Here is a 284,057-nt window from a genome sequence, read left to right on the forward strand (position 1 = left end):
GCCAGGCCAGGGGAGGACGGGGAGGCTGGGATGGGACGGCGAGGGAGACGGGATCAGACAGATGCGTCGGCCGGGGTCTTGGAGGCCATTGTGTTAGGGCCTCTGTTCCCTCCAAACTTAGTGGCTTAAAAAAAAGAAAACCAGTGTGAATGATCTCACGGTGTCTCCGGGCCGGGAGCACGTCATTAAGGGGGGTGATGTGGCCCCATCATCTGAAGACGCGGCTGTTGGCGGGAGGCCTTCGTTCCTCACCCTGGGGACCTCTCCAGAGGGCTGCTTGAGTGTCCTTCCAACATGGCAGTGGGCTCCCGCAGAGGGAGGGACCCGAGAACGCAAGGCAGAAGCCACAGACCCGGCCACAGAAGCCACACACTCAATACCCCAGCGTGGCACAGAGCAGGGCCCCCTGGGACCCTGCGGGAGGCTGGCCGGGACAGGCCGCAGTGGGGGCTGGGGAGCCTCTGAAATGGCATTTATGCCTGGTCTGAGAGCTTGTATAAAGCTTGTATAAGTGCTGTCTGCAGTGGCAAGACGGTGGTCATTTTCGCACAATTACCTACTGCTTATGTCACCAGGCCTTTGCACTTGGAAGATGCAATGTTTTCAGACCCTCACATCTCCTGGCGATAAGTACAGCTCCAGGGCGGGCCCCGGTGGAATTCCCCGGGTGGAGAGAGGAACGGGGACGGGAGAGGAGAGAGCAGCGTGGTTGGTGGAAGGCCCTGCAGTGGGGACGGACGCAGAGGCTGTGTGGCTCTGAGCATTTGGGGGGCACTTCAAGGGGGTAAGAGGTGAGCGCTGAGGCTGGGGGGGGCGGGGAAGATTTCACGGGTCTGTAAGCCTCACACGGCATTCTGGACTCTCTCCTGAAGGTGATTAGATCCCAGTGGGGGGCTTTAAGCAGGGGAGAATGCCATGATGGGACGTCCCCTTCAGATTCTGAAGTTTAGGGAAGGTCGTGCAGGACAGAGCGAGGGGGCCGCCATGGGGGTGCCCCGGCGGGGAAGTGTGGGGGGGCGGGAAGAGAGGTGGATGGCTTCAAGAGCTTTTTAGGAGGGACAGTGTGGCAGCGGAGGGAGGGACAGAGTTAAGGGTGACAGCCACCAGTTTCCTGGCTGAGGCAGCTGGGAAGTAGGGGCCCCTGGTCTAAGCTCCCCAGCCCCACCGGCCACCCTCGGTGAGGTCTCTAGAATTCATGGTCCCCGCGGACAGTTCTCTGCTGCTAGAGTTCACCGCTGCCCGCTCGGCACTGCGGGGCCTTACCAAGGACCAGGCGAGGCCCACGTGCCCAGTTGTGTCCCCGCCCCATTCCCACCACTTAGCCAGTGTCAGGTGCATGGGATCATGCTGGTAGGCGAACAGGTATTTGGTGGGGAGTTTCTCAAAGCAAATGAGAGGCAGTGTAGCCTAGTGGGTAAGAACACGGGCTCTAGGGAGGGCCCGGGTGGCTCAGTCGGTTACTGTCCGACTTCGGTTCAGGTCACGATCTCAGGGTTCGTGGGTTTGAGCCCCGAGTCGGGCTCTGCGCTGACAGCACGGAGCCTGCTTGGGATTCTCTCTCCCTCTCTCTCTGCCCCTTCCACGCTTTCTCTCTCTCTCAAGAATAAATAAGGAAACATCAAGAAAAAATTTAATGCAGCAGGAGGGCCGGTTGAGGTGCCCTCAGGGAAAACCCTTCTAGATATGCCTGGTGTCGAATCAGTGGTTGAGGCAGCACCAGTAAGTGGTGTCTCAGCAGAAATACCTATGTTTCTTATTTATGAGGCTGTTGGGGGGGAAGAGAGTCTAATAAAAGGCTTCCCCGGTGATTCAAGGTCTCCTGCAGCCCAGATGTCTTACAGTCTCTCCCCAGGCCTTTCTCCCCATGGCCACCTGGACTCCTTCTATTTGCTTTGATTCAGCTTCTTTTTCGCTTTTTCCTCCTATGCTGGCCCGTTCCCACCCCAGCTGAGAGCTTCTATTTTGGGAGTTTTCGTGGATAATTTAGTGGGCGGAAGCTCCCCACCCACCCCCCTCGGAGCATCCCTTAAAAAAAGGGAGAGTGCTCGAGAGAAGTGAAAAACAGTGGGTGGTTCAGTTCAAAAGGACAAAATATTTCTTGCCCTGGCACTGGGAGAGGAAAGAAATTGTCTGAGGAACCGAATAGCTAAACTAAGAAGCCGAAAGCTGCAGCCCATAAGGGCAAATTAGGTGACTCAGCCACGACTCCCCCAGCTCCAATCCTTGCAGTATTAAAGTGCTTTAAAAGGGAAAAATGCTTAACTGTGACAAAGAGTGGGCTCCATAAAAACGCGGCTGATGCTGATTCTACCGAGCTCCAGAAGGCGGCCCCCTCTCGGCCGTGCTGGGCACCTGTGGACATCGGGACTCGCCTCCGAGGCCTGAGCCTGGGTGGGACTGAGTCTAAAATTATCCCCGATAATGAGCCTTGCAGAAGAGGACCCAGTGTGTGCTCCTTTCCCGCCTTGCTTCTGGCCTCTAGGACCTCGGCTCCCAGGGAGGCCTCCGGGAGCAGGGGCCGCGGTGCCAAGAACGCGGGCTTTGTCGCCAGACAGAGTTGGGTTCGGGTCCAGGCTGGTTGTAGGAACGTCAACTCGGCGAGCCTCAGTTTGCCCATCTGTGAATGGGGCTCACGGCCCCAAGCCCGGCGGGAAGGTGAAACGAACGAGATCCTGCAAAGAGCCTCTCGCGTTTCACAAACGGAGGCTTTTGGAGGTGGAGGGCACGGACTGCAGGGTCAAACAGGGTCAGTCCTGGCTTAAGCACTACTCGCGACTTGACCGTGGGAAGGTTTGTTTTAGTATATATTTTCGGCACTTATTATATGGCTTCGTTGTTCTTAGCATCACGTTCTTGTGTCAACTCTGGGCAAGGCATCAATGGTGGCCCCGTTTGACGGAGTGGGTAAGTGAGTGTAGCAGAACCAATCTGCCCTCGATCCTGCCTCTCGGGTCATCCAACCCAGTGCTGCCCGCTAGAACTTTCTACAGTTAGATGGAAATGCTCTGTTCTGCACTGTCCCAACTTGGTGGCAAATGGCCACATGTGGCTTTTGAGCACCTGGAATGTGGCTCAGGCACCGAAGGACTGGTGTTTATGTTTTATTTAAGTGTTAATTATTTTGAATTTTAATAGCTACACGTGGCTGGGGGCTACCAGCTCACACAGCACAGGGCCAGCCCCTCGGGTGTCAGGGTATCACTTTGCAGAGTCAAGAGCAGGAATCCACAGAGGACTCTAACTCAGGGCCGGGCACACAGTCGGTGCGGGATTTGGGGCCGGCTAGTCCTAGGATTTCTAAGTAGAGCGATCGTCCCCGGAAGACAGTGGTTCACCATGTTGCCTGCTGTCTGGACGGCAAAAGGAAGCAGAGTCCCGACTTTTATTCGTGCCTAGGAGACCACCTGGAGCCAGCTCGCCCAAGGCTTTCCCAGTTTTAAAAGTGAAAGATCTGCGTCCCGGGAAGCCCCTCAGTCCTCGCAAACCAGGGTGGCCGATCGCCCTGTTCTTGCCTCAGACGAGGGGGTGCAGAGTCCTCAGGGTTGGCCGGGGCGGGGTGGGGGGGGGGTGGGGAGCTTCCTCCGTAGGCTCACTGCAAAGAACCTTCTCCCTGGCCTCACAGGCTGCAGCCCAATATTTGCCACATCGAGCAACGGGCAACTCATCTGCCCTCTGTGCGCCTCAGTTTCCCTTTTGGAAGGTCGGGGAGAGGATCCCCCGCTTGCAGAGTGGCTGCAAGGAATTCAGCATAAGGTGGTACAGGGCCCGGGGCACAAGTAGCAGGTGGACGGATGTGGCTGCTCTTGGGGGGGCGCGCAGGCTCGCTTAGATCCTGCCGCTGGAGGCCATGCTGGTCAAGGCCGGCTTCCAGGCGAGGTGGGGGGTGGGGTGGGGGCGGGGGTGAGGGGGGCTTTCCACGGTTGCTCTTTGAGGAACAGCATCTGCAACAGAAGTGGTCACGTCTGAGAGCTCAGCGAGGCTGTCGTGGGTCGAGGCCCGGAAACAGAGTGGTCCCGCCGATGGAGCCAGCTCGCTCCAGTGCGTCTCCCAAGTTCCAGCCGATGGGGGAGGGGGTGGGGGTGCTGATGAGTCACCAGCCCCGGTGCTACCCGCAGCTTTATCAACAGGGTCTGAGATGGCCATTTGCAAAGCTGGCTTCATCCGTGGGCCCGGGGTTTCCCACCCTGCGCGCAGGTAGAGGCAGAGCTGGGCCGTGTGGACACAGAGCGTCTCGACGGCGGCACCCCTCCCCCACCCCCACCGGCCTTCTGGGGTCCGTGGCCTCTTGATGGGAGCCACGCGTGGCATCCCGCGGACCTTCTTCGGGACACTGTGCAAAGTTCATGACATCCCTTCCCTTTATTTTCCTGTTTATTCAGAGCATGTGTAAACACATGGGTTGCCTGGTTCCCGCGTCTCTTTGGCCATTTCATTATTGCTGGAGCATCTGAACATCACTGGAAACCTTGGGTTTTCTAAATGAACCTAAAAATAAACTCTTTGAAAAAAAAAACTCTTGGAGTTGGAGAGTTGACACAAGGCACCGTTATTTATTTCTTTTCCCTCCTCCTCCCCTCCCCCTCCTCCCCCTCCTCCCCACCATCCCTGCAAAACAAAACAAAACAAAACAAAAATGGGGGCGGCCAGAGGCCTGGAGGGACCTGGAGGGCCCCCCCCCCCCCCCCCGTCAGTGTCCAGGGGCCTTGACCCCCTGGGGTGTGGGTATGAGCCCGGGGCAGCTTGCTCGGGGAGAGAGGCCCGCTTGCAAAACGGGGGGCTCAGGCGTGTGGGGCACGGGTTGCTGGGCGCCGCGGCGGGCGAGGGGAGGCGGCGGCCCGGGCGATGCTTGCAGACGGCCGCGGAGCTCCTGCAAGGCCGACTTGGACGCCGCGCGCCCCCACCCTTCTCCTCGCCGTCGCCCGCCTCTGCTCCCTCTCCCCGACTTTTCTCCCGAACAATCGGGGACTTGTGCTGGCGGCCGAGGGAGCCACGGAGCTGGCTGGCCGCGGAGGAGGCGACGTCATGGATTCCTGAGTGTGAAGTTTGCAGGAAAGCCCTTAGTTTTGGAGATGGCCGGGATCCAGCGGTTTCCATGGCGCTGGATAAACAGGAGGAAACAGTGAGGGAATCCCGTTATTTTACTGCATTGAAAGCCTATAAACACGGAGCGCGGGGAAGGAAGTCGCGTTCCCTCTCGAGTAAGCCCGAGCGCCCAGCCGCGCCGGGAGCGGGAGCGGGAGCCGGGGGCCGGGAGCCGGGAGCCCGGAGGTGGGAGCCGGGAGCCGGAGCCGGAGCCCGAGCCGGGAGCCGGGAGCCCGAGCCCGGAGGCAGGAAGCGGGAGCCGGGAGCCCGAGCCCGGAGCCGGGAGCCGGGAGCCGGGAGCCCGAGCCCGGAGGCGGCAGGCGCGCAGCTCCCGGGCCGCTCGCAGGCTCCTGGGCCAGCCCGGCGAGCATGCTTTAGGGAGGACGGGCCCCGCGGCTCTCCCTCTCCCACGGCGCGCCGAGCCCCCGTCCGCCCCCGATGCAGAGAGAGGCTGCGTTCAGACCGGGGCACTGCCAACCCCTCCGCATCATGGGGTCTGTGGACCAAGGTAAGCGAGCGATCGCCTCCTGCTTCGGTCTCTTCCTCCTCCCGCCCTCCAGCCCTGTCCCTTTCGCTCCTCTCGGGCAGCGCTTTCGGCCCCGGGCTCAGGTCGCGGGGAGGCCCGGGGACCGCGGTCTCCTGGGGCGCGCGCGCAGGTAGAGGGGCCAGGAGGAGAGGTGCCCTCGCCCCTGGCCCAGGAGGGGAGACCGGGGGGAGCCAACGTCAGGCCACTTGGCAGGGGGGCAGTGAAGGGTCCCGAGGCCGGGATTCCCTGGGCAAGTCCGTCGTGAGGACTGTCCCCTCGGTGGGACAGTGGGAGAGGTTCTTGCTACTAACCCGCGAGCTGCTTAACCATTTCAGCACCGGGCTTTTGACAGGGGATGCCTTTCAGTTTCATCATCATGATCATCATCATCCTCGTCTAGCTTTTTTTTCTTCCTTTAGGAGAACACGCTTGGCATTTTGCTGTATAATAGACACAGTAAGGAGGGTTTTGCTTTTCAACAGTTAGAGCGGCACATGCCCTGGGACATTTAAACAACTTTCTTCCCCCCCGTTTGATGTGCCTGGTGGATACGGTCCTCCGGCTCCCCTTTTAAGTGCAATGTACCATCAGTTTGTTTGGCGATCTGATTACACTCCCCTTTCTGGGTTTCTGTCTTTCCCCGTCCTCTTGGAGTCAGCCCCGGAATCATACTATTTGGACCTTACGGGAGGGGCTTAGCCTAATAAGAATATGATATGAAAATAGCCATCCGGTTGGGACAGCGGAGGGCTCTCGGCCGGACGCTAACGACGCGGGCGTTCAGAGTGGGAACCAGGCAGCGTGATGTGTTTTTCAGAGGCCAGCCGGGCGCGTAGCGGGGGGGACACTGCCAGAGGGCAGGACTGCAAGAGTTAAGTGAAATAAATAGCGTAGGAGGAGTTAGCCTCGTGTCATAAAATCGGAGTTGAATGTAGGTTTTGTGCTCTGTGTGGCTGATTAAAGTTCTGGGGCAAAAGAAATGACAATTTCAGTAAATAAACCTGAAGGGCTTTTTTTTCTTTTTTCTTTCTTTTTTTTTTTTTTTAAACCAGAGTGAGGCCAAATGCCTTGGGTTAGGTAAATGGTGTGCTTTCCACAGCAGACCTCAGTGACATGTATTTTTAGCCGAGCTGCACTTTTGAAAGCAAGCCCTGCCAGTGCTTTGAACCTTTTTTACTGGTACCAGTTTATCTTGTTCTCTGCTAGTGGTCAAGCATGTGACAATGGTGGCCAAAACACATTGCTAACATCGCATCATCTGTAAAAATGATACTCTCGGCCGGCTGACAGATCTATTACGGACACGAGCCGGCTTTTACTGTCATACCAACCGAAAAGTGGTGTTTGATGTTACGACGGTGGGGGTGGCGCGGGGGGACAGACGAATGGCACATTCAGCTGTATTCAGAGAGAGAGAGCAAGCTTGGAGGAGAAGTTGGGCTTCTGTTTTACTGTGTGATCCAACAAGCCTCACATTTTATTGAGGCGGTTACACCCCTGCTCTGGGTTTATGAACTCGCTCTTCTCTCAAGGTCTTGAAGTATGTGTATTTTGGGTGTGCACATGCATCGCGACCCTCCCTGGCCGAACTCTTGTGTGCAGGGATTGTGAGTGCGTGCGTGCCACTGTGAGTGCACGCATGTGGGAGACAGGGCCCCGCATTGTTCCCGGCAGACCGCATTTAGCATGCCAAGGCAACTGGGCACACAGAATGCAATCCCAGGCATCAAAGACAGCTGGCGTGAGTCGTCTCCCCCATGTCCTGCCCAGGGGTCTCCCGAGGGAAAAATCTCACGCCCTTTTAAACTCAGCGCCACCGCGCTCCTAGGAAGAGACCTGTCGTGTGCATGCCGATGGGTGGGGTCAGCAATAGTGAATAGAAATATTTGCATGGTAAGAAAATACTGGCCTTGCTGGGCAGCGTTGGGTCAGGGTTCTGGGCAAGACTGAAGATCTGGAAAAGGTGTGTTCAGGTTCATCTGAAGTGGGAAGATGGAAAGTATTTTAGGAATAAACAACCCCAGGGCGAACTCTGCCCAACCCCGGACCCAAACGCCCCGTCTTCTGCTTAGATTAGAATTTCTGCTTTGCCACCTTGCAGCTGGGTGATCTGGGGCAAGGGACCTAACCTCTCTGTGCCTAAGTTTCCACATCTGTGAAACGGAGCCAGTAACAGCGTCTCCCTTACAAGTTGTCGCGAGCTTCGGCGAGGTGACACAGGTAGGGCACCTGGCAAACGTTGGCTGCAATTCCTTTTCCCTTGAAGATGCAAAACAGTGACATCTCGATATGGAGACGGGATTTCACAGCGAAAACTCTTTGAAGGGATGCGGTGCTTTAAATCTCTCAAGGTACCCTTTTACCTTACCGGAGCTTCCCAGTGGCGCAGATGGGGCTGAGATCACGGCTTGTAAAGCGTTGTTTCCTCACCCGCAAGGGGGGATAAGGACCGTGGTGACCCGGTGGGGCCATCATGAGCATCCACGTGAAATCAGGCACACGAAATGCTTCCCCCTGTGCTTCACGGGAGGTTAACACACACGAAATGCTACGACCGCCTGACGGTCGAGGACCACGAGGGCTATTGTGCCTCAGGCCACACAGCAAGTTAGTAGCGCGATGCCTGGCACGTGACGGTGGTGAGGGCAGACACACACGGGCACTGGCCGGGTGGTTTAGAAGTACGAAGTCATTTCATCTTCAGGGCCACTGTATGTGCGTGGTAAGTACGCAATTTTTGTCTCCTTCACGGAGGAGGGGGAGTGAGGCCCAGAGACGTGCTGTGACTGGCCAAGTGTCACCCAGCGGGGACGTGATGGAGCTGTAATTTGAATCCAGCCTCTCTACCGTATGCTCTGTTGTCCCTGGAACTCATTAATATTTTTTTAAAAAAATTTTAGTGTTTATTTATTTTTGAGAGGGGGGAGGGGCAGAGAGAGAGGGAGGCACAGAATCTGAAACAGGCTCCAGGCTCTGAGCTGTCAGCACAGAGCCCGACGCGGGGCTCGAACCCACGGACCGTGAGATCATGACCTGAGCCGAAGTCGGACGCTCAACCGACTGAGCCACCCAGGCGCCCCTGGGACTCATTAATATTATTATAGTTTGACAGATGAGGAAAGCGAGGCAGACCTGACCCTGGTCCTGGGATCTTTTCCCAGCACCACATTGCTCCTTGACATATCCTGGGAGGGAAACAGAGAAGTGTGGGAGGATGGGGAGGGAACAGGCATCATCGTTAGAGACAGGGAAACTGAGGCAGCAGCTGACTTGTTTCAGTTGTAGGGTGAGTCAGGGAGAGCTTTTTGCCCATGAAATCACAATGTTTCCACTTCCACTCGAGGGAGACAGTCCCACGATGGCCAGGAGGCTCTTAAGTCGGCACTGCCTCCTGCCTGCACTGGACAGAGACCTCTCCAAGGCCCCTCCTCCTGGCTAAGCCCTTCCATTCCCCCCGCCCCCATCGCCCCGCCCCCACCCCCTGACCCCCACGAGACCTGTGGGTCTCTCCCTCTTTCCCCAGAGCTTCAGACAGAAGCAGTCATTTTTTCCAGATGCTCCTCTGACTACCTTCATTAAAAACTCTCCTTAACTGGATTGTAAGCCCCCTTAGGACAGGGGCCAGGTCTATTCCTGTGACTACAGTGGGACCCCGGTGACATTTCTACACTGGAGAGAGGTCAGTCGCTTGGGATCCGAGTGATCTGAGGTCACATCCTGTTTCTGCCACTTGTTAGCTGCATGACCTTGTGCAGGTAGCTTCACTTTCCTGTGTCTCAATTACCCCACATTGAAAAGGATGACGGTAGTAATACATAGAGTAATAGCTGATACATTTAACATCTGAGCATCAGCCGGTCGGAACAGCAGAAGCAGGTCCCAACAGACTCCCCCGCTGGGTCAGGCTTCGACCCTTTATTTGCTGAGTTGCAAGGAAGGTCCCCAGGGAGCAGAGACCCTTGGAGGGGATGAGGGCAATTATTTATTCATCTATGGAGAGTTTCAGTCTTTTAATAAACAATATGACCCTCAAAGCACCCACTTCAAGATAATTGCCGTCATTATTACTGTGTAACTCATTAGCTCAATATTTACTCTCCACCCCCCCCCCCCCCAAAAGAATCCAAAGTAAAGAAACAATTGCCAGGTGCTTCCTCGTGCATTTTCTTGTTGGAGACGTCTCCCTTACTACCTGCACGACTGATTGAGTATTTCACATCTTACCTGGAAGAAGCCAGGCAGGTTTCTGTTTTTGTTCCTTTGTTAGAACAGGGATTTAAGACTGTGACTGCCCAGACTGGACTGGATGCCCCCGCCCTGTGCTGGTCACACGGGGGGTAACTGTCCATGCTTCCCTCCTGTCTTCTTTCAGACTTCAACTCCAGGAAGCAGAAGCCACAGCTGTCTTGTTCTCTCCTGTGGCCCCAGTGCCTTGAGCAGTGCCTGGCACTTAGTAAGTGCTCGGTACTTTTTTGTATTAAATGGGTGGACAGATGAATGAAGGGATGGGTGGATGAAGGGATGGATGGATGGATGGACGGATGATGCACAGGATGGGTGATGTGACTTCTTAGGGCCCCAGAGCTAAGATAAACTCTGGAGCAGGGTGTCATCTGTTTGGTTCACTCTCGTTGGCGTCCTTTTCGTAACAGTGGTGGACTTTGACTTTTGCATTTTCCCCCCCAAGGCTGGTGACCGAAGCAAGGTTCCTCCTGGGCCATCCAACAGGCACATGCTTCCACGTTGTCTGCAATGAGTCAGTCTCAAAGAGCATGGCAGCTAATGCTACTTGCCGACTGCCGGCTATGGGCCAGGACCCCTCCTGGCACCACCCCAGTAACCTCACACCGGCCTGAGAGCTATCATGCCCTTCTTGCACAAAGAAGTCCAGTCACCCCCCAGGGTCACACGGCTAAGTCACAGAGGCTGGGTGCAGCCCGCTCCACCCCGTTGCTCCCTGTTAGGTTGAATGATCGTAACAACAAGGTGACCTGTGTTCTGTTTCATACACATTCTGTGCGGCCAAGCACTTTACCCGTATTCTCTCAGTGGCTTCTCGCAAAACCCCCAGGAGGCTGGTATGGAATATGATCCCCGTTTAGGGACGAGGAAACTGAGACGGGGAGTAGTTGAGGCATTTTGAGGGCAGGCCCAGACCCTGTTGATGCCCAGAGCTTGGCGTCTAATGGCCCACGGTCCTGTCCCCGCTGCTTCCTGCAGCAGGACCACCCCGTGAGACGGTGAGCGCGAGAGGGGGCCACGTCCCCCTGCAGGACCCTCCACAATATTTGGAGCGGGGCTGGGGGCTGGGGACTTCTCCCGCCTTCCGCCTTGACTTTCTGGGCCACCCAGTAACTTCGGGCAGCCCCCATGCCCTCCCTGTCTGATCTTCTCCAGCACGACGGACCTGTGCAGGGGCCCAAAGCCTCTCTCGGCAGCCAGGGCTCCACTGGCGCTTCTTCGGTGACTCAAGTGCTCCCATCGCTGGCACTGCTGCTGCCCCCGGAGCCAGTCTCTGCCTATTCCACTCACTCCTTTTGCACACGCGCCCCTCAGGCCTTCCCTCTGCCCGGGCCAGCCTGTTCACCTGCTGTCCCCTCCTTCCACACCTTTCCTCAAGGCCCAGCTCATTCTCACCTCTTCTAAGAAAGCTCCCTTGCCCATCGAACTCATGTTCATCAACAATTTTGGAGCGTTTACTATGTGCCGGTTACCATCCCAGATGCTGGGGAAGGAGTAGGGAATGAGATCGTCTGCCTTCATGAGACAAGCGGCAAGCAAGTGGACCCGGGAATACCCAAGATAGTTTCAAATGGGGTCAAATGCTAGAGACCAAAGTAGGAGAATAGAGCTGGGAATGACTTGGTATAAGCACGTATGCACGTATGTGTGCATGTGTGTACGCGTGTGTACACATGTACATGTACTAACACACGTGCGTGTGTATGCATGCATGTATGTACATGTGTACGCATGTGTGCATGCATGTGTATATGTGTATGTGCATGCATGCGCGTATGTATGTGTAGGCATGTGCATATATGTGTGTGCATGCATGTGTATATGTGCATGTGCACGCATGTGTGCATGTATGTGCATATGTGTATGTGCATGCATGCGCGTATGTATGTGTAGGCATGTGTATATGTGTGTGTGCATGCACATGTGCGTGTATTCATGCGTATATATGTGTATGCATGTGTATGTGTATATGCGTGTGGGCATATGTGTATATGCATATATATGTGCATGCGTGTATGCATGTACTCATGTGTGCATGTGTTGTGTGTATAGATGTATGCATGTGTGCATGTGTATGTGTATGCACATGTGCATGCATGTATATGTGCATGCACGTATATGTGCATGTGTGCATGTGTGCGCAAGCATGCATGCGTATATGCGTGGGTAATGTGTGCACATATGTGTGCACATGTATGCACATATGCACATACATGTGTGCATGTATATGTGTATACGTGTACGTGTACACACATGGGTGGTGGGTGGGAGTATTCGTTTCCTATGCCTGCCCTCACAGGTTACCACAAACTGGGTGGCTTAAAACAACAGAAATCTATTTTCTCACAGTTTCGGGGACTAAAAGTTTAAAATCGAGGTGTGGGCAGGGCCGTGTTCTCTCTGAAGGCTCTAGGGGAGGACCCCTCCTCGTCTCTTCTGGCTTCTGGTGGCTCCTGGCAGTCCTTGCTTGTAGATACATCTCTCTGGTCTCTCCATCTGCCCTCACGTGGCCTTCCTTGTGTATGTGTGTGTCCCTCCTTTTTTTTTTTATAAGGATACCAGGCATTGGGTTCCAGCCTTTAGTTCTAAAGAGCTCACCCTAACTTGATTACATCTGCAAAGACCCTATTTCCAAGTAAGACCACATTTACAGGTACCTGGGGTTAGGAACTGAACGTGATTTGGGGAAGACACACAGCGTGGCCCGCACAGTAGAGATCGCTCATTCAGACTGAATGGCCCCCTTTCTCTTCGAAGAGATGTCGTTTTTCACTGACTTCTGAGTGGCCTGGGGTTTGCCTATGAAATGTTTGGGAGAAGAGCATCCAGGCAGAAGGAAGAGGTCCCGAGAAGAGAGATGTTCTTGGAACGTTCAGTGAGCAGCGAGAAAGCCTGTACGGCTGGACCCGAGAGGGCCGGGGAGTGTGATAGGGGACGCGATCATGGAGGCAAGCCAGGGAAGGAGCAGCTTGAGGTTCACTCTCCGAGTCATGGGGAGGCGTTAGGGGAATTTTAAGCAGCAGAGGGTGTGGTCTCGTTAATCTTGTAAAAGCCCATACTGACCATTAAGTGCAGGCGGCCTCTGGCGGGTAAGAGTACGTGTTCCGAATGCGCCTGGGAGGCCGTCGGGGCGGCCTGGGTGGCAGTTACTGGTGGCTGGGACCGGCATGGGGCAGACGAGGTGGTACTTTCCAGTCCACAGGGCGTGAGGCTTTGTGGTTCCCGAACTGTGTTCCCTCGGGGTCCTGGGGTCCTGCAAGGAATGGTCCCTGTTCTTGGCGACGGGAGTAGATGCCACTAATTTTGCGAAGAATACAGACCACTTCAGACACGTCTTGCCCTCGGTCTAGTCGAGACGCCCCAATTCAGCCCCTCCTTCGTCCTCTGCTATCACTGGGAGTCGTAAGACTTTTTTTCAGCGTTTCATCTTGGTCCAAAATGTCCCTTAGCAAATCCGCCCTTAGCTAATAACCGAGGAACAGTGTGAATATCAGACTTGTGTGGGACAAAACCATTTCCGTGGTGGCTTGTGTGACTTTAGAAGTGACATCACGACCTACTCTGGGCCTAGTTTCCTTAACTGAAAAGTGGATAATAGTGATCCTTGCACATGAGGAGGGGGTGCTTGGAGGTTTAAAGATCATGTCTGTGACGCTCTCAGCGTAGATAGAAATGGTCAGTTCAGGGGCGCCCGGGTGGCTCAGTCGGTTAAGCGTCCGACTGCGGCTCGGGTCACGATCTCACGGTCCGTGAGTTCGAGCCCCGCGTCGGGCCCTGTGCTGACGGCTAGGAGCCTGGAGCCCGCTTCGGATTCTGTGTCTCCCTCTCTCTCTGCCCCTCCGCTGCTCATGCTCTGTCTCTCTCTGTCTCAAAAATAAACAAAAAACAAAAAAGTGGTCCGTTCACATTAGCTGCCGTGTTATTGTTTTAAATTCAAGTTCGTACTTTCCTTCAGCCTCATAACCTCCAAGGCTGTCCGAAAGGGGATAAACCCATTGTCTGCCAGATCTCCGGGGTCTTTTCTGTGGGTTCTGGATGACCTACTTCATTCACTCACCCCGTGAGCTCAGAGGTGTGTATGAAGGGTCTGCCAGATGCAAGGTAACAGCTAGGCCTTATGGAGAAAGTCCAAGGTACAGAAGACATGCCCGTTTGCTTCTGCAAGTCAGGGAAAGATTTTTCCTTTTGTAAAGTCGGGGAGACAATCATACCTGAAGCCATTTACCTGCTAAATCACTAAAAGTTTCAGCGAGATCTAATGATCATTTTGACAGAGAAATGCGAGAGAGGGGAGGGGGGGCGAGAGCAGATGCCATGTGTGTCTTTGGGGGGCCAGGGTGTGAAGGTGAGGGAGGGTAGCTCTGAGGTCCCCGAAGTCAGCTTGCTGTCCTCACCACTCCCCGACTTCAAAGAGCACGAAGCGAACACGGCTGTCCCAGTCTGCAGCGACTATGGCAAGGGAGAGAGTGGAAATGAGAAACACAATTCTGGGGAGGCACGGTCGTCTAGGGGGACAGCCCGGGTGACAGAAAGGCAGAAGAAGGCAGATGGTTGAGAAATGGTTGTGGGGCTGGGCCCGGTCCCCTCACCTGCCGGCCCTTCGTCGCCTTCCACAGCAGCAGATGAAGCTCCCCGCCCCCCATGGCGCCCGCTGCTTAATTAAAGGCAAGGACAGCGGGTTTGCGGGGAAGGTGAGTTTGCCGCCACGCTCCCCTGCTAAGGATCAGTTTCGGAAGGCAGAGGGGAACTTCCGGGAAGCAAGGCGTCAAGAGGGGAAACACAGTCGGGACGTGCTGGGTGGGCAGGGACCAGGCAGGAGGAGTCAAGAACCCGGAAGCTGGGGTCTCAAGCTCACAGGCTCAGGGGGACAAGGGGCAGCTGTGGGGGGTTGGGGGGGCTACTTTTTCAGCAGAACCTCGCACCCTCAGAGCAATCCCCTCCTGGAGATTGGTTTTCTCACAGCGGAGAAGTCCTGTGCAGACTTTAAAAGATGATGTAGGTGGCAGAGTGGAGTAGAAGTCGGGTCTCAAACCGGTCTTGCTGTTCCCCCCCCCATTCATAAGGAGCTCGTTCCTGAAAATGGCTTTCGCGGGGGGGGGGGGGGGGGGGGGAGGGAGGCGAAACATAAGGAAACACCAGAAGACTCCATAATCGAGATGAGTAATATTTTAAAAATCAAAATTGATGTCAAAAATCCATGCTAAACCAAAGATAAAAACAAAAAATTTAAATCAAGACAGGATCAGTATTACTCATTTTTCCTTTAGCCTCAGGCTCCGGAATAGTTTGCTTGCCATGGATTTTTTTTTTTTTTTCACATTCATTTTGATTTTTTTGTTTTTTAACTAAAGAAATTTTTTAATGTTTATTTATTTTTGAGAGAGAGAGAGAGAGAGAGAGAGAGAGACAAAGCGTGAGCAGGGGAGGGGCAGAGAGAGGGAGACACAGAATCTGAAGCAGGTTCCAGGCTGTGAGCTGTCAGCACAGAGCCCGACACGGGGCTCGAACTCACAGACTGAGATCATGACCTGAGCTGAAGTCGGGCGCTCAACCGACTGAGCCACCCAGGCGCCTCTTTAATTTTTTTTTAATGTTTATTTTTAAGAGAGAGAGAGAGAGAGAGACCTAGCATGAGTGGGGGGAGGGAGACACAGAATCCGAAGCAGGCTCCAGGCTCCGAGCTGTCAGGACAGAGCCCGATGCGGGGTTTGAACTCACAAGCGGTGAGATCATGGCCCGAGTTGAAGTAGAATGCTCAACCGAGTGAGCCACCCAGGCACCTCATTCATTTTGATTTTTAAAAACATTTTATGGAAATACCATTTATTTGATGGCTGAGACGTTGGCATTGCTTGAATCTAGCCTCATTTGGCTTATCCGAGTTCCAGGCCCGGGGGAGTCCCAACGCATCCATCTATAAATTATAATATTAACATCTAGGGTGAGAATCCCAGGATGTGCTTGATGTCGAGGCGGGATTGTTTCTGGAATCCGGTGAAGAATCTTCCTACTTTTTGGATTAGACTTAAAAAAAAGGTTTCAGTGCCTACATTTTGTAGTCAAGCTTTTACTACCACGGGCGTTGTCAAGGTGTGGAGTTCGTGATGGGAATCGTGACTTATTCGTTAAATTCTGCCATCGTGCCCGGCTGCCTCATTTTGCGGGGCCCGGTGGAAAGTGAAAGGGTGCAGTCCCATGTTCAAAAATTAAGAATCTTAAGACGGTGACGGCAGAGCCAACTAAGCGTAGGGTCCTTCTGAGCACGGGGTCCTGTGTGACTTCACAGGTTGTAGCCCATGAAGATGGCCCTGGCTGCCACCCGGCTGAGCGTCAGAGAATCCTGGAATATTAGAGCCAGAACCGGGGCTCAGGTATTATCCAGTTCACTACCCCCCCATCTTACAGATGGAGAGACTGAGGCACAGTAAGCCCAGGTGGCTTGCTTGAAAGTTGCAGAGTGAGTTAGAGGAAGAACTTGGATTGGATCCTGGGCCTCCCAGCTCTGGGACATTCCTTATTATACCAGAAGGCCCCCCCCCGCCAACCTTGGCCAAACATTTATGTTTTCAGGACTGTGGGTGCCATTGACCATCAGGGAGGTCAGTGGGGGTGGGGGCAGTGGTGACTGGATTCTGATGTACTAGTCTTATTTTTTTTTAGAGTGAGAAGAAGAGAGAGAGCCTGCATGCAAGCAGGAGAGAGGGGCAGAGGGGGAGAGAGAGAATCTCAAGCAGGTTCCACGCTCAGCACAGAGCCCAATGTGGGGCTCGACCCCATGACCCTGGGATCATGACCTGAGCCAAAATCAGGAGTTGGATGCCCAACCTACTGAGCCACACAGGTGCTCCCCCCCCCCCAGTCTTGCTATAATAACCCCAAGCGCATATTTTCTATAGCAGGACATATTTCTAGAAGTATTTTTTTCTTTCTCACCAAAAAACATGTACGGGCAGAATTTCCCTGAAACCACTGAGTCAGATGAGATGTTTCTCTTATAAAAATGATTACAGGTGTCATAACCACTCTAGAGGTTGGGCCGCTGATTGTGCAAAACACAATTTAAGTCCCATTAAACTGAGGAAAGCGGGGACCCAGGTGCCCCTGCTGAAGCAAGCTCAGGTATGGACTGATCTCTCAGGAGAAGCTATGATGGGCACTGTTCTTTCATCCCTTCCTTCCTTCAGCTGCCTTTTAGTGACTGCCTGCCATGTGCTGGGTACTATTCTAGGATCTGGGGATACAGCCGGAGTACTGGATGCCCAGGTAACTCTGAGTTTCAAACAATGAATCATATTTAGTTTAAATAGGTCCCAGGTAGGGGCGCCTGGGTGGCTCAGTTGGTTAAGCGTCTGACTCTTGGTTTCGGCTCAGGTTCATGATCTCACGGTTCACAGGATTGAGCCCCGCAGCAGCATGGAGCCTGCCTGGGATTCTCACTCTCTCCCTCTCTCTCTGCCCCTCCCCGACTCGTGTTGTCTCTCTCAAAATAAAGAAATAAACTTAAAATAATGTCCCATATAATATATGGAACATACTTACACTAAAAAAAAAAATTTTGTTGTGTGTCTAAAATTTAGATTTAACTGGGTGTTGTGTATTTTTAATCTGCTAAATCTGACAACCCCGGATAAACCAGTGAACAAAGCAGACCCACATCCTTGCCCCTGTGGGGCTTACATTCCAGTGACAAGAACAGGCAATAAACAGGTGAGGAAATATACAGATGAGTACCATATACTGTAGAGACGAAGGCTTGGAGGAACACGGGTGCAGGGCCAGAGAATGCTAGGGGGGGCTATTTTTATTGGGATGGTCATGGAAGGTCTCTCTGAGGGACGTTTGAGCTGAGGGATGGACAAGGTGAAGGAGTGGCCTGACAAATATCGACAGCAGTAGTTGGTGCAAAGGCCCTGAGGTGAGGCCACGATTGGCACGGTCGAGGAACAGGTGGACAATCAGGGTGGCAGAAGTGAGTAAGAGAAGGGGAGAGTGGCGAGAGATGATATCCCAAGAGAGCTGGGGCTTGGGGCAGCTTCTCCAGGGCCTTGTAGGTCAAGGTGTTTGTATTTGATCTTAAACGTAATGGGAAGCCACAGGAGGATTGATCGGATCTGTGTTTTGAAAGGATCGCCCGGGCTGCTCTGTGTAAAGGCAAAAGTGGAAATGGCAAGACCGGGGAGGAGGCTACTCCTGCAGTCGTGGCGGGAAGTGGGTCACTGGGGAAGGAGGAAGAGGTCTTAGGTTGGCCAGAAACGGTCGGGCCTAGATTGCATTTTGAGGCTAGAGATGCCCAGCTCTGCTGCGGGTTTGCCTGTGGGTGTGAGAAAACAAGACGGGTCCAGGACTACCACTTGGATTTGGGTCAGAGAACCGGGTGAATCGGGGAGGGGGTGATATTTGATCTGGGAATAGCAGGAGCGGAGAGGTTTGGACACGTTCGGCTGGAGATGCCTGTTGGACGCCCACAGGGAGTGCTGGGTTGGCAGCTGGGCCTACGACCCCGGATTTAAGGGGGAGAGGCCCGGGCTGCGGATAAACAGGGGCTTTAGACGAGGAGGGACAAAGGAGGGAGCGGTGAGCAGTGAGTGGGTCCCTCCAGGGCCAACCTGAATGGGCCTCAGGACTCGGGGCCCAGTGCCCCTCGCATACTTGTATTCAGGTGGAATCAAATTTGTGCTGCATTTTAAGAGGAAGCCTAGAAGGGGGAAGGATGGACCCAGGACGAGGGTACACACGTGTGTCCGTTGTGTGCTGCCTCCGTTTCCATCTTCGCTGCTGTGGCTGCAGCCCACGCTCCCGGTACCCCTTGCCTGCATGGTTACAGGCACTTCCTGATTGGTCTTCCGCTGCAACCCTTTACCCTGCAGTTTCTTCACACGGAACCCAAGCAATTGTTCAAAAACTTGACCGTGATCTTGTCGCACACCGCCTGACCCTGCTTGGTTGCTCCCCCTGCTCTCATGTCCAGAATTCTCCACATTGTCCCAGGGCCCCCACTTACCTCCCAGCCTTACCTTACACCTTCTTCAGGTTCCTGAGCACCTGCCACTCCAGTCTTCCTTTCCGTCCCGCCAACACTTCATACTTCCTCCTGCCTCGGGGCCTTTGCACATACTGTGCCGGCTGGCTGGTAGTTCTTCCCCTCACTGTCCCCTGGCGACTTTCTGGTCTCTGCGGAAACATCACCTCCTAGGGAAGCCTTCCCTGAACTCCCCATCTACATCAGGTTTCCTTGATATAAGCCCTGTAGCACCTTCTTTTCTTCGTGGCACTTACCTCAGTGTGCAGTTACACATTAGGGTCAACGCTCGTTGAATTGAGCCGAATTCCTGGCCCAGGGCCAGAGCAGTACAGTGTGTGACCAGAAGTTTCGAGCTCTCAGGGGCCTCACTGGCTTCCCCTGGCACTTGTGTTGGAAGGGCTGGAGGAAAACTAAGAGGCTAGGGTTCTGCAAGGAGGTCAGCGGCAGGTCAGAGAGGAGGTTGACAGAGTTGCAATGTCAAGGCCTCCGCCCCACCCCTGCCCCCTGGGATGGCCCCTGAATGCATAAAGGTCATGCGTTCTGCTCCCCGTCCCTGCTCCTAAGAGCACACATTATTTATTTTGGAGTTGAAACTGTGTCTTCCCCCTCAACCCCAACCCCCACCCTTCAAGGTGGCCCTTAGAGGAGGAACACCTGTCACCTCCCACTGTGCCAGCAGAGACTGGGGGCGGGGCCTGGTTTGAACCTCTTCCCTTGAAAGAATTCGGATCGTGTGGGTGCAGATTCCAAACCTTAGAAGCCTTTAAAATATATCCTCTGTTCAGAGGAACAACGGAGGCCGCTACGGCCTTGTTCAGAGTGTCCTGAGCCGCCCTTCCTAAGGCCGAAGGGTTTGTAGCATGTCAGTTGTCACGTGCTCTTCCCTTCATTATCTCATCTTGCTGGGTATCTCAAGAGGATGTTGTTCGGGGAACGATTGAGGCTCTTGCACTAACAACTGGGTGGCCAGAGTAACCCTCAGGGTGGAGGAGCCTTAAAAAACCTAAGGAACTTATTCAAATGGGAGAGTTAAACCCTCTTTGTCCATCCATCCCTCCATCCCTGCAGCCAAACGTCCACTTTTCTATTGAGCCATTGATTGATCCATCTACTGTCATCCAAATATCTACTCTTCCATCGATTGATCAATGCACCCATTGATTAATCCATCCATCCACCCATCCATGCATCCATCCACCCGCCCATCCATGCATCCATCCACCCATCCATGCATGCATGCATGCATCCATCCATCCATGCATCCATCCACCCACCCATCCACCCACCCATCCATGCATCCATCCACCCATCCGTGCATCCATCTGCCCATCCACCCATCCACGCATCCATCCACCCATTCATGCATCCATCCACCCATCCATGCATTCATCCATCCATGCATCCATGCACCCAACCCATCCACCCATCCATGCATCCATCCACCCATCCACCCATCCGTGCGTCCATCCACCCATCCATACATCCATCCATGCATCCATCCACCCATCCATGCATCTATCCATGCATCTATCCATGCATCCATGCATCCATCCATCCATGCACCCAACCCATCCACCCATCCATGCATCCATCCACCTATCCATGGATCCATCCATCCACCCATACACCCATCCACCCATCCATGGATCCATGCATCCATCCACCCACCCATGCACGCATGCATCCATCCATCCATGCATCCATCCACCCATCCATGCATCCATCCATGCATCTATCCATCCATGCATCCATCCACCCACCCATCCATGCATCCACCCACCCATCCATGCATCCATCCACCCATCCATGCATCCACCCACCCATCCACTCATCCATGCATGCATGCATCCACCCATCCATGCATCCATCCACCCATCCATGCATCTATCCATGCATCCACCCACCCATCCATGCATCCATCCATGCATCCATGCATGCATGCATGTATGCATCCATCCATCCATGCATCCATCCACTCATCCATCCACCCATCCATGCATCCATCCACCCATCCACACATCCATCCATGCATCCATCCACCCATCCACCCATGCATGCATGCATGCATGCATGCATCCATCCATGTATCCATCCACCCATCCATGCATCCATCCATGCATCTATCCATCCATCAATGCATCCACCCACCCATCCATGCATCCACCCACCCACCCATCCATGCATCCATGCATGCATGCATGCATGCATCCACCCATCCATGCATCCATCCACCCATCCACCCATCCATGCATGCATGCATCCATCCATCCATGCATCCATCCACCCATCCATGGATCCATCCACCTATCCATGCATCCATTCACCCATCCACCCATCCCCATCCATCCACCCATCCATGGATCCATGCATCCATCCATGCATCCATCCACCCATCCATGCATCCATTCACCCATCCGTGCATCCATCCACCCATCCATGCATCCATCTACCCATCCATGGATCCACCCATCCATGGATCCATCCATCCATGCATGCATGCATCCATCCATGCATCCATCCACCCATCCATCCACTCATCCATCCATCCACCCATCCATGCATGCATCCATCCATGCATCCATCCACTCATCCATCCACTCATCCATCCATCCACCCATCCATGCATGCATCCGTCTACCCATCCATGCATCTATCCATCCATGCATCCATCCATCCACCCATACACCCATCCACCCATCCATGGATCCATGCATCCATCCATGCATCCATCCATCCATCCATGCATCCATCCACTCATCCATCCACCCATCCACCCATCCATGCATCCATCCACCCATCCACGCATCCATTCATGCATCCATCCACCCATCCATGCATCCATCCACCCATCCACCCATCCATGCATGCATCCATCCATCCATGCATCCATCCATCCATCCATGCATCTATCCATGCATCCATGGATCCATGCATCCATCCATCCAAACACCCACTCTTCCATTCGTCCATCTATCCATCCACACATCCACTGGACATAAAGCCGTGTATGAATGAGGCAGTCATGCCCCCTGCCTCAGTAAGTCTCATAGGCTAAAGGAGATAAAATTCTCTGGTCAAGCCTGGGTCATTCATCCACTTTTTTTTGCCAGAGGAGGATGGGACAAGTTTTGCCAAAATTGTGTCACGAGTAGTTTCCCAAAGGAACACCCTGGGATGCTGTTATCAGAAGCAGGGAACGATTCCAAGTAGGAAAAATCAACAGATGTCTACCTGATTAGAGGATGGGGAATGAGAAAGGACACGTGAGGGTGACAGCAACCCTTATTTTTTTTTCTATTTAAGGGTAGACTGGTTCCTTTGTTTATCCCTGACCACACTTCAGGGTCCTGTCCTAAGGACCCCAGAGCACCCACCTCCTTCTAGATACTTGGCTCTAAGTGTCCCAGTCTGGGTCATCACTCTCCCCTCCTCCATCTACATTTATCAGATGCCCTAAGATGTGTGTTGGGATACATCCAGTGTAGCTGTCCTTACGGTTAGGAACCAATGAACAGGATCATTTTCTGCTCTGACAACCAGAAACTCTGGTTTCTGGAACCCTGGGAGTTGGCAAGTCCTGAGCCCAGCGTGGGTCCCTGAAATGAGAGTCTAAACCAGTGCTACTCATCCCTGACCACACGCTGGAAGCATCTGGGGGGAGCTTTTACAAAACCCTGATGCCCAGGCCCTGTGTTCTAGCATTCTGATTATAACTGGTCTCCGGTGGGGCCCAGCCATTGCATGTTTAAACAGCTCTCCAGGTGATTCTAATGCACAGCTTGGGTTAAGAACCACTGGTCTCAGTGCCATTTGGAACCCCCTATTCATTGCTGTGTCTCTTTGCTTCCAGGATACACGCATGATGAGGGTAGAGATGCCGTCCTGTTGATGGCTGCATCCCTGAGATCTGTAGCAGCTCAGGTACCTGGCAGGTGCTCAGTGAATGGTTGTGGAATGAATGACAATCGCTAGCTTTGCACAAATGCCTTCATGGAGCAGAGCGGTGAGAATGTGAAGGATGCACATTCTCAGTTCTTTCTGGCACAGGGGGAAGGATTTGAGTCATTCCCCATGTGAGGTCAAGTTGTGGCTCTCTGGGAATCTTTGAACCTCCCCCATCTAATCTTCTGATGCAGAGATTTTCAACACTGCATGCACTTTAGATCCGTCTGAGGTCATTGGGGAAAAACAAACGGACAAACAAACAAAAAACTTTGGATGTTCTGGTTCCGTGGGCCCGGAGTGAAGCCTAGGCACATTTAACAAGTGTTCCGGGTAATTCTAACATGCTGTACGGGTCGAAGACCACTGTTCTACTCTCCCTTTCTGCTCCCATGAGTCTATTTTCTGACATCAGCTAACTTGGTCCGAGACCCCTGGAACTGTTTTATGGGGGTGGGGGTGGTACTGGATTCCTATGTAGCGTTCCCCAAATGTACCTGTTCACGACATTCACATTGGGTGCTTATTTAAAAATACACATTCCTGGGGCGCCTGGGTGGCTCAGTCGGTTAAGCATCTGACTTCAGCTCCGGTCATGATCTCATGGTTCGTGAGTTCGAGCCCTGCGTTGGGCTCTGTGCTGCTATGATAGTTGGGAGCCTGGAGCCTGCTTCAGAGTCTGTGTCTCTCCCTCTCTCTCTGCCCCTCCCCTGCTTGCGCTCTGTCTCTCTCAAAAATAAATAAACATTAAAATAAATAAAAATAAAAACACACACACTCCTGAGCCTCTGCTCCAGACTTTCGGAATCAGAATCGGAAGCTCCACGGAGAGGCCTGGGATCTGTCTTTATAACAAGTGTCCAGGTGACTCGTTACCTGCCCACCTCTCTGAATGCACTGCCCTCTTTGCTTGGCAACACAGCCAGCCCCTTCTTGCTTTAGGATTCATTCCTTTGGTTCCTGCTGCCCGAACACTCTTTCCCCAGATCGGTTAGGTTCATCCAAATGTCCCCTCCCAGAGAGGCCCTACGTGACCACCCAAGAGAATAAGGCCTCTCCAACAGCCAGCCCTTACCCCAGACCCCTGGCGATTCCCTCCGGACACTGTTCAAGATGATCTCTGTCCTTTTGTTTATCGCCTTCATGCCCGCCCCTACCCCCACCTTGAACGTCCCAGGTCGTTAGTGTCTGGGTCACGCTGGGTCCGGCACCAGGCACACGGTAGGTGGGCAACGAGGTATAGATGTCAGAGTGAGGCTTGTGCTCTCAGAGTACCTCGCGTTCTTTCTCAGGTCCTGGGAACCTGCGGTCAGGGGTACACAAGTGACTGTAGGTCAATATCATGCCACAGCTGTGGGCACCCAGAGGCACCTGGAGACTCAGTCTGCCATGGAAGGGATTGGTTCCCCCCCCTCCCCCGCTTAGAGGAGAAAGGAGGGAAAAGATTGGGAGCAGCTGGGCAACACTACAGGTGGCAGAGGCTTTGGCGTTGGGTCCTGGGTCCCGCAGAGCGCGCAGCCTCGCCCGCGGGGAGGGGGGAAGGAGGAGGCCCCCAGCTCGGCCCGGCCGGTGGCTAAGCGCGGTGCCCGGGCGGTGCGGCCGCAGCCGGGGGAGGGGGGGGGGCGGTCTCCTTCCTCCCCGGCGCCGGCCGGCCAGCCCCTCCCCCCACCTCGCGCCCTCCCCCGAGTCCCCGGTGGCGGCCCCGCCCCCGCCGGCCCGGCCGCCCTGTCCCCGCCTCCCCCGCCGCGGGCCGCAACAGGTGCCTCCCGGAGCAGGAAGCTCGCGCCGCAGCCGCCTCCGCCGCCGCTCAGCTCCCCGGGCGCGTCCAGCAGCCGCTGCGCCAGCGCGCCATCCCCGGGCCCGCGTGCGTCCCCGCGAGGACAGCGACCCCGCCGCTGCCGCCGCCTCTCGGGCCCGCTTCCTGCCCCCTTCGCACCCCCGGGCGAGGGTGCCCAGGAGCAGGCCGAGGCCGCGCTCGCCCCCGGCCCCGCCACCCTCCCGCCGCTTTGCGCGCCATGGACGCCCCGGAGCCGCAGCCCGACCCCGACGGCGGGGACGCCCCAGGCCACGAGCCCGGGGGCAGCCCCCAAGACGAGTTCGACTTCTCCATCCTCTTCGACTATGACTATTTGAATCCTATCGAAGGTCGGTGGAGGCTCCCCCGGCCTGGCCCCCTGAGCCCGGGCGGGGGCTCGGGCCCGCGGAGTGGACACAGGACCCCTCTGTGCTCCCGATGTCACACTTCCCGGGGCGGGGGGTGGGGTGGGGAGGGAGGGGTGCGTCTCCCCAGGTGAGAGGGAGGGCACGAGGCATCTGGGACTGCTGCCACCCACCCTTAGGGGGCGGTAGGCTCACTCTTGCCCAGTAGGGCGTCAGTCTGCAGTTACTCGGGTCTCCTCCCTGGGGGTCGCCGGTAGCCGAGCAAAAGGTGGCAAGGGGCTCAGCTGGCCCCCAGCTGCAGGGTCGTCGGAGGGGAAAGGAAGTGATTTGCCTCTGGACGGAGGCGGTGGGGAAGCCAGAGAATGGAGTTAGCAGGGAGGGAACCAGGGCACAGAGAGGTGGCAACGGATTCTCCTCTGTGAACAGCGCCTGGGAGCCGAGTTTGTCGGGAACTTTGTGCTGAAACTAATGAAGAGGTTGTCTGCGCCTTCAGACGCAGGAGGTTCAGATGCTGGAGGTTGGCGCGACTTCACTGTTAGGAAGCCTGACCGTTTCCTCCCTGGTGTCGGCCGCCAGCTTTTGCGAGTCCCCCTAAAGGGATCAGTCTGAGCTTTGTTAAACGGTGATCCCTTGCCCCGCTGCCCTAATGGATGTGGGGTTCGGGGAAAGGCTGGCCTGCGGATTGGATTCAGGCAGAAGCCTATTCCTGCCTAAACTAGCTGTCAGTGTATGTGCTGAAGGGCCCTCTGTGGCTGGGGACTTCCCCAGGCTGGGCCGGCGCTTTTGCTTACCAGGAGCATTCGTCAGAAGGAAAAGGAGGTCGCATGCGGAACCTCGCTGTATTTTTCTGGTTAACAGGTTGTCTTGGAAAAAAACAACAAAAAAAAAAACCACCCAACTGGGCTTCCTGATTTTGACAGCCCAGCCCAGGGCTTGTCAAAGCCTCCGGGGGCAGGCCTGTTGGTAACTTCCAGATGCACAGGGGCTTGGCCGCATCCGGAGGGCAGGAAGGGGTTGTGTAGGAGGACTTCTCACAGACTTTTGGGGGCTTGGCGTTTCCCAGAGATGCTGTGTTAGGCAGGCGAATGAGAACTTTTCACTTTCCTTCCTTCGCTGTCTTCACTGACCACCTTAGGTGAGGGGCGTTTGCTTTGACTTGGATACCGAGTGAAGATGATAGCTGGTAATCGTTCTGAATTTTGGCTGGAGATGGAAATAATTAGCAAGCAAAAGAGACCAGTCTTCTCGAGTTGCAATCTGGAGGCCATCCTTTGCTTTGAAAAGACACAATTAAGAATCTGCAAGTGATCGCTTTAAGGTCCCTTTAACATCCGTGGTCTTTGTTTGGTAAGATTAAAGTCATGTTTTGCAGAGAACTAATACACCCCTCCCAGATTCACAATCAGCTAACTTTTTTTTTTTTTTTTTTGCACGGGGGAGATTTCCGGGGAAATAGTTTCCAAGCCAAATCTGATGGGAGGTGCTTTTTATAGTTTTTTTTGGCAAGTGGTGCTTGGTGGCCGCCAGATGGGTGTCTAAATGGCCACAGTGGAAGCCCTGGAATCATTTAAAAAAACCAACAAACTTTATTTTTTTGGTAACAGTTTGAGATTCACAGAAAAGTTGTCAAGACAGTACAGGGAGTTCCCATATACTGAGCACCCGGGGCCCCGTTTTATTAACATCTTATATCAGTACGGGTATATTTGTTATCATTCATGATCCAATATTGATGCGTCATGATGAACTAAAGTCCATACTTTATTCAGATTCAAGTGGTCTTTGTTATTTTTTTTTTATTTTTTTGGGAACTTGAGTTTTGAGGAGCACCGGTTAGATATACCGTAGAATTGTGCCCGACTTAGGGTCTTTCTGATGTTTCTCTCCTGGAAGGACTTGGGTCTATGGGTTTTAGAGAGGAGGACCACGCAGGTGAAGTGACTGTTTCCATCGCATCATATCAAGGGTACCTAGTATCGGCTTGATTGATCAGTGTTGATAATCGACCTTGATCAACTTGGCCACAGTAGTGCTTGTCAGGTTTCTGTGTCGTAAAGTTACTCCTTTCTAAACTTGGCTCTTGGGAAAGAATTTCCTATGTGCGCCACCCCGCCCCCCTTACGGAGTGGGGAGTTTGCTCTGGAATCTGTAAATAATGCTTCCTTGCTGGGAGCACAGAAGCATCATGGCCGAAGAACAGAGCGGGTGTGAGCCTTGAGAGGCTAAGCGAGCTCTTCCAGATGTGGGTCTGGCTCTGGCTTACTCGGATGTTCATGGGGTCACCTCTCTGCTTCTGAACGGTGGCTCTCTCCGAGGGCTGCCACTAGCCTTTAGCTTGCTACTGGGCTTTGTCCCAGGCGACAATATATTGGCGATGCATGTGAGGGCTACCCTTAACTCTGTGCATGAATGAGCTTGGCAAGAGTCCAGGGAGGAAGGAGCCCGCTAATGGGACCGACGTTGTCAGAACTGGATGACGGGACTTACGGATTTTGGGAAATTTGGATGCTTGTTTTATGGAACTGTAACATTGTAGCATATGCCTTTTAGCTCCTGTAATAACCCGCCAACCCTAGCCGGTGGGCACTGTGGTCACCCTCATTTTACAGAGGAGGCACCGAGGCACAGACCGGTGGAGGAATCTTCCCAACAGAGCAGAGCCGGTAAATGGCAAAGTTGAACCCCGAACCTGGCCCTCTTGTTTCAGAGCCAGCATTCGGAACCACTGTGTGAGGGTTCACTATTCCTTTATCTGATGAGAGTTACGTAGAGCCGTTTGTAAAGGGCCTGGCACTTTGGCAAGACTGGAGTTGAAAACATTTACCACCAGAGTGACCCTGGGCGAGTCATTTAACCTCTCCGGACCTTGGTTCGCTTATCTGTCGAAAGCTGAAATACTACTACCCTCACAGGATTATTTGCCTTGAATGGCTTGACCCGTTTAAATCAATACAGAGTGTGATTTGTTATGAGCATTTTATTAAACCCTTGGCTCTGTTAATGGAGGTGCTCAGTTAATGTGAGCCGTTATTCATTTACTCCTCCAGCTAACTATTTGAGCACCTGTTGTGCCGACCCTATCAGGAATACCTCGTGTGTCATCTTCAGGATCGAAGTGTCTGTATTTTAATAGGTTCAGGAAGTGTCCACCCATGCCTGTTTTCTTGAGAGCTTTGAAGAGGAATGAGAGTTGAATTATGTCACAGACGTCTTAGGGTCTGTGGAAGAATATGGTTTTATTCTTCTTAGATCTCTTGTGCTCACTTACGAGACTTCCTAATATTGGAACATTACTGCCTTAAAGCCTGCTTGGTCACTGTGTATTATTTTCTTCTAGTGGTGGGGCTGGTGTCTGATAAAATCTCAGATTCCTGTCAGTGGTATTCATGAGCAATACTTGTCTGTAGTGTCCCTTTTGGTGTGTGGTTTGGATTTCTTTACTTTTCCATGCTCAGGAACAATGGATGCGTCGTTGGGACTGTCGCATTTCTAGAGTTGGGATAGAACTCCCCCATGAAGCCATCCGGGCCTGGTGCCTTTTTACAGGGTTGGGCTAGGATTGCTTTCTCCATCGTGTGTGGGGGAACTGGTCGGCTTGCACTTTGTTTGCTGGAGTCCATTTTGGTACGCCGTATCTTTCTAAGAAATCATCCACTTCATTTATCTAGGTTTTCAAATCTGCTGTAGAGGCAGGCAAAGTAGACTCTTCCTATACTTCACCGTCTCCCTCGGTTGAAAAAAGTAACAGAAGGAATGGGGACCACGCTGTGGGAGCCCCGACCTCCGCTACTGACCTCATCGTGGAGGGGAGGGACCTGTACGCGTTGTCAGTGGACAGATGAGAAGCTTAATTCCTTAGTGTGTGCTTGTGACTTCAGTGAAACGAATTATTCTCCCAATGTGTAAAACCCTGGGAGGGCTGGATGGCCCCTGGGAGTCCCCGTCCCCTCCAGGGTGCCACATCTCCTCCGGACCATCAGGGACTGACTCCTTGGGAGTGATCACTTCTGGGAGGCCTCAGTGGGTCTGATGGGTCCCTGCTTCACTTCCTCGGAAGCGAATGCAAATGGCACCAACCTTGACCCTTCAGAAAGGCAAATAGACTCCTGGCCGTTGCTTGTAGAGTCTGTTCCGGTGGTCCTTAAACTTGCTGGGTCACAGCCCTTGGAAAAGCGGACAAAAGCCACCCATCCTACATGCACCCGCTGTAGGAGTGCGTGTGCACAGGTATCCTATGTGTGCATGCCGCACGTGAGCATAACCCCTGCACGCCCCCTTCTGCCCTCCATGTGCCCTTTAGACCATTTTCAGGTAGAGTCCCAGACCCCACCGTAGTCCCTTCCCTCGTGTCACCTGCCCTTCCACTCAGGAACACCTGCTCTTACCCCATTCACAGGGGACAATTAAAACCTGATTCTTTCAGCAAATACTCCCTGAATGCTGGTTTTGTGCCAGGCCCTGTGGGGGTGTAGAGACCATCAGATGTGGTCCTGCCCTTGCCTGGCCCCGGGGCCAATGTGGGACAGGGCCTGGTAAACAAATAGGGACAAATGAAGTGCTGGGATATGGTATCATGAGGTGTTTTTGGTGCTTACTAAAAATAGAGTTCTACCCTAAGCAAGCAGTCTCGCTGAACACATGTGACATTCAGAGACATTGCCGTCTGCGTCGAATTAAGGACAGGCCTTATTAAGCCTGCTTTGTGCAAATAGCGTCTCCAGGTGCAGCTGGAAAGGTGGAATGAAGGCGAGGACTGAGCGGTGGCCTTGTCAGGGAGGCGAGGGAAATGGGGAGAAAGTTGCCCTAACCATTCTTCACTATTGAACACCTGTCATCCACGCTTCCAAATTAAAGGCCCTCTGTTCTTGAGGCGACCGGGAGGGAGGCTCTTCAAACCTTGGAGCAGTGTTATTTGGGTTGGTTCCCAAGGCCTTCTGATCCTGTAAGGGGATGAGGTTGAATATATTTGAAAAAAGGCAGCATTGTGGCCCGTGGTTCTCAATCCTGGCTGCACTTGGGACCAGTGAAGTCAGACTCTTTTGGGGGGGGGGGGGTCCGTTGCCTTTACTGAGTCATGCAGCGGTAAATGGCAGGGCAGGCCTGGAACCCAAGCAGTTGGGGTCCCGAGTCCCTGCTGTCAGCACTACAACTCAGCCAGAATGTCACAGACTCTGGCTCTGAGGCGTCCCACGTATGGTAGCACGGGGTGCGTTCAGTCCTTATATTTGGTGTTTATAGCATTGTCAACTTTGCTGCTGTCCCAAGGGGATTATACCTGTGCGGCACAAATAAAAATGGTAAAGGACAGGAATTAAATGGGCCTTGTGCTATTGTCCCATTGCTTTCTGCATCCCGGTGGATTATTGTGCATGCCTCCCGGGGTGCCTGTTCCTCCAGCTCCAAAGGCGCAGCGAGTCAGACCGCCAGATCTGAAATCAGAAAACCCTGACTTGAAATTCTGACGTTGTGGCCTCCTGCCTGCGTGACCTTGGCCAGTAAAAGTACCTGGCGTTAGTAAGTGCCCCATCAGTAATTTCCAAATGAATGGATGAGAAGTTGAATAATTTCTTCATGATGGTCCACCTACGGGTGGGGGTGCGATTTTGCTTCTCGGGGTTTGTGTTTTCTCACGGGGGCGGGGGCGGGGGGCGGGGGATGGTGGTGGCAAAGCTCACCTGCTGGACCAGATGTGCGGCTACCAGGAGGCGGGCTGTGCGCAGATGGGCTGGTGCTGGCAGTGGTGATGGGCTTTGAGGGAGCGTCCAGTTCTCCTGACTTCCTGAGGGCCTTGGCTCCTTGGAAGGGACGACCTTCACCTTGGGTGAATTCTGAGCCTTAAGGGAAGGGCTGAAGAGTCCGGTCCTTGGCGAGGAGCCCCTGGCTGTCGGGCTTGAGTGGGCGTTACAGCAAGGTGTCTTACTTAAGGCACCTTCCATTCTGACTCGAAAAACTCTCGTCTGGCTCCTGTCTCAGCTCTAGAACTTGGCCGTCTGCAAAAACTTTCTCAAGTGTCCAGACTCCGGGGCTTGGATTTGTCCTGTGGCTGCCTCTCTTGGGGAGGCAGGGTTTCCCCAGGTGCCCTGCCCCGGCCCCCTGGGACCCTTGAGCCAGGGCCAGGAAGGAGCAGCCCTGGAGCGTGCAGTATGATGGATTCTTGTGGCTTCCCCCCGTGAAGGGACTTCCTCCTGCTCTCCTCCCCAGCACAGGAAATAGCCGCAGCAGCCTTCGCAGAGCTCCAGCCAAACTTAGCTTCCTCAGGCTGGCGTGAGGGTTTTTTTGTTTTTTGTTTTTTTTTTTTTTTGCTGATGGTTCAAACTGAGCTCAGGGAAGGAGGCAAGATGTGACCCGGGGGCTCTTCCTGGGAAGGGTCTGGGGCCGTCTGCTTCTCTACCTGGAGCAGAGCCCCCTATGGGTTCCCCCAAAACAAGAAGATTTTGTGCTGCACTTGAATGATGAACTTTTCCCACAAGAGGGAAACAGAGATAATGATAATTGACTCTCACGTTCCCATCACCCAGCTTCAATAATTACCAGCATCAGGCTACCCTTCTCTCACCCCTCTCCACCCTGGACATATTCTCTACGCTGGGGGTGCGGGCCCCCCACTGCTTGAAACCAAATTCCAGATGGTTTAATATTTTGTTAATAACTAGAGCAGTCGGTAGCTCTCAAAGACAAGGACTCAGGGACCAGTCAGACGACATTATCAGACCTAAAACAGCACAATAATGGCTTAATTTCAGATATCTAGTTTCAGATTTCTTGCTTGTGTCACAAGTATCTTTTTGCTGTGAACTCGTTTGAACCAAGATCCAAACAAGATCTTCACGTTGTATCTGGTTGAGGGGACCGTGGCGTCTCTTTTATTCTAGGAAAGTCCCCATCAGTCTGTTTTCTTGCTATTTGTTGAAGAAGCAGGGTCGGTTCTCCACATGCCGGACTCTTTTAACAGGTTCCTCTGTCCTTTGCATTTCTTATAAACCGGCATTCAGATGGAAAGCCCCCTGCCTTGGATTTTACATGCCTTCCCCCAACATCTCCCCCCCCCCCCGCCCCCCCCCCCCCGCCCCATGTGGGGGAGGGGATATAGCTTTCCAGGGCAGACTAAGCTGTGAACAGAACCAAGAGATGGCCTTTCCTCCGAGTTGGCATTTGGGACTCTCCCTGCCTCCTCCTCGAAGGTTTGGGGAGAGAACCCGTTTTCTCCCCTGGGCCTGTTTGAGTTTAAATGCATTTCTAAAAGCCAGCCCTTCCCATGTGAATTTTAATTGAGCCGTGGCTGGGGGAGCTTTCTGAAGGGAAGAAAGTCGCCTGCAAAGCTCAGGATTTATAAAGGTCCTTATCAAAACAAACCTGCTTGGGCATGCCTGCAAAAGGGGGGATGTGGAATGAAGAGGGGAAGAACTTGGTCTGCAGCGCCTGTAACCGTGTCTGTAAAGACTACAGAAAGGGGCTGTTTACCTGTGTGATGGGAGGAAGATGGGCTGCAGGTCTGAGGCCCGCAGTGGGGGACCACCCCTCCGTTGCCCCGGAGGAAGGAGGAATGTCCTGAATGGCTGGGGTTGGCAGGGCCACTGATCAAGTGTGCCTGCCTCTGGGAGCGTGGCACCAACATGAAAACTGGGGGGAAAGTGTACATAAAGAACCTGTCAGTCCATCAGCTTTTAATTTTAAATCTCTGCCCCTGGCCCAGTTCGGGGGCCCCCGCTGTTCTCCAGGGGAAGTTTCCACCTGGATTTCAGGTTGGCTCTAGGAAAGGTGGCAATCGGCTTTTCAGGCAGTGCCAGGGGCTTGGGACTCAAATAGGGGTGTGGCTCCGAGGGGCTGGCATGAAGGTGAGGGGTCTTTGCTGCGCTGGTTAGAACGTGTGACCCCACCCACGTTCCCTCCCCCCCACCGCCCCGTGCAGGCCTTTGACGGAGAGGTGGGTTAGCCCCAGCGAGCCTTGTTTCTGAGGCAGGATTATCTGAAGTCTATTTCTGGTTCTGACCGGATCTTTCCTTCTCGTTTTGGTGAGGAAGCTGTCGGAGCCTTGCTCTCGGTCACGCACCACATGACAAGTGTGGAGGGACGGACTCTCCTGTTAGAAATGGACCTCATTGAAGTCAAGTTTGATGTCAAATGGCAGTCTTCTTTATTGTTTTTATTTCTTTAAAATTTTTTTTAATGTTTATTTATTTCTGAGAGGCAGAGAGAGAGAGAGAGAGAGAGACAGAGCACAAGTGGGGGAGGGGCAGAGAGAGAAGGAGACACGGAATCCGAAGCAGCTCCAGGCTCCCAGCTGTCAGCACACAGAGCCCGATGCGGGGCTCGAACTCACCGACTGTGAGGTCATGAGCTGAGCCAAAGTCGGACGCTCAACCGACTGAGCCACCCAGGCGCCCCACAGATGGTGGTCTTCTTGAAAAATGGAGGCAGTACAGTCTGCTGACTGGACACATGAATTACGGTGTCGTCATATGGGGGAGTGCTGCAAGGGGTTAAAAAAGAAACCGTGGCTGTGTATTAGCACCTAGTCTCTGAGAGGAGTCAGGCTGGGTGAGTCCTTCCGCCTGAGTTAGGGTTGCTGGCTGGGTAGGGCCACAGGGGAACCCTCGGGCAGAATGGAAATGTTCTAGATCTTGAGTGGTGGGCAGAACCAGGTACAGACACGTATGTAAAAAAGGCATGAGATGTACGTTTCATGCTTGTGCATTTTACTGCACCTAAATGATGTCTCAGTTTGAGGTCCAGCTCTGGCCCTGATGATCTTGTGACTTTGGGTGAATCCCTGTATCCTGAAGCCTCAGTTTCTCTGTAACGCAGAGGACTTGATAACACCTGCCTCCTGGCTGGGCGGGGGGCAGGGGGCGGGGGGCGGGGGGGGGGCGGGGGGGGTCGTAAGCTGCGGAGAAGGAGGTAGTACCCGTGAGAACTTGCGGCCCAGTGAAGATCAGCTATCCAATGAATAAAAATAGGAAGGTCTCTGAACTTCTCGAAAGTGGCAGGGGCCCATGGGATGACTAAACTAGCAGGAGGTGGTTCTTTGCACCCCAAGTTGAGAATGGAGATGACTCACGTCGGCTCGATGTCCGGGCTCTGCTGCCTCCGTCCAAAAGCTGACCTTATGCATGCGCGTTGCAGATTCCTTACACCTCTCTACCCCTCTCCAAAAGGAGTAGGTGTCCGCCTGTGGGTGCATGGGGGTTTGCAAACAGACATGCCCGCAGCCAGTCTGTAAGGCTTGCAAGTCGTCCTGGGTCTTGTGTCCTGGGCGCCTGGCCTCCTGGCAGCCTGCCTGGGAAGCAGGACGGAGCTCTCTTTTCTGTCCCGTCTGGTGAAGGCAGACAGCTGTCTTAGCTGGGGACAAGGTCAGCAAAGAGCATAGCGTTCAAGGTGGCTTTTTCCGGTGGTTCCACGTTGACGAGACAGGACGGTAAACTGCCTTTCTTCCCTTGCTGGCGTTTCTGGACCTGACTTATCTGGATGGAATTTCTCGCCTTTCGTGCCCTGCGTCTGTGTGTGTCATTTCTCGAGTGACGAATGCGACAACCTGGTTCTCTGGCATTAGAATACACACGATTCATTGATGGGGCATCCAACCCCTGTGCGCGTGTGCGTCTGGTGGGCGTGGTAGGGGCCTGGGGGGCTTTTGGGAAAGTTTGCTGGGCACTGAACTTCTTACTTGGAGGCAGCCTCTAGCGTTTCAAAGGTCTTTGCTACAGGCGCTGCAGGCCGCCAGACGACAAAGCTTCCCCTTCCTGCTCCTTTGGGTGATTGCTCACAGCACCCCCACCCCCACCCCCGCCCTCGGAGGTTAGGAGAGTCGTGGGGTGGCGGGAGGTAGGGCTCATTCCCTCCACCTTCTCCCCTTTCCTCCGCCTGTACTGTGTGGTGCCAGGTTGTGGCATCCCGAGTGCTGCCATGGCAACAGACTGTGTGACTCAAACCCAGGGCCTGCGACTCACAACACCTTGGGGTGTGAGCTCATCAGGTGGTGGGCCTGCCGCCTCAGACAGGGATGGCCCGCAGCCCCGGGGCCCCGTTGCCAGGCCGAGGGGCGTCTGGCTTCTGGGCCGTGACCTGACTCCTTGCCCCCAAGTCCTTCAGGCCTGAGAGCACTGGTTCTCCTCGTCCCCCTCCCCCCGGGCCTCCCCTCCCCCCAAGGACAGACCCTGTGTAGGTTCCCTAGCGGGGTTTCTATTTTGATCATTCTATTCTGCTTCCTGAAAATTCCACCCGCCCGTAGTTCTAGGCGGAGAAGATGTTCTCTTGCTGTTCCTTTTTTTTTTTTTTTTTCAAAAGCGATCTGTTGGCTGGTGGGTTGGCACTGAACAGCTGCCTCAGACTTGGCCGTGTGTCCCCGAGGGTGAGCAACAGGCCCGAAAGAGGCTGGAGGAGGAGAGGCCCTGGCAGAGACCACAGTGTGGCCTGACGGTGATTTTAAAATAAATCGTTGACTCAATCCTGGGGCAAATGGAGGGATTGTGGATATTTCAGAAGAAAGGAATTCATGTCCTTGGTTGTCAGTTGCCTCCTGATGGGACCCCTTAGAGCAGCTCCAATTGTTTTAAAAGGAAATTAAAAAAAAAATTATTTAGAGAGACAGAGTGAGTAGGGGTGGGGCAGAGAGAGGGAGAGAGAGAATCCCAAGCAGGCGCCATACTCTCAGTGCGACGTGAGGCTCGAACTCCTGAACTGTGAGATCGTGACCTAAGCTGAGACCAAGAGTCGGGCACTTAACCAACCGAGCCACCCAGGCGCCCCAGAGCAGCTCCCAATTCTTGGGGTACCTCATCTCCCCAGTTGGATACCCCATAACCCCCGTGTTGGGGCTAAGGTATCACCGTCCAAGAAATAGCCCCTTTCATCAGTAGCAGGCTAGAGTCATGGTTATGAAGGAGAGGAGCCAGACTGCCACTTAGAAGCTGTGTGACCTTGGGAACGTGAGTCCCCCTCTCTGAGCCTCACTTCCCCATCGGTAAAGTTGCTTCATAGGGTTCTTGGGAGACCAACATTTATCGCACACACAGCGGTTCTTGGTGTAGGTTAAGTGGTATAGACACGTTAGCTGACACGTTAGACATCGTTTTCGTTACTGCCGGCAGCTCCCTGGGTCACCAACGCTTCTGTGAGGTTTGGTTGATCGGCTCCCGGATGGCCCGGGGGAAAGAGTAAAAGCATAAAACAAGAGGGGGTGTTGGAAGCCTCCTGGACCCCCTCCATGTATTTTCTGAAGGTCAGCAGAAAAAAAGACTCCCAAGTACAGTAAAACCTTGGTTTGCGAGCATAATTTGGCCCGGAAACATGCTTGTAACCCAAAGCACTTGTGTATCAAAGCGAATTTCGAGACCCATTGGCTCACGTGGGATTATGTGACGTTGGGCGTCACGTACGACTCGTATTGCAAGATACTGCTTGTTTATCAGGTTACGGTTTGTTAAAAATGGTTGCTTATCTTGCAGAACACTGGCAGAACAAGTTACTCACAATCCAAGGGTTTACTGCACTGACTAATCCATTTTATTTTCATAAAACATTCTTAACTTTCTTTTTTTTTTTAAATGTTTATTTATGAGGGGAGGGAGGGGCAGAGAGAGAGAGGGGGACCTAGAATCTGAAGCAGGCTCCAGGCTCCCAGCTGTCAGCACAGAGCCCGACGCGGGGCTCGAACCCACGAACCGTGAGATCATGACCTGAGCCAAAGTCGGACACTCAACTGACTGAGCTACCCAGGCGCCCCTTACTTTGTTTTAAGTAGGCCCTACACCCAATGTGGGCTCGAACTTGTGACCCCGAGATCAAGAGTCACGTACTCCACTGAGTGAGCCAGGCTGCCCTTTTCTTTTTCTTTTCCTTTTCTTTTCTTTTCTTTTCTTTTCTTTTCTTTTCTTTTCTTTTCTTTTCTTTTCTTTTCCTTTCCTTTCCTTTCCTTTCCTTTCCTTTCCTTTCCTTTCCTTTCCTTTCCTTTCCTTTCCTCTTCTCTTCTTTCTTAAATGCTTTTGAAGGCATTGGGGGCTAGTGTGTGTCACAGTGGCAAGTTGTAGAATCAGTGAGCGCAGAGAAAGGGCGGGATTCTCATTTAAAAAGTCATTCTTTCCATAATAATAATGATCCACTCAGACCCAGTTTATTGAGTGCTTACTGTGTGTGCTTTGGGCTTCACGTGGATGAGGTGAACTATCAGCTTGGTACTGTCACTGGCTTCACCGTGTGACCCGTGAGGACTCGGGGGTCCCCCTGGTCACAGGGCCCAGGGGCGGGGCAGTGGAGCGGGGGTCCCCCGACCCTGTGCCGAGCGAGGCCCGGATCTCCGCGCAGATGCCTTGCTGAGGTGGGGCCGGAGTGGCGTCCCCAGCACCCTCCTCCTGCAGCCTCCGATGGTGGCCGGAGACCTCCCCCAGCCTTCACGGAGCCTGGATGCTGGGTGAGCCCCCGGGAAGCCAAGGAGGGAGGGCGCTGAGAATTAGGACTTGCAGTGCGATTTACTTGCTGGGGCTGACGGTGGGCAGATGTCTCGTTTCTGAAGCATTTTGGGTTGGAGGGCCTGACTCCCGGATTACTGCTTGCATTGCTCTCTTGGGCCTCTGGTGTGAGCGGGGCACGCACGGGACACCAGCACTGTATGCGGCCGTGGCTCTCAGCTGGGGGGCGGGGGGCAGGTGTTCTGACTGCGGGACGAACTTGGCCACATACCTGGAGATGTTTGTGGTAGTCACAGCTGGGAGCACGGTAGGGATCACCGGCATCTAGTGGTTAGAGGCCAGGCGTGCTGCTAAACACCCCCAGCACCCCCCCCCCGCCTTCCCCCAACAGAAGAAGCCTCTAGCCCTGAATGCCACTAGCTCCGAGGTGAGGAGCCCCGGCCTGGGGATTGACGGTGCTCTCCAGTCTGCCTGGGTTCGAGCGTGGGCCCTCCGGCAAGTCTGCCCCTTGTGTCTCCGTTTCCTCGTCTGTAAAAGGGGAATACCCAGTGCCCGCCTCATAGCGGGTTGTGAGATAGAATAACTAGGCGGAATGTGCTTACCACGGTGCCTGGCAGGGAAGTTCTCAATAAATGTTAGCTGCTTTCCCTGTTGATTATTATTGACTGACGATCCCTGACTGCCTTCAGAAAGCTCACAGCCCCGTAGGGAGACAATTGATAGACTTCATTACACGGTTCTGCAGGTTTTCTGGGAACCCAGAAGAAGAGCTTTCCGATCCAGACTAGGGAATCAGGGAGGGCCTTCAGGAGGAGGTGGCCCAGGTGTAATCTTGATGGGAAAATAATGGTTTGCTAGGAGAAGTGAGGACAGGGGGTCTGGAAGGGAGTTCCAGGCAAGGGGAACAGCAGGTACAAAGGCATAGAGGCACAGAGGACTTTGGGCAGCAGCCTCTGAACCCCCATCACGGCTTCCACCTTCTTCCTCTCTCTCTGAGTATGGATGCCTCAGGGTGGGCTAGGTGACCCATGGCAGGTGAAGGGGTTTTATGTGCTTCGCTGGTGAGGGCATCACATGTAATGAGCGCCATTTTTTCTTGCAGCGCTACGTGGCTTTGAACTAGTCCCAGGTAGAGTCTGTTAGGTGCTCCCGTATCTTTCTCGCAGTTGCCGTTTCCTCCCTGCCCCCCTCCAGCCTTAAAAAAGGTAGGCCTCCTGGGGTTGTGGAAATGTCCTACAGCTTTATTGTGGTTGTGGTTACAAGAGTATATAACATTTGGCAACACTCCTCAAACTCGACATATTCAAAATCTTCATATATACATACTGTCTCCGTAAAAAGGGAGCATTCAGGGGCAGAGAAAGGGTGGGCCTCAGGGTAGAGCCTTTGGCCGGCCACAGTGTCTCGAATCTTGAATTGAGTAACTTTTATTTTTATTGTGTTTTTACCCTACCTTCTATTTATGGAGGTGACACAGATTTTCCATTTGTGGTAGTGGTATAAAGTTTCCTTTTAAAAGAAGAAAAAAATTAAAGTACTGTGTGAGTGAATTTAAATAGAAATATTAAGTAAATAATATTTACTGGTAGTACGTGGATATAGCAAAGATTATGCAAGTGGTTAAGAAAAAAAAAAAAAAAGGATTTTTGGAACCCTTTCTGAGAAAATCTGGTGGCTCTGAGATGAAACTAACTTTGTCCGGTTGCTGTGTGGGCACAGCCGCGACCCCGAGGGGCTGGCTGTGAGGGGGGCAGTTGTGTAAGGAGAAAGAGAGAAGCCCAGCTGCTTAAAGAAACGTGTTCGCCCTGAGCCGTGCGTCTGGGATGCTTGCTGTTAAATACCCAGAAGACTGAGAATGGAACAGGGATAAATTACCTTCACATTCCCTGCTTGCTGTGAAGCTTTCAGAATCTTGAGAGGAAAAAGAAAGACGGAAAAACTCAGCTGCTCGGATTAATTAAAACCAGTGTAAATGCTCTGGATGCTTTTGCTCAGCAAGCCGGCCTTTCTGTTCGGCGCAGCCTGCCAGCGAGGGCGAGTGATGTGTGTTTTCAGGGCCGAGTTTCTGCGACTGTTCGCATCAGCCCTGACGCGGGGTGTTTCTGATGAGATGTGATGCGGCCCTTTCTGATAAGGCCAGAATTTTTGCTAAGAGACGTTTTGTGGCTTGTTTTTGCTGGTTCGCAGGGCAGTGGATTATCAGGATGTCGCGGGACCCGGGCTTGATGTTGCTCTCTTGCTAGAATAAAAATCTGCGCTCCGTTACCTGCCAGGAAGGTGTCCGTGTGTGCGTTGTTGTTGACTGGGCACGTGAGAACCTACAGACGCTAGCTAGAAAAATCCCAGCCAGAAGTGACCAAGGAAACGGATCTGGTTTAGTGCTGTCCTGTTATGAATGGGCAGGTTGAGACCTGGAGTCGGGGTGAGGGTCTCTTCCAAGGTCACTTAGCTGGTTGGTGGCAGCATAGGGCTAGGTTTCAGTTTCCTGCATCTTAAACCAAGGTGTCATTGCCGTGTATCCTACTAGGCCCCATCACCTTTAAAATAAAATAAAAACCTGATTCTTTTGGGAATTGTGTTTCTTTTCTCAGGGTAATACAGGAAACAGAATCTCTTTTGGGCGTGCCTCCCCTGCCTGATGACTTAGTTCCTTTCCCTGGAAGAAGTCCCTGTTACCTATAACTTGCAGAGAGAGGCTGAACACCCAGCAGCTGTGTGTGTGTGTGTGTGTGTGTACATTCTCTTATCCTCTGTTTTTGTACTGTGCATACTGTAGGTACCTTGCTTTTCTTTGACCCTGTGTCTTGTGGTCATTTCATATCAAGGCTGAAAGAACTTTTTAAACCCTTTATATAGCAGCATTGTTTTTTGTTTTAAACGTTTACACTTGCTGTAAACTGTACCTCATAGCAGCTCACAACCTTTTTAAGTTTATTTTTGAGAGAGAGTTTGAGTGCATGAGCAGGTGAGAAGCAGCGAGAGAGAGAGAGAGAGAGAGAGAGAGAGAGAGAGGGACAGAGGGAGAGAATCCCAAGCAGGCTCCACACCGTCAGTGCAGAGCCTGACGTAGGGCTCGGACCCACAAACTGTGAGATCCTGACCTGAGCTGAAATCAGGAGTTGATTGCTTAACTGACTGAGCCACCCAGCTGCCCCTGTTTTTGCTTTTTTAAAGTTTGTTTATTTTGAGAGAGCCAGCGTGAGTGGGGGAGGGGCAGAGAGAGAGGGAGACAGAGGATCCCAAGCAGGCTCTGCGCTGTCAGTACAGAGCCTGATGTGGGGCTCGAACCCACGAACCGTGATATCATGACCTGAGCCAAAACCAAGAGTCAGATGCTTAACCGGCTGAGCCACCCAGGCATCCTCGTATAGCCCATTGTTGGAACAAACTGGAATTCAACCCATCCCCAACTGATGGACGTTAGATTGCTTCCCGTCTTTTGGGATTACCGACAGGGCAGTATTAACTAATCTTCCACACACTTCATTTTGCACATATGAGGGTTTATCATGGAATAAATTTTAAGTTTTATCTATCTTTGGGAGAGAGAGAGCTCGTGCACACACGCGCAAGTGGGGGAAGGGCAGAGAGAGGAGAGGGAGAGAATCCCAAGCAGGCTCCGCACTGTCAGTGTGGAGCCTGATGACGGGCTCGAACCCACGAACCGTGAGATCATGCCCTATGCCAAAGTCAGAGGCTTAATTGAGCCACCCGGTGCCCCTGCAAGATAAATTCTAAAGCTACATTGCTTGGTTCCAAAGATAGGTATGTTGGAATTTTGGTAGATGTTAACGAATTGCCTTCTCTTGAGGTTAGATCTTTCTACCGTTTGGGTTGGATATTAGCATCTTTGAGTAGTAGTTGAAATATTTCACATAGACTTTTCTGAACTCCCCTTCCCCCCCTTTTTTTAAAATTCAGCCAACCCACACATATTTTGGGTGGGGCTGTCCAGGTGCTAGGATACCCTAAGGGGTGAGAGAGCCCTTATGGAATTTCCTGTTGGTAGGGATGGAGCTGGAGGTTGGAAGAGAGGCAGGCAATAAACAACTTCACAATTTCTTAATTGGAATTTCGGGAAGTGTAGGGACAGAACAGAGAAACGTGAGTGGTCTGTGATCTAGCCAAGGAGATCAGGAAGCCTTCCCCAGCACACACGACACTTTAGCTGGAAGGAATGAGCGGCTTTAGTTATGTAGAGAAGGGGCTTGGGTGGGGTGGGGGAGGGGCAGTTGTGGCAGAGGGCACCGCAAGTGCAAAGGTCCTGAGGCAGAAAGAAGGTAGGTGCTTTCTAAGAACAGAAAGACAGTTTGGCTGGAGTCCAAGGGAGAGTAGAGAGAGGTGAGGCTAGAGGTGGCAGGCAGGGCCTGGCCTGGCTGGCCTAGTTGAGATCGTTCATCTTTACCCTAAGACCTGTGAGAAGCCGTTTCGGGGCTCTCACCTGGGTAGGGGGTACCCTCTGGACCCCATGAGATCAGCTCAGCTAAACCAGGCAGCATTTACTCCACGATGGTCCAGAAAGGACACCGAGGAGGCAGAGGATCACCCGTGCAGCTATCTTGGCTCCCCAGGGTAAGGGCCAGGCATCCAACTTGAGGAAGAGGTCCCATTTCTGGCTGCATGAACCTTGGACAGGATTCTTCCATTGTTTGCTCACTCAGCAAATGTTTATGGACAGCCCGTGCTAGGTGTCTGGCACCCAGTGCTGAACCTTGATAGATACGGTTCCCGCACCCGTGGAGCATAGAGTCCAGCACGTGGGTGACTATCTTCTATAAAGGGCCAGATAACATTTTAGGCTTTGTGGGCCATAGAGTGTTTATTGCAACTATCCACGTGGCTATTGTTTTTAAAAATTTTTAATGTTTATTTTTGAGAGAGAGAGGAGCACGAGTGGGGCAGAGAGAGGGAGACACAGAATCCGCAGCCGGCTCCAGGCTGTGAGCTGTCAGCCCAGGGCCAGACGCGGGGCTTGAACTCACAAACCGTGAGATCATGACCTGAGGCCCAAGTCGGATGCTCAACCGACTGAGCCACCCGGGCGCCCCCGTCAACTGCCGCTGTAGTACAAAAACAAGCCACAGACCGTATGTAAACAAACAGGAATGGGTGCTTTCCAATAAAACTTTATTTACAAACACGGTCCGTTTGCCTGCCCCTGATCTATCAGGATGAGACTCCCTAAACAGATAATATCTGATGTGTCAGCTGGCAACGGGTGTTAGGGAAAAGGGGTGGAGAGTGACAGGTGGGGATGGAGGGGGTCTTTCTGATGGGCCAATCTAAGGAAGCGTTGGCTGAACAGACACATGAAGGAATTCAGGGAAGCGGCCATGTGAAGATCTCGGGGGGGGAGGGTTTCCAGCAGAATGAACGGCACTTGAACTTGAAGGCGGGAGATATCTGAAGAAGAGGTCAGCGGGGCCGTTGCTGAGTCAGGCTGGGAAAATGGGCAGGTACGAGTAGTGAGACAGACCGGGGCTCGGGGGCTTCAGATCACATTTGGGAAAGCCTTTAAAGTTTTGCAGGCGGGCACGTCAAGGGGCTACTGCACGGCGAACAGACTGGAGGGGGTGACGACAGAAGGGGGGAGCCCAGGGAGGAGGTGACCGAAGTCCAGGCGAGAGAGGACGGGCCGGCGTCTTAGGCCAGGGGGGTTGTGGTGCAAATGTGGCTTCTGTTTTTTTTTTTTTTTTTTTTAAATTTTTGTTTTTTTTTTTAACGTTTATTTATTTTTGAGACAGAGAGAGACAGAGCATGAACGGGGGAGGGTCAGAGAGAGAGGGAGACACAGAATGTGAAACAGGCTCCAGGCTCTGAGCTGTCAGCACAGAGCCCGACGTGGGGCTCGAACTCACGGACCGCGAGATCATGACCTGAGCCGAAGTCAGACGCTTAACCGACTGAGCCACCCAGGCGCCCCGTGTGGCTTCTGTTTTGACAGTAGGGTCGTTAGGACTCGCTATGGTTTGGGTGTAGGAAGGCGATTTAGAGGGGTCAGGCTGAACCAAGCCCCCACAGGGAGGGGGGAGGGGCCTCTACTGAGAGAAGGAGCCTCTACTGAGAGAAGGAGCTCCCCCAGGGTCAGGGTGCTGGGCGGAACAGCTCCTTCCCTCCCTAAATCCACTCTCCAGAGTCCGTCCTTTGAGGTGGCAGCGGGAACCTTAGACAGAAGGCCGCTACGAAAGAAAAATCCGGTCCTTCCACATCCGCTGCTTTTTTTATGGTTTGGGACACCGTTTAGCCGTGGCTCTGCCTTTTGAGGACCAAGGGGCTGGTCTGTGGGATTTCTCATCCTGCTGACTCTGTGCCTCTGGGTGAATCCCTTCCCCTCCCTGGGCCCCAGTTTCCTCGTCTTTAAAATGGCCCAAGATAAGATGCGACTCAGGGGTCCTGGTTTTAAACGAAGCCACCAGTTACCCTTGAGCGTGAGCGGCTGGGGTCTGAACCCGGAGCTCCTGGGACTCAGAGCCGGTGCAGTCTGCCTGTGCGTCCCGTGGCTGTACCAAACGTGCAAAAATGTTGAAACGAGCCTGCGTCCCTGGTTTTCCGACCGTGGGTCCTGACCCACTGGTGGGCCAGGAAATCTGTTCAGTGACTTGTGACCAGCACTTAAACCAAATAACCCCAGACAAGAGGAAAGGTGAGGGTAAGTACTGTTTTTGCGAAGCTTCGTTTCAGGCTCCAGTAGAGAGGGCGTGAACCGAGTCGTGGAGTAAAAACGCGTTTCTTCCCAGGGTCCCCCTGAGCCAAAAGTTGGGACGTCATTGGCCCGGCGCGTCCTGCCGGGCCTCTGGCTAGGGCAGCGTGGCTTGGATGAGCTGTGCTCTGTGCACCTGCACTGAAATCTTTCCGCTTCCATCTCTGTCTTCAAGGAATCGGGGAGGAAGCGGCCTCACTTTCCTCTGGTGAGGGAAGGAGGTTCCAGCTCGGGGGTTTGGCACGGGCGGCGGGGCGGGGCGGGGTGGGGGGGATTATTAAGGAAACAAAGAAGAAAAACAGGAGCCAAAACCCGATCTGGGATTGTTCTGCCCGGGAGTTCTGTTTTAGAGGCTTAAAAAGACCCCTCCCTCCCCCCCCTTCTCTTTCCAGAAGAACCGAATGCACATAAGGTCGCCAGCCCACCCTCCGGACTCGCATACCCCGATGATGTCCTGGACTATGGCCTCAAGCCATACAGCCCCCTCCCCAGTCTCCCGGGCGAGCCCCCCGGCAGATTCGGAGAGCCGGATAGGGTAGGGCCGCAGAACTTTCTGAGCGCGGCCCAGCCAGCCGGGGCCTCGGGCCTGAGCCCTCGGATCGAGATCACTCCATCTCACGAACTGATGCAGGCAGGGGGCCCCCTCCGCGGGAGAGACGCTGGCCTGCTGGGGGAGCAGCCGGCCCTGGCCGGGGCGGCCGCCAGCCCGCGGTTCACGCTGCCCGTGCCCGGCTTCGAGGGCTACCGCGAGCCGCTTTGCTTGAGCCCGGCTAGCAGCGGCTCCTCTGCCAGCTTCGTTTCCGACACCTTCTCCCCCTACACCTCGCCCTGCGTCTCGCCCAATAACGGCGGGCCCGACGACCTGTGCCCCCAGTTTCAAAACATCCCTGCTCATTATTCCCCCAGAACCTCGCCAATAATGTCACCTCGAACCGGCCTCGCTGAGGACAGCTGCCTGGGCCGCCGCTCGCCCGCGCCCCGTCCGGCCTCCCGCTCCTCGTCGCCTGGCGCCAAGCGGAGGCATTCGTGCGCCGGGGCCCCGGTCGCCCCGCTGCCCGGAGCCTCGCCCCAGCGCTCCCGGAGCCCCTCGCCGCAGCCCCGGGACGACGGCGCCCCCGCCGGCTACCCCGCCGCGGCCGGCTCCGCCGTCCTCATGGACGCCCTGAACAGCCTCGCCGCCGACTCGCCCTGCGGCATCCCGCCCAAGATGTGGAAGACCAGCCCCGAGCCGGCGCCCGTGTCCGCCGCCCCGCCCAAGGCTGGCCTGCCCCGCCACCTGTACCCGGCCGCCGTGGAATTTCTGGGCCCCTGCGAGCAGGAGGAGAGGAGGAACTCGGCCCCCGAGTCCATCCTGCTGATGCCGCCCACGTGGCCCAAGCAGCTGGTGCCCGCCCTTCCCCTCTGCAGGTGAGCGGGGCTCCTAGGGGACCGGTTTCCCCGGGGGGGGGAGGGGTGGGGGGGCGTGGTGCTTTAGCGTCTGGGACAGGCCGCATCCACACCCAGGCCCTCCCGCCTCCTGGCTGCCAGACCTTGGCGGGCGTGGGGGGGGGGGGGTTCAGTTCTCCCAGCTGTGGTTTCTCCGTGGGCCCCCCTAGCTCCCCAGGTGGTCGGGAGCATGCCTGTGATGGCCCCTGGCCGGTTCGCGCATTCGTTCCGGCGGCAGGGTTTTATCAGGCACCTGCTGTGTGCCAGGCGGGCACTGTTGTGGGCGTTGGGGAGACCGTGGTGAACAAAGCGGGCAGAAATTTCTGCCTCCGTGGAGGGGACGTTCTGGGAAGCACAGAGCAAGCCTTTATACGGGGCATTTACCAGCCTCTTCTAAGAGGAATTGGTGGGTTTTCGCATCTGCTGTCCTCGAGGAGCTTGAAATCGTGGGAAGCCGAAGCGCTGCTTGTAGATGGCGGTGTGTAGGCTTTGGGGTCTCCAGGGACCGGGTTTGAGTCCTGGTTCCACCCCTCGGGGGCTGTGTGATCCTGGGCATGTCTGGTGCTGCCCCCCTGCCGTGTCCATGACAGGCATCGCTAGTCGTGCAGGACAGCTTTCTCATCCAGCATCCTTGGGATGCCGTGCCCAAGGCAGACATTGCTAATCAATCAGGATCCCCTTTCTCACTGAGCACCTTACTAAACCTTGGCTCATTCCCTGTGGGTTAGTCCCCACCTCGTTGTTTTTTCGTTCATTTTTTGTTTTTTTGCAAGGTGTGAGGATATATATGAAATTCTTGGCACCAAGCCTGCACAAAGTAAGAGTGAAAAGAAAGGGGCAGCTGCTGTGTTTCAGAGGGGAATCTTCTTATCAGGGAGGCACTTTAGAAAGTACTTTCTCCTGGATGAGCCTTGTCCTAGAAGATTGAGCTCCCACTGGTTGTTAGAGGAATGACAGTGACCGTGATAATCACCAGCATTTGAGGATGCTTGCTATGTGCTAGGCACAACTCTAAGTATCGCCCACGTATCATTTTATTCTCCAGTAAATCTAGTTGGTATTATTTTTATCTTCATTTGGATGCTAAGAAAAATGAGGCGCCCAGAGGTTAGAAGCACATGACGTTCCATGAAAACGAAGCTCAAAATCATCCTGACACTTTGAAAACCATACGGTAATAGGATGAGGACGTTGATTCTTCAGAGCGTTTGCTTTTAGCAAATGGGAAACTGTTTTTTTTTTATGCAAATACTAAATTGAACACCAAAATAGATCATGGTGGAGCTGTTGTGATTGATGAGGTGAGAGTAGTCGAGGGCTCTGTCCCCCGGGCCTTGCTTATCCCACACCAGACCAAACTGGACCACAGGGGCCTTCCAGTCTGGCCCTTCTTCCCGAGCGGTTCTGAGAACACCGGTGCCATCACAGGTCGATAGGTGTCCCTTAGAAAAGGAGATTCTGAGTTTAACAGAGTTAAACGGATATCTTTATGCAGGGGCCACTCCCAGCTGCGGACAGAACGTGCAGTAATCTCAAAGGCCGTTTGGCCACGGGGCTCTGAGTTCTGTGACCAAAGTCGTATGGAGCCACCATAGGAAATGCTGATCAGGGCCAGCGCCTGCTGCAGGTCGAGAAGCCTGGGCTTGGTGAGGCGAGCGGACGTGGCCACGGTCACCCAGCTAGTCAGTGACAGAGTTGGAAACTTAGAATCTTAAATTCTTGACTCCTTATTCTTTCTGCTACAGACCAGTCTGTGAAACGTGGTTTACTTAATGGTTGAGATTGGGGAGGAACATGAATATAAAATATGATTGTGCTGCATTTGTCTGAGACTTTATAAAGACTTTATCGTTTGTCCTTCCTTCTCTACTCTTGGTCCAAACGATACTGACCACTTTAGTCCCTACGAGGGCCAATTTGTGCCAGCTGATGAGATATTTGTGACAGTTTTCTGTAAGGTCAAGAAGATAGGACGTTCAGGGAAGTCTCATGATAACATTTGTCTCCGGGTGTGTGGGGCTGAGGGCTGGAATTCAAATGCAGAATTTCACATTGGCTCTGATGGTCTAATTCTTAAGATCGTATTGTAGTCGTCAAAGACTTGTTCCGGAACCAAACAAAATTTGAAGTTGATACTCGGAGATAGCCCACTGGGTCTTCTCCTCCCTGAGTATTTTTGATACTTCAAAAGATATTAGAACAGGGGTGAAGTGACATTTTTATGAGCCTTATTTTGCAAATTAAAAAAAATTAACTCGCACGATGAAAGTGTGAGTGTGTAAGACACATGGCACCTTGGCTGCAGGCAGAAGCTAGAAGGCATGTTGAGACTGAAACTGAGGTGGATGCTCTAAGACTTCAGGGCAAGGGGGGGCTTCGGGAGGTGATCTAGTTGCAAAGAAGAGATGGAGATTTGCTTGCATTGTGATGACATAATTTGAAGTTGGACTGCATGTTCGAGTTGGACTCCAGCACTGGTGGTTTATGGGGTCCCACTGCATTGCCCTTGGTACTGCTGTGATGGAGGAGGAATGAAATTGGTTTCGTTGCAAATGCTTCCCTAAGTCCAGTTGATAAGGGTAGCTTTTAGAAGCTCCGGGCCTAGTGGAAAAGAATATCCTGATTGGATTAATGATTGGCGCCACATGTACAAAATCAGGACATAGTGACACAAATCCATGCTTTTGCAACTTTGAAGCGACTTTGAATATGCGGGGCTTCTTTGGAATAAGACTGCTCACTCACTTATTCTTTCATTGAGCCATCCAGCCATCTACCCACCCACCCACTTGACTACTGACCGAGAACCGATCAAATATCGAGTATTGTTCCAGAGCCATTCTATAAGTGAGATATTTGCTTGGCCCTATGTTAAATAAATCAGTAAGATAAGAAGTAGCATATCTCTAGTGGCATGGAGACGTGCATGGAGCCCTGGACTGAGAGTCAAGAGACATAAGTTGGAGCCTTGTAATCTTGGGAAAATATCTGTGTTCCCTAAGACTCTGAAGGAGTGGTCTAGGTAGATCATTAAGACCTCAGCCAAGTCTTTAATTACATGATTCTAACCACGTGTCAAGTACCTGTTGGGTGTGCTGGGAAGGGTTAAGATTCTATAAGAAAATGAAACTTAATGGCTGTCATTACAACTTCAGATGTAAAGGCCTATACATCTAATACTATAACCACAAGTAAATTAGAGTATAGGAGATAAGTTTGAAATATGGAGTGTATATACAGGGAAACATGATTATAGCTTGATATTTATTGAGTAGTTATTGTGCTAAGCTCTTCATGTGATCTCCGTAGCTCCATTTCACAATGGAGGAAACTTAAGGCCCATGGAAACTTAATAGAGGCATCTGCTCAAAGTAGCTAGAGGTGGAGGTTGGACTTAAACACGGGTGGGTAACTCCAGTCATGTTCTTGACTTCTCCTCTTCCTTTAAACTTAGGGGTCCGGGTGGTTTGACTCATCCATACCAAAATCAGACACTTCTCTATGGTTAGATGTTCTTTACTGGTCCTGAGAGCCAATGGCTGTGACTAGAAATGGTCTCTCCTTAAATGCAGCTTTTAATCGAGAGCATCAGACTTGGAAATAAGAACTGAAACAACTCTCAGGTGCCATCTGGTCCATTTGATATGTTATTTTAAGACACTGGAGATAAAAGAGGTGAGGTTACTTGCTTAAGGTCACATTGCACATCTGTGACACACATGGGCTCCTGATTTCCACTTCAGGTAATTTCTCCCACGCTTACTCCTTTGGAAAGGGAGAACATTCTGGATAAGGGGTGATTTTTAGAGGAAGGAGATGGTACTCCTCAAAATTCCCAGAGGAAAAGGAGTGGTAACATTTAGAAATATGCTAGAACTCACATGTAATGAAATTAGCTTCACAAACTGACATGTCAGTCACACTGTTTTCATCAAAGGTAGAAGAGAAAACAAAGACAAAGATCTCTCACTTGAGTAGAATCCTACCTATCCTGTCTGAGAAATATGTGCTTTCCAACAGCCAGTACTTTACTTCTGTTCCCTCTGACATGATTTTTCAGAAAAGGGACCATTTACGTTTATTGTACAGGTCGACTGGTTCTTTTTTTTTTTTTTTTTTTTAATTTTAATGTTTATTTATTTTTGAGATAGAGAGAGACAGAGCATGAATGGGGGAGGGTCAAAGAGAGAGGGAGACACAGAATCTGAAGCAGGCTCCAGGCTCTGAGCTATCAGCACAGAGCCTGACGTGGGGCTCAGACTCACAGACCGTGAGATCATGACCTGAGCCGAAGTCGGACGCTCAACCGACTGACCCCCCAGGTCGACTGGTTCTGATTTCTCGTACACACGACTGATTCTGTTTCCTCCTTCAGTATTCCAGTGACCGCATCCCTCCCTCCGCTTGAGTGGCCACTCTCCCACCAGTCGGGGTCCTATGAGCTGCGGATTGAGGTGCAGCCCAAGCCACATCACCGGGCCCACTATGAGACAGAAGGCAGCCGAGGGGCTGTCAAAGCTCCAACTGGTGGCCACCCTGTCGTTCAGGTATGGACTTGAATTCTTTTCCTTTTTGTGTCCTTCATTTCTATTAAGTGAGCTGTTTTCGCTCAGCCACTGCCTATTATTTGTTGGGTTGTGGTATGTGTCTCGGCCTCCTACTCGTCTAACAGATGGGAAATTTGAGATGGAATTAGTAGGATCAGAAACTAGTCCAGCTACTCAGAGACCAGAGAAGAAAGTCTTCCTGAGCTGAATAAGGATAGAAATGATATTCTTAAGTTATTTCTTCTCTTCTCTTTCTGATTGAAAAATTGCTAGAGTTTTGCAGGGGTTTGTGTGTTGACAGAAGGTTTCAGAAGCCGTTATTTTGTGTTTAAATTTCAGAGGAGAGTCCACTGAGGAAAATCCATATACTCTTGTGAAGTATAGAAAAATAGGGGAAAATTAAAATTAAACGTAACAGAAATACTATCAGCATTTCGACCTATTTCTTGTTGCCTTTTTTTCTGTTCGCAAACATGGCAATGTCTATTCATATACATTTAAATGTTTGATGTTATAATAACTGGTTTTCTGATTTTTAAAATATTATACCATGAGCATTTCCTCCAGTTTTTTCTTTTTAATCATTATCTTTTATGTCTGTGGCTTTTGGTTTAACCTCAGTTTTTCTTTCAGTCGAAATAAGTAGAGAAGTGTGCATTTTTCTGCAAAATAATTCAAGTTGAAATTATCTTTCTTAGTTGTGTAATCTGTTCAACCAGGGAGTGCTGATTGGTGCCCACCAACCAACTCAATTAAGCAGAACCTTCAATACGTATAAATTTAACTTTTATTTGTATTTGCCTTAAGGTGGATGTATTCTACAATAAGAATCTGATGTAGTATGCATGAGAGCCTCTAGAGAGGTTGTGAAAAAGGCAGATTCCTAAGCATCCCCTGAAACTACTTAATGAGACATTGAATAACATGAGTAGAGCCGAGACCAGCAGACAAACAAAAATCCAAAATCTCTGAAATCTCCATAGGTGCTTTGGGTGTATACACCTGGTTAAGGACTTTTGTGATAATAATAGGAACTTCCACGTCCTGGCAGTTGCTTTTTCTGGAGTTGCCATCACAGCTATTTTGCCATTTGTGTTTATTCATTGCTTCTTTTCCTTGACCGTGAGCCACACCTTCCTTTCTCTTTGCGTGTTTAGTAATTGTTGACTCTATTCTAATATTGTGATGATGATATATTTACTGGACAGAGAGACTCTGGATTTTTTTATCTTCCTTTAAAGGCGATGCAGCAGCTGACTGGCCACGTTATACTTGTGTAGACTTGATTTTACATTTTGTTATGGCGGATCTGTGGAAAGTCCAAGGTGTTTGCCATACTGTGTCAATAACCTTTTTGGGTGCTTGGCAGACGTGACTCCATGCCGGTGGTGTGGAAGCTGTCCTCAGGCAGGGAGCTGGAGGGGACATGGGCTCCTGTGTTTCCTTTCCCTTGGTGGCCACAGTCTTAGGCTGCCTGCTGTCCAGTGCCTGAAAGTTGTTGACTTCTAGATGTTTGTCCCGACTTATAGTTGTTTACGGTGGGAGGGCTGGTCTGGCACCATTCGCTCTGGCATGCATGAAAATTGTTTTCTGGGAAGGGAAGTCTTCGTGTCATTATCGGTCTAGGCTTATCTATTCTAGGACGGGGCTTCCTGGCTCAGAGGGTGGTGTTACTCTGTGTGTTGGAGTCAAAGTGCGTCTGTGTTGTTTAGCAATGGCAGGGCAGATTAGAAGAGGGGGACCGTATGAGGAGGCTACGACTGCAAAGCCAGGCTAGGAGACTCAACTGAGAAAGAAGCCAGACTTGAGATCGGTCCCCAATTTACTTCTTTGTTCAGTCAACCCGTTCGGCAAGTGGATTCATTCCCTCTGCAAGTATGTGTTGAGCACCGACTTTTTGCCATCTACCGTGCTTGCTACGAAAATACAGTGAAGGATAAAAAAGAAGCTATGAGCTCTTTCTTCCTGGAGCTCACGGTCTAGGAGCCAGAGTCGTCGGCTAAATCGTCACACACAAATGGTAGAAGTACACACAATGGCAAGTCGCACACAGGAAACGAGCGTGAGGCTCTGGGCGTGTAAAATGCAGGAGCCAGTGGAAACGAGGGGAAAACACATGCTAAGATTTCCCTCAGGCTGGGGCTGAGGAGGGGGGGGGGTGGGAGCGGCAGGTGCAGGTGCCTGGAGGCAGAAGGAAGTAGAGGGAATCACGTTAGAGGAGCAAAGGAGGCCAAATATAACTGGAGCATGAAGGACCAGAAGGAAGGGGAGGGAGGGAGGGAGGCAGGGGCCAGAGTGTGCAGGGCCTGGGGTAGCCAGCGGGGAGAGTTTGGCTTTATCCTGAGACGTGAAAAGCAGGAAGGAAGCGTGATCTGACTTGGGGCTTTGACGAGACCCGGCCGGATCGCCCTGTGGGAGGAGGAGCTGCGATCAGGAGAAAAGTTAGCAGGCTCTGTCCGGGGTCTCTGTCCTCCCGGGGCTGGGTGGTATCTTCATGGCCCGATCACTCAACAAACACTGGTTGAGCACCTCTGTGTACCGGGCACGGTTCTAGGCTCTGGGCTGGGTGTGTACAAAACAGCGAGAAATTCTCAGCCTCGTGAGCTTAGGGTTGCGCAGAATGATCATAATAGTTACTGTGCAGCGTGCATTTACTGTGTATCAGACCCTGTTCCAATGCCGTGTGTGTTAATTTATTTAATCCTTAAAGGAGCCCTAAAAGCAGGTTGCAGTTAGGTCAAGGAGATGTCAAGGAACTTGTTCAAGGTCAGAGCTGTCGAATGGGCCTGGGATTTGGACCCACGGGCCTGGCTGTCTCTGTGTTACAACGTTCCTGATTTTTCACGTCTCTCTTCAGACCATCTTCCCCCGACTCCACACTCTTACCAGGCAGAGAAAGCCTGGGGGGAAAAACGCCCACACCTCCTGCCTGTCAATTTTATGTGCTGTCCCCGCACCGCCTTTTTGGGGCCCAAATTGTGATTTCTCAGGGAGATTCTAATTGGCCTGGTTGGGAAGGCCCACTGGCCCAGTTGGCTTGGCCAGAGAGGTTGGACCACGTGCGGTGGGCTAAGCTCTGCTTACCCATTCGTTTAAGGCTGGGGCCGTGGAACGTTCCAGAGAAGGGAACGGGCTGGATGTGCAATTCGAAAGACCTCTGCTGAGCTGTGTTGAAGTTCATGCCCCTCTTCTGACAGCCCCCAAGGAGCCATCCCTCTTCTCGCTCATAACTTTGAAAACCCAGTGCATGACTTCAAGGTTTGCGGCCACATTCTCTAAAGATACCAAGTGGAGTCTTTTTTTTTTTTTTTTTTTAATTATTTGAATAGATTGTGTTCTCTTCAAAATGCAATGTGCTAACCACTGATTTTTAGCGTAGTAAGTCGGTTTTTAAAAACCTTTGAAAACTGGAGAGGGGACTTGGGACAAGTGCTCTTACCCTGTAGGTAGGAATGAAAACCCCTTTCGAAATTAGGAGGGTTGCCCTTTCGTTCCCAGAAGAGCAGCGTAGCCCTGTTTTGTACTTTGCCTAGATGCTTCTGCTGGTTTCTCTCTTGATCTGTCTCTTATCTCTACATCTGTTTCTATTTCTGCACTATACCACGGCTCCTTTCCCCCCTCAATGATTGGTCCCCACCCTCCTCTTTTTTATTTACTGCACCATAAAACTTCACTTTTTTTGCACGCCTAGTGGTTTTATGCTCCTCTTTATAAGAAAATAAAATGAGTACAAGACCCCTTCACTTCTTTACATATAAAATTTAAAATCTTAAGCATATGCCCTGTTTGGCGTCGTGTTTTTTCTTCCCCCCTCTCGAATGTCACCTGGTCTTGGAAGGAAGTCTGTTCTAAACCTTAAATGCTTTCAGATCTCCTGACTCCTTCATTTGGCAGCTATTTTCTTGAGGACCTGCTGTGTGCCAGGCACTGCGCTAAGTGCTGATAATATCATGATGGGCGGGATGAATACAGTTTCTGCCCTGATGGAGCTCTGGGGGCACCGGAGGTGCAGAGTAGACCAGAATGGCTTGGCCTGACCGTTGCTGAGCTGTGAGTGGCTCAGGGAGGCAGATGAGGGCAATCTGGAATGACACCTGGACCCTAGGGCAAGACATGCTGAGCGGTGGGGGAGCCCATCTGTTGGATTTACAACATAAATTTACAACTTACAACTTCAACCAAAGCAGCCATGCCAAGAGAATACTTCTGTCTGCTGTAGAAGGGAGTCTTGCTGAGGATGTGACTTACCACCTGTGACCTAGAGCAGGTGACAGAGCCGGCGAATGAGGAATGATGCCCTTCTTCTCTCTGTTTCTTGGTCTCTCTGGGTAGTGGTGGGTGAGTGTTCCTGGCATAAGGTACGGTGTGTGCAAAGGTCCTGAGGCAGGGAGGAACTTGGTGTGTCTGAGGGGCTAACGGAGGGCCAGTGCCACTTGAGTTTAGCTTGGGGGCTGATGGGTTGGCGGGGCCACACTGTGCAGGACTCATAAGCCAAGGTGCGGAGCTTGGGTTTTATTCCAGGGGAAGGGAGTAACGAATTTTAAGTGCGGGAGGAAGGTGATGCTGATTTACTGTTTGTAGGGTCCTTCCGGCCTCTTTCTCGGGTGTGGGTTAGAAGGGGTAAGGAAGGGAGCAGGGGGATGAATTTGATGGGCTACGGTGGTCCCAGACGAAGACGGAGGTGCTGGGGACAAGGCAGCAGTGGGAGGGGCGGGGAGGGGAGGGATTCTACGGTGTCACCTTCAGGACTCCGTTCTGGCCTAGATGTGGGAGGCGAAGGGGCCCCTGGGTACAGGATGCTGTCCTATGTCATGTCGGAAGACTTGGGGGAGGAATCATTTTCTTAGGAGAAGACAGCAGAGCGTGCACCTCATCTCGAGGAGGCAGCCGCTAGTCAGCCCCCGCTGGGTGTACCATGTGGGACCGTGGGTCCAGCATTGCCAGGGTTTATAGGTTCTTTTCGGGAGAAGCTCAGACTCTGAATTTTCATGTGAAGCTTCTGGTTGTTAAGTTTTGGCTGCAAAAATCAAACCTTGTGTGAGATTCGGCTCAGGGCAGATGTCCTCTGGGGCAAATGAGGCCCTGAGCTGCTTCAAGGTTTATCAAATAGACAGGGAGATAAGCGGGAGGCTATATTTGTACAATTTCTAAGAATTGTCTGGTTAGGGAAGGGGGTAGTGTTCGCAGCCAGGCTCACGTTGTTTCCTTTATAAAGCTTTCAACCCCTTTGAAATTGAACAAGCTTATGGCGCTTTCTGAGGAACCAGGGAATCTCCATTCTGTGGCCTGACTTTTGACCCGCAAGGATCGGATGAGGAAGGGAACCACCTGACTCACCTTGAAAGAGCCCCGTGCCCATTGGCAGAATCCAGCTATCGTTTCCTCGTTCTGTTTCAGGGCAGGATGCCGGGGTCCTTTGGTGGACAAAACTTCCGTGCACAGGCTGCTGTGCAAAGTTGGGCTTTCCAGCGTTTACACAGCTCTGCAGCTTGTGGGATCTAATCACACCCCGGTCGATAGTGGCCTGTATAATGCCATTGCCATGGAATCCTGTCCCGGCCTGCTTCCGGACCCTTTCGCCATATTTCTGCATGGAAGAGGACACTTTGTCGTATTCCTTATCCATCCTTGTGCTGGGCTTTCAAAACATGTTATTCTTCCCACTCCCTGGGACTTGTTTTCAGCTAAAAGAATAATTGGAAAGGCATCCTTTCAGTTAGAAAGTAAGCAAAATGAGAGTGTTTAACCTGGGTACACATCTCCAAAGACCATTCTTTCAAACAGATGTTCAGACATATGGGAAAAACATGGGTGGTTCCTTTAGGAGAAAGCCCTTACCGATGCAGAAACCCAATCTCTGTTTCACGAGGGGGAACCCCGACCAGCTTCGAGCTCCGCGGGGTGGGGAGCAGAGGCCAGGGGCGCACCTGTTCAGGTTACCCCTCCCCTCGCCTCCATCCGGAGGAGGCCAGCCAGGTCTCCAAGCTTTCATCTGTTGCGAGGCTGTGCTTTTCATCCCGTTGGATTTTAGCCTTTCGACTCTCCACGACTCACTTTGAATTATGTCTCAGAAAGGGCAGAAAGAAGCCAGGTGGAGTTTTCTCCTTACGGGGCGAAGCTGCCGTCGTCACAGTGAGCAGTCTCCTTTGGCAAGTGGCTGTGCACGTGGGCTTCTAGGCGGATAACCCAATTTTGTGCTTGGTGAGCACCCCCCCCCCCAGTCCCCTCCACTTTTAAGATAAGAAACAGGAAGCCGGTCTTACAGATGCTAATTTGTCTAGAAGCTACTGTGTTTGGTCCTCCGGAGGGTTCAGTCTGGCCTTCCTGGAGAGGGAAAGGAAAGCCAGGTGGCTCGAGCTTCTGAGGCAGAGAGACCCTAGAGGTTCCTTTACTCATTCATCCGTTTGTTTGAAATATTTACCAAGCACCTTCCATGTGCTAGGCACCGTTCCAGGCGCTGGGAATGTGGCTGTGAACAAAACAGAAATTCCTGCCCCCGTGGAGCTGACGTTCTGGCTGCGGGGAGATAAACAATAAATCTACTAAGTAGGAAAGTTAAATAGTATGTTGGAAGGTGATAAGTACCATGGGAAAATGACCAGGCCAAGGGGAATTGGGATATTGGGAGGGGTCAGATCGGCCTTCGTGAGAAGTGGCATCCGAGCAAAGGACGAGAGAAAGGAGGAAAAGGCAGGTGCAGGGGGGCTGGGGGGGTGAGTGCTCCCGGCTGAGGGGCCATCTGGGCCCAGCGTGCATGGGCTGGGGACGCAGAGGACTTTCATTCTGGGTGAGGTGGGAGCTGGGAGGGACGGGGTGTGACTTTGGTTTTCTGGGCATCTCTGTGGCTGCTGCGTGGGTGAGAACTGATGACGGGCCCGCGGAAGAAGCGGGAGGAGGGGATGGGTGCTGCCGCGGTCCAGGTGAGAAGGGAGTGTGGCTGGGCCAGGGTTCGGGGCGGAGGGCACCAGAAGGGTTGGATTCTGGGTGTATCTTGAAAGCCGGGCTAACTGGTTTACTTGAGAGATTGGCTGTGGTCGGGAAGCACGGGTGTGGTTGTAGTCTTGGGAAAGGCCTGAGTCCCCAGGGCTGAGCCACCCTGCCCGTCCCCGCGGAGACTTCGCCTCCCTTCAGAGGGAAGACGGCCTGACCCAGCCTTGTAAAGAGGGGGATGGGCAGGGTGGGGACGCTGACGCCAGCTTTTAGAGGGGCCACCCTTACCAGCTTCTCTTTGGCCCTGCTAGTCTCTCGACGGTAACACTGGCCATTAATTTAAAAACCCCGAAGAGCGCGGTCCAAACCCAGTGCGTCTGTGGAGCAGATGTGGCCTCCTGTGTGTGACCTCGAGTGGGCAGGGAGGCTTTGTGGAGGACCGGAGACCGGAGCTGGCCTCCAGGGCTGAGCCGGGCGGAGGAGAGCGGGTGTCTAGGGCAGGGCGGTGTCCCGGTGTGGGTGATGAGCAGGTGTGAGGCTGGATCATACCGGGCTCGCAGAGTCCACATCAGAAGGTAAACTGTCACAGGTCAGTGAGACCTGGCCCCCAGAGTTAGGGAGAAAACAGACAGCTTCCAGAATCTTGGAGACACAGTCGTTCCAAAGAGAGTGATTAAGTCAGAGGCTTGCCCTATGTCTGGCAACCAGTGGGAACACATAGAGCAAACTTGATTTGTCCCACAGACGACTTTTTGGGTCCCTCCTACAGGCCGGGCACTATGATGTAACGAGAGCTGCACTTACAGAGCACTTACTGTATACTTTCCTTAGAGTGACCTACTTAGTCTTTGCAGTTACAACTCTCGTTTTACAGGCAAGGGAACTGGGGCACAGGTTAAACAACCTGCCTGATGTCACCCAGCTGGTGAGCGGCGGCGTTGATTTGGACAGAGGAGGCCCGAAGCCGGAGCCTCCATTTAACCGCCTGCCTCTCGGAAGAAGAAAAAGCAGGTGGCTTAGAGCAAGGCAGTCCTAGCGTTCGTTGGCTTTGGGACTCCGGGTAACTGGCTGGGTGGCCTTTTCTTCAGTTGTAAAGGGGTGAAGACCTGTGTCTTTCCGACTGTTTGGCTGCGTCCTGAGTCGTCAGGATGCTCAACAGGAGCGTCCAGCGTGATCCTTGGCACAGAGCGGGCATTTGATCTGTTCTTTGGTTGAGTAACGTCGCGATTGGATCTGGGATCTTTTGAGCTGTGCTGGCCGAAGATTGGATGCTGGTGCCTGTTCAGGCCTTCTCTGGCTGAGTTAGCCGAACCTGAGACTCATCTAGGGTGCTGTGAGCCCTCTGAGGGTCGTTTACTGCTACGTTGTTCGTTACATGTATGATCTTCATTCTTGCAAACACAGACTGGGGTGGGGCTGTAATTCCCACAGTAGAGGTGGATAGGGAGGCACGGGAGAAGTTGACCGACATCATTCGGCTAAAGGCAACGAGTATGTTGCCCTGACCTTGGCTTTTAGCTTCTGGGTTCGAATCTTTCCACTTACCGATTCATTCATCCGTCACCTGCTCCCAGCCGGCCCTGCACGACGCCCCAGCACAGAGCACCGCAGCTGGGGTTAATGCCAGGGGAAAATGGGACGGGGCTGAGCAAAGGCTCCTCATAGCAGCTCTGGGCGGCCGGTGCCCGGCTGGGTGTGACTGGAGCCCCGGGCCCAGTGTTCCGCATCCAGGTCCCACCCTTGTCCCCACCTTCTCTCCCGAGGGACCCCCAAGCGAGGCAAAAATTTTCTCTGGCCCTGTGAGAAAGGAGGCATCTGCTGGAGATGGATTTTCGAGCACCTCTCGGCTCCAACGTGCCAGGAGAGAGAGGGGGAGGTGATGGCTTCTCACCAGGGCCTTCTTCCCTCTGTGACAGCAACAAAGCTATTCTCCAGATCCTGGGAGATAGTGGGGGAGGTTAAAGTCGCTTGTTCTGAGCCTCCGGGAAGACTGTGTGCTGACTGCCCATGAGCAGGTCTGTTTATTGAGCACTTACTGTGTGATGAGCACATCCCATGGACTGGCTTAGGCCGGACTGCTGTCCTTGCTCTCTGCATGGAGAAACAGGCTCAGAGGCATTGAGTGCCTTCTCCAAGGAGCACATGGTCGCTAGTGACCTTGACTGAGCTTTCCCTGTGTGCCTACTGCAGTAGGTCGTGGTACTATTGTTAACCTCATTTACAGATGAGGAAACTGAGGCTCAAGGTCACACAGCTCATCAGAAGGGATAATAGCCATGCCTACCTCCTAGTGTCTTTGCAAAGAGTAAATGACTTACTGCAGGGAAGTGCGTGGAACAGGGCCCGGCCCGCCGCAGGTGCTCAGCGTGTGCTCCTTGTTACTGTTTCCGATTGTCGATTTTCTCTGCACCGTCCTGTTAGGATAACAAAGGGGGCATTGATTCTTCCGTGGAAGTTTTGATTTCGTGCCACGGTCCTGGAGCCAGGATGGACACGGGTTCAATGCCGATGGCACGGGTGACATCGGTACCCATCGTGTGCCCATTGCGCTCCGTGCGTGGTCAGAGGACTTGCTCACGGGTGTGAGGTCTGGATAAGGTGGACCAGAATTTAAAAGCACATCTGTTGAGCTTCTTGGCCAAACCATTTCCCCTGTTCTATGTCATCCTCAGGCCTACGTTAGGTTTGAAAAGGTGTGTGTGTGTGGGGGGGGGGCACCCCACTCCTGCCCTCCTTACGCGGTCCAGTCTGTATCAGGTTATTGGGATGACCCCAGGGGGAGAATAGCACCTATCAAGATCTGCGTTAGACCGCGAATTACTTTCCATCTATAAGTGGGTATAATGCTATCATTGTTTCTAGGTAGTACTTGGAGGCACAGCGAGGTTGAGTAACTTGCCTGAGGTCACGCAGGAAGTGAGTGAGGTGCAGACTGAATCTAGGTGGTCTGGTTCCAAAGGAAAAATAGGAACCTTAATGGCCTTAAGATAATTTACCAGGTCGTTCCTTGGGGGCTCTTGTTGTTACTTAAGTATTTTGAAAAATTCAGGAGATAAATCCAGTTTGGTTGAGCATCCAGGCAGATTTTTGGCTCCTGCCTTCCATCGTGTCTCGCGGGCCACCTGGCTTCTTCCCTCCCGTTCACTGCAGCCAACAGCCCCCCGCCCCCGCCCCAGGTGCGGAGAAACAGCTGGCTTGTGGGTGGTGCTGTCTCCCGGGGTGTGGACTTCAGTGGACACACCCCACATGTCCTGATGGAAGGGCCTGGAAGCCCAGAGGCCTGCAGGTTACATTCCCTGCATGGCCCCTTGAGGCATTTGAATTTAACTCTCGATTGCGAGAAAGGCATTTCTGCTGATTTAAAAGCATCCCTACTCCATTACTTCGTTTTTATGGATGGCGTAGCCTGCACTTGGGACTTGAGATGTTAGCATCTCTGGGGAGTAGGGGGCTGGGGGCCAGCCCCCGACGGCAAACCTGAACGATCAAACCTGTGTCAGCTGGCTGTGGGACCTACCTGTTGGCACTTCAGCCTGGATTCTTCTCACCGCACCAGTGGTGTGGTTGTGAAGGATAATCGGACCGCCTGAAGCCTCAGTTTCCCCAGTGGCAAGCTGGACAAAATGTTGCTTAGAGGATTTCTGTGGGAGGATTTCTGTAAGACGATCAGCACAGTTCTAGGTGTAGACTTCCCTGGTTTCTCTTCTGAATTAAGTCTGAAGGCAGGAGATGCGTTCGCAGGGCGTGCGCTTCCCCGCAAAACGTAGGTTTCTGTGAAGGGACTCCCGCCGCCAAGTGTCCTGAGTTGGGATTTCATATGAAGCCGATTCTAACGAGTATCATTTTGAAACGTGCGTCAGGTGAATGTCAAGCGGTGGCTTTCCCTGACCCCAGGTTTGCATTGCATACACGGGCCGTGTAACGCCTCTGTGCACGCGGATCCTTTCTCCCTCCATCGGAAAATGATACGTTGAAGAGAAAAGCGACGGGAGCCGCCCATGGTTTAAAAGCAGCAAGAAAAGTGTTGAATAGGATCATGAGTGTTTTTCGGTTTATCTCTTAATGACTTAACAAGCAGGGGCGCCCAGGTGGCTCAGTCGGCGAAGCATCCGACTTCGGCTCGGGTCACGATCTCGCGGTCCGTGAGTTCGAGCCCCGCGTCGGGCTCTGTGCTGACGGCTCGGAGCCTGGAGCCTGCTTCGGGTTCTGTGTCTCCCTCTCTGTCTCTGCCCTTCCCCCACTCATGCTCTGTCTCTCTGTGTCTCTCAAAAATGAATAAATGTTAAAGAAATTAAAAACAAAAAACACGTAGTGATTGCGCCCCCGCCACATGGCCAGCACTGTGTAAGGTGCTCCCCACCGTTTGGTCCACGGGCCGGCAGCACAGACATCCCCCGGGAGCTTTGCTAACAGTGCAGAATTTCAGGGTCCCCCACACTTGCTGAGTCAGGATCTGCCTTTTTACAAGACCCTCAGGGGATTCGTGTGCATATTGGAGTCCAAACGAAGCACATTCTTCTAGGATCGCAATTGTCAAACTAAGCCAGCCAAAACCGGCCTGGCACTGCTTTCTAAATAAAGTTTTATTGGAAGATAGCCACGCCCCTTTATTGACATGGTTTATTTACCCTCGAGGGCAGACTGGAGTCCTGGCCACGGAGACCATATGGCCTACAAAGCCTAAAATGTTTACTGCTTAGCCTTTACCGAAGATGTTTGCTGCTCGGAATTGGGGTTGGAGCCGTGAACGGAACGGAAAGAACTCCAGCTGTGTTGGAGCTGATGTTCTGCGGGAGGTAGACATACAGCAAACCAAAAAATCGCCGATCGGTCAGATAGTCAAAACGCAATAAGGGGGCACCTGGGTGGCTCCATCAGTTGGGCGTCCGACTTCGGCTCAGGTCATGTTCTCACGGTTCGTGGTTCGAGCCCCACGTCGGGCTCTGGGCTGACAGCTCAGAGCCTGGAGCCCGCTTCGGGTTCTGTGTCTCCCTCTCTCTGGCCCTCCCCCACTCGTGCTCTGTCTCTGTCTCTGTCTCTCTCTCTCTCAAAAATAAAATAAAAAAAACTTTAAAAAATTAAAAAAAAAAAGGAGTAAGAAAACTGGGTCAGGAGAGGGGTGGAAGATGATCCTGAACGGGCAAGAATGCTATTTAGAAAAGGATGCTATTTAGAAAAGAACTTTGTGAAGAGTTGCACTTAAACTTTTTGAAGAGTGCAGTGAGAGAGTAAGTGCGTTGGCTGTCTTGGGGGAAAGTGTTGTAGGAGAGGGAACAGCCAGTACAAAGGCTCCAAGGCAAGAGTTTTCTTGGTGTCCACCCTGTGCCTCGGTACGGAGGCGGGAGCTAGCCAGGTCTGATTTAGAAGTTAAGTGTTGACAGTGAACGCGGGTTTTGGTTTTCAGTTTCCACATGACCTTTGCTATGGCATTTTAGTGCCTTTTTTGAAATGTAGACAGAGGTCCCCGTCTCACAGCGCAGGGAACGCTTCTGTATGTCCCTGGGTACGGTTGCACATGCTGTGCACTGCAAGGGCACTGCATGGCAGGAGGGCGCTTTTCACATTTGCGTATTTATGAAGACAGTGTCCTGACACATGCCTGCTAAGGGTGCAGAGGAGGAGGTGTCTCTTGCTGATCAGCATAAAAGTGCCAGACAACTTAGCAGTGGCCCTCGTGGTATAATTCTTAAAAAGAGGAAAAAAAAAATCTGAGTGTCAATGTCTTTAGGTTACAGACGTTCATCATCATCGGTGCCTGCACTGGGTACTCAGCTCCCTTACGTTCCCTGCATGGCCCCTGAAGGCATTTGAATTTAACTCTTAAGTAGCACGTCTGCTGGTTTAAAAGACATCCCTGCCCCATCCACTTCTTTCCTTTTCCAGATGGGGTTTCCGCTGCTTTCTTTTCCCCACCGTCTATCAGGCCAGACCGCCTGGGACGGCAGGTGGGGAGTCTTGTCCTTTTCCACCTTGGCCGTGTAACTTCAGCTCACACACTTCTCCTCTCTGAGCTGTGGGAGCCTTGGCTCTACAAAGAGGGGGTAGTGCTCTGTAAGCTTCCTCCCACCTCTACGTTCACAGGAGCCTGTGACTCACATTATTCACAGGTACCACCTGAGTCGAAATGCCTGCATTTAGTTTTGTTGCCTTTGAGGTGGGAGCTCCAACCTCTCTTCACCCTGGCCTGCCTTGACTTGCACGGTTTCCTAGCTCCAAAGTTGACTCATTCCGGGACTTGAAACTGGGTTTTTTTGTTTTGTTTTCTTAGAATTTGGGGATGAATGAGCTAGAAGGAGACTTAGAAATCATCGAGTTGAGTGCCTGGTATCTCTGATTCGTGTGTCATTTCACTGAGGGCTTCAGCTACCATTTTGTTGAGGGCTTTGGTTACCATTTAACTGAGGGCTTCTGATGTGTCAGGCCTTTTGCTAAGCTAACGTTGTGTCGTTCAGTCGCACACTGAGTACTTGAGCTGGGGTACCGTCACGATTGGTTTGCAAATGACCAGCTGGAGGCTCAGAGAGGTGGTCAGAAGTATGAAGATTACACAGTGACTAAGGCAGAGCCACCACTCAGACTGTTACAAGCAGAGGTTAGGAATATATTATTTATTGAGCATGTACAATATGCCAGACATTGTCTGAGCACCAGCTGGCATTACCCATTGTAACCTTACCAATTAAGTCCTGTTATTTTACAAGGGAGAAGACTGAGCCCCAAAGAAATGTGTGACTTACCCAGGATAAGGCTTATGCCGGTAGTAAGAGGAACCATTTCAGATTTCTGATCTCTTTCTCCTTCTCATGCCCTTCTCTTTGCTCTGCGAACTTTTAGTGCATCCTGTTTACCTGTTGGCATCTGTGCCTTTGGTGGCCACTGGCTTAACCATTTCTTACCACCTTCTCTCTGCTCCCTGGGGCCAAGCCGTCGTCATCCCTTGTCTGGGTGACACCTAGAGTTTCCCCACTGGTTTCCCTGCCTCCGCTTGTGCCCTTTGTCCTGTCTGCTCCCCACACAACAGCCAGAGGCATCCGTCTGAAATGCAAATCAGTCCACACCCCTCTGTTCTGAATCCTGTGCCTCCCCATCTCAGTAAACACCAACTCCTTGCCATGGATTGCAAGGCCCTATGACACCTGGTCCCTGCCCCTCTCTGTGCTCTTCCTCACTCACTCCACCCCTGCCTTCCTGGCCTTTTGCTATTCCTCAAACACTCCAAGAGGGCTCCTGCCTCAGGGCCTTTACATGTGCTATTCCCCCTCTCCTGGATAGCCACCTGACTCTCTTCTAGACTTCACTCAGGTCTCACTTCAATTGTCACCTCCTCAAAGAAGCTCTCCCTGATTGCTCCGTCAAAATAGCTACCTCTTCCCCTGCCACCCTCTTTCCCTGTACTTGTGATGTGTTTATTCCTAGCCTGACACATTCTTCCTTTCTTCTTTCCTTCCTCCCTCCCACCCGTCTATCCATCATTTCCCCCCCACCCCTCATCACCGCTCCGGCCCCAACCCCAAGCGCATTGCCTGTCACACGGCAGGCGCTCAGTCTGCTGCATGAACCGCTGTTCCTTTGAGGCATCGGCGAGCCCCACTTCACCGGGGCCCCTCAGACGAGCGGGGAGTTCGGGTGATGGATGTGCTGACACAGGCAGTTCCTCGGTGGCTTTCCTGTGCTAAAGGAAGTACAGGAAGGAAATGACAATAATTAAGGAGAACCAATTCAGTGCACGGGGACGGGCCCAGGCTTCCTCTGCCCCTCGTCTCTTTGCCCAACATGACTTTGGGCTCGCCTGAGGCAAACAGAAGCGTGCCTTGATGGAATAGGCATAAGTTAGTTTTATAATGATTAAGAAGAAGAAGAAGAAAAAAAAAACCCTTATTTTTCACTTTCCTTTTTTAATCAGTAAGTATGCTGTGGGTGTTCCCTGTGGTTTCTCAGTCAAAGAGAGGATTGTTGTTGAGCTCTGAGTTCCCCTGGGGCTTCAGCTGTGCGTGTGTCTAACTTTAACTTTGAACTAGTGCTTTTAGGGCTCTGCTCGGACGGGGGGTCCCGAGGTCCGTCTCGGAACAAGGCAACAAGCTTGGTGATTGTGCCCAGATCTCGCCCCATCCTTGTTCTGTTCCGGTTATAGCCCCTCGCAGCCCCGTCCTGCCCCAGAGGCGGAGGGGAGGGGACCACGTGGTGGAAGGCAGGGGGCTGCAGAAACCGGCCCCCGAGGGGGGGTCCTTTGCATGGGGACAACACAAGTGGCTCGTGTGCAGTTGTGACACAGAGGCGGTTTAGCGCTCAGTCGGGGTCTCTAGCAAGTGCCGCCAGGGAGGGAAAAACGATGCGGAAAAGGGTTGTGCGAACACGGGATCGTATTCGGCCCACATTGTGTCCGCGAAGCAGCGCGTGGCGCTTACCTGGGGATGCGGTGATCTTGCCCGCCCGCACCCATCTCTGTGCCCCTGCTCTCACACGCTCTTTCTTTTTGTGTTTATTTTCCTGTGCGTGTTTTTTCCTGGCCAGGGGAGCCGGAGCACTGACTCCTTGACTTTAGACCCCGGGTCGTCGGGGATGTCAGGCGCCTTGCGGCCCTCTCCTCGGCCAGCGGTGCGCCTCGGAAAGCGCGTGGCCGGGTGGGAGGTGGGCTTCGGGAAGCTCTGACTTGCGGGGGACCTGGGCGTGTGAGTCCTCCCTCGTGGGCAGCCCCAAGCTCCACCGTGGGCACTGGGGACGGAATTCGTTTCCCCCCTCCCCACGTTGAATCACTGAGAGGCTGCGTTCTGTCTGAGCTGAACGTTAGGGTCCCGCTCGAATCCCTGTAAGAAAGGAGGCTTCGGGGCTAGCTGGGATTCTGGCCCCACGGAGTTGGGTCGGGCCTTATTTTGCCCATTGCCCATCTGGAGGTCACTGCTAACAGCCCGATGCCCGTGGAGTGACCGGGTGTCCATTGAGGGCCCCCGCTGGCCTGCGTTCCAAGCGTGGGGGACTCGGGGGGGGGCACACCCGGTACAGGATGTGGCCGGCCTCTCGAAAGCCGTCGATCCCCGTCACCAGAGGGCTTCAGAGTTTGGGAGGCCCAGGCCTCGCTCATCCTTAAGGAGCTAGAGTGAGCTTTTCCTTTTTACAACAGACTTCATTTCCCTTTCCTTCGAAAAGTTCTTCTTGGCAGAACTGAGGCTTCTCTGCCTCTGAGCTCCCTGCCGCAGGAGGCGAGCACATCTCCCTTGCTGGGGAACGAGCCGGTGGGGGCCACATTCCCGCCCCACAAACCTCGCAGGTCCCGAATCCCGGGACCCGGACGGAGTCCCGGGAGAGACTCTTGGCCCGGATCGGTTGCTGACGACGGAATGAAAAGCTACCGAAGCGGCAGCAAAGGGAGAGGGTGTGGGGTCGTTAAATAAAGGGCAGGGGGAGCCGCCGGCCTCTCAGGAGTGAAGCGAAATGAATCACTGATGTGCGCTGCGTTCCCACTGGACGGTAAAGGGAGCATTTTAAAAAAAAAATTTTTTTTTTTTTAACGTTTATTTATTTTTGAGACAGAGAGAGACAGAGCATGAACAGGGGAGGGGCAGAGAGAGAGGGAGACACAGAATCTGAAACAGGCTCCAGGCTCTGAGCTGTCAGCACAGAGCCCGACGCGGGGCTCGAACTCACGAACCAGGAGATCATGACCTGAGCCAAAGTCGGACGCTTAACCGACCAAGCCACCCAGGCGCCCCCAAAGGGAGCATTTTTAAGCAAAGAGGAAATAGAAGGAGGGCGTGTAACAGAAGAGCCACGGGCCCGGGGAAGCGTCTGGATTTGCCTCTGATTCCCAGCTGTACCCTTCCTGAGCTGGGTGCCTGAGGCCGCTCACTCAGCCTCTCTGAGCTAACGTATGAAGCGCTGTCCCTGAGGCAGGGCTCGGCGGGGAGGTGGGCAGGGCGGGCCCCGACCTTCCTGTGACCCTCCTTCGGATAAATCAGCTAACGATGCCATGGAGCTGCCTGAGAGAGAGGTCCGGAATGAATGACGATGACGGCAATGGTGATGATGGTAACTGCTGACATTTATTGATCGCTTACTGAGTGCCTGGCACTGTTCTCAGCTCTTTGCGTGTGTTATACCATCGACCGCTCACCGCAGCCACAGGAGGGGTATCTACGATTAGGGGCCAGTGCCGGAAAGCCCCGATGAAGGTTAGCTCTCAGAGGCCGATGGGGCCCGAGGAAGCTGGTGGTCACAGCCCCCAGGTCTGGGTCGGGCTCTTTGCTAGTGTTTTCTACCCATCCCGGTGGGAGAGCGTCACGCCTGGGGCCTCGGTGCCGACGTTGGCACGGAAGGTGGGGGGAAGCACGCGTGGACTGACGGCGCCCGGTCCCCTGTGCCAGCGCAGCCAGCCCGTCCTGTGGGACGGCCAGGTTGCTGCTGCTTCAGAGCCACCTGAGGTGGGCACCTGGCCGGTGTCCGGGGCCTGGCGAAGGAGAATCAGGCTTGGGGCTGAAAGATGCCGGTGCACTGAGTGGCTCTCTCCCTCGAGAGGCCGGCGGGCTCACGGCGTCCGTCTGAGACGTTCACCCAGGAGAGGTGAGCAGGGTCACCTCTGAGACCAAAACGATTTCTCTGGGCTGTCGTTGATGTCACATCCTGCAAATGTGACGCGCCACGGAATCCCCTTCTGTGTCTGCAACAGCCCCACGAGAGTGTGATGAGAACGAGAGCAGCAGAGATGATGGATGATGTCCGCCGAGCACCTGCTGTGTGCCGCCCCTGTTCTGAGACCCCGTTCGTCCTCCCGAGTCTGGGAAGTAGATCAGAGGGGCACCGTTTCTCTTTCACCTGTGGGGAAGCATCTTCGGGGGCGGGGGGTGATCCGAGTGACTTTCCCGAGGTCAGCAGCCAGCAAGATCGGCAGCTCCGACTTGGGCTGGGGTCCGCCAACTCCCAAGCCCCCGGTTCTACTGCTCTGAAACCTCTTCTTCGGGCTTCCTGGTGGCACAACCAGGCCCTGGGTGGCTTTGGTGGCTGGGCAGATGCCACGTGGCTCACCGGAGGAGGCCCAGGCTCGGAGGCACATTGTCGCATCCCCAGGCCGCGAGCCCCAGCGCCCTGCCGCGATTCCGTGAGCCCGCGGACACCCGGATGACCGGGGACGCGGGGCGACATGAAAGGAACACGCTTGGCCTTGATGGGGCCCGGCCCCCGGCTCGCTGGAGGCAGTTGAAAGGAAAGCTCCCGATAAGGAGACACTTTATCACGCCTCTTGACAGGCCGTGCTTCCTCCCCTCTGTGGCCCCAGCCTTAAACCCCTTCCAAGTCCCTGGCGTGGAGCCTCGGCCACCCCGTGCTCTGGTGGGGCCGTGAGCGGGTGGGAGTGGATGCCAACCCTTTGAAACCACCCAGAGGGCCCCACGTGGCCCTTATCTTGGCCCGTGGTCGTTTCTGGGCCGGAAAAGGGAAGCACAGAGAGGAAGGCCTTTCTCCTGTGGCTTTTGTGTTTGGTTCGCATTAAACGAGGCGGGCCCGGGACTTTTGTTGTCTGTTTTCCCACTTTTCAGCGCCAGGATGATGGATGACTCTCGGGGGCTGGCAGGCCACACGCCATGCCACGCTCACGCACGCTCACGGCTGGCGGATGTTCAGTCTGCCGTGTGGCTCCCGGACCAGGCGAGCGCTGTGCCAAGTCTGAGCGGGGTCCTCCGGCCCCCCAGGGCTGCCCCGGGGAGCGCGGCCGTGCCAGGGAGTGGAGGGCTGTGAATTCATTCACTCCGGGGCCCTGGCAGCCGGTGGCCTTGTCTAGACAGGAAGATGTGTGTGATCGGATTCGAAGACGGGGCTGTAGTTCCTGCTGCGGTGAGCAGCAGCCTGGAGCCCTGGGGCCGGGGGCGGGGAGGGGTGGGGGGAGCCCAGGCTGGTGGAGGCAGGGGTGTTTGTGCCCCCACAGGAGGCACAGAGGCCAGGAAGGGCAGAAGTGATACAAGGATGGGCCATGGAGAGAGGGGACCGGACCAGGACGGGAGCGGGGAGCGGGGCTGGGGGCGTGTGTGCGCCTGCTCTCAGAGGGAACAGGGTGACAAATGGGTGTGCGAATTGTCCAGTGGGTATTCCTACGCACAGATGTGCATAGAGATGTCCCCACCCGCGGGGCTGTGCCCAAGCCGGTTTGTACTGGTTCACGGGAGCCGATGGTTAAGTTTTCAGGAATTCTACCACGTTTTACTATATAATCTGTGCTCATTTTACACCCCCCGTAGCCACAGGGTGGGAAGAGCGTCTAATGCTGTGCTCCTGGACGGCTCTTCCCAGCTCCGTGTTCCCTGACGTCATGCCCATGGCTTGAAATCAGCCACGGTGGGAGCATTTCCACCCTGGAAATTAGCGAGCACTACGAATCCAGCCCTTTGCCTCGGAGAACCAGTTGTCACACACGTACCAGCCCCCTGCTGTATAGCCCGCAGGCACACACACACACAGAATGAGGAAGACAGACGGACACACAGGCCAGCAGCTGCTTGAACAGATGCCGTTTTTTTGTTTCAGGAAAATGCATCAAACTTTTATACATTGGTTGATTTTTTTTCTTTTTTTCTTTTTGTCTGTTCCCTTCTCTGCATGCAGGACCCTTCTAGCATCCAGGCAGGGCAATGGTGTGTTTTCTATTGCAGGACTTCTTGGCCCCTTGAGCAGAGGTTTGCTGAGCCTCTCCTGTGTCTGGGCACCGAACCCACGTAGTTTTTGTAACTAGTCCCTTGCCCCCCATCACCCAGGCTGGGTTGTGTTTTTCCCTAGCCCCTTCTGTGATCTACTCTGTATGTCAGTCTGTATCCTGCAAACTGGGGTTCCCTGCGAGATGAATTCTTAATTGGCATTTTAGAAAGCACTTCTGTAACTATTTTTTGGGCCCCTTTGTTTTGTCGTGTGTTTATGTGCACCTTTGATTTCTGACTGGTGATCCTGGTTTCCTATTTATGGTAGTGACATAAAGATTGTCAATACATTTCTATAAGTAAAAATAGGAGTTAATTTTAATTCTTTTTTTTTTAATGTTTATTTTTGAGAGAGAGAAAGGGAGACAGAGTGCGAGCAGGGGAGGGCCAGAGAGAGGGAGTCACAGAATCCCAAGCTGACTCTAGGCTCCTAGCTGTCAGCACAGAGCCTGACGCGGGCTCGAACTCACGCACTGCAAGATCATGACCTGAGCCGAAGTCGGATGCTTCACCGACCGAGTCACCCAGGCTCCCCAGAAGTTAATTTTAAAGAGAAAGATTCAGTAACCAAGAGTGCAGTAAAAGCTCAGGAACATGGTTGGAGAGTGGCTGAGGTTTGGGGAGCACTGTTGTGGCCCCTGTGGTGTGCTGTCCCCTGCCTTCCAAAATAATAGGCACAGAATATCAGCGAGTGGTCAAGAGAATGGGCCTTGGAGCTAGACCTGCCGAGGGTGGAACCCTGGCTTCTCCTTGCCTGGCTGCGTGACCTTAAACAAATTGCCTACCCTCTCTGTGTCTCCCTTCCCCGTATAAAAACGTTTAGCAAGCACTCAAGACGTTATGAGCTGCTGCTGTCCTTGCAGTTGGCATTATTACGATTAATTATAGCGTTCTCCTGTGATACCAATTTTCCTTAGCGTGGCTTTTTTTTTTTTGGTGGGGGGGGGGGTGGAATAGACAGGGTTCAACAAATATTTGTTGACTTGACTTGAATTTTAGATTTTTAGAAAGCTGCCAGGCCTGGCACCTTTCGACCAGGAAAAAGCAATTGGGAAACCAGACAGAAAGTAAGCAGCAATTTTATTTCTAGCAAAAGTCCCATCGTTACTCCTGTGTGCGTCAGACAGCCGTCTGTTCCCCCATGCCACCACCCCCCTCCCGGGAATACCTTTCTAGACGCTCACTCAGATTGTGCACGAGAGGGCGGGGAGCCTCCTGGATTGACTTGGGTGTCGTCACCCGATCTATTTCTGAGCGGTTGGATTGCTTGACTTTTTGTTTAGGGCAGTTTCTTTCAGATTCACTTTCAGCACTGGCTCTTCAGAGAAATCATTTTTTGGGGGGAAGACACCTATAAATCAGACATGTGCTCTGATCTGTGGATCTACGGTTTGCACCTTGAGTTTTTGGTTGTTTTTTTAATTGAGGTTCACCTAACACGGTTGTCTTCTTTCCACTGAGGTACAGTCAAGGGGAACATGGAGGCATGGAGAAAATTCCATTATGGTGGTAGAAGGATGGGCCTTTCAGTTAGGCCTAGAGCTGTATCTAACAGAAACCCAAAATCACAGTTCCCTAAACACTCAAACATTGATTCTCTTATGTGCAAAGTCTAGAGATGAATGATTCAGAGCGCTGGGAAGCCATCAGGAATCCAGGCTCCTTCTCTCTTCCTGTTCCACTCAAGGTTGCCTCATGGTCCAAAATGATTGCGGGAGCTGCCACCATCACATCCATGTTCTGAGCAGAGAAATCCCAAGGAGGAGAGAAGACAGGGCCAAAGGGGCCCGCTCCCCAGTTGGGTTAGCTTCCTCTTGGGAACCTGTTTGCGAGTTCGCACCACACTTCTGTTTGCGTCTCATCGACTCAAACCCAGTAATGTAGCCACGTTGATCTGCAAAGGAGGCTGGGAAGTAGAAACTCTTAGCCAGGCTCATTGTCACCGGAGACAATTGGGATCCTGTTACTAAGGAAGGGAAAATGAGTAACGGATAGAGGGCATCTGTTGACCTTGAAGAAGAAAGATACTGTAACACCATTTTTATCATACAAGTTTAACGTTTGGAGAGATGGGTACTTCGTTTCTTACCTGATTGTCTATTGCCTGTGGTCTCAGGAGGTGAATGTTCAAGCTGGAGACGTGGCAGGGCTTTGGGAGAGGTCCATACAGGATGCCACCAGAGAGGAGGGCAGGAAGGGTCTCCTGTGATGGCTGATGGTCCCTGGGGACATTTGAGATTCTCTCTTGAGGACCTGTGTGCCAAAGTCAAAACCCCCAGCCCTCCCTCCCGCTAGTCCTATCGTTTTCAGTGCTGAGTTTCCGGCATCTAGAACTGTGTGAGGCACATCGGAGGCACTTTGTCTATAGTCCGTAAAAGAATAAGGGAACCTGAGCCTTTTTTTGCCTCATCTATAAAACCCGGATGAGTGCCTGCCTCCTCCTGGCCTTTATACATAGAGCGTGTCCTAAGGAGCCATGGGGACAGCAGGCGCCATAGTCCTTTAAAAGTCAGTGCTCAAAATTCTGGGCAAGGTGCAGCTCTTACTTTTTAAAAAGTTCTTTTTTCTTGTACCTACGGTAATATATGCTCATCGTGCAATGTTTAGAGTATACAGATTACTCATTAATTATTAGGTACCTACTGCATGCCAGGCTCTGAGTCCAGGTGAAACATGAGATGTTCATTCCATTGAGGAAACAGACATTGAACAGGTTAAACAATCAATAGGATCATTTCAGGTTGTATTATTTATTTATTTGTTGGTTTATTCTTTAAATGTTTATTTTATTTTGAGAGAGAGAGAGAGAGAGAGAGAGAGAGAGAGAGAGAGACAGAGCATGAGTGGGGGAGGGGCAGGGAGAGAGGGAGACCCAGAATCCGAAGCAGGCTCCAGGCTCTGAGCTGTCAGCACAGAGCCCGACGCGGGGCTCGAACTCACGGACTGTGAGATCATGACCTGAGCTGAAGTCGGACGCTTAACCGACTGAGCCACCCAGGCGCCCCTGTGATAAAGAGTTTTAAAGAGAAAAAGTAGGTAATAGGAGAGAATGCCTGGGGAGGAGGTTTACTTTATGTTGGGGTAGTCAGGGGATTCCTCTCCAGGGATGGATTCATTTAAGTTGATTTTTGAATGACAATAAGGAACCAGGCACTTGAGAATCAGTGAACATTCCAGACAGAGGGAACAGCAAGTGCAAAGGCCCTGAGGCAGGAGAGCTCAGATATTTGAATGATGAAGAGGCCTGTATGGCTGCCTGCAGTGGCCGAGGGAAGGAACCGTAGGAGATAAAGCTGGACAGAGAAGAAGGAATCTGATCATGCAGGACCTTTGCAGGGCATGGAATTTGAATTTAATTTTTTATGCACTGGGAAGCCATTGGTGGGTTTCAAGAAGAAGAATGATGTTACCTGATTTACAGAGATCTCTCTGGCTGCTTGTAGAGGCTATTTGGAATGGGGTGAGGCTGAGAGAGAAGCAGGGAGATAATCAAGGGGGTGGGTGCAGTGGTCTAGACCAGAGGTGGCGGCCGTGGGACCCCGGGGAGGTACAGGAGCAGGTGAGAAGTGACGGGCTGGCAGTTCGGCCAGTTTGATGGACAAGGGGTGGGATTTCAGTACAGGATTCCTGCAGAAAAAGCGTAATTGAAGAGCGGTTCTCACGGGGGTGATTTTTGTCTCCCAGGGGATATTTGACGGTGTCCAGAGACGTTTCTGATCATCACGGCTGGGTTGCGGGGGTGGGGGGTGGGGGGAAGCAGGTTACCGGCACCTAGTGGAGAGGCCAGCGATGCTGTTGAACGTCATACGGTGCGCAGGGCGGCCCCTGCAACAGGTAATGAGTGATCCGGCCCCCAGATCAACAGTCGCCTTTGGTCAGTCCGCCAAGGCTGAGAAATCCTGACTCGCTCGTTGTTGTTTTTTAAACCCCGCATCTGAAATAAATGACGGGGGACCCTGATAATCCCAAATGTTCCCATCTATCCAGAGAGGTCCCTGTGCCGTGCGGTAATTGTTCGGTAGGACGCAGCTCTCCGCTTGACGGCCTTTCCCCGAGAGGCCCTCTGCTCAGTGAACGAATGAATGAATGAGTGAGCGAGCGAATGAGCGCGGGAGCCGCCTTCATAAAGAGGTGAGTCAGAGCGGATCGGCCCCCAGTCTTCCATCATGTTACGAAAGCCAGGCCCCGTGCGGCCGCACACAAGAACGGGCTCCTTGTTCCTGTATGATGTGATTTGTTCATCTGCCAGCGCGCCCCGCCTCTCCCCAGGTCACCGGCCGCGGCCGGCTTCCCGCCGTCTCGCCGTGTGCAGGGCCCAAGAGCTGTGCGGGGGCCCTCCAAAAACCCACCCTTTGAAATGAAAGAAACTGGATCTTAAAATCCCAAAATAGAGTACGGAAAGGTACACCTCACGTCTGCCTTCCCCTTTTCCCCCTTGTGGCAAAAGTGACTCAGAGCTCTTGGTCTGGATCCAGAGAGACCTGCGCGGCCCTGGGGCTGGGGGCGGGGGTGTGATTGTGTTGGGGACGGTTCTCACCTTTCCGAGGGCCCTCTTGCATTTCTGGAGTCCGCCTTCCCCCACCCCACCGTCCCGGGGAGCCTGCTCAGCTTTTGGCTGCCGTGAAAAAGGAGGGGCCGGAGTGTATGTTTCGCCCAGATGTCCCTGTCTTTGGTGGAACGTTTATGTAAAGCTGAACCGCGGTTTCTTGGCAGAGTTTTTATCAGTGTTCTCGTGGGGCTGCCGTCGGGGCGGGCAAGGTAGAATTCTTGCCCCAGCATCCTTGGGGTGTCCACATGCTGCCGGGTCGGGTACCGCTAGATCGGTGGGTGCACGGACGGCCCGAGAGGTGCCTTGGGTCCCCAGCTGCCCCCCTGCGGGGCACTCGGTCCTCTCCCCCTTCCCCGCTTCTCCCAGAGCCCAGGCCCCTGGCAGACAGTATATCTCCTATTCCTCAGTATCAGGCCAGAGCCTGGAATGAGACTCCGGGAGAAACGTTTTTGAAGTGTGCTGTCCCTTCTTGTGGGGTCTTTGGGTGAACACACAGGCGGGCTGGGGGGCATTGCCCGGGCCTCGCTTTTCCCTCACCATCTCCGTGAGGCTGCCAAGTCACTGCACTTGCGACTCTGTCGCTGCCTGGAGAAGAGATTGTCAACTTCATTTTTCCAGCCCGGGTTTGTCTCTTCTCTGACTTCCAAGGGACTTGGCTTCGTATAATACGTCTCTTTCACGGTGAGACACATTCCTGCAGACTGGCTCAAATGGTATTGAGTTTAGGCGGACTCCAAATGTGGGGATTCTCTTCCAGACATGAATAAGCCTCCTCTTTCAGGGTCACTGGAGGATGAATCACTCGGCAATATGTTGAGCCACATAGGAGCCTGAGAATCAATCTGTTCATTTATTTACTCAGCAAATATTTATTGAATGTCTACTACATGCCAGGTAGTGCTCAAGGTGCTGGGCCACAGTAATGAACAAATTTTCATTCTAGCGGCAGCAGGAGGTGGGGGGGGGGGCAGACAATAAGCACAAGCATGAGGGGACACTTAGCACCATCAAGAAGGAAATCAACAGGAAGCTACACTGGGGGCGACAGTCGGGTGAGGGTGGGGGCTCTACTCCAGCCAGGCCGCTCAGAGAAGGCCTTGAATTTAGGCTAAGGTCTGATGAATTGGGAAGAACCGGCCACGGGCAGACGTGGGGGAAGGGTGTTCGAGGCTAAGGGAACAGCCAGTGCAAAGGCCCTGAGGTAGGAGCAAACTCAGCCTGTTGAAGGACCGTCACGGAGGTCCAGGTGGCTGGACCAAAGTTGGGGCGCTGAAGCTGGTGACGTGGGCAAAGACCAGATCATACAGGGTTTTTGTAGGTGGGGATGAGGCGCTTGGATTTTAGTCTAAACATACCTGAGGATCGTTACATTTTAGGGCGGAGGGACCACCTTCAAGATGATCTCTTCCAAGAACCGAAACTAGAGAAGAGGAATTTGCCAAAAGTCACCCAGCCATTGGTGGGAGAATATTAATAAAAGCTGATATTTATTGAATGCTCGCTGCATGCTTTGGACGTAACTCACTCAATCCTTCCAACAGCCCGGTGAGGTGCATCACGTCCTTAGTCCCGTTTACGGATGAAGAAACTGAGGCCCGGCGAACTCCCTAACTTCCCTTCCATGACCGAGGGAGTGCCAGGGCCAGGATGTAACCCCAGACAGTCTGGCTCCAGGGCTTACGGCCCTGTGTCACGGTGACCCCACTCGAGGAATAGCACAGAAAGACGACCTGAAAAGTGCTCGTTTGGCTTAAAACAAAAACAAAAAACAAAACAAAACAAAAACACCAAAAAACCCCCAAACGCTGACTCAAAGAAGGCTTGCATGTTTTAATCCAGGACTTCCAGACTCCTCTCTTGTATGACTCAGTCACTCCTTGGCCAGAGAGAGAGGTGGTCTGGATCGGGGGTGCAGATGGGGAGCCACAGCTGAGCTGACGTTTCTGTCGGGTTGGACCAGAGGCTGGGGGTTCAGGGCCGAGGGGGGCGAGTGAGACCCGAGAAGGGAAAGCTGGTGTCTGTAGCCCCTGACGAGGGGAGGGGGCTTTGTGTCTTTGTTCGAAGACTGGGGGTGGGGGGCGAGGAGGGGAGAGGAGAAGAGGGTGTGGCTCTTGGTCCGGAATCCCGCTTGCTAACGTACCTCGCCTCTGATCTCTCCATGGCTTCCTCGGGGTTCCCGGTGTGGACATGGTAATTGGAGACAAATTTAGCGTGTTTCAGGCCATCAGGCCTCTCTTCAGGCAGCGTGCTTGCTGTGCGGTAGATAGGTCTGTTTTTAATTTCCAGTGATGCGAGAAATACAGAATGACTTGCTTCTTAATTTAGAATCCTGAGAGGCACTGTCTTGTTTTGTTTTCGAGCCTGTGCCACATGTCTAATTCTCCCTCTCTGGGCTCACCATGTGATTCCACAACGTGGCCCCGTCCGTGGGTGTCCGCGGCGTGCCGGGCACAGAAGGTCCCCTGTCCGGCTGGGGGCGCCCCAGCTTGGGTCGCCCCAGCTTGGGTCGGAAAGAGAGATGTGGGGCTCCTTTTTCGTCACACGCTGGAGATGCCGTCCCCTCTGTTTGGGACGGGGCGGTCCCGGTACCGGTGGTCCGACCAGCTGAGCCCTCCCCGCGCTGAGCAGGACGCAGCGGTCGCTCCGGGCCAGGAAGGTAATTTGAGCTGGAGCGGAGGCGGTGTGGGCAGCATAGCAGCTCTCGGTCAGGGGGACGGGGATGGTCTGGAGACGTTGCAGCCACTCAACCCCCTCCTGGGGGGCTCTCCTCCCTTCTAGTGTCGCTTACCCGTCGAGCAACAGCATGGCATCATCGTAGGCGCTATAGGTGGCTCAGTGGACAAGACAGACAGGTTGCTGATGATGTAGTTGGAGGAGGCAGAAAAAAGCAAATAAATACACCGTGCGAGGTCAGTTAGCGGTAAGAGGCTGACGTAACGTAAAGCGGTGTGGGTGAACGAAGAGTGCGAAGGGTGTGGGGCACCGTATTGGGGTGGGCCGTTGGGATGAGGAGAGGCTGGAACGAAGTGAGGTGCGGGCCCTGTGGGTCTGGGCGAAGAACCTTCCAGACAAAGGCCACAATAAGTGTTGCGACCCTGAGGCAGGAGGGCTCGTTGGAACACAGCAAGGCCAGTGTGGCTGGAGCGGAGGGAATAAGGAGGGTGGGCTGGGGATGGTGAAGAGGGGACCAGATCATCCGGGATCTTCTGAGTCCTGGGAGAGACATCGGCTTGTTGATCTGAGTAAGACGTTTGCTGTCGGTGGGGAGCCGGGGAAAGGGGGGTGGGGGTGGTGTTGAGCCGGGGAACAGGATCTCTAACTTAAGATTTTAAAGATCGTTCTGGCTGGTGTGTGGAGATGACATGGGGGGAGGGGGCGGGGAGGGAGGGCGGGGATGGATGGAAGCAGGAAGGAGGCTACTGCACCAGTCCAGGCAGGAGACCGTAGAAGCTGAGACCGGAGCGGTGGTGATAGGGCTGGTGAGAAGCGGTTAGATTTCGGGTGGATTTTGAGCGTTGAGTCACCAAGACTTGTTACTTGCCTGGATGTGGCATGTGGTTTGCTTCTCTCTTGGTTTGTAGGCCCCATACCCCGAACCCCAAGGGAGCCTGCTGGTACTTGGGCCTTCCTCTTCCTTCGCTGAAGGGTCCCACCTTGGACTCCTACCCCCGAGGTTCCCGTGGGTGGGTTCTGGGTCTTTACTTGGCATGCAGGACGGGATGGGGCATGCCTCTATGCCTTGACGGCTTCAGGGTTTCTTCCTTGTGGCCTTTAAAAGAAAGGTCAAGATTCACAAAGAGAAAAGCGGGGAGGGGGGTTCTTCTTTCTTTGAAAGAATGTTTTGGCCTTATTTAAAAAAATTTTTTTTAACGTTTATTCGTTTTTGAGAGAGACAGAGGGTGAGCAGGGCAGGGGAAGAGAGAGAGGGAGACACAGAATCCGAAGCAGGCTCCAGGCTCCGAGCCGTCAGCACGGAGCCCGACGTGGGGCTCGAACTCACGGACCGCGAGATCATGACCTGGGCCAAAGTCAGACGCCCAACTGACTGAGCCACCCAGGTGCCCTGGCCTTATTTTTTTTTACATTATACATTCAGAAAATAATTTTTCTGTTGAGTTGTAATCATTGTAATAGGTTCAGGGGAGCTACAACCACGGGCTCCTGGGACAATAGAACGTCTCCCTGGGAATGATCAAAATCTAGTGGACATTTTAAAAAATAGCGTCTGATTCTATTTTTATTTTAAATTTTATTTTGGATACACACACACACACACACACACACACACACACAGCCCCCACCCTCACACCTTCATAACAGAAGTAGATATATTCGTTCTTATTATTGATGGTACATTTTGGAGATGATTTTATCTCTGGATATGAAGCGCTTCCTTAGAGTTGCCCAGGTTGTGCACTGTACAATGCCAACGGATGCCCTTCATAGTCACTGTCATGCCGGTTCCTAGGATACTCATTCTTCACCGTGACAGCCTTATACTGCGTAAGATATTACTACCAACCTAACCAGCCCTCTTTTGATTGGGCCCAGTCTTTGGCTATTTTAAAGAGTGCTGCGTTGAATAACCTTGTCCTTTGTTTTTATCTGCACGTCTGCCGGGGTATCCTCCGGCCGGCCCACTCACTAGCAGTAGAATTACATTTTTAATTTTGGAAGATAACCGCAAAATCGTCTGCCACGGATTTGTCGGCACCCCATTTCTGCGGGCTCTGTTCTTAGGTTTATGTATTTCAAGCAGGGTCACCACCTGGGCGGCGCCCTTGTTCTGTCTGTGGTGTCAGGGCACATAGAGCAGATGAAGGAGGCCAGACCCGGATCCGAATCCCTGCTCGGCTGCCCGCGTGCCGGGGAGGGGGCTGCTCACGTCTCTGAGTTTAGCTTCCTCGTCTGTAAAAGGGCAGCTGCATAGTTCATGGAACTTTACAGGGACGGAAGCGGGGAGACAAGCGGCGATTGATGGGGCAACGAATTCTATCTGGTACTGGTGGTAAACGCAGCAAAGGAGATGGTTGCTGAGGGGCCCCGCCCCACCTGGGGAGCAAGGAAAGACTTCCGTGGGAGTTAAGATTGGAGCCACACTCTGCACTGTGACCAGGAGTCAACTAGGACAGAGGTGGGGGTGGGGGGAGATCGTTCCCGACGATCAGACGCAGGGAAGATCCTGTAAGGGGCCGGGGCGCACGGCGGGGAGGGGCCGGGCCACGCACGGCATCGCGGCCAGTGGGAGCGGGAGAGACTGATGGCCAACTGAAGCGTCTAAAAGGTCATCCTGGCCGCAGGACGGTGGGCGATGGTGGCTGGGGACTGGAGGGGAAGGTGGGAGTTGGGACGAGGGAGGAGGCGATGGAGGGAGAGAGTGCACTTTAGGCAGTGGAACTGACAGGACTTTGAGGTGGAGCCTGTATGAGGGAGAGAGGGATTAGGATTTAGGGTCAGGATTAGAAACCCGGGAATTAGGATTTCTAGCGAAGTTAATGTGTGCTCCCTAGATGGGTATGTAGTGCTTGTTGGGTTGCCTGAGGCGAGAGCAAAACCATGGTCTGGTTTGCCTGGTGTGTGTGTGTGTGTGTGTGTAGGTCTGTGGGGGGCGGTCTGTGTCTGGGGGAGGGGGTTGGGGGGCAGGCATGTTCCACACTCTTCGCATCCCAAAATAAAGGCGGAATTTGGGATGCGTGCACATTTGTAAAGATCTTCTCCCCACATGCCTGTGGGGGAATCGCAAGAAAACACCCTTAGGCGCTTTTCTCTTCTTTCAGAGCGAAGTCTTTGAGGACGGTACCAATTTCCTAATATTCCAAATTCAACAACAAAAAAAGCTACTTAACATTGTTAAAGTTTGATTTTGGTAAAATTCAAAACAGTTTCTTTGGCCGGTGGCCATGTTGAAAATCAGTCCCACGTTTTGGACGCGGTGGCAGTCGTCCATCTGAGAGTGTTTAAAAAGCTCTGAGCAGCGTCGATAGAAAAATCGTTTTCAAGGAAATGTCCTCTCCGAGCGCTCGCTGCAGCGTTCATAGCAGGGGAGAGTTAGAGCGAGCTCACTGCCCAGCTGGGGGGGGTGGTGGGGGGTGGGGAGGTCACAGCTGTGGCCTGGAATGGGACGGAAACGCCAGGGCGAGGCAGGTGGGGCGGGGGTGGGGGCAGAGTTTAAGGCCGCACTCTCTCCCGGGTGCCTGCCTCGCATTTAGACAGTCCTCAGAACCAGGCCTTCCTTAAATCACGTGACCCTGTGCCCAGGCACCTGACCCGGTCCTGCTAGTCTGATCCCTGGATCCCGTGCGGCCCTTTGAGATCGCCTCATTAGACAAGATTCAGTGACGAGTGACAAGGGGACATGGTCACCCTGTATTGTTAAGTGGAAATGGCATGTAAGATAGAACCCCAGACGTGTGGGCCTAGAAGAAACGTCTGGAAGGAATACATTAAAAGGCTTACTTATTTTGAGGGAGTATTTCCTTTATAACTTACGCAGTTTTCGTATGGTCTGTTTCTCCCACCGTGAATGAGCCGTCACTCACTTTTCCTTTGTCTTGTTGTAAGGTTAATATCAACAAAGATCGATGCCCTTTTATCTGTGCACCGGGGCAGTTAAACTGCTGTTGGGAGCGGGAAGAACTTGAATTTGGTGGGGGGGGGGGGGGGGAGGCGGGGTCTGATGAGCCCTCCCTGTGAACATGTGCGCCTCTGAGGAGTGGACACCGATGTTCCCCTCTGGGTCCTTTTTGCTGAGCTGGGGGGGGGGATGCCCCTGCCTGTCTTAAACTGCCTCCTCCGGGTTCCGGGAGAGTTGGCCTTTTTCTGAGTTAAGAGGCAGGTGTGACACAGAGGAAGCCGATAAGGCCACATCCCTGGGGTTCCGCCCGGTGGCTCTGGGGCTGTAGGGTTTTGAGGAGGTCCCTCAATCCCGCCGAGCCTCAGCTTTCTCGTCCAAAAAAGGAGGAACCCTGCTTTCCTGCTGTGTAGATTCCACCAGCTATGCCACCCCCCACCCGCGCCTCAAACCTCACGATGTGCCCTAGAGACATCCCTTCTTCCTGGAACCCTGTCAGCCGCCTGGGAAATGACAAGAAGCAGAACTTTCGCTCTCCCCTCGGCTGCAGGAAACGGAGCCTCTTGTGCTTTGGAGACCGGCTGACCTTGAGCTTCTAGGTTGCAGCCGGAAGGTGATTTCTGCTTGCCCGGGGCCCCCGGGAAGACCTTACCTTGGGAGAAGCCTGGAAAGAGGCCTCGTGACCGAGGTCTCCCTAAAATGGGGACCACAGGGTGCAGGGGGCCTTAGGGGCCGATCATGCCATCCCAAGACACGAAGCGCTCTATGCAAGACCCAAATCGCTCAGTTTTTTGGAGAAGCCAGTAAATGGCTACGCGCCCTTCTTACCAAACCTCCAGATTGCTGGCAGGACTGTCCCGAATGAGCACGCGGGGCCCTGGGCACCTGCTAGTCCTTCTCGGGGAGGGGAGGGTGGAGGTCCGAGGGTGGAGGGGAAGTGTTCTTCTCATTTCATGCGAGGTGGCGAGCTTTCTTCCCTGGGCCCTGCCTCCTTCCAGCTCCCACGTCAGAGGGGCTGTTAGCCCGCAGAGAAGACTGGAATTAGTGCCCGGGTTTACCACCCACAAGCATGTTTCGGGTTGTTTTTCACTTTACCGGGCTTTCGCAGACAACCTTTACCTTTCCATTCAGTTCTGTAATACCACCTTTGTGTTCTGAGTCATCCTCCTCCGGTGACCGGGAAGATTCTCGGTTCACGGGCACCCTACAGAAGTCATCTTACTTTGTCTTTGAAAGAGCCCTGGGGAGTGGGAGGTGGTGTCCCTGTTTTACGGGAGCATTTGAAACTCAGAGGGGCGGAGCCACTGCTCCAAAGTCACACAGCTTTTCAGAAACCGAGGCAGGATTGAAATTCAGCTGTGACTGACCGAGGGTGAAATCCTTTCTTCTTTCTCCCGAGTCCAGAGCCCTCTCCGGTGTCACCTGGGAGAGGGGGCCTCTCAGTGAGGTGGGCGCCCATCTGCTTGGACCACAGTAGCTGGTCCGACCCAACCAGGGGGAGCTCTGGAATGCAGAGACGTCCTTCTTAAAGGAGTGCGTTTCTTCCTCCACAAAGGAGAAACGTTATTTGTGCTGAATTTTCTGATGCCCTTCTTTCTCTCCTTCCATCCCCCTCTCGCTCCCCCAACACCCTTGATCTCACAGTTGAGCCCTTACTTGTGTTTCCTGACGTGCATTTCTGCCCTGTAGTCCTAGACCCCAGAGCAGCTGTAGACCCAGGTGGCAAGGACACGGAGCATGTGTCGGTTAAGAGGGTGGCCTGAGAGCCCTGTGAGAGCCACATCCTAACTCCGTCCTGTGCTAGCTGTGTTAACTGGGACAGATCGCTGGTCTTGCACAAGCCTTGGTGGGTCCAGCCTACACAGAGCTGTGACGCACGTAAGTCATCGAGCTCGGTGCTGGGCTTGTGGGAGGTATGCACTGAGCTGACGCGTCGTTGTTGATGGTGACCACGGATCCAGTATGTTTACTGATCACGCTGAACACGGTAAACAAAGTTCCTGCTACCAAGATGCATGGACCTCGTGTTTCGGTGGGGGACAGAGATACTAAGCAAACACCTAACAAAACAAGAAAATCTCAGGTGGTAATGAAGTCATTGTGCCAGTGGTGTGGTAGCGAACCTTGACCATCCAATTCTCTGGGGGGAGAAAAGAAAAAAGAGCCTCGATTGGTAGCATTTGCCAATTTGGGGGGTATCAGTATCCCTACTGTGGGGGACTTCAAGTTACCAAAGTGGCACCCACTGACTCTTAAAATTTCTAAAAATTTAACGAGTGGGTCTTGTAAGGCCCCCAGACCTGGCTCCAGCATTGGGTATAAGTACATAATGTGGTTCGGGAAGGATCTGAAGAGCTCTGAAAATGAACTGTACCAGCAGAAGGGGGTTCTAGGCAGAGGAGGGCTGTGCAAAAGCCCTGAGGCTGGAGAGAGCTGGGTGTGCTCCAGGAGCAGAAGGTGGCTGGTTTTGGCAGGACTCAGTGGGGTGGAGGGAGAAGTGACAGGCTGGGCCAGCGGAAGCCTCATAGACCACGTTTGGATTTTATTCTAAGGCCACAGGAAGTCTTTGGAGAGTTGTAAGCAGGGGAGTGTCTGTGTCTGATTTGCACTTTTTTTTTTTTTTTTGAAAAAGGCTCTTGGGCTATTCTGTGAAAGGCCAGCAAGAGACCAGTTAGGGGAAGTGGTTATCATCCCCAGGGAGACGCATGGATGCTGGGACTGGTGTGGCTGGATTCAGGTAGAACTGTAGGGATGTGACACGATTTTTTAAAAGTGTATTTACTTTTATTTATTTTGAGACAGAGAGAGAGAGCGCACACACATGCACAAGAGGGGCAGAGAGAGGATGAGAGAGGGAATCCCAAGCAGGTTTCACACTGCCCGTGCAGAGCCCTATGCGGGGCTGGAACTCACGAACCCGTGAGATCATGACTTGAGCCGAAACCAAGAGTTGGACGCTGAACCGACTGAGCCAGCCAGGTGCCCCCAGGGGTGGGACAGGTTTTATCTTCGGGTGTTTTATCTTCAGGGCTGTTTACCATGAATACACCCAGGCTGCTGCAATTTTTGCTGTTCTGTCCTGGGGAGGAGGAAGGGACTGAGACCATCGGGGCTCACTCTCTGTCCTACCTACTTTTCCTTCTCCACCCCGCGGGATGCTGTGTTTACCGCCTCCTGATCAGTTCAGGAGAGGAGGTGACGAAATCTGTTTATCTTGGGTCCAAATGTAAAGCAAAACCAACAAAAACAAAATCTCTTCTCAGCTCGGACCTCCTTCCTTTGATTTGTGCAGAACAGGACCCTGTTCTGCAGTTGGCATGGGGGAGAAAGATGAGAGGTTCTGATTTGGATTTCCATCTTTGCCCTTGGGCAACTCTTGGGTGTGTATGACACGTGGAAATGCTGTGGGTGTCGGCCTGGCAGCTTATGAAAAAAGATGTCACCTGGCTCTGCTCCACTCCCAGCCTGTCTCTGTATGGTTTTTAGAAGGACACGAGAGGACTCCCGTCTTTCCGGAACGGTGTCGTCCAGTAGAACTTTTCTTGACGACGGATGTGTTCTGTATCTGTGCCGTCCATCGCCGTGGCCACTAGCCATCTGTGGCCACCGAGCACTGGAAATGGGGCTAGCATGACTGAGAAACTGAATTTCCCATTTTATTTAGTTTTTGTGTTTATTGTGTTGGACACAGCAATTCTGGACCATATGTCGTCCTCCATTGCCTTGGAGACTTTGTCTTATGGCAGTTGATTGGAGTTTTGTTTTTTTTTTTAATTATTTTAAGTTTATTTATGTTAAGAGAGAGACAGAGTGAGCTGGGAAGGGACAGAGCAAGAGAAGGAGAGAGAGAGAATCCCAAGCAGGCTCTGTGCAGTCAGCACAGAGCCCGGTGCGGGGCTCGAACCCGTGAACCATGAGATCGTGACCTGAGCCAAAGTCGGACGCTTAACCAACTGAGCCACTCAGGCACCCCTAGCCTGGACAATTTATATTACTCAGAAGCCTATTGCTGTAATTCATTGTTTATATTTCATTTGTTTTAGTAAACATTTTTGTGCATGACTCCTGACTGCACGATATTTTTTCTAGGGTACGTAGTGAGAAATGGAATTACCAGGTCATAGGGCATGTGTAGTTTTAATTTTTTTTTTTTAACGTTTATTTATTTTTGAGACAGAGAGAGACAGAGCATGAACGGGGGAGGGGCAGAGAGAGAGGGAGACACAGAATCGGAAACAGGCTCCAGGCTCTGAGCCATCAGCCCAGAGCCTGACGTGGGGCTTGAACTCATGGACCGCGAGATCGTGACCTGAGCTGAAGTCGGACGCTTAACCGACTGAGCCACCCAGGCGCCCCTGTAGTTTTAATTTTTAATTGAAATAGTTATAGCAGGTTATGTTCCTGTCAGCTGCATGAGAGGGTGCCTGTGTGCCGTCTGTAAAACACGTGATTGTATCAAATAGCAACATGCATGCCATTCTAATAGGCAAAAAATGGTATCCCAAGGTAATTTGCATTTTCCCGTTTACAAGTCACATTGAACGTCTTTTCCAAGCTAATGACCGTTTGTTTTTCAGTGAGTTGCCTGTTCAAATTTCTTGCTCATTTTTCTGTTGGATAGTTTTGTCGATTCATTCAGCAATATTCTGGGTGCTAGGGATGTTGTGGCAAGTAAAATAAACAGACACACCTGCCCTCAGAGAGGTGATAGTCCAGTTGTAGGAGAAGGACCTAAGCAAAAGGAATTGAGGAGCTATGTAATAATGTTAGATGGGATAAAAAGAAGGAAAAGCAGATAGAGAAGAAGGAAGGAGATAGTCCTACCCACTGGGGGTAAGACTCGGTTTTAAACAGGATGGCCAGGAATCTTGTCCTTTACTTATTCACTTGTAGGCATTCTTTATGTATTCTGTGTACTAATCCTTTGCCTGTTCTGTGTCGCACACATTTTCCTCCAGTCTTTAATTTTCTTTTGACTCAGATGATGGCACTTTAGCCTTGCTCTTTAGTTTTTTCTAATTAAGAAAAAAAATCTAACTTGTGAATTAGAATATATTCATGTAAAAAGCATAAGTTTTTTCTTCTGATCTTCCCAAGCAACCCGTGTCAAGAGCTCTGGTTTATCTTTCCTGATTATTTTTTTGTCCTCACCACCATGTGACACTCTCCCCACCACCCTGCTGGCAGCTGAGCACTGGCAGTTTCCGGCTGTTTCTCCGTAAATACAGTTCTGATCTCCTACCTTCTCACAGTCGCAAAGGCTCCATTTTGGAGAGGATCTCCGTAATTCATTGTTTGAGCAGCCCTTCTGGCGGGACACCAGGGTTCCTCCTAGTTCTCCTTTCCTCCAGGTGGTGGGGCAGTCCTGCACTCCCTCTGCTGCCCAGGAGCTTCTCAGGTTTTTGAGGGACTGTACCCGCCAGCACCCTGCATGCTAGAGGCGTGTAATATTTTGATTTTGTTTTCTCCCCCACAGCTCCATGGCTACATGGAAAACAAGCCCCTCGGGCTTCAGATCTTCATTGGGACAGCCGACGAGCGCATCCTTAAGCCCCACGCCTTCTACCAGGTGCACCGCATCACGGGAAAAACCGTCACCACCACCAGCTACGAGAAGATCGTAGGCAACACCAAAGTCCTGGAGATCCCTCTGGAGCCAAAGAACAACATGAGGGCGACGTAAGGGCTCGGGGGCCGAGGGTGGTGGGTCTTTATGGGGAAGTGAGGGGGACCCAGGGGCAGGGATTTGGTAGTGGGGACTCTCTGGAGTTGAGTTGGTGGAAGGAGTCGTGGATGGTGGTTCCCACTCTGCGATGGGCCCACAGAGATTTGTTTGAAAAGTTTCTATTTTAAGAGCTTTATGTCTAAATACTTTTCTTGTGTGCTGGGAGAAAGATTACCTATGCGTCTTTGGATTATGTTACTTGGGATGAGGCTAAATTGATTTACATGTCAGAATGTATTTGGGCTAAAGAAAATTTTTAAAGACGCAGATAGGTTGAAACTCACAAAGGAATAGGCGTGTAGCTCAAATTTGGGAAACATTGCACCCGTGCACTGGAGTTAAAAAAAAAAAAAATCTCTTTATTAGAAAAGAACCTTAACTTGCAAACGGTGAGAATTTTACAGAGGACCCTGTCTGCCGTTCGCTCAGCTTTGCCGATTGTGAACGTTTTCCACGTTTGCTTTGTCACTTCCTTTGCTCCTCGGTTTTTCCCGAACTGTTAGACACGGCGACTCTTTACCTTCACATACTTGAGCGTGAATTTCCTCAGGACTAGAACGCGGTCTTTGGTGACCACGGTGCCTTTGTCAAATTAAAGATGTTTAACGCTGATCCACCCCTCTTACCTACTGAAGAGTCTCCAATCAGTTTTGCCAGTTGCATACTTGAGTTTGTCAGGCGCTTTTGAGAGTAGAGAAACTGGCCCGAAAAGGTTCCCTAGGGAGGTACTTTCCACCGGGGAATTTCTCTAGTGACTTTGTGAGTGTTTGACCCCCGTCTGGGCAATCCGTTCCTGGCTGAAATCCCGATCGGCGGATTGCAATCCGCTCTCCCCGCCCCCGCCCACCTCCCCGTCGGTGGCTGGCGGTGGAACCATGTTGGTTAACTGACTTGGGTGGTTTTGTGGGTGATCTTGCCTGCTCACCGACATGGTCAGTTCTAAGTGGGGTTCTCAACCTCCTCGCAGCATTGACTGTGCGGGGATCCTGAAGCTGAGGAACGCGGACATCGAGCTGCGGAAAGGCGAGACGGACATCGGCAGGAAGAACACGCGGGTGCGGCTGGTTTTCCGGGTGCACATTCCAGAGGCCAGCGGGAGGATCATCTCCCTGCAGACTGCATCCAACCCCATCGAATGCTGTAAGTTGGGCGCTGGGCAGCGTCGGCCTTCGCCGCGTATACTGAACGTGACCTTCCGCCCCGGGCCAGGTGCTCAGCAAGAATACGCAGGACCCGCAGGGGTCGACAGGGGGCCCGAGATGACCAGAGGGCCCAGACCCAGAGCACATTGAGCGACTTCCCTCCGCTCTCATTTGCTTGTGGAAGGTTTTGTGGCCTCACAGGAAATGAAAAAATAATACAGCTAACGAGTAGCCTCCGGCTTTGTTTAGAGGATTCGAAAACGTATAAATGTTTGGGTCGTAAAAAAGGTAGATGCAGTTGGAGTGAGTTTACTGTACCCAGTGTCCTCTTCTCCTTTCCCTTGCCTCTCAGTGGCTCTCGCTGACTGAGCGGTGACTCTGCTGGTCAAGATGCTGAACGCCCAGCAGTCAGTAGCTCCTCGAATATTACGGAGGTTCTTGGCCACAGCTGATGCTCGTTTTACAGAAGAGGAGGGGGAGAGATGAGGGGTTGGCTACCCCGGGCCAGCAGGGCTGGGACTGGGACAGGAGCTTTGGCACGCACGACCGTGCCCTGCCCCCCTCCCCCCCAGCCCCTGCTATCACCCTCGGCCCATCCGGGCCTATTCACTGAGAATCTGCCCACTGTGCCCAAACCAAAATGCAGAGGAACTTCAAAATCTCGTGTGCAGTGGCCGAGATCTGCCGTGTGGAAGGGCTCTGAGCAGAAACGCGGCTCAGTTCTCATCGGGCTTTGAAAGAAGAAGGCGCTTTGGGCTCAGTCACGGGTACTTGAGTTAAGTTGCATAATTGGTTTTTGCAGTTAGACCTGGCAAAGCTTCTCGTCGGCTCAGTGTTTGAGAGTTTAGAAATCATTCGTCCAAGCACAGAGAAGAAAACAGTAAACGTTGTTGCAGAAACAAAAGCCGTTTATGTTATTTCTGTGTTCTTCGAAGAGTAGTTTTTATGGTGTTACGATCGCGTTCCGTATGCAATTATGTTTCGGGATTCTGTTTCCTTTTTACTGGGCATTTTACCATAACTGTGTGCCACAAAACTCAGTTGCCTAGAGAGGCCGGGGAGGTCACACGGATGAGTGGAGGTGCAGCCAGCAGAGAGTGGTGGGGACCAGGGACCAGGAAGGCACCTTCCCCACCTGAAAGCGCCTGCCTTCTACAACTCCAGCCGGCATTTCCATGTGGGCATGGAGACTCGGAGGTGGCCGGATCCTCTGGCTTTTTAAGATAAACCCCAAATCTCCTGATTTTTAAAAAGCAGCAACAAATCCAAAATACCGTGTGGATTAGAGAAAATCTTCATGTGGCTTTGATTAATCAGAGGGAGTCTTAATCAGACACTAATGAGTAAAGGAAAAGCATGAATATCTTAGGCAGAAAGGGTTGGGGAAGACCGGCCCTCAGGATTTCATTTATTGATTAAAAATTTTTTTTCACGTTTATTTATTTTTGAGAGAGAGAGAGAGAGAGAGTGCACGCGCAGAGGAGGGGCAGAGAGAGAGGGGGACCCAGAATCTGAAGCAGGCTCCAGGCTCTGAGCTGGCAACACGGAGCCCGATGTGGGGATCGAACTCACGAGCTGTGAGATCCTGACCTGAGCCAAAGTCAGACGGTTAACCGACTGAGCCACCCAGGCGCCCCTGGCCCTCAGGATTAAAAGCCAGTGAGGAGAGACTGTGGGCCCTCCTGGGGGGAGAAGCCAGAAGTTGGTCTTGGTCGGTCTTTGGAAAAAAGATGGAGGGGCCCTAGGATTTCCTCCAGCCACGGGAGTCACCATGTGGATCGGGCCACACACGGTGGTGAGTCTCTGCTCTGACGTTAGAAGAGAAAGACCCAACAGCACACAACAAGGGAAAACAAGATTTGAAAACTATGTCAGAAACATTGGAGTTCCCCTCCTCTACCCAGCAGACCCCACCCCTGTCCCCTGAGTGCTGGGCACAGTGGCTGCCTCACCACGGTGTTGGTTCTGAACATCTCGAGATGTTTTGGGAAGGAAACCCGGGCTCTTCCTCAGTAATTTGGGGGATTTTGAGAAGATAAGGTCTCCTTTTTCTGGCAGGTGACTCACTCGACAGGATGGGGCTGTGGTTTGTAGCAAGGTGGGGAGCAGGCGGCCTCAGGAGGGACCACACGCCAGAGTCCCTGTTCCTCTCCGTCTCTGGGTCCCTCGGGTCAATGTATCTCATGTTGATCTGAGAGTTGAAGGATCAGCGCTGAACCACATGCACCTCCAGCAAGATCTTCAGGGTGTCATGAAGTCATTTGAACCTTGAACGTGGGCTTTTTTTTTTTCTTTATATTTGGCTGATTCAACTACCTCCTTTTGACAGATAAGGAAACAGGCTTTCTTGGTAAAGTGATTCACTCACTTTTTTACTCAGTAGAGCTAGGGTCTCCAGCTTTCTGGTTCTGTGAAATACCTTCTTATGGTTTCTAGAACACCTCCGTTTCTTGCAGGGCCAGACCGAACTACCAGCAGGCCACACGCTCTCTCACCCAGAATCTTCTGTCATTTTTATTGCCACCTCTGTTCTCTTTTCCAAGACTGGTGCCTGATCGTTAATCTAAATATTTATTGACTAATGGGCTTACTATTAGATATTCAGTAAATATTGACCACTAGTCCGTAGCACATAGTGATGATCCTTCGGGAGATATTCAATAAATATTTATTGACTAGTTGACTTTGTATATGCCCCCTGGGGAGGGTGAGCTGGTGAGAAAAACATTCAGTGGACTCATACTTATTGGCAAGGCTACCTTACTTTGGAGGTGCTGATTATATAACGTCTTGGGGAATCAGGGATGAGTTCTCAGATTCTAGCAAAAAAAGGACAAACCCTGGAGGCCGCTCTTGGGAAAGTAGGCCGATTTGCTAGACTTGTAGACTCCTTACGTTGATGCATAGCACGCCGGAGGTCAAACCTCACCTTTGCATAGACGGGTGCTCTGTGTGTTTCTCTTTCCACGAGACGTTCAATATTGCCAAGGAGATGCCTTCAGTCCCCTCCCTGATTGTCAGCAGAGCCGATTTTGAAGCTTCTCCAGTCCGCCTGGCTCTGGGTGCCGTCCCCACCCCTTCCCAGTCCTGACGGATAACCGGGTCTCCCTGGCTTCTCTGGGAACGTGGGAGAGTTCAGGAGGGAACACGCTTGTCTTCCCCGACGACAGACATCTAACTCTGCTCTCAGGGTTCTGGAGGCCAGACCCCAGAATCCAGGTGGCTGTCAGATTGTTCCTAATGAAGACTCTGAAGGGGGGATGTTCCAGGCCCCTCTCCTAGCGACTGGCAACGGCCGGCACTCTTGACTCTCCTTGGCTTGTGGGTCCGTGACTCCAGTCTCTGCCTCCTGTTCACGTGACCCTGTTGTTTGTGTGTCCTTCTCTGTCTCTTATGAGGACACGGTCACTGGGCTCAGGGCCCCCGCTAATCCTGCACAATCCACCCTCCAGTTTTACCTTATTTGTGCCTTCAGAGATCGTATTTCCAAATACAGCCACGTTTGAGGTTCTGGGTGCCTGGGGCTTTGTTCATCCCATGACCCTTCCTCCTCAGCTACATTTCTTGACTTCTCAGTCGCCTCTGCCCCTCAGTTCCCAAATCCACTGGGCTCTTTCTCTGTCCTCTCTCTTGGCTTTTGCCCACACTGTCACCTCCATCCAGAACGCTGGTTCTCAAACTTGGTCGCACGCTGGTACCACCTGGGGAGTTATTAAAAAACAAAACAAAAAACCCCCCAATGTGTTGCCCGAATCCCACCCCAAAGATGGCAAGTCCCTTGGTCTGCGGTGGGGTCTGTGCGTGGAGAGATTTTGGAGGTCATCTGGTGATTCTGATGTGCTGGGAAGCATGGGGCCCGCTCACCTTGCCCCTTCCGGTCCCTCGGTTGGCTCCTCCTCATCCAAGGTTGCTGTGTCCATGGCCCCTCAGGGAGGACACACGCCCCCGACCCCACAAGGTACAGGTCCCCCGCTCTGTGCTGACAACCCAATTTACTCCTTGGTCTCTCTCCTGTAAGGACAGAGACCAGAAGGCATCAGCCAGGGCCTGGCACGTAGCACCTATCTCTAAAATGTTTGTTTAAAACAAAAATAGTGAATGCCAGCCTCTCCAGGCTGCCCAGCGCGGGAAGAAGGTGACGAGGAAGCAGAAGGGGGCTGTCGGCAGGTGCGAAGGTCTTGTCCCATGAGCGTCTCTCTGGGAATCTCCTCCCTGCCCCTCTCTGTTCTTCGAGAGAACACCCAAGGCGGTTTTCCACCAAGTCCTGCCTACTCCCGGCACAGAATAGGAATCCACTTTGCTCCTTGTGTAGGCACTGGGGCATGGGTGCATGGTGTAGACCAGAAAGTGGGTTTTCTCACATGCTCTTTTCAGCGCCTCCCTTCTCGTGACATCACTGTGTGTCACCGAGCTCTAATTGAGATACACCAAATGACACAGAGCATGCGTCTTCAGTTCAGTGATTTTCAACAATTCAAAGGACCTGCGTAACCACCGCTCACAAGGAGACGCGGGACATTTCCTTCCCTCCTGGAAGGGCCCTCACACCCCATCAGCCGGTGCCGCCCCCCCATCCCCACACACAGGCAACCACCGTTCTGATTTCTATCGCCAGAGATTAGCTTTCCCTGTTCCAGAACCTCACGCCATGGCATTGGACAGCGTGTACTTTGTGTCTGGCTGGTTTCGCCCAGCATCAGCTCGGTGCTTTTGAGAGCCATTGCTCTTATCACGTGATTCTGGCTGCTGTGAACCTTCTAATCCAAATGCTTTCACTGCCCTTGGGTGAACACCCGGGAATGGAATGGCCGGTTCACGGGGAAAGGTTATGCTCCAGTTTATGTATTTTCCAAACCGTAAAATGATTTTCTCTGTGCCAGAGTGCATGAGAGCTCCACCTGCCCCACGTCCTTACTGGTGTTGGCTTCTGCCCGTCTTTTCTACTGGGAGCCACTCCGGGAGCGGAAAATGGACCTCCTCGTGCGTGATTTGCATTTGCCCGGTGGCTCACGATGCTGAGTGCCGGCGTGTGCACCTGCTGGCTGTCCCGGTGTCTTCTTTGCTGAACTGTCTGTGCACAGCTTTTGCCCTCTTGCGATGGGGTCACTCCTCTTGTTATTATTAATACGCGTCAGTTGTTCATGCGTCCTGGGTGGGAGCCTTTTGTCCGATGTGTGTAGGATGAATATTTTCCCTGGTCCACGCTTGGGCGTCAATATTTTATTTTGACTAAATCCCAATGTATCATTTTCTTTTCTTTTGGGATTAGTGCTCTTTGCATTCCCCCAACAAATTTCTACCGGTCTGAAGGAAGCAAACGTATCCTTTTACGTTTTCTTCTAGAAGCTTTTTGATGCTGGGTTTTAGGTTTAGGGATGCACTCCATCTCAGGCTAATTTTGGTGTCTGGGGTGAGGAGGGTCGGGGTCCATCATTCACCACCCCCAGATTGGCCCACCTCGGATGCCCTTTCCTGGAAGCAAGCACTTGGACAACCCGACCGTGTTCCCCTCCCTCGCCAGCTTTCCTTCGCTGCCCCACTTGACTCTTGTAGGTCTGGCTTGGGAGACGGGCGATCACACGCCACTGCTTCGTGAAAATCTTAGAAGCAGCGGGACCAGACTGGCATATTGCCTCCTTTCTCGTGAAGCAGGGCTGCTTACCTCGTTCACCTGCTTCTGCCAGAGGCCGAGAGGACCTCCATAATTCTTGTGGGCGTCTTAACGTGGATTCTTCCACTGAAAACGCATCTGGAGCGCATGATACGCTGTTCTAGGCACTGGGGATAAGATAAAACAGTGGTCAAGACAAAAGTCCCGGTCCTCGTGCAGGCCACATTCTAGCGAGGAAAACCCACCCTAAATAATGAAAACCATCATTTTCAACAGTGAAGTGTGATGACGAAAATATGCGTTGGTGACTTGGGGGGAGGGCTGAGCAGCAGCAGCCTTGGGTGTGCTGAGCAGGGGAGACTTCTTGGAGGAGGTGGCCTATTAATCTGAACCTGAGCGGTGGGGGAGCATGGCCCAGCTGGAGGATACAGTAAGTGCAAGGGCCCTGAGGCAGAGATAAGTTCTACATCTTCAGGGGAAAAAAGGGCAGCTGGGGAGGCTATGTGGAGTGAATACGGATCAGAAGAAGTCTGAGATGAAGCTGGGGACTTGGACTTTGTTCAAAGTGACATGGGAAGGCTTGAGTTCTAAGTAGGGGGCTGACATAATGGGATGCGTGTTCCAAAACTTGTTTAGCGTGGTCCCTGGCGCATAGCAGATGCTCATACATGCTTGAAGACCAAATGAAGGAAGGAAGGAGATCACGGGGACCCGGCAGGGAAGAGGTGAAGGAAGAGGAACAGTGACCACAGTCAGCTGCTGTGCGTCAGGCACCTTCTGTGTTGCCCCCGAATCATCATAAAAACACTGAGCTCAGCGGCCGTTCCCGTTTTACAGTCGGGAAAACGGAAGCACGGAGAAGTTAAATAAGTTGCCCGGGGTCACACAGCTAGTAAGGGACCAAACCAGCCGTGACCTCCACATCGTGCTGGATCTCGGGACGCCCAAGGTTGAGTTAGGTCACGAGTGACAGATTAATTTGGGCTGGAACCGAAAGTTTGGCCTCGTGTCGTGTAAGCCAGAGACCAGCCCGGCGACCCTCCGAGGGCTCCGCGTGCCTTCCCCGCGGCGCTGTAGCAGTAAATCGTGGGCGACATTCGGGCATCGGGCGGAGGGTGGCTAGGCCAGGCCTTTGTCAGCCCCCTGCCCTCCAAGGAGACTTTTAAGCAACGACTGAGAAGCCACGTTTCCGGCAACGTTGAAGCCTGTGTGACGGGGAGAAGCCGGCTAGGGTAGTGCTGAGGTGTGGGCCTGGGTTCAAAGAAATGCTTCTGCCACTTACGGGCTCTTTGGTCCCAGGAAGTCACTTACCGCTCTGTGCCTCAGCTTCCTCATCTGTAAAATGGGGACAGTAACACTAGGTGTCTCTCGGCTCTCGTCGGGGCCAGACGAACGCGTGTACACACGGCAGGTGCCAGCCGAGGTCACCACAGGCCAACCCAGCGCCTGTCTCGTGGGGTGTCTCACACCTGCTGGCTGGGAAGCCAGAGGCCCTTGCCTGGGCCTGGGCCTCTCACGGCCGCTCTGTGCCTGCCAAGGTTAACAAACACCAATTGTTTCAGGCGTGCCGGCCCCAAGCACACGCCCTGCTGCTGAGACGGGACCTGGAAAGTGACCTGGCCGGAGGAGCGTGTGGGCCAGGGGGTGCGTGCAGGAGACCCGGGCGCGGGGGTGGGAAGGCAGGAGCCGGGTGGCTTCTCCGCTGATTGAAGACAGAGCGTCCAGCCCTTCACCGAGCCGGTCACACAGGTGCAGGGAAGGCATCACCGCCCCGACGGAAGGCCTGCGGCGCCCCTGACCCTCGCGTGTCGGAACTTGGCTCCACGGTGAGGCTCGCCTCGCGGACTGGCTCGGCTGGTGCACTCAGTAACATTGCTGGATTGGCACCTGCCAGCGAGTGTCGGGGGCCCGGAACGCCCCCCTCGTGGAGCTCCTGTTCTAGGGGGTTGAGGTTCGGAAGAGTTTTGGGGTTTGCTGCGGCCGCGCGGCTGGCAAGGAGAAGGGGAGAGCTGGGGGTGACACCCGTGTCCTTTCCCCCGTCCAGGCCGCCTGGGTCCTTCGGTGACCGGGACACTCGTCCAGCTCACGGAGAGGCCTGCAGCTCTCGGGGGGAGGGTCTTGTATGGAGACACGTGGGAATGTCCCCGCTAGCACATTGGAAAGGGATAGTAATTGAGCAAGAAAGTAGCTCCCGCGATGGCCCACGAGCTTTGTGGGTTCGATGAGCTGAGATACCAGCCCTTCAGGGCACACGTTACTGTCCCATACTCCAGGTGAGAAAGCTGAGGCCCCCTGAGGTCTGGAGTTAGAAGGTGGTCACATGCACGGCAGACCCCGTGTATTCGTGCCCACGGTACCCCACTCCTGTGGTGTGAGTGGCGACAGGACCCTCACAGAGGTGGACCCCACACGCAGGGAGCATTGGGGTCTGCTGTCCCACCTCCCACTTCCCAGGGAAGACCGGGGAATGTCCGGGGCAGGGGCCGAGGGGCCTGAGGGGCCGGTCTCCGGCCAGGTCTGAGTCAGCACCTTATTCTGAGCCAGGCCGGAATACATCAGCCAACGACGGCGGCCTGATGGAGACACGAGAAGGGTGTGCGGCAGCCGGAGCACCGTGGCCAGGGGTGGTCAGGGCTTCGGCCGGGACGAGGCTTCCGGGAGGCCCCTCCTTGCCTGGGCTGGCTGGCGGCTTTCCCACGGGGAAGCCTTTCCCGAAAAGGGGCCTCTCAGGGTAGTGGAATCCCACCGTCTAGCTTGCATTCGTGTAACTCATTTAATCTGCAAACGGCCCCATGAGGCCGGTACTCTGATTATGCCCATTTTATAGATGAGAAAAGAGAGACACAGAGAGATTACGGGACTTGCCCACGGTCCCAAAGCTCGGAGGTCACCGAGCTGGGCTTTGGACTTAGGCAGCAGCCTTTTACCCACGGCCCCAAATTGCCTCTTCACCTGGGTTATAATACAAACAAAAATGTATACGTGAAGTGCTTGGAAACCGAGACGCTCTCTATGGCAGCTGTAATTATTCGCTATTATGAGCAGAATCCACCTACTTTGCGGCATCAGATTTCTCTGTCCAGCCTCTCCTGCCTGTCTCCTGAGGTTTTTCGGGCAGATCGTAATTCTTGGCCACACACCCCAGTGACGGGGCGGATCCTAGACAGGCAGGCAGAAATGTTCCGTTTCCAGGCTGAGTCGGGCAGACCCCGCAGGACCCCACGCCGGTGAGAATTTCCCCTCACCGCTTTGCCGCTCCCCATCAGCCACTGTTGCTGGTAAAAGCAAACACCCAAACTGGTTAAACCAACAGTGCCCTGTTGATTCAGAGCTCGTAAAACACAGGAGCCCCAAGCCCCTTTATGACGTGCCAGAATCTGGGGGCAGGGGGGAGGCCTGGGGAAGTCTCTTGGTGAGGGCCACCTAGAAGCTTAAGCTGGAACAGGGGGCCTAGACTTCACCCACAGGCGAGAGCGGGGCCCTCGGGATGCCTTTAAAATGGCGGCCCCTGGTCTGGGGGGAGAACAGTGCAGGGTAACCGGTTTGGGTGGTTTAGATTCTCTAACGGTGGACAGGCTGAAGGAGAGTCAGGGGGCTGCTGATGGGGGCTGCTGTGGGCCCGGGCTTCCTGAGAGCCCTCCCACAGGTCCTGGGTGGTGTCGGTCCAATTAGCAGCCGTAGGTGTGAGAAGTTGCATCAGAGAGAGAGGAAGAAGCGGACCCCAGGAGGGTAATTTTGCTTGCTGTTTGCCTCTCTTCAGTTCCTCTTTCGGAGGCTAATTGGCTTTGTTTGCTTTGCTTCTGGGCTCTCTGAGGATGCAGGGGCATTCCCTGGAGGAGGTCCCCTTGCCCGGATGTGGCCTCTTCAGAGTCAAAGTTGGCTCTTAAACAAATGTGGGCAACAAGTCACCTGGAAAGATTGTTCACATGCAAATTCTAGGAGCTCCGGGTGCAGTGGGTTGAGGGGTGGCCTGCGTAGCTGCATGTTGATGAAGCGCCTCCTCCAACCAGGTGACCTGGGGACCTTACTTGGAGACACTCTGGCAGTGACGGTTGGGAAATCCTAGCTAGTGGTTCGGGATCCACCAAGACCAGCAGCGCCCAGAGCACACGGGCCGTGTAAACACACGGGACGTGGTCGGCACACATTTGGCGAAATACTGACTGTAAGGCGGCCACACTCAGCCAGTGCCTGGCGCGTGGGACGTACTCGAGACACCACAGGCTTGAGCGTCGGTGACCTTGCTGGCTGAAATTTACCGAGGCAGAGACGCTTCGTGTGCGTTCTCCCGTGGATGCCTCGGGACGGCCTGGGAGGGGGGTCTGGGAACAGTTGCACTTTACAGGTGGGGACCCAGGTTTGGAGAAGCCCACGCGAGGGTCGCTCGAGCGAGGACCGAGGACCGCCCGACGCTCTAGCCCGCACCCAAGCTGGGGCCGCCCCTGGATGGAGCCGAGTAGCCTAGGATTTGTTTCTCAGTCTCTCGAGTGTCGTGAACAGTGCCTTCCTCGGTGCTCCAGCAGGGCCGTCGTTTAAGGGTCTGTTACGATAACAGATGAGAAAATATTTCGAAAACGGCTGGGCAAGAAAGAGCGGCAGTTTGGAAGTTAACAGCGTTAAAGAATAGTTTCTCGAATGGTTACCGCGCGCTAGGCCCTGGCTGAGTGCTTTTGTTTTACACTCGATGGTTTTGTGTTTGTCCTGTTTTGTCGTGGTAAAATACACCTAACACAGTTTACCGTTTAGCCCGCCGTGAGGACTACAGTTCTGGGGTGTGGAGGACACTCACGAGGTGGGGTTACCACCAGCCGTATGGGTACGGAGCCTGTCCACCACCCCAAAAAGAAACCCCAGACTCCTGGGCACCCCTGTCTGTTTTCCTTCTCAATGGATGCCCTTATTCTGAGTGTTGTGAATATGAAGCACAGAATAATTGTCCTTTGGTGTCTGGCCCCTTCGTTTAGCATAAGGTTTTCAAGGTTCGTCTGTGGTGTAGCCTGTATTCCTTCTCATGGCTGAATCGTCCTTCCGTATGGGTATACCACACGTCGGCCATCCATTCGTCCGTGGACGGATAGCTGGGTTATGGACATTAGCCATTTTCCCAGGTCTGTCCTGACTGCGTCCATGTTGACATGTGCTATGTTGTCTCGTACTGTTTGTAGCACACCCGTGAGGGCAGGTACTCTTAGGCGGCATCTGTGACCCAGAGAGGTGAAGTCACTTGCCCAGGGACGCACAGAACGGAGGCGACAGGAGGCAAACCCTTGAAAACCATGGCTTTCTGACCCCAGAGCCCAAGCAGCAGGAAACAGAATTCTCCTTTGGTTCCCAGGGTCCTGCATCATCCTGCCATGATGGTGCTGCGGATCAGACCTTGTGGGGCCCACTGGAAGCCTTAAGGATTCTTTTAAAAAAAAAAATGTAGGCTGGGGTCCTCCCCTCCGACCATTGGAGTCCGTGGTTCTCATCCAAGGGCGATTTGGGGCCCCTCCTTCCCAGGGGCCATCCAGCTCTATATCTAGGGGTAATTCCGTGTGTCAACTGGGAGGGGTGCAGCTGGCATCCAGTGGAGGCCAGGGATGCCGCTAAACATCCCGCAGGGCACAGGACAGCCCCACAGCAAACGCGGGTCCAGCCCGCAGGTCAGTAGTGCCCAGGCTGAGAACCCCTGCTCTACAATCAGGGCCTGGGTGTCCGTACTTTCTAAACTTCCTGGCTCGTTCTAACGTGGCCCCAGAGCTAAGAGTGCCTCTTGGTCAGTGCGTAACATTCACACGGATCCCTTATTGCACTGAGCCCTTCCTTGGGTTCAGGAGGTCTGGGGTGGGGCCCATAGCCCTGCGTTTCTAACAAGCTCACGGTGACTCTGGCGTTCCCACTTGGGGTTCAGGACTGGAGAGGAGGCAAAAGAAAGTACAGGGAGCTGGGCTGGACTCTCGTCATCCTCTCTCTTTAAACTTCTGTTTAAAAAGAGTGTTTTCCTTCAGATAAGGAGAAGGGGTGGGAAATGCAGATGAGGCAGAGGGAGAAAAAGTTGGTTGGTCAAAACCACAAGGCTTTGCAGGAGAAGCAGTCCGTTGTGTTCACAGCAGTGCTCAGTGATTCACAGAGCAGCCGTCCGGGCCAGCTTCCCACCCAGCGCCGAGAGTCACGGCCACGGCCGGTCTCCGGCCCGGCTGGCTGCGAGCCCTTGGCTGGCTTGCCCAGGAGTGATGACTCAGGCTTTCCACCTGCAGAATGGGAGGGATGGCTCTTGCCCCCCATTCCTGGTGGGGGGGGGCACCCATTCCTGGGGCCCGAAGCCCCCAGCTGCCCCCCAGACTCATCGGAGGCAGATCTTAAAAGTCGGGACCTGCTTTTCCAGGCGAAGCAACTGGTGTCTTCACTGCTCATAAATCTCCATTTGTGGCAGCTCAATTAGGAAGTCCCACAAAACTCCTATACTGAAAGAAGGGATTAATGACCCAGCCCATGTGGGAGAAATTAGCAGCTTCTGCAGAGAGGCCTTTTGAATGTATGCTCTGAACCGGCAGCCCCTGGGCTCGGCACTGGCTGGCTGGTCCCTGGGCTGAGCCAGGGATGGGGTGAAACCGACAGGGGATCATTGTGAGTCATCGGGTTGCACTTTCAAGGTGAAGTGTCTGGGAGCATCTGGCGGGTCCACCGTAGACTCCTGAAATGTTGCCAGTTGCACGGTTGCTCCCGAAGGAGCGGGTTTCGGGATCGGGGGAGGGGCGTGCTCGCCACCTGGAGGTCCAGGCCGGCCAGGAGGGAAGGGTTAGGTTTGGGCCCCCAGGCCTCACGCGGCTGCTGCCCGCCCCAGCTCCCGGATGGGGAGGTCCTCGGGCCCCTGGCACGGAAAGGGCTGGCCCTCCGCCCGGTTCTTGGGCTCGGGAGGAACGCCAGGAGCTCAGGCTGACTCATAAGGGGAGGGCCGGCCTCGTCAGCCCACGCTGCTAAGGCGAGGCCCGGGCAGATGAGTCCCTCTCGCTGACTGGGATGTGTTTCTCACCCTGTGCAGGGAAGGGGGCTGGAGAGGGTCTTCGTTCTTCCCTGCAGCCTGCATTCCAGAACAATCAGTGGCCGGCTGCAGTGACTAAGGACTGGGGCCTCTGGAGCTGGACAAACCATCTTCTGAGGATTCAGACCTAAGCTTAACCACACACCCTGACCTGACTTCTCTTAGCTTTAGTTTTCTCCCCAGGCAAATGTGAATAATTTTAATACTTCCTTCCTCAGAAAGTTGCTGTGAGCATATATCGTTGTGACTCAACACTCAGCATAGACCTGTTCTGTTTCTCCATCTTTCATTCATTATAGATACAGATGAGGATCTAGATATAGAGAGACTTCCATGTACGTACATATTAAGATATATTGAGATATATCCATATCTGTGTCCATCCATCCATTCATCCATCCTTTCATTTGTCCCTCCATCCACCCACCCACCCACCCACCCATCCATCTATCCATCCATCCATCCATCCATCCATTCATTCATCCTTCCATCTGTCCATTTGTTCATCCATCTATCCATTCATCTGTCCATCCATCCATCCATCCATCCATCCATCCATCCATCCATCCTTCTGTCCATTCATCCCTAGCACCTCCTACTAAATCCAAGAAGACACTGTTCCTGGCCTTGGGCTTACAGCAGTACAGAGCTCTGTCCTGGGGCTTACATTCTAGTGTGGGGAGATTTGAAAGACAGGTGACCCAATAAAACAGGGTCATACAAGATAAAGGGGAAGGGGGAGGGGAGAGACACAGACAGACGAGGTGTGTACTGCTGTTTTACCTTCAAGGTGGGAGGATGGAAGGGTAGGGGTAAGGAAGCCTCCCTGAGGAGGGGGCACCGGAGGAGAAACCTGCAAGAAGTGAGGAAGGAAACCATGTAGATCATCAGGAAGAACTTTCCAGAGAGGGAGGGACTAGAAAGTACAAGTGTGCAAAAATAGGAGTTGGGGAGTGTGTTTGAGGGACATTGAGAACATTCTAGAAGCATGGCTAGAACACAGTGAGCAAGGAGGGGGATCCTAGAAAGTGAGGTCAGAGAGGTGATGGGGCAAGATGATGTTGTTTTGAAGACTGAGTTCAGGATTGCCAGGGAATTGCCAAGCGACTATGTCTGAACTCTGCAGGAACCGGGTCCTAGAGTCAGCATGCATGGTCCCTTCAAGTGTTTGCTAACATCAGGGGCACAAGGAGAGGGTACTCTCTGGCAAAGGGGTGCTCTTATGAAAAAGTTGACTTGCCCTCCTTTTATGTAAAATAAAGATCAAATCTCATTCGCCTTTCCTCCCCGTTGGGAGAATAGACACCTGTCCCTTGATTTGTGAAAACAAGATGCGTTGTTGGAAGAAGACTAGCCCTAACAACCTAGGGCACTAAGACAGGAACATGTTGTTTCCAAGGTCAGCCGTTGTGGGGGCTGATGGCTCCACATTTGTGATGACAGCAGGTGACAAAGGTGGGCGGGGCGTGCCGTGAAATCAGCCTCTTTTGAGCAGACTTCTTCTGCAATTGCAATGACTTCTTTTCCCCTCGCCCTCAGCCCAGCGATCCGCCCACGAGCTGCCCATGGTGGAAAGACAGGACATCGACAGCTGCCTGGTCTACGGGGGCCAACAGATGATCCTCACGGGACAGAACTTCACAGCCGAGTCCAAAGTCGTGTTTACTGAGAAGACCACAGGTCAGGGGGCTTTTTGAGCTCTTTCCTTGTCCTCCAGCACCATATAAAACTACCGTCTCTTTCTTCCCGACAGCACTGATTTGGGGGATGGGTCCTGTGGGCAGGGTCTTAGTTTCTGTTCTCCTTACTCCCCACGGGAAGCTTCCCAGGCCTCCAGCCCTGGATGTCAACACAGTTCACTGCTGCGTGGATGTGCCACAGTGTTTCGGCTGCTCCCGGGCTCTCTCGTTGGACGATAACCTTATCACTCTTTTTACATTTTTTAAAAAATATTTATTTTTTTAGAGACAGAGAAATAGAGTGTGAGTCGGGGAGGGGCAGAGAGGGAGACCCAGAATCCGAAGCAGGCTCCAGGCTCTGAGCTGTCAGCAGGGAGCCCGACACGGAGCTTGAACTCACGAACTTTGAGATCATGACCTGAGCCAAGTCAGATGCTTCACTGGCTGAGCCACCCAGGCGCCCTTCTTTTTTTTTTTCTTTTAACTATTTTTTCACACAGAGAGGCAAACCTTCTCAACCTTATGCTATCATCAGAAAAGGAGGCCATTCCACAGGGCGAATAAGTTTGCGTGCTGTGGCCCTGGGTATCCTGGGTTCAGATGCTGACTTTGCTGCTTGTTCTGTGATCTCAGGCAAATGATCTCCCCTTCCAGTGCCTTCGTCTCCTTTTATATAGAACGATAATAACAAGGGTTCTTATTGCCACAGGGTTGGCATGAAGGCTAAAGAGGTTAATACATGTCGAGTAATTATAACAGCTCCAGGTTTATTGTAAGCTATAAACATAAGCTACATACATTTTTTTTTATTACGAATAGTGCTGCAATGAATCTTTCAATACTTGTAGGACAGTTAATTGGCCTTTGATACGTGAGTGTTTGTCTGTCTTTGTGCATGTACGGTTTATTCCTAGAGTGGAATTTTGGGTAGTCGTTTTGAGAGCTTTAAATACATATTGCTAAATTAACTTCCAGAAATGTACAAATTGAAACTTCCATCAATACTATGCCAGTAACGGTTTCACCCCATCCCAGAAGTGCCATTTTTAAAATTGTTTGTTTGTTCTTGAGAGACAGAGACAGAGCATGAGCAGGGGAGAGGCAGAGAGAGGGAGACACAGAATCCGAAGCAGGCTCCAGGCTCTGAGCTGTCAGCACGGAGCCCGACGCGGGGCTCGAACCCATAGACTGTGAGATCGTGACCTAAGCTGAAGTTGGACGCCTAATCAACTGAGCCACCCAGGTGCCCCAGAAGTGCTATTTAAAAAAAAAAAAGCTTGAGAGAAAGCAGGGGAGAGAGCATGAGTGGAGGTGGGACAGAGAGAGAGGGAGAGAGAGAATCCCAAGCAGGCTCCACACTGTCAGCACAGAGCCCAATGTGGGGCTTGAACTCACGAAGCATGAGATCATGACCTGAGCCGAAACCAAGGGTTGGATGCTTAACCGACTGAGCCACCCAGGTGTCCCGCCATTTTTTTTTTTTTTTTTAGTTAAAAAATATTTGCTGAATTGGTACTTCTCTTTACTTCACATTACTTTGCTATGAGAGGTTTAATATTTTTGTTTTTGCTCACGTGTATTCTTTTTTTCCACATATCATCTGTTAATATCTTTTGCCAATGAGGTCATGGTAAAAAGAGAATGATAAATTTCAAGTTATACAATTATTTGAGAGTTATGGATGCTAGATCAATTTTTTTCTCTAATGGACACGATTTCACTAAAAGGGGGTGTATTCGTGTTTGTTTACCGCCCTGAGGATGATACAGAGACCATCGTAGGCAGGGTTGTCCAGTCGTGAGGACTGTGCACTGCACAAGGGCACCTCTCCTCTGGGGGCTGCTCTTCAAATGGGATGCATCATCAATCTGTGTATTACTAAGACCACTGCTAGCAGGAGGAAGCAGGGGGTCTTGGAGGAGGGGTGTTTTTTCCCAGCTCACATAAAGCCTCCTCTTGGGGTGGGCTGGCTCTGTGACCAGGCATGACATAAATAAGCCTACGGCAGTGGGGGGCTGGAAAGGGCTGGGTGGGCTTGGAAGTGGTTTAGAGGGTACGTGGTCGGTCATTGTGGGTTCGAGGGGCAGTGGTGGTGCAGTGAGGGATTAGGGACGCAGACATTTCCACGGATGCTTTGCCTTCTGTCCTATGTTTGTCCAGGACTTTATTCAACTACCTCCTTTTATCGGGCCTGAGGCTGCTTCCCGCTCTGTGCTGTTATAAGTGACTCAGCAACGAACATCCTTTATATTCCTTTGGTTAGTTAGGCAAGAGCTCACGCTCCTAAAGCCCAGACCCAGCTCCACCATTTGCTAGCTGTGTGACCTTGGGCAGGTTACTTATCTTCTCTGGGTACCAGTTTCCTCATCTATACGATATGATGACGCTCCTGCCTCGCAGGGTGGTTTAAGGATCAAGGATTTCTACATGGTGAGCACTCATAAAATGCTTGGCACGTAGTAAGTGCTCAATACACATTAACGATCGCTATTTGTTACTGTTCTTTCCTAGGGCTGAGGCCTGTATATGGCATAGTGGATTCATGGAGGCTCGCACATTTCTCAGCATCTTGGGGGAGGCTTACTTTTCAGGTGGTGGAAGGGTGTGATACTCTCTCCTGCAGGAATTTGCTAGGCTTTTGTAAATCGGAGAGCAAACCAGCGTGGCTGGAATGTGTTGCCAAACAGGCAGAGGCCAGCACAAGTTTCCCAGTACCGGGTAGAGACACGGCCTTGGTATGGTCTGCACGTGGGGGAGCTGAGAGGGAGTCACGGAGAGTTCTTCAGCAGGAGAGTGGCCTGAGATGTACATGACCAAGCACACGTTAGCTGCTGCGGGTTTGACACACCTTTCGTGCGAGCCGACTCTCCTGCGGGCCTTCTGCTGACTTTCGCAAGAAGCCTGTGGCCTCACAGCACCTTCCTGGCAGAGGGGAAAATGCTGGTAATCTGCAGATGTCTCATTCTCCATGCCCAGGTCTGCGTGGGGGTGGCTTGGAGGCCGGGTCCTTGCTGGTCCCTTGCAGAGCTGGGAACTGTCAGCCTGCGTTGTCCCGGGAGTTCACACACTTGAGACGCTGCTCAGATGCCCCGGTTAAGTGTTTGTTGAGGGAATGAATCGACGGCATTTATTCTGTAGCTTGCTTTCTCTTGGTTTCAAAAGAAGTTTCACAGTTGACCTCGTGGAGGCAAGAAAACTCGGTCTGTTTCACCTTTGGAAAGTTGTGTATGAATAAGGAGAATAATCAGAGCAGCTTCCTGGGATCTTTGTCCGCGACCGTCCACGTACTGTCTCGTCTAAGCCGCTGCCTGCGGGGGGCGCTCCTCTAAGCGTGCAGTGAGGGGACTCCCCCACAGATAGTGCCCGGCATGATCCTGATGTCCAGCCTCCCTGGGCCTCCATTTGCTGCTCTGCAAAATGAGGCACTGATGCTCCCCCGCCCCACGCAGGAGCCCAGTGCGGACACGGTCAGTGCACGCGTAATGTGCACGGAGCGCTTGCCGAACGTTCGCTGTTGTTTTTGCGGTCACAATTCTCCTTGCTCAGCCCGTAGACAGCATTGACTGGACGGTGACGAGCACGGGGCCTGAGGTCAGAAGGCCTGGGTTCGAATCCCAGACCTGCATTGAGTGGCTTCGGCATCCTGGATAAGTCACGTCACCTCTCCGAGCCGGCGTTTCACCCTTCCGTAAAATACGGACGATTTCCTTCTCTGGAGAGAAGAAAAGCTGAAATGAGATAGGTGGTGGCACACATTAGGCTCTTGGCATAGCTCGTAGCACACGGTGAATGCTCACTGAATATTAGCTTTTATTGTTATCATTATATTTAGGCTGTGGAAAGAACAGAGATGAATAAAATCCTATCTCATGGAACCAAGGGGCATTGAAAGACAACAAAAAGTAGTCATAGTGAGCTAGATGCCAGGCCTCTGAGCACTTTATAGGTATTAACGAATCTCATTCCTCACGACAGCCCTACCAGATAGCTACCATGGTCCTGATTTTCCTAACGAGGAGCTGAGCCCAGAGAGGTTAAGTGACTCAGGGAAGATCACACAGCTAGTAACAGGGCAGGGGTAGGTTCGACCCCAGGCAGCCTGGCTTAAGAGTCTGCCCTCTTGGCCGTTAGCTCTTCTATTTTGAAGAAGCTTAGAACAAGGTTAATTTGCCTGAAGACCCTTCAGCTGCTTTGAACCACTGATTGGAACCATTTTGTGGTGAGATAGACCCTCGGATTCTGCAATGGGTCCCGGGCTCGAAAGAATCCGTGCAGAACGCTTTCACGCCTAGCCTAAAGAATCCCGGGTGAAGGCGGCTTCTGGATCCATGCCAACAGGCCAGCAGGGGTCTCGGAGACGCCCCTGGGCCCCCAGGACGCCGTGGGCCTTCCCTCGTGGGATGTCGGGCTCCTCGGGGCTCTGACAGACAGGGGGCTTGTCGTGCTCTTTTGACCCTAAGTACTCGCCTCCTAGCCCGGGACTGCCTTCTGCAGGGGGACTCCCTGTTGCTCAACTTCGTTTTTCCAAAACGCATCCCGTTCCCATCTCCATGGACAGCTTGGCCGGCAAGGGCGCAGCGGGGCGGGGCGGAGTGGAACAGCTGAAGTTTTCCAAGGAAGGGGAACCCCAGCTGGTTCTCACATTAAGGAAAGGTGACAGCCTCCTGGGCTAATCTTAGCCCCCGTGTTGGGTCATCGGCACCACTGGCTCCAATGTTCTTTTTATAGCTGTCGACTAAAATGGAATTGGCAGCTTCTACTCCAGCGGGATGACAAATTGGAGACTGTCGGAAAAACAGTAGGAGAGGGGCAGCACGGTGTTTCTTAAGTTAGAAGAGCTTGGTGTTTTGGAAAATGGCATCTTATTTATAGCAGCAGTAATAATAATGATTATGATATTATTTTTATTACTGTTTTTCATTATTTTCATGACTTCCAGGAGCCTGTATGACCTGGCCCTCGCCCATCCCTCTGAATTCAGCTTTTTGGACTCTCTCCTTGTTCACTTGGCTGTAGCTACACCTGTCTTCGGTCTGTCCTCGGACACCCCCTGCTCGTTTCTGCCTCAGGACCTTTGCTTTGGCTGTTCCCTCTTAGAATGTCCTTGCACCGTTTCTTTGTACCAGGCTGGGTCCTCCTCTGCCTTCAAGGCTCAGCACAGAGGGGACTTTCGCCACGAGCCCCTCCTTGACCGTCTGCTCGGAAGTTGTTCAGCGTGCCCCATGACCCTGTCCCCTTCTGTCCCACTGTCCTGCTTTGTTTTCTTGGTGGCCCCAGGTATCGCTGCTGAAATTGTCTTGCCTGTTTGCTTTTTCGTCTGTTACCTGGCCTCCCACATCTTAGCTCCTTGAGGACAGAGACCTGCTGTTTGCTGCTGTATCCACAGCATCTAGAACAGTCCCTAGCACATAGTAGGTGCTCACTCATACTGTGGAATGGGTGTCGTCTCCTTCGGTTGTCACACCAGCCCCAAGGGGCAGGTGACATTGTCCCCATTTATAGTTGAGGGAACTGAGGCTCGTAGGGGTCGAGACACAAGTCCCGGGTCAGCCCACAGCTGGCGACAGAGCCGGAATCCCAAGTGCAGTTGGACGTGACACCCCCCTCCCGCCCCGCCCCTCCCCGGGGAAGCCCTCCTCTCATGTCCGCGAGGACAGAGAGAGAAACCAAACAGGATGATGAGGATCTTTCCTATTTACCGTGCTCGGCAATGGCCCCACAGCCTCCATATATTCTCTGAAATTTAAAAAATGTGTAATAACCCTCCAGGCGAAGTTCACGTGGAGAAGTCCAGGCTGTTCCTGACCTTCAGCTGGTAACCCTGGCCCCCGGCCACCCGGGCCTCAGGCGGAGTTGGGGGTCCCAGCAAAACATTGCAAAACAGGAAAAAATCTAAGGACACAAAAATAAAAGTGATGTGGCAGCAGAAACAGGGTTGCCATGGCTCTGAGCGACTGGCCACTTCTGGGCGGGCTCCAATGTTTTGGAAGGTTCCCCCACATGACACAGGGTTTTGGAATTTTTCAGCTGGTAAATCTTTCTGAATTCAGGCCCCTGGCCCCAGCCAAGGAGCTCCCTGGCTCTCTGTGTCCTGCGGGGGTGTCTCTTGGAACCCTGCCTGCATCGGATTACTCAGCTTTGAGACTTAAATTGTTTGAAGAGAATTTTGTGTTTTGTTTTGCTGGACGATGTTCTTGGAACAGTCTGATGGCAGAGGCTCCCATCACCTGTTGAGAGGGCAAATTGATTTTTTAGCAAGGAGGCGTGGGTGGTGGGGCTCCCTCTTCCCCCACTGAGTCATCACATCCTAATATGAGTCACTTTATTACTTGGAGGTTCCCGAAGGTTGTATTTTGAGCTTTGTTTAATAAATATAAATGCACATGCTTAAAATAAAATTCTTCTGCTAAATTAAGCATCTTTCCACGAATTAGTATCCTAGAAACATTGGAACCACCTTAAAGCAGGCCTCTCCTGCTGCCACCTGTGTTTCTCCACGGGTTTGGTTTTGCCCAGTGTAGCCACTTTCTGAAACAATAGACCTGGTGTGGGAGTCTCTCTAGCTCGGGCTTCCCTCTGGGAAAGGTCAGACTCCAGGCTGGGCTGGGGCATGACTAAGTCTCTGCGGACCTTTGCCCTCGGTGACTCACGTCCACAGTGGCCTCGGCCCCCTGGGCTGGATCCCACCGCTTAGGCACAGCTGGCTGGGACGCAAAACTTGCCTCCAAAGCCAGAGGCCGGGTCGCTGCCCCAAAGCCCCGCTAGAGACCGAGCAAACAGTCTCACTTTCGGTCCCTTGCATGTCAGGACGGGCTTTGGGGTGAAAGAATCCTGTATCCTGCAGCTCCTTCAGTGGAAGCCTTTGAAAGACGACATAGACAAGGGAGTTTTCTAGCTCACTTGGGTCCAAGCTTTTCCACCATTAGAAATGGTCCTCGATGCCAGTAGACCTGTGTGTGAATTGCAGTCAGCAGGCTGGAGTCTCCCCCTGCACCCCGACCCCTGCCCCCCCTGCAGGAAAGTTCACGGTATCTTGTGGTAATTAACACCCTTTCGTATTTTTTTTTCTACATTTTTGGTTTCATGCTCTTTTTACAAAATAAAAATTGTTTATGTTTAAAGTCTAGGCAGGCCAGATCTTCCAGCGGACTTGGCCCGAAGCCTGGATAGGCCCCATATTTTGTGCTTGGGACTCAGTTTCCCCATCTTTAAAATGGGGTTTGTGTCAGGTCTTTCAGCAGCGAAAGGAGATCAAGGATCTCCAAGTGCCAGGCACATAGTAGGTGCTCAGAAAGTGTCACCTGACCTTGCACGTGCCCCCTGGGAGCTCAATTGACTGCACGTGGAGCCAGGACGGCAGGGCTGTGTTGGTTTCTTGTCTTGAGAGTAAGAGTCGTTGGGGGGCACAGGTGAGTTTCTCCTCTTGCCCCCCAGGCCATCCGACACCTGCTGTCGCGGCCTCACGGAGGAGCTGGGGGGAGCTTGACTGATGGCCGCTCCCTGCCCCCGTCTGCCAGAGCTCGTGGGTGGGGGGGCTGAGTCCCAGACCCCCACTTCCTGGTTCCCAGGGCACGGGGCTGGATACAGCTCATCAATGAGAAGAGGCACCCTGCAGTCCAGCCTCTGTGGCAAACGACCCAGCAGTGCCCTTTCAGCCTCGCCACTCCCCAGGTGTTTACCGAACACCCTACTGTGCGCAGGTTCTGCGCCAGCCCTGGGGATGCACGACAGATGAGGTCCCTGCTCTCAGGGGGCGGACAGTCCCAAACTTGTTTATGAGGGAGGGAAAGTGCTCTGAGGACAGAGGGCTCAGACGGGGATACGTGGAGGAGGCTCAGTTAAATTCAGATCTCAGTCAACACATTTCTTTAGTATGAGCGTGTCCCCTGCAGTGGCACAGGGCTTGGCAATACTTGTAGTAAAAAAGCATCAGCTGTCTGCTGGAAATCGAACTGAACCGGACGTCCTATATTTTTATCTGTTAAATCTGGGAACCCTGGGGGGTGTGATCAGGGAAGGCTTCCCTGAGGAGGTGGCTTTGAGCAGAGGCCTCGAGCAGAAAAGAGGGAGCTGCAACGACCTATTGGAAGAGGGTCTCAGGCAGAAATAGCCGCCCAGTGCCGTAGTCCCAGCCTGGGGATGAGCCTGGGGTGTTTGAGGAAATGATAGGAGCCTGAGAGCAGGGGGGAGTCTGACACCGACCGAGCCTGGAGAGGTCTCTGGGGCGGGGCGGGTGGGGGGAGACGTGGTTAGATCATGCCAGGGTTTGTAGGCATGGAGGAGGGTTTGGATTTTATTACAAAATAAAAACCGGTAGCTCTTGTCCTAAGCAGGGGAGGGACGTGATCTAATTTAGCTCGTTAAGATGGTTCTGGCAATCTGGAAGAATGAATGGACTCAGGGGTTGGGGGTTGCAAGCAGAAGGTGCTGCGAGCCCCCAGTGAAGCTGTCCGGCGGGGGGGGGATGGAGGGGCTGAGCCCGCCGAAAAGGTGGTGGACATCAGGAGAAGCAGGATGCTGGGGATCAACGCATTTCCTCTCCATCCCCCAGCAGATGCATTTGGGCAGCCGCACCATTGCGGATGGGTGACATCCTAAGCTGTGGGACACTCCTGATCCCCAGCCCCCATCTGCTCGGCTGGTTCAGCCCCCACACCCAGGGAGCACACATTTTTCTGCTCATTCGCAGTCGTGAAAAGAGCAGACTGGAGTGACTTCAGCCATCTTCATTTAGCTAATTTTTAAAACACAGGGCCAGGACTGGGAAGCATCACGCGTGGTTTCCTAACACAAACTGACACTTTGATTTCCTCCACATTTGCCTCGAGCCCAGTGGAGTGCTCTCGGCCCGAGTGAGGACGGATTCGCTTTTTTCCTTCTGAAAGCTCCCTTCTTTCTCCTTCGAGTGCTGACAGGAGCCCGTGGCTCATCCGGGCTGACTGCTAAGACGCCGGCCCAGACCCGATGCCAGCCGTCCAGCTTCCTGGCACTTTGGGCCCGGGAGCCATCTGCAAAGTGGACATTAAACCTCCTGCAGGGTAGTGGCCGCCGGTCCACGGACGCGCTGGCTACCGGGTCCCGTGCCTCTGGCACGGCGGCCCGCCCACCACGCAGGCTGACCCGTCGATTGAACCAGGCACCCCCTCCACCCCGTGTTTGTTTAGTTCTTGCAGAGTCTTGCTAAGTGTTCTTTAGACCTAACCCCTTTGCCCAAAGAACCTGGCTCGTTTTGCTCTTCCCCTCTGAGTAAGACTTGGAAGGGCCCTTTTCGTGCTGGCTGCCAGTCCCTGTTAACTTAGGACGGGGAAGTTTGCCCAGACATCTGCGCAAGGGACCGAAGTCCTCACTTCGTCTCGGCCCGGAGCAGCAGAAGCGACCTTGGTCATCTCGGGCCTCTTCTGTTCTGGGCAGGGTTTCCCAGGGTCCCAGACCTGGGGTCTGGGTCGGGGGAGTGGATTGGAGAGCATCTGGTGTCTCCTAGGTCTGACTCCGGGGACAAAGAATTGGCCGATCATCTTGCCCCGCGTGCTCTGGTTGTGTGGGATTCCGTGTCTGCGCTGTTATTCCGGGTGCCTCCCCCCCCACCACTCAGTTCCCGAAAAGGATTCTTCGCAAAGGGCTTGGCGATCGCTTTGGGGGGTCTTTTCGCTGGAGAGGCCAGCGGTGTGGCTGTGGGCCAAGCCCTAGGGAATCCTGAGGTCGGTCTGTGCATTTATTCCACTGGTGTTTACCGAGCGCTCATGGCGGGCCGGACGTGGCAGTGCTGGGACGGAGCAGAGAACAAGACAGGTGCGAGGTACAGCTCCCGGAAGCCCACGGCCTAGCAGGGGAGAGAGAGAGAACCAACAGGCTGAGAAAATGAGGTCAGGGGATGGGAGGCGGGAGCAGAAAATGAAAGAGGGTGGGGACAGGTCCAGGGGGAGCTCCTGAGCGGGGGCCGGAAAGCTGGGAAGAACTGGTCTGAGTGAGGCCCGCAGGAGAGCGAGTGTGGTTGTTGCGGGGGGCCGGGGGGGGTGGGGGGGGATGGAGAAGGCCAGTGGGCCTGGAGGGAAGCTGAGGAAGGAGGCAGGGTCCCTGTCCCGGGAGAGGTGAAGAACCATGGGTCCTGCCTTCTGAGCTCTCGTGGGCCTATGGGGAGGAGGGGGGCATGCGTGGCTCATGTCACGGTCCCAGCAACCTGCTCAGGGCCTGCCCCGCGGTAGGAGCTCGCTCATTGTTAGTGGTCCATGCCTGGCTTCCGTCTGAGACGGTGGCCCCAGAGGGCTCCTGGGAGACAGGCTAGTCAACATACAGTTGCCATATACTTCTCCATAAGAGAAAAGCTCTATCTTAAGAAATACTGAAAAATGCATGCAGTGTATTTCTACCCCGTTCTTTGAATGGCGTTCTAGAAGACGTGCGTGTCGCAGCTTGTCCATCCGGTCTGGTCTCAGGGGTGTAACCGCGTGGGCAGTGTGGGGCACGCATTCTCTGGTCTCTAGTACTTAACGATTCCTGCTTTTTAACGTAACAGGGGCATGTTTCCAGGGCAGAGGATAGGATCATGCTTATTCTGAGTGCCGCCCGGTGTTCCTATACACCGATAATCGGGTAATCTACCCGATACCGCCCCCCCCCCCCAGGATGGAGGGCCCATAATTGCTTCAGCCCCCTATCAACGAATACTTTCTGTGGCCATTTTATTTCTTCACAATGAGAGTTGTGATGCAATACAATGACACAACGAACCGGGACACCCACCAGAACCCTTGGGTCAAGATGATCAGCTGATTCTTTCTCCCCAGGGTCAGACCTAGGAGACACCAAATTGTAAAATAATAATGATGGCAATCCTCACTATGGGCTGAGCATTTTGCTAAGGACTTTACATATAATCTGTTTGAATTTTTGCCAAGTCTTTGAAGCTGGTAAATGAGCTTTCCCTTTGCTTAGGAGGAAACTGAGGCACAGAGAGGTCAAGCTACCACTCCAGAGGCCACGCAGCGAGGAGATAGCGATGATTGAACTTGAACCTGGAGAGAGTGAGCTCAGGCTGAGAGAGCCCTGCCAGCATTTACTGTGTGTTCCTCTGCCTCCTGGGAGCTCAATTCAGAGGATGGGATTACTGTGTCCTCTTGGTGAAACCTCAGGACTTGTGTGCTAGGGGACTCGGGGGTGGGGGGAAAGGAAAGATGAGCCCAGGGAAGTGGTCTTGAGGTGTTTTGCAAATCACCCCCTTCCCGTAGAGACCAGCTCCCTTGAGCGTGCCTTCTACGTGCTACCTAAAATTGAGGACAGCAGGGTCAGCTTCCAGTTCCTGTTGGGAACACGTCTGTTCAGAGCCCAGGGTAGATCCCACTGGAGATGCACAACCAGGCTGGACTCCCGAAGCTGCCCTCTGATGCCCAAAAGGAAGAGGCCAGGCCCCTGGGTTTGGCTCATGATTCAGGTTTTGGTTTCTCACTTCTGGGAGCTCTCTGCCCTTTTCAAATTTAGGTAATGGTGAAAAGACCCATGTGAGAGGCAAGAAGTCAGGCATCACGCACACCCGCTTTCTGTAACAGGCACTGTCCCTTTGTGAATTCCCTCCACCCACGCCCGCAGGCAAGAATATTTATAATTTATAATGACAAGCCGAGAAATGTGTATTATTTTCTGGTTAAAATACGCTTGTGGTTTTCTCCCCCCCCCAATAATACATTGTGTAGAACATAGCACGCAGTGACAAGACAGTATTTAAATAATACGTTGCCACCGGCCATAATAATCATGCTCACCAATGTCTGTTGAACACTTATTCTGTGCTGTGTGTCTGTCTAGGAACAAACCAATGAGGTATAGGTACTGTGATTGTCCCCATATTTTGGATAAGAGGCAGAGAGAGGTAGAGTGTCTTATCCAAGCCCACATAGCTAATTGGGCCACTGGGCCTGCAGGGTATTAGGTTAAAAAACCTCTAATTAGGTGCTGCCACGTCAAAAGGAGATTTCCCCTAAAAATGCAAGAATTGTTAGCTGGGTCTGTCTGCCCTGGAGTTCAAGGTTTGCAGGAATAAAGGGGACAGCATCGTGGTGCCACAGAGGACTGTGTTTTGGCCACAGAAGGTGCCCGGGATGGCTCGGGTTACAGCGGACGCGTAGCTGAAGGTTTGACAGGAAACACTGGAGTGAGCAGGCTTTTCTCCCGACCTGCCGCCCAGAGCCAGGCTGCATGGGGCCTGCCCAGGCCAGGGGTGAGGACACAGGCCATCTTGCTGCAGAAGCCTCCGAGGGCGAGTGCTGCCTGGTGGGTCCTGTTTGCCCTGGCCGGAGCCCCTGGGAGCACAGGAAGGCGGCTGGAAGGACGGAGGGTTTTTGAGCGAGTGGCCATATAGGGACATCCCTCCGCGGCCCAGCTTGTGGACACACAGGGGCTCTCCTGGACACGTGGTTGTGATTCTGAAGAGAAGAGAAGGTCAAGTCCTTGGAGCAAGGGGCCTGGGGTCCGGGGGGAGGGAAAGCCAGGTGTTTTCCTGTCCTGACAGCCAGGGGGGCCCTCGCTCTGGGTGGGTGAGGGGGTACGGCAGCAGAGAAAGACACTGACCTGTCTTGGGCGATGGTGTTTTCTGGACAAAATGTGCAGTCTTGGGGGAGAACCTCAGATACAGCACAGTGGAGGGGCTTCTGCAGAAAGCTGACCGTCCTCCTCCCCATGGTGTGGGAGGCGGCTCCTGTCCCTCTCAGAGGCCCTCAGGGTGGGGGCATAGAAGGTAAAGGAGAGGTAGGGCGTGGGGAGCCGGGCGGAGGCCCTGTCTGAAGAGGCCACACCCTGCGTGGGTGCCCAGGACGCCCAGGACGGTCAGATCTTCTGAATTTTTTTTTTTTTTTTACAAGAGCAAAGTCTACATTTTTAGGTGAAATCTCATTTTGAATTTTTTCTTAACGTTCGTTTATTTTTGAGAGAGAGAAAGAGACAGGGCGAGCGGGGGAGGGGCAGAGAGAGAGAGAAGAAGACAGAATCGGAAGCAGGCTCCAGGCTCCGAGCTGTCAGCACTGAGCCCGACGCGGGGCTCGAACCCACGAACCGCAAAACTGTGACCTGAGCCACCCAGGCGCCCCTGAGGTCTCATTTGGAAATGGCAGCGGCTAATTAAAAAAACTCGAAGCCACCGGACAGGTCGCAAAACAGGCCTGGTCTCTAGGGTGAGGCCAACGATTCTTTAAAAAAATACAGAAATTGTGGTCAAATATGCGTATCCTAATATTGATGATTGTAGCCATTTGTAAGCATATAATTCAGTGGCATTAAATACGTTCCGTGTATTGTACCATCACCACTCACTGTCACCACTACCAATTTTCAGAACATTCTGGAATTTCGAAACAGAAACTCTGTACCCGTTAAGTAATAACCGCCCCCTCCCCCTGAGCCTCTGGAAACCTGCCTTCTGCTCTCTGTCTCTATGAATCTGCCTATTCTATGTACTTGGTGCAAGTGTCCTTCTGGGTTGGGCCTGTGTCACTTAGCATTATGTGTCCGGGGTCTGTCTGCGTCATTGCGTGTGCCGGAATTCGCTTCCTTTCCGAGGCTGGGTGCCCTTCCGCTGGACGCATATACCCCATCCCGTTCAGCCATGTATCTGTCGAGGGACCTCTGCCTTCTCGGAAGAGGCGTTCTGCCCCAGCACATACTGGATAGTGATTGTAATTTATGGCAGCTCCCTTAATTCCGGCTGTGCTGACAGATGGCTGAGCACGGGGGTACGGGATGAGGAGGGCGCGACATCTGAGGTTGTCCCGGAGAGAGAATGGGGGAGGCAGGTGCACGGTCTCATGGTGACAGAGAGGGTGAGGGTTGCCTGGGGCGCCATGGGGGCTGTGGCTTGGCTTTCCTGGGAGGGACTGCAGCCGATGCTGGAAACATGAGCCCCCTGGAATGCCTGCCCAGTGTCCTTCACTGTCCTGGCAGAGAAGTTGCTTGGGCACAGGGATCTGAAACCACACCACGTCGACGGGGTAAGGAGCACTGGTCCTAAGGGTCAGCTGCTTGGGCTCAAATCTGGCTTCCCCAACCGGTAGCCGTGCATCCTTGGGCCACTGCTTTTGCCTCTCTGTGCCTGGTGTCCTCACCTATCAAAACCCCAGACCTGCGGCACGGGGTTGCTGTATGCGCTAGACAAGTCCATACCTGCGAGGTGTTTTGAGGGGGTGCTTTGCATATAGATTGTGCTCGTAACCAATAGCTGCCACTTCTCCTGGGGGCGGGGTGGTCAAAGTGGTACCTGGAGAGGCCGAAGCAGGTTGTGCAGGACCCTCAAGGCTGCTGCGCTTGCTCAGACCGTATCTGGAGGCCCAGGGGGAGCAGAGGGGGGCAGGGTTTGAGAAGATGGGCCTGAACCTTTGTGGTGGACGTGACCCTAGAGAGATCTTACCTACATAGGACCCTCCGTCGGCCTCCCAGGAAGCTGGTCACCCTGTCTCGCTTGATAACCTGGGGCTTTTCTACTCGACCGCATCTCTCTCGTTGCACTGCCCCTGTTGCTTGAAGACTGTGATTTAGTGACTGCCCACCTCCTGCCTTTGGACAAACCCCCATTCCTTCCCTGGGCCTCACTTTCCCCATCTGATGGTGTGGGGCTGGCTAATTTCTAAGGGTAGTTCCAAGCACCTGCGCCCTGGAGCGGAGCCTGGGTGGCTCAGTCGGCCGAGCGTCCAACTCCGGCTCAGGTGATGATCCCACGGTTTGTGAGTTCGAGCCCCGCGTCGGGATCTGTGCTGACAGCTCGGAGCCTGGAGGCTGCTTCGGATTCTGTGTCTCCCTCTCTCTGCGCCCCTCCCCTGCTCATGCTCCATCTCTGTCTCTCAAGAATGAATAAATGTTAAGGAAAAAAAAAAAGACTTAAAAAAAAAAAAAAACCAACCAAGTTACCTGTGCACTGGAATTCTATGGCTGTTAGTTGGTGGAGTTTTGCTTATTAGGTATACCCAGCGGAGATGGGGGAAAGGCTCCCTCTTGTTCCTCTTGGGTCCCTGGCCCAGGAGAAGAGACCCTACGAGAACCCCCTGCCTGGTGACGTGCTTTCACTGCGCTGCCATTTTGTGCTTTGGCCTTCACTTGCTGGCGTGAGTGGGGAAGAGAGCTGGCTTGCCAGGCCCAGCTTGGTGCATCCTGATCACTTTTCCAACTACTTCTCCCTTTCCTCCCAGTTATGAGACTCCTGAAAATGGTCCTTCCTTTTCAAAGTGGGTCAGAGTCATACAGGGAAATGAGATTATTGGTTATAGAACTCAACTCAGCCAAGGGGAGGCTAGAGCATCAACACATTGTTGTTCGTTTCCTCCGTTAGTTTATTACTTAATCTTCTGACTTTGAGCTCACATTGCAGTTAGTAAACAAGAATGTCCTTTTTTAAAAAATGTTTATTTATTTTTGAAAGGAGAGAGAGAGAGAGAGAGAGGGAGAGAGGGGGGGAGAGAATCCCAAGCAGGCTTTGTGCTGTCAGCTCAGAGTCCCACGCAGGGCTCGATCTCACGAACGGTGGGATCGTGACCTGATCCGAAATCAGCAGTCGGGCGCTTAACTGACTGAGCCCCCCGGGCGCCCCAAGAATGCACTTTTGACAAGGACCACGCCCCGTGTATAACCACCGCTGGGAGGGACATAGTTCTCTGGCGGATGATCTTTGACTTGTCTTTGCTAAAGGGATAAGAATTTTTTTCTGTCTAGTCCTCTCCCGGGCTTTTCCCCAGGAAAGTGCCCTGTCTTGATGACCTAACTTCAAATTCCTTGACATCCGTCCATCTGTCCTTTCTTGCTTTCTTTTGAGCGGTGGCTGATGCTAGCTGCTGCCACCTTGGAATGCTCAGACATGAGATGTTCATGGGCACTGCGATGTCTCGGGTGTTGGGGAGACGGCAGCAACTCTAACTTGGTCCCTCCCGTCATGGTGGGAGTTGGTACGTTGATTGCCTCTTCCTGTTCCCTTTTTGACATAAACCCGTCTCCCTTAATCATTTCAGGAGTTGCATCTACTAGAACCGTAAGGTCAAGACTTGCAGACTTGATGGTTACAGAAGGCTTCAGCTAGTTCGTTGTCTACATGTTGTTAAGATTATCTATGTTGCGTCGGCTTGGGTAGCAATCACAGGACCTTATTAATTAGTATTTTGGGAAATATGTTCTATACTAGGAAGTTCAAATAATGCTTAGAAACCACATTTCTGGGGCGCCTGGGTGGCTCAGTCGGTTAAGCGTCCGACTTCGGCTCAGGTCACGATCTCGCGGTCCGTGGGTTCGAGCCCCGCGTCGGGCTGTGTGCTGACAGCTCAGAGCCTGGGGCCTGTTTCAGATTCTGTGTCTCCTTCTCTCTGTGACCCTCCCCCGTTCATGCTCTGTCTCTCTCTGTCTCAAAAATAAATAAACGTTAAAAAAAAATTTTTTTTTAAATAAAAAAAAGAAACCACATTTCTTTGGGCAAACCTTGAGAGCCGAGACATTATGGATTCAAATCTAATCTGTCACAGAAGATGTTAACAGTTGTGCTTAAAACAGGGGAGAGGGCTTCCGTGGCCAAATGGGACGTGGTACTTACTCCAGCCCACCTCGGAGAGTCACACTGCACACGAGCAGATTAAAGGCTCTGAGAAGTCCTGCAGTAAAGAAACCCATTTGACATTGACTCAGCATTTTCCAAATGCTTATTAGCTTTAGAATTTGTTTCTGGTCCTCATAAACCCATTTAATATTCTTCAGAGCCAGCGTCCCACAAAACACCCTGGAAACACTTGTGGAAATGATTTGTTTCCGTCGAAAACTGCCCAATGGCCAATGTAGGTGGTCAGAAAAAGAAATCTGTTATTTGCGAATGCAGAGTTTTGTTTGGCCCAAGTTGTTGGCCCCAAACTGGGGAACTAGTCTTCTTCTCCAGGGAAAGAGAGCTCACTCCTGAGAAAGATCTCTCATCGATGATTATAATGAGTCACGTTGAAATGTAGGCTGTTGACTTCAGAGTGGGGGGGGGTTGGGCTCCTGTCCCCCCTGTCCAAGGTTTCTCAAGCCAGGACATTGTTTGAGACAGAATATGCAAGCCACCTGTGTTCCCAGACGATCAAGAAGGCATGTCTGGGGCAGTCAGTGTTCTGTAATGGGGCCCCTGTGACAGTCTTGGCGTGTGGGACATTTTGGAAACAGCCTGTGGTTGAACAAAGCATACAGTACAGGATAATGTATAACAGCACTATCTCTTTTTTAAAGAAAGATATATAGACATTCAAACACAGGGAAAATAACGGCACTGGGATGATGGGCGCTTTCCGTTCTTTTCCTTGTTTTCTACTGTTGCCCAGTTTTCTACTGTCAGCATGCATTCCATTTGGAAAAAGAAACATACGCACATGTACATGAGCCACGTATGTTCAAATAGACATGCCTACCGCAAACACACGGATGTCCCTTGCTGAAATGATATAACACGTAAACCGAGATAAATATAAGGCGTGATGAGTTTTGGTCTTAAATCTTCGGTTTCTAGTAGTTCCTTCAAAGTGTGTCTTTTTGAACTCTTTCCAGATGGGCAGCAAATTTGGGAAATGGAAGCCACGGTGGATAAAGACAAGAGCCAGCCTGTAAGCACATGGACGAGACGACTGAACAGCCTGGGTTCCCTCCCGCCTCCCTCGTGCTCTCTTTCCTTCTTTCTCTTCCCCCTCCTTCATCAAAGTCCCAGTGCTTTGGACCTAACGGGCACTCAGTAGGTACTGAATTGAGAAACAAATCGAGCAATTTATCAAGCACCAGACCCCCTGATTTGTAACTGCGACATCATAATGCCCTTGGATACAGTAAGTGGCAAAGTGGCAACCCTTTCTTTGCTGCAGCTAAAGAGTCCAGTTCCCCTTAAATAGTGTTTCGCCTGCAAACGTACAGAGTGTCTTGACTCCTGTAAGATGGGCTGGCTTGATGTGCTTGGGGCCTTGTATAGGAATTTAGACACTGTTGCAATTAACGGTGGCTCCTTCCTTCCAGAACATGCTTTTTGTTGAGATCCCTGAATATCGAAACAAGCACATCCGTGCATCGGTGAAGGTCAACTTCTACGTCATCAATGGGAAAAGAAAACGGAGTCAACCTCAGCACTTTACTTACCACCCAGGTAAGGAATCTTCTCCGAAGGCCCCTTTGGTGGTGAAAGGCAGCACGGGCGTGCGGTAAGGACACACGAGGTCTGCTTTCAGCTGGTTGACCTTGGGCAGGTGGCTCAACCTCTCTGAGCCTCCATTTCCTCATCTGTCAAGTGGCACCTTCCTTATAAGATTTACAGAAGTCAAATGCACGTGAAGCGCTCAGCCCAGCGCACGGTAAGCGGGTATGAATGACCTTAACACATGTTATTGTGAATATTTTTCTTCGGGAGGGCAGAGTAGGAGAGAGGCACGTGGGGACTTGTTCAACAGAAGGGTGCAAAGCTGGCGCCCCCTGTCCGTGGCTTAGAGTTGATCATGATTGGGTAAGCGAACGTGGCCGGAAACCTGAAGAATCTTGACAGTAGGTGGTCACCCGTGGCCACCTAGAGCTCCTGGGTGAGCCGGCCAGGACGTCTCATTCCCACAAAGCACCACTGTCAGAAGACGAGTGACAAGGGCCATGTTGCATTCATTCATTTGTCCAGAAAATATCCAAGGGCCCCACACTGTGGTTGGCTTGGAGACACCGTCGTGAACACAACGTAAAAATCCCCACCCTCGTTGGAGCTCGTGTTCAAATGGGGGATTCCGATAAAGGATAATACTGATCACAGGAGATTCAGAGACTGGGTCATATGGATATTATTGACACGGCAGATTATAACCAGGGCTGCAGAAATGGCCTGCATGCCTCCCAAGGCTGCCCCAGACCTATTAGCCACCTTTCCGGGATTGGGAGCCTGTACTCTGAGACTGTCGCCCAGGGTATAATTTCCATCCTGTGGCAGTTTCACACGGAGCCTCTGGGCTGCTGGAAGCATCAGACCAAGGGGGCTGTCCCAGCAGCCCCGGCTTGGCGGGGCTTGGCTTTGGTGGAGCGTGTCCACCGGTTTCCATGGCCCCTTTGGCCATTGGACCGTCCCAGGACTGACTTGACATATGCAGCCAGTGACGGTGGCCTTCAGGGCCCCCAAACGGGGGGGGGGAGGATCTCTGGGGAGGTTCTAGACCTCAGTTCAATGATCCTTGTTGGCAGAGAGGTTTTCCGTTGTGTTCTGCGGCCTTCCCACCTCGTGCTTGTGGTCAGGAGGCCTCCCTGGGCCTGGCGTTGGCACCCGCCTGTCCGAGCATGGCCTGAGCGAGAATTCAGTCCCCCAGGTCGGCCAGGGGCTGAAGCGCACGTCTTCGAAGGGCACCTTGGGAGACGATTCCTGGTTTGCTGCCGTTTGCTCTAGCTCCAGAACCTCCTTGCTGCCCTGCTCCCTGACACCTGGCGGGTCCCCCCCCCCCCTTGATGACAGTCCTGTCACCAGTTCATTCGATCCAGGGAGGGGGCTGGTTCCTCAGCTCCTGGGGCTGGCAATGCTTTAGTAAAGGCTTCTGGAGAAGCACAAGTTCCGGTGACCGCCCTAGGGAGGGAGAGGGACAGGAACTGCTACAATACCAATGGTGGTAAGAGGATAATAGCGACAACAGTAAGCCTTGAGCACCTACTGTATACCGGCCACCGTGCTAAGTACTTTCCACACGTCTCAGTTCACCTTCCCCACAACCCCATGGGGTAGGTATGCTGGTTACTGTGACCGATGGGGAAACTGAGGCTCAGGCCAGCAGGTTTCCTTTCCTCCAGAATAGTACAGAACTGACGAGGTGGACCCCACCCCACTGTCCAGTCATTCCTGTTTCCAGAAAACATCTGAGTGTCGGTGGAGTGCAAGGCATCGTTTTCGGTGCTAGGGACGCAGCATTGAACAGAGCAGACCAAAAAAAATCGTCCGTTTGGGGAGCTGACAGTCTGGAGTGGGGGTGGTTCTGCTAACGATGACACGTGAAAGACACAGAGTATTCTAGGTGATACACGTTTCCGAGGACGACAAGCAGGGAAAGGCGGTGTGAACTGCGAGAGAAGGTGGAGGGGGGGGCTGGAGGGGACTGTAACGTTAAGCCTTCGTCCCTGAGCTCTGCCCCGGGCAAGATCCTGCAGACACCCCGGGGCTGAGACGCACCTGCCAGCCGCCTTGCGACTCCCATCGCTCAGGGTAAAATTTCGGGCTTCTGAGACAGGTACACAGGGAGGCTCTTGTCCGAGGCTAATAAATGACAGAGCCCAAGGGTCTGCTCCCACCTACGTGGCCGCCCAAGGCCGTGTCCCCAGCCGCAGTCCACTAATCCCCCCGCGCCCCCCTGGGGCTCACTAAGAAGGCCCGCCCCCTGTGCTTCTCTCTCGCCCAGTCCCAGCCATCAAGACGGAACCCACCGACGAATACGACCCCACCTTGATCTGCAGCCCGGCCCACGGGGGCCTGGGGAGCCAGCCTTACTACCCACAGCACCCGATGGTGGCTGAGTCCCCCTCCTGCCTCGTGGCCACCATGGCGCCCTGCCAACAGTTCCGCTCGGGGCTCTCGTCCCCCGACGCCCGCTACCAGCAGCAGAACCCAGCGGCCGTCCTCTACCAGCGGAGCAAGAGCCTGAGCCCCAGCCTGCTGGGCTACCAGCAGCCGGCCCTCATGGCCGCCCCCCTGTCGCTGGCGGACGCCCACCGCTCCGTGCTGGTGCACGCCGGCTCCCAGGGCCAGAGCTCCAGCCTGCTGCACTCCTCTCCGGCCAGCCAGCAGGCCTCGCCGGTGATCCACTACTCGCCCACCGGCCAGCAGCTGCGCTGCGGTGGCCACCAGGAATTCCAGCACATCATGTACTGCGAGAATTTCGCGCCCGGCACCGCCAGGCCCGGCCCGCCCCCCGCCAGTCAAGGTCAGAGGCTGAGCCCGGGGTCCTACCCCACGGTCATTCAGCAGCAGAATGCCACCAGCCAAAGAGCCGCCAAAAACGGACCCCCGGTCAGTGACCAAAAGGAAGTATTACCCGCAGGAGTGACAATTAAGCAGGAGCAGAATTTGGACCAGACCTACTTGGACGACGGTAAGATGCTTTGTTTTTCTCGTCGCCCGTAAGGACGGGGCCCCAGAGCATCCCCCCACGCCCAGCAAGTTCTCTGTGTGGTCTGGGTATCTTCCTTCACCCCTTCGGGCCTCCGTGTCCTCCTCTTCCGTTGAAGGGGGTTGAGTAAGATAACCTTTAATGCCTCGCTCACCTGTGTGCAGGAATCCTTTCCCAGCAGGACTTTTGGGGTGGCCGCTTGGCGTTTTAGATGTTTCGCTACAACCACTGCAACAGAAAGAGCAAATGAGGGCAATTCTGGCCGAAGGAGTGTCCCCTGGGTCATGAACTGGGGTAGCTTGACCGCTTCCACTCTCTTTCCATTGCCGAGTTTAGGCCAAGAATAGACAAGCAGAAAGGAAGGAAGGCTAACCTTTTATTCCCGTGGAGGAAAAAAAAAAAGTCCTGCTTTATAGCCCTCTTTTGTGTATTTGGGGGAGGGGAGCGGGGAAAGGGAGGGAGCGAGCTCACTGAAAAGTGGAACATGAATGGGGGGCTTGCAGGCAGGCTCCGGGCACATCTGTGCCATGTGCCAGAGGAACAGAGACGCGCATTGACAGGAGGGAAACAGTGGGCTTCCGTTGTGGTAGCCGGGCTGCTGGGGTGGTTGGGCCAAAGGAAAAGAGGCAGGGAGGCTTTGTGCGAGTCTGTAGGTGCCCAAGTTTGTTGGGGGGGGGGGGCGGTGGGCGCAGCTCGAGGGCAGTCGTGGCAGAGTGGCCAAGTGTGTGTGATGGTGATCTGTGATCTCAGGGACGAGGGGCTGGTTGTGCTAGGGACTCACCTGGGATCAGGACAGAGAGGGCGGGGCTGGCGCACAGCCTCCCCCGGGGGGGGGGGGGGGGGGCCGGGCCGCCAGAGGAAAGAAGACAGGCGGTGTGAGTTTCTTAGTAGAAAGAAAACCTATACCCCTGGCCGCCATCCACATCCCCTGATATACCCCGAAGCCTCAATTATTTAGGAAAATTTACTCTCAGGAACCCAGCCAAGCTGTAGGAAATAAGGCAGAAAGCTTCAAAATGGCCACAACAGTTATCATAAAAACCAGGTAGTAAGCTCATAAGTAACCAGGTCAGGCTCTTCCTTGGCAGGAATTCTCTGGTGCTTACTCAGAGACTGTTGGCTTTTATTTTATGCAAAGCTTTGACAGTCTGGGGGATCTGGGGGATCTGGTTCTGGGACTTCTCACAGTTTCTACATCCTCTCTCTAGTAACACTATTGATCAAGAACTTCCCCCCCAAACACATCAAGCAACGATGTCCAGGGCCACTTAGTGTAAAGCCACGTGCCTGGCAAGGCTGACCTCAGGGTGTTGCTGTGTTAATAATTGATCTGTCTAATCCTGAATAATCAGACACAGGTTGAGTTAGAGTCACTGTGCTCGGTTTTAAAAAGGAGACCCATGTGCAATCTGTCCTTGAAAATTTTACACCCCAAGTGGTTAAGATAAAATTCGGGTGCTTATTTGAAAGGGGTTTATCACCTAGAAAACCCAGTTCGTGCAGAATGCCTAATGCGAGCGGGTAAGTGAAAGCTGTAACCAGACCTCTCTCCACGCATGCGCTTGGGGTATGGATCAGGGGTGAGGTGCTTTATAAATAAATGATGCCTGAGCAGGCACAGGTAACTTTCCCCAACTGACTCTGTGTCTGGTGTAGGTTTAGTCTCCCAGAGCTAGGAATGTGCCGGCCCCTCCCGTCTGCCCATCATCCCATGTTACAGATGAACCATGAAGATCTCTGTTAGAGACCGTGAGTTAGTCCGTGGCCTGGCTCTTGGGGACCTATCAGTGTCAAGGTGGTCATGATTCCCCTTCAAGGGTCCATCGTGGCCCCAGACCCACACAGATGCTTCCTGCTTTCACAGAAGCCTGTGTTACAGACAAAGCAGATGAGAACAGAGACCCTTTAGGGCCTCCTAAGTGCCTTTCTGAACACAGGCAGGTTCAAAGTCATGGTGAAAGTGAGCTCTTGGCAGGTTAGTAACATGAGTCAGCTTTAAGGATATCTCAGAGAGCTGAGTGTGGTGAAATTGCTTCTCCTGATGGAGACTTTTCTTAAGTACTTTCTGCACAAGCCCAATCCCATAGGATTTTAGGAGATATTCTCTGAAATGAGGATTCTGAGGCTTAAAAAGTTGAAAAAATTCTGTAAAACCAGGGTTTTTTTTGGGTAACTTGTTTACTGCAGGACTTCACAGAGCCTTTACTGCACTGATGGACATTGTAAATCTCTAAGGCGAAGGGTAGAGTACTTCCCAGAGTTTCTCACAGATAAGAGAGCGTGCAACCCCAGGGGGTGCTGTTCATATTACATTTTATGATACTCTCTGTGACTGGAATGTCTGGAGTTGTACAACATGGCAGGCCTGGGACCCCCATCCCCCGACATTCTGGGAAAATAACATGAAGGAATTTCAGAGTTCAGAAGCCCAGCACTGCTCCATCCCATATGCCTGCATTCATGCTTCTGAATTCTTTGGCTTGGCGTGGGATCAGAGCATGACAGGGCAATAGAATAATTTCTACCTGGGTGGCTCCCAAAAGGCCGCCAGGTGGCTGCTGGTGACATGTTCAGTGCTTGAGCGGCGTTGTCCCAAAGGCTGTGTGGAACCCACAGCCAGCCCTCCAGGGCGGAGGTCCCCCCGTGTGGCCAGTTGTGCCCAGCGTCAGCCCCAAACAGCCCCACCGCTGTGGCTCCCGGGAAGAACTGCGTGCCGTTTGTCTCCTAACCAGTTGAGACTTCAGACCCCTCCAGCAGATCATTCCGGGCTCCGCGGTTGGCTTTGTGGGCGCGGGACTCAGACTTCTCAGTTGATTTTGCATTTATTTCTGACAGGCGGACCGGAACCCCTGGGTCATTTCTTTAGTCCGGTTGGGAGACATCCTAGGTTTGGAAGCTCCTTTTCTGTCCTTGTCGCCGATGACTCAAAGGGTCACCTTCCCCCCAAACACATACCTGACTGCACGCACCGTGATGGCGTGTGCTCCCGGGATTTCTCACGTGCCTCTCATTTGCCTTGGGATTTTGGTGGAGCACACTTGCCTTGGAAACTTGGTGAGAGCTGGAGTTCAGTGCTTTGAGGGTCGAGGCAGGGTTCCTCAAGGTAGAGAAGGACTCGGGTCCAAAGGCAAAGGGGTCGTCTTTGAAGCTGGCCACGCCCCTGGAAGCCCCGGCGTGGGGTTACCTTCGCCTGACCCTCTGTGAATGACCCCGAGCATCTTGTCTGGGCGTCTCACCTGGCTGTGTCATGTCGTGTCCTCTTTTCATCCCTCCCCTTCTCACGCTGCATTCCTGCGCATAGACAGTCTGTCTGCCCCCCCCCCCCTTCTTGGAACTCCACAACGCGGCTCCTGCTTTCCCCACTCCGAGCACTTGAGACCTTTTCAAAAAGTCTCATTTTGAACTGGCAAAAGAAGTGAAATTCCAGGGCAACACGCACCCGTGCTCCTCCCTCTCCCTGTGCTCCTCCCCCCAAACCAGGCGCTTTCTCTTAGTTCGTTCTGAAATGGATGCTTTGCACACACCCTCCCTTGTTTTTTCTCTGTCGTCTTGTTGCTTCCGTACCCAGTTCCTTGTTCGGAAGTCCCTGGTTTTACCTGGAAAACCGTAGCAGCGAATGAATTCTTCCCTCCTTCCCTTCCTCCCTCCTCCTATCTCCTCCCAGCCCTCCCTGCCTGTAAGCCTCCCTCCTTCCCAAGGTCCCCGCCATCCTGACCCTCCTTCCCTGCCTGCCCCCCGTGGGTATTGACTAGTCGCCTACTGCGTGCCAGGCTCTGTCCTGGAACTTGGTTACACAGGTAAAGTCCTTGTTCACGTGGGGTAATTTTTGGGTAAAGGAGATAGACATTAGCAGGTGAGGGAATAAGCATATCTCAGATGGTGATAAAAGGCCATGGAGGAAATTGCACGAGGTTAGGAGCAGGAATGCGGCTGGATGCGGGTGGTGTTGGCCCTCAGACGGAGAGAGCAGAGAGGCTGCTCTGGGGAGGTGGGAACAGTAGGTGGCAGCGGCTGTGAGCTCAGAGGAGTGGGCCAGCATCGGCGGGATTTTGGCAACGTGCCATGTGATCTGATCTACCTTTTGAAAAGATCACTCTGGCTGCGTTTGAAAACTGGACCGCAGGGAGGCGAGAGGCGGCGAACAAGGGGTTTACTTCATTTCCAACAAAGCCAGATGGGAAGAGCGAGAATCCCACACAGGCAGGCGGGTTATGGAGGGGTGGCGCATTCGACAAGAGGTCGCCTTCGGTGTCCTTTCGTCGTGCGACTCTTTAACATGTACCTGGAATTGTCAAAACGTGATTAGTTCACCAGTAGTCGCTGCCCTGCCGCTGGCTGGAATGAAGGGTGGGCGGCTGCACCTTGTAAGCCGCCAGCAGGTGGGGAGGGTTTGTGCTGGGCGGGCCAGGCGAGGGGAGCTGTGCCACCGACGACACGGTCCCCGCAGAACCGGGGGCTCTCAGGTCATCGGGCCATCTCACCGCAGGCTCCGGGGTGGCGAGCCTGTGGCATCAGCCTCGACATTCAGCCACAGACGAGAGGACTGAGGGACGGGGGGAGGCTCGGGACTCCAAGGGGATCCTCGATCCCATTCTGGAAGGTCTTGGGGAGAAGGGACGTGGTCTCGGTGACCCTGGAGCCCCTGTCCGTGACTTGAGGGAATGACAGCTGGTGTCGCGTTCACGTTTGTGTTTCTCTCCGTAGAAAGAGCACGGACCAGTCTGGTTTTGAATCTGTTTCTCCGTTCTTCATGTGAACTGTTTTCAAAAATCATTTATTGAAATACATTGAATGGATTGGAGTATCTCTCTACATGTTTAGCAATTGACATATAGGCACATGCAGAAATCAGTAGCATACTTTGAATGTCACCAGCTGGGCCACCCACGTGACTACCACCCGGACCATGCCTGGCATGGAATCATGTTAGCGCCCCAGAAGCCCCCGGGTGTCGCCCTCCTGTGTCCCCTCCACCTCCTATGTCCTGTCCTGCCTCCTAACCCCAGAGACTGGTTTTGACTTTCTGTGTAAAAAGAAGTCACGGGGTGCCCCTTTGTGCCTGGCTTCTTTCCATCAGCCCCCGGCCGGTGAGATCCAGAGCTGCTGTTGGGGGTAGTTGGGGCTCATCCGTGTCATTGTCGTGGACTGTTGAGGGGACGTTGGACGTTGAGGGAACGTCCTGTAGTCTCTGCACCCACGTTTCTGCCGATGGACATTTAGGTTTCTGGTCTTAGGGATAAAACTTCTGCGAACGTTCTTGAATTCTTCCCTTGGTGCCCACACATAAGGTGAGGAGTGGAGCCCTTGCCAGACAGTTTTCCTGAGTGGTTGTACCGCTTCACGCGCCCACAACGGGGCGCGGGTGTCTCACGTGGTTGTCTAAGTGTCTGTCTCCTGGGATGCGGCCTCGCTTCCAGCGAAGGTGCCTGGCGATGGCGTGTCCGGGCCGCAGACCCAGGGCGCGGCAAGCTGGCTGGGTGTCAGCCACTGAAGCTCTCCGGACCTCTGTTTTCTCACTCGTGAAAACGATACCCCTTGCTCGGCTACTCCAACTGCCAAAGATGCATCCGGGTCTGAACTTGGAGTTGCCAGCCAAGGTCATAAGGCTCTCGAAAGACGCTCCGCCACGGACAGTCGCTCCGCTGACCGTAGTCCTGATGGGCATCGTGGCTCTGCTTCCCCTCCAGTTTCTGCGGGTGCCTTCTCCAGGCTTGCCTGTATTGTGGCCACTTTGGCCTTTTGTTCTTGTTTGTTTGACAAGAGTAATTTACGTGAAAAAGCAAACAGGAAAAGCGCTAGAGAAGGCACTGACCTGTGACTGGTTTTCAGGCAGCAAAGAAATAGCGTAGATGTTCTGTTCACCCCAGGGCCCAGCTAGTCCCGAATTTCACTTCCCCAACTGGCAGCTCCCTCCCTGCCCAGGGAAGGACGTGGCTGGGGTTGGGCGCTGGGGGGAGGTTGCTGGGCGGTTCAGTGGGTCAGGCTTCCGACTTCGGCTCAGGTCACGATCTCGCGGTCCGTGGGTTCGGGCCCCGCGTCGGGCTCTGTGCGGACAGCTCGGAGCCTGGAACCTGCTGCGGATTCTGTGTCTCCCTTTCTCTCTGCCCCTCCCCCCCCCTCATGCTCTGTCTCTCTCTCTCTCAAAAATAAATTAAAAAAAAAAAAAAAAGACAGACATGGTGGGGGAAGTGAGCATTGCTGGTCTCACGGTGGCAGCGGGTACCTTCCCGGCTACCCTGGGCCGAGCCCCTGGGGCACACTGGGAAGAACTGACCACACCACGTGGACTTCTCCATGGAGGTGGTTGCTTTGGGCCGGCGGGCAGACTTGCAGCCCACTGCATAAAGTGTGCGGCGCGGTAGGCGGCCTGCCCTCCTGCCTTCTGTCTTCCGTGTTTGGTCTTATTTTAATCTTCCCCTTTGCCATGTTCACGGCCGTCGGTATTTGCTCAGCGTGACTCTGTAGGACAGGAGACCCTGGCTCGGAGTGTCTCACTCACTTGCGAACCTTGGGCCGGTGTCTCCGCTTCCCTCTCTGTGGAGTGGAGATGATCCGCACTCCTCCCTCGTGCTCCTCCCTCGCGGGGGGCGCGCAGAGAGAATTGCGCGGGTACGTGTCACGTGCCCAGAACAGGTAGCTTGGTACAGAGTATCTGTCGGTAAATGTTAGCTGCCGTTTCTGTTTGTGAGCTTAGTGGGCTTCTTGGAGAATGTGGTTTACGTTTCTTAAAAGTGTATTTGTGGAGGAGAATGAAACGTGGGCCGTTTTCGGTTTTTGGAGAGGAAGACCCTTAAAGCCCTGTCTCCCCACAGGGCGTGGGCTCAGGTCCCACCCAACCCTTAGGTTGGGTGGTGGTCCCAACCCAAGCTTCCTTCTGGGGACCTGGGGATGTTTGTCTGTGTGAGATGGTGCCTCCCACCCGGGGACCGCCCGGGAGGCCAGTGAGCGTGGCCCCTGCTGTGTCCCGCCCCCCCCCCCCCCCCGCCCCTACAGCGGAGCACGGACCAGTGGCCCAAGTTTTGCTGGTTGTTTTATTGGCAGAGGGGCCAAAGGAGTCCTTTTCAAAGGCTCTTTACCCAGAAGCCGGACATGCCAGTGCGTGAGAAACAGGCCAGGGAAGAAAGGACAGAGGGACGCGCAGGAAGGGAGAAAGGAGCCAAGGGTGACTGGCACAGCTTTGTTCAGCAGGTCAGGAATCTTTACTGGGGCTGCCCAGTGCCCACGGCAAGCCTGTGACAAAGCCGCTCCTGTTGGGAGAGGCGTGCAAAGCCCACGGATGGCCTGGTGCTGCCGGGAGCGGCCCGTGTGCCCGGCTGCCACATTGGCCCCGGGAGGGCTGGGTGAGACACAGGCGTCCTCTCTTCTGATGAAAACCAAACAGAGTGGTTGCCTGGCCGGGCGGCCCAGAGGCCAAGGAGGGCCTGGAGAATCTGCTGCTTCCGTCGCAGAGTGGGGCTGTGCCGTTCACCGGAACCGAAGCCAAGTCTGACTCACGCGGCCGCCTTCGGTGGGCACCAACGGAGTCCAGGCCCCGACTTGAGCTCCTCGGTCAGCATTCTCCTTGAAAGTTCATTTAAAGAGGTTTATCTTTTATGGAGGGAATGTGTTCACATGCTCGACAAAATAAAAGCCTGGGAAAAAGTGCATCCAGCATACCATGGTCTTGCTCCCGCTTCTTCCCTGCCTCCTCTCCAACCTTCTAGAACAGCCTTTATCAGCCCTGTTTTCATCAGCAGCACCCTCTCCGGCCAGGATCCTTTTACAGTTCCTTCCTATCAGCACCCCCATGAAATGTCAGTCCCACGGAGACGCCGTATATCTGGTTATGCTCGGTGGCCCTTTGCGGTGCCCCCATCATAACATCTAAGACTTTTTCACTAAGAACTGATGTTGGCCCCCTTGGGAATGAACGCTGTAGAGTTTCTTTATGTAACCACAAGCAGGCGCAAGTACATCTTCCCGTTTTCCTCCTTTCTTCTACAAAATGTAGCAGATGGACGCCCCCCCCCCCCCCCAGGTCTCCCAAGGATTGGGCGGGGAGGGGGGGGCGGGGGGGTTGTGCACCTGTCGCTCGCCGTGCGTAGGGGTGGCTATGTCAGAGGCTGGTTCTCAGGAATGGGAGGTCCGGTCTGAGGGTCCAGGCCGTGATTTAGGGGCCTTTCGGCTGGAGCGTTTCTGGGGTTGCCCTGCCTGCCTTTCTTACTGGCCTTACCACTTCACCCTTCTGTGACCTCAGGCAAGTAACTTACGGTAACGGCCCCAACTCTGAGGGTTATTGTAAGAATGGAAAAGGGAGCCTCCTCGCGAGGAAAGCACTTTGGCCGGTGCCTAGTGTGCGTGGTAAGTGCTGTGGTTATCAATATACTTTCCCGCCACCACCACCACCACCACCGTCATCATCATCAACCCTGGGCCATTGCTATGGTCGGAATGTTTGGGTCCCCACAAAATTCATATGTTGAAGCCTAACCCCCAGGGTGATGCTATGAGGAGGTGTGGCCCTGGGAGGTGCTTAGGTCATGAGGGCAGAGCCTCCTAAATGGGATTGGTGCTCTTTTTTTTGTTTATTTATTTATTTTAGAGACAGTGAGAGAGATCACAAGTGGGTGACGGGCAGAGAGAGTGAGGGGGGTGGGGAGAGAAGCCCAAGGAGGCTCCACGCTGTCAGCACAGAGCCTGATGAGGGGTTAGAGCTCATGAACCGCGAGGCCGTGACCTGAGCCGAAATCAAGAGCCGGATGCTTAACTGACCGAGCCACCCAGGCGTCCCAGGGATCGGTGTTCTTACAAAAGACCTCCCAGAACTCTGCAGTTCCCTTCTGCCACGTGAGCTTATAGAGGAAGGTGCCTGTCTATGAGGAAGTGTGCCGAATCTGGTCGTGCTTGATCTTGAACTTCTCGACCTCCAGAACTGTGAGAAATATTTGTTGTTTGTAAACTACCCACTGGCATTTTTTGTTCTCGCAGCCCCAACGGGCTAGGACAGCCGGGCAGGTAGTTGCTGCGGTGTTGGCCTTTGAAAAAGAGCCCTCAGGCTGAGTCGGCCTGGGTCCTTACTACCTTGCTAGGCCACTACTTGTTAATTCAGCAAAGGACATTTAGAGTCTTTCTAGAAAATTCTAAAGTCCAGAAAACTGCTTGCCTAGAGACGAGCCTGCAAAATTTGCACGAGCTACTGTTGGAAGATCTCTCGAGAGGAAGAGAGAGAGAGAGGGAGAGCGAGAGGGAGAGCGAACGTAGGTCTGTGTACCTCCCCCAGAAGAGGAAGCATCACAGTAGAGGCGTGATGAGGTATCTTTATTTTGCCTCTCTTGATATTTTCTCAACTTCCAAGAACCTCAAATTTCCAGCCGTGCCACTTAGCCATCCTTTTATCCCAAATGATGTGCACTTTGTGTTGCCAGCTTATGTAAATGTAAGGGGCCACCTTCCAGCTGACTCCAGACCCAGAAACGCTCAGCCATCTTTTTGAAATTCTGCAGCGCAGATGTTTCCAAAGGAATGCGCTCTTGCCTTTTGGGGTCAGAAGCTACCAAACCACAAGAAAGTCCGTCCTCAGACTGGCTGTGCACTCGGCCTGCGTTCCAGAGCCGCGTCTGACCCACAGAGAGCAGGCAGGGGCCCGCCAAGAGGACCAGGAGAGCCATCACTTGGTGTGATCCCATGGCCCCGCAGTCCTCTCCCAGAACCCGCGCTTTTGACCGTTCTGAGTCATTCGCACTGGCATCATTTCCACCTCCGCGTGAGGTTACTGTCTTGTGGTAACAAGCAGCTATCCTTGTGCAGGAATAAGGTGATCAGTTAAACAAGATTTGTGGGTAGGTCAGCACCCAAACCCGCTTCGAAACGCTCTTCTCTGCTTTCCTGCTCGCCGGCACAGAGCGCGGAAGTGTTGAGGCTCACTGCCTCCCTAGCCGGTGCGCTGGGCATGCCCAGACTTCGCTTCCTGCAGGATGATGAAACAACGTGGTGACTGTTGTGAGCACAGGGATGTGGAGGCTCTTCGCTGGTCCCAGGCCCTAAGCTAAGATAGTCCAGGACTTTTGTGTCGAGAAATGCGAGACTTCACAGTATCCGCTCGAGCCCTAATTCGTTCCTGTCCCGAAAAATAGAACTTGAAAAGCGATTCAGTTACTGGAGGCTCTGAGCTAGATGCGTGGGCGTTGAGCAGATGTTCTTTCGACGCTACATTTTTCTCTCTCCTCCCTACCTTCTCCTCCATCAGTAAACCCGTTGCAGGTAAATGTAGAGCTTTATTTGCGCCGGGGGCGGGGGGGGGGGTCCCTTTAGGGAAGAACCCTGGTTGTACTCCACGCTGTAGACTTGACATGTGGATGCATCTTGTTTTTGTTGCCTTTCAGCATAGTTCTGGACTCTTGTCTTGCCCGGGGCCTGAGTTTATTTTAGCCCCAATCTCTTTTACTTTTCACCCTTGTAGGAAAAAAGAGGGGCTTTGTTCTCCGGGAATGATGAAACCATTTCCCTGGCCCTTCTCCACCACATTCTTGACACCTCTTTAATTTGTTATTGACCTGAGGATCTGGTTAAGCTGAGACTGCCTATAAAGGCAGGGTTGGGGCCCGTTTTGCCCATCCAGGATGTCAGGAGTCTTTCGCCGGGCAAAGTCACGAGCAGACGGAGGGCTGCGATTCAGGAAAGGAGTCTGCTCAGGTCCTCAGCAACCAGTCCCGCCACTTTCAGGTTTCAGGATGACATCTGCCTCGCGAGTCATCCCTTTAAACTGCCATGAAATCAGATCTCTGGCCAGGCAACCCAAGTGGAGCACTTCCTGGTCATTTTACCATGAGCGCAAAGCACCCCGACTCGATTTTATGATGGGATCGTCTGTTGCAAGTGGTTTGGACGTAAGTCCCAGGCATTCTGCAAACCAACAAATGGGTTTCATTTGAAGCCTGTTAGTTCCAGCATCCCAGGAAAGTTGAAAGGACACTCCCTGGTCGTTCGTTTCCAAAACTCTGGACAGAGCGGAGGTTCTGTTGCATAAGCTAACTCTGTGGACGACGCCTTTGAAATGTTCTGCAGCCGGTTCTTATAGATTTCTGGAAGTCGATGGTGTCTTTTGAATTCTCCGCTTTAGTGGATGCCTAAAAAAGAATTGACCCAAAGTTGATTAATGCACCCTTTCCATTTCTTACAGATGGATCGAGTTGTGGTCTGCTTCAGTACTTGGAATAGGGACGGCCAACTGGTGTTCCATGGGCTCCATTTAGCCTGCAGATATTTTGCTTGGCCCGCTCAGTATTTGAAAAAATATTTGGATTAGATGCCAACGTTTAAAACCCGGGAGATTGCACATAAAAATACAGATTTCAGGCTTTCCTTGGAAAACCCAAGAACCGGCTGCCCAGGGCCCATGGTGGCTACCTGGAATCAAAGTCAAGGCCGACCTTATGTAGAGACCACCTCCTTTAGAGCGCGTACTTGCCCTTGTCCGTAGCCCCCACCCCTCCCTCCTGCCTCCTGAAGATGGATGGAGTGTCTGTTGTTTTTTGCCATCATGGTTGTGTTCTTGTTCCTCTCGCACTTGGCCCACCTCACTCAGTCAGTGTTTCTTCCCGCACCTGTTCAGCATTTGAATTTGTGATCTCTCTTCTGGAAGCGCCACTCCCACCCGCGGCTGCCTAACCCCGCCCTTGATATATAGCGAGGCTTAGGAGGTGTTAGCTCCCTCTGTCCTTCTTCCTTCTCCCTCTCTGTTGTCGGGGTTTAAGATGTTTTTTAAAACAACCTTTTATTATGAAATGTATGCAAATATAGAGTAGCACAATGTACCCACCACTCAGCTTCAACTGTTATCAACTCACAGCTAATCTGCTTTCTTCCATACCTCCCGTCATCTCGCATTCCTATTTCATAGTAGTATTTTAAAAAAATTTTTATTAGAGAGAACATGTGCGCACACAAACTGGGGAGGAGCTGGGGGAGAGGGGGAGAGGATCTCAAGCCGACTCCAGGCCTAGCACAAAGCCCGGAGTGGGGCTCGATCTCACAACCCTGGGAACGTGACCTGAGCCGATATCAGGAGTCAGGCGCGTAACCAGCTGAGCCACCCAAGTGGCCCTCGTAGCGTTTTGGAGCAAATCCTAGACATCAAAAATCCTGGACGGCAGAACCGTATCGTTGCATGTGTAAATACGGACTATGTGTCTAAAAGAAAAGGATTCTGAAAATACTCTTAATACTGTTGGCGCATATGAAACAGTGAAAATTCCTTAATATCATGAAATATCCAGTCTTTGAAACTTCCCGGTGTCTCATATCTATCATGCAGGGTTTTTTCTTTGTTTTCATTATTTTATAGATTGTCTGAATCAGGATTCAGATCGGGCCCATACATTGTAAGTGGGATTCCTTGGTTTCTCTAAGTCAGCTTTAATCGAGAGTTCCCCCTTTAGAACTGGTCTTTATTATTATTATTATTATTATTATTATTATTAATTATTACTATTTTGCTAATTCTTTGTTTAAAAACCAGGTTCTTTATCCTGTGAAATATGTCAGTCTGGCTTTTGGCGATTATATTCCCATGTCCCCTTGTCTTCTCTATTTCCTGTAAGTTGGCAGTTGATTCTAGAGGCTTAATTGGTTCAGGTTCATCTGTTTTGGCCAAGACTGCTTTGTAGGTGGTGGTGGACCCTTTTGTCAGGAAGCACGAGGTCAGGGTGCCTCTCTTTTGGTGATGTTAGTAACTGTCGACAGCCAGCGCCCAGCTCCCTTAATTCACTGGTGTGCCGTAATTGCAAAATGGCGATATTCTAGTCTAATTCTGTCTTCCCTTCCTCTTCTGTTAGTTTGGAAAACTTCTATAAAGAGAGACATCCCTTCCTCAACAATGGTATAATTCATATAGGAAAAGAAAGATGAATGCTTGCTTCTTTCCCTTTATTTACCAGTTTTTAAAATAACGGCTTGGTTCCTCACCATCCTCCAGGGGCAGTCAATTAGGGTTTTGTACCATTATGAACTCCCAGATTTAAACATAATTGATGTTTTAACATTTTAATAGGCTTTTTGGGGGTAGTTCCTTTTGTCCTCATCATTGGATGGGAGCTAAATAATATGACTTCCTCTCCTTTCTTTCCCTGGCTTAGCAGTGTGCTTCTTCTGAGGTGTCAGGGAGGAAAGCCTCCTGCATGTAGACGAAGGGATATGATCCCCACATGCGTGAAAGGGAAATCATAAAACAGCTCTCGCATGCCAGCTGGCTGATGTTCTCCTCGAGGCATTAAGGAGTCTGGATGTGTGACTTCAGAAGAGTTGGGAGTCTGCAGGGCAGGAGAAAGTTACGTATTGATTAGGTGTACAGGACCTCCGTGAGCAGAACACAAAGTAACAGGAGCCTAAACAGGGTAGATGCTTGTTCTCTTACGTAACAGCACAGGTATAAGCAGTCTGGGGCTGGTATACTGGCCACAAGGTGCCAAGACTAGGCTCCCTCCGTCTTATCCCTTTGCCATTCTCAGGGTGGGGCCCCCATCTGCAGCGTCCAGTTTGGCTCCCGGATGGGGGAGAGGGTGGGGCCAAGGAGGAGGAAAGGCATGCCCCTTCCCTTGAAGGGCATAACCTGGAAATCTCACACATCCCTTCATCTGACACCTCATTGGCTAGAGCCCAGTCATGTGACCGTGCTGAGCTGCAGAGGAGTCTGGGAAATGTAGTTTTAAATATTTACACTTCCCAACCATAAAACCTGTTACTCTGGATGACAGGAGAGCAGATTTGGGGCCTCTGCACATGAAGCACGATGGTAATGGGAAAAGAGCTCCAAAAAGAGGTTGGGTGTTTTGTAATCTTTAACGTTCCTAGGGGTTTCTTCATCTATTCCCCAAGTATTTACCAAATGCTTCCCTCGTGCCAAGTGAGCTTTTTAGATCCTGCGGGCACAGTCGTACATGAAACGGATGGAGTCCCTGCCTTCGTGGATCTTACCTCCTAGTCGGGGAACCAAACAGTTAAATGAACATATATTTACTGTCCCATGGCCATGGCGCTATGAGGAAAACCTAAAACACAATGGGGAAAGAGGCCTTACACATCCGGCTGCTGGGATCCAGATTCAGGGAACACTTCTCCTCGGGGTCAGTCCAAGAACCCCAAGACTTTCCTTTACTGTCTTTTCGCCCGAATCAAGTTTCTCAGCCTCGACACTACGGACGTTTGGGGCAGGATAACTCTCTGTGGTGGGCGCTCCCCTACCCACGGCAGGGTGTGAAGCGTCATCTCTGGCCTCCACCCACCCGACTCCGGCAGTCCACCTGCCCTGCCCCAGTTGTGACAGCCAAAAACGTTCTCAGGATATTTCCAAAAGATCCCCGGGGGTGGAGAATTGCCACAAGTTAAGAGTCCGAAGGATTTAGCGCCTGATTCTGGCAGAAACAGTGCCTTCATCATGTTGCATGCTGACCAAACTGTGCGGTTTTTTGGCTACACGGGGATCCGCTCCAGAAGAAGCCTGTTGTTTGTAGATGGGAGAATTCTTACATCTCCCCGGGTGTGTAAAGCCACCAGGAACTAGTTTCTCGCTGTGCACGCTGGCTATCCTGGTGAATGCCCAGGACCGTGGCTTCAGGGTCAGATGTCAATGAGTAGTTGTAGTCAGAGAAGCTTGACTTGGAGCCTGCTTTGCCTCCTCCTTGCTTGTGGTGTTGGGTGAGGCATGTGTGAAAAGCCATTTATAGACTGTCAAGTGCCCCACAAACAATGGGGGAGGGGAGCTGGCAGGGTGGGTGTAGCCTCCTTTAGCAGGGGCTGGTGGGCTGGCTGCTTCAGGAAACTTCCGGGAGACCTCTTAGTTGGGCATTTGCCTTCTTGGTTTGCTTCTAGTCAACTGATTGCCCATTCACTTATTCCTTCTTTGAAAAGACATCTGCTGCCATCCTACTGTGTGCTGGGCTTTGCGCCAGGTGCTGGGACACAGCAGTGATCTGTCGGAAATGGCCCCTCTTCTGACAGTCTCTAGAGAAGAAAATGCTAATCAGAAATGAACCAGTGGGGCGCCTGGGTGGCTCAGTCGGTGGGGTGTCCGACTTCGGCTCAGGTCACGATCTCACGGTCGGTGAGTTCGAGCCCCGCGTCGGGCTCTGTGCTGACAGCTCGGAGCCTGGAGCCTGCTTCCGATTCTGTGTCTCCCTCCCTCTCTCTGTCCCTCCCCCACTTGTGCTCTGTTTGTCTCTCAAAAACAAACAAGAATTAAAATTTTTTTAAATGAACCAATAAATAATGAGAATTTCAGATGGGGCTAAGTGCTGTGAATAAAGTAAACCAGGTAATGGTAGGGGAGGGAGGAACTTCAGATGGGGCAGTCTGCTTGAGGAAGTGGCCTTGACCTGAGACCCAGAGGAGGAGGAGGTGGTGGAAGAGAATTCCAGGCAGGTAGAACAGCATGTGCAAAGGGCCAGCGCTGGGAGGAAGCCTGATTGTGCGGGGGGCGGGGGCGGGCAGAGAGAGGTCTAGTGTAGCTGACAGCCATGGCCAGGAAGGGAGTTGAGAGGGTGGTTTTGAGAGTAAGCCAGACCACACAGGGCCTCAGAGGCCACAGTGAGAGGCTTGGATTTGATTCTGGGAGGGAAGGGAGACTGCTGGCAGGTGGCAGGTTGGGGTGTGTGTGTGTGTGTGTGTGAGGCTGGGGCATACAGGAAATAATTATGGCAACATGCTCTCGCGCGTACTGAGCGCCTTTGGGGGGCAGAGACTAATTATCGTCTCCGAATCACAGCTGGGAGCTCAGGCCGAGGCGTGGGGCGGGGTCTGTCTCAGGTCACAAAACTGGAGGCCCAGAGAAGGAGCTGTGAGACGCGCCTGCATCGGGAGGACACGAGAGGGTCCTCCAGATCCAGTTCGTACACAGCGCGGAGCATTTATCGTGGGTTTTTCACCCCTCCTGTCTGATGAGACCCCAGAAAATTGGCTTTCACCGCAGAGCCGCCAATCTGACTGCCTCCTGGACGTCCCCACGTGGCCGCCCCTCGGGATCAGGTGCCCGCCCCACCCGGTCCCTCGCTCCCTTATCGTACAGCTGCCTACGGAATGTGGGGGCGTGGCCTCAGGCAAGTGACTGAACACCTGCGAGCTCACCGTCCGCCCAGTAGTGACCGTGCTTCGGGTTTCAACGATTGACGCGTGGCCGGTTTCAGTGACCCACATAACAGGGTCAGCCACGTGGTGGGCGCTTGGCAGGGAGTAACCGTCCGCTCGTCATCTTGCCTGCGATCATCTTCATCCGTGCCAGGCTGAGGAGTGGCCCGTCCCCGCATCCTCCCCGCCAGCCCTTCTTCAGTACCCTCTCCCCGGTTCCGGGTTGAAGCCGTCTGCTCAGACACCGCAGGGAGCCTCGTCTCGGGGCCCCTGGCCCGTCTGCTGGACGCCCCCTGAGTGAGGGGTGCGGGTGTGGGTAGCTGTCCTGTGGGTACTGGCAGACGCCCGGAGGCGACCCAAATGCCTGTCAACCAGGAACGGTCACATAGGAGGTCCTGAGCAGCTTGGGGCAGGTATGGAGGGGAGACCTCTTCCTGCTTGCGTTTTTGTACTTAGGGATTTTTTTCTTCTTCTTTGCTCTAGGCAGATATTACTTAAGAAAATTGCAAAGAGGAAAAAAAAAAAAGGGAACATAATCAGGTCTTAGAAACGATCCTCCAGGCTTGTGTAAAAAACGGGGTTTTAGAAGTAGAACGCTTTCAGTTCTTTTTTCTTTAAAAAAAGGTTTTTTTAATGTTTACTATTTTGAGAGAGAGAGAGAGAGCATGAGCAGGGGAGGGCAAGAGGGAGACACAGAATCCGAAACAGGGTCCTGAGCTGACAGCACAGAGCCCGACGTGGGGCTCCAGCCCTCGAACTGCGAGATCATGACCCGAGCCGAAGTCGGACGCTTAACCGACTGAGCCACCCAGGCGCCCCCAAAGCTTTCAGTTCTGCTTAGGGGTACGTCTCACCATCTGGATGCACAGTTGTCCCTCTCGGCCTTGAGTGGAGGATGACACAAAGCTCTGCGGAGACTTTCATGCCTCTAAACTCATGCCCACACTGTAACCTCCGCCTGGAACGCCGTCCCCTCCCTCTTGTGCCTTTTGGAGTCTGACCAGTATTTCAAGGCTCTGACGAGCTGTCTTCTCTCTGCAGCTGCTGAAGGGGGCGGCGGGGGGCACGCTTCTCTTTCTCTGAGTCCCGGAGACACACAGGGTCGCTGGCAGGCGTTTTCACCACATACACCTCTCAGGTGTTTCTGTGCATTTTTTCTCCCTCAAGTCCAAGTCTCTGGGTGGGAAGTACTAACATCTCGACTTGTCTGTACCCACAACTGCGCCTGGGATGGCTTCGCACACGGTAGGTCCCTGACAACGTTTGCTCATGTCCCCGTTTGCTCAGAGCCTCACCCAGCCCCCTGCACGTAAGATGTGTGGAATTGAGCGAGTATCCGAGAGCAAAATGGGCAGCAAAAAGTGCCCCTACAGCAGTATTTCAACCAGACCTAGGATGAGCGAGGGGACGTTTTAGTCGTCTGGCCTGATCCGGCCCGGAGTTTCCCCAAGCACAAGTGCCTCGGCCTTGAACGTCCCGCTGGGACCGCGCAGCGCGGAGAGGCTCCGGCGGGTCCCTGAGTTCCCTCTCAACGCCCCGCTCTCCAGGCCTCCGACGGCCCAGCGGACTTGACGGAGGCAGGGCCTGGAGGCCAGGCTGGGGCAGGCCTTCAAAAATGCGCTGGCCGCGGGGCCCGCTAGAAAATCGATTTCTCGCCTGCAGCCAGCCGCGCTGCCCAGCGCCGGGCCATCCTGCAGCTGTTGTGACAGCAAAAGCAAGTGCCATGGAAACGATTGTGCAAAAAGCCCGGAGCAGGCTGCCTGGGGAGAGTGTGTTCAGTAGCTTCAGCGCGGCCCTCCGGCTCCCCTGTTATTCTGTTGTCCTTGGCGTGGGCTCGCGCTGGGCTCCAGATCGCTCCTTCTGCAGGGAGACCCGCGACGCGGCTCCCTTCCCACGCCAAGAGGCCGGCCCAGCTGGCACACGTGCCCCTCTTCCCTCTGCGGGGCCGCCTGCCAGCTCCCCGCTCCTCCCTAAGATAGCATCCCCGGGCCCGGCCGGCCGGGAGCGAGGTGGCCGGGGATGCCCGCGATGGGCATCCGAGCTGGCCCGGGCTTCCCTCTGTAAACAGCCCAGTGTTTGCATCCCGGGGCCTGCCAGGGCTCTCCCGGCCCGGCCAGCAGGGCCTCCCTCCCGCTGTGGTTCCAGGCGTTTCTGGGGGCGGAAAACAGAAACCAGCCCTGTGTTCTCCAGACTGCCAGGCTTCTGAGAAATGCAAGCCTCAGCCCAGGGACTGGGGCTCCCTTCTCCTGCTGACCCCTGGCCCCGATCAGAGATGGGGACCAGCTCCCCCCGGCCGGTGTCCTGTTCTGATCAGAGAGAAGATTCTAGGGACGGTCTTCGCCCCACCTGCAGTTGCACTCCTGTACTCACTGGGCCCTCCCCTGACCCCACTCCGGCTGCTGGGTGCACGGGGCCTGGGGCTCACCTCAAGGTGGCCTCTTGGCCCTTGACTGTGGCCAGAACCACCCTGGAAAAAGTTTCCTAAATTCCAACTCGAGATCACTGCCCTGGGGCACTTGCTGCTCTGAGGGAGTTTTCTGCCTTTCAGGGTCCCTCCCCGCCAACCCCTTGTGGCTGGTGTTGGCAGAGGGACAGAAGTAAGAGCGACCTGTTTAAAGTCCTCCTTGCTGAGGTAGGAATGACCGCTAAGATCGGTGGGTGATGGAATTTCCCCCGGCGGGTGCTTCAGATTTCCAGGAGGGGCTTTTCATGCCAGTGGGTCTCTTAAGGAGTACTGGGATGGGGCATCTTCGCGTGGACATTGGCACCTCTGGTTTGTGTCTTGGGAAGTTCGGCATCCTGGCCCGAGCCGTTGGCCCTTGAATCTGTTTGCACTCAACACATCTGCTGAGCGCCTACTGTGTACCAAGCTGAAAACAAGTCACAGGGTATCGGCTCAGCAGATTCACTTGTGGTTTGTGATAAGGTGAGTGTAGTTTGTGTGTGCACAGCGGGGAGTGTGTGCCCGAGAGCTAGTGGGGGCAAGAGAAAGAAGTTGGCCCAATCAGGTCCTCCTCGGACTTCAGGGTTAACTCTGATCATTTTAGGCCCGAACAAAAAGCTCTGTCTTTGCCATTAAACCAACGTTTCTGGGCGACGCGGAGGTACAGGGTAGAGTGGTTTCGAGTTTGTGCCCTGGCGTCACCCGCCTGCATTTAAATCCTGACTTGGCCACCTGCCGTCTCTTTGGCTCTGAGTAAGTCCTCCAGCAGCCCCCCCCCCCCCACACTCCCCGGGCTCTCAGTGAACTACCAAAGGGGAATAATAATTGCCACCTATTCGTGGGGACTCGTGAACACTGATTGGTCAACGTGCGTAGATGTCTTAGGACAGGATGTGGCAGTCACCAGCCTTATGCATCGACACCTGCGGCCAGACAGGTAAATGGGCAGGTGCTGGGTGGATGAGGGGGGTCCCTGTGCTGTGGATCTTGCAGCCTAAGGGAGAGTAGGGGTGATAAGTGCACAGAATTGTGTTTCACATGGTGAGACCGGTGTGAAGGTGTTTCGGAGGAAATGACATTCTCCTGCCCCTGGTGTGCTAGAGGCCAGTCCCCTGAAGGGTCACTGCTGACTGCTGCTCCTTGCTAGTTCTTACGTGGTAGACACGCAGGGAACCGGGCTCTGCTGTCTTCCTTCTTCCTCGTCTCCATTCCCTTTCCCCCTGCCCCCCTTCCTTCCTCCCCTGCCCCCCCTTCCTCCCCTCTCCTTTCTTCCCTTCTTCTGTTCTCTCTCTCCCTCTCTTCCTTCCTTCCTTCCTCTACCAAATTGCTTTTATTACATATATGGAAGATCTAAAAATAACAATACAAATATCGTGTCCCCACCTCGAGTTTAAAGAAAAAGAACATAAGCACTGCCTTTTAGCTCTTCTGTTTTTAAAATCGTTTTCATCTGCCAGTCTTTCCATTAGGTTTCTCGACAAGATGGCTCTTTAAAAAACTTTGCTCTGATTTTCACTATGACGGCTAAAAATTTCTAATTCTTCAGTATCAAACCCCATGCTCAAATTTTCACTTGCCTCGTAAGTGCCCAATTTTTTTTCTTTTTTCTTTCTTTTTTCTTTCTAGCTCGTTTGACTCTGGATCCAGGACAGGGCCCGCACGCTGTGGCGATTTGACATGTGTTTTTGTTTCTTTCCTCCGCTCACGTCCCTGTCCTCTTTCTCCCCTTTGCTCTCTCTCTGCGTTCCAGAAGCGACACGGTTTGCACACGGGCCGGTTTTGCCGATCGAAGCCCCGTGTGCCTCTGATGGGCTGTTCCATCCGTAGCTGTAATCCTTTCCTTTTCTCTGCTGTGCAGTCTTCTGTCACAGAGTTCATGCGTCCATCCCAACAATGGACATTTGGTCGTTTCTAGGTTTCTCCGCTTTGCTTGGTATAGACGACGCCTTCTGGAACATTCTTGCTCTGTCTCCTGGCGCACATACAGGAGTTCCCGTAGGGTTATCCCTCCGGGGGGGATTGCTAGGCCACTGGGCGTGCACATCTGCCACTTTAGGAGACAAACAATGCCAGATTGTCTCCCAAAGGGGTTGAACCAGTTGACAGCCCCATAGGCATCAGGCCCCACATGCTCCCAACATTTGACACTGGGAGACTCGTAAGTGGTTTTGCATGGCTTGTACGTGTGAAACGATACCTTTTGACGAACAGAAACTTTTCATGTAAATTTATTTTCCGAGAGGTTTGAACTGTGCGCGTGGAGCCTCGGGTGGTTCTACCCGAAATGTGTCATGGGGACTGGCGGCCTAGGTGTCACTTGGGAGCTTATTAGAAATGCAAATTCCAGAAACACCAGGGTGGGGCCCAGAAATCTGCCCTTGACAAGGCCTCCAGGTGATTCAGATGCTCCTCGAGTCTGAAGTGTTGGCTTAGGAAACCTTCTTCTACCCATCAGTCTCTTAAAGAGCTTCTCCTGTATCATTTCCCAATATGTCACACTCTTACCTTTCACACTGAAGTTTGCAATCCACCTGGAGTTGACTGTGTGTCCAGCATCAGGTAAGGTTCTAATTTCGTTGTTTTCCGTCGGGATGACTGGTGGGCGCAGACCATCTGTGGAGGGGTCGACCCCCTCCCCACCGGCCTGTAATCCAGCAGTGTCGTAAATATCATGTCCACGGAAGCTTCAATGTCCAGTGGGCTTCTTCCTGGCCTCTTGGCTTTGTTCCACAGAAGAGTTATAGCAGCTTTTCGTACACAGTCTTGGTTTCTGGTGGGGTCAGTCACCGGCCTGTCGTTCTCCATGAGTGTCTGGGCTTCTATTGGCTGCTTCTTGGCTCTTTGGGGATTTTTGTTTGTCTGTGGACACGTTAGGGTCCGCTTGTCAGACTCCACAAGATCGCACTGAATCTCTCCATCAACTTGAGACCATTGAGTCTCAAGCGCCAATGGGGACAAATGGACATTGTACAGTCTTGAATTTTTGTGGGTTTTTTTTTTTTTCTAAAACCCGCTCAAGACCATCCTTCGTAACAGAAGTGGAGACAGAACTGCCTCACACGGGGATTCGCTGTCATTCCCAGTCAGTGACGCTGCCACGCGGGCTGGGATGTGCCTCACGAGCTCACGATGGCCCTGAAGGCTGCCCGCCCCCTCAACGCTCAGCTGCCTCAGTGGATGCTCCCGGTCAGGAAGATGGAGGGCATTAGTTGGAAAGCCCTTTCTAAGTGTCTCTGGTTTCCTGCAGATGTGCTGTGCTTAGAACCTGCCTCCTGCAAAGGTCTTTGCTTGGGCGCTTTCTAGCCACGTTCCAGTCGGCAGAAGAGATGGGCTCAGGATAGAGATGTTCACAGGTGGAGACCCAGCTTCTCACTCTTTAAGTTGCACTCAGTGGAAAGCAGAGGTTTGGGGTTCCAGATCCCCCAGTGCTCGTCTCGACCCCGTTTGCGTCATGGTTTTTTTAGGCTTGCTCTGTGCAACGCTTGGTACTTGGGGAGGGGCGTGGGCCTCGTGAACCTCTTGAGCCGGCATTCGCTAGTCAGAGGGAGCTGGGTGGGTGACGGCATGACCAAAGCTCAGAGGCCCTGGCTTCTCCCTGAGGACGGCAAAGCGTGATTTCTCACCGCTTCTCTCGGGACCTGCTCTGAGGCAAGCATGACGATACGTCATGTTTTGCCACAGTGAAGTCAGCGCCGGGTCGCCAATACTCAGAGCCGTGGCTTACGCGTTCATTTATTCCTTTTTTCACTTAATGGCTCGTTCGTCCAGCGGCTACGTATCGTCACTGCTGGGGACACTGTTTGCACAGAAAGGCTCCAAGTCCCTGCCCTCATCGAGCTCACTGTCCAAACACAAACACAAGAACCAAGTAGCACCAAATGCTGTGAGAAAAGGTGATACGAGAGAGGGGGTAGCACGGAGGCCTGCTCCTCTAGCAAGGGAAGGATCCCAGAGGAGGAGACATTTGGCAGAGAGCTCAAGGAGAGAGAGCCTTTCTTTTTAATTTATTTTTTAAATTTATGGCCAAGTTAGTTAGCGTCTAGTGCAACAGTGATTTCAGGAGTAGATTCCTTAGTGCCCCTCCCCCCTCCCGCAACCCCTCCAGTAACCCTCTGTCGGTCCTCCATATTTAAGAGTCTCTTCTGTGTTGTCCCCCTCCCTGTTCTGATATTATTTTTGCTTCCCTTCCCTTACGTTCATCTGTTCTGTGTCTTAAAGTCCTCATATGAGTGAAGTCATATGGTATTTGTCTTTCTCTGACCAATTTCGCTTAGCACAGTACCCTCTAGTTCCATCTACATAGTGGCAGACGGCAAGATTTCATTCTTTTTGGTTGCCGAGCAATACTCAATGAGAGAGCCTTGCAAATATCTAATGAAAGAGCATCCCAGGTTAGCAAGAGTAGGAAGTGCAAAGGCCCTGGGGTGTAAGCCTGCTTGCCGTGGTTGAAGCGTAGGAAGGAAGGTGGAGGCGACTAGAGGATGAGGCAGAGAAGTGTATTTTCTTTGATTTTAAAGGTGTGGACTTTCCCGGGGCTGAGGGGCAGCCCCTAGGTCCCAGGAGTGCGTGAGTGTTGGCGGGAGAGAGTCCATCAGAGTGGAATCCGGTGGGTGTCCACAGCATGCAGGCACCTACCGTGCATGGTGTGGTCCGCCAGCCACTCACCCGTCACCCTCTGGGATCCCCTGGAGTTCCCATCGGACGGGCCCCTGACTGTGGAGGCTGAGCTGGTTATACTTGATTTGGAGAGGAAGGTGCCTTTTGTGCTCTGCCACCCAGATGGCCACCCAAAGCCGGGATCAGACCGACAGCACGAGAAGGCTTGGGTTCCTTTAGGTCTAGAAGCAGGTTGCTGGTGGTTTTGTGGGATGTGAGCTTACGCTTTTCTCTTTTGCGGGATCAGACGGTCACCAGGAGCAAGCTGGGAGGCCTCCTGTCCTGCCCGGGGAAGCCACCAGCGCCGTCTGAGCCCCGGGCCTCAGCTCTGTTTTAAGGCTTGTGATGTGCTAATACCGTGTCGCTTTTTAGACATGCGCCCTGGGCTTGGCCTTGCGGTCCTACAAGGGAGCCAGGCTACTCTCGGCTTCTTACATCTCCTCCCCCCAGCTTAACTAGAGTGAGCAGCATTGTTAGCTCAAGCCGTTTTCCCTCAAAAAGTACATGGGTGATTTTTACTGTGTAACCCTAAAAGCTAGGGTATCCCAGGGTCCAGTCTTTGTCCCGATCTGCATCCCGAGAAGCAGGTTCTGGCTGCCCGAGGAGAACCGTGAAAGAATTCCCATCTTGGCGGCACGCCGGCCTGCCCTCCCCACCCGCCAACGACACCCTCCGCCCCGTTAGCACCTTGGCTTCTGACTCGGAACCAGAGCCCCAGAACTGCCGTGTTTACTCATCCTGAGAGCTGGGGACAGTTCGGTGCAGTGTGGCACTTTTTCTCGTAAGCTCCGAGGTCTTGCTGGTAAGATGTCTGGGCGGCTGGGTGCCGTGCGGGACCTGATTGATGCTGGGGCTGACTTCCGGAGGCCTCTGGCTTGCAGAGCGTGGGTGACTCAGAGGGCTCTTATGCATCTGCATGCCGCTGGCCCAGGGCAGCCAGCACTCTGTGCAGGGTGGCCTGGGAGGGGCCCCTCTCGGCAGGATGTGAGAAGGCATCTCTGAGAGCACGGCTGACCTCAGACCCGCCCACTCTGAAAATGCAGAAATAGCTGCGGAGGTGAAAGTGCTCTGGGGAAAGAGGGTGGCCGTCCAATCAGTTCAGCCTGTTAACCAAATGTTCTCCACGTGGCCGGTGAAAACACATGTTAACGACGGGGATAGGAACGGCGCGAGCACACTTTTTTGTGGGCTTGACCCGGAGCCGGTTGTATTCACGCACAACCCCTTGCTAGGTTACACGTTGTCATTCCCACGCTGCGGACGAAGGAACTGAGGCTCGAGAAGTGGATTGGCCCATGTTCCCTCCGTGAATACAGAGTGCTCGTGATGGGCCACACGCTGTCGGAAGCACCTGTCACGTGGTGACTCATTGATTCCCAGAGATTCGCAGAATGTGCCAGGGCCTGCCTCCAGCCCATGGCAGGACGTGGCAGGCTGAGATTCGGACCCACGCCGTCTGGCCCCCAGCACGGTTTCCCCGTGAGTCTGCCCTGAGGGCGTGTGCCCCTCACCACTGTGCTCAGCCCCTGCACTGAGAGGTCTGTGGCCCCTGCCCTCAGAGACTCCTCCAACCTTACCAGACGCAGGAAGGCTGCCTTTGTGAGGTCACTGGAGGGCGGAGCAGGGAGAAGGGGCTCTGGGCTGGAGGAAACCAGGCAGCAGTTGAGGCTGGGTGTGGACAGAGAAGTGGGTTCTGATGCATACAGCAAGGAGAGGGGGCCTCCCGGCCCCAGACCCAGACCGCATAAAGGTGTGGTGGTAGTGGGAACGTTGGGGCCATAGCATCAGCGTCTGCTCCTTGTTCAGATCCTGCTGCAGACCAGCCGTGTGGCCTTGGAAAAGTCCTTTGACCTCGGGCAAGTCCTTTAACCTTGGCCGCTTCGCTGGCATGCCGTGTGAGCGTAAATGGAGACATCAGAGAGGCAGGTGCTCTGGCAGAACAGGGCTTATGGGCGTATCTGAGCTCGGCTGCCGTTAATTTTCTCACCGTTTAGAGTCTGGAAGTCCGCGATCGGGGAGCCAGCGAGGTGGGGTTCTGGTGAGAGCCCTCTTGGGACGGGCACCTTCCACTGGGATGGCACAGGGTGGAGGGCGAGCGCACGAATTCTCTGGCGTCTCCTCTGATGAGGGCGCTAATCCCATCATGGGGGCCCCACCCTGATCACCTCATCAACTCTGGTCACCCCCAAAGGCCCCATCTCCGGATACCATCATGTCGAGGGTTAGCGCCACAACATAAGCCATTTTGGGGACACAACTGACTTCATGGCTGGGCCTGGAGGTGACAGGTTTGATAAGGGGATGAGTCAGGAGTTGGCGTTCTGTCCACATGCGTCTTAGGGACACCTGGAATAATGACACACACACACACACAGTCCTTTCTGGTCCCTCGGACAGCCTTTGTGTCGAGAGCAGCAAGTTCCTCTGGCCAGGCCTGTGAATCTCACCCGGAAACATTCAGGACTGGGTTTGGGCCGACCTGGTGAAATTTCTTTCCAAAAGCTAGTAGTTTTTTTGATTCTGGAAGGAGTAGACTGAATGGTCCGGGGGGCGGGGGGCGTCCCTGATTTATCTTGCCGCTCCTCGCCCCACAGGCCCTTGGCTGAACCAGGAAGGTGGAGGGTTCTTGGCCCTGCACTTGCCCTCTCCCTCTCCAAGGCAGGTGGGCTTGCCCAGGGTTGGGTCCCATGGTGAGGGCTTGCCCATGAACCTGGGGCCAGGCCTACACCCCCGGGTGGTCGGTCTGTAGGTCAGTCAAATCTTACGTTAACCCAGGCTGCGGGCTAGAGGGAGGCAGATGTGGTGGAAATCTTTTGGGGGTGGATGTAAAGACACAACGTGCCAAATGATGGGAAGGTATCGTGGAGGGGGGGGAGTGTGAAGGGGGAGGGTGCCTCCTTACGGGACACGGGCTTCTGCTGGGCTTTGGAAATGTGTGGATGTGTGTAGGGGTGTCCCCCCTGGGGGCTGGGTTAGGCCATTGTGTGTCGTGAGGAAAGTGGCCCAGGACGGAGGGGCTTCCTGCCTCTCCGGGATTCCACCTGCTAACCCGTCTCCCCGGCCTCCATCCCAACTCACACATCAGCAAGGAGAAACGCACTCAAACGTCTTGACATAAGTGTTTGGTTAATTCCTTCGACCCCCAGAGAGAAAAATGGCTTCCCGAACAATTAAGTATTCATTTTATCATCTCATTGGCGGTCACAGGCTCATTTGTGGGTTTGGAGCGCCCTTTCTTTCCCGAATCTCCACTGGATGTAGCAACCGGCGCCTTTCTTTTTGCTTCTGTTTTGGCAACAACGTATTTTGCAACGCTTGCTTTGTGGCTGATGCCTCTCAGCAGAGGTTTGGGGTCCAGGCATGATGAAATGGCAGGACGACAAGGAAGCAAGCCGTGGTTTGTTTAGAATGCTTTCTTGCCTGTGGTTGCTACCTTAGAAGCCGTGTGGTTGCTCGCCGGGAGAGGTGCAATGTAGCTGCATGAAATCAGAAGACAATTCTGCTGAATTGGAGAAAAGGACTGGGCAGAAGGGGCAAACCCAGCTCAGGCTTGAGTTCCTACAGTTGGTGAGTCCTTTCTCCTAGGGCAGCGTAGCTTAGAGAAAGGCCCAAATCGTCGTTCCCTAGACTGGAAGCGGATGCGTAATCACGGGAAACGTGGGAAAGGGGATAAGGTGGTAGCAGTTTCGACTGTGGTTGGGAGGGACATCAGTGTTTTCATCGTAGAGCCAGCAGACTGCACGCACCTTGGGCCGTTCGCGGAGTCCCGTCAGCTGCATGACACAGGTGCACGTGGGTCTTCCCATCTACTTCCATCCCCCTTAGAGACGCGTGCCTGAGCTTTCAGGAGGCTGGACGTTAGCTGTATGATTTGGCGAGAGGACACATTCTCCCGTCTGTGTTTTTGCACTTCGTCCGTCGATACCATGTGCTTGCACGTTAATTTCCAGTGTTGATTAATAAGGGAAGCACTTCCAATCCCTGTCTTCAATGATCATCTAATCCACAGCACCAGTGGGAGGATTTTACCGCTTTATGCCTAGTGTTGTAAAAATGCAACATCGCCGTGTAGGTCTTCAGCTGTAGCCTCATAAAAGATCACACAATGGGGCAATGATTCTAGGACCAGAGGCTGCTCTCCTTGGCTTTGCGGGGGGGGGGGGGGGCGGGGGGTGTAGGTGTCACCCAGGTAACTCTAAACATGGCTGCCTCTCTTGCCATCCACCTCCATATTACTAACAACTGGCCAGAGCAGCCATGCCGATCGAAGGAACCTACTTCCTCGTGAACCGCGGAGGGAAACAGGATCCCATTCTTGGTTATTAGAGAGGATGCTTTGGCCTGGCCTCTGTCCCCTTTCTCACCCTTCCCTCTTACTCTTCCATGGGTCTTCTTTAGGGGCCATATCGCAGAGCTTATCAATACCTGCCAACAGACCAGGTAGAACATCTTATTCAGTCATCACAGAATCCTTGCCAAGAAGGTGTTGTTATTCCCATTCTGTGGCTCAGCAAGGGGCCAGGAGACTTGCATGGCTGTCACTGGCAGAGTGCTTTTTTCCCAAGGGCTTCTGACACCAGTCTGCATTTTCACCCAGCTCCCAAGACAGCCTGATCATCTCCCTACAGGGAGCCCGGGCCTAAGGCCTATGAAGCTGGGGCTTTATTGAGCTCTGCCCGGTGCAGGGGCCCGGTCCTGGACAAACCTCTCCATCTTTCTGTGCCTCGCTAACCTGACCTGAGCAATGAGCGTTCTACCACCACTCCCCAGAGATGGCTGGCGGGGAAGTGAGTGGCTGGGTCTTGAGCTGAGGTTGGGGTCTTAGTTGAATGGAAATAGGCCCTTCCTCTCCCCTTGTCGCCTCTGCCTTGCACCAAGAAACAGGCCGTGAAGGAGGGAAACTTCATGACTAAACAGGAAGCTGTACCTCAAAAGGCTGCAAACCAGTTAGATGAATGCTTTATAAATTCTCTGAACACTCTTGATGAGGGCTGGGGAGCAGAGTCAGAGCAGGGCTTGCTTCTCGGGTACTGGCTGGCTGGACTTAAGGGCATGGTCCCCGGGGCTCCCCCCTAGACTGGGCTCGCTGCTCCAAGCATGTGACCTTGGACCTGTGCGTGGCACTTGATGTCTACTGAGTGTAGATGGATAGAGTGGAACCTGTTGGCCCTTAGAGCACCTAAGGTTTTTCTGGGAGTAACGACTGACCAAGTGCTCTGCCTTCAGTGCCACCAGTTCTTGGGCAGAGACCAGGGATCCCAGCACCGGGTCAGGGACACAGGGGAGCGGCCGATGTAGTGATCAAGACAGGAGGTGGTAGGGGCTGCTGGTTCCCAGATATAGTTTGAAGGTAAACCCAGAAGCATTTGCATATGGAGGGATGTGAACGGTGACCAAGATTGGTCTGAACAACCGGAAGAAGAGAGTGAGGTTTCTTATGATGGGAACAGCGGGGGGGGGGGGGGGGGCAGGTGTGAGAATCAGGAAATCGGCTTTGGCCATATTCAGTTTGGGATGCCCAGTGGGTAGTTAGATGGCAAAGTCTGAAGGTCAAGGGTGAGGTCTGGGCTGAAGACATTAATTTGACCACTCTTGGGGTACAGATGGTATTTTAAGGCCTCGAATGAATGGTCTGACGATGCCTTTTGCTCTTGGGGTGAACAAGCCACCGTGCACTGGAGCCAAGGCAGTCCAGTGAGGAAACTGCTGGTGGGGCCACGGCCACCCGGAATTTGGGGGAGTGGATGGTTTTGCTTCGGGAGGTGGCCTGAAATGCAGGGTCCAAACTGTTCACAGCAACTGCCCGGGAGGAGCTGGTTATTTTCTGCTGTGCCTACTAGCCCCAACCCAGCCAACCCGAATGGAGCCCAGTCTGGGGGAGTTCAGGCCCGTTAACTACAGACCTGCCGGAAAGCTCTCATTATTTGAGGGTTCTCCACCTTGAAGGGGAGATTTCCGGGAGTCCGTGCCTCGCCTCTGAAAGAGCATCCTGGTTTGCCCAACGATGCTGATAAAGCTACAGCTGGTAAAAGTTGGATCCCTCCCTGTAAGAAATTCATCCCAGAAAACATTTCTAAGTGCAGGCAAAACGGACCCTGGCCTTTTACTCTGGCACTTTTTAAAGGGGATTAAGAGAACAAGGGATTGGAAAACTGCTGTAGAGGGGGAGTTTATTGCTTGTAATGTACACTCATCACCACCCCCTTTTAAGGGCCCTCCGTGTGCTGACTGGGCAGGAGCTATAAAAATAGGAACTTTTTTTCACTGTCAACCAAAAAAAAAAAAACAGGAAGAAAATGTGCAGTCTTATGAATTTGCATGCGCACTGAGGTTCTATCACTTGTAAGAAGGAAACGGGTCAAATTTAGCACGGAGAAAAGCCTGAAGGAGGGTTACGTTTGAATCGATTCCTGGTGTAATTCTGACGTTCTCTGCTGCAGAAGCTAGCGTGTACGTTTTTCTCTCTTCAGTCGGCCCTGATTCGCAGCTCCGTGGCCTGCAGGAGGCAGGGCTGTTTTGTCTAGCTTAGAAAAAACAAAACAAAACACCATCACCTCGCTGCTGCCCTTTGATCTCAGGGACCCTCATTTCTTGGCACTAAGTCCCTCCTCTCAGTGACTACTACACTGGTTTGGGGTTAATTCCGGCACAGTGGTTTTAAGAGGATACAGAATGTGGGCTTAAACTACAGTCAGAGGGTTCAATTCTGTCCTGGGTTCTGAGTTGGCCCTAGGTGAAGAGCTACCCATTAAACGGATGATATTAACGTGAGTTCGGAGTGTAATAGAGGTCAAAGGTGATTTTTTTTTTCTTCTCAAAAATGATTTTGCCAATCTTTTTCAGAGCTGATAGACACACACCTTAGCTGGATACAAAACATATTATGAAACAGAATGACTGTGATCTTTGATCCGAGAAATCAAAGTCAAAGGTAATTGACCTCTTCTGCTTCTCCTTTTGTTTTCCAGCTGTGTGTTTCCTTAACCTGAATTACTTTTAGTAGAAGAAATCTTTTCCAACCGTCCTCACAGACGCCACTTCCTGCAGGCTAGCCCCCATCGCTCTGTAAGGGGACACCCCTGGGGTCCATCCCTGAGCTGGTCTGGGAGGCTGGAGCTCACGGATGGGGCGGGGAGGAGAGAGAGAGGAGGCCCTGGGAATTTGCATGTTCTCCCAGGGGCCCCATCACCCCCTCCCAGGAAGAGTATAGCAAGGCCCCCTTCCCACCTCTGAGAGTTCTGCTCCTGCACTGGACCAGCTCCTTTTTGGTTTTGTACATGTTGCTTGGTGTATCCAGTTAAGTAAGACTCTCTGCCTTGGGGAACGAGACAGGGAAGGTAGATCAGAAGCCCCGGGAAGCTGCTCTCGGAGGGTACTGTGCTTGGTCCAGGATAGAGCTGTGGTTTTCCCACTGAACTCGGCAGAGCCCCTGATGTAGCTTCAAGCACTGGACCTATACCTCAGTTGACTTTGGATTCTGGGCCTGCGTAGAAGAGCCTGGGAACTCACGCAGACTTGACAGCACAGGGGGCAGGACGCTCTGTGAATGTAGAGTCCCCCTGGGACGGTGAGGCTGTTGCTTTACCTTTCTGTGCCTCGGCTGTTTAGATGCTGTTGCTGTGACCGAATGCTGTGCACATGCCGATTCGATTCAGCACACGAAGTACACTGACCAGAAGTCAGCCGGCCGTGTTGTTGGTTACGTGCCTCCTGACATCTCCCTGGCTCATCGGGCTGTGGCTTTTGAAGGGTCCCCTGGTCAGATAAAGTAGGTTCATTCCATCAAGGCCAGGCCCAGAAGCTCATGGCGGCATCACACGGGCTTTGAAATTACACCTACGGTGTATGTCCATGTGGTTTTCTGTATGTACCTCTGAGCAGCTGTTCTGCCAGCTGTTCTGAAAACGCACCCAAATTCACTGCCAGCTGCCACGCCCATCAGCACACACAGTGGCCTGGACATTCTGGAGGGATGGGCTCTGCTGATAAGGGGTATTGGGTGGGGGCGTGTTTCTCTGGCACGTTCTCCAACAGCAACTATCAAACCCTTTCCACAAAGGCAACAATGCCGTCAGGGAACATTTGCTGAATACCAGGTGCCAGACTCCCTCCCGAGGGCTTCGGATCCGGGACTCAGGGTGACAAAAATGCAGCTAAAATGTCAGTGTGGACAGTGTAAACCACTTCTCAGAGTCCTGAAGGGGCCTTTTTAAAGCGTGTTTCTTCCCTCCCTGGTATTAGCACTTGGCAATGCTTCTGACCTTACAGGGGCCTGGGAACTTCGGCAAGCTGGCTCTGATGTCCAGGGCCCCTGGGGGATTTACTATCCTGTACCTCTCAGACCCCACCCAAGGCTTTGGGCTTCAGGCCTGTCGAGGGTTTTTTTTTTGTCTTTTTCGCTGAGTCTAAAGTCTGGCCTGGCCCATCTGGAAAGCTCTTCACTGTTCCCCCAGAGCACACAGAGGTGGCTGGAAAGTTCCTGAGCCAGCAAAAAGCAGAGCGAAAAAGAGTTTTGTTCTTAGAGGACAGATCATTTCAGTTTTGAGATCGGCGTCCCAGGAGAAGGGCCAAGGGCCACCTTGCCTGCTCAGCCCTTTTCCACATGCTAATGGGGAAGAGGCTGGGTGCTCACCCTCAGCTGTCCCAGCAGCTTTACCTCACGGCAGTTGGGACAGAATCACCCAGAGCGCACGTCACGGGCTTCCTGGTCCAGCCTCCTTGCCCCAAGCATGGGTCTCGAGAGGAGATTCGGCAAAGCCCTGCGGGATGAAGAAGGGTAGTGAGTGGACCCTGCCCCTATCCTGGCTCTTAGACTCTCTGGCCTAGAGAATGCAGCCTCCCCCCTTCCTGTCCAAGCTCGAGGAGTGTCTTTCTGGCTGTGGCCTTTGTGGCTGGCCCCCAGACTCTTGTGGGCACTCACACGATCTAACCAGATTTGAGAAAACATGCTTGAGGCTTCGGGGAGAGAAACAGGAGGGGAGTCTCTCCACTCCTTCCTGTTGTTGCTTTTTCGGGGAATTAAGTTCCAAAGTCAGCAATTAAGGGGAAAAGGCCCAGAGTCAAAGTTACCCTTGACGGGCTTTTAAATTACACCTACCGTGTATATCCATGTGGTTTTCTACGTCCACCTCTGAGCAGCTGTGCTGCAAGGTAAAGTTTGAGAACCTCTGTCTGAGCTCAGCTGAATGAAAGTCAGTATTGCAGGTGTCTGGCCCTTCAAGTGAATCGTAGCATTCCTAGGGCAGAGTGGGATGCTAAGAGAAATCCAAGTGTGTAGACATAAACACCTAGGGTTGTTTGAGGAACAGCACAAGTAAGAGGCATTGGCTTTATTCCCCTCCCCCCCTAAAAAAAAAAAGTAGGTGAAAAGACACTGCTCTGCCGTGGTATATACTAGGGGCTGGTACACTAAGTCTCACACCAGTTGGCAATTGGCCTGTTCAGATCTGGCCCCCGGTCTGTTGTGGCGAATAAAGTTTTATTGGCACACAGCCATGTCCGTTTGCTCACATACTGTCTATGGCTGCTTTCACACCACAGGGCAGAGCTGGGTAGTTGAGTAGGGGGCCCAGAGCACTGCAAATATTTTTGTCTGGCCCTTTACAGAAGAAGTTTGATGATCCCTCATATTCTTTTTATGCCAACAGCCCTTTATTAGAAGGGTTTTATTTTTATTCTCTCTGCCTGATTTTTCCAGAGTTTTAAAGAGAAAAATATATAATTATAATATACTTACATCTGTCGATCTTTTCCTTTCTGGTTTCAGCCTTAGGTGTCAGGCTTAGAAATCACCCTGAGGTTGTACACGTTCATCAATGTTTTCATCGCGGCGCCTCGCGCTAGGGGTGATAAAAGGTCAGGGCTGCCTGTGGTAGAGGCGACACCATTAGCCTCAACTCTGTTCTGTGAAAGTGATACTCAATGACCGCCTTAACCACTCAGCATATGGCCTTCTCTGCTGTTAACTTCGCAGAGGCTGCCCTCGCCTTTTCCTGACACACACACACACACACACGACACTGAGGACGCCAGGACCATGGAAAAAAACATGATGACTTCTGCACTTAATAGCACGGTCTCATCAATTGTGTAGCCATCTAGGGTTCAGGCTAATACATGGGCCTTGAGTTCAAATCGCAATTCCATCACCTGGTATGGCAGGGGACTGCCTATCTCCAACTATGAGGCGAGGCTTGTATTGCTAGGTTTGGCGTAAGAAAAACTTTGCATTTATTACAGTGCGTGGCACGCAGTCAGCCTTCAATAAATGCGAATGGCTTATATTCTTTTGTAGAGAAAAGGTTCCAGACAAGTAACACATTGGCAACCCATTTGTCAATTGGAGGGCAGAGGAAAGACAGCTTCCCCAAACCAAGCGACCTAGGCTGTGGTGTGGGATATCTGTGGGGGGCTGAGATGCATACATTAGGTACCTGCTGTATGCATGGCACCCTGAGGACACAGGAAACTCAGATAACCTGGCCTAGGAGGTTGCAAGCAAAGCATTGTGAGAATTCGCTATTTGCTTCTGGAGGAAGTGAGGGCCCGAGGGTAGGTAGGAGTGGGAGACAGCTTCCGTGCAAAGGTGGCGTTGGGACGAGGAGAGGGGCTGTTGGAGAAAATGCGTGTGGCCCAGTTTGGGAAGAGGTGGGAGGAAAGATACAAAAGTTGGCTTAGGATAGATGCTCAAAGCATTTACTGACTGGATGGAACGCAGAAGGCTGATACACAACCGTGTTTCAGCACTCAGAGTGGGGACGAAGCCCAGAGCTGTCTGTGGGACCTGAGGCTACCTACCACTTGAGGAGAAAAAGGAAGCTCAGAAGGGCGTCACTGAGCACTTCCCGAAGCCCTGTTTAAAAGCTGAGGATTCCGTGGGGGAACAAGAACATAAAGCAGGAGCTGGTAAACTGCCTGGAACCGATACCTGGAGGAGACTGGGCAGGACTGGGGGGATGCAGTGCAGAGCAGGAGAGGGAGCAGAGCCTTGAATGGAGGAGTGAGGAGAAAGGGGCTGCCGGGCTACTCTACCAGCAGAGTGCAGGTAAAAGCCTGCGTGGCCGGCGAGGGAAGCAGGGGGCACCCAGAGCGGGGTTTTTGCGTAAGGGAGACCTTAAGCAGGTAGAGCTGCAGAGGGAGACGAGAGCTGGAGAAGGAGGTGCGGCAGGGCTGAGGCAGGAGCCCCCCCCCATCCAGCACAGAAGCCGGGGGAGGACCCAGGGAGAGGTTGCATGGTGGGCATCAGGGAACCGGTTTGAATACTTGTGGCTGCAGAGGGGAGACCTCCCTGCAGACAGGAGACCCGGCTCTGGAGCAGACACCCTCCACGTCTTGGGCTCGAGGTCCCCCAAGTTGGGGGGGGAGGGCCGGCGCTGCCCCTGCCAACACCCAGCTGGCACTCCTGCTCTAGAACTCTCTCCTTGCTCCCAGCCAGGGGAGCCAGCCCTGAGGTTTCAGCAAGAGAAGGTTCCTCTAGCCAGAGAGGTTCCTGCGGGGTTTGAGTGGGCCTCACTTCGGGGCCTGGGCCCACAGCCGCCCCCTCGCCACCCCCAACCACATGAAGGTCTAAGTGCACGCTGTCCGGAGTTTTCCAGACGCGACTATTAGCATCTCCCTGACTCTAGCTTCCAGGAAGCGGGCAGAGCGTCTCTGTGCTTGAACACGGCGCCTACCTTCCATCCCCTGCCCCGGCCCCAGCCCCTGCCTTCTGAGGAGGGGGAGCGACCCTTTAGTGAGGGCCGTGGTGCCAACATGGCTGCCTACCAGATATTTTTAGAAAGCCGAGGCTGTGGAAAGTTTCCATTAAGGATCGACTCTTCTGGTTTCCTAGATTGAGAAAACAGGAAGCCCTTCAGAATCCGGGCTTTGAAAAGCTTCCCATGAAGCTGCACTGACCCCACCTCCCTCCCCCTGGCATTCTGCTCCCCCTGTGGCTCCCTGCCTGCCTCACAAAGGGCTCTCAGCTTACCAGGCCCGGGCAGGGTTCACAGAAGGGTGGGCTGGGTTCCTGCTTTAGGGCCCCTGGGAGTCAGCTCAGCCAGTACCTGGTATACAGTAAGTGCCCGGTCAACAACGTTGGTTTGCTGAATGTGAATTCATCCTCTGAGCTATTAATGGATCCGCGGCCACGTTTTGCTGTGCTAATACTATGCACGTGTACCTCCGTAGGTATAACATCTCATACCTAATGTGCCCCATGCTGTGAACACCTGCCAGACACGGGGCACTGTGACAAGTCCATTGCTTGCAGGATCTTATCCAAGCTCCTCTAGGACCCTAGAAGGGAGGTGACGTTTTTAGACCCGATTTACAGATGGGGAGACTGAGGCAAATTCAAGTAAGGAGGCAGCAGAGAAGGGATGCTAACCCGAACTCCCACCTCGCACGTGCTTTCAGCACATACCTGAAGAACAGGGAGCGGTGCCTCAATAGTTTCTAGCACAAAACGAAGCCCACCGAGGCGAAGCAGTCATTCAGAGTCTGACCCCGAGCCTGGGGGTGTGGGGAGTGGAGCCAGCCGCTACGGAACACCATTTGCCAGGCGGGCGCCAGGAGCAGGCATGGGCCTCAGTGCCTACCGGGGACTAAGCCGTACACGTCGTGGGTTCCGCTTACCAGAGGGGAAAACCGAGGCACAGAGAGGTAGAGTCACGCCGCTACCAGTGGAGTGAGGGAGCCCAAGGCCAAGCGTGCCTTTTCCAGCTCAAGGGCAGTTGGCTTTTTTGGGAAAGTTTTGCGCTTTCCCTGGGGCTCGCAGACTCGTCCACGCAGGGGTCTTCTGGGAAGAGCATGCTGGACCTAGGAGGGCTCCGCTTGAGCGTGGGGTGGGGGGGCTTGGAGCAAATCTCAACAGAAACAGAAAATAAGCAGGGAGGATTACAGTAAGGTAATCAAAGACGAAACCCACGAAGAGGACTGCGGGAGGAGGCTGGGGAGGGGAGATTAAGTACCTTCGAAGGCACCCAACAGGGGTCTCCCTCCTCTCCCCTCTCCTCCTGCCCCTGGGACCAGTCGACCCATCCCACTGCACAGGCGAGGGCGCACACAGCCCTCGGGTTTGTGCACACCCCCTGCCTCGGATCTGGGCTGCTGCAGAGAGCAACTTTTTACCAAGAAAGTTTTTTTTCTTTTTTTGCCAGATCCCCATTCTAAGACCTTCCTGCCTTGCTTACAGAGACAGGGGCCCTGGATAAGGAGGCCGAGATGGGAGAAGAGAACCAGCTTCTTGATGTCAGGGGCCGGCATTACATTCCTGGTTCCCTTCTGGGGGAGGGGGTGACCGAATTTTCCAGAGCCCCTCGGACGGAGGACACTTCCCTAGCATGGGTGGCAGGGGCGGGGGGAAGGGTAAGGCCAGAATTTCTGGTTGTGCTGAGAGAGATGTCGTCTACACTGATGGCTACTCTCAGTGGTATCTCCATCTACTCTCTTTTGAAAAGTCTCTTTTGAGAACTGAATGCTTTGTGGGTCAACTATGGTTTAGTCTCGTAGTAGGTATTTTCCAGATGCTGTAATAACAGAAGGAGTGTGGTAGTCAGCAGAGAGCCTGAACATACTTAGATCCTGCCCTAGGGCCCAGCTCAATTTCTGCCACGATTTTTTAAAGTTCCCTTCACAAACACATCCGTAGCACAAAATATTACTGTCCAGGAGAACAGAAAAAGCACAGGAAGGCATTTCTTACGTTACAAATTGTCCAACGTATTATCGGAGAGAACAAAAGCGTGGTTTGTTTAAAGGTTCTAGAAAGCTAATCCAACCCGTGTTGTTGGTGCCCTCTCACTCGCCCCTCCTCTCTCTCTCCCTCTTTCTCTTTTCTTTTGTAGTTAATGAAATTATCAGGAAGGAGTTTTCAGGACCTCCCGCCAGAAACCAGACGTAGAAGATGCCATTAGCAAGCCACCTTCCGTATCTGACCCCTCGGAGCCTTCCGCTGCCTCTCACCTTCTGTTCTCTTTCCTGTACATCTCCTGGCCCGGAGGCCACACGCGGGACCATGTTCTGGCAAAAAGCTGACCCTCGATTGAGGAGCTCGCCACCTCTCTGTGTAAACACCAGGGAGAACGCTCTGCCTTTTTGATTTTTGTTTTAAATCCCAAAGAGCATCTCGGTTGACTTTCATGGTGTCCTTAAGTGCCTGCTGACCAAAAAAACCACATTCTGCACAAGACAGCACGCCGCGACAGCCCCGAGAACCGACTGACCGGGGCTCAGGGCGTGGGCTGGGGTGGGGGGTGGAAGATGTGGGCCGTGTCATTAAACCCCAGCCCTGCGTTCATTTTTCCAGGAAAAGGAGTTTTCAAACAGCAACCAAGGGAACGTGACCCAAGAGTCTGGCTTATGGGCTGAAGAAAAACGGAAGCCGGACCGTCATCCTTAGGGATCGCCTGTTCCTGGCCACGGTTGGGCCACAGCGAAAGCCTTACTTTGAGTTTTCTCATTCTGAAGCACAAGTGGCCCCTAACAAGATGGCCTGTTAAAACTCGGCGTTAAGTTATGACACGTGTACACGTTATTTTTTTTTCCTCTGCTTCAAAAAGCTGGCTGGAGGGTGGGGCTCGCTCCAGGCCAGCAGTTCCTCACCCCTGCAGCGGGCGGTCGGACTCGAGCAGGGACCGCAGCTGCAGTGTTAACACCTCCGCACCCCTGCAACCTAATGGCTTTCTGCTGGTCTCGCTTGCTTTCTTCCTAACGGCCAGAGTGCTTTTTTTCCCCCGTAAACTAGCAAGGAACAACAATCTCAGGCATGTGCATTGAATTTTGAGAAGGAATTGAAGAGGAGCTAAAACCACCAAAAAAAAAAAAAAAAGTGAAGGTATTTTGGTTAAATTGTGAGAAATGGCAATGAGCAGGCCTAAGCGTTTCTTTTTCTAAGTGGGTTCCCCCGTGAGAAGGGCAGCGTTCCTTCTGGCCTCGACTCCACGTGGGACGCCATCGCAGGCTGTGGCCCCCAAAGTTCATTGGTGATCTTTACCTGAAGCCCTTTCAAGCATCCCTCGGTCCCCAAGACCTGTCTGCATTAGCCGCCTGCATCCACATCGAAGAGAACCAGCCCACGGGCAGTCCGCAGTTGGACAGAGCTCTGCCCGGACCGCTTGTATGGTGATTGGCCCCCAAATTCTGTCTCCACTGCGCACATCGAGCCCTCATGAGCCTGCCTCCTCTGGTGCAGTTTCTGCAAACACAGAAAACTCTTGAGTCCTCCGCAGGGGTGGGTTCTCATCACCCAGATGCGTTCCTGTTTGCATTTACCGTGGACACCCCGGGACGAGCCAGGGATTCGTTTTCGGCCATTCGGTTTCTTCCCCCGTAATCAAAGACAGAATGCAGAGGTCCCGGCGCTCTTCGAAAGGCTCTGCTTCGTGATTTCTCAGATCTGCTAGGGAGAAGCGTAGGAAGAGAATCCTGGCCGTTGAGGTCTCCCTGTGGCATTTACAAGTCCTGGCTTCCTAGTCAAGGTCATCCGGAGGTTAAACCTTCCCAACAGCTCTGCCAGGAACGTGAGGCTTGGTGACCACAGCCCGGTGGGTCTGGTGCTCCAGAGAGTGGACAGAACGCCCAGGGTGTGACCTTTTAATCGAGGCCTAGCATTTGTTTTCCCCCTAACAACCGGGGACCTCTCTTGCACCAACCCCAAGCACAAAGTTTAGCAAAACCTCTTTTACGCAAATTGCCGCGGGGCTCCTGGGCTGTGAAATTCTTCCTAATTCACGAAAAGTTTCCTTACACCAGCAGCTTTACCCAAAGCATCTCTCCAGCAATATTGGACTTCGCTGGGACAGAGTTAGTGTTTGGTGAGAGATCTGTTCTCACTTGACCTGGCTAGGAACCATTTCCCTTTTTTTTTTCTTTGCACATGAGGGATATTGGCCTTCCTCAGTTATCTGAATGTTTTACCCAAGTGCCTTCCTGCTATTATAGCAAAGTCGCTCTGCTTCATTGTGCCTGGATGGGGCGAACAAGGGCTAACGCGTTTTCCATCAATCTTCTAGGTTAGTGAAAAGGGCCTCCTGCTAGTTCCAACTCTTGCACGAACCTGTGCACGTACGTGTGTGTGTATAACGCACGCACAAGCTTTTTCTGAGACCACCTAGGCTGGCTATTAGAGGAAGCCCTTTCATAAACAACTCTACCAAATAGCGAAGGAAAGAGAAGCAAAAAGCATTAGTTTTGAGACATAAACAGGCGAGAGAATGTGTATTAGGAACCGACAGCTAGCGAGAAAGTTTGGTCAGTAACAAATGCCAGGAGGAGATTTTGCCAAGAGGAATTGCTCACAAAATATTTTCAGTCTGGGAAGAGGCAATAGGATCCTCTACAGAGAAGGAGAAAGTAAGGATGTCTAAGTGGGAAAGGTGTGTGTGTTGCACGTGTGAGAAGGATCTCAGGTGGAGGTTTGCACTTGCTACATCCAAGGTAATGTAAATATGTAGCATTGCTAACAGGAATCTACGGTGTTGCTGAATGTAGTATATTTCCAGAGTTTGCAAGTCTTCCTGTATGTACAAAAAATACTGCTGCCTGATAATATATAATAGCAACCCAAAGTAGTAGGTTATTAAATTTTATTTTCTTACCTGTATTTTTATGCTTTTTATCTGTCCCGAAAATATCACACACCCCTGTTGGAATTAGAAAATATTTATAAATGGTTGAAATCTCTTGCAAGTGTCTCTTTTTACATATGCTGAGGATTTCCGCCTCCCCCCCCCCACCCCGAGAAAGGATGTATCCTTGAAAATTTGTGAATCGTGCTAGCAAAAACACAAAACAAAAATACAAACCCCCCCCCCCCCACAACCCCACCCCCCCAAAAAAGCCCTACGAAACTACCCACCTCAGAGTTTATCAGTCACCTGAGTCTTAGAAGAAAGCATCTTTGGAGAAAGAAGGGGGATGGCTTTGTGGAAAAAGGAACCATCTGTTGCCAGAGAGGACACGGACTTCACCTCTGAGCCTGCGTCTGGTCACGGAGGAGAACGGTCTTGTAAAGTGTTTAGATCCCCCAAAGAAGTGGCCTAGTAGGTGACCGTGAGTTAAAAACAAAACCGCCTGTGTGGGAACGGGATTCTGAAAGACTTCGCAAAGTTCACAGAACCCTGGGTGCAGGCTACCGTTTACAGAGCTGACCAAATCCCGCTAGGTAACCCCTGTACGCATTATCCAAAGGACATGCAGAGTTTTCCAGCATAGACACACCCTAGATGAATCCGGATGGTTCCTTCGAAAAACTGGAAAGGACTGACGGGGCCTTTCTCGTTTACATCCAGTAGCCAAGACGTCGGTCTCAGGAAGTCCGTCTTGGCCAGCGTGGGAGCTGCAACATTTAGATTGGAAGCAGATATGTTCTGGTTGTCACAACAGACTAAAGGGAGGCTGAACGTGTTTGTTTTCATGTCAAAAAACGCTTCCCAAGTGCTTTCTTTTCACAATTGAAAGACCGTCAGAGGTCCGGCTAACAATTTTGTTCACGTTTACAGGAGGCATGGGGGTTGGGACATTCCTGACAAGGTCCGGCATCCATTTTTTTTTTTTTTGGAGGGATGACCCTTTAGCAGGTACCCAACACATCCTAACCACCAGTCTTCCAAGCCCAGGGCTTAGGCCTTAAACCTCATGGAGCCAAACCAGCCAATGCACGGGTTTTCCTGCATTCCAGCTAAATGCTTAAGTGTCACAAAGGACTGTGATTGCAAACATCAGTTTCCCTCCGCTGTCGGGAGTACCTTCGGTTATAGCCAACGTCACCACGTTAACTCAGTTTGTTTAAAAACAAACGTCTCTGTGATTGGTGAGCTGGAGATGGTCCCTAAGCGAGCCCCTCTGAAAAGGAGACGGGATGTTGGGTGTTGGAAAAAAACGTTTAACACCCTGCCTTCATGCAGCTGTCAGCAGCCCAAACACCTGCCCCGTCCCGGGTCGGATGCATCGGAAGCAAAGGATACATTTTCCATTAGGGCCCGGGCTTTCAGCACTGCCCTTGGGACAAGTTTAGACCCTGAGCACCTTGTCAAAGAACCTCCCTTACCCCCATTGCCTCTACAGCCCTCAGAGGGGAGAAAATGTTGACCATGCCTTAAGTAGTTCTCCAACAAACAATTCTCTCCAACAGGGTGGTGCTGGAAGGCTTAGGTTTTAAAAATCCTGACTGTTAAGGAAGTTTGAATACATCACATTCCTATGCAAAATGTTTTTAATCTCCAGTTTAATGTAGTTTATTTTTGCTATATGTAAAGTATTTTTATACGGCTTATATCGTGATAGTTTAGCAATAAAACAGCTGAAAGCAGTGAGTGCTTTGGTGTATCTTTTCTTCTCTAGAGATGCTGCTCAAATTTGCCTTTTACACTTTGAGTTCATACAGGGACCTTTTCTGTGGGTACAGATGCCCCGTATAGGTTTAATCCTGGTCTCAGCCCCAGGGGCTCAGAACCCACTTGCCCAAAGCGGCAGCGTCAGGAAGTCAGCCTGGCTTTGTCCACTTCTCTCCCTGCTCCCATCATGGTAGCTCTGCCATAATCGGTCTTTAAACCTGTTTAGAAGGGCATCTAGGTAAAGAGGAGGTCTAATGTCCACCCTGGGCCAGCTCACAGAGGGTTTCAGAGCATTCACAGACAGCTGGGCTGAGCTGGCCACTTGAAAGGAAAAGCAATTCTTTGAACATTTTACACAATTTAAAAGCGAAAAGTGTCTTTTACCAAACCCACAAAGAGAATAAATACTAGAACTTTCCAGCTGGCTTCCTCCTGACAACAGCTTTCCATCCCCCACCCCCACCCCCCTTATAGCTAAAGCACCTAAGAGTTTGGAAGTGATTGCTGTTTAGTCTTAATGTTGCTCAAACTTCACCCACTGGTCAGCTCTACCCTGGTCAGGATCCCTGCCCCGGGCCCTGTGCTTCAGGACCCCTCTCCCAATACCACCACTTTGCCTTTGGAATGCCTTCTTGGGGACTTTCCAAGCCCCACTTCCAGTGCCTGGAACCAACAGTACCATATGGGTGGGGTGTCCCAAGCACATACAGGGTCCCGCATGGGTTCTGGCTACTGGAAGTGCCTCCCCGTGGTCCCCTCTGGTGGCCGGGACCAGCTGGTTCCCATTTCTCCCCTTTAGAGCATAAGGTTGGCCAGATGCCCCAAAGAGCTCCAGAACCCACACCTATAGGATCCGAGCTGGCTTCTAGAAGAGCTTCCTGGTGAACGGTTTGTTCCTGAGGACCAGCACAGTAGTTTAGTTTTAATTTTTTTGTGGGATCATGTGAAATTGGGTCACCAGAATGGTGCTGGAATATTGATTTGAGGCAGTCTGAAATTGCTTGTGTACGCAGGATCCCCACGGAAATAATTTGCCCAGGCCCACACACTCTACGGGCAATCCTGCCCCTTACAGTTTTGGCTGTAGCTGTTGTAAAACCGGTTTTGTTTCAATGAACATTCTGAAAATTTGATGCTGCTTTTCCTGGCTAGAAACCCAGAATCCTCTCAAGCAGAGGAGAAGGAGAAAACTATACAGCCATTTAAAAAATAAGTCTGTGTTCTATGTTTATAGCTGAGCCACACTGGGTAAACCAAGTCAACCTGTGCCTCAGTTTCCCCAGATGTAAAAGGTGCAGAAGAATAGTCCCTGCCTCATAGGCATTGTGTACTTAACAATAATTATTAGCTATTGATACAACGTCCCATCAACTGGCAAATTTAAGAATCACCCAAAGGTGGACCCCATCTTCCCATTATCAGGAACGAAGCATTCCGAGCTCTGACAACAGGTCTTGGACTTTTCACACTAAGTTGTTAAAGCCAAAAACTTGAGCTCATCCAGTTCCCAAAGCCTGAAACAAAAGGAAAACACAAGGGGCATCTCGTTTCTCTGCACTGGGGCGACTTGGCCAGTCTGTGAACATCTCTTACCACATGCAACAGCATGGTGTAGTTTTGTACTAAGGAGTAAAAATACGACACTGGTTTAGTAACAAGTGGGAATTGAAGAAATAAGATTTACAAGAACAAGTGAAATGCTGACTATAACATTTCCAGGTTCACAGATTGGAAGGAAACGGATGTCTTGGCAGGAGCAGGCTGAATATGAAATAATCCTGAGAAGGAGGCATAACCACAGGGACCATTAAGAAATGAAAGCCAGACTTCCAGGGAAGGTGGAGGAGTAGGAGGACCCTAAGCTCACATTGCCCCACAGATACAACTAGGTAACAGACACATCAGTGTAAATAACCCAGAAAATGACACAAAGGCTGGAAGAACAGTCTTTCCACAGCTAAAGGTAGATGAGAGGCCACAAAGAGTGTAGGAAGGGCAGAGACACAGTTGGGAGCTAAACAGACCTGTGGGACTGCCCACTGGAAGGACACTGCAGGTTGCAGAGAGGGGAGAGAAATACACTCTTACACTGGGAAGCCCACATGCGAAAGACAAATCCCCATAACATTTGGCCGTGAAAACCAAAGGGGCCAAATTTCAGTTCTTACAATCAGTGGGGCTTAAAACCAGAACTTTAAAAATCAACTTGCTCTGGGGTGCCTGGGTGGCTCAGCCGGTGAAGTATCTGACTTCGGCTCAGGTCACGATCTTGTGGTTCGTGAGTTTGAGCCCCGTGTCGGGCTCTATGCTGACCTTTCGGAGCCTGGAGCCTGCTTCGGATTCTGTGTCTCCCTCTCTCTCTGCCCCTCCCCCGCTCATTCTCGCATACTCTCGCTCTCAAAAATAAACAAATTTTTTTAAATTAACATGCTCTGAGAGAGTTGGGAGGGAGAGAGGAAACTGCACCTCTGCTCTTAAAGAAACAGCACAATAAAAAACCCGGGAAATAAATATAGAAGCAGCAGTTTGAAACTCCTCTGTGGCCTACAGGAAGAAGAAGATTTGTTTACTAATCTATCTCAGAGCTGGTGCTGGAGGGGCAGGGATCGACGGGACACTTCTCTAGGAGCAAAGGAGGTGTCAGGTGCCACTTCCCTCCCCATGCCCCCCTCCCAGCCTAGACACCCATGGGAAACAGCAAGGCCGCAACGATCGCTACCTAACTTGCTAACAGTGTGCTCTGCCCCTGTGTTCTCCTGTGGACACGACCCCTCCACCAGGCCTCTGCCCCAGGTCTCCTCCCATAGCAGACTCCTGCAAACCTTGCTAATATCAGGCTTCCTGCCCCCCCCCCACGTCTGTGGGTCTGCCCCCTCCAACTCAGCCTGCCGCTGTTGGGGGCTACAGGTCCCCTCCCACTGGTGGGGACCTTGCTGGCACTGCGTGTGCATTGCTCCCACCTTCTCTTGCAATTTGCTGCTACTATGTCTCCAGCAAACACCTGGCCTAATTCAACTCCAGCCCAAGGTGGCCTCAGACCGGCCCACTAACAACGTAGGTACCAAATTCAGCCCACAACAGGCAAAAAGAGCTAGTTTGGATGACTGGACTGAAGGCAAAGTGGCTCTGTGACAATAGGGCACATGCAACACACACAGGAGACACTGCTCAGGCACCAAGCTCAGGCGAACAGGGAGCACTGTGCTTCGGGACCTCTTCTTCATAAGGCCACTACTTTCAAGAGCAGGAGACATAGCTGACTTTCCTGACACACAGAAATAGACACAGAGAGTTAGACAAAAAGAGGGGACAGAGGAATAGGTCCCGAATGAAAGAACAAGACAATCACAGCAAGAAAGCTAAACACAATGGAGATAAGTAATATGCCTGATAGAGAATTTAAAGTAATGGTCAAAAAGATACTGACTGGACTTGAGAAAAGAGTGGAGGACCTCAGTGAGAATCTTAACTGGGAGACAGAAAACAAAGAACCAGAGACAAAGAACTCAATAGCTGAAATGAAAAAGACTCTAGAAGGAATAAATAATAGACTAGAGGAAGCAGAGGAATGGATCAGTGACCTGAAAGAGTCATGGAAGGCAATCAAGCTGAACAGGAGAGAGAAAAATAATAATAAATGAGAATAGGTTTAGGGAACTCAGGAACACCATCAAGTGTCATAACATTTGCATTACAGGAATCCCAGAAGAAGGAAAGAGAGGAAAGGGGGCAGAATTTGAAGAAGTAATAGCTGAAAACTTCCCAAATCTGAGGAAGGAAACAGAAATCCAAAACATAGGAGAAACAGAGAGCCCCCAACAAAATCAACTCAAAGAGATCCACACCAAGACATATAGCAATTCAAATGGCAAAAAGTAGTGATAGAGAATTTTCAAAGCAGCAAAAAACAGTTATATACAAGGGAAACCTCATAAGGCTATCAGCAGATTTTTCAGCAGAAACCTTGCAAGCCAGAAGGGAGTGGCATGATATATTCAAAGTGCTGAAAGGGAAAAAATCACCAGCCACGAACACTCTATCCAGCAAGGCTATCATTCACAATTGAAGGAGACGTAAAGAGTTTCCCAGGCCAACAAAAGTTAGAGGAATTCATGACCCCTAAAGCAACCCTACAAGAAATGTTAAAGGGGACTCTGAGTAGAAAAGAAAAACCGTAAGTATGAGTAAGAAAAGTAGGAAACACAGAAGCAGTAAAATTAAGTAGATCTCTAAAAACCAGGGGATTCATGAAATAAAAGGACATAATGTATGACACCATATACCTAAAATGTGTGAGAGAGGAATATAGGTAAATAAAGAGTTCAAACTTAAGTGACTGTCAACTTAATATAGACTGCTCTATAAGAAAATGTAAAATACAAACCTAATGGTAACCACAAGTCAAAAATTAGTAATAGAAATGCAAAAAACAAAAAGAATCCAACTATATCACTAAAGAAAATCAGCAAACTATCAGAGAAGAGAGCAAAAGAAGGAATAGAGAAGAACTACAAAAAACAACCATAAAGCAAGGAATAAAATGGCAATAAATACACACCTATTAATAACTACTTTGAATGTAAATGGACTAAATGTTCCAAAAGACACAGTGCGACAGAGTGGATAAGAAAGAAAGACCCATCTATATGCTGCCCAGAAGAGACTCCTGTCAGACCTAAAAACATGCAGATTGAAAGTGATGGGATGGAAAAGCATTCATCATGCAAATGGAAGTGAAAAGCTGAGGTAGCCACACTTATATCAGACAAAAGAGACTTTAAAACAATGACTTTAATAAGAAACAAAGGACACTATATAATCATAAAAGGAGTAATCCAACAAGATATAACAATTTTAAATATGTATCTGACATGGGAGTGCCCAAAGACAATAAAGCAGCTAATAACAACCATAAAGTAATTGAAAGTAATACACTAATAATAGGGGACTTTAACACCCCGTTTACAACCATGGATAGATTATCCAAACAGAAAGTCAACAAGGAAATAGTTTTGAATGACACATTGGACAGGTGGATCTAACAGGTCTATTCAGAACATTCCATTCTAAACAGCAGAATACACATTCTTTTCAAGTGCATATGGAACATTCTCCAGAATAGATAACATATTAGGCCACAAAACAAGTCTCAACAAATTTGAAAAGATCAAAGTCATACCAGACATCTTTTCTGACCACAATGCTATGAAACTGGAAATCAACCGCAAGAAAAAATCTGGAAAAAACCCACAAATACATGGAGGTTAAGTTCATGCTGCTAAACAATGAATGGGTCAACCAAGGAATCAAGGAGGAAATCAAAGAATGCACGGAGACAAATGAAAAGGAAACCACATGGACCAGTATCTTTGGGATGCAGCAAAGGCTGTTCTAGGAGGGAAGTTTATAGCAATATTGGGCTACCTCAAGAAGCAAGAAAAATCTCAAATAAACAACTTAACCTTAGACTTAAAGGAGCTAGAAAAAGAACAGGGGCACCTGGGTGGCTCAGTGGGTTGAGCCTCTGACTTGATTTTGGCTCTCATGACCCGAGGGTCATGGGATCAAGCGCTGTGTCAGGCTCTGTGCTGAAAGTGGAGCCTAGGATTCTTTCTCCCTCCCTCTCCCTCTCCCTCCCTCCCTCTGCCTCTCCCTCTCCCTCCCTCCCTCTGCCTCTCCCTCTCCCTCCCTCCCTCTGCCTCTGCCTCTCCCTCCCTCCCTCTGCCTCTGCCTCTCCCTCTCCCTCTCCCTCCCTCTCCCTCTCCCTCCCTCTCCCTCCCTCCCTCTGCCTCTGCCTCTCCCTCTCCCTCCCTCTCCCTCCCTCCCTCCGCCTCTGCCTCCCTCCCTCCGCCTCTCCCTCCCTCCCTCCGCCTCTCCCTCCCTCCCTCCGCCTCTCCCTCCCTCCCTCCGCCTCTCCCTCCCTCCCTCTGCCTCTCCCTCTTTCTCTCCCTCTCCCCCTTTCTCCCTCTCCCCCTCTCCCCCTCTCTCCCTCTCCCCCTCTCTCCCTCTCCCCCCCTCCCCCTCTCTCCCCCTCCCTCCCCCTCCCCCTCTCTCCCCCTCCCTCCCCCTCCCCCTCTCTCCCTCTCTCTCCCCCTCTCTCCCTCTCCCTCTCTCTCCCCCTCCCCCTCTCTCTCTCCCTTTCTCTCTCTCCCTTTCTCTCTCTCCCTTTCTCTCTCTCCCTCTTTCTCTCTCTCTGCCCCATCCCTTGCTTATGCTCTCTCTCTTTCAAAAAAAAAAAAAAAAAAACATTAGAAGAAAGAAAATAATAAAGAATAGAGCAGAAATAAATGAAATAGAAACTAAAAAAAACACAATAGAGCAGATCAATGAAACCAGGAGCTGGTTCTTTGAAAAGATCAACAAAATAGAACCTTGAGCCAGACTCTTTTAAAACGAGAGAGAGAGAGAGAGAAAGAGAGAGAGAGAGAGAGAACGAACTCAAAAGCAGAAATGATGGAGAAAGAACCAACACCACAGAAATGCAAAAAAATTAGAAAATTATGAAAACTTATATGCCTACAAATTGGATAACCTAAAAGAAATGGATAAATTCCTAGAAACGTATCACCTCCCAAAACCAAATTGGGAAGAAACAGAAAATTTGAACATATAGCTACCAACAATGAAATTAAGTCTGTAATCAAAAAATTCCCGAGAAACAGAAGTCCAAGACCAAATGGTTGCATAGGCAAATTCCACCAAACTTCAAAGAAGAATACCTATTCTTGTCAAACCATTCCAAAAAAACAGAACAGAAAGGAAAGCTTCCAAATTCATCCTGAAGCCAGAATTACCCTGATACTGAAACCAGATAGACCCTCCAGAAAAAGAGAACCTTCTCTGATGAACCAGATGCAAAAACCCTCAACAAAACACTGGCAGAGCAAACCCAACAACACATTAAAAAAATCACTCACCATGATCAAGTGGTATTTGTTCCCGGGACAAAAGGGTGGGTTCAATATCTGCAAATCACTCAACATTTACATTGCATCAACAAGAGAAAGGATAAAAACCATATGACCATCGCAATCGATGCAGAAAAAGCACTTGACAAAATACAACATCCATTCATGATCAAAACCCTCAACAAAGCAGCTGTAGAGGGAACACACCTCAACATCATAAAGCCCTGGTATGAAAAACCCACGGCAAACATCATACTGAAGGGTGAAAAACCGAGTTTTTCCTCTCAGGTCAGCAACAAGACAAGGACGTCCACTCTCGCCACTTTTATTCAACACAGTGCTGGAGGTCCTAGCCACAGCAGTCGGACAAAAAGAAATAAAAGGCATCCAAATCACTAAGAAAAAAGCAAAAACTTTCACTATTTGCAGATGACATGATGCACGTACAGAAAACCCTAGAGTCCACCAAAAAACTACTAAAACTGAAACGGATTCAGTAAGGTCACAGAATACAAAATCAATATACAGATATCCACTGCATTTCTGCACACTAATAATGAGACAGCAGAAAGAGAAATTAAGAGAACAATCCTACTGACAATTGTACCAAAAATAAACTATTTAGGATTAAACTTAACCAAGGAGGTAAGAGACCTGTCCTCTGACAACAATAAAACGCTGATGAAAGAAACTGAAGAGGACGCAAATGAAAAGACATTCCATGGTCACGGACTGAAAGAACAAATTGTTAAAATGTCCATACTACCCAAAGCAATCTACACGCTTAACGTAATCTCTGTTAAAAACCAACAGTTTTCGTAGAACTAGAACAAATAATCCTAATACTCGTATGGACCACAGAAGACCCCAAATAGCCAAGGCAATCTTGAATAAGAAGATCAAAACTGGAGGCATCATAATCCCACCCTTCAAGATATGCTACAAAGCTGTAGTACTCAAAACAGTATGGCGCTGGCACAGAAACAGACGCATAGATCAATGGAACAGAATAGAGAGCTTGAGAATTAACCCGTGATTACACACGGTCAATCACTCTTCGACAAAGGAGGCAAGAATACGCAGTGGGGAAACGACCATCTCCTAAACAAACGGTGTTGGGAAAACCGAACAGCTACATGCAAAAGAAGGAAACTGGACCACTTTCTTATGCCACAGAGAAGTGGATCAACGACCAGAATGTGAGACCATAAAAATCCTAGAAGAAAGCACAGGCAGTAATTTCTCGGACATTGGCCACAAAAATGTCTCCTCAGAAATAAACATTAAGAAATCAAAAAAAAAAAAAAAAAAAAAAAAAAAAAAGGTGGGGAGAGTGCCTGGGTGGCTGAGTGGATGAAGCAACTGTCTTGGACTCAGGTCATGATCTGGCGGTTCGTGAGTTCGAGCCCCACATGGGGCTCTGTGCCCACAGCTCAGAGCCTGGAGCCCGCTTCAGATTCTGTCTCTCTCTCTCTGTCCCCTCCCCCACTCACACACTCTCGCTCTCAAAAATAAACATTAAAAAAAATTTAAAAAGGTGTCCTCAGGCAAGGGAAACAAAAGGAAGAATAAACTATCGGGACTACGTCAAAATAAAAAGTTTCTGGGGGAGGGGACAACATGGGGGCGAGGTAGGGGGATCCCTACTTCCCGTCTCTCAAACCAAGAAGGGCTGAAGCCAGAGGACTTGGAACCCCAAGAGTCTGGGAGGCAAAGAGGCGGAGTCTACCAGGGAGACACGGGGACAACCTGAGGGGCCACAGGTGGGCGATCGCCAACTGGGGGAGATAAAACGCACAGGCATGGAGGGGAGGGACCCCCTTCTGCGGGGAGACAAAGGGGAGAAAGGGCGGCCGGGGAAGCGGAGGGCTGTATCTGGACAAGAGAAAAGCCCCGGACCGGGAGGGAGAGGGATCCCATCTCTAGCTGCAGGGCTTTCTTTGGACTGGGGTCCACTGCCCTGTTCGCACACCTGGGGAGGAGGCGAGCCAGCCCGGGGTCCGGTGGTAGGTCAAGGGCGCGGTCTGCAGCAGGAGAAACCAGTCCCTTCCGCTCAAGTGCTGCGGGACAGGACCACACATCGGGCCGCACAGAGAGGGGCTTCCCCGGTGCGGGGGCGCACGGAGCGGGAGTTTAGGTCCCAGCCAAGCGCCGGGGCACAGGAGTCCGCGGGGCGAGACCGGCCGCCCCGTCTGCACCCGCCAACGGAGTCCACCAGGTCCGTGGAGAAGAGCCTGGAGGTCGCCATCTTTCTCCCCGCCCCCACCAAGGCGGGGCCCACAGCGGAGGCGGGACCGGCCACGCCAAGCCACGCCCCTCCGCTCAGGACCGCGTGTCTGTCTACTGGAGCGGGATAGACGCTGAGGAACCAGAGGGCCCCGTCCTCCAGACCAGCGCTGCTGCGTCCCTTGCCTGGGTTAATCCTAGGATGATTCTTATTTAGATATATTCTCCTTTCCTTTTCTCCTTCTCTCTTCCCTCCTCGAGGCTGGTTACTCTGGGTGTTGGCTTGTTTAAGCAGACATATTTAATCCATTCTCTTGCTACTTGTTCTACACCTCCTTCTTTCCTTTCCCTCTTTCTCTGGAATGATCAAGCCGTATAGTTTTTCTGTCTGGGTAACGTTATCTTCGTTTCTTCCCCCCCCCCCCCCCGCCCCCCCTTCCTTCTTTATTGTCCTTTCTCGCTCTCTGGATGAAGCCATTTAGTCTCTCTGCCTGGTCCATGTTTATTTTTTTCTTTTTCCCCCCACCCCCGTCCTTGCTCTCTTTGTATGTGCACCGCCTCCACCCTGTTGTTTACTTGGAGCTGCTGTTTCTGGTGTTTTGCCTTTGCATTGTTTTTTGGTTTTGCTTACTTGTTTGATTTGTCTATGTGTTTGCGTGTTTTTGTTTCCTATTTATCTGGGTTTTTTTTTTTTCCTTTCCAGGGCTACTTCAAGGAACAAATCAAAGCACACCTGGTGGAGGGTCCAAAACAACACTATGAGTAGGGAGATAAAATAACCAAAGTCGGGGGCACCTGCGTGGCTCAGTTAGTTAAGCGTCGGACTTCAGCTCAGGTCATGATCTCACAGTTTGTGGGTTCGAGCCCCACATCGGGCTCTGTGCTGACAGCTCAGAGCCTGGAGCCTGCTTCGGATTCTGTGTCTCCCTCTCTCTCTGACCCTCCCCCACTCATGCTCTGTCTCTCTCTGTCTCAAAGTCTCAAAAATAAATAAATGTTTTAAAAAAATTAAAAAAATAAATAAAACTCAGAAGGGATAGAAAACTAGCCAAAATAACAAAATGGAAGAATTCTCCTCAAAAGAAATTCCAGGAAGAAGTGACAGCTAAAGAATTGATCAAAACAGATATAAGCAACATAACTGAACAAGAATTTAGAAGAATAGTTTTAAGTTTTAATAGCTGGGCTTGAAAAAAGCATAGAAGACAGTAGAGAATCTACTGCTGCAGAGATCAAGGAACTAAAAAGTAGTCATGATGAATTTAAAAATGCTATAAACAAGGTGCAAAATAACATGGAGGTGGCCACAGCGCAGACTGAAGAGGCAAAGGGGGAGAATAGGTGAATTCGAAGATAAAATTATGGAAAAAGAGGAAGCTGAGAAAAAGCTTTAAAAAAAATCCAGGACCACGAGGGGAGAATTAGAGAACTAAGCGAGTCAATCAAACAGCACAGTATCTGTATCACAGGAATTCCAGAAGAAGAAGGGAGAGAGAAAGGGGCTGAAGGCGTACTTGAACAAATCATAGCTACAAATTCCCCAATCTGGGGAAGGAAACAGACATTGAAATCCAGGAGGCACAGAAAACTCTCTTCAGATGTAACTTGAATTGATCTTCTGCACGACATATAGTGAAACTGGAAAATACAAGGGTAAAGAGAGGATTCTGAAAGAAGCTAGGGATAAACGGGCCTTAACACACAAGGGTAGACATAGAAGGGTAGTAGGAGACCTGTCTACTGAAACTTGGCAGGCCAGAAAGGAATGGAGGAAATCTGCAATGTAATGACCAGGAAAAATATGCAGCCAAGAATCCTTTATCCAGCAAGCCTGTCATTCAGAATAGGAGGAGAGATAAAGGTTTTCCCAAGCAAAAACTGAAGGGATTCATCACCACAAAGCCAGCCCTACAAGATATCCTAAGGGGTACCCTGTGAGTGAAATGTTGCAAGGACCACAAAGTACCAGAGACATCACTACAAGCATGAAACCTACAGACATCACAATGACTCTAAACCCCTATCTTTCAATAATAACACTGAATGTAAATGGACTAAATGCTCCAACCAAAAGACATAGGGTATGAGAATGGATAAAAAAAAACAAGACCCATCTATTTGCTGTCTACAAGAGATTCATTTTAGACCTGAGGACACCTTCAGATTGAAAGTGAGGGGATGGAGAACTGTCTATCATGCTACCGGAAGTCAACAGAAAGCTGGAGTAGCCATACTTACATCAGACAAACTAGACTTTAAATTAAAGGCTGTAACAAGAGAGGAAGAAGGGCATTATATAATAATTACAGGGTCTATCCATCAGGGAGAGCTAACAATTTTAAATGTCTATGCACCGAATTCGAAAGCACCCAAATATATAAAACAATTAATCACAAACATAAGCAATCTTATTGGTAGGAATGTGGTAATTACAGGGGACTTTAATACTCTACTTTCAACAATGGACAGATCATCTAGACAGAAAATCGGTAAAGAAACAATGGCCCTGAACGATATGCTGGACCAGATGGACTTGACAGATATATTTAGAACTCTACATCCTGAAGCAGCAAAATATACTTTCTTCTCCAGTACACGTGGTACATTCTCCAAGATAGATCACAACTGGGTCACAAAATAGCCCTCAATAAATATAAACGAACTGAGATCACACCATGCACATTTTCAGATCACAATGCTATGAAACTTGAAATCAACCACAGGAAAAAGTCTGAAAAACCTCCAAAAGCATGGAGATTAAAGAACATCCTACTAGAGAACGAATGGGTCAACCAGGCAATTAGAGAAGAAGTTAAAAAATATATGGAAACAAATGAAAACAAAAACACAACAATCCAAACCCTTTGGGATACAGCAAAGGCAGTCCTAAGAGGAAAATACATTGCAATCCAGGCCTATCTCAAGAAAAAAGAAAAATCCCAAATACAAAATCTAACAGCACACCTAAAGGAAGGAGAAGCAGAACAGCAAAGACACCCCAAACCCAGCAGAAGAAGAGAAATAATAGAGATCAGAGCAGAAATAAACAATATAGAATAAAAAAAAAAATAGTAGAGCAGATCCATGAAACCAAGAGTTGGTTTTTTGAAAAAATAAACAAAACTGATAAACCTCTAGCCAGGCTTCTCAAAAAGAGAGAGGACCCAAATAGATAAAACCATGCATGGAAATGGATTTATTACAACCAATCCCTCAGAAATACAAGCAATTATCATGGAATACTATGAAAAACTATATGCCAACAAACTGGACAGCCTGGAAGAAATGGACAAATTCCTAAACACCCACACGCTTCCAAAACTCAAATGGGAAGAAATAGAAAATTTGAACAGACCCATAACTAGTGAAGAAATTGAATCAGTTATCAAAAATCTCCCAATAAATAAGAATCCTGGACCAGATGGCTTCCCTGGGGAATTCTACCAGACATTTAAAGCAGAGTTAATACCTATCCTTCTCAAGCTGTCCTAAAAAATAGAAATGGAAGGAAAACTTCTGGACTCATTCTATGAAGCCAGCATTACTTTGGTTCCCAAGCCAGACAGAGACCCAGCAAAAAAAAGAGAACTACAGGCCAATATCCCTGATGAGTATGGATGCAGAAATTCTCAACAAGATACTAACAAATCGAATTCAACAGCATATAAAAAGAATTATTCGCCATGATCAAGTGGGATTCATTCCTGGGCTGCAGGACTGGTTCAACATTCACAAAATCAATGTGACACATCACATTAATAAAAAAAAAGGACAAGAACCATATGACCCTGTCAATAGATGCAGAAAAAGCATTTTACAAAATACAGCATTGTTTCTTAATAAAAACCTTCAAGAAAGTCAGAATAGAAGGAACATACTTAAACATCATAAAAGCCATTTCTGAAAAGCCCACACAGCTAATACCATCCTCAATGGGGAAAAACTGAGAGCTTTCCCCCTGAGATCAGGAACACAACAGGGATGTCCACTCTGACCGCTGTTCAACATAGTGTTGGAAGTCCTAGCATCAGCAGACAACAAAATGAAATAAAAAGCATCAAAATTGGCAAAGAATTCATGTCGCAGATGACATGATACTCTACATGGAAAAACGCAATAGACTCCACCAAAAGTCTGCTAGACTTTTACATGAATTTAGCAAAGTCTCAGGGTACAAAATCAATGTACAGAAATTGGTTGCATTTTTATACACCAATAATGAAGCAACAGAAAGAGACATAAAGAAACTTATCCCATTTACAATTGCACCAAGAACCATAAAATACCTAGGAATAAACCTAACCAAAGATGTAAATGATCTGTATGCTGAAAACTATAGAAAGCTTATGAAGGAAATTGAAGAAGACACAAAGAAATGAAAAACATTCTGTGGAAGAAAAATCATTCCGTGGAAGAATAAATATTGTCAAAATGTCAATACTACCCAAAGCAATCTACACATTCAATGCAATCCCGATCAAAATTGCACCAGCATTCTTCTCGAAGCTAGAACAAGCAATCCTAAAATTTGTATGGACCCACAAAAGACCCCGAATAGTCAAATATTGAAGAAGAAAACCAAAGCGGGAGGCATCACAATCCCAGAATTTAGCCTCTACTACAAAGCTGTAATCATCAAGACAGTATGGTATTGGAACAAAAACAGACACATAGACCAATGGAATAGAATAGAGAACCCAGAATTGGACCCACAAATGGATGGCCAACTAATATTTGACAGAACAGGAAAGAGTATCCAATGGAAAAAAGACAGTCTCTTTAACAAATGGTGCTGAGAGAACCGGACAGCGACACGCAGAAGAATGAAACTAGACCACTTTCTCACACCATTCACAAAAATAAACTCAAAATGGAGAAAGACCTGAATGTGAGGCAGGAAACCATCAAAACCCTAGAGGAGAAAGCAGGCAACAACCTCTTTGACCTCCCTCCGCCACAGCACTATCTTGCTCCACACATCTCCAAAGGCAAGGGAATTAAAAGCAAAAATGAACTATTGGAACTATTGGAACAGTATACAGGTTCCTCAAAAAATTAAAAATACAACTACCATATGATCCAGTAATCGCACTGCGGGGTATTTACCCAAGGAATGCGAAAACACTAGTTCAAAAAGGTATATGCGCCCGTATGTTCACTGCAGCATTATTTACAAGAGCCAAGTTATGGAAGCAGCCCCAGTGTCCATCCGTTGATGAATGGATAAAGATGTGGCCTATGTGTATAATGGAGTATCATTCAGCCATAAAAAAGGAGGAAATCCTGCCATTTCCAACAGCGTGGATGGATCTAGAAGGTATTACGCTAAATGAAATAACTCAGAGAAAGACAAATACCATATGATTTCACTCATACGTGGAATCTAAAAACAAAAAACAAAAAGACCCAAAGGAACAAAGAAAAAAAGGGACAAACCAACAACCAGACCCTTACCTATAGAGAACAAACAGATGGTTACCAGAGGGGAGGGTGGGGCACGGGTGAAATAAGTGAAGGGGGTTAAAGGGGACACTTGTGATGATGAGCAACTGAGTAGTATATCAAACCGTTGAATATCTGTTTTATATACCTGAAACCGATATAACACTGTAGGTTTACTATACTGGAATTAAAATTTTAAAAAGGAAAAAAACAAAAACAAAAACAAAGTCATTTGTGTTTGAGGAGCCCGGGTAGTTGAGTGAGCTATGTGAATCACGTTTTCTGAACCAGGTTGGACCAAACTTTCTCCGAAAAGGGCTACCCACTCCAAACTTCTCAACAGTCCCTGCCTTCGCCCTCTCGGTAAGATTCAGAAGTTGAGCATGGTAAATGGCCCAACATGGAGTCATCACCAAGGAGATGGAAACCACGGCCCTATTCCAGGATTTCTTGGTTTGCTAGAAATTTCCATCCCTGAAACTCTGCACACAAAGTACCATGAGCTTCAGACACAAAGTACAAGGACATCCCGATCTTGACCGTTGTTGGGCGGCTGGGTGATGGTAGCTGAAACTTCCAGGGAACACCCCGCAGCCATTGCTGCTGGTCCTCAAAGTGTCAGGGGGTGGCTGTGATCTGATCGAGAGCCCTCTGCACTTAATGGCATCAGGAGAGCTCTTGAGGAAGGGGCATTCACAGGACAACCTTGGCACCGGGTTTACACTCACATGTACACTCCCCAGACTCATATGCAATAGCCACGGTGACTTCTCCACTCAGCCATAAGCCATTTCTAGTTCAATGTGCATCCAATCTTCCCAAGTCCCAGTCTCCTCTGTCCCCAACCCCGGGCCATCCATAGACACCCAGTCTTCCCCGTTAGTGACAACCGCCTAACCATCCCGAAGTCGAACCCCCAGGAGTGACCCTGGATCCCTCACTGTCCCCAGGGCCCACACCTCTGCAAACCCTGGTGGGTCTGTCTCTGAAGTTACCTCTTGGCTTCATGCCCACTGAACCACTTCCATTCTGCCTGGCTGAGAAAGCAGCCCCCTCCCTGCCCTCACTGACCAGATTGAGCCTAAAGAAAACGCAGGGGCTTCCTTTTGCAATTATTTTGTTCCATCTGTGAGGTGTGACTGACAAGTAAGAAGTCTATGTATTTAAGGTATACACAATGCACGCGCACACACACACACACACACACACACACACACACACACAAAGATACATGGTATCTTGATATATGCAAACACCGTGTGGTGATTGCCAAAAATCAAAATATTTAACGTCATCTCATAGTTACCTTTTTGGGTGTGTGGTGAGGACACGTGAGATCTACTCTCTTACCAAGCTTCAAATATAATTATTAACTCTAGTTACCATGATGTACCTTAGCTTTCTAGAACTTACTGACCTCGTAACTGAAAGTCTGCGCCCTCTCACATCCCCCTATTTCCCTTACCCCCAGCCCTGGTAACCAACATTCTACTCTGTTACTAGGAGTTTGACTTTTTTTTAGATTCCACATATACGTGGCATCATACACTACTTGTCTTTGACTTATTTCACTTACATAACGTCCTCCAGTTTCATCCATACAGTCTCTAATGGTAGGACATCCTAAATAATATTCCATATGCCACATTTTCCATATCCATTCATCCATCGACGGACACTCAGGGTTTACTTTGAACCTGTATAGATCGCTTTACCTAGTATGGAGAATTTAACAATTCTTCCAATTCATGGGCATGGGGGTATCTTTCCATTTATTTGCGTCTTCCTCAGTTTCCTTCAATGTTGTATAGTTTCCAGTGTACAGATCTTTAGCCTCCTTGATTAAATTTATTCCGAAATATTTTATTCTTTTCGATACTATTGTAAACAGGATCTTTTTCTTAATTTTTTAGATAGTTCATTGTTAGTGTAGAGAAATGCAGCCGATTTTTGTTAATGTTGTATCCTGCCACTTTACTGAACTCATTTGTTCTTGAAGTTTGTTTAGTGGAGTCTTTAGAGCTTTTTATACAGAAGAGCAGTTCATCTGCAAGCAGACAATTTTGTGTCTTCCTTTCCAATTTGGATGCCTTTTATATGTTTTTCTTGCTTAATAGCTCTGGCTAGGAATTCTAGTGCTATGGTGAATAGAAGACCTTGTTCCTCATTTAAGAGGAAAAGCTTTCAGCTTTTCATTGTTGAGCAGATTAGCTGTAGGCTTGTCCCATACAAACTTTAACAAGTTGAGGTACATTCCTTCCGTACCTAATTTGTTGAGAGTTTTTATCATTAAGGATGAATTTTGCCAAATGCTCTTTGTGCAGCTATGGAAATGATTATCTAATTTTTATTCTTCATTTTGTTCAAGTGGTATATTGTACTTACTGATGTGTGTATCCTGAAACATCCATGCAAACCAGAGATAAATTCCACTTGATTATGGTATAGAAACCTTTCGATGTGCTGTTGAATTTGGTTTGCTAGTATTCTGCTGAGGGTTTTTGCATCTGTGTTCATCAGCGATATTAGCCTATCATTTCCTTTTCTTGTAGTGTCCTTCGTCTGGCTTTTGTAGCAGGGTAATGTGGACCTCATAAAATGAGTTTGGAAATACTCCCTGCTCTGCAATTTTTTGGAAGGGTTCAGAAGGACTGGCATTCGTTTTTCTTTAAATGTTTGATATAATTCACCAGTAATGCCATCTGGTACTGGGTTTTTCTTTGTTGGGAGATATTTGATTACTAGTAAGGAGATTGAATCAGTAATCTTTTCATATTTCCTTTTTCTTCATGATTCAGTCTTGGTAGGTTGTCTGTTTCTAGAAATTTGTTCATTTCTTCTAGATTATCCAATATATTGATACATGTATTTGTTCACAGTAGTCCCTTATGATCTTTATATTTCTTTGTTATCAGAGGTAATTTGCACATGATATATACAGGCAACTTTATAGATTCCACCAAAAAACTGTTAGAACAAATTTGGTGACATTATAGGATACAAAAATCATTATACAAACATCAGTTACATTTCTATACACTAACAAACCATCAGGAAGAAAAATCAATCCTAAAAGAATAAAATACCTAGGAATGAATTTAACCAAGGAGGTGAAAGATCTGTGTATTGAAAACTAAGTTACAGGTGAAGGAAATTATAGAGGATGGAAAGATACCCCAAGCCCATTCTACCTAAAGCAATCTACAGATTTAAACCCTCTCAAAACTCCAATGGTAGTTTTTACAGAAGTAAAAAGAATCCTAAGATTTGTATGGGGCCACAAAAGACCCCAGATAGCCACAGCATTCGTGAGAAAGACAGACAAAGCTGTAGGTATCACATGTCCTGATTTTAAATTCCATCACAAAGCTATTGTAATCAAAACAGTATGGTACTGGCATAAAAACAGACACACAGATCAATGGGACAGAATAGAGAGTCCAGCAATAAACCCACGCATATATGGCCGGTTAATTTACAACAAAGGAGCCAAGAATAAACATGGGGAAAGAACAGTCTCTTGAATAACTGGTGCTGGAAAAGCTGGGCGGCCACATGAAGAAGAATGAAACTGGACCCCTACCTTATGCACAAAAACCAATGTAAAAATGGACTCAAGACTTAAAAGAAGATCTGCAACCATGAAACTCCTAGAAGAAAACACAGTAAGCTCCTGGACATCAGTCTTGGCAATGATGTTTTGAAGTTTTGACATCAAAAGCACAGAGACTAAATGCAAAAACAAACCAGCCAAAAAAAACCCACCCCAAACCAAGTCTAAACAAAAAACCGAAAAAAAAAATGAAAAATTCAAAAGAAACGACACTGCATCAAGCTAAAAAATCCCTACACAGTTTTTTTAAAGAAGGAATCCATCAACAAAACGAAAAGCCAGCTTACAAAATGGGAGAAAACATTTGCAAATCTAGTAAGGGGTTAATATTCGAAATATACAAAGAACTCATGACTCAACGGCAAAACAAGCAAACAATCCAGTTTAAAACATGGGCAGAGGAACTAAATAGACATTTTTCCAAAGAAGAATGCAAATGGCCGACAGGTGCCGTGAAAAGATGCTCACTCACCATCAGAGACGTGCGAATCATAACCCCAGCGAGAGGTCACTTCATGCCTGTTAGGATGGCAGTTATCAAAAAGAGATTAAGCGTGGGTGAGGATGTGAAGGGAGCCCTTTTACACTGTGGGTGGGAATGTAATTTGGTGCCTCCACGATGGAAAACAGAATGGGGGTTCCTCAAAAAACTACCAGAGGATCCAGCAATCCGACTTCTGGGGGTAGATGCAAAGGAAATGAAAAGCCCAAGAGAGATCTGCACTCCCAGATTCACTGCAGCTGCTGTCCCAGTAGCTAAGACACAGAAACCACCCGAGTATCTGTCAGTCGGTGAATGGATAAAGAAGATGTATGTATACAGAGTGGAGTATCACGCGGCTGCGGGAAGGAAAGATACCCTGCTTGCTTGCGGCTGGCATTGTGCTAAGTGAAATCTGCCAGACACAGAAAGACAACTACTGCATGGTTTCACTTTTCCGTGGAGTCTAATTTAAAAAATAATAAAACATCCAACTCAAAGAAACAGAGCGTAGACAAGTGGTGACCGAGGGAAGCAGGGACAGGTTGGGAAAATCGTACAGATGCTCAGCTAGAAGACAAGCGTGTTCTCAGGATCTAACGCACGGCATGGTGATAATGGTTGAGAACACATCGTGTAACTGACATTTGTTAAGAGAAGACCATCTAAATGTTCTGTCTCACACACACACACAAAGATCACTATGTGAAGTGATGAATGTGGCAGTTAACTAGATGGAGGAAACCCTACTACGAGGTATATGCCCCAGATTAACGCATCGGATGCACACTGGAAGCAGATTACCATTCTGTCAGTGTTATTCTTCAATAAAGCCGAAAACAATCAAAGTTCTGTAGGAGAAGGAGGGTAAACAGCTCCTGGTTGCCTATTTTTCTATTTTGCTGATTTTTTTTTTTTTTTTTTTTTTAATTTCAAACCTGGAGCAGGCAGCTTGGCCACTCGGATCAGAGGCTCGGTCAGAGCTTCTGTGTCCTGCCGGTCACAGGACCAAGCTCTTCCTTTGGCATTTAGAATGATCTAGATTGCAGGCGAGACTTCCAGGGATCTTCCCTGACAGCCACGTCTCCAGACTCGCCTCTGGCTAAAGCCTCCGTCTCTCTTCTGATCCTTGCACAGATGAAACCTTTTCTCCCGCCTCGGTCTCTGCTCTCCCAGGATCTCAAATGCTCTGACCCCAGAGACTCATGGACCTGGCTCTCCCTTCATTCTTCAGGTCTCCGATCAAACATCTCATCCTCAGAGGACTTGCCCGACTACCCGGTGATGTGGGATTGACACATAACGTGCGTCACAACCCATGCATGCTCCGGTTTGGATAACAACTTGCTCGTTTACGGTCTAGCTCTTACACCTGTTGATTCCGTGAGCACAGGACAGGATTGGTCTTTGTTCAATGCCACACACCCAGACCCTGCACACCCCAGGTCCTCCGGAACGGCGTGCAGAATGAATAAATGTGTCGAAGTTTCACATATGCAAGTGACATGGAGAACACTGAGCTTGTCTGGAATGCACGGAAGATTAATCACTTCCTAATATTTAATACATTTTTAAAAATTTAACGTTTTTTCATTTTTGAGAGATAGAGAGGGACAGGGCATGAGCAGGGAAGGGGCAGAGAGAGGGAGACACAGAATCCGCAGCAGGCTCCAGGCTCCGAGCTGTCAGCACAGCCGGACGCGGGGCTTGAACTCACGAATTGCGAGATCATGACCTGAGCTGAAGTCGGACGCTCAACTGACTGAGCCACCCAGGCGCCCCATTTAATACATTTTTAAAAGCCAAACATCTGAGTCAGGAGAGACCTTTCTTCTGCCCACACGGCTCTGTTTGTTTACTTCCAATTACGCATCAGTGTGTATTCCAGCCTGTCTTCTAGAAAGAGCCAGTTCTGGCAGAAGCCAATAAAGACCATTATTCCCTAGAATCCTGAAGCTGCCAGGCTATTATCTGCCTTTTGGCATCCTGCAGTCACCTGTGGCCCCTCTTGCCTGTAAAATGCTTGCTGCTGTGGCTCAACAGCTCCTCGGGGACAGGTAAGAGCAGGGCGGTCGGCCAACTGCCTTTTACAAGCCAAATGTGAAACTCGACGTCTCTGGGGAGTGTGTCTGAGCAGGTGAGTGATGGAAATGTCCAAAGCGAGCGAGGCGCAGCCGCAGCGTCCTGCTTGCCGCCTTATATCGTGTGAACACGCTGGGCTGTGGCTCCTCTCTCCTTGGTCCTCCCCAGATACACCCGCACCGTGCTGTGCCTGACCCGATGGTCTCATCCATCCTCCAAAAGGTGTGAGAAAACAGGGCTCCCTCTGGGCGCTCCTGCTGACCCTCCCCCCCCCCCCCCACTCTGGCCTTGCAGAAAGTCCTTCTGAGACCTACCCCCTGGACACCTGCCCTGGGGCTCCAACAGGGACCAGCACTGCCCTGAGTGGGTCCAGGCCCCCTCTGAGCATTGTAAAGCGGGGTCCCAGACTCCCCGTTCCCATCTCCCACTTCCTACGGCCCCATCCCTGTGGCTGATCACTTTTGCCCTTCATCCCTGTTCACATCAGGTACAAGTTAGCCCCCACCTGTCTCCTACTCACTTGCCCCCAGGAGGCTCTGTACACCCCACGTTTTGCACCCCTCACCCCCCGGCTCCCGGAATGCGGCTGCCGCTTTGCCCTGTCATCTCGTGGACCACCACAAACAAAATCCCCCCCATTCTCAGTCTTTCCACCCACACGCGCCTGTGTTTCTGCTGTAACTGAAGGCACCACACTGCTGAGGCCTCCCCTCCCCTCGGAGACCGGTGACAAGTGACCACAAACCCAGTAGCTTGGTGCAACACAAATCCATTACCTTATGGTTCTTGGAGGTCAGAAATCCAAGGTGTCCAGGGAGCCTCGTCCCTTCTGGAGGCGCTAGGGAAGAATCCGTCCCCACCCCACCCCCGGCCTGGGGTCTGCCCCATCTTCTAAGCCAACAGTCACATCCCCGGCCCCTGCTTCCGGCTTCACTTCTCCTCAGACTCTCGGCCTCTCTCCTTAAGGACCCTTGTGATTACACCGGCCTCACCTGGAAAACGTAAGCAACTCTTCCCATCTGGGAGTAGCACGCACACCTGCAGAGTGTAAGGTGACCTGCCGTGCACGGTGACAGCCACAAGCGCTGGGGACTGCGAGGTGGACATCAGCGGGGACTATTGTCCTGCCCTCTGTGTGCCCCACAGCCCTTCTATCACCGGGCTCTGCATGGAGGCGCCTGTCTTACTTCTCTTTGCCACATCCAGGCTGTTCTAGGCTGTTCTCCACCCCCCAGCCCCTGTTCTCATTTCTTGGTGACTTGAGCTCCTGGGTTAGAGCACTGTCTTCAGCTCTGCTCTTGGCTTAGTTTTTTTGGCAATTCTGCCATCCATCAAAGGATCCTTTCCTCATCCCAGTTTCTGGGTGTCTTAAACCCTTCTCGCCCTGTGATTTGCGCTCCCTTCCTTCAGCCATCATACCCTAGAGCAGTGGTTCTCAACATTCCATGTACCTCAGAAAGCCTGGGGGGCCTGTTCCAACACAGATCGCCGGTCCCATCCCCAGAGCCTGATGCAGCGGGTCCGGGGTGGGGCCGGAGAATCTGCATCTCTAACGAGGTCCTGGGACAGCGCACAGAGCCATCGCCCTGACCCTGAAATCACTGGCAACTTCAGCCCCTCCGTCGAATCAATTTCAAGCAGCCCCACCCCCCCTCCATCGAATCAATTTCAAGCAGCCCCACCCCCCTCCATCGAATCAATTTCAAGCAGCCCCACCCTGACCGCGTCTTTGGCCTCTTTGGCGCCTGACGCCTACACCTGTTCCTTGTTGCCTTTCTCTTGATCTGCTTCCTCCTCCCCTTTTCCAGCTTTAATGCCACGGCCAAGCCTTCCGGTCTCGTCCATGCTGGCTGAATCTAGCGCTGTTTCCTCTGCGGGTGCACCCGTGCGTGAGTCGCAGCAAAGCACAGACGCACTGTGCCTGCATGACCGCCAGTGACACTCGGGCTTCTATCACGCCCGGGACACCTGAGTCCCTTTCTCCTCGTCCGCCGCTCTCAGCTCTGCGGGATGAGTCCTTCACACCTTCTCCTCTCTCTTCAGCCCCCAGCGCTTCCCCACTCCCCCTCTTTCCCGAGGGCCCGCTTACTATTCCGTGAGGGAAATGGGGGCCGCTGACTACGTGATGCCCCCAGGAACCGTCATGCTCCTGTCCCTTTTAGGCCAGGCCTCCACTCCCCCCCACCTCCTCAAGACATCACCCAGCACTCACTCCTTCTGCCCCAACTGTTTCCTTTCACCCTAGATAATCCTGATCAGAATACACACGCAATCATTTCTCCTCCCTTAAGAATAAGGGACACCTGGTGGCTCAGTCAGTTAAGCATCCGACTCTTCGGCTCAGGTCATGATCTGACTGTTTGTGAGTTCGAGCCCCGCATCGGGTTCCATGCTGGCAGCGTGGAGCCTGCTTGCGATTCTCCCTCTGTCTCCCTCTCTCTCTCAAAACAAATAAATAAACAGAAAAATAATAATGGTTGGTTCTAACAATCCTGTCTAGCTCTTGCCTTATTTCTCTTGTTTTCCTTCACAGCAAAACCCCTCAAAGCACCGGTGCACATCCACTTTCTCCCATGCCCCTCCCTACCATTCTCTCTCCAGCTCACTCCCATCAGCTTCGACACCCCCAGCACCACCCAGTCAAAGCCGCCAGTGACTTCTGAGTCACCGTCAAACTCAGCGGCCACCTGCCCAACACCATCTCCCTGGATGGGTCAGCCTCGCCAGACAGCTGAGTACTCCCCTGTCTTTCCTTTTTTTTTAATTTTTTTTTAACGTTTATTTATTTTTGAGACAGAGACAGAGCATGAACAGGGGAGGGGCAGAGAGAGGGAGACACAGAATCTGAAACAGGCTCCAGGCTCTGAGCTGTCAGCACAGAGCCCGACGCGGGGCTCGAACCCGCGGACCGTGAGATCGTGACCTGAGCCGAAGTCGGCCGCTTAACCGACTGAGCCACCCAGGTGCCCTCCCCTGTCTTTCCTTTATGTGGCTTCCACTGGGCACCCCCACTCCCCCCAACACTGGAATACCCCCAGCCTCAGCCCTCAGACCCCTTTTCTATCTGCACTCATTTCCTTGGTGATCGCATCCAATTTCATGGTTTTATATACCACTCACGTGCATTGGACTACCTGGACCCTGCCCCTGAGTTCCAGACTCAACTACCTACCTGCCTGCTTGACAAACCCCATTTGGTGGGGCTTCTGGCCTCAGACGGTGAGAAACTGAGGCCCTCGGTCAACAGCCGCACGGAGAACTGAATCCTGCCAACAGCTGCTGGTTGTGCCTCACAAGACATTGAGGGGACTCTGGCCATGGCAGACACCTTGATCCCAGCCCCATGAGAGACTCTGAGCAGGGGATCCAGCTGAGCTGTTAAGTTTCGAGTCAATTTCCTATACAGTGATGGATAATTCACACACACACACACACACACACACACAGGGCTAGTCACCAGCCCGAGGTCACACAGCTTGTTGGAAGGGAGTCAGGGTCCAAGCCTAGTTCATCCCCTAGAACTTATGTTTTGTTTTGTTTTGTTTTGTTTTTAGAGAGAGAGCGCATGAGTGGGGTAGAGGAGTAGAGGGAGAGAGAGCAAATTTTAGGCAGGCACCACACTCTGCACTGAGTGTGGGGCTCGATCCCACGACCCTGGGATCATGACCTGAGCGGAAAGCAAGAGTCAGATGCTCAGCTGACTGAGCCACCCAGGCGCCCCAGAACTTGTGCCTTTTAATCTTGAAACATACCACCTCTCGATATTCTGTGTCTTGTGTTATGAGGGACATTTCCACCAGCATCTCCGACGAAGCACACGGGTGCTGGTGAACCCCGCTCCTAACAGGCTGCTGGGTACATCTGCCTCCTGACTGATCCCCATGCCTCCTCTGCCCACTCCTTCAGCCGCCAGCTATTGGCTCTGGAGCTCAAATCAGACCCAGCTGCTCTTGGACCTGAAGCCCCGCGATGACTCCTTTGTGAGCTTCTTGGGACCTGCCGTGACTAGGTCCCGCCCACACCTGCACCAGCTGTGGTAGGTGCCCACGTGTTTGCTGCACGCGGGCCCCACCCAAGGATTCCTCACCTGTTGCAAGGCCACGGGCTTCCCCGCGCCTCCCTGGGTCCCTCCTGCCGGGAGGGCCGACCTGTCCCCCGTTGCACCCCCAATGCTTGGGGCCAACCCCTCCCCCTCCTCTTCACTCTCTGTCTTCTGGCTCCCAGCAATCGGCATGTCAACATGCTAGGTGTCCCCTGTCAAGCCAGAAGCAAAAATAGAAAAACCCACTGACCCCCATGCTGCCCCCAGCCACTGGCTCGGCTCTCCCCCCCCCCCACCCCGCTCTCAGCCAACGGTCTAGAAGGAATTGTTGATGTGACTTCGTCTAGTTTCCTCTCCCTCTGCCCACTCGTCAGCTGCTGCCCCCACCACGCTGCCGAAACCGGGGCCACCGGCGCCCTTATCAGGCTGAATCAAATGGATTCTTCTCTGCAGCGTTTGGCACGGAGTTCTCTCCACCACGTGAACCCGGCTCCTCCCCCTGGGTTTTCAGGACACCCACGCCACCTGTTTCCCCTGCTCCCCAACCCCCCCCCCCCAACTGGCTTCTCTTCCTCTACAGCTAAAATGGAGGCTCCAACCCCAGGTCCTCCTCTTGTCACCCATGGGGACCCCACGGCTTTGGTGCCCATCCTAAGACCAATAATGCCTGAGTCCGTTTGCTCCAGCTCGGATCTTCCCTTACCACTGATGTCCCATGTGGATGTAACTTAGGCGCTTCACGCTGTCATTCTGTCATACCCACAATGGAACTCGCCATCTCCCCTATGCCTGCAAAATGTTCTCCTCTGAACCCCCTCCCCAGAGAATGACATCACCACCTGTCCTGTTGCCGAACCTAGAACCCCAGGATTCAACTTCAGTTCTGCCCTCCCCAGCCCAGTATGGCTACCGGCCACCCCCTGCCACCATCCACCTCCATGCCCGCCATCTTGTTTCTGTCTAGTGCCTCTTACGTGGTCTCCCTGTCTTTCTTCCCCATCAGGAGGTCAGTCCTTGAGAGCAGGGCCCGTCTGCCCAGTCTACAACTGTGCCCACAAGGAACTAGATAAGCCAGGCACGTGGCAGACACTCCAATATCTGACAAGTGAATGGGTACATTTTGCGCTCAGTTTTGTCTGGAATCCTTGGCTATAGCCCGCCTTCTGAGAAGTCCCTCCACAGCAACCTATGCGGTCTGGGGGGAGATAAGGAGTACTGGGGAGACCTTTCTTCTCCAAACAACTTTCTTCTCCACTTGACCTAACTACAACCCTAAATTAGAACTAAATCACTCCTTTGGTGTCTAGGCTGGAGCGGAAGAGAGAGAACCCACGGCAGCAGGAAAAATGGAGGGCCAGGGAAAGAGGCATCAGAAGAATAGGGTGGGCAGCTGAATAATGGCCTCCAAACATGTCCACAGCCTCACCCCTGGAACCTGTGACTATGTCCCTTTACCTGGTAAAAGGGACTCTGCAGCTGTACTGAAGAACCAGGAGATCTGGAGACTCTCCTGGATTACCCAGGTGGACCCACCGTCATCACAAGGCTCCTTAAAGCAGGGAGGCGGGGCGGGGGTTGGTCAGAGTTCGAGAAGCCACGGGGACGTGAGCCAAGGAGCCTGGGCAGCCTCTAGACCTGGAAAAGGCAAGGAACAGACTCTCCTCAGAGCCTCCAGAAGGAATCAACCCTACCGACATCTTGATTTGGGGACTACCGACCTCCAGAAAGGCAAGGTCACGAGTTTGTGTTTTAAGCCGTGAAGCTGGTGGTGATTTGTTATGGCAACAATAGGAAACTCATACAAATAGTAACACTGACTCTTGCCTGGCTACCCTGTGCGTGCCAGCCACTGCGTGGGATCCTTGTATGGAACGAAAACTCCAGTGTTGAAATCCTAACCCCCCAGGGCCACGGTGTTAGGAGGTGGGTCCTTCGGGAGGTGATCAGGCCCTGAGGGTAGAGGCTAGTCCTCAAGAAGGGACCAGGGCCTTTATAAGAGCCCGCTCTCGGTCCACCACGCGAGGGTACAACCCAGAGGCGGGCCTCGCAGAACCTGATTCTACTGCCACCCTGGTCTCCACTTGCAGCCTCCACGACTGTGAGCGATCGAGTTGTTTGGAAACCACCCGACTGTGGGAGCTTGTCGACGGCAGTCCAGACTAAGACAGCCGCTCACGGTATTCTGCGAAGCAGGCACTGTTATCCCCGTCGTACCCACTAGGAAAGGAGGCCTCTGAGAGGCGACGTGACCTCCCCGGGTCACACAGCTGGTTTCCACAGAGCCTGGCTGCAAACCCCGCTCTCCCTGATTCCAACGCCTACATTGTTCCCACCAAGCCCCGTCGCCTCTCAGCTGCTCCGCCAGGGCTCTGGTTTTCTCCATTTGTCACACAAATCGATTTGATTAGGTCAGCGCTTTGTTGCTCTGTGCCTCGTTGATAGGTGTTCTGGGCGAGCTGGGGTGGGGGGGGCGCAGTCAGAGGTACCACGCCTTCGGAAGGGCTGAGTTAAAGCCCAAACTCCTTTTCTGCTTTTTGCTGTTGACCTGATCAGGGCCTCGGAGAGCTGAGGAACCCCTGTGACTGTTCAGAGGGTGGACGTCAGGGGCTCCCCGGGGGCTCGTCGGTCACGCGCCCAACTCTTGGTCTCGGCTCAGGTCACGATCCCACGGTTGGTGAGTTTGAGCCTCGTGTTGGGCTCTGTGCGGACCGTGCAGAGCCTGCTTGGGATTCTCTCTCTCTCCCTCCCTCTCTGCCCTTCCCCCCTCCTCTCTCTCTCTCTCAAAATAAATAAACTCAAAAAAAGCTAAAATGTGGACTGCATGTGCAACATTTCCTAACTGACCCCTGAGACCATTTGGAGTAGACCACTGCTCTGGACTAATTCTGGGGATATCTCTGAAATGCTGAACGACACGATCTTGAAGTTCTCTCTTTCATTTATAAAGGACCAGGATTCTAGGAGTGTCAACTCACCGTGAGCAGGTCTGAGACCGGTCCCCCCCCGGTCCCCACGTTGTCAAATCCTCCTGAGAGGGGGGGCCCTCCGCGTGACATTCCTGCGGCCACTGTAACAGATGGCCACGAACGTGCAGCCTAAAGCCAACCGTTATTGCCTTACGGCCTGGGATGTAGGAAGCCTCTCTGGGCTAAAAGCAAGGTGTGGCCAGGGCTCTGTTCGTTCCTTCTGGAGGCTCTAGGATTTCCCCGCGCTTTCCAGCTTCTGGAGGCCGCCCGCGTTCCTTGGCTCGTGACCCCTTTCTCATTTTCAAAGTTGGCAGTAGCAGGGGTGGGGCCATTCTCGCCGTGTCCCCTGGACGCTGGCCACCCTGCCTCCCTTTTCCACTGCTAAGGGTCCTGTGGTTACATGGGATCTACTCCAGGCCAGGCTCCCTGTCGTAAGGTCAGCTGATTAGCAACCTTAATCCCGCCCCCACCCCCCCTCCACTTGCCACATAATATACCTGCACAAGTTCTGGGGACTGGGACGGGCACACCTTTTGGGGCCTCAACTCCTGTCTCAACACTGATCTCAGCACAGTAATGACTCTCGTTTACGGTGCTGTTATCTTCTCACTGTGGCTCTTGGGGGCGGGGGCTAGCATCACCCCCACTTTACAAGAAACTGAGGCTCGAAGGTGTGGGTCCACCTGCCAGGGGCCACTGGGTGGGAAAGGTGCCCAGCTGGGACTCGAGCCTCAGGAGTCCTTACTCTTGGCCGCCACGGGAGGTCGGGCGCCCACCGCGGGCCACCTCCCCACCAGAGACTCACAGCTTCGGGCTGTTTCACACAGAGCGACAGCCGGGACCGTCCCGGGGGCTCGATGCTGCCACTTGCACAGGAAGTCCGGGCCTCCTCCGCCTGGCACCCGGAAGGATCCCACACGAGAGCGCCTGGTGCAGGGAACCAATTCAGGCCTCACCGGCCGGGTCTGTAGAAAGGGGTGGCCGGTGGCCCATAGGGCAGAGCTGCACCCGGCGGCTGCGGGTGGGCTGGTGGGAACGCCTAGGGCCACACCCGAAATCAGAACCCGGCAGCAAACTTGCATCTGTGGAGTGCCTGGGATGGGCGCTCCCACACGGCTTTGCTCCCATAATCCCCCAAAGCAACCTCTGAGACCGATAACCCCGTCATTCTTGTTGCACGGCTGGGGAAACTGAGGCCCAGGCGGCGGTACGAAGAGCGCCCATTGTTCATTCGTGCACTTTGAGGCTGACTATGTGCCCCGAGCAGGGTGTTGGGGACACAGCAGTGGGGAGGCAGGTTGTAAACAGCACGCAGACAAGATACTGAGATAAGTGACAAGTGTCACGGGGGAGAGAAGTAGGTCAAGGCAGGAGGAGTCTCGCAGGCAGGGTGGCTGGCAGTGTTGTGGGGCATGGCTACCATATGCTTGGCACCGTCCAGGCCCGTTCCAGGAATCCTGTCACCAGAATCGCGTCCGGGAACCACAGCCCCCCCCCCCCCCCCCGCAAGGCAGGTCTCCCTTGTTTCTCAGGCGAGGTGGGCGGGTCGGGGAGGATCCTTACTGAGGACCACACGGCGTGCAGTGGCCAAGGTAGGATCAGAACCCAGGGCTGCGAGCGCCCAAGGCAGATGTGCTCATAACCCCCACACTTGCCCCCGGGGGGTGGGGCCACGGGGCTACAAGGGGCAGATCTGTGGTCTCAGTGCTACACCAAAGACACCCTGGGGGCTTCCCTTGTTTGCCGAGCAAGAGGCGGGGGGAGCAGGTGCTCCCCAGGATGGGCAGAGAAGAGCCAGCCAAGGAGGTTTGTTTTTAGTCTAAAAACCTGAGTTTGGCCATAAACGTGCACATGGAATTTTTTACTTATTTAAAAAAAATTTTTTAATGTTTTTGTTTTTGAGAGAGAGAGAGACAGACAGAGAGCAAGCGGGGAAGGGGCAGAGAGAGGGGGAGACACAGAATCCAAAGCAGCTCCAGGCTCTGAGCTGTCAGCACAGAGCCTGACGCGGGGCTCGAACTCATGGCCTGAGCCAAAGTCGAACACTTGATCCACTGAGCCACCCAGGTGCCCCGTGAATATATTCTTTTTAAGTTTATTTATTTATTTTGAGAGACAGAGTGGATGGGAGGGGCAGAGAGAGAGGGAGAGAGAGGGAGAGAGAGGGAATCCCAAGCGGGCTCCACGCGGTCAGCGCACAGCCCAACAAGGGGCTCGAACTCACACACCGTGAGATCATGACCTGAGTGGGAGTAGGACGCTTACCCGACTGAGCCTCCCGGGCGCCCGTCCACGTGCACACGTTTAGCCTTAGAAATCCGCCTACCTTCCCCGGCCACAGGAGGTGGCCTTCCTATGCTGGCCTGGAACCCCAACGTGTCCCCCACGTGCATGCAGCTGTTGGACTGCTGATTTTTAGAAAGATTCGTGTTACAGTGACACGAACTTCCTAAGGAGCATCCCGCCCCCTCCCCTGGCCTCACAACACCCAGGCGTGAAAAGATACAACCTCTGGGCCCAGCCAAGGCGAAGTCTGTGCAGAAATTCCCCTTCGTGCCGAACACAGAGGCCAGAGGCGGGTCCTAAGGCAGGAGCATTTCCTGGCCTCTGGGAGACGGAGATGGGGACACTCAGTGGAGCCCTACTGCCCCCTAGAGGGACAGATTCTGGAGGCCCAGCTGGGGATCCACAGGCCTGGAGCCTGGGCTCAGGGCTCTCCCCGCGTGCGCCCCCCGCCAGAGCAGCTCCCCTGGGCTTCTTTGTCCCTTCTCTGGGTCTCGCCTCAGGACAAGGTTAGCCTGACCTCGGTCCACAACCTGCTGAGGCGACAAGGTGTAGGAGCCCGGAGCCTTGCTGGCCGAGTCCGTCTCTGGATCGTGGGCTGAATCACAAGGACTCAGCCTGCTCTGCCCAAAGTAGTGACTGGAGTCACAGGCACTTCCGCCAGCCTCTCCAAGCGATTTATATCCCCAAGCCCTGAATAGAATATGACATCTCATGCCTCCTAGTCTCATTCAGACAAAACCCAAAGTGAAGCTGTTATAAGAGTAAGGAAGCCCAAGGCGTTTCAGAGTGTTACACGATCCCTACTTTGGTGTCTTTTTCATTCTTAAAAATAAATATCCCTCAAATGATCGACAAAATGTGGGTGCATCCCTCTGCTCATGTGCTAATAATGTTAACATTTAAGTACTGGGTTATGAGGATTAGCTATCGCTCACTGGGCAGGTTCTAGGAACCCTGAAGTTCTTTCTGAGGGCTCTTCCTGGGCTCCCTCACCTGGTCCTCAGGACGGCTCACCAAGGACGTGTTGTCACCATCAACATTTTACATAAGAGGAAACTGAGGCACAGAGAGATTAGGCAACTCGGCCGAGATCACACAGTTAAGGAGAGAGGGGGAGGTTCCAACCAGGTCCTTATCAGCATCCAGCGCCCAGCTTACGGGTCCCATCTTCTGAGAAGCCTTCCCTGCCCTCCCTGGTTAGAGCTGGCCCACCCCACCCCACCCTTACTGGCCTTGCCTCTCCCTTGTTCCCTTGGCAGCTCTCCCTGCAACGTGCAGTTGTGTTTCTGGTTTTGCTGGGTCTGCCTCCCCCACTGCAAGGTCAGCTCCGTGAGGGCGGGCACTGAATCTGCTGGGATGGTTTCAGCTCCCCGTGACTGGCCCTGGAACGTGCTGGGCGCTCCCTCCGTATTTGTGGAATGAATGAATGAGTGAACAAAGATGTACAGTTTCTATTCTCAAGAAGCTGCCACCGAATGGGGGAAAATTGACCTTATTGACTGTAGTAGGTTGAAGGGCGCCCCCCACCTCAAAACGCCCACCGGGAACCTGTGAACACTACATTATTTGAAAAAAGGGCCTCTGGGGATATAATAAGGTCAGTGATCTCAAGACGAGATCATCTTGGATAATTTTTTTTTGGGGGGGGGGGCGAAATCCAATGACAAGAGTCCTCACCAGAAGAGGGAAAGACTCAGAAAAGGCTGTGGAGATGTAGGCAGAGAGCGGAGTTCCACGGCCACCAGCAGCCGGAGAAAATACTGGGTTCCTCCCTGGAGCCTTTGGGAGGAAGGTTGGCCCTCCTGACACCTTGACTGTGGACTTCTGCCTCCAGATCTGTGAGGGAGTAAATTTTGTTAAAAAAAAAAAATTGTTTTTAACGTTAAATTATTATTGAGAGACGGAGAGAGACAGACCATGAACGTGGGAGGGGCAGAGAGAGGGGGAGACCCAGAATCCGAAGCAGGCTCCAGGCTCTGAGCCGTCCGCACAGAGCCCGACGCGGGGCTCGAACTCACAAACCGTGAGATCACGACCTGAGCCGAAGTCGGACGCGTAACCGACTGAGCCCCCCAGACGCCCCTAAATTTTGTTTCATAAAACACAGATTGTTGTTTCGAGCCACTCAGTTTGTGGCACTTTGTTACGGCGTAGCCCTGGGAAGCTAACACACTGACCCACCCCGGATGGTTTATCACTTGGCAAACATCCCGCACAAAAGCTCCCCAAAATGGGCACCAGGAGGCGCCATTCCAGAAGCTGCTCCCTCTGCCTTCCAGGCACCTGCTGTTCACCGGGAGACTGAGATGCCAGGCCTCCCTCCAGCATCCTCGTTGCTACTCTCATTAGACCGTCACTGTCTGTTCTGACCTAGGCTTCGGATTTTCTAGAATTCCCTTTCCCTCCGCTCCAACCCCTGCCAATGGAGCAGCGCCCTCCCACACAGGTGCACAGGTGCTCTCTTGGCTCCCGCACGGGTCCTTCCCTTCCACCCTGTGACTCCAAAGCCGCCTCCCACCGGGAGCTTTCCTTAACCCCCCCCACTTGGAGTCGATTTCTACCCCCCCGGGTCTCCCCTAGGTTGTGAACTCCTGGGAAATCAAGAACCACAGAGCAGAGGCATGGCAAGAAATGAAAGCAGAGACCCTCGCCCTTGGTCAACCACCCCTCTCTGCTGCCCCCCACCCTCGTGCACCCAACGGGCCCGCCTCCCGCTTCCCTCCTGTCAACACTGCCTCTGACCCCACTTAGGCCCTGCTCTTGGCCTGTGACCTCCCTCTGCCACACCCACCCTGGGTTCACATTTTCTGCCTCGTGGCTCCGTGCTCCTGACTCCATCCACATAACCATTCTGACCAAGTGGGTCAAGCGCACTGACCTTCCCCCTTGACCTGCCCGGCTCCCGAGCCATGCCCGACGATGCCACTCAGACCTGGAGCTTCCAGAAGATCCCCCTGATCGGAGGTGTGAGTACAAAGTGCGGTCACCCACGCCCCTCCCGCCAAAACCACGTGGCCCGTGATTTTAGTCACTAATACTGGCCGGTGTCCTGTGTGATGCCGGCAATGACAATCGTCATCATCGCTCCCAGCCGGGCCAGGCCAATACGCTTCCGGGGGCACGACCGGGATGCACCCCCACTTCCCTTCGGGCCCGCGCGCCCCCCGAGAGCCCCGGGAAGGCCCCAGGCCCGAGCACACACCCAGTCCTGGCCCCCGTCCACTCAGTGTCCTTTCTCATTCTGAGTCGGTTTCTGTGGTGCTGGAAGATGTTTTCAAAATGATGCGAGCATATTTCTGAGGTCAGCTCCTAATCAAAAACGACTCCCAGACGGTGCCCTGGTTTAAAAAGAAAGAAAGAAGAAATGAAGTGAGTCATCATCCAAACCATCTGAATGAAACAAAGACACAACAAACTCCGCTTTCCTCCTGCGCCAGAAGAGATGAGCTCAGCCTTGCAGAGAGGCAGCTGGAGGGAATTAACGGGGATCTCCGGCTCCCCGAGATAGCGGGGACCGCACGGCCGACCGGGCCGTGACTCACGGCCAGAACCACGGGGATACGGCCACCCCGGGCGGCCTGGACCCCTCGGAGGGGCCTGCGGCAGGGGCCGCGGCTCCCAAGGGGGCCCTGGGGACCCACGCCGATGGGGCGACCCGGGAGTGACCATGGAGAGACCCCCAAAGCTGGGGCGATTCCATTCTGCTAGACCGGGTTTCACAAAGTCCCAGACGCCCCCAGTGGTGATTCTCTTTGCAATGTCGGTGACCCCTCCTCCCGATTCTCCCCGGGCCCCTCTTCCCACACCCCTCCCTCTGGGGGAGAACAGCCACTTCCCCGGGGAATCCCGGGGCTCCCACTGAAATGATGAGTCTGCCAAGATTCCGAACGCAGAGGACTCCGCCAGACGGACGTTCCCCCAGATTTGGGAGGGAGGCGTGACTGGACAGAACTGAGGGGTCAGGCCAAGCTGGCTGCTAGCAGCGGGCCCCAGACCCGCCGTAACGGTCATTGCAAAATGTGTGACTTCCAATCAGGACGGTCAAGACGGCCCGCCGCCCTTCGAGCAGTAGGTTTTTTGAAAACGGAAGTGATTTCTCCAATGACAGCAGTAACAGATGCACGTGTACACGTGATAACACTTCTTTTCAATACTGAAAGTATCAGGCGCGAACATGAAGACGTTAGTATCTCAGGATGTTACGATCAAGGGGGAGAAAAGTGTAACACGGCATCTCGTTCTACCAGAGGACTTGCCAGCCCCTTCCCCAGGGCTCATAGTTCTTGGTCTGGCTTTTCTAGGTTTTCTGATGGTAAAGTTTACCTTGAACTCTCCGTTTGCTTCTACTTCTTGATCTACCAGCGTTAGATGGCAGTGAATGATTCCTCCCATTGAAAGGTGAGGGAATCGGGGCAGCTGGGTGGCTCAATCGGTTAAGCGTCTGATTCTTGGTTTCCGCTCAGGTCACGATCTCATGGGTTGTGAGATCGAGCCGCGCATCCGGCTCTGGACTGACAGCGTGGAGTCTGCTCGGAATGTTCTCTCTCCCTCTCTCTCCCTTTCTTTCTCCCTTTCTCTCTCTCTCTCTCTCTCTCCCTTTCTCTCTCTCTCTCCCCTTCTCTCTCTCTCCCTTTCTCTCTCTTTCTCTCCCTTTCTCTCTCTCCCTCTCCCTTTCTCTCTCTCTCCCTTTCTCTCTCTCTCCCTTTCTCTCTCTCTCCCTTTCTCTCTCTCTCTCTCTCTCTCTCTCCCTTTCTCTCTCTCTCTCTCTTTCTCTCTCCCTTTCTCTCTCTCTCTCTCCCTTTCTCTCTCCCTTTCTCTCTCTCTCTCTCCCTTTCTCTCTCCCTCTCCCTCTCTTTCTTTCTCTCTCTCTCCCTTTCTCTCTTGCTCTCTCTCTCCCTTTCTCTCTCCCTTTCTCTCTCTCTTGCTCTCTCTCTCTCTCCCTTTCTCTCTCCCTTTCTCTCTCTCTCTCCTTCTCTCTCTCTCCCTTTCTCTCTCTCTCTCCCTCCCTTTCTCTCTCTCCCTCTCCCTTTCTCTCTCTTTCTCTCTCTCTCTTGCTCTCTTTCTTTCTCTCTCTCTCAGAAGGTTGACATAGATCCTTGAGCGGTTGTTTTCGCAAAGAGTACAAGGATTGTAAACGTTTGAATTCTGGAATGTCTAAGAATATCTTAATTTTGTTTAGCCATATGCAAGGAACTCTAGATTGAGAATCTTTAGCCCTCGGATCATGGTAGGCCTAGCTTCATCTTCTGGCATCCACACAGGCGACAGATCTGGCGTTCATCTGATTCTTCGTCTTTTGTGGTTTGACACTTTATTTCCCACAGCTTGGTTGGTAGCCTCTTTACTCTTAAAGTTTTGTTTTTTTTTTTTAACGTTTTTTATTTATTTTTGAGACAGGGAGAGACAGAGCATGAACGGGGGAGGGGCAGAGAGAGAGGGAGACACAGAATCGGAAGCAGGCTCCAGGCTCCAAGCCATCAGCCCAGAGCCTGACGCGGGGCTCGAACTCACGGACCGCGAGATCGTGACCTGAGCCGAAGTCGGACGCCCAACCGACAGCCACCCAGGCGCCCCTACTCTTAAAGTTTTAAAACTTCCCCTGATGTCGGTAGGTATGCATTATAAACGGAACCTGGTGGAACACGGAACCTGCAGACCTTAAGTCTTTCCTGGAGTGCGGCGAAATACTCTTCTCGTTTCTCTTATTATTTCCTCCCCACCATTCTCTCCCTTCTTTGGAAATTCCCATTTCACAGGGGTTGGAAATCCTGGATTTATCCCCTCTGTCTCAACTTTTCTCATATCTTCTAGTGTTCTCCCTTTACATTCTAGGCCATTTCTTTGATCCTGGACTCCAGATACTAACTTGGTCATCGGCTAGATCTTAGTTTTCAGCCCGCTCATTGAAATTTTTGAGCACGATCAGATTCCTCTCATTTTCTTCCCCTCTGACTACTCCGTTTTCACACCAACCTACTCCTGTTGAGGCAAACGTCTCTCAAATCCTCTTAAAGACACAAACTAGAATGAAATCTTTGTTCTCCCCTTCCCTGAATTATCTCCGCTTGCTCAGAGTGAAGTATTCCGTTCATCCACTGTGATCCTTCCCTTTTGTGATACTTGTTTTCCCCACGTGCCTTGAGATTCCCCTGAATGTTGGTTTCCATTTACAGATAAAGGATCAAGTTGGTTAATGTCCGTAAGAGGCCTGGTTTTCCTCTGCAGCCCCAATTGGTTTCCTTTCCCAGTGGGTCTCTCCTGGGAAGGGTGGGACAAGCCATGGGCTGTGCCTACGTGGGCAGGGCACGACCTCCCTCAAGCCTCCCTCTAAGGTACAAGGGCAGAAAGCCAACAGGCAGGCAAAGGAGATTGCAGCTTGTCAGAGCAAAGAGGATTAAACGAACAGGAGTTCGTTTTTCTCCAGCAGAAGGAGGCCTGAGGGCAGGCAGTCGGCAGATGTCAGGGTGGCTCAGTGATACTGATCGAGATGCCCACTTTTCGTGTTTGCCAGATGGATGGCTGTCACACCTTGAGCTTCTGGTAGGAAAAGGAAGACCAAGGAAGCCGGAAGGGAGGGCATTTATATCAGGAAACCGAAAGCCACTCCAGAAATCCCCAACAGATTCCTGTGCACATTCGTGGTCTCAAGGGAGCCTGGGAGATCAAACTTTTTAGCCAAGTACTTTGCGATCTTGAACAAACCAGGGCTCCTCTTAGGAACAAAGAACGAGGGTCATCTGGGTGGCTCAGTCGGTGAAGCGTCCGACTTTTGACTCCCACTCCAGTCATGATCTCACAGTTCGCGGGATCGAGCCCCGTTTTGGGCTCTGCACTGACAGGGCAGAGCCTGCTTGGGATTCTCTCTCTGCCCCTCCCCTGCTCACGCTCACCTCCTCTCTCTCAAAATAAATAAGTAAGCATTAAACAAAAGTGTAAAACTTTAAAAAAAAAAAAAAGGGGGCGCCTGGGTGGCGCAGTCGGTTAAGCGTCCGACTTCAGCCAGGTCACGATCTCGCGGTCCGTGAGTTCGAGCCCCGCGTCAGGCTCTGGGCTGATGGCTCGGAGCCTGGAGCCTGTTTCCGATTCTGTGTCTCCCTCTCTCTCTGCCCCTCCCCCGTTCATGCTCTGTCTCTCTCTGTCCCAAAAATAAATAAAAAACGTTGAAAAAAAAAAAAATTAAAAAAAAAAAAAAAAAAAAAGGAAGAAGGAAATCAGATGCTGGGTAGGCTACCAACCGTGTGTACGAGGGGTGTTTCCACATCCTTCCCCCTGAGGGCGCTGCTTAGTGTTTCCACCAGCCCCATGCCCATGACAGAGACCTCAATTTTCTCTCCTCTCTCAGCCCTGTAGCAGAGATTGCTATCTGTCCCCTACTGTTGATTCCCTCCCTCCCTTTTAGTATCAGAACTCCTACTTTTACTGGACGACTGGCCACCTAAAACAGCCACCCTTCTCAACCTTCTGTTGCAACTGCCTGTGCCTGGGGGGCCAGGTCCCAGACGATGGAATTGTGGCGGAAGTGAAGGATTCAACTTTTGGGTGTGCTCGTAGAGGGAAAAGAGGGGTGGACTCTCCCCTTCGCTCCTTCCCATTGGCTAGGCCGCAGATGTGATGGAGAATTTTCCAGAACACCCCCGAGGATGGTGAAGCATCAGCGCGGAGAGGGTGAGGACCCGAGGTAATGGACCCCTCCTTAGTTCTGGCAAGAGATTCATGTTGTTTTAGCCACTGCTGTTGGGCCTTTGCTGCAAATGTTCAGTCCAAACAGCCACCTTAAAGATACCTTCTCAGTCCCATTAAAAAAAAAAAAAAATCACCATCACCAGTTGTGGACAGAGTAGTAGTCCCCGAGATGTCCACATTCGAATCCCCGGAAACTATGAATAGGATGTAAGCCTGAGATGGCAAAAGGGGCTTCAGGGATGTGATGCAGGATTTTGCGATGGAAAATTCCCCTGAGTGACCTGGGGCAGCCCAGTGTCATCTCAAGGGTCCGCAGAAAGGGGGCGACCAGAGGGTCAGAGTCAGAGGAGGAGATGCGGTGACAGCGGCAGAGGTCAGAGACCGAGATTTCAAGATGCTGCCGGCTTTGAAGATGGAGGAGGGAGCCACAACCCAAGAACGCAGCTTCTGGAAGCTGGACAAAGCAAGGGAATGGAGTCCCTCTGGGAACATGTAGGAGGAACTCGGTCTTTCTGACACCTTGACTTTAGAATTTCTGAACTCCAGAACCGTAAGATACTGAATCGGTGCCGTTTTAAGCCGTTGCGTGTGTGGTAATTCGTTACCGCAGCAAGAAGAAACTAATACACTAGTGAGAGACGCCGTCCAGGAGAACGTAAGAGGCGCCATTCGTGGAGCGTTTCATCCGGCCCTCATCACGCAGACGCGTAGGGCGAATGACTCCACTCAATCTTCACAACCCTCCCATCACGTCCATCTTACAGAAGACGCGGAGAGTCAGAGAGGTGACGTAAGCCGTCCGAGGTCACACAGCCAGTTAAGTGGCAGAGCCCGGTGCTCGTCTGCCATCATCCCACCGAAACGTCAAGAAGGGTCAGAAACGTGGCTCGAAACCCGTGCCCTGCCCGCCAACCTGGGAAGTAATGCCTTATTTTTTTCCAACTTGTCAGGATATCCTGCTCATCCCCTAAACCTCTCTCTTCTGGTTTAAAATAGCCTTTGCTCTGCAGCAGTTTGGAGGCTCAGAGACCCCTCATTTGTGGCTGCCCATAAGCACACCACGGGCCTCCTCCCTTTGTCTGGAGGAACAGTTCTCCTGTGACGACACAAGCATGAGTCAGGGTGCTGGCGGGGACCTGGGGCGAGGGTCCTCCCAAGGGCAGCCAGGCTCAGGAAACCACAGCCAAGCCTGAGGGCGGCGGGGGGAGGGGGGGGGGGTCCGCACCCTATCTCAACACCCTCTCAGGACCCTCTGGGCACCTCTCCCGTCCAGGCCACTTCCGAAGGGGTCGGAGGGAGTTCCGACACTCAGCCGTGAGTGACGGAATCCCTCGTTCTCTCCCACGTTTGCTCTCTTTGCTTCTCTGCTGCAGGGGCACCTCTCCTGAGGCCCAAGGCTACCACTGCCTGGTCGTCTGTGGAGGGGAAGGGCCCCTCCCCTCTCTGTCCCAGCCACAGTCGCGGCTCTGCCACGGTGGGTGTGTGACTAGAATGCATCATGTCCACGGTCTCTGGGGCTTCCTGCTGGCCCGAAGGCTCTCACTGACCACATGTACAGTGGGTGTTGGTCCACGTGTACTGTCATAAACCCTCGGACCCTCATCTGTAAAAGAACCTACCTTATAGGATTGTTTGAGGATTCAACTAGATAATGCAGGAAAAGGACTGAGTGCAGTCTTGGCACAGACAGCTCATAATAATTCTTGGGCTTTTAATTATTACCACCCTTCTACTTTGGTTCTAACAAAACTCGTTTCTTTCCTGTCTTATTCCCCAGGTTTGGGTTTCCAAATCTAAGGCAGAGGTTGCAAACTAAGTGGTCTCACAAGTTGTGCCGAGCCTGGGATGTGTTCTCTTTGGCACACCAGGTTGTCAGCCCACACGGTGGTTTTAAAACTTGAGATAGTTGCCAAAGGAATTAGTTAGGGTACAGGTTCAGCTGCTGACCTGGAGACCCCAAATAATAGCAGCTTAAGGAAGAGAGAATTTTCTCTTTCTCTCTCTCCCAGAATTGTTTGACGACGAGCAGGTGGCTATGAAGGCTCCATGGGGCTGGGGACTCAGGCTCCCTCCTTCTTGTTCCACTTCCTTTCCAGAGTGCTACCCTCCAGAGTGGCCACGGTGGCTCACCATCACGTCATCTGGGTCTGCATTCAGCCAGCAGCAGAAGGGCAGGGAAGGGTGTGCCCTCCCTCTGGGGGGTCAAGGCCTTGCAGTTCTTCCAAAGCCCACATCACTTCTGCTAATGGCCCATTGGCCTGAACTTGGTCATTTGGCCACACGTAGCAGCTGCTGGAGGTGAATCGTATTTGGGACGGCCACGGGCCTGACAAGAATTAAGACGAGCTGTTATCAAAGAAAAAGGAGAGCATCAACTTGGGTGACATTTAAAAATTGGGGAGTTTTAGATTCTGGAGCACGCCGATTACAAGTAGAACTCACGTGCACTGGGCATCTCTCTTGTGCTCTCCTTGCACTGGCCATGTGAGTGGCATGCATCCGAGACTGTGAGCTCGCCCCCCCATGAAGCTCCTTCCTACACTGCCCAGTGCTGCTTGCATGCTAGAGAAAGCTTTGGAATGGCCCAGCGAGCACATTCCACAAACCACCGTACCCCCAGCCCCCACCCGAGGGTGACCTCATCCCACCATCTGGGCAGGCAGTGTCCCCTCTCTCTGTTCCTTCCCTCCTGATCGCTGAGGGCCCAAGGCACATGCTTCTTCCCATCCGGTCCTCAGGTTGGGGACCACAGAAGGTGCCCAAACATACTGCTGAGACTACCTCTCACTCAGACCCTGGGAAAGGCCACCGGCCACCCGTCCCCCTGGCTCTCCACTCCCACCAGCCCCAGAAGCAGAAGAGCCTTTCAGAGAAACTGGGCTGGTGACAGCAAGGGGAGGGTGCCGGGCCACACCCGGGCCGTCCAGTGGCAGGGTCCACTCCCCTGCCCCCCCATGCCACGGCCCCCCAGCTGCTGCGACAGGAAGACCAGTGGTGTGTGCCTTCCACCTCCCAGCGGGTCGTAAATATCGCTCCTGGAGGTTACTGGGCCCCACGCTCCGTCCTCAGCTTCTCCAAGGGACACGAGGAGGAAGGACTGAGTCACGGCCCCCGGCCCTTTCTAAATTGGACTTAAAACGAAAAAATAAATAAAAGAGGGAAAGGGCCTGATTGTTTTTCAGAGCAGAAGAACGAGCTTACTCTGTGCTCACAAGCCTCTAGCAGGACCCGTGGGAGTGAGCTCACGGCAGCCGTTCCCCTCACCGAACTTCACCTTCAAGGTGAAGCCAGGAGCCAAAGAAAATATTGTGATAAAGTCTAAGTTACTGCTGATGCCTGCCCGGCCACTCGATTAACTGAACCGAGTGCAAACGAGTCTCCTCGCTTGTTCCCCTCTGCAAATTTGGGTTGGGGGAGGCAAGCGCTGGGCCCCCAGCCCAGTGCTGCTCACCATACACTACTCGAGGCCCTTGCTCACTTCTTCCCTTTGTCCTTTCTACACAGATCTCGGGGTCGCTGCACAAGCCACAGGGTCAGGGACAAAATGAAAATGCAGGGCCCTTGTTCAAAAAGCAGGAAGAAAAGTGCCAATAAAGATACCCAAGGTACTGAAATAGAAAGTATTTTCCTTTCTTGACTTGTCATGGGTGTTTCTTTGCTATTTGCTATTGTTCTCCGTGCAGAAAAAACTTAGAATGATTAGCATGGATTTTTGTTGCCCGGCTGTATATTGCAAAACTCCAATTCTAAATTCAAAGAGAAGGGCATTGAGCCCGCCAGCAGAATCACCCAGATTACATGACTTGTATTTTGTCGCTCATGCACACACACACACACACACACACACACACACACACACGTTCCATCCTTGCCAGTGCAGGGGAAACATCATACAGAAACTTCTCTTCTGGACACGCGAACATTCTACCGGCCCCCCTCTGCCTTCTGCTCGCCGCAGAGAGAGGATGGGCAGAAAGGAGAAGGAATCACGGGTTGCGCAATCCTTCCTTTCCTTCCAAGGCTCGTTTCCAGGATCAATGACTGACCAAAACAGAAGTTCCACGGGTAAGACAGGGTTCCTTGGTTGGTCGGGTCTCTTTCCGCATTTGCCTTTTTTTCTACATTCCAAGCAGGTTCTGGTTCTGACAGAAAGCCTGGCCTCTCAGGGCTGTCAGTGCCCCTCCCCCCACCCCCCAGTTACCACTCGGCCGGCCGTGAGTCTAACACGCATCCCTTGGACATCCCCTGAGTCTCGATGAACTCCCATGGTGGTGGGCGTCTCGGATTCCGGATCCTGGGAACAGCCGAGGTCGCCTTGGCTCTCACACAGTCCGCCTCCGCCCCCATCCCATCGGACTCCACTTACCAAATACCCGTTCGAAGATAAATTGGGAATTTTTAGAGGACAGAGGTGCCAGATGTGGGGCTGATCTGAGCACGAGGCCTCGGTGCCCAGCCATGACGGGGATCCTCACGTCATGTTTATCTTTCTGACTCACAACGTATCTGCTTCGCGCAGCAAAGCGGGTCTGATATGTGACAATTACCGTCCGGCCACGACACTGGCCGTGAAACTTGCTGGATGTTTCTCTAGGTCTAGGTCACCAGAGAACTCATCAAAACCCTCCGGCGGGTTCTCGAATGGGTCCCCATCCTACCTACACCACAGCACATTCTCCCTACTGGCAGCTGACCCCCACCGGCCCCCCTCCGCCTCCTTTCTCTGCTGCTCGCTCACCCTGCCCCAGGCCTCTTTCCTCGAACAAAGCCTTTCCAGTTTTGCACCCGCCGTTCCCTGTCCACAGCTCCTCTGTGACGGCCTGTGCAGCCTTGAGGTGCCGGGTGCAACGTCACCTCCTCCAAGAGCCCTGCTCTGACAATAAAGTACCTCCCAGTCCTTCTTCATCAGGCATGTGACTGATTGCCCAGCGACTCCCACCAGGGCTACGCTCGGTGCTGGTGGGTTTCAGATTGGGTTTCCGAACCAATCACTGGTTGGGGGTTAGATGATCATGACTGGCTTAGGCCAGGGGTGGGCAAGTCTGGCCCACTGCTTGGGTTTGTTAATAAAGTTTTACTGGAACACAACCACGCTCACTTGTTCACGTATCATTTTTCGGTTGCTTTCTGGCCACCACAGCAGAGTTGATTAGTTACGACAAACACTGTGGCTTGGGGGCACCTGGGTGGCTCAGTCGGTTGAGCGTCCGACTTCGGCTCAGGTCACGATCTCGCGGTTCGTGGGTTTGAGCCCCGCGTCGGGCTCTGTGCGGACAGCTCGGAGCCTGGAACCTGCTGCGGATTCTGGGTGTCTCCTTCTCTCTCTGCCCCTCCCCCACTTGTGCTCTGTCTCTCTCTCTCAAAAATAAATGTAACAAAACCAAACCGAACACTGTGTGGCTTGCAAAGCCTTAAATATTTAATCTCGGGCCCTCATAGAATATGTTCGCCATCCCCTGGGTTAGATCGAGTTTACTCCCGGGTCTGGAGACGGGGTCAGCCTCTCTGGAGTCTCACGGCTGCGTCAGAAAGAGGTCGATGCCTAAGCAGGGTGAGGATGCCGAGAGGCAGGAGGAAGGGGAGGAATGAGAGTGATCAACCAGCAGGTGCAGAAAATACTTCTGAGGACACAGATTTTCTGTAGGTTTCTTTTGGGACACGTGCCTTTGAAGCCCTGGGCCGCCATGTAAAGAAACCCGGCCACCCTAAAGCCACCACCCTAGACACGCCCTGAAAAGAGATCGGCCAGAGGGAGCGCTTCCCGGGAGCCCCCTGTGTCTGAGCCGACGGCCAGCTTCAGCATCAGCTTCTGCTGGCATTTTCACTGGCATTCGTAGCCGCTGCGAGCCAGCGAGCCTTCAGGGGTTCCAGATGCCACGTTTCTTGTGAGCCTCCCCAGCTGACACCACATAGAGCAGAGAAGGGCTGTTCTCACCGAGCCCTGCCCGGTTTTCAGGTTTGCGAGATGAATAAATACTGGCTATTTTATACGCCCCCAAAGGTTAAGCGACATGCTCAAGGTCGCCAGCTCGTAGGTGGCAGGATTTCACCTCCGTTTACCTCTCTCTGGAGCTCCTGCCATTCACCGTGTGCGGATGAAAGGAGACGAGACGTGAAAAGGGCTTAGCCCAGCCTCGGGCACACACGAAGTACTCAAGGACGGGGCCACGGTCACTGGCGTTGTTATCTTTGCCCTAAGTTGCCCAAGACCCCCCAGTAACTTAGAAATAACTGGGTCCTCCGCTGCTTCTTAGCCTGCTGCTTTCCACTCTCACTCCCATTTCTGAAGGGAGAGGACATGAGATGTTTGCAGAGCACTTAGGGAGGCGTGTGTGGAATGCTACAAAATATATGTATCAGTCTCCGCCCTGGTTCCCGAGCCAGAGCTCCTAAAACCCGTGTAAATAGGGATGCCAGGAGCATCTTCTGTTGTGCTGTTTGGTCTCTGACCCCAGTTCCCAGAGTTCCTAAATCCCTTGGGATTTCCCGGGTGACAGTGGAAGTTTTTGTTCTAGTGGTGGTCAGCTCCCGGACGGGGGCTGGTCACTAGAAAGAGCCAACCAGGATTAGAAGCTTGGAAATTTTAGCCCCCACCCCCACCTCCCGAAAGAGGACAGGGGCGAGAAAACGAGTGAATCGTGACTGTGTGACGAACACTCCATAAAAAGTCCCAAAAGTATGGGATTCAGAAAGCTTCAGGCTTCGTGGACATATCCAGGTGCCAGGAGGATGGCATGTCCCAACCCCACGGGGACGGAGTCCCCTGTCCTCTTCCGGACCTTGCCCCGTGAACCTCTTCATCTGGCTCTTCACGGATACCCTGAAAAGTATCCTTTGTAATCAATCGGCGGTAGTAAGTGAAGTGCTTTCTTGGGCTCTAGCAAATTATCGGACCCGAGGAGGGGGCTGTGGGACCCCCCCTGAGCCGCTGGTGGGCTAGAAGCACAGGCTCACCTGACCGGCAGCTGGTGTCAAAGTCGCCAGGGGAGGGGGAGGCAGCCTCGCGGGGCTGACCCCGCGGCCTGGGGAGTCTGTGCCGATTCCGGTTAGTGTCAGAATCGGATTGAGTTGTAGAGTTGCAGCTGGTGTTGCGGAATTGCTGATGGGGGAAAACCCACACACCTACTGTCAGAGTGCTGTGAGCAGCGTGTGAGAAAGCAAACAGAGAACAGGGTTTTTTCCCTTTTCAGCCTGGCATGTGAGCCTGTGCCGTCAGCCCCAGCTGCCACGACCGATCGGTACGGGTTGAAGCGAAGAAGACAGCCCGCCGAGCGCCCGCCCCTCTGGTCTCTGCCTCTCCCCGGCCCCATCTCCTCGTGCCGCCAAGATTTATCCTCACGTATGGATCCAGGGCCGACTGGTCACCCCAAACCAGGGACCAGCTGAGACTCATCTGAGATACTAAGCCCTCATCGGCCCTGGGGCCGCCCCCCGGAAGCTGACCTCTCTCCCCAGAGAGGCTGGCTCACGGGGCAAGATGCCTCGCTGCATCTGGGCAGAAGCAGTTGACATCGGCTGTCAGGACAGAAATGCCCCAGGGCTCGCAGAGGTCGGAAGCTCTGCCGTCAGGAAGCAGACACTAGAGCCTTGTGACTCACTGCTTTCCCAAGGTCAGGTATCATTTTGAAGGTCAGCTACGCCTGAGGCTCTGGGAGCCATGCCCTTATTTGGTGAAGCTTATAAGTGGACCTCTTGGCGACCACCCCTTGCCCTCATCCCTCGAGCCCTGGCCTTTATCTGAATTTTCCCTGAGTGCACTCGACTCCTTAAGAAATCATCTTGAGGTGTTTGGTTCTAAACTCTGTAGATGCCAGAGCTCATCCCTTCCCCACCCAGGGATGCCCTCGGGGCCGTGGCTGAGTCACAAGGCATCTGGAGTGACATTATCCCGGGGCTGGCATCAAAGTGGCTGTCCTGCCGGGAGGCTCCCTCCTGACTCCATCCAGGTCCTGTGAGTCAGATACAGACTTGTGCAGAAACACCCTGCGTGTGTATGTGAAGCACCACCCCAAAGAGCAGGGCTTAGGAGAAGGGCTTAAAGCTCTGTGTGAGTCCAAGCTCCTGCCCGTCACAAAAATGTCCAGTCCCTGGAGGCAGGAGCCTCCCAGGCAGGCAGCGTTTTGCAGCAAGCCTGTGCTCTGTACCATTTCTGGAGCAGCCTGGACGGTGGTGTTTGACGAAGCGTGTGCCCCTCTAGGCCGCTTGCACTGGAATCACGTGGGGATCTTGTTACAAGCGTGGATTTCCGAGCCCTAAGCCAGACCCAGGGACTCAGAATCTCAGGCCTGTGCAAAGGAGCCTTCACGGGACTCGGGACTCGGGGCCACCAGGCCAGGAGGCTGGAGGCTGTCCTCGCCGAGCACCTGCTAAGCACTCATCAGGGGCCTGCTCGGGGCCAGGCACAGTCCTCACCCCTGGGGACTCATAAAAGAAAATGACACATAAAATGTAAAACAAAGGAACAGAACACAAAATGAAAATAAACACAGAGAAAGCCCCCGCCCACATGCAAATTTCGGTTGAGAGCATGTGTGTGTCTTGCTGTTGCCTTAACGGGGAGGCAGAAAGCAGACAAAAAAAAGAATGAGATTACTCCAGAAAGTCCTAAGTGCTGCTTGGGAAAAGAGATGGGATGATAGGGCACAGCGGGAGGCGGAGGGCTGTTTTCGGTAGCAAGACCTTTCTTGGTGGGTGGCGGTCACAGGGAGGGGGGGGGGGGGAAAGACCTGAGCCGTGAAGCCAGGCATGGGAAGTGGGGGGAGAAGGCCCAGGTCAGGCGTGCTGGGCACTTTGCATACACTGCCTCATTTGACCCTTGAGGCATCCCTGGGGAGGGTTACTAGGGACCCTCCCCCTCCCCCTCCCCTTATGCAAACCTCCCCTAGGAACCCTCCCCCTCCCCTTATGCAAACCTCCCCTAGGGACCCTCCCCCTCCCCCTCCCCTTATGCAAACCTCCCCTAGGAACCCTCCCCCTCCCCTTATGCAAACCTCCCCTAGGAACCCTCCCCCTCCCCTTATGCAAACCTCCCCTAGGGACCCTCCCCCCTCCCCCTCCCCCTCTGCAAACCTCCCCTAGGGACCCTCCCCCTCCCCCTCCTCTTGTGCAAACCTCCCCCTAGGGACCCTCTCCCCTCCCCCTCCCCTTATGCAAACCTCCCCCTAGGGACCCTCCCCCTCCCCCTCCTCTTATGCAAACCTTCCCCTAGGGACCCTCCCCCTCCCCTTATGCAAACCTCCCCCTAGGGACCCTCCCCCTCCCCCTCCTCTTATGCAAACCTCCCCCTAGGGACCCTCCCCCTCCCCCTCCTCTTATGCAAACCTTCCCTAGGGACCCTCCCCCTCCCCTTATGCAAACCTCCCCCTAGGGACCCTCCCCCTCCCCCTCCTCTTATGCAAACCTCCCCCTAGGGACCCTCCCCCTCCCCCTCCCCTTATGCAAACCTCCCCCTAGGGACCCTCCCCCTCTCTCTCCTCTTATGCAAACCTCCCCAGTCTCAGTGCCAGCCCCATTCTTCCAGTTTGCTGGAATGCGGCACCCCAGAGGGCTCAGACAATAGAAATTCATCTACTCCCAAAGTCTGGAGAATGGAGGACCCATATCAAGGCACAGGTCCTGTTCCTCCTGGAGCCTCTTGGGGGGGGTCGATCCCGTGCCGCCCCCCACCACCAGCTTCTGGTGGATGCGTTAGCCACTGGTGCTCCTTGACGTCAGCCCGCTGTCGGTCAACTCCACTGTCCAGCCCTCCCGACCACGGCCATCCCACGGGGCTCCTGTGGAAGGAGGCCCCACTTCTCCTGAGGCTCCCCCACCCCCAGGGCTACCTCCAATGTTCCAGCAAGCCGATGGGAGATCAGGGATGAGATGAGAGCAAAGTGATGGTGGAAGGGCCCACATGGCGGTATCGCCACCTTGAGGGAGACAACGGAACCGGATCGCAGCCCTGGAATGCTTTTCTACTGGGACAGGAGGGTCGTAGAGGTCAGCAGACTGCGAACGAGGGGGACAGGCTCTGGGTGACGGTGACGGAGCTGCCCCAGGGGCTGTGCTGCCTCCGGAGTGGAGCCTGGAGATACACCCCCAAGATCCCAAAGGAAGACTGCTCCTTCGGTTTTGCTGAGCCCAATTTACTAAAGCCAGTAAGTCACCTCTGACCCCAGATCACAGTCCCTCTGGAAGAGGAGAGTCTGCCCAGGAAATGAAGCCTCGGGGTCAGTGAAGGAGGCTGGAAGCACCAGCAGACTCCTTGGTCCCCAACGCTGTGCTGGGTGGTCAGAACTCCAGTTCTTCTGGGCTGCTGTAGTCACACTGCATCCCCGATGGTGACAGAGACCTCACTGTCAGCCAGTGTCCAAGACTACACGTCTCAGCATCCACTGAAGCTAGATAAGACCGCAGGACTATGATTTGGCCCAGGAGATATAAAAGGAGATTTGGTGGGTTATTGCCAAGACAGCTCTGTAAAGGGGAAGGTGTGAGGGCCCTTGGCTCCTCAGTGTCTTCTGGCAGCTGGCCTAGAAGGTTGATCCGATGGCTGGAGCTGCAGCAGCTATTTAGAATCACGAGGTGACCTTGAGGATAGAGGCCACATGCTGAGGACGGTGGAGCAAAAAAGATAGTCTGGGTCCCTAATTTTTTATGAAGGAATAATAGACTTTGATCTTTTTTTAAGGCATGACATATTTGGGTTTTTCTTCTGTTATGTTTAGTGAAACCTAATCCTAACAGATATAATTGGTTTAAATGGAAATCTGAAGTGAGACTCTTCGTCTGAATTTTTTTTTTTTTTTTTTTTTTTTTTTTACAAATGCAGCCCTACACATTTGGGATGTTTAGATTTTAGAAAACCTCAAAGCTCTCTGTGTTAATGGCACAAACTTGGGGTGGGGAGAAAGAAAGGAAATAGGTCTGGTACTGCCCTATTGCCCAGTAGACAATGCTAATGACAGCAGCTGTAGGGACAAAGAAAAGCGGTTTCTTGGCTGGGGACAGGGGTGGGGGCGGGGATGGGGGGCTGAGAGGTGGGGACAGCTGGAAATGTATTCTGAGGGTGGGGATAAAACTCCTGTCTATGTGATTAGCAGAATTAGATGTGGGTCAGTGGCCACAGCTGGAGTTTGTAAACAGTCTTTTGAGTATTTGCACATTTTTTCTGGCTTCATCAAAATGAAACATCATTAAAAACAGCTCCATCACCAATTGCCATCTCTGTCAGGGCCTTGGGAGGCGCCCTCCAGTCACGTCAGGCCGGTTGTAATTGGCTTTGAAGTTTGTATATGGCAAGTGCCTTTGATTGCAGCCCAAGAGAACTTGGGCGGGGGAAGCGACTTTGAGAGAACCCATCGGCCGATACGGCGTCTCAGCTTGACTACAACAACATCCAGCAGTCACATAACACAGCCTTTGCTGAATGAACCCGAAAACAGGTTCAGGGGGGTGGCCTTCCTTGCAGCCATCTAGAAAGAACGACGTCGTCTTCCGACGCCACGGCCGGGACCCAAACTATCCGAGGCCCGTGGGCCAGTCCCTGGGGACCCAGGCTCTGCAGCTGGGTTAATCGGCCTCAAATTCCTGTTCTCATCGTTTACTGGCCACGCTGCCCCACCCGACTCACTTCACCGCTCTGTGCCTCAACGTCCTATAAAGTGGGGACAGCGTTCGCATGTAGCTCATACGATAAAGCACTTAGGAGGGGGCAATACGGATGAGGGGCTGTTACGACCACCTGCTGATGCTGCACGGTTTCTACTTGAAGTGAATCCTCCTGGAAAGTGGTGTCTTTCTTTTTACGGCACGATGTTTAATTTGCATGGTATTATCATTATTCCATTCTAATCTGAACAAGGAACAAGTTCAGAGAGTCTTTTCTGCCTCCTGTTCTTGTTTTCGAAGAGCAGATGCCACATCGGAAAAAGTTACAAAACCAGATACCATCAATTTAAAGTTTTAAAACGACTCAACGAGATATTTGCAGGCATATCCAAACCTCTCACTTCCACAAGGTCGATAGGTTTTTTGGTCAGGTTTCACCTTGAATTTGCTTTATAAATCAACTGGTTTCTTGAGTTTGCCTCCCAATTTCAGGTGAGTTTTTTGGTCAAGAAAGGAAATCCAGCGGGACTTTTGCTCTATGGGAAGGCCACAGGGTCTCTCCAGGGAGGAGCTGAAGAAGTCGGGTAGCGTCCGTGGAGTCTGGGGGGTGCTTTCTTTCCTCTTACTTGTGACCAGAAGGCTCCTGGCTCACCCAAGGAGACCGAGTTCTCAGACGCTAGCCCCTCAGGAACTGGCCGCAGACAGGAAGAACTCCCCAGGGGTCAGAAGCCAACTGAGGCCCGGTGCGAGCCACTAAGGTACCTGCGCAAGAAACGTGCTGACCACTTGGGCTCATGGGGACCCTGAAGGGCCATTTGGGGACACAGGGCTACAGCATACCCTTCCCAGAGTAGCAGGGACTGCTCTCCACCATGGCCATCCCCTGACGAGTCCTTGTGCTACCCGTCTCCTACCTTCTGGAAGGTCTATTACCCTGTGCTGGGCACTCATTACCCACCACAACTGGCAAAGGTCAAGGGAAGCGATGGAACCGAGGAGTCGGGGCAAAGACTTTCTGTTGACCCATGAGGAGAGGGCAGGGAGGAATGAATGAATGAATGAATGAATGAATGAATGACACTAACATTTATGGAGCAATAAATGTTGCTGACAGGCCAGGTATGTTCCAGGGGCTCTAAACATATCCCCTCCCTCGATCCCCACAATTCTACCAGGTGGGTCCTAGGACAACTCCCATTTTACAGATGAAGAAACTGAGGCACAGAGAGACGACTTTGCCCAAGGGCACAAGAGCTGAGTACTCGGAACCACTGCCAGCTCAGCGAAGACTCTGCTGAGCACTGTGCCCGGTACAAGGGAAATGACTTTGCGCAGAAACACCCGTGGGCCGGTCGTCACGGCATTTTTCAGCATCTGAACTCATCTTAGGAAACACACTTCATTGTCTACCTGTTTCTATCCGTCTTCTCCACCAGAACGGTAGCTGGCTCCATGAGGGGAGCCTCAGGGGTCTCCTTCACAGTCTTACCACTGGGCTACCCGGGACCTGGCACACAGAGGGCACTCAGAATTCACTCAACGAGTGAGTTAACCTAGAGCTGAGTTTCTTGTGCTCAGCACTATTGACGACCGGGGCTGGTCACTCTCTGCAGGGAGGGGGGGAGGGGGAGCACTGCCTCCTCCATCGCAGGGGGGTCAGCAGCACCCTGGGTTTCCTTCCACCCACGAGGTTCAAGCAGCACCCGGCCTCACTCCAACCCCACGGTCGTGACAACCAAGAATGTTCTCGGACACTGCCAAATGTTCCCCGGGGGGGGCAGAACGATTCCCAGCTGAGAACCACTGATCCAGAGCGTTGGAATGACCCCGCGGATACCCTACATGATCCCCCGAGAGGCAGAAACACAACACCCGAGCCCCCTGACGCATCTGACATTCAGGATGATCCCTTTGTCAAGACCCTGAAATACCCGTGATGTGAACGGGCACGACCGGGCCCCGAAGCTAAGACATGACTCGAGCCCACAAGTATGCTGCAGATCCCTGTCAGCACTCGAAACCCTGAAATCTATACATCTGTCGTGGTGAGCCAGAACACGGAGGCCCTGAGTGATGTCAAGAGGCAAGGGCCTGCGCTGGGTCGGTCCAAGAAGTGTCCTATTTCAGAGGTTCTGCTGGTCGGGGGAGAGGCCCTTTCTCGGGAGGGTGCCATTTGCAGATGGCAGTGAAAACATGATGCAATCTGCCTCTGCCACAATTGGCGAAAGTGAGCTTTCGTGCAGAGGGTTCTCATTTCCTCTGAGTGGCTTGTTTCTTCCCAGGGACAGAGCTGGAGGAAGGCGTTCCGGAAGCGCACGCCTCTCCCGGTGCCCCTCCAACAACCCAGGCTGCCCCTTCTCCGGTGCTCTGATAGTATGTAGACGGAACGTAAACCTCCCACACGTAAAAAGCACGTATGTAATATACAAATCATGCATTACACATAAATCGCGTGTAAATCTCATTTTTTTCTTATCCCCGGGTCTTTATTCATGACTGTCAGGTAGGATTTACTAACCCCACTTTCCTGATGACTAAGACTGAGGCATGGAGAGGCTAAGTGACTTGCCCCAGGTCATGGCTCGGATATTTTCTATCACAAGAAAACAGCACGACTGTCCCCCCCCCAACCCCCCCGCCCCAGTCACTCTGACTATAGCAGTAGGTGTCCTTACGCCCCCACTCCCCTCTGCCCACACATCCTATCGACGGGCAGGTCCACGGGCCCTCCTTCCAGCAATGCTCCAGGCCTGGTCGCGGTCACGCGTCTCCCCTGTCCGAGGGCCAGGGTGGTCCTAAGGACCCATCCAGGTTCCGTGAGAAGGCCAGCAGACCTCGGCTACCTGCTCTGGGCCCTCCTCCCAAGATTCCCCTCGGCCATTCCTCTCTCTTGATCACGCCTCCCACCCACATTTATTGAGCACCTACTGTGTGCCCAGCCTTCACGCGTGGGCGCTGGGGATATGGTGGCCAGTGAATGAGGCGGAGCTCCTGGGGCGCCTGGGTGGCTCAGTCGGCGAAGCACCCGACGCTTCATTTCAGCTCGGGTCGTGATCTCGCGGTCCGTGAGTTTGAGCCCCGCGTCGGGCTCTGTGCTGATGGTACGGAGCCTGCTTGGGATTCCCTCTCTTTCCCTCTCTCTGCCCCTCACGCTTTCTCTCTCTCTCTTGCTCTCAAAATAAATAAACTTAAAAACAATGAGGTGAAGTTCCTGCCCCCACGGGGTGGACGTCTCCAGCCTGCGCTGTACCCCAACCAGACCGTCGCGGTTTCTGCCGCAGCAGCACGTGCTCTTCCTTCTGGGCCCCTGCTCAGTGGGTCCCCGTGCCCACCACGGCCTTCCCGTTCCCCTTCGCTTCCCTCCCAACACAGGGCTAATTCCCGCTCTTCTGTGTTGGTTATCTGCTGCCGTGTAACAAAGCTCCCCCAGAACCAAGTGGCTTGAGATGGCATTTTTTTGTCCCGGGGTTTCTATGGGTCAGGAATCCAGACACCGTTACCTGCGTCCCCTGGCTCTGGGTCTCCCGAGGGCTGCCATCACCTCAAAGCTCGGCTGACAAGGCCTCTGGCTCACCCACGGGGCTGCTGGCACATTCAGTTCCTCCTGCGTTGTTGGGCCAAGGACCACGGTTCCTCGCAAGCTGTCGGCTGGAAGCACCCCGCCCCCACCCCCCCCCCCACCCCCCACCCCCGCCTGTCCCCGCCGCCTTAGTTCCGCACCATGGGGGCCTCTCCGCAGCACACGTAACGACACGGCAGCTGGCAGACGGAGTGAGCAGGAGGGCAGGAGGGAGTGCCAGCGAGATGGAGGTCACGGTGTTGTGCACCTAATTCTGGAAGTGATAGCCCATCACGCTGCCACATTTTATTCGTTGGAAGCAGGCCACTAGGCCCAGCAGTGCCCACACAAGGGGAAATCTGACACGAGGCTGTGAATACACGAGGCAGGCAGGGATCACTAGGGGCTGTGGCAAGAGTAGCCTGCCATAGCTTCTTTCGGCATTAAATGCCCATGTCTCCTCCTCCAGGAAGCCCTCCTTGCCTCCTGGGTTAGGAGCCCCTTCTTTGAGCTCACACAACCCAGGGGCCCCCTTACAACACTTACTATATTACTGTGTATATTACATGGATGAGCCCCCACCCCCCCCCCCCCACCTCACCAGACTGGGGGTTCCTCAAGGACAGTAGGTCTGTCTTTACCAGTTTATTCTTCACTGTGTTCCCGGCCCCCTGCCGCTCCTGGGCACACAGTTGGGCTTGGTGTCTTTGTTTAAACTGTTTCTTTACTAGTTAAAAAGTAGTGACATATGTAAAAAAAAAATTTTTTTTTAATGTTTTAATTTCTTTTTGAGAGAGAGAGAGAGAGACAGAGCATGGATGGGGGGGAGGGGCAGAGAGAGAGAAGGAGACACAGAATCCGAAGCAGGCTCCAGGCTCCGAGCTGTCAGCACAAAGCCCGACGCGGGGCTCGACCTCGTGAACCGCGAGATCACGACCTGAGCTGAAGTCGGACCCTCAATCGACTGAGCCACCCACCCAGGCGCCCCACATGACATCTTTTAGTTCCACATTCGTTATCATGGATACATATAACAATAGATTACACAGAATTCATAACAAGATTAATCTTTACCGATCATCTAAGAGGGAGTAGCTAATTTATTTTATTTTAGTAACAGAATCCTGCCTGACTTCAAATTCCTGCCCCTTCCCTACGCTGCCTGTGGAACCCTGGACTCCTCCACTCAAATGTCCTCATCTGTACAACAGGGAGAAGGGCAGGTCTTTACTAAGCACCTACTACGTGCCACACAGCCTCATTTAATCCTCTGAACGACCTGATGGGTGGACCCCACTGCTGCTGTTCCCCTTTAAGGAAGAAGGAAAACGGGGCACAAGGAGATGGAGTTACTTGCCTAAGTTGAAAGAGGCAAGAATTGGGGCGCCTGGGTGGCTCAGTCGGTTGAGCGTCCGACTTTGGCTCAGGTCATGATCTCACACTCCGTGAGTTCGAGCCCTGCGTCGGGCTCTGGGCTGACGGCTCAGAGCCTGGAGCCTGTTTCAGATTCTGTGTCTCCCTCTCTCTCTGACCCTCCCCCGTTCATGCTCTGTCTCTCTCTGTCTCAAAAATAAATAAACGTTAAAAAAAAATTTTAAAAAAACAACAACAAAATAAGTATAAATTTATAAAAAAAAAAAAAAAAAAAAAAAAAAGAAAGAGGCAAGAATTCGAGTCCAGACTACCCGGCTCCGGAACCCACCTAATTCATCGGGTTACCGTAAGGGTTAAATGTGTACCCTAGCATATGGCAAGAGTTCAACAAACATTGCCGTGTAAGTTTAACTCCAGCTGAATATAATGGGAAGCCAAGTATAGGTTTTAAAACATGCAGGGCTCCTTTTGTTTTCACGTAGGAGGCAGCACGGGGCTGGTGTGGTAGGTTTGGTAGTGCCACGATGCCATTAACACCCCAGCCTCCCACTTAACCATCCTCAGCACAGAACTTCCGTGTTCAGTGATGAGCCATGGTCCAAGGTGGCTGCCAGGGCTCCGGCCGTTACTTTGAAGATCCGAGCAGCAAAAAGGAGGCAAAGAGAAGAAGGGCCAAAAGGACTCACCTTCTAGTGAGTGAGTAAACTCTACGAAGAGCCTTTTGAGCCCCAGCTGGTGACCCCAGCTTTACATCTTACTGGCTGCCTCTAGCTGTAAGCAGGGGAGGGGTTGGGGCCATTTCGCTGGACACGATGCCCCATTCAGTAAAACTGGAGTGAAGGAGGGAACAATGGATCTTGAGAAGGCAACGAAGGGCCCCTGCCTTGCATACTTTATATTGTCAGTGTAAATAAAACAAGAAAACTAGTTTGATATTAAGCTAATACTATTCACCTCGAGCCCCACATATGAGAACAGAGAGCGGAGCTGGGAATAGGGAGAAGTGGGTGCCCTCAGTGCCCTCCGCGCTCCTTAGTGTGACCTCGAAATTACCCGGGAGGGGCCCAGGGTACCACAGCACAACAGTGTGAAAACCCCCTCTTCACCCTGGTCAAGTGATTTAACCTCTCGGTGCCTTGGTTTCGTCACCCGGAAAATGGGGCTAACAAAGGCATCCCGCCGTAAGACTCTGAGAAGGCCCACGAGGGACAGAACGACGTACACATTAGCACAGCGCCTGGCACTCGGTCCACACGAAGTAAGTGTCGTGACCTCGTGGCTGTTGTTAATAACCTGGACAGAAACCTAACGTCTGGGCCTCTGACTTCTCAAAAAGTGCTCTACTGGCTTTTTTTTTTTTCAACCAACGTACCGAATCCCACTGGGCTGGCAGGAGGCCACCGGGGAATCTGGGGCAGCACAGAACACAGCAGAGTGCCAGGGTGTACCCCACCGCAGCATTTTTCCACAGACTCTGCCGGCCTGGCCCCAGCTCACAGTGGGAGCCGTGCTCCCCGCAGAACGGCGCGTCCTGGGCAGACCGTGTGGTGCTGCCCGTGGTGATTCATGCACGTCTGTGGGGAGCCAGGAGCAAGGCCGACACACTCCACTGCCAACTGGGCCTCGGCTGGTCCCGCTTTCCCCCGGGGCCGGAGATCCCCAAGCTACTTTGCGAATCTTCAGAGCCTTGGACCCGGCCCGAAGCCCGCCCCCTGGGTCACTTACGGCCTGCGCGCTCTCTCTCTCCCCGGGGCCCGAAGTACGCGTGCAACGCAGGTTCAACAGGTCCCAATTTGGACAAAGCATCCCAGAGCGTGATGGCTCCTCAGGAGAACAGGCGAAGCGCCCCCCTCCCCCTTCTTCCCTTCCCACCCGAATTCCGACTGGTTATTAAGACCATAGGTTTGAGGACCTCAGACCTGGGTTTGAATCCCTATCTGATCGTGTGGCCTCAGGTTAGTTACATAAGCTCTGTGGGCCTCAGTTTCCTTATCTGTCAAGTGGGGACAGTAACAGTGTCTACCCCATCTGGTGAGGATTGAAGGAGGCAATGCAGGGGAAGGGCCAGGCCTGGCACTGAGCCACGCCCGGGATCACTAGCCACTACGATCATCTCATCATGGGGCTTTCCGTGCCTCTGGTTAGGCCCCTTGTCATCTCTCTGACCTCACGTCTACCGTCTTCCCCTCCTCACCTGCTCCAGCCACGTCAGGCTCTGTGTCGAGGGCACACTCAGGCTCCTGCCTCAGGACCTTTGCACTTGCTGATCTCATTGCCCGAGAGACTCTTCCACATAGTTCATTCCCTAACTGCTTTCAGGCTTTAGCCAATTGTCACCTTCTTAGTGAGGCCTTAGTGACTATCTTCTTTAAGACTGCAATTCCCTCCCCACCAGTCCCTTTCCTGCTTTATTTTTCTCCACAGCACTTAGCCTTCACCTGGCATTGTGTGGGGCACTATTCGTTTCTCCCCATGTGTGACTTATTTATTGCTGCATAATGAATTACTATAAAACTAAATGGCTTAAAAGAATACACATCGGTTCTCTTACTGTGTTTGTGAGTCAGAAATCTGGGGGCAGCTCACCTGGGTGGTTCTGGCTCAGGGTCCCCCATGAGGTTGCAGTCAAAATGTCAGCTGGTGCTACAGTCTCATCCGAAGGCTTGACTGAGGCTGGAGGGTCTGTTTCCAAGATGGCGCCCGCACACGGCTGTTGGCAGGAGGCCTCGGTTCCTCACTGTGCGGACCCTGTCACAAGGCTGCTCGATGTGCTCACAACACGGCAGCTGGATTCCCTCAGAGTGACGGATTCAAGAGAGAGTGTCACAGAAGGCACAGTGTCTTTACAACCTGACCTCAGGAGTCACCTCCATCATTCCTGTGAATGTGTGTGTGCGTGTGTGTGAGGGAGAGAGAGAGAGAGAGAGAGAGATAAGTTACCCCTGTTTCACTGTTCACTGCATGTGAATACAAGGAGGCGAGAAGGCCATCCTAGAGGCTGGCTACCACCGAAACATGAATACGAAGACAGCAGGACCTGCTGCTGTCCTTGGCACATAACAGATTCTTAATCCATCTTGTCGGAAAACCGACCGACTTAACGAACAGCACAGGTGGAACTCAGTCGGCCAAAGCAAAACACACACACCTCTCCGAGGACGGGCGGAGCATGGCCTCTCCAACGAGACTTTCTCCCAGGCAGCCTGCGAAGGACTCCAACCACGTGGTGGCACAACCGCAGGATGCTGGGGAAACAAAAGAAAGAGCAACATCTCTGAACGTGGAGCCGCTTCTCCGTACTTCCAGAATGTTCTGATGCGAAGGACAGACGTGAGGATGTGGGGTGAAGGGCAGAAGGTCCAGCCGCTTCACTGCTCGACGACTAGAGTTCCGGTTGTTATCTTTAAAGGGGAGTGGCCCCGCCCATCCTGCCTAGCACCCAGGGGCATAGCTCATTTATCCATCGGTATTGGTCATTTAGTCATAATCCCTGATGTCATGGATCCACAGTTTAGTGAGAGACTCGGCAGGACTGGTACCCTCTGAAAACAGCACCGTACGATACGACACTGTGGTTAAGTGCCTGGGTGAACTCCCTTTTTTTTTTTTTTTTTTTTTTTTTTTTTTAAGTATTTTTTTTTAATGTTTGCTTTTGAGACAGAGAGAGACAGAGCATGAATGGGGGAGGGGCAGAGAGAGGGGGGGGACACAGAATCGGAAGTAGGCTCCAGGCTCTGAGCCATCAGCCCAGAGCCTGACGCGGGGCTCGAACTCACGAACCGTGAGATCATGACCTGAGCTGAAGCCGGCCGCTCAACCGACTGAGCCACCCAGGCGCCCCGGTGAACTCCCTTTTCATCTGATGGACAGCCACTGTGCTATGTCTTGTGTGTATTATCTACATGAGTTGGTAGTTTTAATTCCCATCTTACAGGTGAAGCAATGAAGTCTCAGAGAGGTTAAGCCACTTGTCCTACGTCACACAGTTAGTAATGTGAATCTAAGTTTTCTGACCCCCAAGCCTTTCCTACTACATCAGAAGTTTTTCTTATGTGTGTTTTAAATGTCCATTTATACTGACAGTCGGGAGTGACTTAAAAATATTTTTTTAATGTTTATTTAATTTTGAGAGAGAGAGAACAGAGTAGGGGCAGAGTGTGAATAGAGTAGGGGCAGAGAGAGAGAGAGGAAGACACAGAATCTGAGGCAGGCTCCAGGCTCCAAGCTGTCAGCACAGAGCCCGACGTGGGGCTTGAACCCATGAACCGTGAGACCGTGACCTGAGACAAAGTTGGACACTTAGCACTGACTGAGCCCCCCGGGTGCCCCTGGGAGTGACATTTCTTTCTTTCTTCAAATGTTTTTTTAATGTTTGTTTATTTTTAAAGGAGAGACAGACAGAGTGTGAGCAGGGGAGGGGCAGAGAGAGAGAGGGAGACACAGAATCCGAAACAGGCTCCAGGCTCTGAGCCGTCAGCACAGAGCCCGATGCAGGGCTTGAACTCACAAACTGCGAGATCATGACCTGAGCCGAAGTCGGAGGCTTAACCGACTGAGCCACCCGGGCGCCCCGAGTGACATTTCTAACAAACGCCCAAATCAATTCGTTTACTGCTATCTACTTTTTAATGTAATAACTGTGGCGGGGTTGGATTGTGTCAACTCCCCCAAGTTAGAATTCCCAGAATTCCTTTCCCTGTACAGTTTCTGGTTGGCATGGGCCTCAGGAGACATTTTGGGTAAGACTGGGAAGGTAGAAGTGAAGAAGCATAGATGCTGTTTTTTTAAAAGTTTCGTTATTTTGAGAGAGAGAGAGAGAGAGAGAGAGAGAGAGAGAATCCCAAGCAGCCTCTGCACTGTCATCATGGAGCCCAGTGAGGGACTCGAACCCACAAACCGCGAGATCACGAGCTCAGCCGAAATCAAGAGTCCGATGCTTAACCGACGGAGACACGCAGGTGCCCCGCAGATGTGCTGTTTTTATTCTTGAAGGGTGGGGTGTGGGGGCCTGGCTGTGGCTCGCCCACCCCAGCGCTCATCTCTGGCTCTCCTGGCCGGCCCGGGGCCCCAGGAAGCCCCCTCCCAGCTCCCGCAGGTGTTTTTTCAGTCCTCCGAATCCCGGGCAGGTGCCTGTTTAGTTGTGTGATGAAGGATGCCACCTTCTCCAGCCGATCCCTTGGGTGGGGCTTCTGGCCTGTCCTTGTGGCTCCGGGGTGTCCTCGAGCCTGCGTCTCTCACTCGCCCTGTCTTCTTGGCAGCGGCCCTGCTGACGTGAGGCCCCACATCGAAGAAACAGGCTCACATAGGCTGTCGAACCACCTCCCGTGTTTGCATAAGGTCAAATCCCTACGCTAAATCCTTCCGGCTGATTCTCTGATCAAACCCTTCTACAGTCATCGAAGGCTAATTCTCATGGGATGTCCTTTAAAACAGAATAACCCAAGACTATTCTCGCGGCGCCACTGTTTTCAAATAATGACATCGAATGCCGAGGAGCATGTAAGGAGTAAGGAACACCTACAGGCGTGTCACACATCATGGTTAGAAGTTCTGCTTGAGGTTTTGGAAAAAAACAAAAACAAAAACACGCTCGAGACGAACGGCAGGTCTGTCTGTCCGGAGAGGTGCAGCGGTACTGAGGTGGAAGGAAATCCCTATGCCCTTGACCCAGACTCTTTGCTTCTCCCAGATCACTTGGTGGTTTTTCCCCAGACCTGCCCCCGAGGCCGTGGACATGGCTGCGGCTTTGAGGGCAGGAGCACCTCCAAACTGGCTGCTGGCGAGTGTGGACCGTCTAGTGGAAAATCTTGATGCCAATTTCAGCTGTGTTGCAAGCATGCGGCCAGACAGGGGAGAAAGTGCCCGCACACGAGGAAGTGATGTGTCTCCTTGGACGATACGCCAGCGGACAGTGTTCGAGATTCATAAGCTTTTCCAGACTCGTGGAGCAGAAGATGAACAGCCTCACTTTTACAACCGCAAGTCGTACATTCTTGAGCTTGTACGTGTGTGTGTAAGTAGATGCTTTCAAATGACCGAATCAAGCGCAACCCACAAACAATGAAAAGAACAGTAAGCAAACCTATGATTGAGCTTACATTCGCCTAAAGGAGAAAATACTAAGCAATTTTCCACCTAGCCAAAGAAGGGAACGGGAATGAGAAAATCCATTGAAGAGCCTCCATTTACTCAAAGGAGGGGAAAAATGAGTAAATCCATAAATAAAATAGTAAAACCTACTTATTGAAGGGAGAAAAGGACAATTAGCAAATCCATGGATGAGACTTCATTTACCCAAGAGAGGAAAGAACACTTTACAGAAACGTACACGATCTTCTGTTTTTTAAAGACGGAAAAACTGACCTCAACTATTTACTCCAGGGGTCGGCAAACGAGGGCCCGCAGCTGGCTGCCTGTTTTTGTAAATAAACTTTTATTGGAACACAACTGTGCTCATTCTTTTAGTTATTGCCTGTGGCCGCTTTCATGTTACAAGGACAGAGTTCATTAGTTGGGACAGAGGCATATGGCCTGCAAGCCTGAAGTCTTTATTATGTAATCCTTTGATAAAAGATGGCCGACCTCCGGTTTATTCTATAACCTCTGTGACCTGTGAAGCAGTCAACTCCTTCCCGATTGCTTTCATGTTTCCAATAAATAAATGACGCCTCATTGAGAAGTCCGACATCACCTCTTCCTCCCTGACCACGCCTACTGTTCAAGAACCCTGGGATTTACCTGGTCCAAAGGAGGGCCAGTCGAGCATCCCAACAAAGTTGGGCGGCTGGACCATGAACGACATCCATGGGGCCTCGTCGCCACTAGGGGTCACTGTTGAACAAAGGCTGCACACATTCTCCCCAGCTCTCTCGTTCACGATCAGCACTGATCACAGACCCAACTGTACGAGGACTTCTGGGGCCTGAAGGAGCCCACCCCGTCCACCTGCCCTGTCGGAAGCAGCTCTCCCCAAAGTTCATTTGGGTTCTCAGTCTCTGGCCAGAGGCTCCCACCCTCCTGGGGATTTCCCACCTGGGTTTCTTATCCTCCTCTTCCAGTGGGTGTTAGGTGAGAGTTTCAGAGTCACTCTGATGGGTTTTCCTGACTTCAGACCTTGAGGAGCGGTGGTTGGATGCCTGAGCCCCTTCCTTCTCTGGAGACCCAGCCTCCCTCAGCCCCAACCCCAGCCGCTGAGCCTTTACGGCGAGAGAATGGCCTTTGCCAGGTCACACAAATTCTTTACAACCTCTCTCAAGCAACATGCTACGTGTCCCTGTCACATGAACTGAGAGAGACCAGTTGCCTTCTGATCAAAGGCTTACTGTGAGATGACTTGAGAAGGGGTGTGGGCAGGTTCAGGGACCTCATTACAGCCTGAAGGAGGGGACAACCCTGAGCCCACCGAGCTAAGCCTTTGCGTACATCTCACAGGTTCTTCCCTAGTGTCAGCGGTCTCTGAGATGCCTCCGATGGTCTCCACTGGGTGGCCATCGCATCCCGGATAATCCCGTCCCCCTGAGCAGTCTGTCTAACCAACACAATACCTCAGAGAAGGCGGGACATCACACTGTGCTTAGATTACAGAAGGGTCTGATTTCCATCTTGCTGGCAGACTCTCTCCCCTGTTGGTTGTGACGAAGCAGCCGTACCAGCCAACAGCTGGCTGCCATGGTCACGTGGTCAGCTCCACCCCGGGGAGGCCGCTACAGCGAGGAACCAAGAGAGGGGCTCCCCAACGGCCCACAAATCTCAACAACCAGGTGAGTGCACTTGGAAGCAGCTCCACCCCCAGTCAAGCCTTCGGATGAGACCCCAGCCCTGGCGGCCGCCTTGGTTGCAGCCTTGTGACATGCTGAGGCAGTGGACCAGCCAAGCCATGCTGGATTCCTGACCCAAAGAAGCTGTGAGGCTGTTTTCATTGTGCTGTCTTAGGCCACTGGGTTTGTGCTCAGTTCTTAATGCAGCAATAATGAAGATACCTGCCTCTAGCCCACACAGGTGCCAAACATCTGAAAAGCTGTGAGGTATTATGACTGTGTCTACCTTTTAAGAGTTCTGCATTTTTCAATAGCAAGCGGCATGCAAATAAAACTTCGTAGAAAACGAAAAAGTATGACCTAAACAGTTTAGTATTTAGAGACTGACTGTGAAGGCCCAAGCGGAGTGACCAGGTATTGGGCGGTATTATGGACTGAATGCTTGCGTCCCCTCAAAATTCGTATGTTGAAACCCCAACACCCAATGTGACGGTATGTGGAGGCAGGTCCTCTAGGAGGTGATTAAGGCAAGAGGGTGGAGTCCTCATGAATGGGATTAGTGCCCTCATAAAAGAGACCCCAGAGAGTTCTCTTGCCCCTTCTGCCACAGTAGGAAGATGGCCTTCTATGAACAAAAACATGGGGAGCGCCTGGGTGTTTCAGTCGGTTAAGTGTCTGACTTCGGCTCAGGTCATGATCTCGTGGTGTGTGAGTTCCAGCCCCGCATCAGGCTCTGTACTGATGGCTTGGAGCCTGGAGCCTGCTCCGGATTCTGTGTCTCCCTCTCTCTCTGCCCCTCCCCTGCTCGTGTTCTCTCTCTCTCTCTCTCTCTCTCTCTCAAAAATAAATAACATACTGGGGCATTTGTGTGGCTCAGTCGGTTAAGCGTCCGACTTCAGCTCAGGTCATGGTCTCATGGTTCATGAATCTGAGCCCCGCGTCGGGCTCTGTACTGATGGCTCGGAGCCTGGAGCCTGCTTCAGAATTTGTCTCCCTCTCTCTCTGTCCCTCCCCCAACTGCACTCTGTCACTCTCTCTCCAAAACAAACATTAAAATTTTTTTAAATAAACAAAACATTAAAAAACATTTAAAAAAAAAAAAAAAGAACAAAGGCTGTCACCCCAAACCTGCTGGTGGCTTAATCTTGGACTTCTCAGCTTCTAGAACGCTGAGAAATGAATTTCTGTTGCTTGTAAGCCACCCAGTCTGAGTACGCTGTTACAGGAGCCCAGATGGACAGAGACAGTGTCTCATGCAACCAAATCTTTTTAAGGCCAATATTTATTGCAGGCACACCATGTGCTGGGCATGGGGCTGAATTTGCTAGCTGTATTATTTCATTGGACCCCCCCCCAAATCTCTTGTATTATTATTCGCTCCAGTTTTTAGATACAAAACAGACTTAGTGAGCAAGACAGGCAAAGATCCCCACCTTCAAGGAGCTGACGTTTTAGTGAAGGAGAGACAATCAGTAAATAATCGAATATGTGGGATCATGCGAGCTAATTATAAAGGCTGTAGGGGAAAAAACCCTCTAAGAGTGATAGAATAAAGTTATGGGGGGTGCTGGGTGTTTCCGTCAGTTTAGCATCCAACTCTTGATTTCGGCTCAGGTCATGATCTCAGGGTTTGTGAGTTCAAGCCCCACATCAGGCTTTACGCTGACAGTGCAGAGCCTGCTTGGGATTCTCTCTCTCTCTCCCTCTTCCTCTCTCCCTGCCCCTCCCCTACTCACTTCTCTCTCAAAAATAAATAAACTTACAAAAAGAATAAAGTTATGGGGATAGTATCTTAGAGCTATCACGGAGGGCTTCCTCGAGGCGGTGACAGGTGAGTGGAAACCCAAGATCCAACACTGTAGGCAGAGGGGACAGCCGCTGCAAACACCCTGAGGTCAGATCGCGGGCAGGAGCCAAACAGCAGGGTGGGTTTTGAGGCTGAATCATCCAGAAGGTGGGCGGAGTGGGGGCTGGTGCTAGACAGGGCCAACATTATGCAGAGCCTGGCGGGAATGAGGGTTTTATCCTCTTTGTGAAGGGAGGCCCGTTCGCACGCAGCGATGGCGCGTCGTTGGGGGAGTGCCACCGCCCTGCTCGAACCTGGCCAGGGAGAAGGACACGGCCCCCTCGCCCCGGGCTCCGGATCTCCCCTTTCCAGGCTCTGCTCCCCCCTCCGCAGAACAGCCGCGGCGTGAGACGGCACACGTGGAAAGGGGCTGGTGGAAAAAGTGACTCACTGCCGGGCCTGGCAGAGGACCCTCCCACTGCCGTATCTGCTTTCTGTGGGAGTGGGGAAAAGCCACGTTCCACAAGGGCCCCAGGCCCGCTCCGGTCGCACACGCCCATCTCCCCCTTCCTGGTGAGCTGCAGGTCAGGTCAGGGTCCTCGGCCCCCCCGGGTCTCCTCACGCCGCGCTGTGTCCCGGCCGCGGAGCCCTGGGCTTTGGGAGCGCACACCTGCGGCGCCCAGGACCCCCTCCCGCCGGCCGGCCCGCCAGAGCCCCGTGTGCCCCAGGCTCCAGAAACGTTTCTTTTGCAGTTGCCAGCTGGCAAGGCAGTTGTCGGTAACCGAATCCCCAGCCCAGGAAATGTGACTTCACCAGGACACCGAAGCCCAGGAAGGGAGACACTTCTGGGCCCTGGGCTGACCACAGACACCGCAGAGGGCAGTTCCGCACCGTGGCATCGGGTGACATCACTGCGGCTTGTGTCCGAGACGTGACACGAGGCCAACCCCTGAGGTGGCCGGACCCGGGGCGTCTGCGGGAGGTTTCCCCTCCGTCTGCCCACCAAAACCCCAGGCGCTTCTATTTCCGGCACCTCGCAAAGATGGATGTGGTGGCTGGGGAAGGGAATTAGCTGTTAACCGACTTGCCAAAAACACACATCAATTTCCAGCTCTACGGACCTTTGCGTGGAGGGGGGTTTGACGTTAAAGATTTATAAATTTATAAAATACTACCGCTAAAACGACTTGTTGGAGCCTTCTCCGGCACCCTAGAAAAACACGTAACCAAGGAAACGCCGGAAAAATTTCCACACCCCTCTGAGCAAACAGTGTTTCAACCCTGTTCTTTAAACGTACACACGGCCAGTTTCTCCGCAGAGGCACAAAAGCCGCCGCACCAATGAAAGCAGATTTCCCGGGGGTACTTCCGTTTCCTAAGATCCGAAGGGAATGAGCCAGGGCCTCTGGGTCCTGCTGGGCCCCGACTTGTGACAACGGGGGCTAGAAGCAGTGGGGGAACTGCGGGGAGTCTTGGGTGGCCGGTGAAGCGTCCGGGTATAGGATCGGAGACCTGAGTTCAAATCCCTCCTCCGCATCCCTCTGTTCAGGTAACACTGGGTGGGTTTCATTTCGTCTCCTTCTGGAAAATGGAGATAACGACATTTAGCCTTTCACTACGTGCTGCTGGGAGGACTGGAGGGTGCCATACGTGTAAAGGATCCGGTTTCGGCGGGGTGTGGCGATTATCAGCCGACCCAGGACATCTCCGCTCTGCGGCTGTACGTCCTCCAGCGGCCCGGGTGCCCTGAGCTCACTGTCCGCACGTCCAGCCCTGGAGGGGTGGCATCTGCCCAGGTGGCTCTGAGCTCCAGGCTCTCGGGCCCGAGTTCAAGTGTGTCACGAGCGGCGGGTCTGCACCACTGGCCTGTCTCTCTGAGCCCGGTCTCCTCTTCTGTCTCATGGCCGCAGGTAGCGCTCACCCAGCCGGGGCTGCTGGGCGGATCGGGGCGGCAAAGCCTGGGAACCTCTCTGGTGACTACGAGGTCCTAGATCAAAGTGAGCAGACGACCTTTTCCTGGTCCTTTTCTCCCTTTAAACGGAGTCTTCCTCCCTCACCCGTTCTCGGATGTGTAGCCAAGCGGGTAAGAAAGCCAGTGCTGGAATGTGTCCAAATGTGCCCCTGTAAGAGCTCCAGACGAGGCCCCGAGACCAGCTCTAACCCCACGGCAGCCAGTCCAGGCAGAGGGAGAGGCCCCCCCCCCCCCCCCCGCCAAAGCGTCACACGGACGGCAGGCCCGGGAAACAACATCAGGTCCTACGTCTGTGTTTGTCACGGACTCGCCCTCATACAGCAACCCTCCAGCCAGGCGGTCACAGAGAGAACACTTTTGTGATCTCAATTTGTAGGGTCACCACCAAGCGTTTACGGGCTCGCGGAATTTTATTATTAAGGATTTCAAGCCTACGACAAAGGACAGAGAGTCACCCGCCGCCCGGCTTGGCTCACATCTGCTTCATGACTTACGTTTTTTAATTTTTACTGAAAAATCACAGCTGTGCAGAAAAGTGCGCATCGACTGTGCGCTGTGATCGGCTTGATGAATTTTCACAAAGCGAAGCCAGCATCCTGATTAAGAAACCTGTTACCGGTCTCCCGGGAACCCCCTCACGTGCCCAGGGTTTGTTTTCAAGAAACAAAGCTTATCGTTGTGACAGATCAAGTTAAGTCCTCATGGGTAACTCCCCCCACCCTGCCTGCTTCTCTCTCGCGCCCGGTACCAATGTCCCGAATATGCCGCTCGTCATGCCCAGATCTGCCCTTACCTCGACAGGACTCAGGCACGCACACGTAAACAATGCGTGCTGTTACTCGTCGGGCTTAATGCTTTGCATAAGTAAAACACTACGCTTTCCTCGGTGTTTTGAGATTTGTCCGCACTAATAAATGTAGCCGTAGCTCATTCTCGCTGCAAATGTATCAAAAAGCATGGCTCCATCGGCCTGTTGGTGGACACTTGGACGGCTTCTGACATCGCTCTGTTACACATGCTCACACACGATGCTGGGATGCACATCCTTCCGCGTGGCCCCTGCAGGTGGGAGTGAGAGTTCTTCCAGGGCATCTAAGCGGAGGGTGGGCCCAGGGTGTCACAGGGTATGTGTGTGTTCAATTTTGCCCTCCCCGGGGTGTGTGGGTGGGGGAGGGGGGTGTCAGAGTCACAGAAATTTTAAACTGGAGAGAGTATCGTTGACTTTCTGTCCAAAAGTCACAAGCTGTCAGCCAATGGAGCCGGAAGAGTCTGCATCATATTTGAATAATGAATGTTAATCCCCGCAAATGGGCAGACTGCACACCAAATCTAGCCTCGAAGCTTGTTGCAAAAAACTGAAAAAGCTTGACAATTCTGGGCCCAGATGGCTGCAGAGGTGCTTCTGCGGGGGCGGGGGGGGGGGACCCTGGAAGTCAGGCCAGGCAGAGAGACCCCCCGAGGTGCGCCGCACCAAAGCAAAGAGATCTGGAAGGCAGGGGAAGGTGCAGGAGAGGGAGGGAGGAGCAGGGGGAAGCGAGGTGGGCACGCGGCTGGGGATGGGCCGGAAGCGTGGAAATGCCTGGAACCTTGTAAGACCGGAGGATGTCCAGCATGAAACCGTGAGTTGTGTTTGGTTAGGGAGACGTAAGTAACGTCCTCCAGCGGCCGAAACCTTCTCGGCTCCCAGACGCCTTCCTGGAGTGTGAGAGTCAGCCTCTCTGTGCTCCTCGCGTGAGATATGCCACCTGGAGCGGTGGCCCCCCGGGCCGGAGACCAGCTCTCATCGCAGCAATTTCAGGGGGAGCGAGAGTGAGGGCTGAGAGGTGCCCTGGGGAGCAGAGCCCTGACAGGCCACCGTCATGCTGAGGCAGCCCAGGGCCTCCCCAAGCGCCAGGCGGTGGGGTTAGAAAAATGGGCTTTCTAGAGCCTGTTAAGAGTGGAATTAAACTGTATAAACCGAGGGGCGCCTGGGTGGCTCAGTCGGTTAAGCGTCCGACTTTGGCTCAGGTCATGATCTCGCGTTCTGTGAGTTCGAGCCTCGCGTCGGGCTCTGGGCTGATGGCTCAGAGCCTGGAGCCTGCTTCCGATTCTGTGTCTCCCTCTCCCTCTGACCCTCCCCCATTCATGCTGTCTCCCCCGTCTCAAAAATAAAATAAACGTTAAAAAAAAATTTTTTTTAATAAAAATAAATAAACTGTATAAACCGGATCAAAACTTACCCTTGTCTGTGACCACTGCTTCCCCTCCACTCCCTAAAAAGGACTTTCAGGATCGCCCACTGTTTTCTAGCATCCTGTCTCTGGCCAGTCACACCGTCCATGGGCGACTGTTCAGACACCTCCCGTGTCACACCCTGCCCCAGCACGAGCTCTTTTCCCCACTCTAACAGTCAGTTCTGAGGTCTGTGGGGTCAGGCATGAGACCCCACCTTGCCGCTGGCTGTTAATAGGGCCTCCGGCATGATCCAAGCTGGCGTGTGCCTCGGTTTCCTGCTGATTGGGGCTACGGCACCTCAGTCACAGGGTTGTTGCAAAGACAAAATGGTGAACAGTACCCGCTCCCCAGGTGTTGGTCTGCCCTGCTGTTAGCACTGTACTGATGGCTCCCAGGACCCCTCTCTCTGAGCCACGGGCAGTGGGACCGGCAGCCTGCCCTGGGTTCCCCAACCCCTGCACCGATCTCTCTAGAAATCCCAATGCCTTATCCTGCACACACCACACCACGACCCTGAGGTCAGGACTGGCACCCTCAAGTCCCCACACCCCAAGTGTCGGGCAGACAGACCCCCGGTACTCAGGCGCCCACCCTCAGTGTTGGCCGAATGGACCCCACTTTCTCCTATGGCTGCCTGGGAAGAGGTAATTTTCAAACCAACCTGAAAGGTAAAGAACCAGAAGTTCAAAGAGGTTAGCCCAAAGCCACACAGCCCCACGGGGGTAGAAATAGAAACCAAATCCAAAGTCCTAACTCTTCTCATCGTTACCCAAAGGCTGGGAACTCCATAATTTTCACGTTCCCCTTTGGCTTTTAAAGACGAAATTTTCATTTCAAATAGGGAGCGGGCTGTGGCCTTCCTCAACCCCTGAGGGGCCCTGATTAGGTGTCCAGGTCAAGATGTTTCCTGAGCCACACAAAAGCTGGTTTATGCAAAATCTAAGATCCTCACAAGTCACTTAGGGCTCAGACAAGCCTTTGTGACAAACGTCTCTGATCAGTTCCATCCCGACCCGCCTCCAGAAGTCTACGGAAGAAATAAGCTTGGCCTCCAAATCGTAAGGCACAGAGGCTCTTTGACTTCTTCGGGCCCCAGCCCCTTGGCCCATCTGATGGCTGCTCTGGGCCTCCGTCCAGGGAAGTGTGCGGACTGGCCTATAGCACTTAGCATCGGGCCCCGGGCTTTCCACGGACCCCTTAAGTCCCCAGTCATGGTTAAGTCCCTTAAGTCCCCAGTCATGGTTTTTTAAGTAAGCAAGTTACAACAACAGAGGGATGTAATCCATGATCAACGCGACTGTCCCCCTGGTACAATACTTATGGGTGCACGTTACAGTCCCCGAATCTGCCGGCTGGAAGCACGGTGTCTGTGTGAGACAGACGCAGGTCTGATTCCCGTCCCTACGGTAGGGCAAAGGCCCCCGTCACTAAAATTTTGAAACATGAATGGGACTGACCGTGCAGAGCTGCCCAGAGGATCGAGCTAATATTTGTAAGTTGCACAGAAGGGTCCCTGGCACACAGCAAGTGCCCAGGAAGTGTTCACTCGTACCAGCATCACTGGGCCCTTCTCCTTCCGGGCTCCGGGATGGACGGATCAAGCCCTCTGCCCGCGTAGACCTCGGGCTCCCTGGAGCCTGCAGGGCTCATCTCTGTGCAGCCACTAGAGGGAGCACTTGCCTAACACAGAGGCCTCGCCTCTGCAGGGCCTTCCACCAGGGACGCCGGAGGCGGCCACCTTCCCCGCAACATCCGCTGGCGTGGGGTGGGTGGGGGCGCGGACGGCCCCGCACCTTGGACGGGCCTCTAATTTACAATTTTTAATTTACTTGGCCTGAGAGTTCCCCTTCTCCGCTACCTCCCAGGGCGGGCCTTCTCCTTGCTGGTCTGAGAACCTTGGTTTGTGTGGCAGGTTCAGGGTGATCAACGATGACGGTCGGGCCATTTCCCTTGGGGGAACGCTCCATATCCCGGCCTTCCTCACAGCGGCCACCGGGACCCAGTTCTGGCCGAGGGCTTGCAAGCGGAAGCTCACCGGGGCTTCTGGAAAAGGCTCTATTCCTGTTTGCGTCACAGACGCAACAGGCATCCTCCTAACCCTGTCTTCCCGCCTTGGATGCTGGTGGCTCCGGTGGCCGTCCTGACACTGTGAGGTGACGAACCACAGACCGATGGAGGGCAGAAAGACAGCCTGGGCCCACCCCTGAACTTCCTGTCCTTCCCAGGAATGTGCTAACTCTCCTGCCCCTTCTGAGCCTCCAATGGCTACCCCATTGCTCTAAGGATAAGATCCCAGCTGAGGCTGCTAGGCCCCTACTATAGCCTGGTCTCCTGACCCTCCCTCCCTCCCTCCCATCTGTCCATCTGTCCATCCTGACACACCATGCTTCTTCTCTGCTGCTCTACTATGCAAAGTCCACTCCTGCCTCAGGGCCTTTGCACTTGCTACTCCCTGTGTCTGCAATGTTCTGTACCCAAATTCCCAACCCAGGCTCTCATCATTCAGGTCTCAGCCCAGACGTTCTCTCCTCAGAGGTGCTCTACCCCACGACCTCCTGCTCCACCCGAGCACCGATCTGCACTATGTACCCAGCACTATCTGCAATGCTGGGTACATTTATTTGGTGCCTGGTTTAGTGACCTTCCTCTCGAGGAGAACTGAAGTTTCCAAGGGCACGGTGTGTGGCACGGGGTAGATACGCGGGGAACACCTGCCCAGTGAGCAACTACATTTACCTCTTTTGCTGGACCTCCTTTAAGTAGGTACCTGTTATTTGCAGTTACAAAAATTCTTGGCCAAGATAACGGAATGGAAAAATCACCCCCAAACCAAGCAACACAACATGCTCTGCTCTGGCTGCGGCGAGGTGAGCTCTCGTTCTGTCTTCTCGGCCTCCTGCCCTCCCTCCGACGCACACACCCTACCCTCCCCGCCTCACCCCGAGACACGGCTCGTTCATCTCACACTCGCATGTCATTCCTGGCGTTAGCACTCACCTCCTGGGCCAGGGCCTTCTACTGGATTACGCAGTTATGGCAGCACGTCCCCCGTGGATGTTCATCAACAAAGTGGATGCAGGCAGTGGCTGCCTCTGGTGCCCCCTTAGCTCACAGGTGAACCGCGACTTCCCCAGCAGAGGGTTCCTGGAAAAGTATACAAACAGCCAACTTGGGCAGAGCCGCGTGCCGAAATGCATCCAAGGGCGTGCTGCTGAGAGGAAGGTTTGCGGAGGAAATATGAATCACGGCCCCCCTTACGCGGCTTTGTGCATTCAGAATTCGTTCATTAGGGTTTCTGTGAAAACTCAGGCTAGCCACGGCGTTCACAAGCACCCTGAGCCATCCAGTACAATCTCTCCAACCTGCACGGTGGCCGAGAGGTCTGGCCCTGCGGTCACACGAACCACCCATCAGCTGCTCTGTGCCTCGGTTTCCCCATCTGTAAGTGGACATACAACATGCAGCCGCTTGATGGAGAATATAGTCCAGGCTTTTTGGAGTGTGATTTGGCCGTATGAGTTTAAATGAAATACGCAAAACCCCTTTTACTCCAAAACGTCCCTACTAGGGCGCGTGCTGGCTCAGCTGGTGAAGCATCTGGCTCTTGATCTCGGCTCAGGTCATGAGCTCGTGGTTGGTGAGATCAAGTCCCACATCAGGCTCTGTGCTGTCAGGACAGAGTCTACTTGGGATTCCCCCTCTCTCCCTCTCTCTCCCTTTCTCTCTCTCGCAAAATAAATAAATAAACTTAAAAAAAAAATGTCCCTACTAGGAATCTAGCTCGAGTGAGATTTATGTTCTACACAGCAACCACCTAAATGTCCCTCGACAAAGGTGGGGATTGAATAAATTCTGGCACCAGCAGAAAACTGAAAAAGTATAAAGCCGTTAAATTAACGAGGTAGAACTCACTGAAAGGCTCAGGATGGGGGAGAAGAGCAAATTTTAGGACAATGTTATGACAAGATTCCTTTTAATTCTTTTGGAAAACTGTATTCAGCACGAGTATAAACTGTTGCTCAGTTAAACCCATGGTCTCCAGGCTCCATGCCCTTCACTGTGGGGAGCGGAGGTGGCTTTGTCACTGCACAGAGCAGCCTGGCTGCCGGCCACGGGGCCAGACACGCACTTGGCTGTCCCGTCTCCACCGGCATCTGCCCCTGCCCGCAAGCGGGCGGGCACAGAGCTCCAACAAATACATACACGAACCCTTGAAATAATGCTCGTTTGGTTCTCTACCTCAGAGTCAGATGACAGAATCCAAATCTCGCCGCGTCCACCAGGGGAATGGGGACTCGGGCGCTGGTCTCCAACGTGGGGGGGATCCATTTGCTGGCGTGACGCTTGGGATTCTAGGGTCTCAGGGGCCCACAGGACCACTCCGTGGACTCTCTGCCCCGTGTCCCTTTTCTGTCTCAGTGGTTTTTTTTTTTATATATATTTTTCTGAGATACACACACACACACACACACACACACACACAGCACGAGTGGGGGAGGGGCAGAGAGAGAGGGAGGAAGAGAATCCCAAGCAGGCTCCGCACTGTCAGCACAGAGCCGGGCGCGGGGCTTGAACTCACCAACAGCGAGATCATGACCTGAGCTGAAATCAAGAGCTGGACGCTTAACCGACTGAGCCCCCACCGGGCGCCCCTCTTCCTCAGTGATCTGAATGCTTCTCCTTTACCCCCTGCCCTGGGCTCCACCCTCTCTTTTCCTGGGGGTGGTTGGCTCTCTGCTTTCTGTCCCGGGGAGGGGACGGACGGCAGGGGGCAGCTGCAAATTCTGAAGGCGGAGAAAAGAAAGGAAGGAGGAGCCCCATGTGAGAATCAAGACTAAGGATGGAAAACCCGAGAAGCAGCCGGTTCTCTGTCAGCAAGTGGGGAGCAGTGGGGACAATGCCCAATGACGCCCAAAGTGCCCCTTCTGCCTTGAGCGGCTTCCCAAAGACTGCTCCCTCCGTTCCTTCTGCCATGGGGACTGCAGCCTCCAGGAGAGGGGCGAGGCGAGTGGGAAGAAGCCCACAACACAGGCTGAGTCGGGAGGACACTCCGGGGGGGGACCTGGATCTGGGGGGGCAGGGCTGGGGTGGGGGCCAGCAGAGGGGCAACCCTCCAAGGCTGCACCAGCCCAGCATCGGACAGCGCGTTTTCTGAACCACACTTCTCATCTTCTTTTGACAGTTGTGTGTGTAAAACCCCTCCAGTTGTATATTTTTAAGTTTATTTATTTATTTTGAGAGAGAGAGCAAGAACAGGGGAGGGGCAGAGAGGATGGAGGGGGAGGAAGGGAGAGAGAGAGAGAGAGAGAGAGAGAGAGAGAGAGAGAGAGAGAGAGGATCCCAAGCAGGCTCTGCACTGTCAGCACAGAGCCCGACGCGGGGCTTGAACTCACCAATGGTGAGATCATGACCTGAGCTGAAATCAAGAGTCAGACGCTTAACTGACTGAGCCACCCAGGCGCCCCAGAACTGCTACAGATATTAAGGAAAGAGTGGAACCAAGAATCCTGTTGGGGCCAGCAGGCAGTTTTGATTCTGAGATCTGCAACCAGTTCGTTCGTGGACTCTCCCGCAGGAGAGGGAGCCAAGGGGTTAGGGAGACAGCTCCCCAGAGGGCAGACCAGAAATACCAAACTTTTTTTTTACCCAGGGCCAGAGAATCAAAATTTTAGATTATGGGTCAAGAGGCAGAACTGAATTATGTATGGTATTAACAAGATTTTAAAAAAAATCTCCACACATTTTTTTATTGATGAAATTCAAAATACAGTAACTAAGTGCAGTTTTAAAGAATAATACAAGTTTGGGGCATCTGGGTGGCTCAGCCGGTTGGAGTGTCTGACTCTTGATTTCGGCTCAGGTCAAGATCCCAGGGTTGTGAGATCGAGCCCTGCGTCAGACTCTGTGCTGACAGCACAGAGCCTGCTTGGGATTCATTCTCTCTCTCTCTCTCTCTCACTCTCTCTAAAAAAAAAAATTAAAAAAAAAACATTAAAAATAATAAGAATACAAGTCTACTAATGAGAAGAATGGAACGTGGATGAGAGTATTTTGCTTAACTGGGGTTCCCAAGTCAGTGTTCCCTATCACTGAAATCAACCGCACAGTTTGACTTTTTCCAACAGTGTAAAAAGGTAAAAACTTTTCTTAGCTTTTGGGGCATACAAAACCCAGCAGGCACCCGGACCACTGCTGATTCCGGGGCGAACCGCCCCGGGGCCCTCAAGGCCCACCCCGGAAACCTGGCCACTTCTCTAAACCTCCCAGGCTGGGGTACACAGCCAACACCACACGGGCACCCAGAGAAGTGCAACTTCCCCACGCGCTTTCTGTCGACAAAAACCAAAAGGCTAACAGTGGGTGGTTCTGATTTGCCTCGAAGACAGCGCCTCAAACTTGAATCTCGAACGGACTCTGTGCCACTCAGCCAAAGTCATGAGATCACCACCGGGGAGGAGCCCGGGTCAGCGGTGGGGAGACAGTTGAAATGCAGGTTCCAGGACCCAGAGAGGTTCCGTCCTCAGGTTCCGTCCACATAGAGTCTGATTCTATGGGTCAGAGACGGGGCCCGGGAGTCTGAATTCTAACGAGTACCACCTCCGACCGGCCAGGTGATTTTACGGTAGGTGGCCCACGGGTCCTACTTAGAGCAACGCTGGCAGAGAGGAAGGGTGAGGAGGTGGGACAGGAATGCTGAAGTCCTGCATCATGAACAACAGTGGCCGTGCCCGCAGGTTGCTATTACGGGGTGCCACCTTCCTGCCCTCCTGACCCGCTCCTGTCTCAGAGAACCCTTCCCTTCCTGCAGCCCGGAGCTAGGAAATGCCGTTCAACCCGTTTAACTGCTGAGATGCCGGGAGATTAGGTAGCTCACCCCAAGTCACCCGGCTAGTAAGGGGTGCAGCCAGAACTGGAGCGAGCCAGCATCACTCCAGGGCCTGGATCTTTACCTCTACAGCTTCTATCAAGTGGCTTCTGGTGACACAGGGGCTCACAAAGCCATTCTCGAAACCTAACAGTTTGGCAACACTTGGAAAGGAAGGGGAGTGGGGATGACAGCAAGGCACGGGGGACCCGCTACGTTTCCAGTTCTTCAGATACAATCTGTGTCATTCTCACAACAGCCCTTCGCAGTAGAGGTGACCATCCATGTTTATCACACAGGGACATTCCTCAAAGGCCAGGGTGCAGCAGCACGCCTCAGCTCACAGGTGATAAGAACAGGAGCCTACCAGGGTCAAACCGAGGTTGATCTGGCCCCAAGTCCGCGCCACTGATGCTCACTGCTATCAGTTTTCTCGAACCTCAGAAAGCCCTCGGCTCTGTATCGGTCAGCTCTTGCCGCATAACAAGCCATGCCAGAACTCAGCAGCACACAGTGAGAATTTATCATCATCTCGCAGGTATGTGGGAAAGCAGAGTCGGGTTTTCGCTACATGTGTCTATTCTGATGGAAAAACAGCAACTACCCAGGAGTTTATTATTCTCGTGGGTAAAGTCTGGAGCTACCAGAAAGGCAGGTGGAAGTGTGAGATCCTCCTTATGGTCTAGGCTCAAAACTGGCACACCGGCACTTTTACCCTCATTCTATTGATCAAAACAAATCACAAGGTCAAGGGCAACCTCAGTGGGACAGGGCATATGTTTCTTAAGCAGAGGCTGAAGGGAGTAGGAAGAAAGCGAATATTTGCTGAACAATAATCTAAAGGCTGATCTGGAGAATGAGAGCTACTAGAACTCCTCTGCTGTCGTGTGTCCAGATGTTCTGATACTAGGACGCCAAGTGCTTAGTCTCAACGCGGGAGAAGCCAGACGTTAATTCCGCGACAGCAAGGCAGGCGACAGACATGAGGAAACCAGACAGGGTGGAGGGGCCCCTGTCTTGACTTCGGCTCAGGTCATGATCTCACGGTTCACGGGTGCAAGCCCCACATCAGGCTCTGCGCTGGCAATGTGGAGCCTGCCTGGGATTCTCTCTCCCTCTCTCTCTGGCCCTCCCCGACCCATGCTCTCTTGCTCCCCAAATAAGTAAATAAACTTAAAAAAAAAAAAAAAAAAAAAGGAAGAAAGCAGATGAGTGTAAAACAACAGGGGGTGGTGGGGACTATGACTCTGCCCAGCCACTCCCTGGCTCCTGCAGACGACCGCGGATATGCAACCTTTCCACTGACCCTTGCCACCCTGGCCCTGCCTCCTGAGCGCCTGACCTGCCATCACAGGAAAGGTGACCCTCCGAGAAGCAACATTCTAGAAGAAACTTGCTTCTGTTCTTGCCGTATGGCGTAAAGAGACGTTCTCAGTACTGCTGGAGGTCTACCCGAGCCCTTCATTACGCCTTGCTGGGCTCCTTCCCCGGGAAATCGGGGATTTGTTCATCCTGCTGTTTTCCTCCCCCAGAACTCCTTACCGTGGGGCGGGATGGAGGCACAACCCGGTGATTAGTAGTGTAAAAACAGACAGGTTTGGTCAAAAGAGATTAGGATGGTAACTAAGTGGCCTAAACGTTCTGCAAGACTGCCTTGTAGGAGGAACGAGAGTGAAGTGTAAGCACAGGTTGAGCAGCCGTGAGCAGAAGGATGTGACTCTGGAGAATCAGGGCTGGGCAGGGACCCGGGCACCAGCTGTCCCCCCAACACCTGCACCGACCTGCAGGCATCAGGAAGGACGTCCGGCCAAAGTCTGGCTCTGCCCCAAGCCCGATCTCCCACCACTGCAGTCACGGTCCTGTGTGTTAGGTACTGTCCCCTTGTAGTAGAATCTGCCATTTGTGTGTATTTCACATCCAGTCCTCTTTTTAGAACTGAAACAGCGTCCCAAGATTTTTGAGGGCCATCCCCCGCAACTGTCACCGTACGTGATAGGGTGGGGCTGTTACTTCTAGTGCTGGATGCCAGCAGGAGTCGAAGACACCCCAGGCCACAGCTTCCGTGTACATCTCGTGAAGTAGGATGCACGGCCGAGGCTGTGGGGGCCACCTCGGCCACCGGCAGCCAGCACACAGTCAGCCCCAGCCGTGCCAAGCCCTACTGGAGCCTGAGCCAAAGAAAACATCAGTCAGGCTGATCCTGTCTTTGTTTAAAAGTTTGATATTCTGAGGTGGTTCAGAGAGTTGAGCATCCGACTTCGGCTCAGGTCATGATCTCACAGTTCGTGAGTTCGAGCCCCGTATCGGGTTCTCTGTTGTCACCCTGGAGCCTGCTTTGGATCCTCTGTCCCTGTCTCTCTCGGCCCCTCCCCTGCTTACTCTTTCTCTCTCAAAAATAAATGAAAACATTTAAAAAACTTTTAATATTTTGCCTTGTGGATATTTGCCATGGATCCTTTTTGTATAGATTTTGATTTTTAAAGTATTGCACCCCAACGTAATTTATCTCGATTTCTCAGCTTTTTGGCAGCCCCTGACATTTTGCACCTGACCTCAGTGCCTCACCCTGTTCATGGCCCTGGTATTTGCAGGAGGAGGGCCTGGGCTCTGGTCCCGGCTCTGCCTCTTACAGATCTATGTGACCTTGGGCGAGATGCTCAGCCCTCCTGAGCCCTGGTTAATGCATCTGTAAAACAGGGGTGCCGATACTCACTGGGCTAGATTAAATAAGATGATGTATGTAAATATTCCTTGTAAACGGCGATTACCTGAATATAAGCGATCTTCTGGCTGAACACAACTCCTCCTCCAACAGTGAATAGGAAAATTCATTTAGGGTCAGGCACTGGGCCAAGGGATGAGACTGACTATCCTACCAAATGCTCACCACTGCCCCCTGAGATTCGGACCATAGGATATAAATCCTGTAGTTAGAGGTCCCCCAGCTCTCCCAGATCCCGTGACAGGCACAGACAGGGGCCACCCAGTGGTGACTGTCAGATCTGGGCAGAAGACACCCACTGCATAGATTCGTCAGAGCGAGGGAGGGAGCAGTGAGGGTCAGGCTCGAGACCCAGACTCCAGAACTGAGCCAGGCTGATCAACACTGCTCATCACCACATTTTGAGGCTGGTGAATTTTTGTCACTTTGTGTGGCTTTGGATCAGCTTTTACAACTGAAACGACGATAAAATTCTGCACTCGGTGCCTGCCTTAGTCACTACAGCGAGAGACCTGTGTGGCTCAGGCTGCTCCCGGAGCGGACCGCTGATGTCGGCTGCTGTTGGCATTCGGTGCGAATGGCAGGTGGAAGCTTGGTGCCATCCTGGCCAAACCCAGAGCAGAGGAAGCAACCAAACAAAGCTTCTGTCTACAAACGGGTGAAGCCCCGTGTGTGTCTGTCAGCCGCTGCCGGAAAGCTGAATGACCTCTTGTCTACAGGAGCCCTCTCGTGACCATGAGACAAGAGCAGTCAAAATGTGAAGGAAAGCAAAGTAGAAAGACATAAAGAAGAGCGAGCTCAGGTTCAAGATGTCACTTCTGAGCAGCTAAATCCATGCCAGCAACTCCCTACCTCTGGGCATCTGGTGTGAAAAAACAAATCCCCAACACACACACACACACCCCCCCCCCCCGGCGCTCCCTGCCCACCATACATCTACTTGTTTAAGCCATTGTTGGTCAGGTTCTTGCTGTGTGCGGCCAACCCAGTTCTACGTGATACAGCTAGGGATCAGCCTCTTGCGCTGTGTATAATTCGGCTGCTCTTGAGCAAAGTGTTGCCTGCGGTGAGAGTTTCTGGTCGTTGGTCAATGAAAACGTGTCTGCATATGCATTTAATGTGCAGATGGACTTCCGAAACAAATATCTTACGCCATGAGGCTGCACAAATCTCCTGTAGTCTGTCCAACAAACAGCCACGAACATGTGTTAACGTCACAGAAGCTTAATATTAAAACAGAGCAAACTGCCTGAAGGCAAAAGCAGATCTTATGTGCATGCAACTGACTGGCCAGGCCTAAGTAACATCTAGAACACCAGCAGCAAGGGACTCTGGGAAACGGAATCGGGCGCTTTCTTGCCTCTGCGTATGGGAAACAGAAGGACAGAATCAGAAATGGGCGCTAAACACCAGTCCGTGCCACCTACCACCTGTGGCAAAAGAGGGGCATCCTTGTATTTCAAACATCTCTTAAAATGTAATTTCGGGGGCACCTGGGAGACTCATTCGGTTGAGCGTCTGACTTCGGCTCAGGTCATGATCCTACGGTTCGTGGGTTCAAGCCCTGTATCAGGCTCTGCACTGACAGCTCAGAGCCTGGAGCCTGCGTTCTATTTTGTCTCCCTCTCTCTGTGCCCCTCCCCTCTCGTGCTCTGTCTCTCAAAAATAAATAACACCTTTTAAAAAATTAAAATGCAATTTCACGCTTAAGGATTAGCACAGAAAACAAATACATACCCATAAAACAGAAATAAAAATCTGGTAGCTCTAACAGGTACTTAGGCCAGTTAGTTAGGTTCCCAGCTCCTCTGTTCTTTTATGTCTGAAACGGACACCAGGATCTCCATCCCAGTTACTACGTGGGGCGTCTGTGAAAACAAAGTGGGATGAGGCACAGGCGAGTATTTGGCAAGTGGTCCAGGGCTACGGCGTATAAAGAGCTTCGAGAATCTGACCTACAGCTACGAGTCCGGATCGGTATTTGGGATGGAAAAAAATTAAAAAGACGACAATGGTTGATCAAGGCAAAATATACCCAGCTATGGCAGATGGGCTGAAAAAATATGAGGTTCACTTGGGGAGAGATGACGTCAGCTTTTAGAGATCTCGGTAAGCAACCCATCATTCTATAAGGCACACGTGATGTGTTTTCAAATCACAGTCAAGGGAACCGAGGATCAGATGGAAACTGGCTGTATTCAGTGTTCCGTCCAGCTGAGTTCTGTCCCTCTCACCTGTCTTGGCCCTGCCCCTCCCTCCAGACCATCCCCTCTGTCTGTGGACCGCATTAGCTTCATCTAGATGCCCCCAACAACTTTCCCCCTCTAAGGAGACTTGTCCCTCTAATCTCCCTTCACGGCAGATGGGGGAAACACCTAAAACTCAAATCTGACCATTCCACTCCCTCGTCAGTAAGCTCTCCAAGGCTCCCTGCTGCTCCCAGGATCTGCCCCGAATTCTTGCTATCGTCTTTCCACTTTCTTCTTACCCTCTGACTCTCTGGTTCCATCACATCCCACTGGGGCAGTTACTCAAATCGGGCACAACTTCCTGCTCGTATTATGCCCCTAAGCATCTGCCCCTGCTATTCTCTGGTCCAACTCCTATTCAATCCTCAAGTCCCAGCTCAGTGGTCACCTCCTCCAAGAAGCCTTCTCCGAATCCCACCTACTGTCAGATCGCTCTCCTTCTGGGCTCCCAGAGCTGCCTGTACAAGTGGCTTGTGTCCGTCTTATCATCAACTACACAACATAGAAATAATCCATTTATATAACTCTCTAAAACCTGAGCCACTTTCATCATCCCCCCCCCCCCCAACCCGCAACACACACACACACGGACTAGGATATCATCGTCTCTGGAACGGTAACCTTGGCACATGCTTAGCAGTGGCTCACTATGTGCCAGACCCAGGGCCAAACATGAAGTCCTCCTAACCACCCTCTGAAGCAGGTCATGCGGTTATTCCTGATCTACAGACAAGGAGCAGGAAGCCCTGGGAGGTTTAGGGACCCTGCTCGACAGCATGTGGTTACTAAGGGAGACAAGAATGCAAGAATCCAAACCCAAGTCTTTCAATCCCCGGGACTTGGCATGCTCCCTGGTAACTATTTGCTGAGTCTAAGTGCAATTCTGGGAGTGAATAAGCACGGCAAAAGTACTCGTGAGAGCCCCTGGCTGACTGCAGCCTGGAGGACCGAGGCCCTTGTGTTAAAGCAAGAAGGGGGCCAGGGGAGGCCTTCAGTCTGTGACCCTGCATTTCCTCTCCGATTGCCAACCTTGTCCCAGCAAGTAGCCCTGCCCTTTATACTTTGAACATCTTTCTGGGGGATCCCCAGAGAGCAGCTGAGCCTTCAACAGATGCCCCACGTGATCATGTAGGTGAGAAGTGGGGTCTATGCCTTGCCCCTATCTTTCTTCCTTCTTGCTATGAGCCGTATCTTTGCAGTAACGTGTGAGGGTGGGGAAACTCAGAGACCAAGTTGCTTTATGCGGCCAGGATCACACCAATAGCTATTAGTCAGTACTCTTGCCATCAAACTGAATTTATGAATGCATATACCTATCGACTCCAAACTTAATTAGCTTCAGGCATGGCTGGATCCAGATGTTCAAGTGATCTCATTAGAACTCCATCTTTCCCTCCCTGTCACCCAAGTTCTAGCTCTTCTTTTCTGTGTTGTCCTCACTATCAAAGACACTTTCTCCCAGCACTCTGGCTGCCAGCAGCTTCCGGTCTCCATCTCACCCATTCAGCCAGTTCCTAGCGGGACAACTTCTCTTTGCCAATAGTTCCCATATAAGTCCCCAAACCAAATCTTGCTGGTCTGGCATGGGTTTCCTGTTTGTGTCTGAGTCACCAAGGTAGATCAGGGAGAAAAACACATTCACTGGCCCAGCCTCAATCATGTGACCACCTCTAAAAATGGTGGTGGGGTAGGGGGTAACAGGTGGAATTCACCCCTACCCAAAATGCATGAACTAAGGGTAGAGGCAGCAGTCATGCCCAAAGAGATTTGAGGTCCCATTTCCAGAAGAGACTGCACAGGAAAAATCAAGACGGGCACGACAAAAGGTCTAGGTGAAACAGGAACTCTTTCTTCTGCAGTAAATTTCTGAAGCCTGAACCTGTGTCAGGGGCCCTGTGTCTCATCCCAGAATTAGGGATTCCAAGGAAGGTCCCTGAAAGTCCCCATAATGCAGGACATATGGGTTGTTGATGATGGCAACCTTCCACTTCCTCTCTCACGTGTCTGGGGAAGATGGCATCAGGATTCAAAGACGGGGAAGAGCACAAGCTGTAAAAATAATCTGCTATTAAGCTCTGTGCCGGCACCAACTGTGGTGGCATTTGGAAGATGAACCAAAACCGTTCCTTTGGAGATAGCAGGCACTTTCCAAGTGAGCTGATAAAAAAGGAAGGCTTGAAGTAAAGTGACATTTACGTGCTAGGAGAAGCAGATCTTCTTTCTTACTCCAAAACCATTTCAGGAGCTGGGCAAGGGGGGCGTTGGCACGCGCTGTGGGGAGCATCTGGCGGGGGGGGGGAGTGGGGGGGTTGTTGCTCGGCGGCCAGGTGGGGCTCAGCCTCCCATCCCTTGTGCTCTGAGGGGCCAACGCTGCCCCCACCCCCATCTGCTACTCTGCTACTGGCAAATTTAAATACCAGCCTGTTTCAGCTCAGAGATGTGGAAATTAAGAAAGGAAACGAGAGGCGGCGGGAAGGAAAGAAAAGCGATAAATCACTTTGGACTGCTGCCGCATTTGAATGTGCGTGGCGAGAGGCAGATCCATGTAGGAGGCAGAGTCTGGGAGGTGAAAAGACCCAAGTTCAAATTATAGCTTCACAAAGTATGCCAAGAGGCCTGGGGCCACTCGCCTCACTGAGCCTCATTTTCCTCATCTGTAAAATGGGAGCACACCTTTCACAGGATGTTTCTGAAGGTTCAGGGCCATGGATAGATGGCAGCTGGTACAGAACTGGTGCTGAAGGACAATGATCCTTCTTGCTTCTCTTTCTTCTCCTAGGAGGCTGGGTCCGAGCCACAACACGGCTCCATCATCCCCCCACCTACACCAGGAGGCAGCAGTGCTCATTTCCCTTCCAATACATCTCCCCTGGCCTTCTGCTCCTGCCTAGCCCTACTCTGACCTCCAGCGCTTTCTCCATCCTCAGGCTCCACCCACATGGGCTGTTGCCTATTTTTCAAGTACCCAGGGCTTTTTGCCACCTCAAGGCCACCATGCTCACTGTCCCTTCCTCTCCCACCCCTATCCTTCCTAGGGTCAGCTCCCTCTCATCATTTGGTCTCTGCCTAAATGTCACCTCCTCCAAGAAGCCCTCCTTGACCACCCTGGTGAAAGCAGCTGTCCACACTTCAGTCACACTCTCTGGCTCATCTCTTAAAAATGATCTCACTTATCTATTAGTTCTTATTCCCGAAGGAGACTTTAAGCCCTAATAGCTAGGAAACACTTCCATCTTGTTCATCTGTGTGTCCCCTAGCGCTGGATGTGTGCCTGGCACAGAACAGGAACTCACATATTTGAGGAAGGAGGGAAGAAAAAAGAAAGGAAGGTGAGAGTAGAGAGGGCAAGAGGGAGAAAGTTGGAGGCACATCCTCCACCCCATTCTGGAGCTTCTATCCCCCATCCCAATCCCAGGTGCTGGCTCCCTTCACACCTACACCCAGCCCTCTCACCACCCCCCACCCCCAACACACCATACTGGACTCCAACGCCTGGCTTAACCCTGTGTAGACAGCTGCCCTCATATACAACATTCCACCATTAGAACTTCCTTCCGTCTCGAGGGCCAGTCCGGCTCACAGACCACCTTTCCACATCACCGTACTCAGGGGTCAAGCATAATAGTCATCCATTACTTCCCTCTGTCCCCTGTACTGCCCCTTCAGGGCACAGAACCTCCACTCAGCCACACTCAGTCCCTGGAGCCTGGATTGGAGCCCACCCCACCCCCTCCTCCAGGAGCTGAACACGTGACCCAAACCCGGCCAGTGAGAACACAGCATTGTCCTGGCCCCACCCCCACCCCGCGATCGGCTAGGAATGGTCCTAAGACTCCAGCTGGGCGGCCCTGGACGTTGAATTCCAGGACCCTTACCACGTGTTGACCTGCAAAGTGGTGCTGTTCCTCTGCCGAGCTCCTGTAGGTGTAAGCCTGGAGCTGACGGCCATCTTGCCACAGCGTGGGACCAGCCTGCCTGAGAATAAAGCCAGCACGGAGGGTGGCAGAGCTCAGAGGCAGGCAGTTCAGATGGCATCATTCGAGCACCTGGATGCCTATTTACCCGAAAGTAAACGCCCCTCCTGAAATCTTCAGTGACCCCAGCCAGTGAACTCCCTTTGGGGCTTAAGGCGGCTGGACTTGAATTTGTCACTTGCCACTAAAACTGTGCTGATTTGTAAAGCGACCGTTAGTTAGTGGCTAGTGACTGAGACGTGGGGAGGCGGCCAGGGGGCAGAGACTACCAGTCACGGAAAGAGGGCCACCCTTCCCCACACTGGTCTGTGGCACACGGGGGGCGACGGTCCCCTCTAGAAGGGGGAAGAGGCAGACAAAACTCCAAAGGCCGACTGGAGCAGAAGTCAGCCCGGGCGTTGACCGGGGAGAACCAGCGTCTTCCCAGATGGAGGGATTCCTGAGCGCCTCTGCTGGCAGGCCCAGCCGCTCGGAGAGCCCTGCTTCCCTCCAGCCCTCTCAGGGTTTCAGGCAGCCTAGAAATCTTTCAAGGCAAAAATAAATCCGAGGCACTAGTCGTATCTTTAGAGGAAAAAGACTTCCTCAGCCTTCTTTAGGGCGCACAGCATTTTCAGCACGCAGGATGCCTCCCACGTGCCATCCGCTCCCAGGCCCATATAAGGCACGCCTTCTGGATGCTCTATACACTCAAAATGGTACCTGAGGGCCAGCTGGGGCGCGTTCCAGCTCTCTCCGCCAGGCAAGTAAGTACTCACCTGAGCCCACAGAAGGAAACTATTCCAGAAAAATGGCCCCACGAGTGCGGGGGAAGGTGGGGGACGTACGGCCCAGCTCCCCAGAGCCACGCTTGGGAGCAGAAACACAGCTGGGGGCGTGAGGCACCAGCAAAGGCCTTGTCTGTGTGCCAGGTGTCCACTTCTCAGGAAGAGTGACAGCCTCTGGCGCTCCTGGGATCTCTGACTCTAGGGAGAACGTTCTTTCCCAGCTTCTGAGGCCCGGAGGAGGTCCTGGCCGTTTGGAGGCTGGGCTGGGATTTGCGGGGTCCCGGACTCGCCTCACTGGCTGCGGCTGCTCCTGAGGCTCAAGAAATGGCCTCGGGAGGACATGAGGAGAAGCCCCGTGCTGGAGCTGCAAGAATGTGGGCTTTCAAGAACCCAGCCCCGGGTCTGAACCACACCCTGCTGTTGGCCTCACTCTTCTTGCTGCGGATTGGAGGCTCGGAAACCACCACCTTCTGGGGCGCACCTGTCCCTCCCTCTGAGCTCCAGACCCATAATACCAACCCCAGCTGGACATCTTGGCTGAGACATCCAACAGGAGTCTCAAACTCCACACCTCCTAAACTGAACTCCCAGCTCTGGCTCCCCCTCCTCCCCCTCCCCCTCGCTCAGTGAATGAGGCCTCTGATCCCCCCACCAAATTATGGTATTTCCCTGATTCCTCCTTTCTCCGTCTCGCCACCCGCAGAAAATTAGTTACCAACTCCTGGTGATTCTCCCTCCTAAAGCGCTCACCCAGCTGGCACTTTCCAGCCCAGCCTCCTCTTGCCTGGATTATCTCAACAGACTCCTAACAGGTTTCGCTGCCCGCACTCTGGTTTGTTACTGACAGTTCACTCAGCAGCCAGACTGGCTGTCCCGAAACACGAAACACGAAGGCAGTCCTGTCCCTCCCCTTTCAACCCCCTGCAGTGGTAATCCTCTGCCAGCCCAGCAAGTCTCATTTCCTTGCCAAGCCTTTCCTGATCTGACTTCCGGCCTAGCAAAAATAAAGTATTCGAACGTTTTCTCTAAACCAGGCAAACTTTTTCAGTAAAGGGCCAGATAGTAAATATTTTAGACTTTGTGGGCCATATGGTCCCTGTCACAACTACTCAACTTGCTGTTGTAGTGCGAGAGCAGCTGAAGACATTATGTAAATGAATGGCTGCGGTCATGTGCCAATAAAACTTTATTTACAGAAACAGGTGGTGGGTGAGCGTTGACCCATGGACCATGGTTTGCTCTAAAGGAATGACCTAATTACCCACCATTTCCACATCTCGGGGGCCACATCCAGGAAAAGGGGATAATGCCCATATTGAAGGGTTAGTGGAGGATTTGAAAGAACTTGTCAAGTTCTCACATAGTAGGTGCTCAAGTGGTGATCGTTATCATTAAGTCTATTATATAAGTCTCTTTTTCTGCATGTTTAAGAATCAGTCAGCCCTGACTCCATAGCAAGGTTTACAAGGATAGAGACCCTTCTTTTTCTGAGGCCTGATGATGCACCATGCATTTATGGAGGTGACAGGAAACCAAACAGCTGAGCACCTACTATGTGCCAGGCACTGGGCTTCACACTGTAAAGTGGTCAGAATAAATCAAGGCAATATTCACCCCCTGAGGCCAAGTCTAAAGAAGTGGGGAGAGAGGGGAGAGCTACAAGAAATTCTTTGTTCATCCCGACTGCATGCCTGCTATGTGCCAGGCTTCACGCAGGCTCTGGGGTTGCCCAGAAGTATAAGGGACAAGCTCTGCCTTTAAAAAAAAAAGGCACCGCCTAGAGAAATTGTTTCCTCCCGTTTTTAAGTTTATGTATTTATTTTGGGAGAGAGAGACGGACAGAGAGATTCGCAAGCAGGCTCTGCACTGTCAGTGTGACAGCATATGCAGGGCTCAAATTCACAAACCACGAGATCACGACCTGAGCCAAAGTCAGACGCTTAACCGACTGAGCCACCCAGGTGCCCCGGAACTATTTTCTCTTAAATGCTAAGCTTCTCCCTATCCTTGAAGCCACATTTCCTCCCCAAACAGAGACACAGATTCAATCCACCTTGGGTCCCTCCAGGGCTCTCTAGGCAGGCCTACCTCCCCTCTATCTTCTGGATGGGACCTGGGGTTCTCACACCGAATGGAAATACAAGGGGTATGGGGCTGCGGGACCCCAGAGGTCCTGCCCCACTCTACGCCTCCTCCTTATCCTAAGCCGCATGGGCATAAAACTCCCACAAGTTCTCTGGGCTGTGAGCTCCTCAAAGCCAGGCCCTGTGGGGCACCTGGGTGGCTCAATCGGTTAAGCATCGTACTTCGGCTCAGGTCATGATCTCATGGTTTGTGAGATCCAGCCCCGAGTTGGGCTCTGTGCTGACAGCTTGGAGCCTGGGGCCTGCTGTGGATCCTGTCTTCTTTCTCTCTCCCCCACTCTTTCCCACTTACTGTGAGCCCATGAGGAGTACTGTTGGCAGTTGCTGTCACCGTCTTGCTCCCGGGCAGAGCAGGAGGCAGAACCCAACAAGGAGGAAAAGCAGAGCTCAGTGATGGGCAAAAGCTAGGGTCCTGCTCACATTCACATTCCTGAGGATCAGTCTGCCCCGGATTTTTCTTTCACACGAATCAATAAATTCCCTCACCCTCTCTTTCTTTTCGCTCAAGCCATCTGGCAACCAATTTTCTGTCCCATTTGAACCAAAAGTGTTCTAACAGACACCTCATTTGGGGCCCGTCTCCTTCTTTCAATGAGAATTCCAACGTACCTTTTAAGGAGACACCCTCCCCTCCTCTCCGTGAATCTTTCCCGGAGGCCCAGCTGGTTCATACGGGGTGGTTATTCACAACAGCATTCTACGGTCACTTCAAGGAGGATTAAGGATGACAACCTTGACGGCTTGTAGGACTAGCGCTGGGACTTGGTCTCAGCTTGTCTCAACATCCTATTTAGATTCAAAACCACGTGTCTCCTCATTTCTCGCAGAGACCGCCAAGCTCCACGGGGTAAGTCACGTCCGATGGATTCAACAAGCAACGATTAAGTGCCTGAGGTGTCCTACACGCTGGTGAGAAGCCGTGAACGCAGACATGAAAGCAGACGATTGCTTCTTATAAAAGCTCCGCGCGATGGGACGTTTCCAGTTACGAGTCATGGAGAAAGGCCACTTGAACTGGCTGCCGCAATGGAGGGGATCGGTACCACGCACGCAGAAAGCGCCGGTAAGCTCAAGCCTCCGGGTGGATGATCCAGAAGCTTCGCAACGCCACCGGTGCACAAGTGTTTGCGGTTTCTCAGCTCTGCGGGCTCAGCGACACCTCTGCCAGGCCGGCCGCACCCCAGCGGGTCCACCCTTCCGCACGTAGGCTCTTTCCCCAGAAGGCAAGCACAGGACAAAACAAGATGCGCCCTGATTGGCCCCCCCCGGGTCACATGCTCGCCTGCGAACCAATGACTGGCTCGTGTGGAAACCGCTGCTCCCTGTAAGCCAATCAGGGCCTCCCCCTGGAGCAAGGGGGTGGAGTCAACTGTCCCCCAAGCGTGGGCCGCGTGGAGGTGGGGTGCGAGCCTAGGAGGGAATTCTGGAAGCTTGAGGAAGGCTGAAGGGGAAGGAACGGTGGTGGCGGACGCCCACTGACGGTTCTCAGAGGTGGGAGTCGCTTCAGGGTACCCGGAGCCGATGCGCAAGCCCTTCTTGCTGCCTCTATCCCTGGGCTGCCCTCGCTACACATGCACAGGGTGGCTTCATGGTCCCGGTGGCTTTAGCAGCCGCTCCCAGTGTATGTGAAGCGCCTCGTAGCGCCAGATGCTACAGTGCCCCACATTTGCCATCCATGGGCTCACCTAACAGCATCGGAAAGCGTGGTTATTTCCCTTTTGCAGGTTAGGCCACTGAGGCCTGGCGAGCCAAAGCGACCTGCCCGATGTTGTGAGCCTGAACGTACAAGAGTCAAGGGCGCACCCAGTTGTCCTCAGATTCCTAGTGTTGGGAAGGCACTAGTCACATCCTTGGGCTGGGCTCACTGGGTGGGGTTGCAAGGTAGGAAACAGAAGCCACTTCTCTGCTGAGCTGTTACCTTTGCCCTTGAAACAATCCCACGTGTTTGGAAGGATTTCCCCCAGAGTCCTTGGTAAATGCCCGAATTGGCCATCTCTGCTGATGAATTTAACTTACCTTAAAAAAAAAAAAAAAAAGGTTTATTTGTTTAGAGGGAGAAAGAGAGAATCCCAAGCAGGCTCCACACTGTCAGCACCAAGCCCAACTTGCGGGGCTCAAACTCACCAAGGGGAGATCATGAGCTGAGCCGAAATCAAGAGTTGGATATTTAATGGACTGAGCGACCCACGTGCCCCTAATTTCCCTTTACACTCTAGGAAAATGTAAGAGAAGTGTCCCCTTCAGACCATATGATGCTCTAAAATCCGTGTGAATTCTGCCTAAAAATAAGCTCAACGTCCCATTACGTTGCATTATTGGATAACAGCAACCATCACTTTTTAGAATCAGCAGAATCAACACGAGTTGTTGACTTTGTCCAGAGGGTTGGCAGGGGCCTTGTTTCACAAATCGTATCACTTCGGGACAGGTGTGGGGCGGGCAGGCAGGCAGAGAAGCAGGGCCAGACAACGGTTGGCCACTTCCAGCTGCAGCTGCCTGTCCGCTAGAGGCACGGGTTTGCCTCTCTGGGCTTGGATAAACTCTCAGCTTCTCTCTTCAGCTGGGTCTACACCCTCTCCTCTGGGAGTGAGGATTCCAAGAAACCCTATTCCCCCCACCAGGGTGGGGCGTATGTGCGGGAGAGAATGAGGTAGAAGCTGCACGGCTGTCTCCACCTAACAGAACAGGGCACTCTGCATTGAACACTCATCGAGGCCCCAACGCTGGAAGTTTCCACTTGCTTTCCTCTTTCTTGACTCCGGAAATGAGTTGCTTTTGCTTCTGCGGGAAGCAATCTGCTCCAGTTTGGTGGAACTTGTCTCCTGGAACTTTTGATTTCCTCCTCGTGTTCGCTTTACTCCATTAAGCTTCACCTCCAATTCAGCTCCGCTCTACAGGGGTCCCCGGCGAGAAAGCGCTCAGCAAAGCTGATAGAGACACACAGGAGGAACATGCCTTGGGACACTGGAATCAGGGGTTCCCCCCGCCCCCCCCCCCCAGGAGCTGTGTGGCGTTAATCACGTTACTTGATAACTCCTGAGGTTCGGGGCACCTGCTTGAGCGTCCGACTTCGGCTCAGGTCGTGATCTCCTGGGTCATGAGTCCAAGCCCCGTATCAGGCTCTCTGCTGTCAGCACAATCCTCTGTCCCTCCCTCTCTGCCCCTCCCCTGCTTGCGCCCTCTCAAAAATAAGTAAAATATTTAAAAGAGATACTCCTGAGCCTCATCCGTAAACTGGGAACAAAAGTGGCACTTACTCCTCTGGAGGTGCCTCCTCCTTTTCTCTGGTGGACCACCAGCTCTCCTCCATCTTAGGTGAAGGGCTAGAAAACCTCAAACCTCCTTCCGATCAGACTGCCATTCCTCACTCCCTTCCACCCTCGGATTCTGGAGCTGCCGCAGGCCTATTTTATATAGATGTTGTGAAGTTTTAATGAGCACATAAAATGCCTACCGCAGTGTCTGGGCCTAAAAAGCACCCAACGCAGGGTCCTGATTATTATGACCTGATGTTCAGTCTTCAGGATCTCTGTGCCTCAGTTTCCTCATCTGTAAAATGAAGATAAGAGGAACAGAAGGTCTCATGAAGTGAGGTATAAATGAGCTGTTACCACAGTGCCTGGCTCATAGAAAAGACTCAGTAAATGTTGGCTATTAATTAAAAATTGAAATAAATACTTGAGAGACAGCAGGGCATGGTCTGTGGTTTCACATGGTCTCCTTCTAGCATTTACCACTTACTATCGCTTAGTAGAAAAGTTCTCCACCCTCGCTGAGCCTCCGTTTCTTCTCCTCCCAATGGCGAAAATGATTATATGGCTTCATAGAGTTTGCTGGGAGGGTTCATTCATTTTAAATGTCTCACTGTGCAAACCCAGTGACCGTAGCAGACCTGGCTGGTCTCCTTTGAAAGACTTGCTCACAAGGCTGGCCCCTGGGTGGCATCTGAGAAGGTGGGCTGCGGGAGGATTCCCACCATTCCCGGACAAGTGTAGCTCACTGGGCCTGAACAGAATGCAGAGTGTGCTTCCTCCTGGGAGATTCGGTACGTGTCAGCCAGACTGCCTATGTGGCCAGCCCAAATAATGACCTTGGGCTCTTGGTACCTGTGCCATGATTAGTCCTCAGAAGTTGAAGCCTCAAATACGGGTTCCTATCATGGTCATGGCTCAATGTCCTTACTTGCAAGAATCAAATCAAAGAGACCAGTTTTCCCTAAAAGTAATTTTTTTTTTTTTTAAAGTTTCAAACGATATCCAAGAATCTAAGGCTGGCAAGGACACAAATATGAACTCATGAGAGTATTCGTGGCCTCTTTTATCTTAAACCTTAAAGAAAATTCTATCAGCTTTGTTTTTGCTCTCTTCCTCCCCAATGCAGGAAGGAGTCTTGTCTGATTGGTGACTGAGCCTTTTCTCAATTGAACGCAAGAATCCGTAAGGGGGATAAATTAAGGAAGGGCTAGTGGGGGTTCCCATGGGAACTTTGAGGACTTCAGCTGGGGACTTCAAATGGATTGGGGAAATAAGGGAGAGGGATCAAAATCAAAGAGCCCAAGAGGGTTGAGTTAGAGTTTTTTCGGTTTATGTCATTTTGTTTAAGTGGGAGATAAAAAGAGGAACAAATAACCTCATGGCAGCCGTTGTATATTGTAGAAAGAAGGATTGTAAAAAGAAGTTTGGATATGTATTATCCGTGGGTCCCTTCTTTGGCACACTATTCAAAAGGCTCCAATATATATTCAAATGACTCTTGGTGAATTTGGGGCTGCTAAACTGTTTTTGTTTTTACACAGATGCCTTGTCATACTGGACCTCCGTGCAACTGGGCTTTACGTGGGTTATATAAGCCATAGTTATTCCGCAGCCATCGGTCATATTCCTTGTGTGTGTGTGTCTCTCTCTCACACACATGCAAAGTATTCTATTTCAGAATCTGCCAAATGATACGCACTATCGCTAACCTTCCCTCCTCAGGCAGATTTACTTCTCAAGAAGACTGGGGCAGATACAGACATCGGGTACCGCTCACACCTAGACTCAGAAACCTGGGTTGGTTCAGTGATGAACCCCAGTGTGCACCATCATGGCTCCCAGCCTGAGCCCAGCAAGGGCCCCGCTGTCTGAATTCTTTTAGGTCCCAATCTCTGACAGTTTAGGCTTCTTAGTATTCTGAATTTCAGAATCGTCATTATACATGCAAGACACAAGATCAAAATTCCTTAAGGGAAGAGGACCTCAACAAACTCCTAGAGGGCTAACATCTCACAGGTTCTGGAATTAAAGACAAATTAGTAACATCAGCAGAACATGGGCCCCTGAAGACTCCTGAGTTTAGAGAAGAAAGGAAAACCAAATTCTTCAAAGGAGGCTTCCAGATGTATCATCCGGGCAGAGTGTGATCGATGCAAATTTAAAAGGTACAAATGTGGGGCGCCTGGGTGGCTCAGTTGGTTGAGGGTCTGACTCTTGATTTCGACTCTGGTCATGATCTCACGGTTTGGGGGACTGAGCCCCACATCGGGCTCTGTGCTGGCAGCATGGAGCCTGCTTGGGACTCTCTCTCTGCCCCTTCCCCGCTTGCACGCATTCTCTCTCTCTCTCTCTCTCTCTCTCTGTCTCTCTCTCAAAAATAAAATAAATAAACATTTAAAAATTAAAGAAATAAATAAAAGGTACAAATGTTATTGGAAGGGGCACCTCACAAAGAAGACACCCGAAATGGCTGTAAGCGTACAAAAAGGTGCTGCTGAGCTTTAACACGTCTCAAACACCAAGTGTTGGCAGACAAATAGAGCACCTGGAAAGCCCCAGCACCGCTGGTTGTGGACAGGTGAAAAATCGGGGCCAACCACTTTGCAAAAGCTATTGCGTTGAATAAATGTGTAACTTTCGGCCCGGCGGTCCCGCTCCTTGGAACTATCCCCAACAGAAATGCAAACGTATGTTCCCCAAACACACGTACAAGGATGTTCACGGCAGTATTATTCACAGATAGTCTCAAACCACAACCTACCCCCAAAAGCTCAACAAAAGAACAGATGAATCAGATGTGGTATATCCACACCATGGAGTGTTCCACGGTAGGGACTGGAAAATACGGCTTTGTGTTTGTCACCCAGACTGCTGTCTTTCGTGAATAAAGTTTCATCAGAACATAGCCGTCCATTGGTTTGAAGACTGTCTCTGGCTGCTTTCGCCCAATGGCAGTGGTGCCGAATGGCTGTGATAGAGATCAAATGGCCGGAGAAGTCTCCTGTGTTTAGTATCCGGCCCTTTACAGAAAAAGTTTGCTGAGCCCTGCCCTACATTGAGGGGAAAACAACGTATAACTACCTACAATAATAAGGATGTATCTCCCGATGAGGAATTAAAGAAGAGTTGGTTCTATTTTTATAAAGTTGAAAGCAGGCAACACTACCCCATGACGTGGATGTGAGAAGTCAGGACAACTTACCCTTGGGACACATGGTGACAGGAGGGGATGTAAAACTTTATGGGTACTGACCGTGCTCCGCTCCTGGATCTGTATGCAGGTGACACGGATGCGTCCTCTCGGTGAAAATCCATCCCGCGGTGCACATATGTGCACGCTTTTCTCTCTCCAATGGCTAGTTCAGTGGATCGTCTTTTACAAACATCACCGGGGCTCCCTGTGTCCCAATAGAAAACTCCAAGCCCCCTGCTTTGCTCTCTCATGTGTTTTTGCCTTCACACAGGTGGAGAGTTCCCCCGGCAGGCACTCCTCCCGTTCTCTTTGATAGAATAACACAAACTCACTCTTCAAAACTCAGTTCAGTCGCCCCTCATCCAGGATGCTTTCCTACCACGTCCCAGCACTCACAGACATTCCAGGGAGAGAGAGAGAGAGAGAGAGAGAGAGAGAGAGAGAGAGAGAGAGAGAGCACACCTAGAGGGTGACACTGGATTTCTGGGTAATTTGTTACGTGGCATCTGAAGGCAAACTTAAGTTATTTTTGGAGAATCAAAGAAGTATGACTGGCTGAATCTTGAGTGTTTGTCACATGACAGGCCAGGTGGGCATCCCTAGAGAAGCTCAGTGGTTTGTAGTCTAGACCAGTCTCAGTTTAACCCATCTAGAGTTGAGGGGAGAGTAGCTTGGTGTGGTGGAGAGAAGGCGGGACATACTTGGGAAAAAGATCTGGTTGGCAGTCAGGAGACAGGGAAGTTCAAGCAACCACGAGGCCAACCCTAACCGCCTTGAGCAAAGGGCAGAATTTGTCTCGCATCACAGAGAAACCCAGGATGGGAAGTGATGAGTTCAGTCAGGGCTCGATCCAGCCTTGGAAGTGACGCCCGTCGTCAAGAATCTGCCTCCTCTCTTCTGGCTCCTTTCCGTCCACCCCACCTCCTGGGTTTCACACTCTGACGGGGGGTCTCCCTGCAACCCCAGAAGCTCCATGCGCGTGTCTTTAAGCCCAACAGAAAGAACGAGTTTTTCTTTCACAACAATTCATGAGTGGTGGCAGGGCCACATCTCCTTTGCTTTGCTTGGCTCACGTGCCAACTAGCCCCTGGCTGAATCCGCGTAATCTGGGGATGGAACGTGGAAGTCAAGAATTGCCCCGGCAGCAGGGGATGAGGAGGAGTGGGTGCCATCCAAACCTTGCACGGCCTGAGGGTGAAGGAGGGATAGGCCCCCACAAAGGAAAATCGAGGTGCCGTGACCAGTGGGGGAGGATGGGAGGCCGAGCAGGTCAGAACGACAGCCGTACCAGCAACTGCTTAATTCCTGTGACCTGAAAGAATGATGTTTCCTGGGGCGCCCGGCTCGCTCAGTCGGTTAAGCGTCCGACTTCGGCTCAGGTCATGATCTCACGGTCCGTGGGTTCGAGCCCCGCATCGGGCTCTGTGCTGGCAGCTCAGGGCCTGGATGGAGCCTGCTTCAGATTCTGCGTCTCCCTCCCTCTCTGCCCCTCCCCCACTCATAACTCTGTCTCTCTCGAAAATAAACAAACATTAAAAAAATTAAAAAAAAAAAAAAAGACTGATGTTTCCTGATCTGTACAAGGGTGTGGCTGTCCTCACTGCACAGGGACAAGGATCGCGTGTGCCACCTGGAGCCAAGCACCTGGCGCTCAGTGGGTGTCTGATAAAAGGTGGACCCTTCTCTACCGTCTTGTCTTTGTGTCATTCCCCAGGGCTGGCGATGAGGGTCAGGTGCACAGGCCGCCCACCCTGCAGCCACTGTGGAGCCCCTGGCTGTGTAAGGGTCCCTGTCAATCACAGCCGCTTGACCTCGAGGAGAATCATTATGCTTTTTTAAAACCATACAATGGAAACAAACAAGAATCAAGCCTCAGATTAATTCAAGCGTAAGAGTGGAACACATTTTGTGATCTGCGAGTTAAATGTGGATTCAGACCACATCCTCACCCCAGTTTAATTTTTTTTTTTTTAACGTTTACTTAGTTTTGAGAGAGAGGGAGAGAGACAGGGCGCAAGCCAGGGAGGAGCAGAGAGACAGGGAGACAGAATCCGAAGCAGGCTCAGGCCCTGAGCTGTCAGCGCAGAGCCCAACGCGGGCCTCAAACCCACGGACTGTGAGATCACGATCTGAGCCGAAGTCGGACGCTCAACCGACCGAGCCCCCCAGGAGCCCCGACCCTCACTCCAGTTTAAAAGTCACATCCTCCTGGGCTGAGGTGGGAAGGGACAGAGGGAGGGGGCAGGAGACTTGGCTTCGTATTGCGGCTCTGACACTGACGCTGACTAATCAGTGTGACCTTGGGCAGTCTGCTGACCTACCACAGGCCTCAGCTTTCTCATCTGTAAGATGGAATCATTGTCATGAAGATTGCAGGCGTGACTGAAGTAGGCAGAGTTCAGCGGCAGAAACAGAAGAGCCGTCCTACCTGTTTCGAAGAGAAATCGGGAGAGGGTACTAGGTGCCTACAGAAACCACGGGGAGTTCACCACGAGCGGTCCTGGGTTGGGTCTCCACCAGAAACACGGCAGAACCGGCCCACCAGGGGCCTCGTGTGTCCGCCTCCGTCAGGAAAGTGGACACCCAGGGGCTGCCTCCGGAACCGCACGCTTCGGGAACACACAACAAAGGCCGGGGTCCTGGGAGCGAGAGGCCTTCACCGAAGGATCCTGACGCACCTAGCCCACCTCTCGGGCCAGTCCTGACTGACACCATCTAAACTCTCCCTAAAGCCCTCCTGGTTCCCGGCATCAGGCAGGGAAAGAAGGAGGCTGTCAGACGTGTGATGATTAAGGATTGTCCCTGAGCCCCAACCTGCCCTCTGTGCTCTCCCGCGACACTGGGCTGGGACTCTGGAAGCCACCCGTCTTCTCTGCCGGCTGGGAGGGGCTGGAGGACAGGAAGCACGGTCTCTCCCGTCTGCTTGGCCGTCCAGGAACGGTCAGCATCCAGCCGGGACGCGGTGGCCCCAGCAGGGTCACGGTGCCGCTCTGCGGCCGGCCAGAGCCCCGCTTCGGGCCCTTCGAAGTCTCGGCAGGTCCGACCTTCCCTGGGACCCCCAGCCCTGGCGCGGCAGACGCTCCCCAAACTCACGCCCTCAGCGGCGGCTTTGTGTTCTCCCTTCGCCTCCGCAGTTCTTTAATACTTAGGTCACCGTCCTTTAGATTAAGTGTATGAAGGCAGCTGGTGTGATTTGTCCCCTGACGGGCCTGTTGGCCACATGCAGGGCCTTTGGCACCCAGCTCCTCCTTCAGGGGCCGTGGGACCCGCCGGCAAGTGGCTTAATCTTAACCAGCCACAATTTCTTCATCTCTGTAAGAGGGAGAAAAAGTCTCCCTCCACAGAGGTGGGGTGACAGTTCATCGCGTCAATGGGTATAAAGCAGTTAATACGGCACCTGACAAACGCTGAGCTCCCAACAAGCGTCCGTGGTGGCCCTGCACGCCAGGCCGTCCCTGCTAGAGAGTCCTTACCAAGTGTGTAAAGACTTCTGGAAAGATACCTGGACGCCCCCGTGAAGACCCCTCAGGCAGATGCTGCTGGGCGCACAGGACAATCGTCACCCTCCTGTTCCTCCCGTGTGGGGCGGCCGCCTCCTGGAACAGAAAATGGCAGGTGCTCCCGTGTCATGTCTCGGGCATGTGACCCGCCCTGGCCAGTGGAGAATGGGGGGTCCTCAGAGGCTCCTGAGAAATAGTTTCCTCACTGAAGGGAGAGTGGGCTGCACTAAGAGAACATTCTGGGGCCCGGGTGGCTCAGTCGGTTGAGCATCCAACATCAGCTCGGGTCATGATCTCCCGGTCTGTGAGTTCGAGCCCCGCGTCGAGCTCTGCACTGACGGCTCGGAGCCTGGAGCCTGCTTCGGATTCTGTGTCTCCCTCTCTCCCTTTGCCCCTCCCCTGCTCATGCTCTGTCTCTCAAAGATAAATAAACGTTCAAAAAATTAAAAAAAAAAAAAAGAACATTTTTGCTCCTACTTTGGGTCAGTGGTTCTCACCCGGGGGTGATTTCTGTCCCTCAGAGGACATCTGGCAATGTCCGGAGACATTTTTAGTGGCTGTAGCTTGGGGGAGGGGTGCTGCTAGTGGGCAGAGGCCAGGGGTGCTGGCAAAGCACCCTTCAGTGCACACGACAGCCCCCCAGCAGAGAGCGGTCCCCTCCGTATGTCCACAGTGCCGAGGAGAGAACACTGCCCTGGATACAGCTGTGTGAATAGATGACGCTGGGGACGGCGACCACCATTTGGGGACCGTGACGAAAGATCCGGAGAGTCAGAGGCGACCAGGGTCCCGACACAAATGAGCTGTTGATACAATGGCAGAGGCACCGCTCTTCAAACTCCTGGCTTCGTAACACAAAGGCCTCGTATTCAAATTACCGTTCATCGGACGTTCTGTTATTTACCGTCCCAATATTCTGACCTCCCCATTTTAGCCCGCGTGGACGAATCCCCACGGACAGCCACGGCTTCGATCCCATGAATCCTCACCACAAACCCAGTAGAGAGGTGAGGAGGCGGAGCCTCAGCATCCCTGTGGGTAACTTGCTGAGACGGTGGAAACGGAGACAAATGGGGGGGGCGGTGCTCACATCTGTGTAGCACTTGGTGTCATTATGAGACGTTTCAAACATAAAGTGCAGACGGCCATCTAATCAACACCCACCGATACGCCGTCCAGATTTAACGAGTGTGAAAACTTGCCAAAGGGGCTTCGAATGCTGAACTCCATGGCAGGTTCCGTGTCTCCCAGTGTTTATGCGCCTCTTCCCTTTGGGCGTCGGACCCTCGTGTTCCTGCTGGGAAGGTGAGTGTTGGAGTAAGACTACAATTCCCAGCTGCTCCTGCGGCCGAGTGTGGCCACATCACTGAATACTGGCCAATGATAAATGCCGAGAAGGGACGTTTACAACATTTGGGTCATGTCGTTAAAGGATGTGCACACCCTTTCTCCTTTGCCGTTGGCTAACTCACAGGTAAAATGAAGACAGCTGGAGTACAGATGTGGTGGCAGGAGCTAGAGCAGCCATGTTGGGCCATGAGATGGAAACCGTGTCTGGATGATAGAAGAATGAGAGAGGAGGGGCCTGGGTTTCAGACGATTAGGAAGCCGCCCTACTAGCCCCATATGCTTAAGCATCCTGCTGCCTGAGAAAGAAAGATAAGCTTCTATTACATTGTAGCCATTGCCATCTCGGGTCTCTATTTCGGTAGCTGAACCACTTTCTGAATATGTGCAAGTTTCTCGTGTTTTCATATGAAGATTTCATCTGTTCCCCATAACCAGACAGGGTCTAGAACTAAGAAAATTCATTCAGTTGTTCATTCATCCAATAATTATTTTGGGGTGTCAATAATGTGCCGGGCACTGCTTTATCGGATGTTAAGCATGGAGGGGCGCCCAGAGTTCTCCTACACTGGCTCGGTCTCTGAGACCTTGGTTTCACCTCTCCCTGTTACCTCTCTAGCCTGGTTCTTTGCAACAGTTTAGGTCAGGCCAGTGTCCATTCCTGCTTAGTTTCTTGCACCTGTCTTCCTGCCCGCCCCCCACTCCCATTATTCCTTGTTCTGGATCTTCTCAGGGCTCCCCACTGCCAGAGAGCAAGAAGTTCAGACTTCTAGAGGTGGACAAGGCCCTGCCCATTCTGGAAGCCTAATCTCTTGCCAGTCTGTTCGAGCCACAATGAACTAGGTGACATTTCTTTCGTGAAAGCTCACATTGGCTTAGGAGCTCACATTGCTTACTTCCCTAAGGCTCAGAGAAGTTGCACAGACTGGCTCGGAGTGAAGCTTGAAATTGACTGAGGGTCTCCTGAGCCCAAGACACCAAACTGCTCTGAAGCCAGTTCAAAGTCTTAGAGTCGCCCCAGTGCTCAGCCTCGGAGCTGTTACTGGCAGGGATGGGAGGTCTGATGTAGAATTCCACAAACTGGGTCTGTGGGTGCCCTGCACCAAAATGCCAGTGGGGAGCATGTGGAAAACCTAACTTCTCGCCCACCCCAGAGCTACGGAACGGAAGGCCGTGAGGTGAGGCCCGACTGCTGGCATTTTCCACAAACTTCTCTCGCGTCACTAAGGCTCGAGAACCTGCTGGGGTTCTGAAAATATGGCCTGCAGGTTGCACTGCTGGTGCCTTCTTTCCCATTTTCCACGTCTCTCCCGACGCCCCAACCAGAGCCCGCAATGAGGGGGTGAGGCCGTTGGTGCTGTTAAGAGCTCTGCACATCCCTCACCTTACCTTTTATAGGAGATTAATTTAAAAAAAATAAGATGCATTCAAACGATTTGGATGGCATTTTCTTTCACCTTGAAAATCTGACACTTTAAGCAGTTACCATACCAAGGAGTAAAAATGCTTACCCCTTAGCGACAGAGAGAACTAGAAAGGGTTCTGGGGCCCACGCGTCTTGAAGTTCAAGGAGGGTGGCCCAAAGTCTGAGGCAGAGAGGGACCAGCCCGGGTCCAACACACCCCGGTTGAATCTTGACTCGTCTACTTCCTCTCTGCGGGGTCTTGGTCAAGTTCCTTCGATTCACCTGTAAAACAGGGATAATAACAACCTGCCTCTTAGTGAAAAGATCACGTGACTGGGGGGTGCACTGGGCACAGATATGGGAATAGCACTGGGGCAATTATTCCGTTCACTATTCCTAATATTATTTTCAACGTAAGATGCAATGTAGGGAATTTCTCAAAGCTCATCCAACCCTCCCAGAGTTAACCTCAAGGGATAGTCTCTGAAATCTGAAATTCTATTTTATTTCACAGTAGGTTAAAGCTTCGTTGACCTTTTGCTCAGCATTATTACCGTAGGCAGGCGATGTGTTGCTCTTAATGTCTGTGATTTATCATTTCTAACAAGCCCCCTCTGCCTGGAGACGCTGCCCTTTCCCGCATTTTGGGGCACAGACGGCTTACTGCCTCTGGTGGAGAGATGCACCAATGTGAACAAGCACATTTCAACAGAGGGGGAAACCTTCCGAAACACAGGGGATAAAGTTAGACATGTCTTTAAAATAACATGACTCCAGGGGCGCCTGCGTGGCTCAGTTGGTTAAGCGTCAGACTCTTGATCTCGGCTCAGGTCGTGATCTCACGGTTTGTGGGTTCAAGCCCCGCATCGGACTCTGGGTTGACAGCATGGAGCCTGCTTGGGATTCTGTGTGTCTCCCTCTCCCTGCCCCTCCCCTGCTTGCTCTCTATTTCTCTCTCTCAAATAAATAAATCCAAAAAAAAAAAACAAAAAAAAAACGATACAACTGGATAAGAGGGGGTTGGGAGAGAAGAACAAGTTTTTCACTTAAAGGGACCCTCCCGCTTTGTCAGTCAAGACGTGGCAGTGGGGAAAGATCAACACCACTTGATAAGCTATCGAATGATAGAAAGTGACCAACGAGGTCCTGCAGATTCCCCTCCTCCCCAACATGGCGGCATGAGAGAACCGGTGAGCTACTGCTTCCTCAGAGGGCTCAGGGTGCATCTGGAAGTTTCCTCCCTTGAGGAAAGCAAGGGAGTGGTGGAGAGCGGGTTAGTAGACAGGAAGGGCTCACAGTGGAACAGGGTTAGTGTAGGGCCATCAACCAAAGACCAATGAGAACAGAGATACCAGCTACCACAGCCAACGTGGAAGAACACTGGGGGTGGGGGTGGGAACAGGTCTCCCTCTCGAGATCTCATCGTTTTTGTTTTGTTTTTTTTACAATTTTTTAAAAATGTTTTTATTTTGTTTTTGAAAGACAGAGTGTGAGCAGGGGAGGGCCAGAGAGAAAGGGAGACACAGAATCCAAAGCAAGGTCCGGGCTCTGAGCTGTCAGCACGTTTGAATGACAAAGCTGAACGATGTCAGTAAACCTCTGAAGTCACATTTTGACATTTGGCTGCGACGGCCGTGGCCCGTGGCGGGGAAGGCAACTCACCAAGGAAGTGAAAGCGTGGCCTTGTCCCCAGGGCTTACGAGCTGCTGCAGTTGCTGGGGAGACAGACCTTGTCATCGACACAGGAAGGAGCAGGTCCCGAGGGGTAACTGCTCCCCACGGCCAGAGCCCAACACTGTGACATCAGGGCTTACGGGACCTTAAAATAGAAGGTCAGAATTCCTGCTTTTATTTGTTCAGCCACTGCTGTCTTCTGGGTGGGATTTACCGTGCCGGGCAGTGTGGCCAGCAGGAAGGGTACAGGCCAGGCCCCAACCTTCAAAAACCCACAGTGTCACTGGCACAGACACTTGGGGAAAAAAAAAGTTAAACGTACGTGCCTCCTATGACCTAGAAATTCCCTCCTAGGCGCCTGCATGGTGGAAGTGTGTGTAGATTCTGCCAAAAGGCACGTGCAAGGGTCCTGGGGGCAGCAATTCATTATAACCCCGAGCAGCCGTCAGCAGAGCCGAGGTGAACAAGTCGCGGCACGCACGCACCGTACCCAACCGGGGGCGACTGCGTCCCACGGGGGCCGTTTGGTGGCTTCTGGAGATGTTTCTGACGGTCACAACCAGGGAATGCTACCAGCATCTAGCGGGTAGAGGTCACGGGCACTGCGAAACGTCCTGCAATGCGCAGGGCAGCCCTACACCAAAGATTGACCCTCCCCAGAATGTCAGTGGTGCTGAGGTTGAGAAATCCTATCGCACATCCCGAGAAGGAATGAACTACACCAGGGAAGGATCAGCTGTGACTGCATATGCACCGCAGGGAAATATTCAAATGGACCATTGAGCAGAAAGAAGCCAGACACAGAACTGCATGCGCGTATGACTCTGTTTGTATTCAGCTCAAACCTCAGGCAGCGAAAACAGAGAGATTAGCCAACATGTGTTGAGGCCGTTTGTTGGAGTGAAGTTTTCTTAGAAAGTCTACGTTTGGGGGAGAAAAGACCACCCACCGATTGGCCCCAGGAAGTTTTGGCGATGGTGCCCGCTCTGTGACCACAGGTAAGTCTCGGAGCCTCTCTGGACCCCTGTACTCCCCTTCGCTCAATGAGAGGCCTGCTTAGCCCAAGAATTCTCCGGTCTGTGCTCATTCCTGTTGCAACAGGCACCTGTCGCTTTCGTCTACGCAGCTTCCATCGCCCCTTTGTCTGGTGACAGCACCTCAATGTTTCTGTGGAGAACCACTCGTCGCCCACCGCACACAGTCCTGGGGGGCTGTCAGTCTAGGTGCCCCGCCCTCCCTCGGCCGTGACCCAAACTGAGCCCACCAGGCTCTCCCCTGGATGGTGCGTTAACCTGATCTGGGGCCAATTCATCCCTGGAGCAGTGCTCCACAGAGACTGGGGACTGTCATCCCCAGAGGTTCCTGGAGTTCTCCCATCCTTTCCTGGGTCTGGCTCGTCATCTTCCCGTCTATTCCGTGAGCGACCCCATGTCCTTTATAAAGTCCCTGCAATGGACCCAATGTTTGTGTCCTCCCCCCCCCCCAAATCCATAGGTTGAAACCCGCGTCCCGACGTGAGTGTAGGAGGTGGCGGGGCCTCTGGGAGGTGATTAGGTCATGTGCGTGGCACGCTCGTGAACGGAATGAGTAACCCTTGCAAGAAGAGGCCCCAGAATGCACTCTCTTTCTGCCAGGTGCGGACACAGGGAGAATCGGCCGGCTGCAGCCCGGAAGAGACTCTCGCCACAGCCCAGCCCCTCTGGCCCTGTGATCTCAGACTTCTGGCCTCCAGAAGTGCGAGAACTAAATGTCTCAGCCACGTAGGCTAGGGTTCTGTTATAGCAGCCGGAAGTGACTGAGAGGGCCCCGTGGCGCTCCTGTCCCTTGCAACCCAAGAAGCCTGGCTGCTGCTTCCCAGCACGGGATGTAAATAGTCTGCACAGGTTGGCAGTAACTCCTGTTCTGAGATACGAATGCCCTCCTGTCACCCCAGACCTGCCCCCGGTGCCTCCTGGGCCCTCCCGTGATCCTGCGGCTGAATGGCCGGTGCCTGGCACAGCCGAGGCCTTCGGGCCCTGCCCCCACCCCACCGTTGTCCTGTCACTGTGTCCTGTGTCCCTCCTGCACAAATGACTCCGCAGGCTGCCCCTGCCCGCACACCCCTCCCCTCCCCAGCTCAGCCTCGTCGACTGTAAAACAGGCGAACCACACGCACCGCCCTGCCACTTCCGCAGGGTGACGGAGGTGACAGGGCACCGGGAATTGTGAAAAACGCTCCCCGCACGTGAGGCATTCCTGCCACCGCCCCGAGAACGCACAGCACACAAGGGGCCAAACAAATTTCACAGGAGAAAGCACCATCTCAAAATAAAAGAGCACCGCTAGGGGTTCTGAAAGGGACCCAGAAGTGATAAACACGGCTTCCAAAAAGGCAGAGACTTAAAAAAAGCTCCCCTGCCTTTCTAGGCCGGAGCTCGTGTTGGGCTGGGATCTCTGCAGGGGACTCACGTGGGGAGTCTGCCCGGCTCCGCTCTGTGTCCAGACCGGTGGGACAGCATCACTCGTACCTCCCGTCCCTCAGACGGTGACCGAGGGACCGCTTCCTGTCACTCAGCTGGCTCTCCCAGGAAGCCGTATGAGGAGGGTGGGGGTTGAGAGGCGTGAGCTCCAGGAGCAAGAGGCAGAGGCTTCTGGAGGAGTCCCGGGGCCCACAGGGCTGTGACCCCCGCTTTGTCACCCGGCGGCCCTCCATCCTCCAGAGGGGACACATGTGGGCAGGAAAAGCCCCAGCTCCTCCTGGCCGCGTGTCCCTGGACGAATCCCGGAGGCTCCACTTACCGGGTGTCTGGGGGCAGAGCCTGATGCACGAAGCAGGCAGCGTGGCCCCGGCGTGTTCACGAACCCATCTCCTCCTCCCGACAATCTTCTCCTTGCCCCCCACTCTGCGGGGAGGCTGGAGGTGTAAGAGCTTGCCCGGAGTCACAGGGCTGGGGGGTGGCAGGGCCGGGCCTCACGTGCAGTCTCGGGGCTCCAGGGCCCAGCCTCTCGGCCACTCTGCCCTCCTGCCCCTCACAGGACAGTAGAGGCGCGGGGAGGTCACCGGGCAGAGGGGCATCTGACCCACAGGAAGTCCTAACGCGGGCTGCAGCCGGAGCCTGTCCTCCCGGAGCCAAGCATCCCTGTTCTTCAGAAGGCACCTGCCGAGGCCTGGGCTTCTCTGGGACGAGGCAGACCCTCCCTACGAGACAGCTCTGACCCAGGAAGAGACTCAAGTCCTGTGGCAGGTGGGTATCACGAGTCCCCAGGGGCAGGGCCGGGCGATGCCCCCGGGAAGGCTGGCCAGCCCATTTCCTACCATTTCTAGCAAGGCCATAGGCCAACATCAAGGACACCAGCCCTTACTCCTTGTCCAGGGGAACGCAAACTCAAGAGAAGCCAAAAATGGCTATTTTCACGTGAAGTCTCTGATTTGTGAACATTAGGAATGGGTTTTTTTATTAAAAAAAAAAAGTCAGCATGACATGGCTCAGGGACCCCCAATTGTCACCTCTCTCCAACAAGGCTACGACCTGTCTCTCCGACATTAGGGATTTATCTGATTGATCTGACCAAGCCTCCACCGCCTTGCCCCTTCTGTGAAGGGAGCGCACTGCGGGCACATTCGGGGTTGGGGAAAATGAGAGGCAGTGAACATAACGTGCTCAGTATAGAGTAAGGCGTTGGTCTCAGCCTGCTCAGGTCACTGTAACAAACGGCCATAGACCAGTGGCTTCAGCAACAGAAACCCATTTCTGAGGACTGGAAGTCTGAGATCAGCAGTCCGGCCAATTCAGCTTCCGGGGAGATCTCTCTTCTTGGCCTCCAGATGGCTGTCTTCTTGGTAGGTGCTCAGAAAGAGATAGAAAGAGAAACAGAATCAGAAACAGAGATAGGGACAGAGATAGAGACAGAGATAGACAGAGGTAGAGAGAGAGAGAGAGAGACAGAGATCGCATTCAGCAGTCTCATGGGACTGAGAACCACAGGTTGGAGGTCTCAGCTGCCAAAGCATCTGGAAGCCGGGGAAGCAAGATCCCTGACGGTCTGGCAGGTGAGTTCTACCAACCATTTAAGGGCAAGTTAATTCGTGACTCAGACAAGTTCTCCAAAAACTAAACTAAACTACACTAAACCAAGTGGAGAGCTCTAAGCTTCTCGAATGAGGCTGGAGAGGGGAAAGTTGTCAGGTGGGGACAGCGGGGAGCCAAGTCAAAGATGAGGGCACATGGGAGCAGGTGAGTCACAGGCAAACTACGCAGGCGAGAGTACACGGGGAGCAAAGGGCTGGCCTCCAGTGACCTTCGAGATCAAGGTGAAGATGTGTAGGCTTGACACTGTGGGTGAGGGGGGCTGATGTGGGGTCCTGGCTAAGGGAATGTCGCAGCACACGTGAGGCCTTTCCTCCCATCGCATCAGGAAGGCTCTGCCCTTCTAAGGGAGCCCTGTCAGGGCCGGGTAACTACAGCCCATCATGCCCACGAGAGAACCAGTCGGCATCTCTCACCTAAGAACTCCACTGAGAGAGGGGCGCCTGGGCGGCTCAGTCGGTTAAGCATCTGACTTCGGCTCAAGTCACCATCTCATGGTAAGTTCGAGCCCCGCGTCGGGCTCTGTGCTGACAGCTCAGAGCCTGGAGACTGCTTTGGATTCTGTGTCTCCCTCCCCCACCTCCTCTCTCTCTCTCTTTCTCTCAAAAATAAAATAAAACTTAAAAAAAAAACTGTACTAAGAGATACCAAAAGTATAAGCGGATTTGGGGTGTAAGTTTGTCTATTCTCTAAGCAAATGACTCTTCCAAGTGCCGGTTCACAGGGACGAATGACACAGACCAGATCCCTGTCCCTAGAGCTTACAGCACAGAGGTGGTGGATAATAAATGAGTAGATAAAAAATAGACAAAAATCCTTCCCATTAGCGGCACTTCTCTGAAGGGAATAAAACAATGATGAATGACCTGAGCGGTCACTTGTAACCCGATGGCCAGGAAAAACCTCTCTGAAGCCACGTCGTTTGAATTAAGACTTGAAAGAACAGAACGAGCCTGCCACGCAGAACGATGAGGGAACAGCAAGTGCAAAGGCCCTGAGGTGGGAACCGTCTCCACACGTTCAGCAAATGAAAGTAAGGGCAGTGTGACCGGAGAGAAGGAACTAGACGCGGATGGTGACAGGAGGCTGTGGGGGCGGATCACGCTTGGCCATGCAGGCCCCGGTGAGCAGTGTGGGCGTTAATCTAAGTGCTCTGGGAAGATTCTGGAGGGTTTCAAGCAGGGGAATTCCACGAACAGACCTCTTCTACTTTAAAATGCTAACTTGAGGCAGAGAGGAGAGTAAGAATAGAACCTGAGAAAATTCTGAAGCTCCTGCAGCTGTCTGCACGGCGACGGTGGCTTCAGCTGGCACAGTGGAGCGGAGACAGAATGAACTTGAGGTTGATTCTGGAGGCAGAATTTGCAGGAGGTGACAGTGAGTGAGTTTTGGCCTGAGCAGCTGCAGGGGTGGGGGGGGGCCCATGTAAAGCTGGGGGCATTGCCACATGGAGAATAGGGCTGCCACCAGTTTTTCTCAAAGACCCCTGATGAAAGGAACTCTTTCCATCAATCCTATGCGGCTAGAAAGGTTGGAAGGAGAAAAAGGGAGCCGGCATTTACCTACCAGGCACCTCTAGCCTGGCTCTGGGCGGGGCGCTGGGTGACAGCTGACTCCTCCCAGACATCTGTGGGAGAGAGTGGTTTGACGGATAGATACGCTGAGGCTCATCCGGGGAGTGTGGCCACGTTGGGGCCCCCACAGCCATTAGGGATTATAGCACAGTGAGTTTAGGATTATGAACTGGCTTCCAGTCCAATGGGAGTGGGTGAAACGTGGCCATGCGTGGGGTGGCTCGGTAGGTTAAGTGTCCGACTCTTGATTTCGGCTCGGGTCATGATCTCGTGGTTCGTGAGTTCGAGTCCCGCACTGGCGCTCTTTAAAAAAAAATGAGTTTTGGGTGCTGGGTGGCTCAGTCGGTTGGGCGTCCGACTTCGGCTCAGGTCATGATCTCACAGTTCATGGGTTCGAGCCCCGCGTCAGGCTCTGTGCTGACAGCTCAGAGCCGGGAGCCTGCTTCGGATTCTATGTCTCCCTCTCCCTCTGTGCCCCTCCCCCACTCATCCGCTGTCTGTCTGTGTCTCTTTCTCTCAAAAATAAAATAAACGTTAAAAAAAATGTGGCCACGCTTTTCAACTCTCTCTTCAGAGATGCTGGCTATGATGTAGATCCAAGAGCCACACTGCCTGGGGCACCTGGGTGGCTCAGTCAGTTAAGCATCTGACTTCAGCTCAGGTCATGATCTCACAGCTCATAAGTTCGAGCCCCACGTCAGGCCCTGTGCCGACAGCTCAGAGCCTGGAGCCTGCTTCTAATTCTGTGTCTCCCTCTCTCTCTGCCCCTCCCCTGCCCCTGCTCAGGCTCTGTCTCTCTTCCCTTCAAAAATAAATAAACATTAAAAAAATTAAAAAAAAAAAAAAAAGCCACACTGCCTGGGTTCAAACCCCAGCTGTGCCATGTACCTGCTGTGTGACTTTGGGCAAGTGACTTGCCCTCTCTGTGCTTTTATTTGCTAAATCCATTACCTGGATTATTTATCCCTCATAAATCTCTGGGGTATGGAGAATCATTATTCTCAGCCAGGTTTCCTAACTTGCTTGAGCTCACCCGCCTTGTAAGTAACAGGGCTGCACTCTGGAGTCAGGGTCTCAGAGTCAGGATCTGTATGTAGTGCACCACACTGCCTCGGTCGTGGGTCCCGATCTTCAAAACAGCTGCTGCTTTCTGTCCCCGTGTTCCACACCCAGGAGACCAAAGTGGGAATTTTCAGGGAAGACGGCTTAGCTCAGCAGGGCCCGCAACACCCCCTCGCCCAACAAACAGGACCCGGTTTGCGCTTGTCATAAAGCTCAGATATGATTCTCAAAACCAAATACGTGTCCACGGCAACCTGGAGCTCCAGCACCACGCTCACCGTGAGGGCGTCTACGGGTAAGAGAAAGTCGTTAGAAGGTTCATGGGTTCCTCCCCCCTCCGAATCAGGGCTATACGGGGCTTCAACTTTCAAGCGCCCATTTCTACCGCTCAGGTCAGCCACCTGCCACTTGGGGGCAATTTTAGAGAACCCCAGATGTGTCTTTTCCTCTACCTTGACCTTCTCACTCAGGGACTCCTCCTGCTCTGTTCCTACTGCTTTCGTATCACTAAGACTGGAAGAAAGTCTAAAAGGCAAAGATACACCCAGCAGTGTCTGCCCCGAGAACCTAAGGTCGGGGGATGACAGAAAGCAGGACAAGGGCAACGCTTGGTCCCCAGGGTATAGCGGAGACATTTCAGGCAGCAGTGGGACACCAGCTTGGGAGGGAGCTCAACTAGTTCTGGAACACTCCTCTAGTCTAACTGACGACACACTCCTTGGAAGGACTGGCACAATCCTCAAACGTCTATTCAAATTTAGGTTTAATACTCTCCACGTATTCCACAGCAGTAGAAAAGGGCCCATTTCTCAACTTTCAAGCAGGCACCTCGTTCAACCTTATTTTGCATGTTCCAGACAAGCCTGGCAGGTAGATCGCTCAGAGTTCCAAGAAGTCCCCAAGAAGATCCCAGCATTACAATGATGAGCTCCTCTCACCTCCAGGGAAGGAGGTGAGAAGGGGATGAAGGGGGAACCACTGGGCTTGCATTCTAGGTTGGCCGCCGTACCTTCTGCCTCAACCATCGGGGTCCTCCCTCCTCCCTGGTCCCCTGTTGTCATCTTCACAGCCAGAGGGACCCTGTAGAACCTGAGGCAGGTCACATTTCTCCCCTGCTCAGAGCCCTCCAGTGGCTTCCCAGCACACTTGGGAGTAAAACCCAACCTCTGGCCGGGGCCTGCAAAGGCCTTACTTGGCCTGGCCCCACTGCCTCCCAAGAGCCCCCACAGAACCCAGGAGAGATGGGGCTCTTGAAATAGCACCGTCGGGGACCACTGGGCATCCTCTGGGCTATCAAACACACGAACGATTCTGTCTGTGAACAAAGCCATCCTGCCTTGCAGACACCAGCAGAAATGCCCTCCTGCCAATGGGTAAATTATTCTTATAAATAATGTATTGGCCTGGGTCTGCCTGTACTAGTCTGGGAATAGGATTTTAGCAGCATGTTTAGAGCGGAATCATGACTGAAGCATAGCATAAAGTTCAGCAATGCTCAATGAGGGGAATGAGAAATCAGGCAGAACGAAGTGTGGTGGGCTCTCCAAGGAACATAAATAAATACACTTGCTATTGTTTCTTACTCCAGAATTCATGTTAGGAAGCAGGAAAGTCACCCAAAGCCAAACTTTCTACCAGCCAGACTAAATGGGCAATGGACCTGCTGTCCCACCACTCCTCTGGGCCAGGGGGCCCCTTGGGACATGAGTAGCTGGATCTAGATTTCTCACAGGTAACACATACACCCCAGACGAGCAAAAAAGCTGCCAGGCCAACAAGCCTGACTATTTGGCACTAAACAAGGATGGGCAACCTGGATACGGGTTAGATCAGAGACGGCCAATAAGGGGAACGCGCACGGCAAATGCAACCTTCTGGAAGCATCTCTGACAAAACGATAGGATCTCCTCCCAACACTTAGGAAAGACCTTTCTGATGAACAAGTCTGCCCCGGGTATGACAAGGGGAGCCCATCATGCGTAACAGATTATCTATCCATTCAGTCATTCAGCAAATATGGAATGCCCACCACGGGCGAGGCACGAGGGATGCAGGGTCAAACAAAGGAGATAAGGGCCTGCTCTTCTGGAATCTATAATCTTAAGCTGCCCAGTGGGGAGCCATGAGTCATATGTGGCTCTCAAGCACTTAAAACGTGGCTGGGCCAGACTGAGATGTGCTATTAAGTGTAAAATGTACACCAGGTTTCGAAGACTTGGTACAAAAACCCCATAAAATATATCATTAATAACACATATTGATTATAGGTTGCAGTGACAATATTTTTGATACATTGGGTTAATAAAATATATTAGTAAGATCTGTTCCACCCATTTGCTTTTTACTTTTTTTTCAATGTGGCTACTAGAAAAATTTAAATTATATATATGGCTACGTTTGCACTTGGATTATCCCTCCACTGGACAGTACTGATCTAGAGTAGCTGAAAAACAGTAAGTAAGTAATCAAATATCATTTAAGGTGACCTCAGAAAGTGATAGGTGCTCCGGAGAAGATATAGTAGGATATGGGATAAAGGATGATGGGCGGAATGAGGGCATTTCTTTTTATTTTATTTTTTAACATTTATTCATCTTTGAGAGACAGAGACAGACAGAGCATGAGCGGGGAAGGGGCAGGGAGAGGGAGACACAGAATCGGAAGCAGGCTCCAGGCTCCGAGCTGTCAGCACAGAGCCCGACGCGGGGCTCGAACTCACAGACTGCGAGATCATGACCTGAGCCGAAGTCGGATGCTCGATCGACTCAGCCACCCAGGCGCCCCCAGAATGAAGGCATTTAAGTGGAATGGTCAGTGTTATGGGCTGAACAGAGCCCCCCCGCCCCCATTCATACACTGAAGTCCTAACCTGCAGTATTTTATAATATGACTATATTTGTAGTCAGTGATATATTTGGGGTCTTTAAAGAGATAATTAAATTAAAATGAGGTCACTAGAGTGGGCTGTAATCCAATATGATGCTGTCCTTATAAGAAGAGGAAATGATGGGGTGCCTGGGTGGCTCCGTTGGTTAAGTGTCCAACTCTTTTTTTTTTTTAATGTTAATTCATTTCCTGAGAGAGACAGACAGAGTGTGAGCAGGGGAGGGGCAGAGAGAGAGGGAAACACAGAATCCGAAGCAGGCTCCAGGCTTGGAGCCGTCAGCACAGAGCCCGACGCGGGGCTCAAACTCACAAACTGTGAGATCATGACCTGAGCCAAAGTTGGACACTTAACTGACTGAACCACCCAGGCGCCCCTACAATCCATATATTTCAGTGCAGACACACAATATTTAAATCTTTTGTCCATTAAAAAAAAGTCTTTATTTATTTTTGAGACAGAGAGAAAGTGTACAAGTGGAGGAGGGATGGAAAGAGAAGGACAGAGTTTTCACTCTTAGGTGGATCCTGAGAAACTTAACAGAAGACCATGGGGGAGGGGAAGGAAAAAAAAGGTTAGAGAGGGAGGGAGCCACACCGTAAGAGACTCTTAAAAACTAAGAACTGAGGGCTGATGCGGGGTGGGAGGGAGGGGAGGGTGGGGGATGGGCATTGAGGAGGGCACCTGTTGGGATGAGCCCTGGGTGTTGTATAGAAACCAATTTGACAATAAATTTCATATTAAAAAAAAAAGAAAAAAGAAAGAGAGGGACAGAGGATCTGAAGTGATCTCCATGGTGATAGCAGACAGCCCCGTGCAGGGCTCGAACCCACGAACTGCGAGATCATGACCTGAGCCGAAGCCGGATGCTTAACTGACTGAGCCACCAGGTGCCCCAAGCGTCCAACTCTTGATCTGTCAGCTCAGGTCATGATCTCGTGGTTCATGGGATCGAGCCCTGCATCCGGCTCTGGGCTGACATTGCAGAGCCTGATTGGGATTCTCTCTCTCTTTCTCTCTCTAACCCTTTCCCTTTCTCTAAACATTAATAAACATTTTTTTAAACAAGAAAATGTAAAAAAAAAAAAAAAAAAAAGACGCTATGAGGACACAGACACACACGGGGTGGAGAAACCCACTGGCATCTGTGGGTACCCACAGTTTACCTGATCTCGGACCTCCAGCCTCCAGAACCACGAGAAATAAATTTCTGTGGTTTAAGCCCCCCAGTCTGTGGTGCCTTGCTACAAGAGCCCTAGCAGACAAACACAGTCGGGAATAGACTTTCCCGGGAGGTGGCATTGGAGTCGACTGACGACAATGGCCCATCTCACCGACATCTCTGGGAGGACGATCCCAGGTACGGGAAACAGCAAGTGCAGATGCCTGCGGGGACAGGCAGGGACAGGACTCTGTAGCTGGCTCCTGGCGACGGAGGGGCAACATGGGAGGTGGGGCACTGGCGGTCAGGTTGGAGCAGCCAGCCCTCCGCCCCACTCCTAGTGCAGGATATTGTCCTCTCTTCATTTAAGGCCTCCGCCAGGATGCCTTCAGGAAGTTCTGTACCTTGGAACCCATTTATAGCACTTTCCACAGAGTCTGTCGACCCTGCCGCAAGCCAAATGCATCCAGGCGGTCCTGCTTCCCAAGATCAGCTGGTGAGTCACTTCAGCAGAAGGCCCCAGGGCCTCCAGGAACTGGGGTCTGTCAGTGAGGACGCTCATGGGTATTTTTAGCATCATCTGTCCTGGGGACCCGAAAAAGATCTTGAAGGGTGGAAAAGGACAGTCCAAGAGCTACAGGAATAGGGCTGGTCTGAGCTGGGGATGACCACGTGTAGGGGAGGGGGTAGAGGTTTATTTATTTAAAAAATTAACATTTAAGTACCTGCTCCATTAAGCCATTCTCCTTTAAAGTCATAGAACAGTCACAGTTTCTAGGCTCCTCCCTAGATGACCACTGTTACTGTTATAGGCTTATTTTTTAAAAAAAAAAAGATGTACAGGTCTGATAACCAAAGACTAATGACACTGATTCCCTATTTGGGGTGGGGAGTGGGGGGCAGTCTGATGGAAAGGACAGCAGAGGGAGCGCTGCCTACTGACAATACCATTTTATATAGTTAGTCTTTTGGAATCTTGGTAATCATCAGCAAGATGAAAATAAAATAATTTATTTTCAATAAAAAAAAGAAATTCAATAATATTATATCAACAAGAACAGGGGGAAATCCCTAAAATTGAATAAAAGGGAAGACAAAGGAAACGAGCTGCATTTGGAGGAATTACACAGCCACATGGAGGTTACCAACCGAAGTACCTTCTAGAACTAGCACCCAGGCTATCAACCTTCAGTTTGATTATCCTAAAGGACTGTACGTGAATCTTGGACTCTGTAGAGCAGACATGCTGTTGCAGTGGTTTGGGTATAATAATTTTGAAATGATTTTGCATGTGTTGTAGGATTGAGCAAATGCATAAATATTTGGGTTGTGCTGAAAGCCCGGGTTCCCACTGCGGGAGAAGGGAGACAGCAACGTGGAACCTGAAAAGGCAAGGAAGAGCCCTGTGGTACCAGGCTGGTGTTAAAGACATCAGTACAAATTCACACGGACACGCACACACACGCACAGGCATACGTATATGCTCTCTCCACTGGGAGGTCAAGAGGCAATGACACCCCAGTGGCAGTGAGCACATCCTCCACTCCATCTTGGTTTCTAAATACCATTCCCCACGGAAAGCAACCGGGGCTCCTTGAGAAATGGCTGAATCCAGGGTCAGGACAGGAGAAGCACGAGGTGAGCCTGAACTAGTCAGCTGTCCAAAAAGCGAGGAAATGTTCCAAAAATGGCAGGATATTATCAAAGGGACCCAGATGGAAGACAGAGGTAGTTCATTTAGGTGTCGGTTCCCAGACGAGACCACCGGGCCATTCTTGCTAGGAGACGCCCCTGGGTCTACAGAACTCAAACCTCATTTACTAGTCTTTCCCAAACCTCATTTACTAGTCTTTCCTTCTACCCTCTGAGCACCTTCATAGTGTTCTCTCCTTGTGCCCTCTGAGCACCTCCATAGTGTTCTATCCTGTGCAAAGCCTCTTGCTGTTGCCTATAGCCAAAGGACCCTGTCTGACTGTCAAGTCTCTTTTCCCCCACTCAGAAACTTTATGGTCTTATCCAGAAACATACAGGAGGTCCAGTGAGGATCTCCCTGGCACTCTTTGACCAACACACTCTCCTCCATCGTCCATCCTGGGAGAATTAGGTAGATCACGTTCCTAAGGAGCCTTGAGGCTCCTTAGGAACCACAGCTACCAGAAGCCAACAACAGCAGCCCCACCCTCCAGAATCACTCAGGGGAGTAAATGTTCCATTCGTGTTTCAGTGGGGGTGCTGGTTCCTATTAGCAAGAACACGGTTTAATGTGCCCAGGGGACGCCGAACAACACATGTGCCTCTCTCCGGCCGGTTTCATCGCAATCAGGAGGTGGGTAACGTTTTAGACTCAGTTCGCTCTCCCCGAATTGCCTGTAAAACAACGGGAGAAGATGGAAGTAATTTCCAGCTGCTGCTGAGTGCAAACATCCCACTGGGTGCAGGGTCCAGAGATGGAGGGAGGGGTGCCTCCTCCTGGCTTCCTCACTCATTGGCCGGGGGAGATGGGGCCAGCCACCTGACCTCCCTGCACCTCGGTTCCCCACCCAGGATGTAGGGGCGGCCAAACCTGCCTGATGAGCTGTGGAAAGCCAAATCGGTAATAAAACCCAGGAGCACAGTCTGGGAAGACACTGTGAAACATCAGAGGAGGAACCCACACTTTTATTTCCTGCTTGCTCTCACCACTTTTCCCCAGAAAGTAGAAAACACGCATGTCCTGGGAAGGCAGCAAACTCGCTCAACTTACTTCACGTGAGATACAGAGGCATAGGGTGCCCGGGTGGCTCAGTCGGTTAGGCATCCGACTCTTGACTTCGACTTAGGTCATGATCTCACGGTTCGTGAGTTCAAGTCCCATGTTGGGCTCTGTGCTAACAGCACAGAGTCTGCTTGGGATTCTCTCTCTCTCCCTTTCTCTCTGCCCCTCCCCCACTCGCACGCATACACATGCTCTCTCTCTCTCAAAATAAATAAGTAAACATTAAAAAATAAAAAAAGAATAATGACCCCAAACCTAAGGTGTCCAAATCCTAATCCCCAAAACCTGTGACTATGTTACTTCATAGGGCAAAGGGGACTCTGCAGATGAGATCAAGTTAAAGATCTTGAGATTGGGAGACGATCCTGGGTTGCCTGGGTTGTAAGAGGGTAGGAGGCAGGTGGGTCAGAGACAGAAGACGCGACGGCAGAAGCGGAGGTAGTGATGTGGGGCCAGAAGCCAAGGATGCGGGAGGCCTCTAGAAGCTGGAACAGGCGGGGAAATGGATTCTTCCCTGGAGCCTCCAGAAGGAACATACATGGCATGGATGACCCGTTTCAGATTCTGACCTCCACAGCGAGGGTAACAGATTTGTGTTGTGTTAAGTCACAAAGTTTGTGCTAATTTGTTACCGCAGCACCTGCCGGCTCACCTGGAAGGAAATGGATTCTGAGAAATTGCCCTGTGGCCTCAGAGCCGCTGGGAAAGCTGGTGCCACACCAATTATGTGGGGGGTGATGTGGCAGACAGGGGGCTGCAGAGACGTGTGTGTGTGTGTGTGTGTGTGTGTGTGAGAGAGAGAGAGAGAGAGAGAGAGAGAGAGAGACAGACAGACAGACAGACTCGGAGACAGCAGCAAGGAGCTCTGTGCATTTCTGCACACGGCCACCAGCCTCCTTCCTTCCGCTCTTGCTTTGTGAGGGAAGAGTGAGCCCCCCCCAGGATTGGGCTCCGACTCACGTTCTGTTTGGGCTACACGCTGTTTTTTTCCAATTATAACTTCTAATAACAGGAACCATAACGACAACGAGAATCTGTTGAGCTCTAACTGGGGACCAGGAGCTGTTCTAAGCTTTCTACCTGTTCTCCCAACCGATTCTTAAAGCCGCCGCATCAGTTATAGGCTGTGACTACCCATGAGAACATCAGTGTTCCTTCACAAAGGAAATTGCTCCTGCAAAGTCCACTTCTCTACCACCCCTACCTCGACTGCTGCCTGCAGTATGGCCAGGGTGTGATACAGAGTTGCTGAATGAATGAATCAATGAATGAATGAATGAATGAATGAATGAATGGTGTGGCCTGCAAATAAGCAGGTGGATACAAGTCAATGACCATTCCCAGCCCCTGTGAGTCTGTGGGACAATGTGAGGGACAGAATATACTTGGGGGTGAGGGTGATGGCAGTGTTAGAAGCAAGTAAGTAGCCAGGGGGGACAGCACGGGAGAAGGCAGTTTGGGGAAGAAAAGCAGAAAGAACTGGAAATTATGGGAAAGGTGCCGTGGCCGGAGAGTTAAAGTGACTGCTGAGGGGGACGGTGCCAAGGCCAGAGGGACTCACGCCTGTTTCCTGTGGCTTCTGTAACAAATCGCCACGCCTGGGTGACTTAAAACAACAAAAGCGCACTCTCTCCCGATTCTGGAGACCGGAAATCCGAAACCAGGGGGCTGCCCTACTCCCTCCAAAGGATTTCGGGGAGGATCCTTCCTTTTCTCTTCCAGTTTCTGGGGACTCATAGTAATCCTTGGGTTTTGTGGCCACGTTGCCCCCATCCCCCCCATGTCTTCACACAGCCATCTTCCCTCTGCGAACTATTCTCCTCTTGTAAAGACACCAGTCATTGGATTTAGGGCGTGATCCAGAAAGACATTACCTCAGCCCTTGACTCAATGACATCTGCAAAGACCCTCTCCCCATTAAGCTCACTCACGGGACCCGGAGGTTACGACTTGGACCTATTTCCTCGGGGGGTATGATTCGAGCCCCCTCCAGACATCTTCCCACAATGTTTCCAAAGCCAACCTTTCTAGAAGCTACAGGCCCCGCGAAGTCCCCCACTGTCACCGAGATTGAACAAACAAGAAGCAACAGTGTATGCATGGCGACAGGCGCTAGAAATGTCACTCGAAATGTTAAACAGCCTCCTTCCTGTGTCTGGGTGGTATATTTAGGCCAGTGGGAATGCAATTCAGTCAAGGCCCCCCAAACCCATATGTTCCCTTTCCCTGGTTTCTGTAGTTGTGTTTCGGTTGGTGAACACTACAGCCAAAATCAGGATCCCGAAATAAGAATCTAGAATATTTGAGTGAAACGATCTTTGAGTTGGAAGGCATCCCCTATCAGCGTTTGGCCTCTGTCTCCTGTGACCGGTTCGTGGTCACCTAGGAGTCTGCTCTCTGGCTCTCCCTGACCCCGGACCCCCTGACCAGGCGAGTCCCCACGTGGGGGCCTCCTCGGCGAGCAGGAGGGAGGCATGACTTCGCTGAGAAAAGCACCCAGCCTGTTCTGAATGGTATTCTCAATCACTCACCAGCTTTTTCCAGCCTCTGCTAGATTTAGACTTCCTTTTCTCTCCTTCTTCTAAAGGGCCATGCATTATGGATGAGGGCTATTTCTTATTCAGCAGCTGAGCATCACTCTTCTATCAAAAACAGCTCTGTGATGCGTCCTCGGATATCAAGGCCCACCCCTGAACTTGGAGAGTTTCCCGGCCTGAGCCTCTGAAGGGGCCCGTCGGGTAACGCTCTTGGGTGACACATTTGGAAGGTAAAACGCACAGGCCGGCACAGTCCTCAGTACGAACGCACGCAGCACGCCTGCTAGACAGACGGTGGCCCCAAACGTCATGGGGCCCCTGGAGTCAGCGGAGAGAACTGGGGGTAAGTTCAAGCCTTCAGACAAGCAGTCTCTTTTCCGGGTGGACTGCAGTGTTGACGTGTCCGTTCTGTCCTGGGCATGTCCGTTCAGACGCTTGCCCCCTCCTTTGACTTTATTCACTTAAGCCTGCTCTAAGCCAGAGAGGAACAAAACAAAACAAAACAAAAGAGATGCTGGTCAAAGGGGACAAACCTTTAGTCACAAGGTGAATAGGTTCTGGGAGCACCTGGTGGCTCAGTCAGTTCAACATCCGACTCTTGATTTCGGCTCGGGTCACGATCTCACGGTTTGTGAGTTCGAGCCCCGAGTCAGGCTCTGTGCTGACAGTGTGGAGCCTGCTTGGGATTCTCTCTCTCCCTCTCTCTCTGCCCCTCCCCCTGCTTGTGCACTCTTGCCGATCACGCCTCAATAAAGCTGGGAGGGCGAGTGCTAAAAATAAAAGAGGAAAAAAATCAGGGTACAAACTTTTTATTTTATTTTTTTATTTTTTTTCAATATACGAAATTTATTGTCAAATCGGTTTCCATACAACACTCAGTGCTCATCCCAAAAGGTGCCCTCCTCAATGCCCATCCCCCACCCTCCCCTCCCTCCCACCCCCCATCAACCCTCAGTTTGTTCTCAGTTTTTAGGAGTCTCTTATGCTTTGTCTCTCTCCCACTCTAACCTCTTTTTCTTTTTTTCCTTCCCCTCCCAGGGTACAAACTTAATTCAGTACGATCCTCACTACAGACACATAGAAACAAAGGCTGACAAAACTCACCCCCAAATATTAGCAAAACCAAAAAAAAGGGGGGGGGGTTGCCACATCATTTAATTATCTGACATTATTAAGGGAACCAGTGCGGGAAAGAAAGAGTCCAAAGATTACTAATAGTAATTAGAGTGGTAGTTTTCTTCTTTCTACTTCTAAAATGTCTATTACTATCAGATATTAGCCAGTTTTACTAGATAACCAGTCCCTGAAAACCTGCTTTCAAACACCACTCATGGAGACACGCAGACAAGGAAGCATGCACAAATTGTTAAATCGTTGCACTGTGAATTTTTTCTAGTCACAGTAAGAAATTCACAATACCAACGTGGCTAGTGCCTGCCAGGGGCTAACGATGTCTCAGATAACATTCTATATCTTTTTCAGGAATGACCTTTTTTTTTTTTTTTAATTTTTTTTTTCAACGTTTTTTATTTATTTTTGGGACAGAGAGAGACAGAGCATGAACGGGGGAGGGGCACAGAGAGAGGGAGACACAGAATCGGAAACAGGCTCCAGGCTCTGAGCCATCAGCCCAAAGCCTGACGCGGGGCTCGAACTCACGGACCGCGAGATCGTGACCTGGCTGAAGTCGGACGCTTAACCGACTGCGCCACCCAGGCGCCCCAGGAATGACCTTTTTTAATCCCCTATGAGATAGATGTGCTGACTATCATCCCTTTTATTTATTTATTCACTTACTGTTATTTATTTATTTTTTTAATTTACACCCAAGTCAGTTAGCATATAGTGCAATAATGATTTCAAGAGTAGATTCCTTAGTGCCCCTTCCCCATTGAGCCCATCCCCCCTCCCACAACCCCTCCAGCAACCTTCTGTTTGTTCTCCATATTTAACAGTCTCTTCTGTTTTGTCCCCCTCCCTGTTTTTATATTCTTTTTGCTTCCCTTCCCTTGTGTTCATCTGTTTTGTCTCTTAAAGTCCTCATATGAGTGAAGTCATTTATATTTATATTTCTCTGACTAATTTCGCTTAGCATGATACCCTCTCGTTCCATCCACGTAGTTGCAAACGGCAAGATTTCATTATGTTTGATTGCCGAGTAATACTCCATTGTATATACAGACGACATCTTCTTTCTCCACTCATCCATCGACGGACATTTGGGCTCTTTCCATACTTCGGCTGTTGTCGATAGTGCTGCTATAAACATCGAGGTGCACGTGTCCCTTCAAAACAGCACTCCCGTATCCCTTGGGTAAATACCTACTAGTGCAATTGCTGGGTCATGGGATAGTTTTATTTTTAATTTTTTGAGGAACCTCCAGACTGTTTTCCAGAGC

The 284,057-nt window shown here is 52.4% G+C and overlaps 2 protein-coding genes and 1 long non-coding RNA gene across 17 annotated transcripts; 1 reads left to right on the forward strand and 2 right to left on the reverse strand.

Annotated features, from left to right (window-relative positions):
- Positions 1 to 5,339: 5,339 nt before the first annotated feature.
- On the forward strand, positions 5,340 to 163,012 carry NFATC2 (nuclear factor of activated T cells 2). 5 transcript variants are annotated; one of them, XM_019458135.2, is made up of 11 exons: positions 24,589 to 24,959; positions 44,471 to 45,485; positions 49,879 to 50,050; positions 86,251 to 86,453; positions 87,467 to 87,639; positions 101,816 to 101,956; positions 119,482 to 119,537; positions 119,938 to 120,064; positions 122,328 to 123,017; positions 153,073 to 153,160; positions 160,056 to 163,012. In XM_019458135.2, exons 1-10 carry the CDS (start codon positions 24,830 to 24,832, stop codon positions 153,114 to 153,116), a joined length of 2,751 nt encoding a protein of 916 aa, XP_019313680.1. In that variant the 5' UTR covers positions 24,589 to 24,829; the 3' UTR covers positions 153,117 to 153,160; positions 160,056 to 163,012. The 5 variants fall into 5 exon arrangements, with proteins under 5 accessions (XP_019313681.1, XP_019313682.1, XP_019313680.1 ...); XM_019458136.2 differs by lacking the exons at positions 24,589 to 24,959; positions 153,073 to 153,160 and adding an exon at positions 5,340 to 5,590; XM_019458137.2 differs by lacking the exons at positions 24,589 to 24,959; positions 153,073 to 153,160 and adding an exon at positions 5,344 to 5,590 and having other exon boundaries at positions 44,985 to 45,485.
- On the reverse strand, positions 152,383 to 160,060 carry LOC109272265 (uncharacterized). Of its 10 annotated transcripts, none has more exons than XR_008417687.1 (7): positions 158,845 to 160,060; positions 155,327 to 158,273; positions 154,862 to 154,988; positions 154,070 to 154,193; positions 153,815 to 153,984; positions 153,457 to 153,540; positions 152,383 to 152,749 (listed from the first exon to the last, which is right to left on the reverse strand). XR_008417687.1 is itself a non-coding variant. In XM_053890132.1 (6 exons), the coding sequence occupies exons 1-6, from the start codon at positions 155,337 to 155,339 to the stop codon at positions 152,566 to 152,568; spliced, it is 678 nt and encodes a 225-aa protein (XP_053746107.1). In that variant the 5' UTR covers positions 155,340 to 155,462; the 3' UTR covers positions 152,383 to 152,565. The 10 variants fall into 10 exon arrangements, 1 of the variants encoding a protein (XP_053746107.1); XR_002082365.2 differs by having other exon boundaries at positions 155,327 to 158,438; XR_002082372.2 differs by having other exon boundaries at positions 158,414 to 160,060.
- On the reverse strand, positions 161,031 to 164,641 carry LOC109272267 (uncharacterized). Of its 2 annotated transcripts, none has more exons than XR_008417690.1 (2): positions 163,086 to 164,641; positions 161,031 to 162,851 (listed from the first exon to the last, which is right to left on the reverse strand). It is a non-coding gene; the product is annotated as an uncharacterized LOC109272267 (long non-coding RNA). The 2 variants fall into 2 exon arrangements; XR_008417689.1 differs by having other exon boundaries at positions 163,067 to 164,641.
- Between the last annotated feature and the right edge of the window lie 119,416 nt (positions 164,642 to 284,057).

The sequence above is a fragment of the Panthera pardus genome, unplaced genomic scaffold (assembly GCF_024362965.1).
Source record: "Panthera pardus isolate Hobbes unplaced genomic scaffold, ASM2436296v1 HiC_scaffold_25, whole genome shotgun sequence".
In the NCBI taxonomy this organism is placed as follows: Eukaryota; Metazoa; Chordata; class Mammalia; order Carnivora; family Felidae; genus Panthera; species Panthera pardus.

Coding starts and splice junctions, on each gene's coding strand:
- NFATC2 (XM_019458134.2), top strand. CDS start 24,830: ATGGACGCCCCGGAGCCGCAGCCCGACCCCGACGGCGGGGACGCCCCA. Junction 87,640..101,815: donor ATCCAACCCCATCGAATGCT/GTAAGTTGGGCG, acceptor CCTCGCCCTCAG/CCCAGCGATCCGCCCACGAG. Junction 101,957..119,481: donor GTTTACTGAGAAGACCACAG/GTCAGGGGGCTT, acceptor AACTCTTTCCAG/ATGGGCAGCAAATTTGGGAA.
- LOC109272265 (XM_053890132.1), bottom strand. Junction 153,985..154,069: donor AAACCACATGGACATACACC/GTAGGTGTAATT, acceptor TTATCTGACCAG/GGGACCCTTCAAAAGCCACA. Junction 152,750..153,456: donor CAGGAGCAGAACTCTCAGAG/GTGGGAAGGGGG, acceptor TTTCTAAGCTAG/ACAAAACAGCCCTGCCTCCT.